This window comes from Cinclus cinclus, chromosome 20, assembly GCF_963662255.1.
Source record: "Cinclus cinclus chromosome 20, bCinCin1.1, whole genome shotgun sequence".
NCBI lineage: Eukaryota > Metazoa > Chordata > Aves > Passeriformes > Cinclidae > Cinclus > Cinclus cinclus.
Window position 1 is genome coordinate 3,140,201 of NC_085065.1, and position 266,289 is coordinate 3,406,489.

General features: G+C 45.6%; 9 protein-coding genes across 12 annotated transcripts; 4 read left to right on the forward strand and 5 right to left on the reverse strand.

Moving 5' to 3' along the window:
- Positions 1–8,441: 8,441 nt before the first annotated feature.
- LOC134052210 (myosin-13) lies at positions 8,442–38,916 on the forward strand. The gene is made up of 43 exons (XM_062506551.1): positions 8,442–8,645; positions 8,741–8,884; positions 8,976–9,132; positions 9,679–9,706; positions 9,797–9,908; positions 12,836–12,928; positions 13,025–13,088; positions 13,178–13,276; positions 13,373–13,476; positions 13,730–13,868; positions 14,396–14,514; positions 14,616–14,765; positions 14,844–15,014; positions 15,257–15,566; positions 15,986–15,988; positions 16,538–16,617; positions 17,168–17,255; positions 17,909–18,026; positions 18,208–18,331; positions 19,143–19,279; positions 20,606–20,861; positions 21,483–21,725; positions 22,368–22,544; positions 23,151–23,296; positions 23,383–23,473; positions 24,233–24,622; positions 24,713–24,839; positions 25,250–25,368; positions 25,938–26,134; positions 26,619–26,802; positions 27,655–27,820; positions 28,604–28,728; positions 30,633–30,941; positions 31,030–31,233; positions 31,341–31,466; positions 32,585–32,755; positions 33,881–33,985; positions 34,065–34,160; positions 34,576–34,710; positions 35,625–35,763; positions 36,795–36,943; positions 37,021–37,083; positions 38,584–38,916. The coding sequence occupies exons 1-43, from the start codon at positions 8,442–8,444 to the stop codon at positions 38,914–38,916; spliced, it is 6,495 nt and encodes a 2,164-aa protein (XP_062362535.1).
- A 6,821-nt stretch (positions 38,917–45,737) lies between these two features.
- Positions 45,738–120,912, forward strand: GAS7 (growth arrest specific 7). Of its 3 annotated transcripts, none has more exons than XM_062506299.1 (14): positions 45,738–45,920; positions 77,610–77,733; positions 90,594–90,665; positions 92,206–92,291; positions 95,637–95,690; positions 103,399–103,488; positions 106,064–106,179; positions 111,664–111,738; positions 114,316–114,394; positions 115,519–115,647; positions 117,394–117,517; positions 118,587–118,666; positions 119,947–120,045; positions 120,799–120,912. In XM_062506299.1, the coding sequence occupies exons 1-14, from the start codon at positions 45,738–45,740 to the stop codon at positions 120,910–120,912; spliced, it is 1,425 nt and encodes a 474-aa protein (XP_062362283.1). The 3 variants fall into 3 exon arrangements, with proteins under 3 accessions (XP_062362283.1, XP_062362284.1, XP_062362282.1); XM_062506300.1 differs by having other exon boundaries at positions 77,613–77,733; XM_062506298.1 differs by having other exon boundaries at positions 77,613–77,733; positions 90,594–90,645; positions 92,171–92,291.
- Positions 120,913–135,320: 14,408 nt separating this feature from the next.
- Positions 135,321–161,014, reverse strand: GLP2R (glucagon like peptide 2 receptor). Its single transcript, XM_062506552.1, has 14 exons — positions 160,990–161,014; positions 160,042–160,145; positions 153,977–154,070; positions 151,549–151,653; positions 149,792–149,913; positions 148,065–148,171; positions 147,319–147,475; positions 146,654–146,813; positions 144,666–144,726; positions 143,507–143,576; positions 142,973–143,061; positions 142,070–142,208; positions 137,787–137,828; positions 135,321–135,638 (listed from the first exon to the last, which is right to left on the reverse strand). Exons 1-14 carry the CDS (start codon positions 161,012–161,014, stop codon positions 135,321–135,323), a joined length of 1,593 nt encoding a protein of 530 aa, XP_062362536.1.
- Positions 161,015–162,592: 1,578 nt separating this feature from the next.
- On the forward strand, positions 162,593–171,850 carry LOC134052092 (germ cell-specific gene 1-like protein). The gene is made up of 5 exons (XM_062506319.1): positions 162,593–162,902; positions 164,515–164,562; positions 166,907–167,059; positions 169,112–169,223; positions 171,595–171,850. Exons 1-5 carry the CDS (start codon positions 162,593–162,595, stop codon positions 171,848–171,850), a joined length of 879 nt encoding a protein of 292 aa, XP_062362303.1.
- Positions 171,851–175,501: 3,651 nt separating this feature from the next.
- Positions 175,502–186,116, reverse strand: DHRS7C (dehydrogenase/reductase 7C). 2 transcript variants are annotated; one of them, XM_062506284.1, is made up of 6 exons: positions 185,963–186,116; positions 180,683–180,795; positions 178,708–178,918; positions 178,352–178,444; positions 176,458–176,613; positions 175,502–175,950 (listed from the first exon to the last, which is right to left on the reverse strand). In XM_062506284.1, the coding sequence occupies exons 1-6, from the start codon at positions 186,114–186,116 to the stop codon at positions 175,742–175,744; spliced, it is 936 nt and encodes a 311-aa protein (XP_062362268.1). In that variant the 3' UTR covers positions 175,502–175,741. The 2 variants fall into 2 exon arrangements, with proteins under 2 accessions (XP_062362268.1, XP_062362267.1); XM_062506283.1 differs by having other exon boundaries at positions 178,708–178,933.
- Positions 186,117–190,660: 4,544 nt separating this feature from the next.
- On the forward strand, positions 190,661–192,103 carry BLOC1S3 (biogenesis of lysosomal organelles complex 1 subunit 3). The gene is made up of 2 exons (XM_062506416.1): positions 190,661–190,680; positions 191,114–192,103. Exon 2 carries the CDS (start codon positions 191,117–191,119, stop codon positions 191,594–191,596), a length of 480 nt encoding a protein of 159 aa, XP_062362400.1. The 5' UTR covers positions 190,661–190,680; positions 191,114–191,116; the 3' UTR covers positions 191,597–192,103.
- Positions 192,104–192,402: 299 nt separating this feature from the next.
- CCDC61 (coiled-coil domain containing 61) lies at positions 192,403–194,910 on the reverse strand. Its single transcript, XM_062506192.1, has 13 exons — positions 194,640–194,910; positions 194,473–194,555; positions 194,220–194,377; positions 194,018–194,146; positions 193,848–193,923; positions 193,683–193,765; positions 193,492–193,604; positions 193,322–193,400; positions 193,148–193,212; positions 192,977–193,055; positions 192,843–192,906; positions 192,682–192,748; positions 192,403–192,593 (listed from the first exon to the last, which is right to left on the reverse strand). The coding sequence occupies exons 1-13, from the start codon at positions 194,785–194,787 to the stop codon at positions 192,496–192,498; spliced, it is 1,242 nt and encodes a 413-aa protein (XP_062362176.1). The 5' UTR covers positions 194,788–194,910; the 3' UTR covers positions 192,403–192,495.
- A 1,701-nt stretch (positions 194,911–196,611) lies between these two features.
- On the reverse strand, positions 196,612–199,911 carry LOC134052144 (ADP-ribosylhydrolase ARH1-like). Its single transcript, XM_062506417.1, has 7 exons — positions 199,901–199,911; positions 199,611–199,834; positions 198,796–198,894; positions 198,609–198,714; positions 197,737–197,816; positions 197,482–197,665; positions 196,612–196,984 (listed from the first exon to the last, which is right to left on the reverse strand). The coding sequence occupies exons 1-7, from the start codon at positions 199,909–199,911 to the stop codon at positions 196,612–196,614; spliced, it is 1,077 nt and encodes a 358-aa protein (XP_062362401.1).
- Positions 199,912–201,707: 1,796 nt separating this feature from the next.
- On the reverse strand, positions 201,708–230,174 carry LOC134052212 (ubiquitin carboxyl-terminal hydrolase 42-like). Its single transcript, XM_062506553.1, has 13 exons — positions 230,105–230,174; positions 206,803–207,003; positions 206,234–206,344; positions 206,050–206,152; positions 205,855–205,922; positions 205,623–205,693; positions 204,996–205,078; positions 204,646–204,757; positions 204,267–204,407; positions 203,950–204,050; positions 202,867–203,002; positions 202,723–202,779; positions 201,708–201,806 (listed from the first exon to the last, which is right to left on the reverse strand). The coding sequence occupies exons 1-13, from the start codon at positions 230,172–230,174 to the stop codon at positions 201,708–201,710; spliced, it is 1,353 nt and encodes a 450-aa protein (XP_062362537.1).
- Positions 230,175–266,289: the final 36,115 nt, after the last annotated feature.

Sequence of the window (266,289 nt, forward strand, 5' to 3'; positions counted from 1 at the left end):
GTACCATCTGGTTTTTCCACCTATCCACATATCTTTGGTTCTCCACTAGGTTTGTGGACTACTTTGGGCACTTCCCCTTGCAAATGCTGTTTTGCTTGATATGTTTATCACTGTTTCCTCAAATTCTAATCATTACTAGCTTCTACTTTTTTCCTAGTATTGGCACTAAGTCTACTGGGCCACCATTCCCTGAAACACTTTTGAAAAATTAGCATTTTACTAGACAACTTCCAGATCTCCAAAAGCAAGGCAGGTTTAGTAAGAGCTCACACACTACAGCCAATAGTCCAGATGTTACATCTCCATGCTTTTAGGGAAACCTTGAAAAGTACCCTCTGGTCTTGGCCACTTGTAACTGACTATTTGTGTTGTCCATTTGGCAACTTGCAGGATGTAGGATCTTCATCAATTAGCTGAAAAATTCTGGCATGGAATTCAAGCTACTTTTATCTCAACACGGTTTTTTTCTGCTGCTAGTAGATAAAATCCCAAATATGCAGTAGAATTTGTTCTTGTGTGAGGAGACAGTACAGATATGAGATCAGCTCTAAGTGGGAGCAAACAATATGTATTATTTCAATTGCTTCTGCCTCTACTTCTGTTTTTGCTACTAGATGGCTTGGATTTAAAAAAAAAAAAAAAAGGGTTTTGTTGGCTTTACAATGGCAAGGTACAAATAATAGCCTGGTGGTCATTAATTGTTTTCAGTTTGGTTGTCTCCAAAAAGGCATAAGGAAGAAGATCTGTCATCTAAGGTGAAATAGCCCCACAGTGCAATAAATAGCTCTTGTCAGTAACTTGCACAGAATATGGATTACTGCCAACTTTGCAACTGATCATGCCACTGGTTTATGCTGGGGGAAGAAAAAAAAAAGATAAATTTAGGATAGACATCCCCTTTTCCCTAAAACATACAGTATATATCATTGACTATTGTGCAGCATTCAGTAGTTAGCTGAAAGATATCTTCAGTGCCCATGTTCCAGTATTATAACAGAAGCTTTTCTAGGCTGCGGGTAAGTGACAGCTGTGGAAAAAAAAAAAAAGCTTGCAAGTATATTTTTAGAAAGGAATCCCTCAAAGATTGACATTAATTCTATTTGGCCTTGGTGCAGTGTCAAACTCATGTTCAGTGATGCAGAAATCAGCATGAAATACACTTTTGACAAATTTAGGCTATCTCTCTGTTCCTTTTACATAAACTGATCTTTGTACTTTCATTAGAAAAGAGCATCATTTAAAGACAGGCTTAAAAGATCAAAGTACATATTTTCAAACCTCGATGCATTTGTTTCTATTAAATGCAGGAACATTTGATGAGAACAAAAGTTTGTTTGAAGGTAAACATCTCTCTATGTATATGCAGTTTTTCTGGCAATACTGATCATTTGAGCCTAAAAGTCATCATGTCTAACCTGAGAAGAGTTGTGAAGGAATTCTTGCTCTTTGTCCCTGGAAAAGAAGACTGAATACCAAAAAGCTTCCAATAAAACGGACAGCACCAAATTAAACTGTGGGGTTAACACGGCAATAAATCTCAGTGACTCGTGTGACAGTTATGTACCTTAGGAATGGTGTCTCTTCTCCTCCTTTTCTCCAAAACCAGTCCCCTACAACTTTGCAAACACATAATTTAAATCACAGGGAACAGGCTTTATCCCATGAAGGAGCACTAATAATGCTTAACATAGAGCATCTTTGTGGTTTTCAAAGACCTGCATGAACTGTGAAGGATAAAATCCAAACTTACAGAATTGCTAATGCAGATTAATGATCTTAAAGACCGAACAACTTTGCATCAGATGCATTGGATGGTTCCTACATGGAGGCTAAATCCACAAAAAAATTACATTTTCAGAAGCTTTTTGGATTGATAGTGGACAAGAAGAAGATAGTTGCCCCTCTTCCCCTTTCAGTCTATCTGGTGTGCTGTAACAAGAGCAACACAGTAACCTGTCAAGATGCAGTGATAAAAGGTCTGAAAGGTGATGATATCAGGAAAAAATACATATGTGCCTGAAGGCCCAAGGAAAGGGGGTTGGGTGTGGAAGATGAGAATAGCTATACTAGTTTAGACCAAAATGTGCACAGTGTCAGATAGCTGCAGATACAGCAGCTTATCTGTCTGTGGTTTGGGTGCCTAGTATGGAAGCCTTGCTTCCCTGACCACTTGCACTGGGAAAATTATCTCTTCAAAAGCATCCACTGGAAAAGCTGCTGAGTAACTGTCATAGGACCAAAGCTATTCAGTGCCAGAACAGGTGTGGTGTGTATCCTGAGTTTTGCCTGAGGCACAGGATAGAGAAAACAAACATTTTGCCATCCACAAAGAGCAAAGAATTCATTAGACAACCAAATACACAAATCTGTCAGGTTGTGCTTGTCATGCTATCTAACCTTTCAGATCTTGAGACAGGCTGACATTTATGTATCATATACTTTGACAAAGCCAGAATTATGAGAACTCCTGAAGATATTTGTAATTGACTAACATAAGCAAATAGGAGAATTTATAGAATTCCAGGAATAAAAATTCACAAAAACCACGCAGATGAATCTGCTGGTGCAACACATGTTCAGAGACTGACACAGTAATTGTGTGGTCCTTTCCTCAACAGATAAATTGCTGTAAAAAACTCCATGCTTATGATTTTGATAAATTCAAGTCTATGTACAGATATAGATATGAACTATATATTATGAGCAACAAAACAATAATGAAGATAGACAGTAGACCAATCACATCAATATCTTATCTATATATGCATATCCACTACCTCTAAAACTTACCTGGTACCTACCTAATGTGCTTACCTGAACTGATTTAAAATGTGCTCTCCACAAATCTTGTTACATGATGTCTTCTGAATCTTTACATGCAACATGTTTGGCTAATTGTTTTTCCAACTTAAATAAACTTCACAGGTTCCATTTGTCTAACTAGAAGAGAAAATTTGTACTTGGCTACAAGAGAAGTCTTTATATTTTATTTGCCTAAAGGACACATTATTCCCCCATTATACAATGTGAAGTAAGGCAGATATTGAGACCCTTGAGATTTTTAGCTCCTCAGTGCCTTACTGGGATGCTCTCAAAAGATGCTCAAGGACATACCTACAGTCTTCCCCTGCTTTGAAGTTGCTCTTACAAGATAAGGGTGATTACTAATTGGGTGATTATCATGAGGGGACACTCTCCTTTAGGAGCAAGAACTTGGGAACCATCTTAAAAGACAACTCTATGCTCTAGAAATCAAAGAGAAGAAGCAGATACAGATCTGTCTTATCTAGATAATGTTCCTCCTCAGATTGCTCCTGAATTTGTCCATTGTTCCATAAGATCCTGTGCATGGAGGGTACCCCAAAGCACGACTTCCCACATCCTCTCAGTATCACCAGATTAGAGATTCTGCAGGACCTGAATGACTGTGACCCTGGGCCACAAGAGATGCTGAGAAATGCTGGAAAACCCTGCTTGTGCTCTGCAAACAAGTCACATAATCCCTCACAAAGACAATTTTCTGAACTGACAGATGTCAAAATGATTCTGAATATGTAAGGTCACCAGTGACTGGGTGTACCATTGTAAAGGATTAGTTCTTCACTGCAAACTGTTTTACTGTTTTGTACCCATGAGAAAATGCAAAATCACTTTAACTACAAAATAATTAGGTGAGTCAAATTAAAAAAAAAAGCATACAGTCTCCGACAAAGAGTAATCATGGTTCCAGTATAGTTATGCTTAAGCTAAAGATGCACTTAATTAAAATGCAAATATAAGTGCACATAACAAATAATGAGATACACAGTCTGTAATACAGGTGTGGGGGACCCAAATCGGGTCTTAAGACTGTTTAAATGTAAAAAGTGCCTGTAATTCTGCTGTTGCAACCAAATTTAAAAGCTAATTTCAATGTTTGATACACAGCAACTAGCAGAAGAAAATTACAATCATAATATTATCTCCACATCTGAGTGGTGTAATTGTCATTTCAGAGAACATCTGTGCTCACACTTCAGGTCACACTGAAACAGACGGTCAGTGACTCTGATTAAAAAAAAAAAGTAATAAAAGCATTGAAAAACAATATAGAAAGGACTTAAAAAACAAAAGAAAAGGATTAAATAGGATTCTTCACAACACTGCAGGAATCCATTTTCTATTGCAGAATCCAATATAGATGTCTTTGCTTCCCAGAGTAACTAAATCATGAGCGCCCTGAAGGTAATCCAAAACAAGCAGCCAAGGAAAACTGTGTAAATGCACCAAGGATGCTCCCCAGACAGAGCCAACGTGAAGCAATGACAACAATGCATCTGACAATCCATCTCTTCCCATAGAGGAAACTTCCACAAAAAGTTGGATAGATTTCATACTCTCTAAAGTTTAAATAATTTTCTGGTGAAAGTTTATTCTGCCTTAAATAAAGCAAAATGAGGTAATGATGACAAATCTACTTTGCCACCACATCTCCTGTACAAATTTTTCTTGTGGTAAGAGTATTTTCCAAAGATGTGAGAGATCCTCAATCTGTTACTTTTTACACTTCCAAATGCCTTCACCAAGCAGTGTGGCTGACCAGGCTTGGTTCACACCACCTCCTCCCTTACCATTTGTCAGGCAGGTTTGTGTCCTAGTATGTTCTCAATTATTCCCCCCTTTCTTACTGTCCCTTGCAATGTCAAAACCAGTCCTTAAACAGCTAATCTTAAAGGAGCAGACACTCTCTTTCCACTTTCCTTTACAGAGCAACTTACAGTCATTCTGATTTGACATCCAGCCTGCTCCATGACAGCCTCTGCAGGATGGTGGAGTGGCACAAAAGTCAGGCACCTTTCTGCAGGCTGAGACCTTGAGCATGCTTTGCAAACCCACAGGTCAGGAATGCAAATCTCTCTTGTGGTCCATTAGCTGGCAGTTGTCTCATTCTGTCCCAAGATTGAGGCTGGCTTCAGGCTTGCTAGCACCCCACACAATGGTATAAAAAGATTTGCTTCAACAAATCCTTCTTATCTAGCAGCATATGAAGGCAAACAGGGAGGATAAGAGGGCATCCATTAAGATTATATCCTTAAAGAAGTAATTGTGCAAAATGAGAAAAACCCCATCCTGTTGACTAAGGCAAACTCTTGCAGGGCAGAGCCAAGTGTTGCCTTACATGGCTTTATCAGAGCTGTCTTTGGGTTCCTCCATCCTCCATCCTGGCACAGATTGATGTGAAAAGGACAGGTCAGCGCAGCTGACTCCATACAACCTTAAACCAACCCTGTCTCTGTGTAATTAGCAGAGAGATCAGAGCTACAACACGTTTGCAACTAAAGAGTAAATTATTATTGACCAAAAATAGAGCTCTCGAGTGCTGTGTGGGCAGGAGGTAACATATAAAGAGCTGCAGCTGAAGGCAACTTTGTGATTTGTTACCTCAGCATCTCACGGTAAGTGCCATCCTCTTGCTTCATGCTCTGACCATGACATCCCCACAGCTCACCAAAAAGGTGGAATATGAAGGGGCATTTTCTTCTCATTCTCCACCTCTAACATTCCAGGTCATGCTTGACATGCAAAGTCAAGGTTATACCACCCAAACCACTCCAGTGTGGTGCACAAGCAGAAATAGGAGAGTCATAGCATGCCGGTCCTTGGAACAGCCTTCTACCAGCTTTGCTACCTCCAGGTCCTGTGAAAGGCACAGGAAGGCAGCACTAACTCTGAAGGCAGTTGAAATTATATAACTGGGGTTATATATGCAAAGCAGCTAATTTCTTTCCTGGACATTAGATTTGTTTCAAGCATGTCACAGTAATGTGGGAAGGAACACAAGACTCTTTGGACTTTTGCTCTAGGTCAGGAGTTTTTAGGCACTGTGTGCAGTTCAGCTATCTGGAGAGGCTACACAGGGTATAGGAATGTTTGATATGGCATATGTTTAGCACAATGGACTGGTTTTGATGTAACTCTCTCTGTCCTTTCTTTAACCATTCCACACAGGTTCTGAAAACAGATTTCCTCGTGGGCTCTCTGAAGGTAGGGGTTTAACAAATAACACATACCTTTGCTAATTGCTCCTGAGCAATAAGCAAAGCTCACTCAGACAGTGGAAAGGGCAGGTGCAAACGACAGTAGAACCAGGATCACTGGAAAGGATATATGGTATTTTAATCAACATGAGCAATAGTCACAGTTCTTGGCAGGAAAACCCCATGTATTGGGAAAGAAAAGTTACAGATGCTCTAATGTAGTCAAGAGGGCATGATAGACAGAGACAGTAATGGTTTTTTGAGGTGCAACCTTGAATTCTGGGATTTATAGATAATTAAAGTTCATGCCCTGCCATCTGCACAGCTGTTAGAAGCCTGAGGTTGTGTTCAGAGAGGAGGCTCAAAGTAATATTCAAGTGTTAGTTTCCTCTGGGGTAAAGTCTAGAAATTATTTACTGGCTTTGGTTTATTACACAGGCACTGAAACCCAAACAAAGTGCAGAATGATCTTTTCTCCTGCCAGATAGGCAGATCTGTTCATGTTCAAAGAGTAATCTTTACAGAGAGCTTGTGTGATCCACTCCCTTCCAGGTTTTCTGGGGAAGGTAAGTGACTTAGAGACTGGGAGTGTGCAGCAGAGCCCAAAAGGAACCTTCCACACATGTGCCTTCAATCCTAAAACCAAAAAGCACTCACTGAAATTGGAGCTGAAAGAGATGGAAGCACAGATTATTCTCTGAGAGGATGCCATCTTCTCTGCTCAGAAATGTGTAAAATCTCAATTTTACACTATTTCCTATCAAAGACTTTCAGTAGTTTACCAGACTGTGCCCCTTGAGGAACTTTGTGATGCGCCTTTTCTGATGGCATTTTCTGATATTCTGCTTCACTTTTTCACAGACACAGTGAAATACCTTTTCTCGTTCTTTCCTGTTGCTTCTCTTGAGGCCCTCAGACACAAGATCACATAGGCACAAACTCTGGGCTCTGAATATACAGAATATTTTCAACGTTAAACTAAAGGTTCTGGATTTTGTGCTTTTGAAATTCCTGGCTGTTTAAAGCACTTGTGTGAGGCAGTCCGTCCTTCAAAGTCCTGCAGGGGTACAGATCCCATAGCAGAGAGCTTTTGCTGAGACAGATCAGCACTTCTACAACAACATGTCCAGGAGTAGTATTACAAATGCCTTCTTACTCCTTTCATCATTTTCTTGCACATAAAACCATTCTGTTTTGGCTGTTTCAGTACTCTGATGCCTTGGATGCACACATCTTAGTTTTTCAGTTCTGTCCCTTTCTCCTCTTTACTCTTCAGTAATGACAGTGCATCCAGACAGCACATGAAGGAGCAGGAATTTAGATGTTTATTGATTTTTTTCTAACCTGTATATTAGCACGCCTGAGGAAGAACATTCTGTTTATGTTAGTTCCTGCCTACATTATTTCTCCTTGTGTTATTTCCAGATGCTCTTGAATTACCCATGACAGTTCTTTCAAACATAGCAAGCAATAACATTTATTTGTGATGAAGAATTTTTGCTAGGTATTTCAAAAAATGCAAAATAAAACTGAGCATAAATAAGTTTTCTGTGATTTTCTACTAGACAAATCCTTAACACTGTCTGGTACCTATGAATTGTCTTTTAATGATTCATAACTTTCATAATATTAGTTAACATATTATATAATATGTTCAAGTTATAATATGTTCAAGCTATAAGTGAGATTCTTTGAAATGTTGTATCACATCCTTATTTACCTAAATACTATGTTATTTAGCTAATACTGTGCACTTAATTATTATTCTCTGTAATACACAAAATATTCCTTAACTGGCCAATTTTACAACAAAACTGGAAAAGATGTTTTATATTTGGTTCACACAATGAACAGGTTTGGCTTTAGATAGGTGATGACTGACATTCACAATTTGCTCCAGTGTTTGGTATAGACAGAAACTAGTAGAACTTCCCCTGCTTGGTATTAAAACATCAAAACTAGACGGTGTTAAACACACCTCCACCTGGAAATCACTTGTGAGAGCCACTCTACATGACTCACAGAGCTTAATTTTGTCTAAATTTTTACATGTCCAAAGGCATAATCTCAGTGGCTTCATGTATGTGGCTTTGAGAAGGATGTGGCTGTGCAGCTCTGTGAATAGCAGGTGAAGATAGAGCAGGACCAGCTTTTGAAGACTTCTAGCTTGATATTCTCTCTGTCCTCACTTGGGCACATAGGCCTATTTAAGGGGGATGGCTTCAAAGACAATCTGTCGACAAAAGGAATTTTCTTTATTAGCACTTCTTCAGTAAATAATGAAAATTGAGGCAGAAGTTTAGTGCCTGATCAGTCCTCCTCTTCCTATTAGTCATTGAGCATGACCACTGTCTGGATAAATGAAAATAACAAATGCAAAGACTTTCTGCAACTTTCCTGCATTCCTCCAGAGCAACTGCAGACATGAGTTCTGATGCAGAGATGGCAATCTTTGGAGAAGCTGCTCCCTATTTGCGGAAGCCAGAGAAGGAGAGAATTGAAGCCCAGAATCGCCCATTTGATGCCAAGTCAGCCTGTTTTGTAGTAGATGACAAGCAAATGTATGTGAAAGGTACCATACAGAGCAAAGAAGGTGGCAAAGTCACCGTTAAAAAATATGATGACACAGTAAGTGATACCATTGTTACTCCAATGTGATCATCCAGTCCAGGCAGTTCCCTGTTTTAGATTTCTCTTGATCCCTTCTTTTTTTTTTCTGCTAGACTGTGACTGTAAAGGATGATGAAGTCTTTCCCATGAACCCTCCCAAATTTGACAAAATCGAGGACATGGCCATGATGACCCACCTCCACGAACCCGCTGTGCTGTACAACCTCAAAGAGCGTTACGCAGCCTGGATGATCTACGTAAGTGGCAGCAGCAGCTTCCTTTGGGCAGCCTCAGGAGCTGCTGGGCCAGGCTCAGGGGAAGCCAACGTGCTGTGTCCCTTCCTCACAGACCTACTCGGGTCTCTTCTGCGTCACTGTCAACCCCTACAAGTGGCTGCCGGTGTACAACCCCGAGGTGGTGACTGGCTACCGAGGCAAGAAGCGCCAGGAGGCCCCTCCACACATCTTCTCCATCTCTGACAACGCCTACCAGTTCATGCTGACTGGTGAGTTACCTGGCAAGAGTGGAAAACTCGGGTATTTTGTAGGGCTGGCTATTTGGTCAAGGAATTTTAGGTTCTACTCAGTGGTCCCAAAGTCCTACAGCACAACGCAAGGTCAGACTGTGAAAATCTTAATGGTTTCTGGGCTATCAGACAATAAAGGAAAAGGTGGCTGTATGTCTTTGTGCCTCCTCCCCTTGTAAGGAATTTAAAGAAATGGTAAAGGAGAAACATACAAAACAATCTGATTATAATTAAACAGTATTTAAGCCAAGGTCTATACAACAAAGAAAACAAATAGTAAGTGGGAAGCCTTGTAAAGATCACTGTTTGAAGTTAAATTTTAGGCTACTTCATCCTTGGCTGTATATAAAAAAAATGTCCTGATGCACGCTAATGTGTATTAATGCATCATTAATCTTACCTTGTAAGAAAGTGATATATACTAATATAATACAGTTTTTCCCCTTGAAGTCAGTTAGTTGTGTCTGAGGATCTGATGTTCTCCACATCTCATTTGAACAGCTCTTTCTGTGATTTTGTTTTCAGATCGTCACAACCAGTCAATCCTTATCACGTGAGTATGCTTTGGTATGAGTGACAAAACTGACAGAAAAGTGATGATGTTTCCTGTTTCCTGTAATAATTGATATTTTTGTCTCAACAGCGGAGAATCCGGTGCAGGGAAGACTGTGAACACAAAACGTGTCATCCAGTACTTTGCAACAATTGCAGTCACTGGTGAGAAGAAGAAAGATCCTCAGCCCGGCAAAATGCAGGTATGACATCAGCTCCCCCTTCTAGTATTTGCCCACGCTGTGCCTGCTGAGGAGAAAGTACCAATGTGTATTTTGGGGTTGCAGGACTATCTAAAGGCAGAAAGTGTTGTGCAGCTAAGAGTCAGGATGCACAATCCCAGCACACCTATGATCATTTACCCCTGATGCCCAGCCTCAAATCTGCTGAATTATTTCTTAAAAAACCATTTTGTCAGTGTAGGAAAGTCTCCACTTACATAGGGCAGTCTTTGTCAGGGAGGGGAAGATAATGTCAGACAGCAGCTTTCTCTGTACTGGCTGTCCATCTATGCACCTATTCATCACTGTCCTCTGAGATCCACAGCACATGGGTGGCTGCACAGCAGAAGAGAGCAGTCAGTTGCCACTGGCACATGGCATGTGTCACATGGCACATGGCTGTGCCATTCCTGGTCCTTGGATCTTTCCTGCTGACAGGGGAAGTGTGGGAACTCTGGACTCCAGAATGACTGTGCTGAAGTTAAGCATAATTTCAATTGCATCAGGCATATCTTCCACTGGCTGGTTTTTCTGTCGGGGTCAACAGAACAGGCCAGAGGGACAGCATGAGAAAAGGGATGGATTTGGGACAGCTGGAACCACTTGCCTGACAGTCAAAAAGTAGCCTCAGAAAGGATCCTTGAAGAAAAGAAAGTGCATGCCTCGATGTCCCTTTGCTGAGCAGCACAGCTGTTGCAATCTGAGCCCACTGGTACATTTGCAAGGCAAAGGCTTCATTCCTCAGCACAGAGCAAGCAACAAACACCCTTGTGGCACAAGTGTGTGCCACTGCAGCCTGTGAGATGCTCATCAAAGCGTGTGACATGTGTCAGCATGTTATTTGAGTACACAAGGGCATAGTGGAGCTTAAGGAGATTCCAAGGCTGAATATTCTTTCACTCAGAGGCAGGTGTCTGTGACTGACGGGTTGTTATGGCCAAGGCAAGTTCATCAAAGGCACTCTTTCCATCAGCACCACGTTAGAATCTCCTGGGCTCAGCTTTCATCAGCTGCTCACTATGCCAGGACTGAGCTCAGAAAAGCTTCAAGACAGCTGAGACATGCACAAACCATGTGTGATAGAAAGAAGATCACCTGGCTCTCAGACTGACAGTAATCTGTTCTGCCCTCTTCTGAGTATTCACAGAATACTCGATTTTTTTAGCATTCCAATCTCTGTGACAATAGCATGTTCTTTATACTAAAACATGTTCTTTACGTAAAACAGGTTATGGTTCTGTGTAGCCCAGCATTCAATGGCAGATATAAGCTGAAATCAGATGCCAGACAATGGTACAGGAATAAGGGAAGTATGTAACAGCATTTCCCCAAAATATGGTCTCAGCCTCCCGCTCTTTATCACCCAGGCTGTAGACAGGACTCCAGAATGAACTTGTGTAAAGAATTGCCATGTTCTTCGACACTGTTATCCATGTACAGTGCTCCTGTTTTAGTTCTCTGGTTACAGCTCTGCACTCAAAAGGGGCTTGGTGTTGGTGTAGTCAGCTGCACTGGCACACACATCCTCTCCTCTCCTCTCCTCTCCTCTCCTCTCCTCTCCTCTCCTCTCCTCTCCTCTCCTCTCCTCTCCTCTCCTCTCCTCTCCTCTCCTCTCCTCTCCTCTCCTCTCCTCTCCTCTCCTCTCCTCTCCTCTCCTCTCCTCTCCTCTCCTCTCCTCTCCTCTCCTCTCCTCTCCTCTCCTCTCCTCTCCTCTCCTCTCCTCTCCTCTCCTCTCCTCTCCTCTCCTCTCCTCTCCTCTCTTCGAAAGGCTGAAAGATACTGTGAGAGGGCATTATTCTAATGATTCAGGACATTTTACTTTTAAAAAATACATAGAACTTCCTATGCTACTGCACTGCTTTAATTTTAGAGGTCCAACTTCACGAACAAAAACTAATTTAAACCTGCTGTGCCATCTGCAGACAGTGCTGGGAACGGCAGAGCCTCTGCCCTGCAGCGTCTGCAAGGCTGCACTGAGCACTGCCTGCACAGAGATGCAGTAACCGAACAGTGCTGCTCACCTCTCATCTGATATAAACCAATTTATCTTTCTTTTTTTTTTTTTTGTGGTTTTCCATCTGCTTTTCAAATTATCCCTGGCAACACTTTCATGCCCTGATTATGTAGGATCAGTCATGACTTTGCTAGAGTCACACTAGTGACTGCTTCCTGCACTGTATTGCACTGAAAAGGAGAGAGATAATGTCACAGAAGCTCTTTTCCTTCCATATTTTTGCACTTACCAAGAGAGATGCAACACAGTATCAAAACTTTACATGTTGATCATTCTTTCTGCAGTAATGCAGCAGGGACAAACAAACAAACAAATAAACAAACTGAAGACTCTTTCTGTTCTGTGCTTATCTAAGTTTGGTACTTGAGTGCCAGACTTTGTCCGTGTCCCAGTCTCCAAAGCAAGTCAAGAGCTCTATTCCTGTATCCTGAAAGGTTGATGTGGTTTGAATGCAAATGCAAAATTTTACATTCTCCCTTGGTAGGTGTTTCCTACCAAAGTCTGTATTTGTCGTGGGCTTGAGCAACCAAAAAAATTTCCAGAATTCTCACATTTTCTTTAGCTGTCAAGACTTTTGTGAACAGGAATGCAGAAACACTTCTCAAACAGGTTTTAAATGCTCTGAACTCCATTGCCATGACTTTGTATGTGATATCCAACATGTAGCATCAGATACAAGAAGCCAGCAAAACACAGATGTATTTCTTTCAGCACTCTTCCCTTTGAAACCAATGGCAATATCCATGGGTGTTGGCTGATGAGTGACTAAGAACTTTGTTGATTTTTAGGTTTAAATCATGTGTGATATGTAAAAATTATCTATAATATTCCTTTTGCAGTATTTGTTATTTAGTAAGTAGTAAAGTGATAAAGAAGCATTTTCTTCTGTGACTAGGGTACTCTGGAGGATCAGATCATTCAGGCCAACCCACTGCTGGAGGCTTTTGGCAATGCTAAGACTGTGAGGAACGACAACTCCTCACGCTTTGTGAGTTAATTTCAAATTTGTTGGAGTGAAGATATTTAATGCAAGTTTCCTTAATTGATTTTCATGACCAACGGTTTGATCTGCACTGCTTGATAGGGAAAATTCATCCGGATTCACTTTGGACCAACTGGCAAGCTGGCCTCTGCAGATATTGAAACCTGTGAGTTGGAACAAGTCAGTGCAAGCAGAATTTATGTGTTTGCAACCTCAAATGCATCAGGAGACTAACAGCACCTCTCTTTTGGTTAGATCTTCTGGAGAAATCCAGAGTCACTTTTCAGCTGTCTAGTGAAAGGAGCTATCATATTTTTTACCAGATAATGTCCAACAAGAAGCCAGAGCTCATTGGTGAGTGCTAGCAGTGCTGGGCTTGGCTCAGTGAGTGCTTTCGCTTCCCACTGTGACCTGTCCCAGTGCCACTAAAGGTGATCCACATACCTGCAGATCTCCTCCTCATCTCCACCAACCCCTATGACTTCCTCTATGTGAGCCAAGGAGAAGTCACCGTTGCCAGCATTGATGACAGCGAGGAGCTGCTGGCGACAGATGTGAGTAGAGCATAGGAGAGCAGAGCAGAGCAGAGCAGAGCAGAGCAGAGCAGTGCAGCCCTGCAGCCAGTCCAGCTGCAGCCAGGGGAGCCTGCCCAGCCAGGCCCAGCCAGGCCCAGCTCTGGGCTCTGCTGCCCAGTCCCATGGCACCAGGACGGTGCTGGACACACTCATTGCAGGCAGGGACAGAAACCCCTCCTGCCCCTTGTGCTTCAGCCTTTGTGCTTTCCCATCTTGCCTGTTGTCTCTGCAGAATGCTGTGGACATCCTGGGCTTCAGCCCTGATGAGAAGGTGGGGATATACAAGCTGACCGGGGCTGTCATGCACTATGGGAACATGAAATTCAAGCAGAAGCAGCGGGAGGAGCAGGCAGAGCCTGATGGCACAGAAGGTAGGGCTGGTTGCAGAGTTTGCTTGTGAACTGCACCAGCAGAGAACTAGCAACCCCACCCCAGAGAGTGTCCAACACTTTGAAAATTATTTTCCTTTCCAGAAACTTATTTTTTAATATTGTTTCAACTTTCACAGATTCAGTGATTTAATTTAATCTATGATTAATCTATTCACTTTAATTTTAATAAATTTTATTCTATTTTATTTAATTTTTAAAATCTAATTTAATCTATGATTTAATCTATTTAATTTAATTTAATTTATGCTCTACAAGGGAACAGAAAGACACAAAACTTAAGCATTGCTGCAATGCTTGAGGCATGGACACAGGATTGTGTTGCAGCTGAGACACTGCCTTTGGAGCACGGGGAATATTCTCCATGAGACTGGAGAGGAGCTTCTCTAGATAATAGATGTGTTTGAGTTGGTTGTGCCAAAAGCAGGCTCTTTGTAACAGAAACATCCCAGAGGACCAGGACACTTTTCTTTGTCCCTGCTGAATGCATTTGCTGTTTCTGATCCTAGTGGCTGACAAGGCTGGCTACCTGATGGGTCTGAATTCTGCTGATTTGCTCAAGGCTTTATGCTACCCCAGGGTGAAAGTCGGGAATGAATATGTAACTAAAGGACAAAATGTCCAACAGGTACATAAACACCTCATGAGCTTTTCAATTTTTTCAGGGTTTTTTCAGCTTTAAAGCTAACTCAACATTTGTTGTTTCTGCCATGGCTGTGCTTCTTGCAGGTGTACAATTCAGTGGGAGCACTGGCTAAATCAGTCTATGAGAAGATGTTCCTGTGGATGGTTATTCGCATCAACCAACAGCTGGACACAAAGCAGCCCAGGCAGCACTTCATTGGTGTCCTGGACATTGCTGGCTTCGAGATCTTTGATGTGAGATACTGTAGGGATGCTTGCCCACTGAAGGCTGCTTGAAACTCACTGGCGTTTTCTTTTTTTTTGAATTTGTAGTTCAACAGCCTGGAGCAGCTGTGCATCAACTTCACCAATGAGAAACTGCAACAGTTCTTCAACCACCACATGTTCGTGCTGGAGCAGGAGGAGTACAAGAAGGAGGGGATTGAATGGGAGTTCATTGACTTTGGCATGGACCTGGCTGCCTGCATTGAGCTCATTGAGAAGGTATTTCTATAATCCACAATGTGAGGTATTTTCAGAAATGCATTAATGTTATATGTATTTCTAAATGCAGTTTGAAATGGTAAATATGATACTGCAGATACATCAGTTAATATTATTTTTACAATTTGCTGAGCAGAACAATTCCTGAGAGCAGTAATATTGTCCCACGCAGGAAGTTATTTAATCTCTGAGTCTTTGTGATTTTTCATCTTGTTGTCCTTCCTTCCTTGTGCTTCTCCCAGCCCATGGGCATCTTCTCCATCCTGGAAGAGGAGTGCATGTTCCCCAAGGCAACTGACACCTCTTTCAAGAACAAGCTCTATGACCAGCACCTGGGCAAGTGCAGCAGCTTCCAGAAGCCCAAGCCTGGCAAAGGCAAGGCTGAAGCCCACTTCTCCCTGGTGCACTACGCTGGCACAGTGGACTACAACATCTCTGGCTGGCTGGACAAAAACAAGGACCCTCTGAATGAAACTGTTGTGGGGCTGTATCAGAAATCATCCTTGAAGCTGCTGTCCTTCCTTTTCTCTAACTATGCTGGTGCAGAAGCAGGTAAGTGCTTTTTCAGTGATGGCCAATAAGGCAAAAATCGACTAAAGCCTCTTCTGCTTCTCCTCTCAGGGGTATTCTCAAGGCTACCAGCCCATAAGGTGACCTTGTTCGATTGTGCATCCAGCTATGCCAAAACAAAGACACTAACATGCATAACAGTTGGAAACATCCCATTTATGTGCTGCAGAGAAGTAAAGCACAGCAAGCCCAAACCCGAGTGACAGGAGGTGTTTCCTGACTGTATTGTGAAGCACCTGCAGCTTACTCAGCCAGTAGAGAGGGGCCAAAAAAATGTGCAAAATGCAAGCATTTTAGTCTTTATAGACACTTTTGTTTCTTGAGGGGATCTGGAAGAACTAAAAGGAGACAATGGAATGATTTCATATTCAGCTGAGTAGTCCTGGTGTTGTGTCAGAAAGAGAGTAAATTTATAAATCATCTGTAAGTCTCAATTTAATTGGCTTTATGGTATAGCAACTATGGAAAGACACTGAGCTGCTTGGACTTGTATTCCCAAGACTAAAATTTGCTTCCTGCCACAACAGAATAGAACTGTGTTCTTCACCTGGAATATTTGATTCGGAGCTTTCTCTATAGAAGACTTCCCTACACTGATAAATGGATGTCTGATGCTGAGTCACATTTTTGAGGTCTTTCACCTAATTAAAATGTTGGGTTTTTTTGTTTTTTTTTTTTTTTAATGGGGCTTTGTGTAATAGTGAAAGCAATATGTGACCAGTAGCAGAGAGTACACAGTTAGGAAACTTAGGTCACTGTTCCATACCAGCATCTGAGATCAAATATCCCACACACTGATCAACAACTACCTAGCAGCAGTCCACTAAAACTCTCGGGGGCAGTGTGTCAGTATTTAAAATGAAGTATTTTATTGATCCATGGCCAAAGGGAGATGAGGCCTACAAAATGTGCTGCATATTCTAACTGTTCACCTCCCATCTACTTCTTCCAAGGTGATAGTGCTGGTGGTGGTGGCAAGAAGGGTGCTAAGAAGAAGGGGGGCTCTTTCCAGACAGTGTCTGCTGTGTTCAGGGTACGTGGATTTTGTTTTACATCAGCCATGCTTCTACAAAATTATCTGAGGGCTGGAACACTTACCTATAAAAACAGCTGAGAGAGTTGGGGTTGCTCAGTCTGGGGAAGAGAAGATTTCAGGCACACTTATTTTGACCTTTCAAGATATAAAAGGGGGCTTATCAGAAGCACAGAAAAATAATTTTTACCAGGGCCTGTAGTGACAGGACAAAAGGCAATGATTTTAAACTGAGTAGATTTAAATCTACTCTGAAAAGAGTATATTTAAATTTGATATATGAAAAAAATTTTTCACTCTGAGGGTGGGGAAGCCCTGGCCAGGGTGCCCTGAGAGGCTGTGGTTGCCTTTTCCCTGGAAGTGTACATGGCCAGGTTGGACACTGGAGCAGCCTGGGACAGTGGAAGTGGCACAGGAATGCTGGGCTTGATCACCTTTGAAGGCCTCTTCCAAACCAAACCATTCTGTGATTCTATGACTCCCTGAATTTAAATAAGAATGCAAAAACTTTGTAGCTTGAAGCTGAAACCCTTGTTTTGTTCTATCACAGGAAAACCTGAACAAGTTGATGACTAACCTGAGAAGCACCCACCCTCACTTTGTGCGTTGCCTGATTCCCAACGAGACCAAGACACCTGGTATGTCCACCCTTATATTCTGAACACATGGGACTGGCAGGAATTGGCCTGTTAAGCTTGCACACCAACTTCCCAAATAGCTCCCTCTGCATGGGAAGTCCTTTTGGGGATTGGCCTGCAAGACAGTAACAAGGACAACACTTTTTGTGCTGTCTACTGGGACTGAAAAAATTTGAGCATTACATGGTCCACAACAGTTGCCCATCTTTGCTTAATGTGTGTACAGAGCTGAGGTTTAAAGGATGGTTAAAGAGATGGGTTTAATTACAGCTGATAAAATTGTCTGTTGTGGATAACAGCATTAGAAAATCCCTTGTCTGGATGGCACTGAATTACACTGTGCCACCTTTGCCAACATCCAGTGAGGAGGCTGATGCTGTTAAAGATTTTTCAGTTGATTTCCTAAAGCACCATCCTGCCATTTTTTGAGAAATATGGCCTGATGCCTTTTCACAAGCACTGCATTCTTAGTAAAACTCACTGGTGCAACTCTCCACAATTTACATGAATTGAAGGCATCTTCTGTCTGCACTTCCTGCATCTTTAATCAAGAGCTGCTTGAACTAAGAAAAAAAAATAAAATAAAAAGATAATTCTGAAATGCTAATACATTGGGATAAAAACAGAATTATGATGGATGTATTTTGTTTAAGGTGCAATGGACCATTACCTGGTGATGCATCAGCTGAGGTGCAATGGGGTTCTAGAAGGCATCCGAATTTGCAGAAAGGGGTTTCCAAGCAGAATCCTTTATGCAGATTTTAAGCAACGGTAGGTCCTCAGTTATTACTCACTGTCTGTTAGGAAATCAACCAGACAACACTGTATAGATTTCACATGGTATATTCTGCTGTTTTCTGACAGCTCGATGTTCCTATATTTCATGATATACGATGGATCCTATTTTCCTCACCCTCTTGGTAACCAATTCTTGCAACCTTTCTCACCACAGGTACAAGATCCTTAATGCCTCAGCCATTCCAGAAGGCCAGTTCATTGACAGCAAGAAGGCTTCAGAAAAGCTTCTTTCCTCCATTGATGTTGACCACAATCAATATAAATTTGGCCACACCAAGGTAAAGTCCTTGCGGAAGAGTAGGTGTAATTAAACAAAATATTTTGTTTGTTGAAAGTACTTCTTGCATACTAAATCAGCTTTCATAATGATTATAAATAGAGTACAGACAATTTCTGTGGCTCTTGTGTAAGGGGCAGCACTGCCAGCCCTGGGAACACCATACTACCTGAATGACCCAGCATAGCTGCAACTAGATTTTCTTCTGCTTCTTTCTCATGGCCAGTTGAACAGGTTTATATCAGTGCAGGTTGAACAGGCTCAGACAAGTTCAGATAGTCCTACTATTCAGGGGATTTAAGTGCACAAAGTCTGTCTTCCATATCCAAAGCAGTGTTAGGTGAGACACTGTTCTTTGGCCAGCACAACCCAGTCAGAGCTATCACTGGACACAAACCCATTGCCTGCATTACTGAACAGACACAGAATCACAGAATGGTTTGGGTTGGAAGGGACCTGAAAGATAATCTGGTTCCAAGCATGGGCAGGGACACCTCCCACTAGACCAGGTTGCTCCAAGCCCCATCCAACCTGGTCTTGGACACTTCCAGAGATGAGCTAAATTTTCCAGAAACTACATTGGAGCAGACATCAAATAACACTGCAATAATATAATTAGATCCTACACAGAGTGACTTGTCATGAATCACAGGAACATAGAGGATTTGAATACTGACAGAAAATTTCTCAAGCTCCTAAACATTTCCCCTCCAGGCATTTTTCTTAAACTACCTTGTACTACCCTGCATCAGCGGTCAATGGACATTTATCTGCCTAAGCCTCAAGCTCTTTGACCCTTTTTTATGTTCTAGGTGTTCTTCAAGGCAGGTCTCTTGGGACTCCTAGAAGAGATGAGAGATGAGAAGCTTGTGAGCCTCATCACTCATACACAAGCTATGTGCAGAGGGTACCTCATGAGAACTGAATTTAAAAAGATGAATGAAAGAAGGTAATGTAAGAAGATAGCAGCAATTGTACTGTGTCAGACAAAGGTCCATCAATGTAATATATTGTCTCAGGCAAAAAGCTGTCCTTGGGAAAGAACCCGACAGAGTTCAGGGGAACAGAGCAAGTACAATCAGCTTCCTCCTGACATCTCACAAATCCTGGCAGCAGCTGTTTAGCAATGGGACCATGCAGGTGGACCACGATACTTAGTATTTAAAGGAACTTTTCTCCAGGAATGCACTTACTATTTTCAGCCTTTAAAGAATTCTGTGGCAGAGACAGCCAACTGAACAAGGGCTAAGGTTTCTTTGTTTTCAACATGTCTGATCATTTAATTGGATCACATTGGTTTTGTAAGGAATGACGTATAATCACTCTCTGCTCTCCCTTTCTTTAATTTCCTTTCCTGGTTCCATCATCTAAGATGAACAATCCTAGCTTGTACAGAAAAGTACTCCATATTTTCAACTATTCCACACGTTCTTCAGATTTTCATTCATCCCCTTTGAGATGGAATGAGTCAGGCAAAATTTAGAGTTCAGGAGTGACGGCACTGGACAAGACAAGCAAACTTTCTTGAATATTGTTGACAAGTGAAAGTTTTAGGGGGAGCAAGGCTTGCATAAATATACAGGACACTCTGCCAAATAATTGCTTTCATTTATAATACTCAGCAGTGTATGTTTAGCTCAGGTGTTTCATGAGCCAGGCATGGTTTCAAATAATTCAACAACTCTCCTTGGATTTCTCTGAAAGGAATTGTCTAATCTCCCTTTGACCTATGGGCATTAAAAATATCCTTTTGCATTCAATTCCATAAAAACATTTCCTTATTTTGTTTTTTTTCAGTTTCTCTCTTAATAATTTCTAGTATGATATTTGCTATTTTAAGTGACCCAAAAAGCATCAAGCTGCTGTTTCTACAATTGACAGTAACATCCAGATTTAAAGTTTTAGCAGCAGTCCTTCAACGATATCAGTTTTCACTCTGATATTTACCTGAGCACTTGCATTTTCCTTGAGACTGAGAAAAGCCTCAGAGATTCCCAGTCAATATGCCAGAGAAGTCTATTTTGTAATATTTCTTCCTTGTATATTCAGACAACAGATATTACACAAGCTACTGAACCAGCCATTCTGCAGTAAGGGCCTTGAAATGACTCTTTAATAAAAGCAAGGGAGATAAGGGAAAAAAGTCTCATGCAAAAGTTCTTGGGGTAAATGCTGATGCTGTGTGGCAAATAACCAGAGCAGGTTTCCAGCTTGAGTCTCACCACCCACATGAAAACTGAAGTCTCACATGAAAACTGATTTCATGTGTTTTCAGAGAGTCTATTTATATCATCCAGTACAACATTCGTGCATTCATGAATGTCAAACATTGGCCATGGATGAAATTGTATTTCAAGATCAAGCCCTTGCTGAAGAGTGCAGAGTCTGAGAAGGAGATGGCCAACATGAAGGAAGAGTTTGAGAAAACCAAGGAGGAGCTTGCAAAGTCTGAGGCTAAGAGGAAGGAGCTGGAGGAGAAAATGGTGGCCCTGGTGCAGGAGAAAAATGACCTGCAGCTCCAGGTTCAGTCTGTGAGTAATCTCCATTTCCAGATTCACCCCACTTCCTCTCACTCTGCTTCTCCTCCTCTTTTCCATTGTCCTCTATAAACAGGCATGCAACAGGGACAAAGCCTCCACTGCTTTGTGTCTGGCTTTGTCCCTTATACCTAAGCAAGGTGCAAAGCATACCCCAAACAATAACACCCGTGAGAATACAGGAAGTTACAGAACTCTCACCAGTGGCAGAATCAGACATTTCACAGTGTATATAATGTTCTCCTCACAGTGGTGTCTGATTCTGGATGAAACATAGAATCATTTTCCACATGCTGTTTCCACATCTGCTGCCATTATAATATGGAGCCAGGGCAGGGGTGCTTTTCTGTCAGAGGCAGGACTGAATGTGTGGAAACTGCTTTTCTCTGGAATACTGCTGAACAGAGACTGAAATTGCACCTGTCAGGTTCTAAAAGGTATTAAAATATTACATGGCCAAGAACAGTCTGGTGCAAGTGGACTTGTCACTTGTTGCCATGTGCTTTCAGTTTATTTAAAAAAAAAAAACCCTGTATTGTTTCACTCACCCATGGTCTTAACTGTCTTTTGCCATTTTTATAATAAATATAATGCACCTTCAATGTGTTCTGATAGGAGAGTGAAAATCTAGCTGATGCTGAAGAGAGATGTGAAGGACTCATTAAAAGTAAAATCCAGCTAGAAGCTAAAATTAAAGAACTAAATGAAAGACTGGAGGATGAAGAGGAGACAAATGCTGAACTGACAGCAAAGAAGAGGAAACTTGAAGATGAGTGCTCAGAGCTGAAGAAAGATATTGATGACCTTGAAATGACTCTGGCCAAAGTGGAAAAGGAGAAGCATGCAACAGAGAATAAGGTGACAGAAGAATCAGGAAATTATTCTTCCCCAGACAGTGCTGCCATACAGCTTGTCAGTTTTGTGGAAAAATGTAGGCACTTTTAAGTTCTATTAATAGAAGTGAGATGTGTCCAATCCATATGAGAAAGGTATTTTCACTTAATCAATCAGTTGACAGATTTTTTTCTGTTAAAGTTCTTTGTCATGTTACCATGGTTTGTTTCACTTTTAGGGAAAACTTAACATATTTTTGGCTATGCTTAACACTTCCCTTTTTATGACTTGCTGAGGCATTACAGCTGTTTTCATAGCCAATAAAGACTTTCCTCAAGCAATAGAAACTCAGAGGGTTTTTGTAAATCCCAATGGGAAAAACTTTCAGAGGCAAGTGAAGACCTAGCATGTTTCACTACAAAATTTAGTAGGATAGGGGTGGTGATCAAAAACAACTAAAGCCAGAATTCTTAGCATTGCAGGACCAGGGAGAGGAGACTCTCAGCATGATACATGGTGCTGCCCCCATTGCAATAAATATAAACATTCTGCAGTTAGCATTTTGACTACATCCACAGAAGGTTTTGCAAGGATACAGTCACTGTGTTCTCAGTCTGCAATTTCTCAAGGCATCCCCTCATGGGATGGATGCTGGCTGTCTGACAGGTGAAGAACCTCACTGAAGAGATGGCAGCTCTGGATGAAAATATTTCTAAACTCACCAAGGAGAAAAAGGCCCTCCAGGAAGCCCACCAGCAGACACTGGATGACTTGCAAGTTGAGGAAGACAAAGTCAGCACCCTCACCAAAGCCAAAACCAAACTGGAGCAGCAAGTGGATGATGTAAGTAGAAGTTTTTGAGTTGTGTATGTATACACTCTGACAGGTTACAGTAGACTAGAAATCTGTAGTTCAGAGTACAAGCAACACCTAAAACAGGCAAGCCAGCTCTAATAATGTGAGCTAATAAACCTCTGCTAACTGACAGGAAATTGTGGAATCCAGCACATCTTTCATGTTCATTACAGGATATTTCAACACTGTAGACTTTTGTGATCTGATTTAACCCGTTAGCTGAGGCAGGAGACCTGTGACTGTTTGAAGGTTGCTGCAGAGTTATTTGTATGTGCATATACTCTAGGAAGTTATAAATACTGGGAATCTGTGTATATTTAGCAGTCTATATGTTAGGAACTGCAGCTACTGGAAAAATTAAATTTCTATTTTTTCTGAAACTGGTATTTCAACTGTGCACAGCCAAGCTGTGGACAGCTCAATGTCTGAAACTAAATCACCATGGCAGCTCTGGTCTCACAGTGAGAGTACAGCACACATGGAAATGTCCTGATTCTCTATTTACCAATTTGCAACTTAGTTAGACTTTTAAATCAAGAATAGATACTTTCAAAGTATAATTTATGTATTTCAAAATATTTTTATGTGTTTTAGCTTGAAGCATCTCTGGAACAAGAGAAAAAGCTGCGAATGGACCTTGAGAGAGCAAAGAGAAAACTGGAGGGTGATCTGAAAATGTCGCAGGATTCCATCATGGATTTGGAAAATGATAAGCAACAAATGGATGAAAGGCTAAAAAAGTATTACACTGATTTCTTATCCTTTGAATTATGAAATTAATGTTTTATCTTAACCATATTGAATTTTCCTTCTTGTTCTTTAACAGAAAGGATTTTGAAATTAGCCAGTTGCAAAGTAAAATTGAAGATGAGCAGGCTCAAAGTTCTCAGCTGCAAAAGAAAATTAAGGAGATTCAGGTAAAGTCTATGAGTTATTAATAATTTTTGTGGAAAGCACAAATTTCTTAGAATTAATTGGTATTTAATCTTAGACCATTCTACAAAAATATTTCCCCTCACATTAATGAAAGCAATAATATAGGACTCTGGGTGTTGTTCCCATCTCAGGGCACTTTTACAGAAACTCTGGCCTCTAATCTTACATGACTATGTAGGAAGTTTCTTATGTGAACATTGTGGCAGGCATTGAAAATGCCACAGATGTGCAGCCACTGAGAATCACTCTTCTAAGAAAACAATAGAATGTGACTTAATATGTCATGATCAGGACAAAGATCACCTTCTAAATGAAGAGCCAGGAAGACAGCTCTCTTCAGTGCTATTATCCCATGATTTTTCATCTCAAAGTTCCATCCATCCTGTTTGCTGAAGGAGAAAGGACACCGCTTTGTTCTGGCCTGACTTTTAGGAAATTTCTAAGAAACTCACATTCCTTTACATTTTCCAGTGAAACCCCCTCTGTTGCTTCAGGAAAGTGCAATTCTAAAGTCTTCAAAAAGTAATAAATCCATTCTGAGCTGTAACATAAAGTATTATATTTCCTATTCACTATTGTTCTAAAACTGAATATTACCTGTCCTAGGACACAATACAGTGAAATTTCTAGTGGTACTTCTTTTTTTTATGCTTGCATTAGTGGATGGGAATGTTTGCTCTTTATTCCTTAGTGGTAATTTTAAATCTGTCCATTCAAAAGTCCTCTTTTAACTCTCATAGGCTCGGATTGAGGAACTGGAGGAAGAAATCGAGGCTGAGCGTGCTATCCGTGCCAAGTCTGAAAAGCAGAGAATCGACCTGTCCAGGGAGCTGGAGGAGATCAGCGAGCGCCTGGAAGAAGCAGGAGGGGCCACAGCAGCTCAGGTGGAGATGAACAAGAAGCGTGAGGCAGAATTCCAGAAGATGCGCCGTGACCTGGAAGAGGCCACGCTGCAGCACGAGGCCACGGCTGCCGCCCTGCGCAAGAAGCACGCGGACAGCACAGCTGAGCTGGGGGAGCAGATCGACAACCTGCAACGTGTGAAGCAGAAGCTGGAGAAGGAGAAGAGTGAGCTGAAGATGGAGATTGATGACTTGGCCAGCAATATGGAGTCTGTCTCCAAAGCCAAGGTTGCTGCACAGGAAGAAGTATTTCTCATTGTTAGTGTTGTTGTTCTGAACAGCTTGATGAACTGAGGGAGGTTTTCTATCTCTTCACAGAGCAATCTGGAAAAAATGTGCCGAGCTCTTGAAGATCAGTTCAGTGAAGTCAGAGCCAAAGATGATGAACATGTGCGGCTAATTAATGATCTGAACACACAGAAGACACGCCTACAGACTGAGAATGGTACGTGCCTTGGTGAAATGTAATACTCCAGTGTCAATGTTAAATATGCTGCCTGAATGCCCACGTGTTTTGTAACATATCCATCACTTGGTGATCTGAAAAAAACTCAGAATCTAGAGTTTCTTCCTGATGGCAGTCATAGAAACCTACTCAAGGAAACACAAAACAAAACCAGAAGAAGTACTGTCAGTCAAAATGAAAATCTGAGCTTGTGGTCAGTTCATCTTCTTTTCTTCGAGGCCAACACAGCATTTCTCCTCAACAGCTTTTCTTCTTCCAATGGGAATACAATTACTACTCTCCCTGCAATTTACCACTTTATATCTTGTAATCACTTTCCACATGGCCAGCTGCTCTCATTAATTTATGTCTCATATGTCTGTCTAAAAAACACAACCTTTTCTCATTAGGTGAGCTTACTCGGCAACTGGAGGAGAAGGAGTCCTTGATTTCTCAGTTAACTCGAGGCAAACATACTTTCACTCAGCAGACTGAAGAGCTGAAGAGACAATTAGAGGAAGAAAATAAGGTGACTTGCTTTTATTTAGAACAGCAAATTTTAAAATAAATCAGTGCACTAAAAAAATAAATGAGATTTCTCCTCAGAGAAGAGACATCAGAATAGTGAAAATTCTGAATTTTGCCTTGGAATGCATGACAGAGAGGAGACATTAAAAAATAAATAAGCACAACAGTATAAGCCCTTCTCATCATGCATTCTGAAGATCAAAAACATGAGAGAAGTGAAGCTGCTCTGTGCCCATGGGCAAAGCAAACAGCAGCAGCCAAAAAAAGGAAATAGATCAGGAGTGCTTGCACCTTGTCTGTTGGTAGATTTATTTTGCCTCTGCGTGAAACACCTGGTGCAGATGTGTTTGAGAGGTGTTAACCCAGATGAGATGGGCAAGCACCTGACTCTGTTTAACAACATCTAGCCTGAAACACAGAATCCCTAATGTTATTCATTTTTCTCCTTCTGTTTCTCTAGCAACTGCAGCACATGGCCAGCGAGATAAGAATATTTTATCAGACTACAGGAAAAATATCCAGTCACAAATTATTCATGCTCTGACAACTTGTTTAATTTTAACTCCCAAGGCCAAGAATGCCCTGGCCCACGCCCTGCAGTCCGCTCGCCACGACTGTGACTTGCTCCGAGAACAATATGAGGAGGAGCAGGAGGCCAAGGGGGAGCTGCAGCGAGCCCTGTCCAAGGCCAACAGTGAAGTGGCCCAGTGGAGAACCAAATATGAGACGGACGCGATTCAGCGCACGGAGGAGCTCGAGGAGGCCAAGTACGTCGGGGACAGCTTGGAGCAAGTGGAAGGATGTTAGAGCATAATGAGGGAAGAAGTGAGAGAAACCAGAATATGTTTGCAGTGGTAATACACAGAGCAGTGTGCTTTTTAATGTATTAGAAGTGAAAAGGAGAGGGAGTAGGTATTTAAAGGAGAAGTAGGGAGGGAGGCTTAGGGGTGTCTACATAGAGGAGAATACCAGTGCATTAAGTTAATCACAGTAGTTGAAAGAACACATTCTTTACACTGTCAGTACTGAAAGCATGTTTTTGGTCCCTCTCCACATTGGTACAGCTCATCCTTGGGTGCATATTCTCTCAGTCTATGCACCACTTCAGAGTGCTGTGCCACCCAGGCTCCTGGCACCACAGCATTATATATTGATCTCTCTGCCCATCTTTCTCATTCCAAACTCCTTTCATGTCCATTTTCTGAGAAGGTCAGAACTCTCTTTCTCAGTGCTGAATGTCCCATCCTGCAGGAAGAAACTGGCACAACGCCTGCAGGAATCAGAGGAGCAGATTGAGGCTGTCAATGCAAAGTGTGCTTCACTGGAGAAGACAAAACAGAAGCTGCAGGGAGAAGTGGATGACCTCATGATTGATGTGGAGAGGTCCCATGCAGTCTGTGCAGCATTTGATAAAAAGCAGAGGAATTTTGACAAGGTTTGTTCAAAAGTCCTAAACACCATTAGATATTCGATAGGACAAGATAAATTCTGAAATTACTGAAGCTCTGCACTCACAGAAAGATAAACTACATTTTACCCAAAGCAAAGTCATGTAAGGACCCCACAGTGGGACATGTGGAAAAGATAAAGTCACTGTGTAAGTAGCCCCAGGTGACCACAGCAAATAATAAAGCAGCCTTCTGATAATTTTAGAGAGCATGAAGTCTTCACAAGGGAGACTGGTCAAACAGACTGAGTACTGGCATGCAAGCTAACAAGCCCTGGTGCTAGTCTGCCAGCCTAACCTTGGGGTTAGGGGGAGCCTCAGATTCATGTAAAGTTTCAACCTTCACTGCCCTTACTAACATTTAAAAGAATCTGCACTGTTGGACCAAGTGATGCTGCACAGCCCTGTGTGTTGGCCTACCCTCATGTGAGAGAAAAGAATGTGCTACAAAAGGATCTTACAGGTCTCTGGTATCAAACTGAGGAGAGAATTGGTACAGAATGACCTTTCTTGGTGGGTTTAGTCCAGGACCACTGGCTCCTGCAACACTATCAAGTCTCACACATCCTTGTTCAGAACAACTATGTTATGTTTGGGCTGGTGTCAAATCAAACTCCTTCCTGACAGCTTGGGGCACGCACTAGTGTTGGTTGAAAAGGCAGATTTTAGTAGATCCCACCAAAACAACCAGAGCACGCACCAGAGGGAGTTACTGTCACAGGCAGAGAACAGTGCAAAGCAAAAGACTGTTAAGATAGGCCAGGCCTCTGGGGTTCTTGTCACATAAAGGTGCAGAGATGGAGAGTTTCAAAATGGGTCATTCTCCTCCTGTCACTCCAGATCCTGGCTGAATGGAAGCAGAAGTACCAGGAGAGTCAGACTGAGCTGGAGGCTGCCCAGAAGGAGTCTCGCTCTCTCAGCACTGAGATCTTCAGGATGAAGAATGCCTATGAAGAAATGCTTGACCAGGCTGAGACTGTCAGACGGGAGAACAAGAACCTCCAGCGTAAGTTCATGTGTCTGTAAGTTCATGTGTAAGTTCATGTGTCAGTTCACCCTGAGCCCTCAGATGCTTCCACATTTATGGACTACCAGAGCTCTGCCTCCTCCCAGGGTTTTGTTCTTTATGATTTTCCCACAAAGGTGGTGACTTTCTTTCCTGTTCAGCTGATTATAAAGTCACCTGCAAGCACACACTTTAATCTCTACAGCATCCTGCTTCCTAGGATGTTCCCCCTTCTTCACATCATTGTAATCCTATGCATGGATAAGGACCAAGTTAACTGAATATACAGAAATTATGATGATACTCAGTTTTTTTCAGATTGTTTCAGTCACTGCCACTAGAAAAAATCTGGAGGGCTGTTGTCTGTCTCCTGGTTATTGGAGGATTGTGCAGCTGTGGCACAATGGATTGGCATTTAATAAACAAGCTAATTATAGAAAGGAAGTATAACTCAGATCCTTTATGTGAACTGAATGATCACTGGGGATTATCTAAGCTTAAAAAATGAATCAAACATGATTGTCTCTGGAGATGTAATTTCACTACCCAGAGGAAGCTGACATTATTTTCTGAGCTCACTCCAGTTGGTCCCTCTAGTTTTCAAGTTGCACACTGAAATGGGATGTGCAGGTTATCAGAAATAAAGATGGCACACAAGACAAGATGTATTATTTCTTCTCACTGTTACATCCCATTACACCAGAGTCTTTGTCACTCCCATTGCCAAGGATGCCACTGATCACACTGTCTGAGAGGAGCTGAGTATATGTTTTCTGGTTGCAGAGGAAATTTCCGATCTGACTGAACAGATTGCTGAGTCTGGAAAAGCAAATCATGGGCTGGAGAAAGCAAAGAAGCAAATTGAGCAAGAAAAGTGTGACCTACAAGCAGCATTAGAAGAAGCAGAGGCAAGTGTCCTCAATAAGAGGCTTGCTTTTAGAGAAATCAAGAATGGAGAAAATTTGGGTATATATTTTATATTCCTGCTTATCCTGAAACTGTTCAAAAAGTGAAGTAAGACAACACAGACAGACCAAAAAGCACAGGGACTGCTCCCCTGCCATACCAATGTGGCATTTCTTGCTGTGCTATCACGCTCAAAACCCCACAGTCCCAGTCTAAAATTGAGATAATTTTTCACCATCTGTTTGAATTTGCTCCCATGGAGGGCTGAAGAAAAGTCACTAACATTTCAAAACACTAACAACTCAAAACTCTAACTCATTTCAAAACATTTCAAAACTAACATTTCAAAACAGTTTTGTTTTCCAGTCAAATTAATCAAGGATGTTTCCAGGGCAGGTAAAATCCATACTTAAAAGTTTTCTCAGTGTCACCTCCTGCTCAAAGCAAGCTGAATGCTGAAGAGAATTGAGGCAATATTTCTTCAGTTCCACACTTTGAACGAACAGGAGTCAGTAACATGTTCAAAGAGGAGCCAGTTCACAGGACACAGGTTCTGATGAACATGAAGAGGTTTCTGGGATCTGCTGAATCTCAGACTACACTGGTACTGTCATGTACTGCTGGCACAGGCTGCATATTGGGTCTCACAATTCCATGATTTCTGTCTTCCTTACTCTCTTTGGCTACCCCTTTTCTGGGTTCTGCCTTCTGTTCTGTATCTTCCCTGACTGCCTCTTCAAAAAGATTTTATTACTTCTGTATAACCACATCTGATTCTCCATAAAATATCTTTGTGAGCACTTCATGAGCTGCCCATGATATACCTAGAGCATACCTCAAACACAGAGACACAGAATTAGCTTCTACAGGATCCCTAGAAGTCTTTAGTCAACTTCCTGGTCAAAGAAGAACCAGCTCTGAACTTACATTAGGTTGCTCAAAGCCTTGCCTAATTGTTTTTTATAATTTTCAAGGATGGAGATTTCAGAGTACTGCTAGACAAGCTTTTCCAGTGCAACATCATTGTCAGGGTAAAATATTTTTATCCCTATATGCAGTCAGGATTTCCCTTGTATTGACTTCTGACAGATCTTTTGTCTTTTTGTCCACCACCAAGAAGACCCTCACTGTATTTTCTCTTTAACTCCTCTTAGGTAGAAAAAGAAGTATAAAACTACTGGCACACCTCTAGATCTCATAAATGGGTGGGCAGTAGGAGCAAGAGTTATTGTGGTCATGTAACCCATCTACTCTAATTTATCTAAATGTTGCCAGTCTAATCCTGAATTGGTCACCATAGGCTCATTCTAGAATCCAAAAGGAGAATTGGGCATCTCTGGAAAATATGTTCTTAAAAGGGATGCCAGGGCTACATCAGCTGTTTTATTCTCTGCATGTGCTTATTTCTGTCCATTGGGTGTAAAGACCCAGCTTCAGACTTTTCACTGCTACTGCCACTGAAGATGGATGAGACCAGAGGGAATGAAGTGAGTACTAGAGGGAAAGGTGGTGTGAAAGGGCAACTTGCCCACCCAGACACTGGGGAGGGACAAAGCAGAAATCAGCATGGACATGCAAGAGAAGGCAAGCTGCTTCTGAGCAGGAGGCTTGGCTGTCCTATTTTATATTCCCATGTGATCTGTTGTCTCTCCAGCCTTCAGTGCCCAGACCTCGTGGTATCTGAGGCATTCATTTTCCTAAGAAATATTCCTAAATTACCATTTAATATCCAGCTGGGGTACAGTGAGTATGGAATAGCAGTCAGCTTTTTCAGTGCTTGGTCTTCTCTAAATGTCCACAGTAAGGTAAATACACCTACCTTTCCAGCTGCAGAAGGTCACATTTCTGAATGGGTGTTTCCCAGCAATGGACACTATAGAGACTAATTATATTTCAACCCTGACAGGGCTCTTTAGAGCACGAAGAGGGGAAAATCTTACGTGTTCAGCTGGAGCTGAACCAGGTGAAGTCAGATGTTGACAGAAGGACTGCAGAGAAAGATGAGGAAATTCAACAGCTGAAGAGGAATCACCAGAGGGTATTAGAGTCTATGCAAACCATGCTGGATGCTGAGGTCAGAAGCAGAAATGATGCTCTGAGGCTTAAAAAGAAGATGGAAGGAGACCTGAACGACATGGAAATACAGCTGAGCCATGCCAACTGCCAGGTAGCAGAGACACAGAAGCACCTTAAAGCTGTGCAAGGGCAGCTCAAGGTAGGGACCACAAGGCTACTGCCCCGTGGGTCTTTGCCATTCCCTCTGCTGGCTCCTGGGTCTCACAAAGGTGCTTTCACCTTTTAAGGATTCCCAGCTCCATTTAGATGATGCCTTGAGAGAGAACGATGACCTGAAAGAGCAGCTCGCAATAGTAGAGCGTAGGAACAGTCTGATGACAACAGAAATGGAGGAGATGAGAGCTGCCATGGAGCAGACCGAGCGAGCCCGCAGGGTTTCTGAGCAGGAGCTGACAGATGCCAGCGAGAGAGTGCAGCTGCTCCACTCACAGGTACTGGGCATCTCCTGGCACAGGAGATTACTGCAGGCGTGTGGGAGTGGTACAAATGGGGTGGCAGTGGCACAAACAGGGTAGGAATGACCTGTCTGCCCCAACAGAACACCAGCCTCCTCAACACCAAGAAGAGACTGGAAGTGGACATAACCCATTTACAGACTGAAGTTGAAGACAGCATTCAGGAAGCCAGAAATGCAGAGGAGAAAGCAAAGAAAGCAATCACAGATGTGAGTCCTCTTGCTCGCCTCCCTTCCATTTTGCACTACCACAGTCACTTTTACACTTCAGAAAGGCAGCAATCAGAAGTAGTTCTTCAGCAGAAAACATCTGTGATACGCATTCCCTCTCACATGGCCTCATGTAGCCATTGCCCTACTACTTGTCACAGAAGACCCCTTCAGAAAGGGTCCTCATGTCCTGCTAACTGTCTATATTGAAGAGGCATTCTCTCTCCTTTTCTCCATACATTCACTTTTGCTTCCAGAGTAAATATAATAGGCAGGGAGAACAGATGGTGGAAAAACTGTAATAGAAAAAGAGTAGTTGAAACAAAGGCCTGTCTGGACACAGCACAGAAAGGCAGAAGTTAAGACAAAAATCATACACAATTCTATTTAAATGTCTCATACACAATTCTATATAAATGCCAGACATGTATGAAAGAAAAAGAGAGAATATAAATGTTTCATTTAAATGAGGCTACAGGTTCCATATTATGAAAAGTAACAATACCTGGGACCATCTAGGATAGGCATAGGTAAATTAAACAGAAAATGGTGATTCTATTGCATCACATCCTGGCATACCAGTGTTTGGACCTGGCTGCCCACCAGGAGCAGTGCTGACCTCTCTGCTCTGCCACACTGGTGACAGCTATCTATCCCAGCTTCTAATAACCTCAGCAGACACAAGCTTTTCAGTGCAGTTTGAGGTACTCAGGGTCATCTCACTGGCAAGAACTGCTTAGAAGTTTGACTCATTGGCAGATTTCAGCACCAAGGAGCCAAGTACTCAAAGGAATGAGGAAGCCCAGAGATGCAGAGTACTAGCTGGTAATACTTCAAGATACTTCAGTTTTGACTGACTTAAAAATTGTAAATTTGGTACCAAGCAATTTGCATGCCATGATTATTTTTTTTCTTTATATCAAACCTGTCTGTTCTCTGTGGTGAAGCAGTTTTAGAACTTGGAGAAGGAGGGATCCTGTTTGTATGAGAGAGCCTTAGCACAGCCATGGGCACTGAGGATGTGCAGTCACTCACCAATGTGAAGCTGGGCATTACTCCCAGGCACCCAGAACTGCTGGGATGGGGATGTTTGTAACATAATTGTGCACCACAACCAGGCAGCCATGATGGCAGAAGAGCTGAAGAAGGAGCAGGACACCAGTGCCCACCTGGAGAGGATGAAGAAGAACCTGGAACAGACAGTGAAGGACCTGCAGCTTCGTCTGGATGAGGCTGAGCAGCTGGCACTGAAGGGAGGGAAGAAACAACTGCAGAAGCTGGAGGCCAGGGTATGGTGAACGCTTGGGTGGATTAAGGTGAAGTTTCTGGCTGGGGCCTTGGTTGCTGGAACCTCTTGGGAGGGTGAAAACATGGAGAGCCCCAGGTATTCCCAGCAGGTTGGATGAAAGCTGTGCTGAGTACCCAAACATTGCACTGTGGGTGATGAACTTGAGAGTGACCTCAAAAATAACTGAGTGGGTGAAATGGGGGCAGATGGAGACATCAGGAAGACATAGATGGTAATTTTGTCTGGGGAAAAATAATTTAAGTCATATTTACTTGGGGATGAAATTGGAACTGGTAATGGACAGACTTCAGAAGCTGTTGAATGTGTGATAGAAAGAAGCAAAAACCTAAAACAGAAAAAAAATTGGGCTTCATTAGGAAAGGCACTGAGAACAAGACAGAGTTGTGTGGTAACACATTCTTGCCACTACATGAAGTATACCATGTGCAGTTCTGGTACCTGCAGCTCAAGAAGGATCTGCAAGATAAAGCTTTATGAATATTGACAAACAAGACTAGGACTCTGCCATTTGGAGAGACCAGCCCATCTTCACCTTTAAAATAAATAAAAGGAAATACAGTACAGAGTGGGCACTGAAATTCAGAAACCTGCTACCATGGAAGGCTGTAGAGGCAGCTGGTTAAAGGTTCAAAAAGGGAGTAAAAATCAGCAGGTTTACAGAGGGGCACCTTACATATCTAATTCAATGCCTGTGGGAGCTGGACAAGTGGAAAGGGAATAGACAGCAGCCAGGTTTCCATGCTGTCCCTAAACAGTATTTGCTGCTGCCAGTCCCAAAGATAACAAATTAAAGATGGAAAATGAAACAGATTTTTCCCATTTACCTGGTGAACATTCACAGAACCTTCCCTGTTTCAATTTCCTCTTCTCTGACAGATTTAAGCCTAATTTAGACATGCTCTAGGTATGCACAACTAAATTCCTATTATAAACAACTATGGATTCACACACTATGTCATCACCAACATAATATGGTGAGCATATTTCAGCTAGTCTAGACCCAGCTGCAGGACACTGCCCTGCTCTGCCACTTTCTCTGCAGCCTTAGACCTGCAACAGGATCAGCAGCCATTCTTGCCATCTTTGCCATGATTCTGTGTTTCAGATTAACGAGTTAGAAAATGAGCTTCATTCTGAGCAGAAACGAGGAATAGAATCCCTGAAAGGAGCTCGCAAGTACGAACGGAGGCTGAAGGAGCTCACTTACCAGGTACTGCAAATCCTCTACTGTCCCACGCGGACCACCTCAGTTCATCTGCCAAGCCTGACTTAATTTTCACTTCCTACAGTCTGAAGAAGATAAGAAAAATATTCTTCGGCTCCAGGACTTGGTGGACAAGCTGCAGTTAAAAGTGAAAGCATACAAGAAACAGGCTGAGGAAGCTGTGAGTGGAGAGCTCTTTTCAGTGGGGCCTGGGTGGAGCTTTCTGAAGCTGGATCTCCCTGGGAGATCCAGGGATCTGGGCTCCCTGGATCATTAAAATAATTGAATGCTGAGCTTGACAGGGCAGCTAAGGCACCTTTGAATATTCTTTATTATGGCTCACAACAGAGCGGGAATAGCTGTAGTTATGCTGAAACTGGTGCACTTTTGGAGCACAAGCACCTGGAACTGAGTGGGGTAATTGCTCTTTCCCCCAAGTGGTCATGCTGTGGATGGTTCTAGATATAAACACACGGAGCACTGGCAGTGCAGGGCTGTACCTGTGAGGCCAGCACAGGTGATGTCACTGTGGCACAGCCACAGGTGTCAGCGGTGACAGGGCAATGTCATTTGTGCCAGTGCTGTCTGACTTTCAGGAAGAACAGGCAAACATCAATCTCTCGCGATGCCGCAAGGCCCAGCACGAGCTGGAAGAGGCCAAAGAACGAGCTGATATTGCTGAAGGGCAGGTTAACAAGCTGCGAGCCAAAAGCCGTGACATCGAAGGCCAGGTGAGTTGGAGGCTGCTCCAGAGGGACCATTCCTGTCCAGGTGGTGTCACAAAGGTCACTGCTCACACAGCCACAGCTGCATTCCTCCCACTCTTTCACTGGAAAGGCCAGGAATTGCCACTTACTCAAAACCAGTGCATTTTGCAGGTCCTTTTGGTTCCTCACAGCAGTCAGACCAAATACAATCAATCTAAGAGTCCAGGTCTTTCCGCACAATTGGGAGATAATACTTCTTCATTATAAAATGGCAGAACAATTGCAATAGCCACAGACCTGAAATAAGAGCACAAATAACTCAGTTGCTCCAATACCCTCTACATTATCTTCCTTTTTCTGTATTTAGAAATCAGAGAAATGAGGTTCCTGACCCGAGCTGCAGCAGGCTCCATCCTGATAAAGACTTCTGTGTATCCAGCAGATATCCATTACTTTCTCCAAGTAACCCGGTGTGCGTGTGTGTAGATGATATATTTAATTACCTTAAGGTGAAGCTGTGAGAAATTATATATATATAAATAAATAAACCTGGGTGATGCTTTAGTGACTATATAGTCTGTTGATTCTCTACAAAATTGACAAGTGCCTGTATGTGTCTGTGTGTCCGTGTCCCTCTGTCCGTGTGTCCGTAGCTGTCTATGTGTCCGTGTGTCCGTGTCCCTCTGTCCGTGTGTCCGTGGCTAGGTGTCTGTGTGTCCGTGTCCCTCTGTCCGTGTGTCCGTGTGTCCGTGGCTGTCTATGTGTCCGTGTGTCCGTGTCCCTCTGTCCGTGTGTCCGTGGCTAGGTGTCTGTGTGTCCGTGTCCCTCTGTCCGTGTGTCCGTGTATCCGTGGCTGTCTATGTGTCCGTGTGTCCGTGTCCCTCTGTCCGTGTATCCGTGGCTGTCTATGTGTCCGTGTGTCCGTGTCCCTCTGTCAGTGTGTCCGTGTATCCGTGGCTGTCTATGTGTCTGTGTGTCCGTGTCCCTCTGTCCGTGTGTCCGTACCCCCAGCGCTGCCAAGCGCAGCTGCTCCAGTGCGGCGCGAGGGGGCGCTGCGGCACCGCCGGCCCGCGGGAGGTGCGGAGTGCGGGGGGGTACAGAGGGTATAGTGGGTATAGGGGGGGTATAGGGGGTACAGGGGGCATAGGGGGGTATAGGGGGGTACAGGGGGTATAGGGGGTATAAGGGGGTACAGGGGGTGTAGGAGGTACAGGGGGTATAGGAGGTACGGGAGGTACGGGGGGTACAAAGAGGTACAGGGTGTGCAGAGTACAGGGAGTACATGGGGGTACAGGAGGGTACAGTGTGTGCAGGGATGCAGGATGTACAGGGTGTGCGGGGTGCAGGGGATCGGGGTGTGCCGACTGAGGGGTTCAGTGTGCAAGAGGTGCGGGGTGCAGGGGGATGAGAAGTGTGGTTTGTGCGGGTTGTGGGATGTGCGGGCTGTGGGATGTGTGGGATTTGCGGGCTGTGAGATGTGTGGGCTGTGGGATGTGTGGGCTGTGGGGCGTGCGGGATGTGGGATGTGTGGGATATGCGGGCTGTGAGATGTGCAGGCTGTGGGATGTGCGGGCTGTGGGGTGTGCGGGATGTGAGATGTGTGGGCTGTGGGATGTGCGGGATGTGGGATGTGTGGGCTGTGGGGTGTGTGTGCGGGGTGCCCCAGATACGCTGTTGCTGAGCTGCTCCTGGTCCCGGAGAGGACGCCGTGCTGGGAGCACACTGTCAGCTACAGAGGATCACTGCGGTGTCTCTGGAAATGCTCCTGCACTGGGACAGGTGATCCCACGCTGGATCCTCCCCGCTGTTGGCAGGTGTGCCAAGGCCAAGGCACAGTGCTGGCTCCTGGCCACGCTCGTGCTGGGCTGGGCTGCTGGGCTGGGCTCAGCCGGGCGGCCCAAGTGACAGCCAGTGGCTCTGGCTGCTCTCCTCACTCCCAGTTTTGTCTCTAGTGCCATCACCCCACATCTGCTGGTCACCTCAGCCAAGGCTCCTGCCTCCTCCCATGCACATCCAGCACTCTGTGTCCCTTCCTCCCATATCATCCCTTTCTCCTCTCCTGTGTATTCATCTGCTTAAATTGCTCCCATACGTTGTTTTCCATTTAGGTTTCTGTCATCTTCGTCTTGTGTTTCACACCCTGTCATCACAGCTGGCTGTTACCCATGCTCCTGACTGGCCATTGAACCTCCTGTTCACATCTGGGGTCCTTTGTGCCAGTGAAAGCTCCCTGGCATGTTGTTTGCTCGACGCCAGGGTTGGACAGTGCTCTGCCACCAAGCAATGGTCTGTCTGTCAAGCTGACAAAAATCATCTCGTTGTTTCATTCCCCAGCTCCATGGCTACCTGCCACCCCTGGCGGTGGCTGGCCTGTCCTCCAGCACTGCACCGTCTGCTGTCAGAGATGGATGTGGGCAGCCTGGTCACAAACACAGCAGTCTGTGACTGGAGCAGGTGCTGTGTCCAGCCCCCGAGGTGGCAGGTCCTGCCCACGCTCTCCCATGACACCACGCAGTTCTCACTGCACAGCTGTGCACCTTAGGGCTGCGTCTGCCCCAGCCAACAAACAGGGCTGTGATAAGCACAGCGCTAGCTGACAGATCAGTAGATTAGCAGGGTTTAGCCTTTTGTTAAACACAAACCTATTTGTACATAAAGCAAGAAAAAAACGGAAAGAATGAGAAACAGCTCTTGCATGGGAGTTTAGTTCTACAGGACTGTTCTTAGGGCTATTATTTGCTCTGTTATGATGATGGCTGAAATCATATTTATAAAGCTGAAAGAAAAGCCTTTGTCTGAAAAATGCTTTGCATTCCCAGAAGCTTCCTGATGTGCTTTGTAGTTGTCATAAGATCTACAGAGCCCGCTGAGGCCTTTGCTTGCCCCTCAAAAATGTGTGGAAAGCTGGAAGGAATTTGAGATAACTGCTAGGTTTATAAAATGAACTTCGTTTATTTCTTTATGAGCAAGTAATGTGCTATTTCTCATTTAGTCAAACCAGAAGTAACATGAAATATAAATATCTCCCCTACTAGGAAATAAAAAAAGGACAAGACTCTTTATTTTAGAATACTAACAAAGTAGCTGATTAAGAGAGATTGGAGCTGTGTCCTATCTCAGTGTATCCAAAGGATAACTCTTGCTAGTTTGCCTATCTGCAAAGCAGGATTTTTAATCAAAAGGATTAAAATGCTGATTTAAAACCACACCATGCACATGTGGAGCTCATCCCCTCTATGCATGGTGCCTGCTCCTCCTTTGAGGTCCTGGGGGAAGGGATAGAAGTGGGATTCATTCCAGTGGCCTACAAGATTCTCTTTCGAGCCTGTAGGAAGAGGGTAATTTGTGCTGAGAGTTAACAGCCCCTTTGCTTCAGTCTGTGATTGACATCAGAACTTTCTGCAGAAAACTCAGTTTTCTCAGGTTGAAATGCTGCTCCCATGTGCCACTGTTGATCTGTACTTGTATTAGCATCACACTCAGCACAAGAGGACTCAGAGTTTGACCCTTTTCAATCACATGATAAGTTTGGTCTAATTCACCTCATATATCTGATTTGTGAAAAATACAACCTCTGTATTTTTTCACCCTGGGATAAAACAAGCCCACATGTTAGGGCAGACTGGGGACTGACTGTACTGAGCAGCCCTGCAGTAAATACCTTGGGATTCTAGTGGAAAACAAGCTGGACCTGCGTCAGCAGTGCTCCCCTGCAGCAGCAACACCCACCAGTCATGGGATTGTGTTAGCCAGTGGTCAGCAAGTGCAGGGATGTGGTCATTCCCTTCTGCCTGGCTCTGGTGAGGCTGCATCTGCAATACTCTGTGCAGTTTTTAAACATACACCCCCCATTGTATGGGAGATGCTGACTGCTGAGAGGCTCCAATACATCCCCAGGATCAGCAGGAGCGTGTGCTGAGTGAGGACATGAGATGGGAATTAGGTGGGTTTGGCCTGCAGAAGGGAAGGCTGAGTGATCTCATTGTAGAGATGCTGCTGCAAGGGGGGGATAAGAATTCCAACACATCCAAGCATTTCGTGCAAGTGCACAGTGAAAGGGCAAGAGGCAATGGTCTCATGTTGCCAACCAGCAAAATCTTTCTCAACAAAGGGAGCATGGGAGTACTGAAGCCTTGGGACAGGCTGCCCAAGGAGGCTGTAGAATCTCCATCCTTGGGATTTCCAGGATACACGTGGCCAAGACCCTGGAGTGACTTTATCCAGCTTTGACATTAGCCCTGCTTGGAGTAGGAGATGGGATTTCAATGCACATTTTTCACTGACTCAGCTGAACTCACTAATCTAGCAGGAAGGAAGTTGCATTATGCAGTTTGAGGACTGATCAATTCACTGGAAAGGTTGAGAAACACAGACCATTTCAAAATACAAGAATAAAATTTCTGATTAAATTCTATTCCAATTGGGTTTATTATTTGTATTTTTGTATGTATAGTATTTTTACATATCTTGAATTTTCTTATTATTACTTTATGAGGATATGTCACTGTTTGTTTTAAACTTTCTTGATCATCTTAATCTTCATTCCTCACACAGTTTCATTTCTGGGTCACTGGAATGTAAGAACCCTGCAATCTTTTCCTTCTACAGTGCTGGACTAGGTGACACAAACCAGAACCTTCCCCACTAGTCAGAGAAGCTCATTTAATCTTCAGAAACTCTTCCTTCTGCATTCATGCTGGCTACTATCTGTCTGATAAACTCCTCTGGATATTTCCTTCCTTCCAGCTTTTCCCTGAGTACCCAAACCTTGCTAGACATTTGAAGTGAAGATTGGTGTGATTTTTTGATACCAATAGAGATCCCTGCCCCATATAGCCCTTACAGCATTCATGGAGTTTTGGGCAGCTCCAGGTTCAGGTGAATCTTGCAGGGGGTCAGGAATAGTGACCCTACTTTCTCCTGCTCACCCACTGCTGCTGGCAGAGTAAAGTAGCCTGGAAATATAAGAAAAGAGACTGGAGAGAATAATCTGCGGGGGCTCAGAAGAATATAGAAGATGGAAGAGTCACTAGCAAAATCCTCATTGGAAGTGAGGAAAAGTTGGAGTGAGGAAAAGTTGGTCAGTGAGCAGGGCTGTCACAGGCAAGCAGTGGATGTGTGATGCCCACTGACAGAGACAGTCTGCTGCCAACCTGCTGTTTGTAAATGTGTATCAGCAACAGCACATTTTAAAGATTAAAGCTGTCAAGGGAAAACGAATGCTGAGTTTTTCCAAGAATTTATGGGATTGGATCCTCATCTTCAATCCTCCTCAGGATGAACACAGCTCTTGCCTAATTCTTCGAGACTTTCCTGTATGAGTCATTGTTCATGGCAGAATAGCAGCTTTATACACAGATGGTTGTAGAACAGAGGCACTATTGAGAGGCAAACACTGAGGTATCTATGTCCTGCAGATACAGGCACACACACACACAGATCAACAGCTTCATCCACAGAAAGCAGTCAGTCCTGCTCAGTGTGTCACCAGAATCTCCACTCTTTCATGACACAAGAAATCCCTGATGGAATTCAAGTAATGAGCAATTCGTGCTGAAGAGGAAAGCTTAGCGTCAGGGAAATATCAATGTCCAAGCTAGCACACCCAGAGGGAGTTTGGCCAGAGGGCTGCCTAGCTGGATTGTTCTCCTTAGCTGGCCAGAAGCCTAGCTCTCCATGGGCTCAAAAGAGAAGATCAGACACTCTGGGATCCAGCAAGCTGCTGTAGATTATCTGGCAAGCCCAAACCATACCACTAACATTGATACTAAGCCACAGAGAAGGACATTTGAAGGGAAGTTTGAGTGCTTTCATCAGAGTCCTCTTGGGATGTTTTCTTTCAGTGTGTCTCCATGTAATCTTTGAGCAGTCCCTTAGGACCCTTAAAGTAGGTTTATGCCCACATCTCCATGTGCAGGTAAATTTCAGAGTAATGGTTTGGGTTTGGACTCCAGTGCAGCTCTTAGGGGATAAAAGCCATTGTGAGTTGATCTTACGATTGTGGGCCAGTACAGCCCTCAGATGAAACAGGCAAGGGACAGGTTCCAAAATACCATGCCTGCACTGGAAACCCTTGATACAGAATGTTATGTATGCCAAAAGCTTGCATGGGCTCAAAAAACCAAAAAAAAATAAAAAGCAACCAACCAACCCAAAAAAAAAACCAAACAAAAAAAACAAACAAAAAAACTAGCCTCAATAATGAAAATAAATGTGGAATGATGAGATACCATGGGGAAGACATGAGCTATCATTTGTTGGAAATGAAGAGGGTGTTTTCAGAAATGTCTCTCTCTACCTGTCCTCTTCCCTAAACTTCTGCTGTAAGATATTGCTGAAGACAAGATAATAAGCCAGACAGTCAGATCCACAGCTATTTTGTCTTATGTCATCTAACACTTAGAAGCTGAGATCCATGTAGTCACAGCTTAGTGTTATTAATACTGTAATTATATGATTTATAGACAATACCATTCTTCTTTCAATGACTTTTCCATTTAGCATGAAATAGTTAAACATTCAATAAACCCAAAAACATTAAACATTTAATCACCTAGTGTTCACAGAGCTGGAAGAAGAGAGGATAAAGCTACAACACTGTCTGCTTCAACAAATATAAATGCTTAGGAATCACTGAGGTGGTCTAAAATGGGACATATCCTCTCTTTGTGAGCATGCTGTTCACCATGAAGTGCCCATAATGTTTAGTTTGCAGCAAGACAGAGGGAAACCGATTGTAAATTCTGCAGCCATCTAACAGGAGCACACGGCTTCAACTGAGGCTTTTCAGGGCCCCAAGAAGTGAGAGGTGAACACTGAACTGCTGCAGAGAAGGCTTGGCACCACTCTTTCAAACAGGGGTTTGTGACAACTGGCTGCTGCTGACACCTCCCTCTGAGGCAAAGTGTCAGAGTTGTGAGTCACATTTCTAGGACCAATTACTGCCTGTCATGTAGCAGGGTGGGGCCTGCCCTGCCTCTCAGTAGGAAATACGATGACTGGAAATAGGCTGATGTTATCGGAACAGTTTGTTATTCTCAGCCTGCTTCCAAGAAAGGAAGTGAATGGAAGCAGTCATCTCTCCAGGTGAATTATCCTGGCAGAAAAATCCAGTTTATTCTCATTTGAATCACCCCAAGCTGTTTGTTCATATAATATCAGTGTCCATTTATAGACAGAGAATACGTTTGTTTATGTCTGACTCTAAAATAGTAGATACAGCTCTGGGCACTGCTAAGACAAGAATGACTAAACCTGCCCTGGAACATCACAAAGTTTTACTACAACCACAGTCAGGCAGGGCACTGCACATCTGACTTCGTTTTCAGGGTTGATCTTGTACAAGGGGAGCTCCAAGGTCAGCAGAACCACCTGAAAATCTTCTAAATGCAGAAATCAAAGGTAAAGCCAAGAGTTATTCTTTGGTGCTTTTTTGAAAATTCGTATTTGAATCAGATGAACATGACTCACAAATCCAATCCCTCCACTTGGAATGTCTGAAGTCCTGCATGCCTAAATTTCCAAGTGTGATGCTCAAGAATATCTGGTCTAGGAAATTCATTCTCTGAGTCGCTGACCCAAAAAGAGACTGTAGACCAGATAAAAGTTTTGTTCTGAGCTCCTGGATCTGTTTGGGTATTTTGGCTGTTTAAAGCACTGAGAATGGCCCCCTCCACCAAAAACTTCTAAGCATTTTAACAACTGAAAGTATCTTCTGTGTACACACTCAGAACATTTACTCTCCAAAAACTGAACTAATTTCTGCTAGTCACTTAGATATCAAAGGTCATTTAAAGATCCAGTGCTACATGTTGTTTTCTTTTCAGTCTCTTTCTTTCCTGGTTCCTGGCCTCAGGAGATGTGGTGGTGCTGTCTCTTGAAAACAGGTATGGCCAATCAATTATTCATGTGAATCTCCAATCCATCATGGTTATAAAGCCTTCCCACACACCTGTGCTAACCCATTCTGCTGGGAACTCTCCAGGATCTGCTCAGTGAAGACAGCTGGAGTCATTTAGATCTTTTTTATGGGCTAGACAGATTGTCAAATACTGCTTTGAACAAAAAAATTATTTACTAGGCTGCTCCTACAGCTGTCATATGTGAACCTTCTTCTGGTACTCCAAAGATATTCTCAGGTCCCTCTTCAGGAAATCTGCTCATCTGTATAGGACTTGTAGTGGTGGCATTTTATGAAATCATGGAATGAGCTCTCCCTCTGACTAGATGACCACAGTGGAGGCTTTTCTGCAGTGTCATATGAAGTTGGTTCTTTCTCATTCACAGACAGCATTTCTTGACATTAAGATTTGTTAAAAAGTTATTTGGCTAGGCCTTAGACCTTCACCCTAGGCTCTCTGGTGGCAGACAGGAAGGAAAAGGTCCTTTCAAGATCTCACACTAACATGGAATATGTGCATGTGATATTGATTTAGAATTGGTTTCTCATTGCTGAGTGGAATACCCTGTTAGAACAGATGGCAGAGCAAGCATGGCAGTTGTGATGGCTCAGGAAATAAATTCAGGCAGATCTTGCAGCCAGAGGGATAGTTTAGAACATTCAGTCAGACCTGCTGTACACTGCCCAGGGAACACCTGCATGCAGCTGAGATGTTTCAGTTGAGCTGGAACAGATGGTAGGAACAAAGGCTGAGACTGAATGCTGACCAGCTCATCCCAGTGCCTGATACCCCTGCAGTGGCAAATCAGCATGTTTCTGGGCTGGCTTCTGTGCCTCATCATAACTCTGGCTCTGATACGCTAGATAAAAAAGATACCTATGCTCAGAAATAATTTTCCTCGCATATCAAGCTTGTGACCCTATAACATCCTTCACAATACAGACATTACGTGATGCAGAAACAAGCACAGGTCCAAGAGCTGCTCTCTGTTCAGGAAGGAAAACTGTCCTGCAAGCTGAGGAGAAAGACTGGACACAGCTCAAGAGAACCTAAACCTGGTCATTATCTGCAAAATGAAATGAGGATTATTTATCGAACTGTTCAAGAGATATTTACCTCCAGTGATTAAAAGGCATCCTCTGACAGGAGCAGAGCCCTTCTGCTTACAGCCTGGACATTGTACGCAAGCTAAAGGCAAGTCATAGTAACAGGTTTATAAAGTAAATTAAAAAAAATAGGCAGGTTTTTACTTTTGGGCTTGCCTGCTAAAAAGCTGAAGTCTGCAATTGCTTCAGGGAGGAGATAACCTAGGATTGAAACCATGCTAGAGGCTTTCCCATCAAAAGAGTTAATGCAAAGAACAGGAGCCTGCAAAAATATCAGAAAGGGAGATAGTGATAAAAAACAAGTTGGAAGTTGAGGAAAAAATATCAGAGAATAAACTAAAGAAAATATTGAAGCATTCTGTCAACATCAAACATAAGAAAAGCAGTATTTAAACCAAAATTAGTTATTTTACCTGAACGTTCTAAACTATGTGGATCTGAGTTGCAACATAGCAAAGCTGGGTTTGTATACGCTGAAGAAAAATACAGGATTTCACTTTGATTTCAGTTCTTGCCATCTATAAATGACATTGTTAGAGAATACTGCCCATAGATGTACCTGGATGTGTGCCATGATATCAGGTCTGTGGGGTTTTGCCAAGCAAGGCACAGCTGCTGTGATAATACCACATAATGTATCATAGATCAGTAGTTATCAGCTTAAATACTTATCAAAAGGGGGTGATTTTAAGCAATTTATCACAACACACAGAATCAAAAATAGAACTGTGAAAAAAGGTTGAAAATTGTTGAAAGAATCCTAATAAAAACCCCGAAGAGCTCAGCTCCGATCCGTGCTGTCTAAATGAAGGACAGCTACAATGAAAGTCACCTTCTGAAAGGTCTAGGAAAAAGGCTACAAACAGGAGTGCCACACAGAATTGCACACATGTGCAATTCACACACGAGCTACACAGACACGCCCATGAAGCAAGGTGTGCACTCAGACAAGTGCTGCAGAGACACATGCACTTGAGGACGTGTCACACACACACTTCACACTGCTGGAATGTGCCACACCATGTCTGTCAGGCAAAATGGATCGACACCCTTGGTTGTGTCTAACAACGCACGCTCACAGCGAGTGCCCCAGACATCAGAGATGTCTCACACTCACGCAGACATGATTCTCTGCAAACACACCCAGTGTCTCAGACACAGAGGGTCATACATGCAGGGGTTAGAGGCGCGCGGTGCTGCACCTCACAGACACACAGGTGTTGCACACACGCACAGGTGACAGCGTGACTTAGAACAGTGCCTGTCACAGTGTCACACACGCTTCAGGCACACTCAGTGTCTCACCTGGCCCCTTTCACCGACACACACGGGTGTCCCGTTGTCACAAACACGGTGACTCTCGTAGACCCACACGTGGGCATCACTAACGCACCCACGGGGTGACACGGCGTCTGTCCCTCCACACAGACACGGACACACACGGAGGGATGTGGAGCACACAGTCCCTCGGATCAGTGTCTGTCACACACAGATACACTCACAGAGCGGTGTGGAGCACACAGCACACAGTCCCTCGGATCAGTGTCTGTCACACACAGATACACTCACAGAGCGGTGTGGAGCACACAGTCCCTCGGATCAGTGTCTGTCACACACAGATACACTCACAGAGCGGTGTGGAGCACACAGTCCCTCGGATCAGTGTCTGTCACACACAGCCACACGCGCGGTGTCCCCGCCTCGCCCCTCAGGCTCACTCTCACGCGGTCCCTCTCGCTGTCCCGCCGGCAGCAGCGCCGCCCGCCCCGCGCACCCTCACGGCCGCTCCTCCCGCCGCTTCCTCCCCCGCTCCCACTCTCCCCCTCCTCCCACCGCTCCTCCGCCCTCCCTCTCTCGCCCTCCTCCCCTCGTCCTGCCCGTCCCGCCTCTCCCGCCCCACCCCGAGCCGGCGGTGCCCGTGGGGCGCCCGGCGCCGGGGCTGCTCGGCTGCCGCTGCCCGCGCTGCCCGCCGGGCGGAGCGGGGCCCCCTCAGCCGAGCGGGGCGGGCGCGGAGCGGCGGCGGCTGCGGGCGCGTCCGGGAGGGATGTCGGGGACCCGCTGCCAGGCGCTGTACCCCTTCTCCGGGGAGCGGCATCGGCAGGGGCTGCGCTTCGCGGCGGGTGAGCTGATCACGGTGCTGCAGGTGCCAGACGGCGGCTGGTGGGAAGGGCAGAAGGAGGACGGGCTGCGCGGCTGGTTCCCGGCCAGCTACGTCCAGCTGCTGGAGGTAGGGCCGGGGCCGGGGCCGGGGCCGGGCGGGGGGCGGGAGGGGCCGGCCCGAGGATGTCCCGCAGCGGCACCGGCGGTCCCGGGGGGCACACGGGCCCACGGGCGTTCTGCTGTTGGACCCTTCGGCATCGCTGTGCCCCTGCCCCTGGCAGGTGCACCGGCACCCCGCGCTGAGGCTGCAGCGTGCTGTAAGAATCCGCTTGCCCGGCCTCGCTCCGGCAGCCAGAGCCTTTGGTGCTTGTGGCTGTAGCCATGGAGAGGCAGAGCTCAGGTGCGTGACGAGCTGCGGGCTGCTCCGGGCGCTGGGGTTTCCACAGGGGCTGAGCAGCAGCAGAAGTTAGTGTCTGCGGTGATGCAGCCCCTGTCAGTCGCTCACGAGGGTCAGATGCTGGGCAAGTTCTGCTCCCTCCTCCCCCCCTCACCCGCTCCCGCTCCTCATTTCCTTTCACTGAACATGTCGTGGCTTTATGTTGTGGAAGAGGTAATTCAGTATAGAATCATGGAATCACAGAATGGGTTGGGTTGGAAGGGACCTTAAAGATCATCCCATTACGCCCATTCTGCCATGAGCAATGACCACTTCCACTGGACCAGGTTGCTCCAAGTCCCCTCCAACCTGGCCTTGGACACTTCCAGGGTTGGAGAAGCCACAGGTTTTCTGGGCATTCTATGCCAGGGCCTCACCACCCTTGCAAAGGAGAACTTCTTCCTAATGTCTAATCTAAATTTGCCCTTCTTCATCTTGAAGCCATTCCCCCTTTGTTCCATGTCTCTGTCCAAAGTCTCTCCCCAGTATCTGTAGGTCCTGGAAGACTCTCTAAGTTCTCCCTGGAGCCTTCTCCTTCTCTGCAGCAGTACCCCAGCCAGCTGCAGACACCTTGTTGCCATACCTGTGGCATGGCTCAGCAGGGTTAAGGCTGGTTGTGCAGACCCAAAGACCATGGACATTCTGTCAGGATACTGAAAAGTTCTGTCAGCTTCAGTCATTTTCAGGGCCCTGACAGCTGGGATGACAGTTGGATTCCCACCTCAGGACTGCTTGTTGCTGAATGTGTTTATTGCTTTCTGTCCATGCAAACGAGACACAATGTGAGGGTAAAAGACATGTGCATGAAGAGTACCTTCACAGTCTCTGCATGTGAATTCTGAAACATCTCATGCACTAAAGCAAGAACTTGCCATGAGCCCATCAGTCCTCTCCTCTCTGGCCGTGCCCTATTGTCATTTGAAACTTACACCGAGGCTGTAGGCATGGCAGTGGTGTCCAGGAGCATCTCCCTGTGGTGACTGGGCTGAAGCCATTCGCAGCACATTTCTCTGGTCAGCCTCTGTTTGTCCTGCAGGTTCCCAAGGGGAATTGGCCAGCCTGCTTTGCTTATATACAAGGCAGGCAATGACTGTCTCAGGTTTTCCCTACACACCTTCCGGGGAATCCAGAGAGGCAGGAAGCAGAGTCCTGAGCAATACCTGCCCATCAGGGCATGTAGAGCAATGTTCTCTGAGCAAAAGATTCTGTGCAAAAGGACATTTAGCCCACAGGTTTGGCGCTGCCTTTTCATTTATATTGTCAAAATATCATTATCATGACAAAATAAATTTTAAAAAATCTATGATGTTTCCATTCACTTCCTGTTTCTTATTATTTTTTCCTGGAAAGACAGGAAAGTAGAACCAAGAGTTGCCTAGGCAGTGCTACAAGAGTGAGGCCATGGACTTTTCTGTGCAACTGATGCACTTGGGATTTCTTTTGTTAGTTTCTGAATGTGGGAGTCCTGTTTTGCTACCAGTCCAGTTTTGCTACCTCCAAGATAATTTATTGAGATGCGAGAATGTTTGTGGTTTCACAAATTGCTAAATGTTTACACATCTAGGAATTTAGGAATTGTTTGAGGAAAAATGTATCATGAGATGTGAAAGATTCTGCTCAGCAGAGGCACTGGGGAATTGGTTTGAAATAGCATAACTTTGCTTTCCTGTCAACTCCTGTCAAACTCTTGTTTCCCTGCTTAAGTCTGAGCAAGATCCACCGTACTCAGATCAGTGCCCACAGCCCCACAGATGTGCCTTTTTGACCCTTGGCTTGTGTACCACTGACAGCTTTGATGGAGGCCACTTGTCCACACAGCCTGGCCCCTTTTCTCTTGGGCAAACCTTCAGAAAGAAGGCAAGAAAAATGCCAAGGGCTGTGTATATTCACTCTGGCATGTTTTCCTTTTTTCCAGACCTGGTACCTAATAAGGACTATGAACTGGAGTTCAAAAATACATCAAATGAGAGCTAATTAACCGAATCCATGGGATCACAGGCACACCTCAGAATAGATGTGTGAGAAGGAAGCTCTGTGTGTTTCTGTCTCTCATGGCTCTGTTCAGGTAGCCTTACCCTTCTCTATAGGTAGTGTATCCCTCATGTGCAAGTAAGCAGCTTGCTCAGGGATCTGCTCTAACTGAAAGACCCCATAACAGAAATTTTCTCCTCTGTTCTCTGATCCAAATCCCTCCCCAGCCACATCAGAGCTGACATCAGGGAGGTGGTCACAGTGCATGTCCAGATGGGGTCATGGACATGAGTCTCCTTTGTGTACCAGCCAGCCCTTCCATGGGCTTTGGGTGGCCCTGGCCCTGCAGCTCTCAGTAAGGTTCAGTGCTCTATCCTCAGGTGAACTTGACCACACATTGGTCGTTTAAAGGGGAGGATGTTACTGTCTCCCTCTGCCCTGCCCTCGTTTCTCTATGCCCAGTTTACCCCAGCAACTCCTTGTGCTCTCTCTGGAGCCTGAAGGAGATTTGGCTGCATTTTCTGCCACAGCAGTGGCTGAATGTGCCTCATGGCATTGCCTGCCTGCGCAGCACACACCCTTTCTTCTCTCAGCAAGGTCCCTCTGTGGCTGGGAGCTACCAGAAGGAGGTGACCTTCTTCAGAAGCCTTTGTGACTTGAAGCCTGTACTGTGTTTAGACAGGAACGCTGCATTTTCTCTTTCACAAGTCTTCACATTTACCAACCCTGGGGTCTCCTCTGACAGCAGTGGTTCAAAAGGCTGTGCTGATTTTTGGTCCTGAGCTGGAAGAGGGAAGTGAGAAAGGTATGAAGAACAGCAGAGAGGGGAAGCTCTCCCACCCTTGAGCAGTGGTTGAGCAGCCAGTCTGTGGCGTGCTGGTTCCTGAGGGATGAAGGAGGAGGAGAAGTGACCCTTCCTGATGCTGTTGTTAACTTGGGAAGAACCTGCTGCACCAACAGCACATGAGTCTCCTCACAGGCAGCCAGGCTGTGGAGCTGCCAGCACGGGTCATCCAGAGGGTTCCAACTGGCTTCTCCAGGAGCTGAGGACAAGGCAGGCTCTCCTGCCTCCCGAGCCCTCACACTGTGTGGTAGTTCTTGTCTCTTGCAAAGAAAACCAGGTATGCATGAATGGCAGGTGACCAGAACAGGCTGTTGTGGCAAATCCAGAGTTGGGCAGCTCTGAGAAAATCGTAAAGGTGGCTTCCAGGAAACAAAGCCTGGTGCCCAGAGATGGGTGTTCCTAAGGGATTGTTGCCTTTGCTGCCTCCTGTGTTCTTTTGATAGCAAAAATGTGTTTTCAAATGTGTTTTCAATTCATTCATCACAGAAGATCAAGGAAAGGACAAAAAATGTGGTAAATGTAGGGCAAGAGAGATACAGAAGAGAGGTAAAGAGATAAAGACATTTAGCATCCTTTAGTTTACTGCTCCTGTGGGTGCTGCAAGCCTCTGGAGTGGAGGGTCAGAGGAAAACAGTGATGTCTGGAGGTTCCTGCTCAAGGCAGTGATGGAAGAAGGGAGAGCTGGAGAAAGACTGGAGGAACTCATGGTAGGGACAGGCAAGAAATGATATGTTTCTGTGAGCTGTGGAGAGGACGCTGCTGTCAGAGAGCGAAAGTGGTAGCATAAACCAAAAAACTTATCAAAAGCAGGGAGAAAGGGAGGGTATCGGCTTCATGGTGGGGTTCCAGATGGATTCCCTGAGGCTGGGCTGGTTGGGAGCAGTTGAGGAGGCTGCTGTGGTTTTAATCACAGAATCACTGGGTTGGAAAGGACCTTTGGAGATCAGCTAGTCTGACTTGCCTGGCTGTGTCTGTCGGGTTTTCAGTGTGTGCAAGGGTGGACACAACTGTTCTGGACAATGTATTTCAGTGTTTAACTACCCTCACAGTTTTTTGTTGTGTCCTTTAAAGGGATTTGTGTCCCTTTAAAGAGATTTTGTGTCTTTTAAATTGTGCCCATTGCAGCTCATCCTTTCGCTGGGTTTCACTGAGAACAGTCATGATGATTTTTTACTGTCCTCCCCATAGATTTTTATCCACATTGATAACTTCCCTTTCAAGCCTTCTTGTCTTGATGCTAAACAATCCCAGTTCTTTCAGCCTTTCTATGTATGACAGATGCTCCAGACCCTTAATCATCCTCATGGCCCATTGTTGGACACTCTCCAGTGTGTCCTTGTCTTCCTTATGTTGGAAAACCAAGTACAGTTTCTTACCTTGCTGTAGATAGTAGGTTAATGGAGAAATTGTCCCTGAGCAGTATTTCCTGAGCATGAGAATCCATGGACACCAGAGGAATCCTGAAGATTGCTGTCAGATTAATTTGGTTTTGCTTTGGCTGAGCTTGGTCTATGAGCAAGCAGCACCCTTCTGCAAGCTGAAGGGCTTGGGGAAGGAGGATGTTGTTGCTTGGTATCCATATCCTATTGAGTAGATTACCATCAGCTTCAACCCCCACCCTTCCTTTGGTGATTAATAGCTATGGCAGCTGTGAGACCTGAAAGTCAGGGATTTTCTGACCCTTTCCTCCCTCCTGTGTGCTTTGCTTTATGTTTTTGCCTGACTTTTGACCATTGAGCAGGGCTGTACAGGGCCCCTCGGTACCAGACTGTCACATCCCCAGGTTAAGCAATTGGCCTTCCCAGCCTGGAGCAAGAGAGAATCCGTGCAGATGCAGGTGAGGAGGTGGTGTACACAGAGCCAATGGATTGTGGTGTGTGATACACTGAGGGATTTCTCATCAGCTCCTGTTTCTTGTCCTGAGGCTGGCTGCCTCCTCACCTCAGCTACATCAAGGTGCTTGGGATGATGACATGTGTAGAAAGATCTGTATAGCTCCAGATGTAAGAGCAACCTGGCACAAGGCTCAGGTGCTCCAGTTTGTGACAACCTTTATGGTACAGGGCAGCATAGATGTTGAGAAAGTGGGGTAGTGTGTATTCCAGGAGGTGCTTTGCATGGGACCCTCTGGAGAAACCTCTGTTGCGTCTGCTTTTTCTAGACAAGTGATTTTTGGAGTGTTGGAGGGATGTATCATTCAGTCACACTTGCAAGTGGTTTCTTTGAAAACCTATTTTTGGACCTTGATTTTTGTATTTGTAGTTAGCTAGAAATCACTTATATAAGCTGCAGCAGCAGCAACATATGCAAATTTGCTGGAAATTGTCAGCACTTTTTATAGCTTCAGTCATCCCACAGATGTAAGTCTCTGTATGAAGCACAGTGTGTGCTTCCAGAATGGATGGAGGTGGCTCTGGAATCTGACTGAGCGGGCTGGACTGAGTAGGACTTTGAGCTGCCACTGATCTTATCTGCACTCTCCACAGCTTGATTTACCAGAACTGTGAGGCACTTAGGAAGGAAGGAATGGTGTGCTTCTTTCTGGTGCAGGCTTCACCTGCAGCTGTCAGACCGATGGTTCATTGCTTCCACTGCTGGCTAATACTCAGCAAGTAACTCACCTCGCTTAAAGCAGCCTGGGGCAGGTGGAGATGTGCAAACAGCTGAGCCTGGAGGTTGTTGCACGTCCAGCTGAAGGAGGCATGGCATGGCATGGCATGGCATGGCATGGCATGGCATGGCATGGCATGGCATGGCATGGCATGGCATGGCATGGCATGGCATGGCACGGCACACACTGCTTCCTTCATGGTGCCTGGGGAGTCATAGAGAAAAGGGGTGAAAGGAAAACACAGAAATTAAAATGCCTTTTATTTTGTAATAACAGAGAACGTGTAGAGGATTCTCTGCTGTCATGGGGGCTGTATGATGTATGTGATATATATTAAAAGGGAGGATGTGTTGGTACCTTTGCAACAGAGCTTATCCTGATGCACAAAGGAGAATAAAGTTGTGTGTGCACCTGGATGGCTGTGGGTACCTGAGCCCTGAGCTATTTGTTTATGGTGTCCTTATCTCCTGCATGCCACAGTGCTGCTTTGCTTTCTCAGAAGGTTCTTCTACATCTTTGGAGTTTGTTGCTTCACTCTTTCTCATTCCTCCACTTCCCCACTCAAAGATCAGCTTAACATAAAATTCCTGAAGAGCCACAAGAACTGAGGGGATGTGTGATGATCTCAGGCACTGATGTGACTGCTGCCACTGCTTTTTTCTAAGGATATTCTGTGGAGCAAGTAATGCTCCAGTCTGTAGTCTTGGGTGCTGGGGAAGGAATCTGGTCTTTAATCTGGCATGATAAGGTTGTGGGTGCTGAACCCAAAGAGAGGATGGCATCACTTCCAGGCTGGAACTAGTATTCCTGTCTCCTGCCCAGGGGTGCTTGTGATACCATCCTGAGTGTTCTGGCCATTCTGCTGCCCCTGGGAGGTGGTGCTGGGGCAGCAACCACAGCTGAAGTGGGGATGCCATTTCCCCTGGCGTAGAAGGTTGGTTTTTGATTGTCTTGGTCCCTTATGAAGGCAGAGGGAGAAATTTGCGTGGCTGTAGATGGAACCTGCTGTGGGTGTTGTCTCAGGGAAAACATGAAGTTTCTGAAGTTCAGTGCTCATGGGTGCTGAGGCTGGTCTGTTCTGCGTGATTCAACAGCAAACTGTTGTCCAAAGTAAAGTGTTCACGAGAAGAGTGACAATGAGAATCCTGTGGTATTGCATTGTGGTTTAGTTTTATGGATTTTTCTCTCTCTGACTTTCTGTAACTGTATTTTTAGGGTTGAAACTTGTGATCATCTGACCGCTGATATTTCTGGCAAATGTGAATGAAATCAAATACAAAAGGGTGAGGAAATAATGTTTTGCTGCCAGAAAATTGCTCTTTAATCAAGGTTCTGAGGGAATTTAAAGCCCCGGGAGAATGTGAAGGGGATGTGATGCTGCAGTTTACAATCCCTATTATCCATCTACCAAAAATTGTCTCTCACTGTTGAAATTACAGATAAAGTGCAAAAACTGAATAGTACCATAAATAGCCAAAATTTGTGAAGGGAAGGGTCTTAGAGATGATTGTGGCATTTTTTTTTTTTTGTGAGCTCTTCTGTCCCCTGCACAAGTTAGGGTGTTGTACAAGTTGGGCTCTTAGGTGCTGCTTCTGTAGCAGGTGAGAACAGTCACACTGTGTTGGCCTTACAAAAATTGCATAGGACAGAATTTTTAAAGGTGCTTTTCCTTTATCCTTAGCTAAAAGATGAAAAAGTGCCATGAAAGGCTTAAACTGCAGTATCTCTTGTGGCCTGTGGATTACAAAAAGAGTCTAAAAACAGTCTCCCTGAAGACATTTGCCTTCTAGTTAAATGAGTTGCTGTGCACCTGCAATTTAAGGGTGGATATAGAGCGACCATGAAAAATGTGGATCATTTAAAGACTCACTTGAAGATTGTTTAGTTCCCTAAAGAATTTCTGGCTCATTCTGTGCTCTGAATGAGGCACATGTCCTGTAGGAGAGTACAGGAATGATTTCTGCAGCAGTAAACATGGGCAGCTCAAATCTCACTTTCCAGCTTGGGTGCAAAATGTACCTTCAGTGCCTTGAGTGTTGTGCTGCAAACCCTGGTGCTGTGTAGCACACAGCACTTCATACTGAATGTAGTTTAAAAAAAAAAAACACAATAGGAATCATGAGAAGGTGCCAGATACTTATTTTCAAAAAACAAAACTTTACTTTGGTGTCCAAAATGGAAAATCTGGTTCTGTAATCAAGACCAGAAAATTCTGGGTGCTTCAATGGGATTTGTTTTTTTCTACTTATTTCACTTTTACTTATGGGATAATAAATGGCCACATAGAATTAACTGGTCATTTAACTAACCAGATTAAACGTGTGTTTTGCGCTCCATGATTCCTTATCTTCCATGGTTGCTTATGCCAATGAAGCACATTTTTCTCAGTAATGTGCTCCAGTGCTCATTATCAGAATCTGAAGTGTCTGAGTGTGTTCTCAGGACTTGCTTTTGTTATTTTGCTGACTGCTGACACCAAGTGCTATCCCAAAGATAGGACATTGTCTGTTTTGGAGAAGGCCCACAATAACAGCAGCAGGTAATATCTCTCTTTGAAAATATTTGGGTCTGTTGCAGTTGTTTTCATTGTGGCCATGTTACAGCTCAGGGCAGCAGGAGTTTCTCACTTTGCACGTGTCCATCCTGTTCACCCCACTGAGAGCAAAAGGAGCCAGCCACTACTAACTTGTGTCTTGCAGTGTTTGACATAAGACGCTGATATTTCTATCTCTGATTTCTCTTGATTTCCCAAGGAGCACTCATTCTGGGCAGCCTGCTCAGCATCCAGCACTTCTGGACTGTGCCTTGTTCCCTGTGCAAGGCAGGCTGGCTGAAGCCTCCCAAAAGCTGGGCCTGGGGTGCAGTGGCTGCTCCTTGTGCACTCATTTCCAGGAACCTGCACAGCTCTGCCTTTGCAGACAGGGACAGAGGACCTGGGGAAACCTGAAAGCACCATAAATGAACTGGTGGTCCCTCTGCTGTGCTTTGCACACTGTCACCAGTTAATGTCACTTTGAAGTGTCATTTGCCATATTTAATTACCTGTCACACTCCCTTTTATTGGTATGAGCCCTTGAATATGCAGAACGGTTTGAAACCAGGGCCAGTTTGCTCAGCCAATGTTTTCCAAGTTTGTGCTTCAGCTAGTGTTTGTCTTGAAAAATTTAAGTATGCTTTAGCGTATTTGGAATTTTTTTACGTCATGCTACTGTGTAAAGCATTAGTTGTTTGAGGAGCGGCTGTGCAGGGTTGATATGTGGCAGGGCTGTTGACAGGTTTGCCCTGTAACCTGTAGATCAGGTGAGCAGGCTGAGTCTCTGTAGCATGGGGTTAGGCATGGGAGAGCCCCTTACATACCTGCCATAGCTGCAGAAGTGCACTTGTGATTGAGAGGGAGAGCAGGCTGTACATTTTCCTGGGACACAGACTCCCTGCCAGCACCCTCCCTGCCATGGTGCCTTCTCTGTACCTGCTGTGGTGACTGCCCTGGGGAGCAATCCTTTTACAGTCATATGGAATAGCAGAGAAAGCTTTTTGCTTGTACTAGTAATCCAGTTTTCCGCATCACACTATCAAAATAGCTTTTGTACTAGCCTAGTACATCTGTGGTTTGCTTTTTTTGCAGGCACATTCCAGAAAGGGATGCCATGGGTTACTCAGGAGCTGCCACTCTGCATTTTGTAGAGTATATCTGGCAGCAGAACAGGCCAGCGTCTTTTAACATTCACTTTTGTCAGCATTTGTGAGCAGTCTGCTCAGTACTCAGTCATCAGCATGAAGCACTTTGGAGTTAATTTAGGCTGACTGACAGATGACTTTGGTCACTAATCTTTGAGCTCCTCAACAGGTGCAGATGCAAAGGTTGAAAATCTTTCTTTGACACTGTTTGAGACCTGTCTGGCACTTTTCCTACATTTGTGGTTGGTAAGAGTGGACTGTGCAGACTATTCTTGAGCCACAGATATTCCCACTGTGATGCTGGCAGCAAAAGCACCGTGGTCTTCCAGTGTTTGTTTGAGCACTGAGTTTGTTTACTGCACAGATCTCTCAGGGCTTTCCCAGCTCTGTGGCACTTGGAATGGCCTCTGCAGTCTCCAGGAACAAAATCTGTTCAGCTTTAACTCCTTTGCTGGCTATCACTTCATGCACCCATATCCATCACTTCTTTGCCTCTCTTTGCACTGTGGATAAACCCCTCAGTAACAGGTAATGGGAAGTAATAAGTCTTGGGAAGACCTGGGTTTTTGTATTGTGCAGTGGGTCAGACCAAGGTCCATAAGAAAGGTGTGTGATGTTCTACAGAGTGCTCCCATGAGATATTCCGTGATTTTCAGCAAAGAGGGGACACAGCAGATGTGAAAACTGCAGAGGATCTGCCCTGCCCAGCGTTGCCAAAGCAGGGGCAAGCTGCAAGGCTCTAGCCCATCATAGAGAGAGAAAACAAGAGCTCCTCTCAGCTGGAAATGAAATCTGGAATGATCAGGCTGTCCCATAAGTACTGTATTTTCCTCTTCGAAATGCCCTCTCACTCTCAGCAAGTCCAGCAGTGGGTAAAAGGGAGAAAAGTGTGAGACTGGGGAGGGATCAGAGGCACAAAATTAGAAGTCTCAAGCTGTTCATTTGATCTTCCCAAACTTGCCCCTATGTTTTACTTGGAATCACGATAAAAACTTCCTTGAAATCTGCTAGCTTGGGGTTAAATGTCATCGTTTACTGCACCTGCAGTGTCCTTCCTGGCAGTTCAGCACTGCTTGTGGCTCCTGTTCACGCCCTCACTGCTCTTCTGCCAGGGACAGGACAAGCAGCTGTAAGACTGCTTGAGAAAAATGCAGCACTGCAGTGGGAGCATGGAAGGGGTTAACATGAAGCAGCTCCCTGGGCTGCTAAAAGACCAGCTTTTGTGGAAGTCTGAGGGAAGGAACAAGGATCTTTGAGCTTGACGTTGTTTGGGACATGAAAAATACAACAGGATTTCACTTATTACCTCCATATGTAATACTTTGCATTATTCCTAGTGTGTGTTGTTTCCTGTGTTGTTGCCTGTTCTTTGAAGACTTATCAGAGCTCACGTAAACAATGTGTAACCTGAACATATTTACAACACATTTCTCACTTTCCTGAATTGTCTGAGGAGTGACTGGCATCATCACTCCTCAGACACAAAACCAAACCTTTGTGGCTGACCTTTGATTTGAGGCAGACTCTTCTTGCTTCTGCTCTTTGCCTTCTGGCTTATCTGTTTCTTATTTTGTATAGTAGTTGTTTCACTCCTTGTCTGCTTCTTTTCTCCTGGAAGTCTTCATAGAAAGGATTTTATGCTTTCACAAGCATACTTGTGATAGCTGGTCTAACAGCAGATACCAGCACTCCCAAGAGTACCACACACAGATGCTCGTGCCACCATGGCTGCATGACTATTGAGTTTATTCTGTTATTCTGCTTAGTTTTACTGTGGTCATCTATGAGCACTTTCAGAATGTTCTTTTAAATTGGCTGCCTGGATCTGGTTCGTCTTCCTGATCCTTTCTAATTCACTTATTTAGCCCTTTGTTCACGTTTCCAAAACGAAACCCTGAAGTTGCCATATGGTGAAATGTACTCCTTGAGTACTCCTCATTGAGCCATTGCCACAAAACCACAAAGCCAGACCTACAGTGACAGCTACTGCTGTACAGGAGCAGTTCCCATTGCTGCAGAAGTGAAATTTGGTTGTAGAAGAGGCAGAGCTTTTGGTAGTGGGGTAGATGGAATAATTGGTACAGAGGAGTTTGGAGGAGAAAAATGGAGATGAAGAGTGACAGAGTTTGCAAGGGGTGACAGAGAATGAAGAATTAACAGAGTTTGGATTTGATACAGATATGGCAAAGTGCCATGTAGAAATTGCACAGAAGAGGAATTGTATTTCCAAGGGTGAGCAAATGCTTAACTCAGAAAGGAACAGACAGAAACTGGTTTGATAGACGTAGTTTGTTTTGTAGTCCTGAAGAACTGTGTGCAGAATTCAGTTTAAAAATGCTGCTGAGGGCTGTGTGTGCAGCACACAGCTGAGCAGTTCCAGCCCTGCCCATGTAATGAGCTGCCTGAGCAGCAGATTAGCTTCTACTGTGCCAGCTGCTGTATAATAGGACCAATTCATTACCCAAGGCCAAGTAATCACTCTCAATAGCAAGATTTAGAAGAGAGCCTATGACTTGTCTTACTGTGCTGCAGACTGCTGATGATCACAGTGATAACTGAGACCAAATGAAGGCTGGGAATAACCTCAGTCTGTTATGGAATGAAGAGTAGAACTTCAGGTATTTCCAAAAAGAAATCATGTTTAAATCATCTTTACGAAAATAATTTTGCAATGAACGTGAGTCAGTGAACCCCTGTGCAGGATTCCTCTGAGCTGCATTGCCCCAAGGTTTGAGGACTCCCTCACTCCAGCTCCCTCCTCTGCACTTGACCAGCACCATTTAATAAGGCTGAAAATGAGTCTTCAGTGAGGGACAAAGCTTTCCCTCAGCGCTTGCCAGAAACATAATCACGGCCCAGAAACATAATTCATCTCTGGGATGGAACCGTGGCAAATTCTGCTGTGCAACTTGCTGGCAGTGCTGGGGAGGAGATTTTGCTGGTGCAAATCGCTGTTCCAAGCACGTTGTGATCGCTGTGGCCAGTGCTCTGTGCTGCCTGCTCGTGGAACAGGACATCTCCCAGCATGTCTCTGATACCCTCCTCGGGAGTCTTGTCAGTTTGGAGGTGGGACTCTGCTGGCCACATTGCAGCCCCACATTGAAGACAGGGAACCCATAGACTGAGACCACCAACTGCAAATAGCACATCCAAGGGGAAAGGAGCTGGGAACTGCTGAATGCTTCAACTCTGGCTGTACTTTTTATTGAGTTAGGTCAGAGAGCTTGATCACAGGGCTCCACCCAGCGATGCTCAGCAAGGTCTGAATCAGAATTCTAGAATCAGAAGTACATGAGCAGGAATGGCTGTAGTTAGTCCCTGTGTTAGCACTGGTTAGTGCTCTGTGTATGTGTCCCTGATGTATGCAGGGGTGTTAGAGCTGCAGGGCTGAACCCCCTCCTCCCTTCTGCTGCCTCCTGTAGCAGGAGCACTAATGCCCTGGCTGGGGTCAGAGCTGTGCCCTGGCAGCCTGTGAAGAGCCACTCAGAAGCTACAGCCTGTTTCCAGCCTGGAGTCAGGCCCTGGAATGAACAAATCCCAACATTCACTTCTGTGGCAGGGAATTTGCTTTTGCTTTCAGTGCTGGAGGATCCAATATTTGCCTGTGGTTAGGGGAAAGCGACCTTGAAAATCTTTTACTCCTCCTTTCCTATGGAAGGGAAGTGTTCTGGGGAGGTTGATGGGAGTTGCACAGGCCTTCCCGTCCCTGTGCTGGGCTGGGATGTTTGCTCCTCACCACCAAGAGAGAGCCTCGTACAGTCTTCTGCTCTTTTCTTAGCTCTGAGGAGTCACATTTCAACCACTGTGCACCTTCATCCTCTTGGGTACACCCACCTTTGGAAGAGTCAAAATCGATGTGAGCCATCAGTCCTCCACTTGAAAATAGCAATGATTGTGTCTACTGAGCTTTGCTCTGTGTGAGGGAGGTCTTGAGGCTGCTTCTTTCAACATCTCTGGGTGGCACCTGCTTGGGGTGCACACTTCTAACCCCCATAGAAATGCAGCATTAGCACCATCAGACAGCTGTCATGAGGGGTTCTGCCTGCCAGGGATGGCACCAGTCTGTTTTTAGGTCATGGTTTGTCATTGTCTCTCTGTTTGGGTGGCACACAGCTCAAAGGGCAGACACCCACCAGCTTCTTATGGTTTGAAACACAGTGCAGCTAAAATCCTTCAAAATCATTTTTCCTTGTTTTTACTAATTCTAATAAGTAAGGTTACAGCTTGGCTTTTGATAACCTGTACACCTAAGATGTCTCATTCTGTTCTGTGGAAAGCAACAATTGTCCCTCTTTATCACGTAATGTATAACTGCCTTAGTTGCCTTATCAGAATATTCCTAAGGAGTACAATTGAATTGCTGTTCATCACAATATAGGGCACAATTTTTTTCTGCTCTTGTAAGCTTTTTCTTTTATATATGATGTTGCCTTCCTTGATATCTTCCATGCTTTCTTCTCAAGCTGAGATATTTATTTATAACTGGATAAAATATATGCATTTTTAAATGTATGAAGTCTTCATTGTTGTTCATTTCCCCTCTCTCTGCTAGGCTGCAGCTCCAGCAGTAGTAAGGCAATATCTTCTGCTGAAGGAGTTAAATGTACCACCCCAGAAAAGAGCAGGCCAGATCTGAAAGCTATTCCTGTAACACTAATTTTGATCTCAGCTCTGTTTCCTGTCTAAAGACTTTTCTCTTTCAGTGGAAATCATGAAATGCTACATTTACTACTTTTGCTCAGAGCATGCTGAGAAAATATCTTTCAGCTCCAGAGGTTCCCTCTCTCAGGATCCCAGCCTGAGGAACAGCAACCACAAGTTACAGCATAGTTTCAGTTCTCTATATTGTTAAACCATATTATTCTGAAGAAAATAATACACTGAAGTGTGCTGCCATTGTGTAGCAGAATGTGATTAGTTAGGCACTAGATCCAATACATTTAAGCATGCAAGACAGCTACTAGAGTCAGGCCAAAACCAGGATAACATCTCAGATTTCCCTCAGATAAAACAGGTTTTAATTTTCTTCACAGGGTGAGATCCCGCAGCTGTGCAAAATTGACCAAAAAATTCCTTCTGCAATCCTACCAATTTTTCCCCCTTAATCCAGTCAATTACAGGAACTTGGAATGAACAGCACAGAGCTACTGCAGCAAGAGCAGCGCTGCACTGCTGACCCCTATGAAGTGCCACTGAGGGTGGGGAACTGCTCTGTGGGGGCTGCACAGGAGGGCAGTGCGTGTACAGATGCCACAGGCACAGCTATCCTGCAGATGCCAGGCTGTTGGGAAGCTCTGACTGTTCCCATTCAGCAGCAGGCACAGAAATATTTAGAGTTGTGTGAAGGATGTTTGGGCTGTGGCAGGTGAAGACATAGCAACGCTGGAGACCTGAGCTGCTCTGGGCTCCCCTTAAACCCTCTCGTGCCTCCTTAACCCCATCTGCACTCAGCAGCAGCCCCGTGAGCCCTCTGGAACCTCCCTCCATGCACTGGTCCAGCTCTCAGCACTGGTGTTTTCCTGGGGTAGCTTCTGTGTGCCGTGAGCTCCCGAGGCCACGGAGCACAAAAACCTGTTCAGACGCTGAGGGTGGGCAAAGGGGCCAGACCCTGCTGTCAGCCACCCGAGTGCCTGCCCTGTTCCCCTGTGGCTGCAGCAGCCTGGTCTCCAGGAATGCTGGATGTGTCCCCTGCTTCTCTTCATGGGGGCTGGAGCAGATTGAGCACACAGGTGGAAAGGTGTTACAGATGGCACCAGAGCCAGACCTCAGCCTGCTCACTGACACGTGGGTGCCTACTGAAACAGGTTATCTCCACCTCCTGGCAGAGGTGGATGGGTGCTGGTTTATGCCTGGCAAGAGCTGCCCAGAACTCACCAGTGAAAAACTGCTGGGATGGGGTGAGCGAGGGCTCCTCCTGACAGCCTCTGTGCCTGGTGGGGGCTGTGTGTGTTTGGTGTCCACTGTCTCATTTATAGTCTCCAGGAGAGGAGAATCCACCAACCTCCTCCAGGTGAGCAGCTCAAGGGCAGAAACTGATAGAGGTGGCTGCAGTTCCTTCACTGCATGGAGTCAAGCACTACATACTTCCTCAGGGAACTGCTGTGCTGTGACCATCGTGGTGCCCCAGGGGGCCATCAGAAATGCCAGCAGAGGGTGTTCAGGGGGATGGCAGTGTTCTTACAAGCTTCAGGGATTGTTTATGCTGTAGTGTTCCAGTGTGGACAGGTGAGAAGCCTTGGGGCAGGAACTTCTCAGTCCTGCAGACAGTGAAGAACAAGTTAATCCTTACTTCAAAAAGACAAACCATTCTGATTCCTTTACAGCCAACTGAGGAAGAGAAACTCCTGAGGTCAGACTCTCCCAGAGCTTTTTCAGATGTCCAGGCTGAAGGAGCTGGGTTGTCTTTTTCTCCCTGGTGATCAGAGAGCACTGAGCACCTGCTCAGCTAAGGTCTGCAGTCCTGACTGGAGGCAAGAGAATGGAGCAGCTCTGCCTGTGGATATGCTCAAACAGGCTGTATGGCAATTCCCACAAGGAACTGCACTGAGATGTAGGTTTTGTGTCTTGCCAAGCTGTTCTTCTCTTGCTAAGTCAGAGAGCAGGAGCCTGAGGGTGTTGTTATCAATCTGGAGTTTGAATTCAGCATCTGTTCTGCATCGTCCTGCCTCTTTCCTGGGCATGAGGCCAAGGTTTGGTGTCCAGGAGGTGGGACCTGCCTGCAAGTGCAGGGCTGTTCTCAGCCTCCCCATTCCCTCCTCCACAAACAAGGCTGCTGCAGCAGAGCAGGAAGGTGCAAATACGATTTTTACAGCCCAGAAAGCGGCTCTTGGATTTGAATTAAATTTTCCCAGAATTAATTTTTTTCCCCCACCTTGCATCTGTCTAAGCCCAGCACAAATGTTCAGGCAGCTGGGTGCAGCACCACAGGGCTCACAGAGGGGTTCCCCAGGACTTCACTGGAAGTCTCAGAAGGGAAGTAGCACAAACTGTGAGGTGCCTGAGCAGGACAAGCTCCTGACAGAAGGGAACCTGTAGGAACTTGGTGCTCTGGGTAATAGCAAAAGAGTGTTTCCATGACTCCTAGATTAGCTGTACCAAAAGTTGTGCTGCAATACTTGTTTTTTCCTCTCATCACAGGGTAGCAGCTTGTGATCTGGAAATTTATGGCCATTTATTTTTATGTTAAGTCTAGATTAAAAATGCAATTCTACCTTTTTCATGAAAGCATATGACTTAAAAATCCCACCTAAAGTAGTGGAATATAATCGGCAGACTCAACAGAACTCTCATGTTTTCCCCAGGTGCAATTTTATTTTTGGAGTCACAGGCTTCAAAATATCTCAGCTGCAAATACTACCATAATTCATATGCCAAAGCTTGCAGAGGTTCATGTGGAAAGGGTTTATAGGATAAGAATGATTTCTTTATGCCTCTTTGAGGTGATGATGTGCAGGTAGTGCAGGATGGCCAGACACACTTTCACTGTGATAGTATTATTAAAGGTTTTGTTGTGAGTGCCATCAGAAAGACTGTATCACCCCCACCCCAATTCTTAACTTTCAGTTCCAAGTGTAGATATTTCCTAAGGAGCATTTTCTCATTAGATTGTGAGATTATTTCTAATAGATTTTAATTTCTTTCTAATACACAATATCATACTTTAAACAATATTTCTATTTTTGTATCAAATGTGTCCATTCCAAGCCATCTCCCAGTGGAATGTCAGCATGGTGTAATCTTGGAAACAGCTGTTGAGGATACATAAGTGTACCTCATACTCCAGTCACAAGCTCACTCCTTTGCTTCAGAAAGGCTGAATAATACCTACATCATTTCTTATAAATAGTTATTTGGTGTTTTATTAAAGAGGTTCAGCCTTTACTGTGGCTTCAATGCCACCTTCATCCTGAACCTTCCCTTCTGCAAGTTAAAATCATTTTTCTCTCTCCTGTGAGGGATGAGCAAGTAAAGCACCCTTTTTCTTTCCAGCAGGTTGATGGCATATCCCAGACACTCCCCTTTCATTTATTATTCCTGCCCTGTATTAAACTACTTTTTCTTTTCCCATTCAGGTTATTTTTTTCCTAGATATCTGGTTTTTACTCTTTTGAATTAGATTTTTCATGGGTTCTCAGAGAAGATTAGCAAATGATCTGAGATTTATGAGACAGTTCTTCGAAAGTCTATCGATCTCAGGGTTCTCCAGCTTATTATTTCCCTATTGCAGGCTGAAATCTTTGTTGTTAATATTAACTGTGACAGCCACTTGATGATGGAGGACTTTATTAATAAATTACATTTTGTTGTAGATCCTGAACATTCATGGGTATCTCCCTTCTGCTAAGCTTCAACTGGTTGTTTTACTTTGTCTTCCTCTTAATATACATTTATGAAGTATTTCCTGTTACTTTTAATGCTTTTCTGCTGATTTTATCTACTTTTACACCTACACTTCTGTACTTGTCATAGGAATAACTGGCAGCTTTTTTTCAATTTAAAAGCAGTCGAAAAGGTTGACTCTGACATGCCTAGTACCAAGCACAAAGGCTTCCCAGTCCCAATGACTTCTGATGTTTCCATATTACAATTATTCAAATTCACTGATGCAGTAACAGGCAGTTAAAAATACTGAAATGGACATAGGAGGAAGACAGATATTTAAATGCCCAATTCCATAAACAAGATTAACTTGCTAGGTGTAGAGCAATCAAACCAATGTATTTTCTTTATCTGCTTTGAGAGTGTGGTTTGATGAATCGGGAGTATGCAGCAGGTCACAGCGTCTGGACCATGTTGGAAATGCATCCTCTTGGCAGGATAGTCCCAGGGATTGAGGTTCCAGGCTGTTTTGAAAAAGCCAGTTTATTCATCTTCTTTAAACCAGCAGTCGTGGGATAGGAGACTGACTGGGAAAAGAGAGGGGGTGGAGGTGACCCAGTCACATTCATTGTTTTCTTCTGAGGATACTCAGTTACTGCACAGGGCAAATTAAAATTCATCAGCGATTATTTCCAGGAATTTCCCCCCTGCTGGATTTTTTGGGGGGACAGTTTTCTCCTACCTGTACTTTTTCCAAGCTGAATATTGAATTGATATTTCCTGGGTGTTTCTGCCTGCTCCATGTTTTTCTGCACACGTCTGACCCATCTGCAGTGGGTCACCTCCCACCAGCAGGTCTTCTGTTCAGCTGCCACCCAGCACTTTCCTTGAGGTCTGCCTTTGCCATCCCTCGTCTGTGCAATCCTCCCCACCACTGACAGTGTGCTTCCTTAAATGTTATTCTTGCATTTGGTCCGGGACTGAATGAATTTCACTGCACAAATGCACTGGCCTGGATATTCTTCTCAGACAAAATGTTTGTATGGTGGAGTTTCATTAAAAAGAGCTAAACCAGGCAAATGAGATCTGAGCTCCCTCCCTTCAGCATGTAGAGGGCCAGGAGCAGCAGCTGTGAGGACAAGAAACAGTTTTTTTACCTCAGAGGTAGGCCACTAATTAGAAGGTAAATGTGAACAAACACTTTAATTTCGGCAGAGATAAGAGGCGTTCTCTTCACCAAGGACTGCCAGGTCTGCTGAAATAGCTGCTCACATTAGAGTCCTGGGAAGGCTGCATGTGGGAGAAACACACAGGTGTCCTCTGCTTATGTCCTCCTCCAAATCAGAAAATCCAGAAGGAGCAGAGCCACTGTGCAGGAATGCTGGAGAGGGGACAGCAGCTGCAGAGAGCTATTGGTGCTGATAGATGGATGAGAACCAGCTCTGTCCTTTCCAGGAGCATGGGGAAGAGGGAACCAGTTGGCTCCTGCAGAGCACTGGTGACCCTCTGCTGCTCTGGCCACCAAGGGCTTCTTCAGGATGCTCCATTACACACTGGCTGGCCTTGATCTCAGCCCAGCAAACAGCTCTGACGTGGCTGTCCAGACCTTGCTGTGGGAGAGGACTGAGGCAGCCAGGCAGAGACACACTTGTTCATGCCTGAGCAACCTCCAGAGTCGCTGACCCCGTGGAGAAGGAGGATTTTCCTGAGCGACATCTCAGGGTACAAAGGCAGCCCCACATCAGCATACTTTGAGAAGGGGCCCCTGGATAAATGCTGCAGATGCAATAATCTGTGTCAGTGGGGCTCTCCTGGCCTGCTGAGCCTGGCAGGAATCTGTCCCAGCTGCGAGGGGCACCAAGCATTCTGCACTGCCCCCAAGGTCCCTTGTCCTTCCTCTGCCACCCTGTCCTGCCAGCAGACATGGGAGCATGGCCCTGCTCTCAGACCACCAGTGGCTGCCTGTTTGTGTGCCTGGCTGCTTGTCTTTCTGTCTGTCTCTCTCTCTCTGTCTGCCTGGCCACAGCAGCAGGCAGGGTGAGTTACAGCTCCGTGTGGGCGTTCCTGCAGCCTCGTTCAGGCGTACCAAGAGGTCAGAATGGCCTTCCTCCTATGCCTTATTTTGTTGTTTGTTTGCTCATTTATGAAGATCTGTAGCAGCAGCAAAAATAAGAAAAACTAGAGGTGGTGTGTCTGTGTGAGTGCATTGTGCTGTGGGGTTACAGGCACAACAGCCACATTCCCCACGCCTGAGAGAGATTACAAGGGAGGGCGCAGGAATGTGCATCTGGCAGCACTTTGTATCTTGGCCATTTCACTGCTTTCTCTGCATCTGAGGTTCCCAAAGTTTTGGTCATGGAGGGCCATTTAATCCAGGGAACAGACTTCCTCTGCAGGGAAACTTCATTCAAGAAGAATTGAGGGTGTTTGTAAGTAAAGGTTGCAGTTTGAAAAAGTAGTAAGGTGCGTTATGTGAGGATCTGCCCAACCACAGCAACAGGAGGACGCAAATTTCATTGTAAAGTACAGGAAAGTGTTGCTATAATATGCCAAAAAGATTGCTTAAGGCCTGGGGCCAGAAACAGAATCTGAGCTAACTATTGCAATTTTGTTTTAATTTCATGGGTTTTGTGATAGTAATACTTACAATAAAATTATCAGAAATGCAAATCATTAAACATAAGGTTCTCAGGCACCTTGCCCAACATTCTTCCTAAAAGAGAGAAGATTAGTTAAAGTCTTTCTAGAAGGAGTTAAAGATAAATAAATTAATGCCCTAGCTCTGGAAGTGTCTAAGGCCAGGCTGGACAGGCCTTGAGCAATCTGGTCTGGTGGAAGGTATCCCTGCCCATGGCAGTGAGTTGGAATGGGATAAGCTTTAATGTCCTTTCCAATCCCAAGCATTCTCTGATGCTATGATAAATACAGGCAACTAACTGGGATTATTTTTTGGATGCTCTCAGAGTGTCCTTTTATTAACTTATCACGAGAAGGAGAATACACTAGCTCTGGAGATCTGATAAGATCTCCAAAAACTTATCTAGATGCTTTTACTTGCCTTTTTTAACTTTTAGATACGTTACTTGCTCCAAAGTGTTTCTGTAAATACACGTTTTTGGCAGATGACTGCAGCAAGGTTTGAGGTTGCTGTGCCTTAGCTCCGCTATGCATGCTTGTGTGTGCATGTGGGAGGGAGTCTCTGTATTTTAAGGGAGAATTCCTTCCTTTCTGAAAGGACACTAATTATTAGTTGTTATCAAGAGATTTTATTGTGTCTGGGAAACTGCAGAACCCAGCAGTAGAATGAGGCTTGTTAAAACCCTAGTGATGTATGAGATGTATGAGAAATGAAGCACATGAAGGCGTGCCCTGGCAGAGATGGGAGAGAGGATACTGGAACTGCATTGTTTGGAGTTGCCTCCAACTGCTGGAATTGCAGAGGATGCTGCAGGAAGATAGCAGCTCAGGTAGAGAGATTGCTGAGCCAGGCTGAGCTTCCTGCAGTGCACAGGCTGGAGGCCCCACATTAAAACATTTGGCATTATTCCCAGATGTTCCATTCCTCCAAACCCAGCTGCATTCACAGGCACAAGAATTCCAAAAGGCAGCCATGCTGCCCGGCTCTTTGTTTGCCCTCAAGCCTGCTGAGGGTGACTTTTCTACCCCCCTTTTTCATGCCACGGCCCAGGGAGAGGGATCAGACAGCAAATTTAAATATCTGGGAAGTTTCTTTTTTAAACTGCTTCCAGTCACCCTTTCAGGGCAGAGCACCTGGAGCAAGCAGTGTGCCCCCGACTCCCTGGCTGCCTCTTGGGCCTCTTACCACTGAGCTGGTGTGCCATGCTTCAGGGAGGGATTTGTCCCCACAGCAGGTCGTGTCAAACTGGAGACAAGCAGTAATGCTGCAGCTGGCTTGATCTGGACTTGTGACTCTCTGTGCTTCTGGGGGTGACTCTGACAGTACAAGGTCTGCTCAACAATGGCCCTGTTGTCCTCAGATGCCAGAACAACACAGCCCTTCAGAGTGCTTGGCCCTGGTGCTCTGCCTCGTACCAGATGCTGGTGTCACAGACGGAGTTGCACATCCCTCCTGATAAGGGTGAGGCATGGATAAAAACTTCCCTGCTCCAGGTTTCCCACAGCAGAGATTCAGGCATCCAATTTTGGGAAGAAAATACCTTAACAATTGAATGATACACTGCTAGAAACAGCCCTGGGGAGAGACCTTGAACAAAAGAATCCCTGAGCTTTTACAGCCTTACAGTCCACATACCCATTGCTGTGGTTATTTTGCTGTCTTGCTGTTCTCTGGCTCCTGCAGAGTCCTGGGGTGACTGAACACCCTCTGCTCAGCCCTGCAGGGCCCTGAGCCCTTGGTCACATGAAGGGTCAGTGTCCATTCCCAGCCACTTGCCAGGGGCTCTGACCATTCCCCCACTCCCCGCACAACCTGCAGGTCCCACCTCAGCTCCCCCTGGAGTACTGGGGGTTCCACAGCGAAGGCAGGAGGACTCCTGCCTGCTCCTGGGCTGCCCTGGCACAGGACACATCCAGCCCAGGGTTTTTAGAGGGCTGGCATTTGCCTCATCCCCAGTCTTTCACCTTCTTCTGCCCATTCCTACCGAGCCATGGTGTGATAGCTCCTGCTTGGGGAAGCCTTAGTATCCAGGAGTGCCAGCTCATGACAATCTGTGGCAGAACTCTGGGTCTCCATCCCCATTGAGGGGATGGGGCTGCGGCTCAAGTAGTTCATGTCCAAGTCTTTCACATTAGAGTGGGCTGAGTTTACACAGCAGCATGCACAGCTTTTGCATAGAAACATGAACTTGTGCTCATGGCAGCCCTGGATCTCTTGAGAAATCAGCTTTGTCCCAGCTGGCCACATCCTGTTATTTTGAGACATTGTGATAGGGAGACAGCATGGCTTCATTTTCTGATGACAGAAAAGTAGCAGAGCAGGGCACTCGGTGTGCTGGCTGTGTCCTGGCAGATGAAGCATGCCTAGACCTCCAGAGCTTATACCCACTCTGCTGGTTAGCAAAGGATGACCAAATGCTGACTCTTTGAACAGCAAGAAGCATTGGTGCTGAGAGGAAAACAGAGGAATGGGAGAGTGCTAATTTCTGTATTTCCTTTGGGGAAGAAGGAAAAAGACTACAGCTAATTCAGAAAAGCTCCTTGACTCCTACAGGGAAACTGGCTGCTGGGAGGGTTTGTTCCACATTTCAGGGAGGCAGTTTATCATAGATGTGCTTGGGAATGGGTAAAAGGTATCAGCCCAGTCCTTCCTGGCATTCTTTCACTGGACTTTTAACTTCTGGATGGTTCATATGCTGACTTCCCACAGGGGTGTTCAAAGCCATGTGTTGATGCCAAGATCTCCCCCTTTTCTCTTCAGCATCTGTTTCTTAGACAGGACAGACTGCAGTCATCAGTCAGGGCATGGACAAATGTCCTCACTAGCTGCCTATTTAAGTGGTTCCTTGAATCCTCTTACCCTTCACTGGTTTCATCCCTTTCCCCATCTTTGTTTCTTCCTCTAACCATCTACCCCAAATCATCCTTTGTCTTGTATAATACCTTTTTCCCTGCATCCCTCTATCAGTCTGGGGTCTGGAGAACCTTTCCTGTGACTCACTGTGAAGGTTTTCACCCCAGACCAAGGACCTGATGGCTTTCACCACAAGGGTGGCTGCAGAGTGCTGTTTGTGGGATTAGGTTATCTCAGCTCCTATTGTTGTCCCTCTGTGTTCTGCTGTGCTGTGTGTGGATTTGGGCCCTTCATAGAATCACAGATTCCCTAAGGATGGAAAAGCCCTCTGAGATCATCAAGTCCAGCCATTAACCCAGCGCTGCCAAGTCCAGCACTGAACTATGTCCCTAAACTCCACATCTGCACATTGTATGAGCACTCCCAGGGTCAGTGATTCTGACTTGCCTTGGCAACCTCTCTTAATGCCTGTCCACCCTTTTGGTGAAGAATTTTTTCCTAATATCACAGCAGTCTGTCTGCATGACTGCTCGTTGTCCTTCCAAGGCTGTGCTGTAGAGGCTGCATCCAGCAGTGTGAACTCCTTGTGGCTGCCTGATGTGACTAGCCGTAGGTTTTTTTCCTGTCCAGTGTCAGTCTGGCCATCACCTGTCCATGCATGGCTCAGCTGGGTGCAGGAGAGGGGCTGCTCAAAGGGAATTGGGCAGATTTGTCCATTAAGTGACTTGTCTGTTAGCATAGAAGGGAAAAACAACTGTGTTCTTTTCTGGGGGTGATTCCTGGGCCTTCCTGTGGGTGCATTATGGTCACTGTGTTATAGATGGGCTTTCTCAGAGTAGACCCTACTCCCATCTGGCTGCCCATGGTCCTTGGCATCTGGTGAGAGGGTGGTACTTAATTTCCCCCTTCTTGGTTGCTCTCTCATTGCCAGATCTCTGCACCCTTGTCATGAAGTGCTGAATGCTGTCACCCCCTGAGAGCACACAGAGAAAGGAGCACAAGAAAGGGAGCAGAGCTCAGGCAGAGCAAGAGGCGAGAAGGCTGACAGCTGGGCTGTCCTTTGCAGACTGCTCTCACCCTCCTGCTCACTTGCCACTCCCCAAATCCCTGCTGTCAAAGGCTTTTTATTGTCTTTTTGCTAACCACCCTCTTCAAATCAGGGCCCCACTCCCAATGATGTTTCTCCCCACTGAATCTCAGCCCTGCCATCTTTCTTATGCTTCCTACTTCTTACACCTGCCTAGCTTCCCTCCTCAGCCAAAACTCACCGATTGCTACTGCCAAGCACTCCTTGAGCTGTTGCTTTGCCAGGGAGTGAGCATCGTCTGTGGTAGGATCTGGACCAGACCTGGTGCCAGGAGTCCCACGTCACCCACCACAGGGGCCAGGCTCAGCTGCAGCTCTGTGCTGTGACTTCTCCCAGTCTGGCACATGGCTCTGTGCACCAGGCACATGTTGGGAAGGAAGGGAGAGGGCTGAGCTGCGCTGGAATTACTCAGATTTTTCACTTCTGGTTTGACAGCCCCTATTTTGAAGGGGTCACGATGGGATTCACAGGTCAGAGCATTTTTCTTCCCACACATTTTCGTCTCTCACACAGCACCGAGGCAGAAAACATCACCCCGTCTCCCTCCCTGGGTCATGTGTCCTTCAGAAACAGCTTGTTTTTCCCTCATTTATGGTACTGATGGAGAAAAATATACTAGTCCCAGAAGGCTTATTCTCTGCTAACACAGTGCTTTTCATGTACACTACATTAAAGCTAAGTCCTGGGCACATGCCTGTGCCACAGCCAGGGACCTGGGTGGGTGAGAAGGGAGGCTTTTGGCAGCTGTGGATCTGGCTGGAGACCAGGCAGAGCTGGGTGGGAAGCATTCACACTGTGTTCCAGAGCCAAATGAGACAGAGAGGAGTGCAGAGATAAGGGAGAGCTGGCCATCCATTCCTCCTGGTCACAGCCACCATCAGCTGCTGGGAAGGTGGCAGAGATGGCATCCAAGGTAAGAGCAGCTGCATGGAGATGCAGGAGTTATTTAGGAAGAAGGAGTGAAGCCGAGTGGCATGGCACAAAGGAAACTTATTAGCACAAGGAGATTTTTAAAACTGGGAAAAATGAGAGCTGCCCAGCTAAACTGAAATGTGGGTTATGTGCTGGGCATAGTTCAGCACACAGCTTCAACCTCAGCGCTCTGAGATGCTGTAACTCAGCACAGGAAGGGGACTGTCCTCTGTGGGGACGAGCGGTGGTGGCACAGGAGGCAGGAGCCAGTGCCCAGAGCAGAGGAGTGGCACAGCAGGGCTGCAGGGCAGTGGCACGGGCAGGGCCACCCAGGGAGGGTGACTTGTCCCCGGCAGAATGCGGCATCCTATTGAGCTCGAGGGAAGCTGTGCTGGTTGCTGTGACAACCAGGACAGATCATATGACCTGTTCTACTTTCTATATATAAATCAGTTTCACACAGTGTATGTGACTCCATGGAAACCAAATGTTGAGCAAGAAAGATTGCATAAAAATGAACAAAATACAGAATGACTCAAAGTACGAGGCAGAGAGAGGTAGAGGGCGGGCAGAGGGGTTTGTGGGTGCCTCAGGCCTTCTCCTGAGCCAGGTCACAGGCTGGTACAGGCATCAGCTGAAGCCAAACACAGACCTCACTTCTTTAACTGCACCATACAGCTCCTTCCTGTACCTAAAGGGGCTCCAGGACAGCTAGAGAGGGACTTTGGACAAGGGCCTGGAGTGACAGAGAGCAGGTTTTAGTAAACTTTTAGGAAGAAATTGTTCCCTGTGAGGGTGGGCAGGCCCTGGCACAGGGTGCCCAGAGCAGCTGTGGCTGCCCCTGGATCCCTGGCAGTGCCCAAGGCCAGGTTGGATACTGGGGCTTGCAGCAGACTGGAGCAGTGGAACGTGTCCCTGCCATGGCAGGGGGGTGGAATGAGATGATCTTTGAGGTCCTTTCCAGCCCAAACCATTTTATGGTTCTGTGGTTCTGCATTTTCTGCACCATACTCTAGGACTGACACACACCTTTTCCAAGCTCAGTGGTCACACAAACTGCAGTTAGACAGAAAGATAAGCTCAGTACTGTCAGTGCAGAACAAGCCATTCCCCACAGGACAGAGGCTATTCTGGGGCAGATTCATGCTGTGTCCTTGCATTGCTCCTTGCAGGGAGGTTCCCCTCCATAGTTTTCCCATCTTCCTGTCACCAGTGATCCTCCAGCACTGCAGGGCAGCTGCTTGTTTGGGCACTGTGGCCTTTCCTTGTGCTGCTGGGTCTGCAAGTGTGACTGCACAGGTGGGAGCAGCAGGTGAATGTGCTGATGCTGCCCTCCAGCCCTTTCCCACAGCCAGAGGCTCCTCTTCATTTGCTCCAATGCTGCATGCTATGCTGAATAGGATCAAAAATCACAGAAGAATTTAAACTGGAGGGGACTTTTGAAGGTCTCTGGTCCAACCCCTTGTTCTGAGTTAGATCAGGTTGCTCAAGGCCTTAATTTGTGGGTTTGGGATTGTTTTACTTTCCTTTCCCTGGGGTTGTGTGTTGGGAATTGCCCCTGGTCTGAGCTCTGCTGTGCAAGCCCATACATCTTCAGGGAGCTCAGGCTTGTTAACACACAGATGTTTCCTCCCCAGGATCCCTCTTTGAAGGAGAATGGGGATTTCCTGCAGTTTGAAAATGGGAAGTCATTTTCCTCTATTGAGCAAGGCAGAACTTGCCTCAGGGTCAAGTCATCATGGATTGAACTGATGTGTGTTCCTCCCGTTTGCCTCTCTTTGCTGCATAAAACCCTCTTTGGCTTTTTTTCCACCACTGGGAGGAAATCATGATGCCAAGGGCTCTTCCAAAGGAACAGAACGAGTTGGGCTGCTGCTAACTTGATCAAGAAGACCAAGAAAGAAAAGAAAAAGCAAACAGTCAGAAAATCAGAAGAGGTGGAGAGGGAGAGGCATTCACCACCTCCCTGCTGTCTGTGCTGCCCTGTTCTGAGCTGGCCCAGACAGACAGAAAGTGTTAGGGCTCCCACAGGCAGGGCCTAGCTGTTGCTCTTCTTCATGTGAGGCATACAGGATGTCTGACCCAGTTGTCTTTCTCTTCAGACACACTTCTAGACCATCAGTGCATAGCAGCACATGGATGAAATAGTATTTCCTTGTCAGGATTTTGGTGCTGTGGGGTGGCTCTCTGGCCCACACAGGTTGTTCTCTTCTTCACATCCCTGTCCCAGTGCCTTTGGATGCAAGGGAGGAAGCATAGAGAATGGTCAGCTTTGTGTGCTCTGACCTAAACAGCAAATCCCTCTGCCTCTTTTCAGTGCTGCTGTCCTGGATTAGAGGAGTTAACCCCACAGATCTGTTCTTATTCCACGTGCTTGCCTTTGCCATCTCTCTATCACATTGTTTGGTGCTGAAGAGCTCCAGTGCCTTTTCTGTATTTCCTGCTCATTTCTGTTTCCTCTGTGCTATGCATTTATCAGGAGAATTCCATCCATGTGTTTCTGCAGGCAGCAGACAAAAACCATCACTTGTCACGTGGAACAAGACGTGTTGGGTGGCTGGCTCTTGCATGTTCCCCTGCTACATGGAATTCTGATCCTAGGAAGTCTCGTGGGAGAGAAGTGCTTGTGCTGTTGGATTTTAAAGTTTTGTGAGACACTTGGATCCCTTTTTGAGGCATCTAATACAGATGGAGGAGGATTTCACTGGGGTCAGACGTTCACCGCTCACATTGTTCACGTTTCCTGTTTCCTCGACAAGTGTTGCAGCCATCCTTTCTGCATCCAGATTTGCCTATCCACCACCATGGTGACAGCAGCTGGTGACACTTCCAGCAGTGACAGTCAGGGGAGTGGCCTGAACATTTCTAAGCTCAAAGGCTCTATAGGAGTTGGAAGGTTTAGAAAGCAGAAGGGACTGCAAGCCCACCCAGCCTGAGCTGGGGCAGGGGTGTCAGGATCCTGGCTTTTTCTTTTTATTGGAATAGAGCAGAACTTCCAGACAGAGGCCATCAGTCTTGATGGAGGAACCACAAGAAGTGCACAGCTCCCTGGTAAGCCTTGATACTTATTGTTGGCAGATTCTTTTCAAGCTGAGCTTTTCTTCAACTTTCAGTCCCTGCCTGCTGCTCTCTCTTAGCTGGTTTGCAATGCTCTCTGCTGATAGGGAAACTCTTCTCTATGCAGATATCCTCTGTTGTGATTTACTGTTCTCAAAAATTATCCTGGCAATAATTCTCCTAAAATAGGAACAAGAAATCAAAGAAACAGTCCAGTCTTGCTGATCTGTCTAAGGAAGAGGTGCATCTACACATGGATACCTCTAAGCACTTTCTTTGTTGCATGTGGCTGGGAACAGGGGTGCCCTGGTTTGGGAGAGCTCTGAAGCCTGTCTGTGGGTGCTGTGCCAGATGTGGAGCTGTGCCAGATGTGGAGCTGGCCTCTTGGAACACTGTGTGCCAGTCACCTCTGCTCCCTGTCCAGTGTGACGACCCTGTCCTTGCTGTGTCCCAGCAGCAGGATTGCCTGTCATCACGTGCCACAGTAACCAAAGCTTCTCCCACATAGGTGTGCAAACATGGTCTTGGTTTAGCTGTGCTGGTGCAAGAAGAAAGGACTGCAGATGGCCTGGATGGGACAGAGTTGTGTCTGCCAAGGAAAACAGAGCAAGAAAATTTCTCCTTTCCCTCAGATCTCCTGTTTTGGAAGAAAAGGGATGAAGTGCTACCCACAATGGCCTCTCTGGCACTCTCATTTCTGAAAGGATGGCTAGCTGGGTGTGCCTAAACTATGGGGTACTTAATCTGCGGTGCATTATAATGCCCAGGCTCATGTGCATCTATCCCGGGTCTCATCATTCCACACTATCTATGCCAGAGCATCATGGGCTCCTATATGATGAGAATGGTACTTGTAGTGCTATGGCAAAGGGAAATGGCTTCAAACTGAGAGAGAGTAGGTTGAGATTAAGACATTAGAAAGAAAGTCTTTACTGTGGGAATGGCGAGACCCTGGTACAGGGTGCCCAGAAAAGCTGTGGCTGCCCCTGGATCCCTGGAAGTATCCCAGGCCAGGCTGGACAGGGCTTGGAGCTGCCAGGGATAGTGGAAGGTGTCCCTATCCATGGAGGGGGATGAATGAGTTGATCTTTAATGTCCCTTCCAACACAAATCAGTTGGTGATTCTGTGGTGAGTAAACCTGTATGAAGTCAAGTTTTGCGTCTTCTTCTTTTCCTCCCTATGCCATTTTCAGTTCCTCTTTCCCCCAAAGCTGCTGTAGGAGTTGTAGTCCAAGTGTTGTTGGGAGGGGATTGCACTGGGACCAGTTAGGGGCTCTAACACAGAAGTGGTCCCAGCATTCAGTGGTTCTCCCTCTGCAGTCTTCATGGGGGGATAAGTTCTGCCAATAGTGAGCTGAGTGGCATTCCTATCTAAAACAAAGGGAAGAGATCACACATACTCCATGCTGTCTTGGTTTCAGCTCAGATACAGTTAGTTTTCTTCCTAGTAGCTGGTACAGTGCTGAGTTTGGATTCAGTATGAGAATAATGTTGATAACACCATGATGTTTTAGTTGACGATCAGCAGTGCTCACTCTAAATGGAGGACTCATCAGTGTCCTGTGCTGTGCCAGCAAGGAGCTGCAGAAGGAGCCAGGAGGGAGCAAGGCCAGGACAGCTGACCCCCACTGTCCAAAAGGATATTCCACACCACAGAATGTCATGCCCGGTGTATAAACTGGGGAAGTTGGCTAGGAGAGGCTGAACGCTGCTCAGGGAAGGCTTGGGTATGGGTGTTCAATTGTACTGTGCATCACTTGTCTTTCTTGGGTTTTAATTCTCTCTCTTTTTGTTTCCTGCTGTTTATTTGTTAATTTCATCATTATCATTATTATTATCATCATTATCTTTTACTTTATTTCAGTGATTAAACTGTTCTTCTCTCATGAATTTTACTTTTTTCTCTGATTCTCCTCCCTGTCCCAGGAGTGGGAGGCAGGGAGTGGGTGGCTGTGGAGTTAAACCACAATACATGCACATAAAAGCAAACTGTTTCCCCATTGCTTACAAGAACTTCAGCATTTTGCAGTGCAGAGATTTCCTTTTGACTGTCATTGACAGAGACCGCTGTGCTCACAGCACTTCTTGATTGGCATAATCAGAAGCAAAGGTATAAATATTAGTAACCAAAAAACAGAATTAGCAACTGCAAAACATAATGCTTGCATGCTGTTTGAAGTGATGCACATTTTGGCAGAGACTACCGCTGAAACACTGAGTTAACTTTATATTGTTTCCATCCAACATTTGCTGGTATGTACTGTATACCATCCACATCTGTCTCTTGGTATAGTCTTTATTTAAGAATGCAGCCATGGCACTCACCTGTGAAGGACCTCTGCTTTTCCTGCAGTCCAGTAGAGACACAAAGCAACACTGAAAATGTGACTGAAAGGATGTTGGGGCCATTCAGAGCTTTCTTTAAGCATACTGGTAATGTCTGTCCTTGTAGGGCACTGGTGCTAACTGTGCAAAGTGGAAGAACACCATGGGACCCTAGAATGAGCTTAATGGTGACCTGCGTGGCACACGGAATCACTGTAGGATCATATTAAGAAGCAGGCGTAGTGGGAATGGAGGGAATTCAGTTCCAGAAGGGAAAGAAGGTGTTAGGTACAGAAATGGTGAGCATGCAACAAAAATGTGTGAAATCTGGATCTTCTGAAACAGAGCCCAGGGCTGGTTTACCCCAGATTCCTCTTTTTGAGGTTTTCATGCACAGCAGAGATAGTCTGGTGTATGTTTGTTATTTTCAAGGCCAGATATCCATGAAGGGAATATGAGGGAACGAGCCTGCTGCCATATTCTCCAAGAGCTGGTACACTCCCACACTGCACAGTTTACTTTTCTTCAGTGTGCTTTTGCAAACAATAACAGGGGACCATTAATTCCATGGTGGAGGAGGTGTCCCAGGATTTGTTTTCTGTGCTATCCAATGGAGCTTACTGGGAGAGAGTCTGGTTTTGTGGTTCAGGTGATGGTGCCTGTGTTAAATAAACAGTGACAGCACCTCCATGATCAGTGCTTTGACTCACTGGTATATCCATGGGAAGGTAAAGGAGGGCCAGATACCTGCCTCTCTTTCTCAGACACTTGATCATTTCATGCTTTGTGTTTTACTGCTCAACCAGAGTTATTTTCTTGGACAGCTACAGGTGCTCTTGGGACATTAAATACAGAGAGGTTCATATCTGTCCCAAATGGTGATTTCTTCAAGGCAATGTTGCTTCATGTTCTGAAGCTAGCACAGATGAAGGGAGAAATGGACTGAAATTCTTTGGGTATATTGGAATCTCTGGAATGCCAAACCAAATCATTTCTTTCCAGCTGTGTGTCTGGTTAAACTTTACATTACCTAGATATTGACTTAATAGGTTGTTTTGTTGGTTTTTTTTTTTTTCTTTTCTCAGCAGAAACCCCGAAAGGCAACTCCTCAGGCAGAAGAAGACACCTTGAATGGCCACCTTCCCCCTGGCTGGCAGAGCTACATGTCTCCCCAGGGTCGCAGGTACTACGTGAACACCTTCACAAATGGTAAGCAGGAGTGGCTTTCCAGTAAATGTTTCACCATACCAGCACAGATGTGTTTCAGGAAATGATCTTGCTAGTTGATTTTGATAACAAAAGTAGTTGCAGAGCTAAAGTAATTAATATGATCCTGACAGCATATGAAAGAAATATACAAGAAGATTATGATCCTCTGTCAGCTCAGTTCTGACCATCAGAAGACATCTGAAACATTGAGAAAAGAGAGAGAATGTAAAGTAGAAATTCCTCTGTCATAAATGCTTTAGAATCTGAAACACTGTTAAAGATACAATTTTTACCATATTCCCTATTTTCTTTACCTGGAGATATTTATGTCTATATACATGCATGTTAATATATACATGCATGTTAATATATACATGCATGTAAAGTAGTTTGATAGAACATCAGATTTCACTAAAGCACCACTGGGGAAAACAGAAACAGTGAACTGGTCAGACACAGATTGCCCATGGAGACAAAGAAAGAGAAACGCATGTAATAGGACAACACAGACAAAGCTTTCAGTCTGTATTTGTGTGTTCTAGTCACTGTCATGTTGAGAAGCAGATTTAACTCACAATCTTATCACCTGCTCAAGACTTGTCAAACTTGTACCACCTCTGGTTTACCTGAAACTCCGGGTCGACCTGCTCTTCTCACTATGAGCTCACACAGCATTGCAAAACAGGGTCCTGTGACCAGCAAATCCACATTTCTTTAGCAAAAAGAATGTCAGAGTGACATGAAGGAGAGGACAGGAGGAGCTAACCTTGTTCACAGGGAAGTTGCAGCCATCAGGAGTGACCTCTGGCATTCCTTTATCTCACTCACAAAGGAGAGCCATGGGCACCTCATGGTCATTTCAGTGGCTGATGTATTTTATTCCAGAATCTTTTGGCCCAGAACTTTGCCAAGTCATTATTTACTGGAGTTTGGTGCACTCACATCTTACAGGATCCAGTAGGTGCATTTCCATTTAACCCTGCCTCCATTTTCAAGCACAGTTTGCTCTGGCTGATGGGCAGCATCCCCTGCCCAGCTGGGGAGATCATCAGGAGTTAGGTGCCTCATCCCCACTGCAGTTCAGATGTGGGGGAGGAGGTGATTATACTTACCATCACTGTGGTGGACCCTTACTCACTGGGTTGAAGCCAGGTAAAACCAGTAAGAGGCAGAGCCTGTTTCTTTTGTGCTAAGAGCTCTTGTCAAAGGGACCCTGCCTCAGAAACTTGGGGGACTGGGACTAAATTTCTCCATAATGTCAGGCAGTTTTGTACTTCCCTCACAAAAGATACAATTAATATAATAAGGGCCAATTTCCATATCCTGCTTGGGAGCTCAGGCCAGAAATCAGAAGATTTCTGATTCCTCTAGGAAGGGAGGATAACTTTGGCACAGGCCGACCAGGGAGGTGGGGGAATCTCCGTCCTTGGAAAATCTCAGAAACTGGCTGGACAGAGCTGTGACTGATCTGTTGTTGGCAGTGGTCCTGCTCAGGGTAGTTGGTCTGAAGACTTCCAGAGGTCACTTCCAACCAGTCTTTCTCAGGAGAATGCCCAAACCATCTATGGTTATGTTCTCAACTATTAGTGTTGTGTGGTTCTCAGAATAACAGCATATAAGAGAGGGTAGAAGGGGGGTTTCTGTGTTCTGAGCCTTGCTTTAGGGATCACTTATTCAAGTTCTGTTTAAATGAGAATCTTTTCACCAGACTGATCCTAAGCCCAGTTGGCTTTGGAGTTAAGCTTGCTCTTTTTCCTATGCTGGACTCAGGAACCCGGCATTTCTGAGGCTCCCATTGTTCCATGAGGGCTGTAGCATTTTGTGGGACAACAGGAATCTCCTGCAGCATGTGCAGGGGCACTCTGACTGCTCTCCAGCTTAGTTGGTGCTCCTGGCAAGCTCAGCTTATCTAACCTGCTCAGTTAGAGCATGCTGCTGTAGCTGGATAGAGACTGTGGCTGGGTAATGCTTCTTGAGAGTGTTTTTGCTCTGGTTGGGCTATATTGCATGATCAGACTCAGATCTCAAATGCCTGTGCTTCCTCAAGGTGGATTATGTGCCACAAAAGTGTCACTTTTGGTGTCATCTAGGCTTCAGACAATGAGAAAGCAACCTCCAGGCCTTTTGGCTGGAGTGTGAGGTGAAGCCTTACCCAGTCCTGGCATGAGCAGCTGTCTGGACACTGTTTTGATTTAATCTGACTAATTAGCTTTGACCTCTGATCCCACAAAACCTGTAGTTCAGGACTGTCCGTACGCTCATGTTGGTCAAATTTCATGTTGCTGCACTTTTTTCCTTGACTGTGCTGCAGAGCTGGACCTGCTGAGCCATGCAGTCACCACGAGGTCACATTTGGCATGTGAGACTTGCTCCTAACAGTGGGACTGCACTTTGACACTTAGAATGTATTCTCTGGGTTTGAGCTATAGGGTAAGTCAAAGACAGTATGTTATAAGCCTTAAACCTGCAGTCTCCATCTTTCCTGTGGTAGAGCTACATTGGCATGTGTAATGTTTATTACCAGTCTCACACACTGGACAGCTCACTGCTGACTTGTCTGAACTGCTTACTTGTGCTGTCACTGCTGCAGCTGCTGCTGGGAGTACCAAGATAAACACTGGCAATATTTGTCATGAGGACATGGTGCTGGCACACATCTCTGTCACTTCATGGGCCTCTGTCCTTCTTGGCCTCTTTGGCACCATTGTTTCAGCAGCCAGATGTCCTCTCCATCAAGGTATAGATGTACTTCTAGGCTGCTCTCTGATTACCATTTACCAGGTGATGAAAGTACACTGAAGCATTTGAGAGAGGTGTCACTGTTTAATGCACACACAATGGAGCTCAGAGGTCAGTGGAAGACAGCTGGCTGACCTTCATTGGCCTTCACAGATCACTGCAGCCTTCAGTGAACTATGTAATTAAAGTTCTCCTAACCATCGTTACCCACCAACAGCAGTTGGTGCAAAACTCTGGTGTGTAATGTCACAGCCACTTCTCAGATCTCCCAGAGACCAGGAATCTATGGAGAGGGCTGGGAGGGAGGGGGAGAGAGAGGGAGGGGGAGAGAGAGGGAGGGAGGGAGGGAGGGAGGAAGGAAGGAAGGAAGCAAGCAAGCAAGCAAGCAAGCAAGCAAGCAAGCAAGCAAGCAAGCCCAAGGGGTCCTGTCCAGCTGCTTCCATCCAAGGGTGCTTCATCCATGGATGCAGCTGCTGAATCCCTGATAACAGCATCCTGCTGCAGGGCACCTCTGATCCCACTTTTCCAGAGTCCAAAGGGATAGTCTTGACCTGCCACTAAATGCAGTTAATTGCTGGAGTGCTCCACTGTGGCTTTTCCTTCTGGGCTGGTGTAAGGCAGCAAATTTAGCACTGCATTTTAGATTGAACAGTGCTCTCTGAGGTCTCTTGGAGCCTGGGGCACACAGATCCATGCTCCTTTCTTTTTGCACATGTCCCTGAGGCATTGCTATCATGCAGCCTCCCTTTAGTTGCCCCTTCCAGCACAGGTTTCTCACGCATGAGGTGGAAGAGAGCCACACAGCAGCATGGTGAGCATACTGTGGGAGCTCCAGGCACTGGGTTCACTGTCTGTTCATGTAAATGTTGTGTTTGGACATTCCCAGAGTGGCATGTCCTTCACTGCAGCACTCCACCTGCCCTGGGTGTCCACCAGTTGCCTTGGCAGTCAGTGGGAGACATATCCCAGGGCAGAGAGAGGGGATCCATCCAGCTCAGGGCTGTGGCTGAGCCCTGGGTCAGGTACAGAGCATCCTTCTGCCCCACTCTGGGACCCTGCTGGCACCCACTGCCTTTCTGAGGAGGAATGCTATCAAGAGCAGGCTTTCTTGGCAAGTCTGTGGCAGTTTTAGCACTTCCATCATTGAAAAGTTCTGCTGAGAGGAGGTATGGGCCTTCTCGTGGGGTGGGACTGTGGCTAAACATTTACCCAGTATCCAGGCAGGGTCTGTGGGTAGGGAACCTGTGTGAAAGAGGGCAGTTCATTGATGGGAAAACAGGTCTTAAAAGCAGAAAGACAGTTTGAAAGCTGACTAAAGGGAAAGCAAAGCAGGGACCATAGTTAAATTACAATAAGCTGCTGCAAAACTGTCTGCCAGCTCATCCTCAGAGCATGGTGATCAATGGTCCCTTGTCCAAGGGGACTTTGTACTGAAGGGAATCCTGCAGTGATCTGTCCAAGAATCCATTCTAGGCAGCATTTCCATTGATGAATGGCATGTTGACATTGAGAACACTTATTCAAACAATAACTTTTAACTGGAGCTGGGAGAGAACACAGTGTTCTCTCCTGCGCAGAACAGGCTCAGAATTCACAATCACCCTGGAATAGGAGGATGCTGTTCAGTAAAGATGCCTTTAAGATCAGAGATTTCAACAGAAATAATTAAGTGGCAAAGACAGGCAATGGAACAGTTTACAGACGAACACACTGGACTCTGGAGGATCTGAAGTTGAGTGAGAGCCAGCAGTGTTGTGCTAGTACAAACCAGCCAGCATTTTCCATTGTATAAATAGGAGTGTTGTCTGTGAGGCATGAGGTAAGCCTCCAACTTTACAAGGAAATTATAAAGCCTCAGCTGGAATATTTTATCTTGTTTGGACTCTACACTTCAGGAAGTATGTGAGTCAGTTGGATAAAGCCCAGAAGAGAGTAGCAAAAGTGATGGAAGATGTGGAAAACATAGCCTGTGGGTAAATGCTGAGAGCTTGTGGGTGTCTGCCCTTAGAAAGCAAAGATGTGGACAGGGTCATGAAAATAGACCTAAAGTGCATAAAATGCCATTAGAGAGAAGACTGTTAGCAATGCTTGTCATCACTACAAGATTTTAATTTCAATTTGAATTTAAATTTCAAATTTCATCACTCGAACACATTTCAGTTGCAGCCAGGACAACTAACCCTTCCAAGTTCTCTTGGAAATGAAGTGTGGGAGTACAGCCTGGGAGTCTGTATCACTGGAGCAGGTTATGCAAAACCATGAAAATTCACGTTGGCCTTCTCTGGGGTAGAGCAGGGACAGTATGACTTCCCGAAATCCCCCTCAAGCCTGTTTTTTTCAGTCTGTAAAGCCTAAACTACGTGAAAAATACTTGTCAATGTAGCAGCTGACAAACGCCTGGGACTGAATGGAAGTTGCTCTTTATTTGGTGTCTTCGTTTTTCCCCAGCTTTTACAATCATCATGTCTAACCAGGCTCTTGTCACTCATCTGCTGGTTTGCTTTTTCTGTTGTCTGAGTGAAACAATATTAATATGAGTTCAGAGGAACATTCCATTTGTGGTTTTCATTTGCAGCTGAGCTGAATCTTCCCGCTGTGTTTTGGGGCAGATCCTGCTCCTCCATGGACTGTCCTGCCCTTGAGCTCTGCAGGGAAAGGCAGGATCAGCCAGGAATGTCACCAGGCAGAACAGGGGGTGGGCTCCACAGCACAGGATCTGCTGGGCTGGGACCAAGGGGGGCACAGCCTTTGCAGAAGGTCAGCAAGCTGAAGCTGTACGTTGTTTGGTGTGGTGGAGCTCTGTGCTGCTCCCCAGATGAACTCTGTGTGTAGTTCTGTGCCCTCCTCCTAAAGACAAGAGGTGTTGGGTGACCTGCCTGTTCAACAGCTTGTCTTCCTGACCATGCCTGGTGGTGCATCTTCTCTGCCTCAGTGCAGAAACCTTTTTTTGGGTTAATTATTTTATTGCTCTTAGTGCTTGAACTATTCAGAAGTGGTAACACAAGTATCCAGACGCATTCCATGGGGAGGGAAAATGGGATATTAGGGGCAAGTAATACCTTGATTCTTCTGAACCTTCAAAATGCAGCAGATGCTTCCCTTCCTGTGAGGCATTACTGTTATTGTCACCATTGTTTCCAGTGGTTGATGTCCTTCCATACTGGGATTATCTGCCTTTGTTACACATCTTGACTCTGAGATGAGCTCACTTGGTCAGAGCAGGGTGCTAATAATGCCAGAGTTGTGGATTTGATCCTCATATGGGCACTTCACCTAAAAGTTTGACTCCATAATCCTTCTGTGTCCCTTCCAACTCAGACTATTTTGTGATCTCACCTGACTGTAACAGTATTTCCACTGTATGTTGTTGTGTGGTCTAATTTTCATTGTCTTTACAGGAAAAACCACAAGGAATTGGTTCTTAACTAGAAAGAAATAGAATCTGTGAGACAGTGTTCCTACGTGGAAGAAAAATGTTAGGAAAATCAGTAATGAAGGAATTTGGGTGACCCTGGAACAGATGTGCAGAGGTGATAAACAGCACATTCCTGTCTGTTTCTACTTGATATCTCACCAGATAGCTACTCCACCGTTATCATCCCTTTGAAGCAGGTTCAATTCTGAAACCATTGTAAGGGCCTCTGAGCTGTATACAGTCTGCACAGTGAAGCCCAAGACAATTTCAGTGTACCTAAGGTTTTCTGAGCATGGCCTTGGTACAAGAAAGTTGAATGTGCACCAGTGACATTACAGCTGAGTGCCTGGCACCTGCCTTGTGCAACATCTAGAGACATCTCTGCTTGCCATGCCAAAACACAGGAAAGAGTGCCCAGAATGCACAGCCACTACGTGGTTAACGAGTTACTCAGTGTCTGTAGGAGGGGTTTGCAATTGTGTGTGGGTGGTAGATTCAGCAGGAAAATATTTCATTATGCTGAAGAAATTCTCTGATGGGCTGCAGCTGCAATACCTCTTGCATTAGTCAAACAATAGCACTCCAGCTACCTTGCCCATCACATTAAAGATGACTTATGTACTTGTGACACCAGTGTTTGTGTGGCTTACTGCCACCTTGCTTTCACAGCTGAGCCCGACCTGACATGGTGTGTTCTTATTTCCAGCCTTTTCTTGTTTTTTATGTAAGGTCCTTCCCACTTACTAAACAGCATTTTATCTCCTGGAAAGCAGGACTTCTGCTTTCATGTTTTCTTGATCCTAATTAAGGTCCACATATTCTTATCATCACAAACATCATTAGTAAAATGCCACCTTGAACAGTAAGTTCTGGGGCAGTCCTGAGATGTGTGGCTGAAAGTGGTCGTTTCCTTGAAAGGTCTCTGAGTTGAGGGGTTTTATTCATGCCTCACAAGCTACTGTCAACTCCAATTTATGAACTGCAGCTCAGAAAGGATGTCCTCTATGGAGACACCAAAGAGATGTTAAGCTTTTTTATTACATGTTTTTCCTCATACAGTTAAAATGTTTCAGTGACAATTTCCCTCTGATACAGGATGCCCCTAGCAAAAGGGTGGTATAGCAACCTGCCTTGGTAAGTGGCTTAAAACCTAGAAAAACAAAGCATGTCTCAGAAAGTGCTGGAAATAGCATTATTATCGTTGCTAAGCCTGCAGTAAAGGGCTCACTTTTGTCACATTGTGTTTGCAAAAGGAGGGGCATAGATATCCCAGTAATCATTTTGAAAGATCAAGTGAGAGCTCTTGTCAGCAGCTTTTCCTGTGCTGTGGAGGTGCCAACAAGCACCTCTCCATTCAACACGTGGACAGAACAATTCAGGAACTCCTGGATGGTGCTTGTCTCCATGGTGTGTCTTTCAAGACTGAGGTCAAAAGCTGTTTAGCAGCCTCAGTCTCTCTTTTATTGAACTGCCTGGGGGATGGAAGTGGATTCCAGCTCTGATACCTCAATTCCTGCTGAACAAGTTCATGTGCTGCCCAGTACTCTGCTTTCAGCACTTGTGTGCTTGACTCTCAGGTTGGATGCAGGAGCAGAGGGATTTGCACTGGTCATTTCTTCCTGCTTTTTTTTTGTCTCTTTTTATTAGGTGTTAGGAGGGAGGTAAAGGCCACAGTCCTGGGAGGCCCATGGAGGAGTGTGAGGTCACTGTGTTGCAGTCCAGAGGCTCATGCATGGGCTGGTGGTTCAGGTGTTTTTAGCTGATACTGATACAGGTGACCCATGCAGGATTCAGTACTGCAGGGCTCAGTGGACCAAAATGTGGGAGCACAAAGACGAAGAAGCTGCTGTGTTGAATCAGGAGAGTCCACAGCCTTTGGTCTGCAGGAGGTCAGGGCTGGTGTGAGTCATTTCTGTGAACTGATGCAGAGGTGAGACCTCCTCATTCCAATGAAACACACTCGTGTGCTACATCCTCTGTGGAACAGAAAGGAAAATATTTTCATTGCACTCTCATTCACCCACTCCTTCTGTTTCAAAAGTTCTGAATGTTTCACACCAGTCTCAGGGCATTGTGAGTGATGTTCCCTCCTTGCATTCCCTCCTTGCAAACCCCCACACTCCCTTGGCCATTCCTTTGGGCTTTTTTCTACCACTCACAATATCAAGAAATAAAGTACTGTGAAAACTTTTCCAGTACATCAGAAACGGGGTGAGGATCTTAGCCAGGAAGGAGACGTGAGGTGCAACACCCCTGACAAGTTCTCAGCTCCTGTGTGGTGAGGTGAGGTTCAGAGTATGGTGGCTCCAGGCAGATGGGAGATCTGGGCTGGGAGTGCTTGCTGTTAAAACCTGTTTCCAAAGCAGGGCTGATTGCCCTCCCTCTGAATCACAGGGCCAGGCAATCTTTACCCTTTGGGGAGTCATGGACTGGCCACAAATCTTGCTGAGAGCCCCTGGAGGTGCAGTGGAGAAGCTCAGAAAGGTTACAAACTGCAAGGTGTTTCTTGCCTGCCATTGGCAAGAGTTGAGTGAATCCAAAAGGGAAGAGTTAAAATTTTATGGGGCTATTTGCTTGTTTTCAGGAGCAGTTTGGGAGAAGTTTTCAGGGTTTCTTCTTGTGGCATTGAGGGGGGGGATGTGTTCAGTTGCTGTTCTTCATCCCTGTCTATGCACCTTCATCCTAGGCCTGTGCAGCCTGCACAACTTCACGTTATTCAGGGCAGAAACCTGGTTTGGAGCTGCACAGCATCACAGATTTATTGCTGTTGAAGCCAAAATAAACTCAAAACCTATTTATAAAGATGTGAGTTAGCACCAGTAGCTGGGTGACAAAGGGCAGGTGCTACAGAATCTCAAAATTAGGAGAGGTTTCTGTGCAGTAAGCAGACCCAGAGGTTCACTGGCTTGATCTGCCCCATTCTTGTGGTTTAGGCAATGAAACTGTGAAGCATTTAGCTCCAAAAATAGAACTACGCATGACATCATGCTGAGGTGCTAAATCCATTCCTGAAAAAATATAAGCACATTTGTGAGGAATTGTGCTGGTACATAAAGCTCTGACATTTGGGTGATGATGTATGTTCAAACTGGCAAGCAGCTCCTCTGACCTTAGGGTGCTACTGAATTCATGGAAGAGGGACCAATAATTCATTCTTCAGCTGCCACGGTGTGATCACAAAAATTGTCTGCTTCAGGACATTCTCAGAAGCTGTTTCTTGACTAACACAACTAACCCAGAGTGTTGGTCTGTGACACGTCATGTCATTTCTCATTCTGCCAAACAGAAGTGAACTTGCTTCCCCCAAACACCACAGGTTTCCACTTTTCCTCTGGTAGGAAATGTTTTACCACTTCTGTGATAACCCTCACTGGTTCTGTTGGCCACTAGAGCTTGGATCTTGTAACTGTTTTTCCTTTTACTACGTCATTTCAGTTTTAACAAGTGGTTTTCTCCTGCCTCGCTGTTCACTAACAGAACCACAAATGGTTTGGATTGGAAGGGACCTTGTGCCAGCTCCCTGCAGGGGACACGTTCCTCCAGACCAGATGGCTCCTAGCCCTGGCCTGGGGTATCTCTCAAGGCTGCTGCTTTTTTTTCACAGTCCTCCTTCACAGTCAAGAATTGTCTGTAATTATCTGCTGGGTCATCTCTCTCAAAGAAACTGTTTATTCCTTCCCCACACTCCCTAAATGAGCTAATAAACATGTGGCTGATAAGGGAGGACAGAACTTGTTGGTATTGGTCTGCCAGTGCTAAATTACACCCAGAGTACAAGGCTTTAGCTTGACTGGAACATCCTCTGGGGAAAACTGTTGTGGGATATAAAATCTAAGCCAATATGGAATGTATTCCTAAAATCCATGATCACTGTTCTACCACAGGGTGACAAGTAGCCTTCTGATTTTCCAAGCACCAGGACTGAAGGCTCCATGTGGTACTCCCAGACAAGACTCTGCTTTGCCTGGATCAGACAGTGCATTATCTCTCAAAAAGCCTTCTCTGTGACTCTGTAAAAAAAAGTCATCCCCCCACTCACTTCTAATCCACTCTCACTTCTAATCATGACTAAGATGCAGAGAAATTTGTAATGTCAGTTTTACCTTGGTAAATGTAGTTGCTTCCAGTAGATGGCATTCCAGCAGTACAGTCCTGATCCAGATTAGTTCCTATCCCTACTTGATCTGCCAGAACAATCCCTGCACAGAAGTGGACATTTTTTTCCTCCTAATGCTCAAAATAAATTGAGTTGAAACACTCTTGTTCATTTCCTGCCCAATTAAAGACATTTTTTCTATTTAATTCATTTTATAGCATTGAGGGGTTTTTTTTTTATTTTTCAATGTACTTAACTCCAAAGTAATTTTATTTTGGAAAATGTGTCAAGACACTGAATGCTTTGTATTGGAGTCACAAATCTGCTAACCAATGGACACTGCTCTTTCATGTGTGAATTTTCTGCCCTCAAGTTATGTGTCTGGGTCCTCTGTGGCAGAGGGGAAGAATGAGGCACTGCAGAGCAGTTCCACAACAGCCAGCAGGCAAAGCAGAGACCAGTTACAATTAGCAGCTGGTAATTTTCACAGAACATTCTGAGTTGGAAGGGGCCCACAAGGCTCACTGAGTCCCAGTCTTGAATAAATGGCCCATACAGGGATCAAACCTACAACCTTCATTTATTAGCACCATGCTCTGGCTAACTGAGCTATGTCTCTTTAACCAATTAATTACATTTCATATATATATATTGGTAGGTTTTTAGGTACCTTCCTCTGCAGGGTCTCAGAAATGCTGGAGACAGATATGTTTGTGTGAAACCCCCAAGCCAAATGTGATGGTAACTTGTTTTACTGCTACCATCAAAGTCAGTGCTGGCAGAAAACCATTACTTTACTGACTGCACTGGGACTCAGCATCAGTGGGCATCACATTCCCTTCCCACAGATCTCAACTCACATTATTAATTAATCAACAATTTAAAATTTAAAAAAATCTACAAGACATGTGGGTGCTGTATTGTTTACCTTTGCCTTACAATAAATGTAAAATAGAATTTGTCTTTATTAACCATGCACTTCTGGATTGTAAGCCAAGACAAGCTGACTCATAAAAGACAACTCTTTGCATTTGATTTTGCTTCTGTTTAGTTAAGATACCTCTCAATGCTTCTTTATTGACCTAGTGTGAAGTTTATTTACTTACTACCCAGTTCAAAAAACAGGCTAAAATTTAAAGATTCCTCTGTGACTCAGCAAAGCTTGTAGTTATCAGATTTTGCACTTGTAAGGGAAGAAAAAGCTCAAAGTATTTTTCTTGTCAAGCAAAAATATGCTGTGGCTTGGGGAGGGGGTGAGAGGAGAAGGATGGGGAGGAGCAGGGCATGCATCTCAGGGACATTACAGGTATGGGGGGTGGGACCTGCTTCCATCTGGGATCTGTAATCCTGAGTTCTTTTCTGAAATAAGGAACCTAACACACCCTTGAGGACATCTCTGTGCATGTATATGCACATAGACATCTACATGCATATAGATACATACATGTACATACATGTGTGCATGCATCTGTATATAGAAATAGGCTTTTATGGTTCTTGAAGCATATTAACTTCCTGCTTGATGCCCATATGAGCAATGACCCAAGACAGGAGGCCTTATGTGCTCTGAGGGAGCTGCTCACTGCCAACCCTAAACTGTTAATCCTCAAGGGCTCTCCTCCATCACCACTTGACCACAGTCATCCAGAATACTGACACAGATATAGGATTTCAGGCTTTGGCAGAATTAGATGGTTGTTGATTGGGATTTTGAAAACAACAGTTTCAAATGAAGCAGCCAAAGTAGTCCTCAGACTTGATTACAGTGACTTATTTATTTTCTTATTTGATACCATCTGGCAATCAATGTTTAGTTGATTTGGAACTGACACATGCATTCAAAAGGAATGGTTTCTGGGGCTTTCTAGCTGGACTTCTGTGGAAGTTGCTGCTCTCACTCCACCGTCTTCTGTACACAGCATCTAAAAAGCTTTGCACTTAAATCTTCTGTCTTTAGCATGTGGTCAAAACCAGTTTTCTGTTTGCTGAGTAGAATGGTAAAACTGAGGGGAGAAAGCAGCAGCAGTCTTTGGAGTGTCACAATTGGTGTGGCAGACATTTGCATATTCCAGCTGCTAAGCACCTGAGTGGAAAACCAAAATTTTCCAGGGAAATAGTTTTCTGGGGGAAGAGGGTGCTACGACTTGTGTGTATGTGACTGACACCACATTTGTCACTCACAACTGCCTTTCATGGAGAGAGCAGGGACAGAGGCACTGTCCCCAGTGGCTGTCCCCAGGCTGAGGACCCAGCGGGCACGTGGCAATGCCCACGGTGTGCTGCAGGCAGTGCCCACGCTGGGCTGGGCTTCAATGCACCTAGAAAGGCAGGCAGTGCAGGCCAGGTGAGTGTTCCCAGGCAGTGATCTGGAAGAACCAGTGATGCAGCTTCCAGTCTGCTCTGTCTCCACCCATCCCAGCTGGCAGCTGGAGCAGGAAGAAATGAGGGGAGAGAGGAAGTGCAGGGAGGTGCAGGCATCTTCCTCACATGGGGAGAAGCTGCTTCAGAGGACAATGAGGGTCAGACCCGCTGGTTTATGTGTAATAGTCATAACTCTGGTATGTGTGCAAAAGCCTCCATCACCCTCATACTGGCGTTTCCCTTCAACAGAAACGACGTGGGAGCGGCCGAGCAGTGTGCCTGGCACTCCAAAGAGCCCTGTGTCACAGAAGAGTTCTGCAGGTATTGTTTGATGCTGTGCCTGACTGCTGCACTGGGTGAATCTGCTTCTCTGCCATTCAGCAAAGCAAAGGAAATTGCTGTGATATAGTGGGATAGAGACTTGATGTACATCCAGAATCATGGAATGGTTCAGGTTGGAGGGGACCTTAAATATAATCTCGTTCCACCTGCCTGCCATGGGCAGGAGCACCCTCTTTTATCCCAGGTTATGGAATATGCCCCAAGCCCCATCCAGCCTGGCCTCGGACACTCCTAGGGATCCAGGGGCAGCCACAGCTTCTCTGGGCACGTGCGCCAGTCACCTCTCTCACAGATTTTCTCTTAATCTCTGATCTCAGTTTACCCTCCCACAGCTTAAAGCCATTGCCCCTTGTCCTGTCACTCCAGACTGTTGCCTAATGTCCCTTTCTGTCTCTCCTGTATCCCTACTAGACACTGGAAGGGGCTCTAAGGTCTCCCCAGACCCTTCTCTTCTCCAGGCTACACAGTCATGAGAGTGTAGCAGAGCAAACACAGTGGGGCTCTCCCTACTGACACATCTCTGGACTTTTGTTTCCCTGCCAGTCCATCTTCTGTCTGGGTGTCTGAAGTGTCCACTCAAGAACTGGGGTTGCTCTTTCACAGAGGCAAAGAGGGGCCCAACAAGCACTTCCTCAGTTCTGCTTTCTGACAGGGCGGGGAAATTAAAGAGCTGCAGATGCACATGGGCTGGCCGATGCTCTTCCACACTGAGCATATGCACAGCAAAGAGTTTTAGCATGTGTTGGCTGCAGGGGTGAGCATATTTATCATCTCTGGCTTGGCTTGAGGTTGCAGGGAAGCAACTAACAGAGTCAGATGTATAACTGTAGTGAAAAGTTCTTGGGTACTGAAGAATGACAAAGCAAGGCAAAAATTAGAATAAAAAGTGATAAATGTAAAGGCAGTTGCTGCCAGCTGACTGTAAATAAAGCAGGTTAGAGGATGTTTTCCTTAGAAATGTTTGAACTGATGTCCCTCTTTATTGGCAGAACTGGGTGGGTAGTCTATGTGAAGATTGTGCATTTCATTGTGACCAAAGGATTTATAATGTAGTTTAGTATCTTGTTTTAACACTACTTTGAGCATTATTGAGCTCAGTATATTTTTTAAAAAGGCAATTTATAGTTCCACACAAAACCATAAACATCTTGCAAAGCTTGCCTTCTTGACATGAAAACTCAACTCCGTTGGACCAGTACTTTTAATGGATGCCAGGTACCCAGCCAGCCACTCTGTCACTCTCCTCCTCAGGTGAATGGGGGTGAAAACTACAACAAAAGGGTTGGGATAAGGGCAGGGAGAGATCACTCATTATGGTCATGGGCAAAACAGACTCCACTCAGGAAAAGGTTTAATCTATTACCCATCAGATCACAGTAAGGTAATGAGAAATACAACTAAGTCTCAAAAGACTGAGATCTATATCTGCATGTTCAGTTATGGGATTAGTTTTTAAATTTGTGCAGTTTTTCATTTGCTATCAGCAGCAAGCCTGCTAACTCTCCATCTGTTCTTACAGTGAATGGCTACTACATCTCTGGGTCCCCAGTGCACCAGCTCGACTCAGGTCATACGAGCCTCCGAAAAGCCAGTGGGGACCCCCAGGTAAGGTTTTGGGGAAAAAAGCCAAACAGCAGGATCCAAGAATAAATGGGTTTCTACTTAAGTAGTTTAGGAATTCACCCAGGGCATGAAGTTCAGAGGTCGTTCTCTTTTAGAAACTCTCAGATCAGACAGATTTGTTGCATGTAGCATAGTAAGTCTTTGTGTCCAGCTGGTAAAACAGTAAAAAATGACACGATCCTTTGGATTTTTTTTGTCCTATCACTCCTTACTGAAAAATCTACTAGGCCACTTCAGTCACTATTAACAACCCTATGAATTTTCCTGCCAGTCCACCCTGAACCCTAGGCCTGTGTCCAGCACAGTCCTCTCTTTACACTTGCACATCTGCCCATGTCTGTATCTCATTGTATTTTACTGCAGCCCCAGCTTTCCCTCCCAAAGACAGTATTCAGAAAGAATTCATCCAGAGCTTTTTTCTCAATGACTTCATCCCCTCCAGCCAGTCCTTTCACAGCCTCTCCTCAGTGCCTCACCCAGCACATCACCCTGAGTTAACCTACAGGATGCTGACCTGTGGACAATTGGCCTTCCCCTGCTCTTGTCCAAATTTCCAATAAATATCTCTGCACTTTTGCTTGCAACATGTCATATCCCTGGGAAAGTCTTCCCCACAGGTCTGCAGATGCAGCACAGGGCCCTCTTCCAGCTCCTCCCATGAAACCTTTGCTCCCTGCCAAAACATCACCATATGAACATGTGACTGCCACAGCTGGTGGATCACACTCCAGTTGCACTGTGCTTCCCCACCCTCTGGTTTCCCCCAGTGGTCCCAGACCCGAGTTTTCTGTTTCATTTCTGTATGAAAGTGGTGAATCCTTCTGCAGTGCTAAATGCCCCTGGGGAAATGTGTGTTTGATTGGTGTGCTGCTGCCATGTGAACCTGGCCTGTCTGGTGTTCTGGTATCTGTCTGACATTCTTTGTTTCTTGGTCTTTTGTGCTGTGGGACAACTGTCCCGCTTTGCCTTGACCCTCTTTCTCACATGCTGCCTCTTAAGTAATTCCCTTCAGCCTTTCACCTAGGTCAGTGTTCTGGTTTAGATTCATGGTATTTCTCATGATAGAGTCCAGCTCTTTTGATTCCCTGTTTCTTCCACATCAAACATCTTGTACTAACTCCCTGTGCTGCTGTTTCTCTGAGCAATTTGCCTGGGCTGGAGACAGTGAGCACCTAAACTAGGTCAAAAGCATTTTAGACTCTTACAGAGTGCATTACCAGACACCCCTGTCCACACATCTACTGTGACTCCCTCCAAGACCCCAGGAAAACTTGTAAGCTCTGATTTCCTTCAAAAAGTCCCTTGTTAATCTTTGTGCCAAAAAAAAATTAATTTCTCAAGGTATCTGACTCCCATGTTTTTGTAGTTGACTTGGGGCATAGTCAGATTAACTAACTTCTGCAGAACTTTCTTTGTAGCAACATTTGCCACCTTCTGTTTTTACAGTGCTGAGTCGTACTCAAATTCACAGGCATCTTTTTACTCAAATTCACTTCTGAGATACATGAGGAGTCATAGAGTCACAGAATGGTTTCAGCTGGAAGAGACTCTAAAGCCCATCCAGTGCCACCCCCTGCCATGGCAGGGACACCTTCCACTGTCCCAGGCTGCTCCCAGCCCCAGTGTCCAGCCTGGCCCTGGGCACTGCCAGGGATCCAGGGGCAGCCACAGCTGCTCTGGGCACCCTGTGCCAGAGCCTGCCCACCCTGCCAGGGAACAATTCCTTCCTACTATCCCATCTAACCCTGCCCTCTCTCAGTGGGAACCATTCCCCCTTTTTCTATCACTCTATCCCTTGTCCAAAATCTCTCTCCAGTTTTCTGTAGGTCAACTTGAGACACTGAGAGTTTCCCCGAAGGTCTTCCTGGAGCCTTCTCTCTACAGGCTGTCTCAGCCTCTCAGTGCTAAGCACTGCTTTGCTCAGCTGACTCAGCCATCAGCCTGTCAGAAATCCCTTTCATGACTTTGCTCATTCCCTTCATTGCCTCCATGATACTTTCTTTCCAATGCTCCTTTATTACAGGTTTTTCTAAATTGAACTCCTGGCTTCATCCCTGCTTTGAACCTGCTTTGAGTTAGTTCTGAATCTCTAACTGGCTGCTGGCGGCATTAATTCTCAGAACAGCTTGTGTCTTTGCCTGCTTGGGAAGCTGCTTTTCCTGGGAGCTGTGGCAGTTTTTGCAGAAGAGTCCTTCGTAAGGAAAGCATCTGGTCATAAACTCGTGGTTGCAAGAAGCTGTTCTGCATACCCTCAAAGTCTTTTTGGCCTGTCTCTCTCTCTCCTTGTGTGTCTTGGGCCATCCTAAGCTGCGCTGCTTTGACTGACTCCTTGTCTTTTCTTGGCATGGGCTGTGTCCCACTGTGGAGCAGCTCCTAGGCTTTGGCCAGGACGCTTTCTTAGTCCTGGGCAGCAGCCACCATGCAAACAAATGCTGGCAGGATCCCTCCAGCAAGCTCAGCCACATTTCTTGGAAACAGGTCAGGGGGTGGGGGGAAAAGCCACAACTGAGAACAACAGGGAGCTATGCTGTGCTGGGCTCAGGGCCAGACCTTATTTATGGCTTCCTAGAGAGCAGCTAAATACTGCCCGTTCAAGTTGTCACAACTGCCACCAAGGGGACAGCAGAACAGCCACGGAACTGCACCTGTGTGGTGCTAAGCACGATGCTGCTGCTGGGTGTCCCAGGACGAGCAGTGAGTGCCCGGGCAGTGAGATTTGGGGTGGGAGTCCCTGGCACAGCCCAGTGATGATGCCAGCAGCGATCCACGTGCTGCAGAGCTGTCACAGCATCTGAGCCGCACCACGACCCTGCGACAGAGACAGGCGCACTGCCTGCTTGGGGCGACTGTGGGACACATTTGTGTCCCTGTCCCCAGGGGGATATGATGCCACCATTCCACAGACAGGTAGGAACTGCCTGATGGCAAGACACTGCCACCATCGCTGCCCCCAGCAGCGGACTTCACCATCCTCGTGCCCGATCTCGTACCCTGCATATCAAAGTGCCACCCCATGGGACACCAAGACTCCTGTCCCCGGCCTCAGGGGGCGTGACGCCACCATCCCATGGCAGCACACTGTTCCCGGCCCCGCCACCGGGTGCCCCCGTCCCACGGCGCAGCGAGCCCCGGCCCCGCGCTCGGTGCGGCGGAGACGAGAGAGGCGGAGCAGCGAGCCGGGGCCTCCCGCAGCTCCCCCTCCCTCCATCCCTGCCTCCCGAGCCGATCCGAGCCGAGCCGTGCCATGGGACCCGCCTCTCCCCGCCCCGCGCAGCCATGCTGGGCTCCGAGAGCGGCCGCGATGATGCGCTCCGCTTCCCTCCGCAGAGCCCGGGCTCCCCGGCGGCACCGCGGCGGCAGAGCAAGGAGAGCAGCCTGACGGTGAGTGCGGGAAAACGGGGCTGGGAACCGCGGGGATCCATGCCGGGCACCGGGCAGTGGGGATGGGAACAGCGGGGATCCCGTGCCGGGCACCGGGCAGTGGGATGGGAACAGCGGGAATTCTGTGCCTGGCACCGGACAGTGGGATGGGAACCGGACAGTGGGATGGGAACAGCGGGGATCCCGTGCCGGGCACCGGGCAGTGGGGATGGGAACCGGGCAGTGGGATGGGAACCGCGGGGATCCGTGCTGGGCACCGGGCAGTGGGGATGGGAACCGGGCAGTGGGATGGGAACCGGACAGTGGGATGGGAACAGCGGGGGTCCCGTGCTGGGCAGCCCGTGCCCGTTTTGGGAGCATCCTGCCCGTTTTGCTGCTCAAACGCCGCTAAGCCCAGGGAGGGTTTGGGGTCTCTGCCCTGGCGCCGGAGTTCAGGCCCGGTTTTCCATGGAATAATGGTGGTCCCAGGATGAGCAGGAGTGAACGCAGTGCCTTAAGAGGTGCCTCGGGTTGTTAACCAGGTCCTGAAAAAACTTTCTCATCTGATCATCTCCCCTTCCACAACAGAGTCTGTACTGGGAGAAGTACTGAAGAGTTAGGGGAAGAGAGACACAGCAGGATCATTTTTATCCCAATCTGTATTTGAAGTGTCAAGAAGGTTTCTTGTGCCATAGTGTCCAAGTAAAGATTTCTGGTGGAAAGTATAGGCATAGGTTTTATATTTCAGTGTGAAGTTAATCTTACATTTACTTTTAGTCTTTACAGTTAAGAATAACTGATTTGGTGGGATTTAACTTTTTACAGGAACACGTAGTGACAGGACAAGGGACAGTAGTTTTAAATTAAAAGAAGGGAGGCTTAGAGTAGGAAGAAATTGTTCCTTGTTAGGGAGGTGAAGCCCTGGCACAGGGTGCCCAGAGAAACTGTGGCTGCCCCTGGATCCCTGGAAGTGTCCAAGGCCAGGCTGGACATTGGGGCTGGAGCAGCCTGGGATAGTGGAAGGTATCCCTGTCCATGGCAGGGAGGTGGAGTAAGATGGAATTTAATGTTCCTTCTAACCTAAGCCATTCTATGATTCTGTATTATGATTGGAAATGTTCTCAGTTGTATGTTGTATCTCAGTTTACAGACATTAATACCTTTTGCGTGCTTGACGACCTTATCTGGAACACAATTAGCACTTATGGGCTCTTCAGTGAAGGGCAGATGATTTAAAAACAGAAAGGAAATCAAAATAGATGAATGAAAGTGGCTAGTAATAGAAAGTTTAAGTGGAAATCAGAAGAAAGGAACAGATAAATTAATTTTCAGCAATAAAGAAGGGGCAATAACCATACTTGCAGCTGCAAATATTGGCAGCATGTCAAGTCCCTGAGAACAAAAGGAATAATTTAATATTAGACATTCTTAATGTTACTACAAGGAGGAGATTGTTGTCTGCATTGTCACGTGCAGCCTGCAGATTTATTCGTTAGTGGGCTGGGTTGCTGGTGACAGAGACCAGGGTGCAAAAGAAGCATATAGAGGTGTCTCTAACTGAGATGTGGGCCAGCCACTGCCATGCAGGTAGTGTTCTGGGGCAGGAGGGGCAAGTCTTCAACAGTTTTTGAAAAAAATCACTTCAGTCAGTGATTTTAGTTAATAAAATCGGTTGTTACAATGTTAGTACTGTTAATTGGTATATTGAGAGTGTGGTGTGCTTTGAAGCAAGTATAAATTTGTATGTTCAGCCATTTTTGCAGATGTCTAGCAGAATCAGCTGTTCCAGGGCTGCAGTGGCTGGGGCAGAAGACGAGTCCCAGCTCCTCAATGCAGCCCCTGCCTGCTCAGGTTGGGGGATTGAGGTAAATCATGGGATGAACATCATGTCCAGAGGGTCTAGATAAGGTCACACAGGGTGGGTTGCACTGGGCTGCATGAGTGCTTGTTTTTCTGCAGTCCCTGTTGCTTCCAGGGCTGAGGGCTCGGGCTGTTCTCTGAGGGTGGTTTTCCATGTTTGCTGGCCCATGTGCCATCAGGTAACATCTGCAAAGCAAGGAACAGCGTGTTGTGTCAGGGTCACTGAGTGTGCGCTTCTCCAGCAGAAGCCCAAAGCTTTCAAGTAGGATGAATCAGATAGACAAAAATAAGCTAATTTTAACAGCTGTTTGCTCCAAGCCATTGCCTCCATCAAGGCAGCATTGTGAAAAATAAATCTCATATGGAGTGTAAACTGTAAAACAGTGTAAGTGTTTTCACTGTCTCCTAGGAGGTTCTCTTAGCTCAGTGCCACTCAAGCTGATGTGGGGATGTTCTGGTTAGCAGAGCTTCAGGGCATGTCCTTAGCTTGCTGTCAGATGCTTTTCCTTGCTCTGTTGATGTGCTCAGGCAGAACCTCTTCTTGCACAGGGGAATTCTGTGATTTACTTTGAGGCTCTTGGTCTGGGAAGCCTCTCTTCAAACCAAAATCCTGTGGCATACAAGCTGCAGACATCAGGTGATGTCCAGCCAAGCTGTTGCGGTGTCATCGCCTTCAGCAGAGGAGTGGGAGCATCTTCCTCAGGATGCATCTGCCTCCTCTGCATCCAAGTGGCACTAAGCAGCACAGCTTCTGGAAACCCTGAAAGCAGGTGGAGCTGGAGTATTTCCCCTCTGTGTGCAACCAAAGAGAATAATCTGGTGTTTTCTCTTTGGTCAGTGAATGTTACCGACATGGTCTTCTATCTTCTTTGGAAGAGAAACTCCAGCTGGTATATCAGAGGCTGTTACGAAACTGCAGATGTGTGGTCTCTGCTGGTTTTACAATGAATTTCACGGTGCACTCACTGTTTTAAGGGTGGATGGTTTGCTGGCTGATTCCTGAAGTCTCTGGCCATGAGTTGTCTGTGGAAGCTGGAGATCATTTACAGTAGGTGAGGGAGAGGGGGGATATCACCTGAGGAACAGAGCTGTTATCTTGCTTGGAAGAGCAGGAAAGCAGCCTGATTATAAGGTATTTCTGAGTGTGGGTTTCTTTCTTAAAAATTCTCTAGGGCCTTATTAGGATAGTGCAGGACTTGGAAAACCCTGGTGTTTGGATTGCATGTGCTGGACGTGTCAATGGACACGTGCTGCAGATGAGAAGATGGGCAGCCTGAGCACAGGAACTTGGGATTTCCTGCTGCTGTGCTCTGTGTCTGACACCGTGTGACACACACAGAGTTGTGATGAGCACAGCATGAGGCTGCATGTTCAGCACAGTTCCCCCCTCTGTCCTGGGGCTCGCTGCAGGGTAGATGCTGTCAGAAAAGCCCTGGTTTGGCCTGAATAATCTCTGAACCTTTCTACAGATAGACCAAGTCAAAGAGGGCTCTTCCATGCTTTTAGTAGAGTATTCCCTTTGAAATAGGAAGGAATCAATGGATTTGTTAACAGTGAGGTCTTGGATTGTCTGCTCTTCCCTTCTTGGTACCATAGCTGCAGCATCACCCTCCCAGAGCTAAAACCCAGGGCAAACTCATGGTGTTGAAGCTACCCAGACATAGCCTAGGCATTGCTGGGTTTCCCTGTCTGGGGGCGTTCGGGGTGCCCAAGCTCTTCTGGGATCTTCTCCAGCCTTTGCATTTGGCTTTTTTACCCAGATAGTTCCATTTGCCATATGAACTCAGTGTTGGATGTTGTACTTTTTGGGTCTCAGCTGAAATTGTGAAGATGATACTGGAGTAAGGCAATCTGGCACATCTCTTCTGTGCTTAAGGTGCTGAGAATGTATAGAAATCAAAAAAATAATGTGCATTTTTAAGTTGAAGAGATAGGCAAAAATGTTGCCCTGCTTCAGTTGCATTAGCATGGCACACTAAGTTCATCTGCTTTCTGCTCATTTATTTACATTGTGTCTGATGTAATAAACATGTAGTTGATTATTTGAGCTGTGATCAAATTATTCTTGTTTTATGCATGTTGCTTGGCAATGTCTCATTGACTGGTGACTGGTGGCAGTGACTTCAAAGCCTGTAGACTGAAATCCAGGAGATTAATGTGCACGTCCAACCCAACAAAGTTTGTTGCTTCTGTGCAAATCCTGTGCATTCCCCTGGTTCTCTGGGTTTGTTCCTCTTCTGTCATCCTTTTGTGTCTCAGACATAATTAAGAGTCACCTACAACGTAAACAGCTCATTTTGCCATGACTGCCAACGTACTCATGGAAAATAGGAGCTGGAATATTCATCTGTTAAGAGTATAATTGCATTTGCTCACAATCAGTACAGAGGCAAAAGTATTTTAATCCATTGAGTTTGGTACACAGCTTGTCAAGAGAAATGCATCAATTGGTGCTGCTTCTCTGATACCTTCTCTGTGTGTCCTCCACCAAGCTTTGTTTGTCACCATGATTTTTTCCTCCTCTATCTCTGTACCTTGTGTCCTCTGTTTATTCAGTGCCTCTCAGACAGGTTTTCTGGTGCCACTCATGGCCAGTGGCAGCTGGAAAGACAAGCTGCTGTCCTCTGGCAGGTTTGCTCAGCTCTTCCTTGGGGTTTTGCCCTGCTGGTGTCTTGTTATTAATTTTACTTTGTTGCAAGCTGACAACAGCCATTAGTTTGACAAAGAGGCTGCATAAGGGCTTAATATCATGGTGAGGCTGATTATAACCTCAGCTGTCGCAGTGGAGCTTGTGGGAATGCAATGCAGGTCATCACACCTTGTTTTCTCTTCATGTTCTGTGATTCCATCATTATCTGAGAGACGTGTTTTAGTTTGTTTTGTTTCTTACTGGCAATTACAGCTGTAATAATCAGCTTCTGCAAGCTTTTATTAGGCTTTGCTGGCAAGTCAGCATTAAGATAGCCACACTGCCACAGGTTTGGATTTGGAGCTTGCATGGAGCCTAGGCAGCTCTCAGGGATGTGAGCAAAGTGTCCTCTCAAAGTTAGTGAGGGCAGTGGTCCTTTTCAATGGAAGGAGTGTGATTGTCCATGGGGCTGATGGAGCTGTTGAATGCTGTCAGACATGGGGACATCATCAGGAGATGTCCTTAGCATCACTCAGCTCATCAGTGGGACCAAGCTGGTGAAGCTTTTTTTTTTTTTTTTTTTTTTTCAGGACTCTTTGCTTTTAGAAGCAAGAAAAGGAGCATTTCAGAGGGAGGATTGGGAGGGGGGAATGCCACACCATCACACCACTGCTGCTCCGTGCCAACCTGGTGTTCCTCTCCTGCTGAGAAATCCTGAGAGGTTTTAGAAATACTAGGAAATACCAATCCAAGAGCTCTTGTTTAAGTATAAGAAGTCTTAATGAAAGGGGATAATGAAAGGAAAGAAAGATCACAGGGTTACCTATGTATTCATATGTAATTTTTAGTAATATTTCTAGAGTTTTGAAAATTTTCATGCCCCCTGGTGGGACTTAGTGTAAAAAGCTGTAAATTCTGTTAAGTTCTGTTTACCGTAATCTTTTTTTTTTTTTTTAATTTTTTTTTAGGATTGTAAAATCTTCTGCATTTTTTATTTTTTAATTCTGGCACCAGTTCCCTTTTAAAAGTGATACTAGACCCAAATGGCCTCATGGCTCTTTCCAGACAATTTAGCATCATTTCCAGACAATTCAGTCTTTGAAGAAGTGAAGAATATTTTGATGTATTCCTAAAACTTTAGAAACACGTGACTTAATCCTACTTTCATCACTTGCTGACATGCATACTCATTGTTCTACTTCCTGCTGCATTCCTGGAGTTCTGCCCACTGCAGTGGGACACTGTCACCAGTCCAGCCTTGGCATTTCCAGTGATTCTGTGGTTATTGCTTCAGGACATTGAGACTCACTGTCACATCTCTAAACAGCAGTTTCCAACTGACACAGATTTAGTTTTTGTGAAACAGGCACTGCCTTTAGCAGGGAATGGGAATTTCCCTTGCTGTTTCTCTTTGCAGATTTTTAAGCTGCAGGATACAACTCAGGTGCCCCTCACTGCAGGCCACCTCCCTGTCCTGGTGCACAGTGCCACAATGCAGTGATCCAACTCTGCATGTTCTGTGTTTCTATGATTCTGTGATGCCAAGACATCTGTTAAAGGCTGCAGAATACACTCAGGAGGTGCAGTTGGTTAGAGCATGACCATCCAGCTCTGAACTGAGCTGATTTGTGTAACTTCTGGTGCATGGCTCTTTGATCACACAAGGGAGCAGGGAAGGTGTTTGCAGTGCTGTCTTTGCTGGGGACCCTATGGCTAGTGGAGCCTGGCACTGGTTGGAGGTGCCAGCTCTGGTTGGAGGTTCTTGCTCTGCCTGGACGTTCTTGCTCTGGCTGCAGAGGCTGGGGTGCAGTGCCTGCCTCAGGTGCAGGGTCACCAGTGCATGGCCACTGCCTGCAGAGCCCAGATCTCTGACCTGAATTCAGTTTGGAGCCTGATGGGAGCTAGAAAGCAAGACTCATGGTTTAGGATCTAGCTGAGGTGACAGCCAAAGACACCACAGGTACAAGGTCCTCAGCCTACTTTGGGAAGGACTTGGTGAGCTCTGGGCAGTGATTTCTGTGGAGCAAGTTCTTGCACTGGTACAAGACAGCTGCTGAACCTCCAGCCTGGGCAGAGGCAGCAGAACCACTGTGGGTTAGTAGGAGCAGCCTTGTATCAGCTAAAGGTTTTGTCTGCTGTGCTCTGGCATGGTGGGTTTGTGCTGTGTCAGCACCCACATCTTTTCTGATCCTCTCTGCATAGCCCAAAAGCAGATTCACTGCCTGTAAGCCCTGCCTTTGGGCCTGCCCATGCAGCTGTGCTAACCCTACCCACAGATTTGTGTGTGGATTTCCTGTGAGCGTTAACTGATCCAGAACAAACCCCCATCCCATACACTTACATCTATGAATCTCTCATCTCCAATATCTCTTAATCCCTTGATTAATACTCAAGTGCTCTTAGTGTTCCCATGATCCTGAGAGGGATTGATTTTAAGGTACCTGCCCATCAGGGATTTGGGGTGAGCATTGCAAACTGGCAATGGACTCTGACTCTTGCTGGTGTTTCCTCTGAAAGGCTTGGCTGTGTCCAGGGTTGTTGTCCAGCATGTTCTACAGTAGCTGTGGTGCTCATTGCCTTCTCTGTGCTGTTAGCAGGCTGTTATGTTCCACTGGCGTAACTTAATGAGCGCTTGGACTTTTTTATGCTGTTGTGTAATGACCGTGTGATGAGTCCTGTCTGACAGATCACTGTGGTTTCTGCACACTGGAGGTTCACTGACTCCAGAGAGCCCCTGCTCCTTTTTACAGAGAACACCACTTCCATCTGGAAAGGTCTTAGAAATAGATTGAAAAATATAATTCCTTTTTTTGTCATCCTGTAGGAGGCTGGCATAGCCAAGGTGTTTTGCACCAATAGTGCCTGCAGTGCTCTCTGGTGCTCGCTGTGTTTCTGTGCAGAGGGTATGCTCAGGGTGTTTCACAACAAGTTTTTTACCGCAGTTTTTAGGGATCTGGGAGAGCTCCCTGCGTGGTGCTTTCCAAATCAGTAGGTTTTCCTCCTGTGAAATGGATAGTTTATTTCCCTCTGGGCTGACACTCCAGCTTGCAGAGAGTAGCATTCTGGGAATACTTAGCTGCTGTTTCCACGCAACAGCCAATTTTTCCTCACTGGCATGCATTCACTGCGGATTTTCTGATGGGAAGCACGTGGGTATAACTTTTTATTTACATATCTTTCATTAACAGCTAAATTTCATTCCTGTCTAACTCTGCTTTTTTTCCCCTTTTTTTTTAACAGATCAACTGTGTGACTTTCCCCCACCCTGACGTAATGCCAGAGCAGCAGTTGCTGAAACCTTCAGAGTGGAGCTACTGTGATTATTTCTGGGTAAGTAGGCAGCCAGCCACATGCCACATGCAGCTCCTGAGCTTCCAAGAAAGTGGAATAAACAGCTTGATTTGTGGTACAAGGCAGAGGAGAATTTGGACTGAGATACAATGTGTTTAGGGAGTACCACTGAGACTGGGGATGCCAGTGAAGATCTCCTGGAAACATCTGACCAGTCTGAGATGTTGCTGATCATCAGAGGAGTGTCCAGAAAGGCAAGGACAGTTCTCAGGAGATGGATTTGCTCAGGAAATAGGGAAGATGTAGGACAAGCCACGTACCTCAAAACAGCATAGGCAAAAGGGCAGTGCAGAAGGAAGGGGATGGAATCAGAGAATCCCAGACTGGTTTAGGTTGGAAGGGATCTTAAAGCCCACCCTGTCTCACCCCCTGCCATGGCAGGGACACCTTCCACTGTCCCAGGTTGCTCCAAGCCCCAGTGTCCAACCTGTCCTTGGACACTTCTAGGGATCCAGGGGTAGCCACAGCTGCTCTGGGCACCCTGTACCAGGGCCTGCCCACCCTGCCAGGGAACAATTCCTTCCCAATATCCCATCCATCCCTGCCCTCTGTCAGTGGGATGCCATTCCCTTGTCCTGTCCTTCCATCACTTGTCCCCAGTCCATTTCCAGCTCTCCTGGAGCCCCTTTAGGCCCTGGACAGGGCTCTGAGGTCTCTCCAGAGCCTTATCTTCTCCAGGCTGAACAGCCCCAGCTTTCTCAGCCTGTCTCCAGAGCAGATGTGTTCCAGCTTAGTGGCCTCCTCTGGACTCACTCCAGCAGATCCACAGGTCCATAGGATAGCAAGGTGACTGGCAGGGAATATGATTTCAGTGTTCCCAGAGCACAGGAGCCAGGGACACACAAGGAAATAGGTGGTGCCTCTTCTAAAACAAGCAGATAGTTAAAAACTCTTTTGTAAAATTGTACAGCTGCCTCCACAGGATGTTCCAGAGGTCAGACAATAAATGCATTCTTTGTAGGGTAAAGTTTATGAAGGACAGGCCCACTTGTAGCTTGAGTAGTTTTAATGCAGCCTGGAGCATCCAAAGTCTTCAGCGGCTGGTTCTGTGTGTGCCCCCTTGTGCTCAGGTCTGTTTTCAGGTTCCTGAATGACATTAAAGTGAGGCAGTAGTCCTTGGAGTGTGGAGCTGATAGAAAATGGTCTTCCAATGGAAAACTTTCTTTCCACTGGAAGATTTTTCTTGGGGGTGAGAGGAAAACCACAATGGAATCAACAAATACTACAAAGGGAATCAATAGTGAAGCTTTCAGGAATCTCATGTGTGTTTTCAGTTACTAGTTATTGAAGTGTTTCCCTTTTTTCAAAAGTGTCAGTGCAAGGGGCCCAGCATCATGTCCCCTTGTGCTTGCTCAGTGCTGATGGCAAAGCATTGCTAAAATACACTGACATATTTGAAAATGGTCGTGTTATCACAAAGTTTCTTCAGTATCTTCCAGTCTTCTGATCCCAGTGGGCCCTAAATCATTAATGGTGTACAGACTGATTTTTTTGCATGTGTCTTACAAAAGTTCCTGCCCTGTTTGGTCCTCCCCATTCAGGCTCAGCCAGTGTTTGGTTCCATGGGTTGGTCACATCTTGATTCCAGTGAAACTCTACCTAAAGCTCCTTACTTCTTGAAGAGTTTTATCCTCTCATAACTCTGCTAGCAGGAATTTCCTCTTTGGCCTGGTCATGGTCTGCCCACAGCTGGCTCTCCTTCCTCCATCATCTCCACTTCTCCCACTATCTCAGCCTGCTGGTGCCTTGTAGGGCTTCCTGCCAGTCTCCTGCTTTGATTAATCTGGCATTTTTCTCTGGCTACTTGTGCAGCACGCGGGGGATCAGAGCAAAATCTGCAGCACTGAGGGAAATGTTCTCTGAGAATTTGTTTGTTGGAAGAGGGTAAGAAATGAAACAGGGAAGCAGAGAGAAAAGAGGCAGTAGAGAGAAAACTATGTTGGGTGTTGGAGCAACACTAAAGCCAGCAGAGCAAGGGGCTGTATAAGAAGTAGACAATGAAGAATGGGGTGTGTGGTGGTGATCTGTGGGACAAGTTGCTGGTTTGCCTTGTTTTACAGCAAATCTGTGCAGATTGGCTCTGGTTTCCTTAGTACAAATCACAGTTGAACTTGGCAGCCTGGTAAAGGCCTTTTAGGGCTGCGTTCCCCCCCGGAAGGAGCAGCACTCTCCTCCCCTCTACCCCAGGAGAGTTCCCTTGTGCTGGCTCCAGGATTCCTGCTTTTGGCAGGCTGAGCCCTTGGGGCTGACACTTACCCAGCTGTGAAGGGTTGTGGGCAGAAATGACAGTAGGGCTGCTGCTTTGGCCCCCACATCATCCTTTGGTGGCTGAAGATAATTACATAGCTTAGCTTTTTAAATTTAAAAAAGGGGAGTAAGAGGAGCAGGAGGATGTTGGGCTGTTTCTTTGAGAGGGACTGAGGTGCTGTAGCCATCAGCTGCTCTCAGGGGAGGGTTCCTCAGGCACCACTGCTGGGCAGCTGCTGCTGGGAGCCATATCTCTGTGGGTTTGGACTCCAAAGCTTTTTGTTGAACTTCCTTTTATTTCTTTCAGGCAGATAAGAAGGACTCACAAGGGAACAATACAGTGTCGGGATTTGAAATTCTTCTTCAAAAGCAACTTAAAGGGAAACAAATGCAGAAAGAAATGGCAGAGTTTGTTCGAGAAAGGTAACTAGCACTTGGTTACACTTGGTTATCAAATTTAATATTTATTGCAATTGTTTTTTTCCCAATTTCGATACTCCTTTAATATCTTAAGGCTTAAACTGCATAAAAGGTATGCTACAAATTCTTAATGAACATTTAATATTTTTTTAATGTTCATCCATGCTTTCCAGGCTTCTTCAGCTCCTACTTGTCTGAGTTGGATTGCACAAAGGCTGTCTATTTAGAGGGAACCAAGAAGGTTTTAAGCTGCAGATTCAAGGAGAAAGCATAATCAGGAGGGAAGCAGAGTGGAGGTGATATTTAGAAGGGAAGGATTTTGTCTGAAAAGTACAGAAGCAATCTGTTCACATGGAGCATAGGCACGGTTTCCTAGAGGAGGACATAAAAAGACATCACTTTGGACTTTAGCTTGGTTACAGAACCACAGGATGGTTTAGGATGGCAGGGACATTAAAGATCATCTCATTCCAGCCCCTTGCCATCTGTGTGTCCAGGGACACCTCCCACTGTCCCAGGCTGCTCCAGCCCCAGTGTCCAACCTGGCCTTGGGCACTGCCAGGGATCCAGGGGCAGCCACAGCTGCTCTGGAAATTCCACCCTGTGCCAGGGCCTGCCCACCCTGCCAGGGAACAATTCCTTCCCAATATCCCATCCAGCCCTGCCCTGTGTCAGTCTGAAGCCATTCCCTGTGTCCTGTCCCTCCATACTTTGTTTCAAGTCCCTGTGCAGCTCTCCTGGAGCCCTTTTAGGCCCTGGGAACCTCGCAGGTTCCCCAGAACCTTCTCTTCTCAGGGTGCAGTTCAGTTGGGTAAAACATGCACATAGTTGCTTTATTTATAGTTTGTTTTGTTTCTTCCTCTCACTTTTTTTTTTTCATGCTAGGGACATGGCAGCAGTGGAAAAATGCAAATTGTCACAGGCAATGATGGTGATCAGATACAGGACCCAGCATTCACATGAGGTTTCTGTAGCCTTTGACATAAGACATTCCAAGAGACAATTACAGTGAGACCAGAGGTAGAAGAAAGGACCACCTGGCACATTAAAAATACAACTGAAAAATGGGCTTGCTAAGGGGAGAGGATGGGAAGGCAAGCAGAATTATGATAGCAAGGGAGAAGAGGGGGAAGCTGCTTCAAAGGAAGTAATATATAATGAAATTTGACAGAAATAAAAGCAGGATGCATTCAAGAGGAAGAGAAAGTTGGTGTGAAATTAGAGAGAGCAAGGAGAGCAGCTCTGACACTGTGGAGAGGCGTGTCTGTCCTCAGCAGAGGAAGAAGCAGGCATGCTGGAGAGGAAAGGAAAGACTCACTGTGTTCTAGAAACAAAAAATCATGGGAATTGAGTGTGAGGAGGTTCTGGATAGGAGTTACAGAAAGATTAATATATTTTTTCATTGTAACAAAGGATCAGGATTGTTCTGTGTGGAAAAGGAGGAGGATGGTGTTGAGCTGGAGGGATTATTCATGGAAACAGGGCTCGGGCCCTCAGAGGAATCTCTATGTTCCCACCTAAGAGGGCTGAAATATTGGTGACGTTTTCATGATGAACACCAGGTGCCTTGGGGAACATAAGACCACATTTAACTAGGAATTGTCATGTCTAGAAAAATTCTCTTTGTACAGTCAGCCTGCTGACTGAGGTGAGATTCAGGCAGCTATTAAAAAATATCCTTCAATAGGAAGCTGGTATAAAACATGATAACCAGATTTCTTCATCAAGTATCCAGCAAGAGAGAAGCTAACTGAAATTTAGTTTATCAAGTAGATGCCCTTACAGGAGCTTCTTGTATGTAACAATCTCAGACTGAACAATTACATGTACATTCAGTTCTTGTTGACAGAGGTAGGGTTATAAAAGTCAAACAGTCGCAGACTTTCACCTTCAGGAAGACAGACCTTAAGAAAGGGAGGAAAGTAATCAATAAATATACTGAACTAAAAAATCCAGGGTGTTGGTGTGAAAGAAGGTATTACTTTAAATTAGAAGTGAAAATAAGGTGCAGCATTCACATTCAGGGAAGGACTCCAAAACAGCCAAAAAAATCAGCAGACTGCCCTGAGAAGCACTAGGTATTAGAAGTAGTGTTTCCATTAGCAGAGGAACAGTGTCCTATTCAGTTTTTAATTAAGCAGTGCTATGTTTAGAAAATACAACTTAAATAGCAGATTATGTCACTTCTGCCTTGTTCAGCAGATCCATGTATGCACCTTTCACTGTTTGTCTGCCACAATTCATGGAAGACTTCTGCAGTCTCTGCACTACAGGAAAAGTAATCAGTAATTCTTTTGTCTGAAAATTTCATTGTTCCCTCCTAATTTGGAGGAAAAAGACTCACAGTCACAGTCTTTGCACTGTGGCAGTTGTGGAGCTGTCTGTCAGATATCCTCTACCACCTTTTCTCCCTGTTCCCCCTGTTGTCTTAATCTATTTAGTTTCTTCTTGCATGGCAGTCACATCAGATCATCTTTGCCTCTCTTTGCAGTTCTCTAGTTTTTTGTCATCCCACATAATATGTCATGACTGAAATTATTTGTGTGTGGGCACACAAAGTACTTAAAAAAAAAAAAGCAGGAAATAAACATCCAAAGATCAACTAGAACTAGTAAAGTCAGAACAGTATGGGTCAAAATGCACCTAAAATCTGTAAAGCTTCTGACTATATAGGGAGTGAAATCCTGAAAGTTTTCAAACAAATGAGTGGAAACAAGAACTCATAGCTTTTTTTTTTTTTTTTTTTTTGTTAGGACGGTGGCATTACTGCCAAATAGCCACATGGATGTCTGAAAATGGACTCAGGAGTTCTGGCATGTTTGTGTTTCACAGTCACCACGTCCAGAGTTTGCAGTGTGTTTATGTCAGGAAGGATCAAGAGGCAGATTTTTTCCTCTCTTTGAGGTTTATCTTGGTTTTTAGCCCCTTTTGTCTACAGATAGTGACAGGAAGCCAGGCTGGGGTAGAATAATTTATTTCTTATATTTGGGGTTCTTCACTTTTCACCTTTTTTTAAAAAATCTTTTATTGATGTTCCTCCTTGCCAGGCAGTCTGCCCTGTTACTAGTGCCATCCGTTTGCAGTATAAGTAACACTTCAAATCCCTGAAAAAATCTTGGAGCTTAGGCCAAAGCTGGAACCAGGGAGGAGCTCTTCCATCAAAGGCTGTGGCTTTGCTGGCCTGGTGCTGCATTTAGGACAGGCACTGGTGGCACCAGACACAGGCTGTGTTGTGTGTGCTTGTGTGATCATGAGAGTCACAGAATAGTTTGGATTGGTAAGGACCTTAAAGCTCATCCAGTTTCACCTTTCCCAGTGCCATGGGCAGGAGCATCTTCCACTGTCCCAGGCTGCTCTAAGCCCTGTCCAGCCTGGCCTTGGGCACTGCCAAGGATGGAGCAGCCACAGCTTCTCTGGGCACCCTGTGCCAGAGCCTGCCCACCCTTGTAGGCAAGAATTTCTTCCGAATATCTGATCAAAACCTACTCTCTTCCCTTCTGAAGACGAGGCTTGCTTCTGTCCTACTACATTCAATAATTCCCCAGCTTCAGCAGTAGCAGAGAAGAACCTGACAGGATTTTAAATTTGATATTTTCACAGCAAACCTTTTTGATGGAAGATGGTCAGCTATTCCTCTGTTCATGAGACAAAGGGCTGAGACACAGGTTCTGTGGGTGTCTGCATGGGCAGCTCAGAACAGTCAGCAGACTGTTGCACCTTTGAACATCCAGCATCCACAGAAAATCACTCAAAGGCGTCCTAAAGACAAAATTCAGCAGGAATTAAGTACATGATGAAGGCTATAGACTAGAACTTCGTCTGGGAACTGAGCCCAAAGCAGTGGGCCTTAGCTCTGGGGAGAGACATTTGCACCTTTACTGCTTTTGACCTGTTACCTCTTTGCAGTCCACAGAAATTGTCACTTGTGGGACAAGATTAGTCTCATCTGAAGTAGGTCTTTAAAGTACGTTAGGTGAAGCGTGCCTGGATAAAGCTCTTTTCACAGTGAGGTCATAACACAGTGGAGCCTTTGATGCCTGTGTTTGTTGGTCTTGTTAGAGCAGGCCTGGGGAGCTGGCTGGTTTTGTCCTTATGGGAGGGGGAAGAAGAGGACCCCCAGCTCCTGGGTAAGGTCTGCAGTTCTGTGTCACACCAAGCTGGGTATCACCTGGGGCCTCAGCCAGCTGCATCCCAATGAGTTGCTGGAAGGGACATCCCAATCAATGGCTCTGCTGTGGAGCTGTTGAGCTGTGGCACCCAGACCTCCTCCCTCCCTCCCCTGAACTGCTGGGAGCGTAACAACAGCGTAGCACTTCCCCTCCCACACCATCCAGCAGGATATTTTCAGCAGCCCAGAGCATGGGATCCCTCTCAGTTCTCTCAGAGGACCCCTTTTTGCTCAAATGTGCCCTGCAAAAGTGCACTTGCTCAGTTAACTCCTGCAAACGGGCGTGCCAGAAATACTTCACCTTCTGAGTCTTTCTGGATGGACACTTCAGAGCAGCTTTTGCCCCTGCTCCTGCACAGTTGGCACAGGATCAGTTTTTCTACATGGGGGCCACACAGCTCTCTCAGAAATGTTCTGTCGAGTGAGCGGGGTTGAAAACCAGTGAACAGACAGTTGTTTGCTGTGCCTGGGAGCGTGTGCACCTTGCACTTGTTTCACTGGCAGCAGAGCTCAGGAAAGATGGTTTCAGACACGATGCCCTTCACCTCTGCACCAGCAACTTCTCGTTCCTCCCTGCTGGGCAGTCAGCACGTACCCTTGTCCCCTCACTGCACAGCCGTACTCCTCGTCCTCCCTGCAGGCATTCCCACAGCAGTTGTGGGCCAGCACCTTTCCTCCTCTGCTCCCTTGCCACTGGCAAGCTCAGCTCCTGTTCCTGGTGCCTCTGAGTGAGTGAAGACAAGGACGGGACAATGAGGGGTGTGAATGAGAGGAAGGGCTTGCCCCGGCCACCTGCCTATGACAGAAGCTCCTGCCACATCTCTGCCATGCTCTGTCACCCATAACAGAGAGCAGGAAGCATTTGGTGTCCCTAAGAAAGGTGCACTTCAGTCCACCAGATCTCATTTGGATTTTTCCTGGGTTGCCACATTCCTTCATTTTTGCCTCAAGGATATGCAGCCTCACATTTCACAGCAGACTTTACCACGTGCTTCTGGTTTTGCAGACAGCCCGTGTTGCACAGCAGAAACACTCTGTCCTTGTTATTTGCTCTCCAGAACTGTAGCTTCTTCAGCTAATTTTGTCGCACATGCCGTCCTGCATATAGCCCTGCTCCTGCCTCTGCATTTTTAGCATATGGGGGGAGAAGACGGCTCATCAAACTGGTGCTGCCAAGCCCTGGAGACTGAAAGGAAAATTCCTGTGGCAAAATCTGTTAAAATGCAGAGAATTTTCTTCAAATTATGTGTGTGGGTTTCTGCCTTAAAGCTTACTTACTGCTGTCTTTTTATTTTCTCTCTGTGTGTATGTGAGTGTAGGATAAAGATTGAGGAGGAATATGCTAAGAACCTGTCCAAACTGTCTCAGAATTCCTTGGCTGCTCAGGAAGAAGGGTAAGTGTGTCTCTGTGACTTTCACAGAAGATGAATTTTAATATAAAAGGCATTTCTCCCACGCAGGTACATGTAATTTTCCTCAGCTCTCTCCTGTTGAGTAGAGGTTTATTTATTGCACCCTGGGCATGTTGGGGAAGATGGAATTGCTTCAGAGTTGTTGGTTTGGGGTTTCTTTTTAGATTGTTAATGAGAAGGTTTTTAGGAATATGTGCATAAAGTGTTGCCTTTCCAGTCAGGTTTACATGCTGTCCTTGTAGGCAGGACTAGTTCCTTCCAGGATTAGTATGTATGTGTACTAAACTACTCTGAAAATGAAATAATATATAGAATGAATATGTATATATATATACTATTGCGAATAGGTGTGTAAGGTCAGTGCTGATACAATCAGAGCAGCACACACAGGGAGGATAAAGAAGTCTTTTCTCATCAGGGTTCTGGACCTTCAAGAAGAGCAGCTGACTGCTTCTTATTTCCATCATTTTCACACTTGGGAAGTTATTAAGAAGACATTAGGCAGTGCAATTCAGACTGACTTGCAGTTCTTCTGTAATAATGCAAAGGCCCCACTCCTGAAGGATCAGAACTTGGTAGCTGTGTTTCACAAACCCTCTATGCTACTGAAAGTTGGAAATGACTGTCCTCACCACAGCTTTGACACAGTGTGTTTCTGCCAGCTCTGAAGCTGCATGAGGTGTTTTGCTCAAGTTTCCAGGAGGCAAGGACAGAAATTGCAAGAGGATAACTGGGGTGTTACTGCCCTGAACACCTACAGTGACAATGGTTTCTGTCCTTTCTCCTTAGGGGTGGATGCTCACCTGATCCTAGCGAAGAACCCCACTTTCTTCCACATCTTCCTTCCACTTTCTCCTACCCCCAGTGGGAGAAGGAGGGAATGATTGAAAAAATGAAGGGGAAAGAAACTAGGGCAGAGTAGGTGAAAAGAGAAGGAATGAGCACTCAAGCCTAAGAAATGTTGAAGTAGGGAACTGGAAAGGACATGGTGCAGAGTGCATGGAGCTGAAACCACTGTCCAGTGCTGCTCTTCCTGGATCAGGTAACAGGGTTAGTGTCAGTGAGAATTGGGCAGTGGGAGAGGACCTCAGGGAAGGAGAAATACTGGGTGCACTTCTGTAGGTGTATCTGAGTTGTTGAGCTGATGAACAACATATTTGACATCTCAAGTCCTTGCAGCAGCCTCAGAGGCTCAGATCATTAGTTTGAGATTGCAGAAGACAGGTGATTTTTCAGCCTATCAGGAACAGTCAAATCTCATTCTCCTTGAAAAGAGGATAGAGAAGAGATAGGAGGAGCCAAGAACTGTAGGTCACTCAGCTTTATTTAACCTTTACAAAGTGGTAGAATAAACCATCAAACTTTCACTTAGGGGAAAGCTAGGGGGATGAGTAATTGTTGTGTATGCATAGAGAACAATTCCAAGCCAACCTAAATTCCTTCAGTGATGGAGTAAGAGAGTAGGTCAAGCATCACAGCTCTTAATTTAGTATTGCTTTTTGTGATGGGAGATTCTCGTAGGCAGACAAGAGAAATGGTGGCCTAAATAAAGCCTAAAGTGGAAAAATCTAGGTAGGAAAAACCCACTGCTTGCAAAAACTAAATGCAGAAAGTAGCTGTGGAATGAGATCCCAAAAGGTTTGTCCTAAGTCAGGGGGTTTTAAAATGTTTTTGTAATGAACAACCTATGATAGAAGAAATGATGGATTTACTGTAATCAGAGATGTGACAGAGCTAGAAGGGTTGGTATGTGTAATTTGAAGGAAAGGTTGCAATTCAGAATTCCTGTGTTAAATTGGAGAAATTAACTGAAAAAAAAAAAAGATTCATTTTAATGAGGACAAAGCAGTGGATTTTATACTTTCACAGGATGTGAAAGATACAGTTACATAACAGTTTGTGGGAGAAGGATCTGGCTATAGTGAATCACAAGCTTATTCATCAACAACTTCATGCTGTTGTCTAAAAAGGCAATCATATTGAAATATGTAGAAGAAAGAGTGTCTGATACAAAATAATCTGTTACCAGTTTAGCCCCTGGAGTTACTGTACTGGGGACAGTGTAGTTTTGGTTATGATGCTTTCCAGGGAATCTAGGCTGTCTTAGAGGGTCTGGAGGAGTGTGCCTCTGCTGCCACTGTCTTGGAAATAATCCGAAAGAAAAAAAACAGTGGAGAAATATTCAAGTGCTGAAAAGCTTCTCCGAGACTTTTCACCTGAAGTGAAAATCTGATCTCTGAAGTAGGGTGTAAAGTAGAAGAGGCAGTGAAAAAACTGCATTAGTGGAAATGTTGTAATGGTAAGGATAAGACACTGAAGGATCTTGCTTATGGAGGCTCTGGCATTTCTTTAAGTGGAGATTGTCATGAACTGTGGTTTCAAACACCTGCTGCAAACAATGCCAACACAATTCTGCCTTGGTCACAAAGGCTGGTTGTTTTCTCAGATTTCTGTTACCCAGGTTTTGATGATCAAGATCTGGTATGAAATGTTGTGCCAGATTTGTCTGACAGATCCCAGGTGGGAAAGAGACTGATCATTATCCTTCACTTCCTTCAGCACACTGGGAGAAGCTTGGGCTCAGCTCAAGAAGAGTTTAGCTGATGAAGCAGAGGTTCATCTCAAATTTTCTTCTAAGGTAAATGGTTCTTTCTTTTCCCAAGATTTTTGCCCTGAATTGGTGACTCTCCCTTTAGTGCACGTTAGTGAGGGAAATCTACACATAAGTGTGGTACAAATTTCGAAGAATTAATAAATTGGTGAACAAACTTACTGAAATTTACTTTTCCTCTCAAAATACGTTTATTTAGTCTACTTGATGAGTAAATGAAAACACATCTAGGCTTAATTTTTCATAAAAAAGAAGTAAAATCGATTCTAGTTATTGTTCACCTGGGCTCTATGTCCCATCCAGTAAATTTAACTAGTGCTTGTACAATTTACTTCTGCAAAGGAAGGAATTAAAAGTAATGTTTGGCTTCTCAACAAGAATCTACTCTACCTGTCAGGAAGGAAGAGAACCAGAACTGGCTTTTTTTTTTTTTTTTGGTATCATTAACCTTTTTCAAAAGTGTGTTGGGAACATCATGTTATTTTTGGGTTTTATCTCAAGTGATGCCCAAGGAGATTTCTTTAACAAATTATGGTATTTATCTGGGTTTTTTCCACCACATGAGACATGCTCTTGAATCCTGTTACATTCTGTTAACCTCTGTGGGTGTTCAAGTTTAATACAGTGGCATATATCTCAGCACAACAGCCATGTTCTGGAGGAAAATTATAGCTCTGCACCATTTGTAAGCAATTCAGCAGAGGTTACTGAGGCAACCAGCTGCTGCCTTGGTAACCCACTGCTGTGCCTTAAACTTCGACATCAGGGCTGTAATTAGTGAAATACTTTTTGCTCCCCATTGTCCTCCTGTATTGTTTTCCAAAAAGAAGAAATGCACCTCGGAGTGATGTGTGTGTGTAGGCATGCCAGGGAAAGATGGGCTTTTCCATTATTTTACTTCACCTTAAACTCTGCACAGAAACTCCTGTAGCATCCTCTAAATCCTTCCCCCTGTTTGTGTGCAAAAAACATGTGGATGTGGCACTTTAGGTGCAGGGTTTAGTGGTGGACCTGGCAGCCCTGGGTTAATAATGGGACTTGATGATCTTGGAGGCTTTTTCCAGCTTAATGATTCTGTGCTTCTGTGAAGAGCCAGCAATTACTGCCTGGCTCCTCATGGCTGCCATTTCTTCATTTGTTTTCATTGCCAGCTCCAGAGCGAGGTAGAGAAACCCCTGCTGAACTTCAGAGAGAACTTCAAGAAGGACATGAAGAAGTGCGACCACCACATCGCGGATTTGCGGAAGCACCTGGCCAGCCGCTACACAGCCGTTGAAAAGGTGGGAGCAGGGAGCAAGCTGGAGGCTTCCTGACACTGCTGGTTTCAGCAGGACAGCACTGCCCCATGAACAGTTTCTGTTCTGTCACAAAGGACCACAGCTGTTCTGCTGAGGGCTTTCACTGTTAGCTGTGCTTTGCCCAGCCCCAGGCATAGTTTGGTGTTTAGCTCAGATCTGGGAAGTGGAGGGCAAACTTCTTACTGCTGAAGAGGCTTTTTGGTTCATTCTCCCCTTCCCAACTTGGGGCAATAAATTTCTAATACCTTTGATGCAAATACTTCTTATTCGTGTGCATCCGTTGTCCTTAAAATTGAGGACACCTTACCTTAGAATGGCAGCAGGGTCAGGACAAAGGCTCACCTGGCTCAGTGACAGCCGAGGAGGGCAGATGGGCCCTAGTCTGGTAAATCACAAACCCTTCATGAGAAACATCCTCACTGAAAAAATCCAAACAGCAGCAGCACCCAGTAATGAGCTGATGTAACAGGAACCAGGAGGTAGCTGTGGTTGTGGTGCAGGCAGTTAGACCCACAAAATACCATCTCCCAGCAGCAGCTGCCAGAAATGGGGATGCTTGTGCCTCAGCTGCCAAATTATATACTCGGGAGGTTTGCTTTTGGGTGTAAATTGGAAAGGAAAATACCATTCCCAGTCATCCCCCAAGCTGTTGATGCTTTCATTAAAGCTCAGCAGGAGTTCCCCAAGGGACAGAATTGTTGCAGGATACACAAGATCATTAGGCTGAGTGTGTGCAAGGAAGGCATTTTTCTGTAAAACACCAAGTTCTTCACACTCCTATCTGCAAAGCAACTTCTTAGCAATATTGCAGAGAGCGAATTAGGAGTAACCTTGGGAAGAAGGCATGAGGAAGAGGAGGAAGAGTCACAGGGAAGAGCTGTGACTGCAGTGCCTGTGGAGCACTCAGCCCCTCAGGAATTGCTCTCCTGCAGCTCCCTCTGGAGACCTGCAGGACCCTGCCAGGGCCTGGGAACTGCACATGGAAAAACTTCCAGGAATGCTTCAACAGACCTGAAACCTTTAGGCTGGTGTGCTAAGCTTGTGCTTAGCACCTTCAAGGTGCTAAGAAAATACAGCCTGCGTATAACAATTTTTATTTGTTAAGATACTTTACTAATTTACCTGTATAATATATATTTGTACTGGTAACTCGGGTTTTAACAGCTTGAAGAACTTTAAAGTAGTTCAAGTCATCAGTTGTACCAAACCTCAGTTCTTGATTTCAGCTGTTGGCATGAACCTGAATGAGTTTTTCTGAATTAAGTTCCTGTTGTTAGTTTGTGATAGGTGTATGTTGAGTCCAGAACATACTTAAAGACAAATTGTGTGAAATAATTGAAATTACTTCAACGATTCAGATCCTAAGAAAAGTGAATGGAAGAGGTGTCTTGGTAATAATGCTGTTTAAGACATTTGAAAGAGGCTCCAGCTCTCTTTTCTCCCAGAAGTAATGACAAAGCTATTAAGAAACGGGAGAGCCTGACGATGCCATTAATCCTTTGCCTCGCTAAGACTCTGTGAAGAATTCAGATGCATCTGTGATTTGTTAGTGGTGACTCCTCTGTGGTCATAGGAGGACACTTTTGTGAATCCCTGTTAGGACCCAGTTTCATGCAAAGTTGCTGACTCCTTGCTGAGAAACACTTGTGTGAAGGAGCCCTAGATGGCTGAAAGCAGCTGCCAGTTGTTCTCCTCTGTAACAGCCAACTCTTCTTTAATTACTCCAAGGCCCGGAAAGCCTTGACAGAGAGGCAGAAAGATCTGGAAATGAAAACACAGCAGCTAGAGGTGAAGCTCAGCAACAAGACAGAAGAGGAAATCAAGAAGGCCAGAAGGAAGTCCACCCAGGCAGGTGAGTACCTGTGCCCATCAACACATGGAGAGAGCACCATGGAATGCACCTACCCATCTGTCCACGTGGTGCTTGTTTTTTAATGTTGTAGCCACAAAGTCAAAATGAACCATGATACAAATCTGTGGAATAGTAAATCCTCAGAAGAAACAAGCCTAGCCTTTCCAACTCAGATGTCACAAATTATTGATAACTGAGAACAACAAAAGTAGGGCAAGTTATCTTTCTGTTTCATGAAAGTGTCCTTAGATTACTGAATGTTTGTGAAACTTCCAAAGTCAGAGTCAGAGAAGCTTAGCTGAGGGTGTTTCTTCCATAAATCATAGTTCCTTCCTTGGTTCTTCCCTAAATCACACTCACCCACAACTTTGTGGGTGCCTATTACACTTACTATTACTGTCTTTTTGCTTGAAAGTGATGTTTTTGGTTTCTTTTCCACTGCTACTCAGTGACGAAAATAATTTATCTTCTAGGAATACTGAGGATATAGTAGTGTGTGCTGTACTGTACTGAGGATACAGCCACTTGCTGTGACCTGTGCATATTTGCATGAGGCTGCAAATCAGCATCCCTTCATCCAACAGCTGGGGCCTGATGCCTCACTCTCCTTTGAGACAGAGACCCCTTAGATTGCAGTCTCACCTACAGAGTACTGCCCTGCAGTTCCATAACTCACCACTGTTGATTTCCCATTTTAATTACTTTATTTTTCAAATAGAATTTTCCCTCTATATCTTCTTTTAATTTTTTTTATCTGAAGTAACTTGCCTTTTTATATTTCTGGGCATTTTGAAAAATACTCTTAACGCTTATCTTTTTCTTTCAAAATGTTGTTTTTGGCCCCTGTTCATTCTCACCTCAATCACCTGCTTTTTTGCCATACATCAAGTGCATGCATTTAGTTGAAATGTTGGTCCATGTAACAAATACCTTGTAGCAGAACTGTGAGCTCCACCAGGGTTCATCTTCAAATTCATCTTCATGCTTGGGGTCTACAAAACCTAACCTGCACTTTCCTTCTAAGGCCTGGCTAAAAAAGAGTGATGTGTTGCTGTTTTGACTCTTCCAGGGGATGATCTGATGCGCTGTGTGGATCTGTACAATCAAGCCCAGTCCAAGTGGTTTGAGGAGATGGTGACCACCACTCTGGTATGTAACATCTACAACTGCTCTTGCAAAATTGTAACCATCTACAGTATTCATTCGTAGCTAGTTCAGTGAAAAGCAGTGGGGAAAATTAGGTGTTAAATGTCACATTGTGTTTCCCATTCTCAGTCCTAAGAAAAACTCATCATTTGGGGAAAGAAGAAATAATAGTTTCTTTGCACAAGTCATTAAAACAGTTCAGGCCTGCTTAGGGACCAGAACACTTGAATTTTTCTCAGGAAGGATGAAGTAATGAACAAGAAAAACACAGAAAAACACACAATACATCAACAAATCTGTTTATACATTAATGAGTTTTTCTATTCCACGATTTCACAGTTTTCTTTGAAGTCTCCCTAGAGTCATCTCTTCTGCAGACTTACCAGCCCAAGCTGTCTCAACCTGTCTTGCTACAAGCTGCCTTGGAGCATCCCTGTGGCCTCCTCTGGACTTAATTCAGAAGCTGCACATCCTTGTTGTGCTGCCAACCCCAGAGCTGGCTGCAGTGCTCCAGGTGGGATCTCACCAGAGCCTCCCCTAAGGCTTCTCCTCCAGACCCTTTGCTGTCTTTGTGGCCCTGCTTTGGACGCTCGTAACAATTTAATGTCTCTTTTCATATTGTGGTGCCCAAAACTGCACCAGTGCATCAGTGTATTCACTCCAGAAGGACTAAATGCAGATTTTGGGGTAAAATATCACAATCCAGAAGAAGAGGGCGGCAGAAAATACCAGCAGGAAAGATAGAAATGACCTGTCTTTCCAACTAAAGTGTTGCTGAGTTCTGCTTACTACCAGCTGAGCAAGGTGGAAGCTTGTCCTAGTTCATCATCTGGTGAACTGTGCTCTGGCAGGTATCTGGTTGGAATGGAGGGTGGTCTGAGCCATCCACCCCAATGTGTTTTCTGCTGCCCCAGGGAATCACTGTCATTTCTGTAGCTGGCAATAAAACACACAAAACTTCTTGCAGGAAACAGATTCCCTCTTGCTTGCAGTATCTCAGAAGGCAGTGGCTCCACTCTCTGCCTTGGTTGTCTCAGTTTTGGAACCTTTTGGACGAGTGTGACCTTCTTTTCTGTTGCTGGGCTCAGGCTGAGATGACTGCTGTTGCTTGCTGTTTCTTATTCTTTGCAGAGCAGAGGAATGTGCAGCCACAGAGTCCAGCTCCAAAGCATGACCCTGGAGCAGTATCGCACCTACTGGCAGCCTTTTGTGTGTCATCCTTTCTCTGGGCCTCCAAGCTTAGGTTCCAGTAAAAATATGGACTTGTTTTTCTTCATGTCCAGGAGCTTGAGAGACTAGAAGTTGAAAGAGTGGAGATGATTCGGCAGCATCTGTGCCAGTACACACAGCTGAGGCACGAGACAGACATGTTCAACCAAAGTGTAAGTGTGCTTTTTGTTTGGTCTCTGTGGTCTTCACTGCCCTCCAGCTGAGCACAGTGGTCCCTCCTGACCTGGTCAGAGTGGCTGTTGTCAAAGGGTGTGGGAGAAGTGTCTGCAGGCAGCTTGTTAGTCTGCAGCAGTGCTGTGGTGCCTCCCTGCAGTCCTGCTCCTCCAGGATGCTGATCACATTTCATACTTCTGCATCACAGCTCTGGATCACAGCTCTTTCCTGGGGGAGACACAACCAACTGAAGTACGTTTGGCCAGCATGAGCCATTATTAGCTCTCCCAGCATAATGCACTACTCCTTGAGGTCTTCTGTTTGTGCAGGGAAGATGCTGAATTGTTTCACTGTTGGAAAAGGGAGTGTGTGTATATATATATATATAGATATATTTCCCTTATTAGAAACTAGCCATTTATCAAATCCTAAAATATGGGGGATGCACGCTGACTCAGTACAGTTGTGTTTGGTGCAAGGTGCAGATTGCAGGACAGGAGTCAGAGGCTGCCTGGCTGCTGCCTGGCACAGGAAACCTGTCTCTGCTTCTTCATGTTAAGTCTCCCTCTTCTCTGCTCACCACGAGGCTGCACATTCAGACCTGTCTTGTCCATCCAGTCTCAAGTACGTGCAGCTCTCACTTGTCTGCAGATGCAGTGTAGGCATGCCCACAGCTGCTCTGCATGTCAGAGCAATGACTGTCTGCCTGAAGTGTGCCCTTGACATTTGGATTCTTTTTTTCTTCATTTCAGACAGTAGAACTTGTGGATCAGTTGCTTCGGAAAGTGGATCCTGCCAAAGACAGGGAACTGTGGGTAAAAGAACACAAAACTGGAGATATCCGACCTGTGGACATGGAAATATAGACTGATCTGTAGTTGGATGTGATGAGTCCACTGAATTAAGCAGGCTAATGTTTGTTTTTAAGGGTCAAAAGAGCATAGGGAAAAGTTTGTTTCACTACCAGACAGACACCTTGTGATTTATGCCTGTATGGGCTATCTCTGTTCCATTTAGTCATTACAATGGTCCTCGTTGTGCTAAGCCTTAAGCACCAGACATTCCAGGGTGAAAAAAACAGATGTGTGCTTCCCACCAGAGGTTCCCAGTTGCACGCAGCTTCCAGGAGAAATCTGCTTCCTGGCACAGAAAGTGCTCTGTTCTTCAGTGACTTTGTGCTCCACCCCTTCCTTGCATGACTATCTCTATAAGGTATGCTAGAGCAGCCACACAGAGAGCCTCTGGCCAGCAAGGAGATAACTGAATAGGAGGCAAGGAAGTCCTGATCATGAATCCCAGGTCTATCACTGACTGCTCTCATGGCCATAGGCAAGTCAATTAACTTTCTTGGCTCCCCCATTTATAAAATCTCTGTATCTTGCAGCAATGTTGTGTGAATACATTGCTTTCATGGAACACTTTCACCACAGCAGTGAAGTGATGGCCCTTCTCCCAAAATCTGTAGAGTAGATTCCTGTTCTTCCTGTTTTATACTCCCTCTCAGGGATACATAACCCCATTTTCATGATTTCTGTTGTCAGCCAGTCAGTAAGTTTGAAAGTGTTACCATCACAATTTTTTATCAGGAAAGACTTGGTTGTACTATACCTACCTCATTCACTGTCAGAGTGCCCTCAATGACAGAAGGAGGTCATATTCCAAGGAATAAATGAGATGTTCAAAATCTTTCCTGCTTATGCAAGGTGTTGTTCCACAGAATCTCCTTAAAGACAGTCCTCTAATAGTTTACTTGGGATTCAGGTTTAAATTTCCTTTGTTGGTTTCTTCAGGTGAATATCACAGGCTTTAGGTATTCTTAATTACCGGGTTTGTCCCGCTAAATTTTGGCTTTTATCTTTTTGGAGCCTGATTTTCAAAGGTGCCATGAATATGTGATGCTAGATTGCATTCAGTGTAGATGTAGGTGCCCAGCACTTCTTTGCCATCAGTCTTAACCTGAGGTTTTTTTCTGTTACCTTTACTGCAAATCACCAAAAATGCAACACTGCTCTTGGTAAATAGTGTTACGTAGTTTGGAGACTGATTCTGAAAAGGGATTTATTTTATTCTGTTATTTCTGATTCAGTATTCAGTGTTGCTCTTAATATATTTTTTCAGCATTTCATACAATGCAAAGATTCTTCAGATTCCTGCTTTAGATCCAGGAGAAATCCTGATTCTCACCACTGTGGCCTTTACTCAGTGTTTACTGTGGTCTTAGCTACCATATCCCAAACCATACTATTTCATTTGATGCACAGTTTTGCTCCATTTTAATCTCACTCTTACTGTGTTTCTCTCCCCAGCCCCAGAACTGCATCCTTTTGTTCTACTACTGTTCCAGATTTTTATTCACCATCCTCCAAATGCTGTGATTAGATCATTGGGAATCAGTATTCCTCTTTACAAATACAAACTGAGCCACAGGAAAGTCTTACCTGAAGCATGTTTATACCATTGCTGCAATGGTTATTTTTTTGGTTTATTACTTCAGACCAAATTCTCTTGCATTTTTTTTCAACCATCTCTTTTTACTAGTACAGGTTCATCCCTGTTCTTGCATATGCCTTCACAACCCGCTCCTCTGCTGCTTCTTTAATCTTTATAAGCCTTTAGCATCCTTTGCATGTTGGCAGTTGTAGTGTCATGACTGCTGCGTGCTCAGGATCACTGCTCCTGGTGTGACACTTCCCCTGCACACTTGGGAATTGGGACTACAGTTTTACTCTTGGTGTTGGAAGATCACACTGTGCTGTGAGCCTCACCTAAGCTCCTGCACAGACCATTGCAACACCAGTTGAAGTGTTTGGTTTGCCTGAGTGTCCTTGAGCTTAGTGAGAACCTCCCTGGAATCCTCTTTTCCTTCCCTTCTTCCCTCAGGCAGGGCAGTTGATGATCTCTCCTTTTCAGTCTTTCTACTGATTCACTCCCTGTCTAACTAATTTTTGGCCATATCAGTGTATCCTTCTCCTGACTCTTACCTTGCACTTCAGAGGACAGGCACTTCTTTATTTTTTAAGCCAAAAGTGCAGGTTGAACTTTGAAAACTTCAGTGGCCAAAATAATGTGAATACATGAAACATTCATTTCAGGTTGCCCCCTGTTCTAGGCTGACTTGTAAATTGAAATGAGCTATCTTGAAAATGCCTCAGCACATTCTTGCTTTTATTGCAAAACAAAGCTAGTTATGCACTTTATACAGTATTCTCCTTAATAAATACCTGAAATAATTTGTTAGCAATTACACTTTATTTTTCCTCTTGCTTTAAAGATGTTTGCTACTTTATATATTTTGGACTGGATATACTGTCCATTAGCACAGGTTTCTCTGGGGACTGTAATGTGTTTTAGTTCCTCTGCTAAGGTGTATTTATGCTGCTCTAAATTCTTAATTGGGTTTGTTTTGTTGCTGTTGTTTTTATTTGTTTGGGGCATTTGTTTGAGGTGTTTGGGGTTGTTTTTTTTTGTTGTTTGTTTTTTTTTGTGTTTTTTTTTTTTTTTTTTACTTTTGGTTTTATTTCCAGACAGTTTTTCTGCTTCTAGTTCTTGGTCCATTTGAAATGTTTCAGGGATGTGAGTTCAGTCCAGAACAGTAATTCTCTTGGAGGAGTCTGTATCTCTTTTTCACTTCAGTAATCAGAGGAGAGCATAGGTACCTGGCTGTTGATCTTTCCCAGCCCCAGAAGATTCTGGGTTCTGCTCCACGACAGGTGAGATGCTTTGTCCACAACACTTCCATCTGTATTCAGTGCAAGTTTTGCTGTAAACAGTTTTCAGCTCATTTCTTTCAGAAGATGTGATATTCCTTCTTGATATGACACAGCAGATCAGTGTTACCTGGCTCATTCCCTTCTCTGACAAGGATTTTGGATAGTGTGATGCCTTACAGGTCAGGGCATGCTGGAGTTCCTTTGCTTCTAACAGGCAGCATCCTCAGAGAGGGCAGTGGCACATTTAAAGGAGAATGTGGGCTCCTGCTCTCACAGGCAACTTTGGGAGTTTCAGCATTGTTCTGTTTGCCTTCCACTGAGTCTCAAAAATGCAGTGGTACCCTGTCTGTGTTCATGCTCATCCTAAAGAGCTGCTTCTCCAGAGCAAGATCTAACTTAGTGTTTTATTAAGATACTGGCATGTGTGGATGCTGAATGATGCTGCTGCAGTGGAACTGACTAATGAATACCAAGGTAACGTCTCTTACCTCCAGTGCTGAGCTTAGGCATCCCCTCATTTCATCTGGCAGCTCACATGCCTGGTGTGAGTTTTTGCTGGTTTAGTCACTGTGGGGATGAGATTGGCAGGGTTAACTCACATCTCTGTGTGCTCTGAGGTCACAAAGCAGGTCAGTTCTCAATTAACACTGTTTGCTTTCACTGGCAGAGGTAGAACTAGGGGGAAATTTCCTCTGGTCCTTAGCAGGTACCTCTGTTTGCCCAGATCTGTTAAGCCAACCAATGTTTTGGGAGTGCTGCCACACCCCTGAGCTCCCCGTTGGTCTGAGTGATGCTGTCACACACTGGTCCTGTGCTGGAGAGCTCTCTGGAAATCTCCATTTCAGGCAGAGCCTTTTGGCCCTTCTCTTAGCAAAAGGACTTCCTGATTTTCATGGCTTCAGACCTGCTGGGTGTCCTGACACCCAACAGAGCTGGTGAAGTGCTTGCCAGCTGTACCTTCAGCTGCCATACAGAATGAGAACTTTTTATTCATCATTCCAGACCTTCCTGCCTGTGTCTTCAAAGCTCAGTTGAAAATCTTTCTAAGGTGTTCTTTCAGCTTATTTCCTACCAGAACTCATTGTGGTCCATTCCTGTTGGAGTTTATGAGCTGAAAGCATTGAGTCCTTTACCACATGAGCCAAATGCACTCTTCTCCTATTTGCACCAAAATTCCTGTTTCTTTCTTGGAGCAATATCCCCAGAAGGCCTAATTCTCAGTTTGCCAACCTGCTCCAGATTCACTCATGTCTGTAAATCACACTTGTTCATCACTTTTATGGGTTGGACATCTTTTGAAAGACTTTGGTTGCTCCCCTATATATAGGGATGTTAGTTCATTATTGGACACTAGAATTGTAGAAGATAGCTTTAATTTTTATTTATTTTTTTTAATTTTAAAATACTGTAATAGCAGTGAATATCGTACAAAAATCCCTGTTACATTTCTAGACTCCCTTTCTCCCTGTGCAGCCTCTTCTGAGCTGCTGGAGGGCAGCTGTGCTCCCTGTATTGCACAGGTAAACACTGAAATCACACTTCCTTGAGTGCCTGGCAGGCAGCATGCAAACTTGTGAGCTGCTTCTTTTTCCCTTTATGCAGCTTTTTTTTTTTCTTTGCTTGGGCGAGATTTTTTTTTTTTCCCTAATTGGAATTTTCTGTGAGGCATTCACAGCAAACTTCCATATGCTTGTAGCATTTGTAGTTTCTAGGCTTCTTTACAACTTCCTAGAATTGTCCCGGTTTTTAGTGTCATTATTTAAATACTGGCTGCAGCTTAGGCTTGTTATATAGAAATGGGCCTTCTTCACCTCTTCTTTGGAAGTCCTCAGCATTGATTTCTTGGAATACACCAGGGAGCTAAGAGATAAGACTCTTTGAAAATCAGGCTAACAAACAGAAATGCACAAGCCTCTTTTTTCCCTATTTGTACTCAAGTACATGGATAAAAGTAAGTATTAAGAAATGAGAAATAATTAACATGCAGTTGCTCTCTGTGCAGCTCCCAGCTCCAGTAGTATTCTTGTGTGGGGCTGCAGTCAGAACTCACCTCTGGAGTATGGACCCATGGGTCACCTACTGATGCAGCTGTAAAAACTCAAATCCATAATTCAGAGACAAAGTGGCTCTGCCCATCCGTTTCTTCAGTCACACACAGGGAGAGAAAGGGCACTGCTTATCCAGGTGGGTCCTTCACTACCAAGCACCTTAAGAAATCTAGACAAGCACTTTGAAGGTCCCCCTGGAACGAGTAGATGTGGCTTCTTGATGTGATTATTTGGTGTTTCCCTCTGAACTGAAAACAGATTAACTGTTGCACAGTATCTCGTGTGCTCCTGTCTGCTAGTGCAGCCTGCTGTGTCTGTTCCCAGAGATGGCAGCAGACTCTGGTGGCCTGAGGGCAATCCTGGTCGCCCTGACATTCCTTTCATTTGGCAACTGCGTCTTCAAAAGGCCGTGTCAAAAAGGCAGTGTTCAAAATAATGAGCTTTTCAGTTCACAGACCTCTCTGGAAAGCCTGCGGGCTTTTTGCTACCCGGTGTGTGTTGGAATAGGAGAGTGGTGTGGCAGAGGTTGCTGAAGCATTGGCTCTGAGGAGTTGCTGCTGTGTGGATGTTCCTCCCATCCTCTCACAGGGGTGGGGGCAGCCCCCAGGTGTGCACCAGAGGAGCCTGCTGGTCACATCTATCGTAACCAGGTGGGCAAGAGTCACAGATAAATTCAGATTAAAGCAGACACATAGGGCAGGAAGATGCTTACCTCAGTGGCATCTCTCAGACCCTGATGGGCATTGAGTAATGGTGAGTAAGGGGCCCAGCATTCTCCCAGTCCTGCTCAGCACTTGTAAATCAATGCTGAAATGTGTCTGCTGCTTGCTGCAGAGCTGTCCAGCTCCCACCTGGCTGCTCCTGTGTTAGACCAGTAGGTGCCAGTGCTGCTCTGGGCACTGGGCAGCGGGGTCTGCCCATAGCCCAGGTCAGGTGTGCTGAGCCTGCTGTGCTTCAGGAGCCTGGAGCACACAGCCCTGCTCTGGCACAGTGGGAATGAAGTCTTTCCTGGCAGCAAATCCTTGTCTTTTCCTGAGAAGCATTGTTGTAAAATAACACCCATTGCTTTGTCTTAGAGTAGATTTTATTCATATGAGTGGTGCATCTTTCAACTCTTTATTTTTCCCTCCCTGTTGTTACTGTAGCCAGCCCTTCATCAGTGAAGTACAACACTTTCAGGACCTTTAATTTTGAAATTTCATAGAACATACCTGTTATTTCAATGTGCTGACCAAACTTCCTGCTTTTGGGTGTTTTCTGAGAGGTTTAAGAGCTTTTTTGAGAGGTTATTTTGGGTTTTATTTTGGATTTTTTAAATCAGGAAGTGTAATAACTTCTTTTTGTGAAAGCCACAGTTTCTTTTTTCTTCCTGGACATTTTTTCTGAAGGGACCAGCACATAGCACAATTCAACTTCAATTTCTAATCCCATGCATTCCTCAAGGCAGAAACCTTTTGTGCCTAATGATGCATCTGAGTCTAAGAACTGTATGTGGATAAAATCTTTCACAGACCAATAAAAGAAAAAAAGTCTTAGATAAACCACATAATAATCACAGAAAAAAACCCACAAAAACGTATAGATTTGAGACATTCAGATTTAATTCCCTCAACTTACATTAAGTTGAACTATTTCAGGTGTGTCGTAAAAGACAAACTCAGTGGATATTCAGAACAAAAGCTTTCCAGTTGCTGTATCCAGGTTCAATGAGTGGACAGGACTATAATTTTGAATATATGCAGTCTTTTAGGGCTACTGACTTAACAAGTAACTGAGTAATGGCTTGTATCACAACCCTATTAAAATTCTGCTAGTAGATCCCCTTGAAGTGCCTCTTTAAATAGTATCTGCAACAAGCATGGGAAAAATACACAGATTCACCCTACAAATTGCCAAATCTCAGGAGCAGCCTCTGTGCACCAATCTGTGCAGGATTCTCAGCCCTTTCCTTGCTCTGAACTGTGCACCCTTTTAGGACACCCACATCTCCAGAGGACCTGCCTCTGGCTCTGATAATTTGCTGTCCAGATCAGGCATCCTAAATTCTCAATGCTGAAAATGGAATAGGAAAAAATAGACTTAAAAGCAACTGCATTGCAGCTAAACTTTGGACCCATACTTGGTCTCAGTAGAATAAGCAGTGAATTCTGCATAAAGGTAGTATGCAGTGATAATTTTGCATTAAAAGAGTTGCTACGCTTTATTGTGCAAAACTAATAAATAATGATAGTAATAATAATAAAAGCCCACAACCTTTTTTTCACAGCAGTTGTGGAGAAGAAATGTTGTGGTCCTGGAACTCAAAGGCTGAATGTGATTTCAGGGATCTCACATCTGCTAACATAATAGTCAAAGTCATATTAATCCCAGAATCTGGGAGTTGTTGACCTGAAATCCTTTGTTCCTTTGGAGTTTTTGACGAAATGGCTGAGATTATCAGAGCAGCCTAAGGAATTTGGATGTCCATGCTCTTTTAGGTCAAAGACACTGTTTAGGGACAGCACCCTCAATCCATTATGAAACCAGCAGGTACTAGTGTTGGACAAAAATTCTTTCTTTTCCTTGGACAGTTTCCTTGTTTTCTGCAACACAAGAGAGTGTGAGAATTCCACTGGGCAGTTCTGCAGACACTGTAGCAGCAGGGATTCACAGACAGGCCAGATTTCCAGTCATACACTAAACCAGAGTTTTCTACCAAAATCAAGTTGCTTATTTGGTCCTTTTTGTGTAAGTTTTCCTAAATACTTCTAAATTTATAAGAAAGTTGTCTTTTGCCAGTACTAATGACTTGTTTTTAAAGATGCTTAACCAAAATTTTATAACTTCCTATAAATTTTGGCTGACTAGACCCTTTAAATAGTTTATTGATCATACAGCCTCTGTCTGGGTTACTAGTAAATCTTGGATCATTGTGGAAATTACAGGATGGCTTTTGTTCCCTGAGGATAGATGAAGGAGTCACCGAACTTAAGTTGAATGAAGAAAAGATTTAGGGGGCAGATCTTCAGCTCGGGAAAACTGGCAGGGTTCAGTGGAAGCTACTTGATGTCAGCTGTGGATCTTGTCCTTCAGTGTTGAAGGCATTTCCTATATGTAATTTTTCTGTCTTACTGTAAAACAATTTCATATGGTTAAACTGTATTTTCCTATATTGTTCTGCAAGTTTATATACACCGTAGTGCTCATCTCATCTCCTGTAAAATAAACTGTACAGAGACACAATGGAGCATGGAATTGTCTTTACCCAGTTGCTTTTTCTTCTCCCAGAGCCCCACACCTTGAAAGTGCAGTTTGATCCAAGACGTCCTGTGGGATCCCACATGCACATGGACTTTGTTGATATTAGCTTAATACAGCTTGAGTTTGCAGCCACATCCCTGGGCTGTAATCTTCTTGTGGTTACCCTTTTCAAATCTTCACATGATATTCAGACACATATGGTTCCTACAGTTTTTTGGGTTTTTTTTTTTTTCCGGAAATCAATTTAAGAAACACATGTGGTTAAGTGGTTCTTGAGCAAACAAGCAGCCTGAGAGCAGCTGCCATGGAGTGGATATTTTCATGTTTTAAGTGATCTGGAGCTCTTCCCCACCAGTCAGCCCTTGACTTTCAAGCTTCATGTGTAGCTTGAAGCTCAGTTGAAAACACTGCTATAAAACCTTGTTAATGAATTTTCTCCTTTCAGTATTTAAGTTAACATGCATGCTGACAGGTTTTCTGACCAAGTCAAAATCAGGCCTGCCAAAATCCTGCTTAACCCAACACCTGCCTGTGGAAGGGGGCTCAGAGCACCCAGGGTCACAGTTCTGCAGAACACAAGTCCCCTTCCAGCAGGGTGTTACTCTTGGAGGCAGCACATCCATACATCTCATAAACCTTTGTGGAGATTCTTTCTAAGAATTTTTCTGGTTTTGAACTTATGTAAGAATTGGTTTCTGTAACTCCTTGCACCCTGTGCTTGTGCATGGAGGTGGGAAGTGGTGGCAGATCTGTGCACAGTCTTGGAAAGGAGAAGACCCTGAAGGTTAAACATTGAAAAAGTTCCAGGTGGAAGCTCAGTTTTCACAGCAGTGTCTTTGCACCTTGTCCAAAGTTGCCTAAATCTGTTAAAAAAAATCTCAGAGCCCTTTTTCAGATTCTGATACATGGTGTAGAGCAGCTGGTGAATACCTTCCACATGCTGTGGCACACTGAGCTGCAACCTGACAGCAAAAAGCACTTCCTTGTGGAGGACTTTGATGTGACCTTGAAACCCAAGCTGGGGAGATACTGAACAAGCCATTTGCTGTGCTGGTGTAGTGCCAGTGCCCAGGAAAACATCCCAGTGAGAGGACCAGAGTAGACACTGGCAGTGGCAGGGTGGCAGCCTTGCAGCCTGCAGTACTTAGATGCAGAGGTCACAAGGTTTAACACCATTCTGCACAGGAATATCTGTGCTAGACATCTGCAGCCATAACAATTCAGCAATCAGCTTGGAATGCACAATGTAATTAAGCCTGTGACTTCTGAGGTCCCTCCAAGAGGAAAAGCTGGAGATAACTGCACCTACAATGTACCTTAGACACCTACAAATGTCTCAGCCTGAGCATAAAGCAGTGCTCCTGGACCCCTGGGCCAGCCCCAAGGCAGGTAAGTCCTCTTGGTGCTCTTGGGGGCCCTGACAATGATCTCTTGGAGCTGTCTTCATCTGTGTTGGCCCCTGGACACACTCTGCCTTGCAGGACTTAGGATGGACAGACAGACAGCCTGCAGAAGGTCACAGATGTTTATGGTGATTAGCAGTGTTCGTGGACGGATTCATGTAAGGCCATTGAAATAGCAGATATGGCTACTCTGTGAGTCAATTGAAAAAGTTAAACTTGCTATACAAGGTGGATGGGCTGAAAGTGTTTTTAAACCCTTTGAAGTCAATGTGAGCCGTGTTCTGCATGAGGCCCTCTGAAGTAAAGCTATGTGTAAAGTAAAAGTAAAGCTACGTGCAAAGTTAAAGAAGTTGGTTTAACTCGGATCTTTGTAATCTTTCCTGGTTTGCTGCACTACCACCATTTCTGTCATGTGAACACAATGGCAGTTTCTGAACTGATGGTTAGATGGCCCAGAGAACTCATTTGCACAGCTTACTTTGAACTAACCTCACACACAAGGGAAGTTTCAGCAGTCTATGCTGAAGTTACAATCCTCTAACTTGACTTGAGCCACAGAAACGCTCATGTCATATTTCTCCCTTGGAGAAGTTACTGTCTCAGTCGTTATACAAATGAAAAAAAATTACAAACATGCACTGGTGAAGTATTTATTGTAGGGACAAACAGTCCAACCTCAGTGGTCTGTGCTGCAGGCTGTTTGCACTGTTGTTTTCACAAGTCCCTGAAAGCAGAGGATGAAAACCTTCAGCTCAGATTTGATTCTGAGATTCTGACTTCCTGTTTTATCAAGTAGAAAACCAAACACTCAAGTCTCCCAGAGCCACAGCAGAAGTTGCAGTCTTTTTATTTACAGAGCTATGATTTTTTTATTTTTTTTCAGACTTAGCAAATGTTTTAAGACTCTCATCTGTCTCTGGTTCTTTGCTCAAAGAGACTGGGACTGTTTTTTTGTATCAGCTGCTTGGATGTTTTTAAACCGAGTTCTACAGTCAGCTCTGCTCTCAGGGGCTCTTCCCACTGCCCTTCCACTTTCTGCAAGTCTGTGTAAAAGGGAGGAAGACTGGATGGCACTGTGATGGGATGTGGGGTTAAGTCCAGACACCCTCCTAGCACTGCTCCCAGTTCTCAGGGACCTTTCATGTTGGCTCACATTGTCATACAATGCCTGCAGGTTGTGTGCAGCTGTGTGTAAGAGCACAGTTAACAGCCTGCTTGCTCTGGTGCTTACAGATACCACAGGCACGTGTGTGCTCAATGCCTTTTTGACCTCTGTTGCTGTGTGCTTTTCCTCTTTTACTGAAACAAATTCATTTCTTACCGTCCAAATCTGTGAAAAGTAAAACTCTGGATTAGACCAAAAGTCTAATATAGCCAATGTCCTGGCATGACAGTGACTATTAAACACCAGTTTCATAGGGAAGGGTGGAAGAAGAAGGCTTTGTCATGAATTACATGGAATACATCGTGATTCAACCCAAGATTACACTTCTATTCTCTGCTCAGGGACTTCTCCCCAGCAGTGTCAGTGTTGCAGTTAAACAGCACTTGACAGATTTTTTTGTCTCCCTACAGATGGACACTTTAGTCAGTGATTGATAATTGATCTTCTGTGATACCTTTCTCAAAGTCCAATAAATCCACCGCTTTCCTTCCTTGAAAGGCAAAGGAGAAAGGAAAAAGCTGAGGAATTCTTCCTAGTGCCTTTTTTGGTGGTTTTATTCCTTTCCTTAGTTCTTCTAGATGATGTTTTGCATCCTCCTTGCTAAGCCAACGTGATGCACAAGGAAACAGCCTTGAGCCTTCGAGGGCTGGGGATGTGGCAGCTGAACTTTAATTTCCTGGAGCTAATTGCAATGATGAAGCTCACAAGCAGCTGCTTCTCATTTGTAGCTGTGTGTGGCTCCAGGAATGACTGCAGAGAGAACTAAACATGAGATGACATTTAGCCCAGCAGAGAGTTTGTGAGATTTGAAATGGCAGGTGGAAAAAAAAATAGCTAAAAGTCCAGAAGGGTGGTTGCTATGGAAGCTGGGAAAGATGATGTCAGCAAAATAACATTATGAAGAATGTTACAGATCACAGAATTTTCCTTAATGGGAGCTCAGACTGGTGGAAAAAGGGAAGAAAACTCCAGTATCAAGTGAAAAGAAATGAGAGGAAAGACCAGTATTCTCGATTCCAAGGCATAACTGACAGAGCTTTCCAGAATGGAATGTTTATGCTTTACTGTTTGAGCCTTTGAGGCACAGACTATGGCATGTAGAAGAAATATATTTAACAAAGAATGTAAGTACACATGAATAATTGGCATACAGTTGACATCTCTGGCTGTAGGAGGAGCCACTGTGTCTGGAAGGTTGTGCTCTAGGTGTAATAAAATATAAAAGATTAATTGCCTGTCTCGCAACAGCTTACTGAGATGGACTAAACCTTATTTATACATATCAGATCAGTTATCACACTACATCTAATGGCAAAGCTCTTCTGAACCCCACAGGCTATTCTGGGCTTGGAATGCTTTTTTTTTTTTTTTTTGGTCATGCAGAAATGTCCTGTGGATTAATAGACCACCTTGTCTTACTGAATGGGTTGACTCAGCAGAGTCCAGACTCCCAGGACTGTGGGAAGCCTTTGTCTCCCACCAGGCTTTCTCATAAAGCAGTGGAAATCTGGGGAGTAAAGGTGAGAAACCAGCTGATAAAGAGAAAGGACCTGTTACCTCTTTATGCACGAGCATAAGCCCCTGGGGGAATGTTAGCCTTCCTGTTGCCTGATAATTAGTCTGTGTGCAAATTAGATACATAATTTACATAAAATACCACTTGTGAACAAGCACCAGTTCGGGTCAGGCTGTCTCCAGTCTTGTTTTGTCAGAACAAGATCCTATTTCTTGTCCTTCCCACTGCTTCTGTGTGTCCAGTCTGCACTTGTAGCATCCCTGGCTGCTGCAGGTGGCTTCATCAGCTCACCAGGCTTCAGTGTCCTCCAGGGGCTCCACGAAGGATGGAAAGAAAATCCCAGGAGGATTCCTGATCTTCAAGGAGTTCCCAGGAGGACAGTCAGCTGGTCCTGACTCTGACTAACATCTGAGACTTGTGAAGATTGCTGCTGTCTTCTAGAAGCATTTAGAAATTAGGAGCTTGTAATGATTCTGTAAAATAAATAATGCTGCATTCTTGCTGTTATCTACTTAGAAAAGCACTTTCTGAAGGAATCCATGTGATGGTTGTTTTTGTCTGGATCAGACCTCAGGCCAACACTGCCTGCTTATGTAACAAGAGTTGATTTTTATAAACTGAATGAGGCAAAAAACCCAAACACTTAATAGAGAGGAGAAAATGTAGCTAGAGGGACTGCTGTTCAAAACACAGAAAACTAGTTTCTTGACCATATGAAAATCTTTTAAATGCAATTAAAAAGTAAACTGTTTCAGTGAGACGCCATAAAATATTATAATTTCAATATTTTTAGCACCTAAGTAAAACACATTCTAAATCACTTCAGTCCCTTCAATGTCTTAAACAATAGCTCTAGAAGAAATCAGTCTGTTTTAAATTGAGGAAGACACAATGTGTGCATGTGTGGTGTCTGGTGTTTCCAGTGGCTGCTGAAGAAATCCATTGCAATAAAATGCTGTATGAGCAGAATTCACATTTTAGTAAAAAGCCTTTAAAAACTGAAGATATATTATTTTAAAATGGATCAAACATTTACAGTTTATTAATATATTACTGCAATATACAACTTTGTATTGATTAAATAGGTTAACACAGATAGAACTGTAAAAGAAATACTTTTTAAAAGTGCCAGAAATATGTTCTTGGACTACTGCTAGTCAATTCATTGATCTGTTCTTTGTAATAAGAGTATAAATGCCACAGGTTGCATGGCTAAACCTTTGTAGGCTGATAAATAATCATAAAAGCATTGGTAATTTATATAAGTTGGATCATAGAATATTAACAAACCTAATGGCATTTCATAGGTCTCTGGATGAGTTTGAGTGTGAGAAATGAAACTTCACCATGGCTCTTGTTAAATGGAGGAAGAAGGATTTCACAATACTCTCTTGGTGCTGTCACAATCCCATGTCTTTATTCATTTTGGGTCCCTTGGGAGGAAGGTGGAGGCAGCACTTACCACTGAGCTGTTTTTTCATTAAGGACACATGTAGGGCAAACCAGAAATCACAGTGACTCGTGAAAAAAATAACAAAAAACCCAAAAATTGTATCAGAGCATTTCATTTAGGCATATTCCATGAAAGTAGTTTGGGTTTTCATTTCATAATGACATTTCCAGCACTAAACTTTAAATGAAGATGCTTAAATAATGCAAGCAAAAGCTTGGTTCTTCCCAAGTTTGTTTTTTGAGTTTTATATACATATATATGTTTGGTCTGGTTTGTTCCAAAATCGGGGTGGTTTTCTTGAGATGGGGTATGATTTCAGTCTGTGAAGGAAGGAGTCTTCCACACACATCTCTCTATTAATGAACCACTCTTATGAAAGAGAAAAACTAAGAACTTCTCATGACATGACTCAAAGCCAGTCACATATGGATGAAGCTGACAAAACGTGTCTCCAGAGCCTACTTATTTCCAGAGTTCATCCTGCTTCCTTGTGCACATCACAAAAGCAAAAGATGTCAGCTCAAAGCAAAAATGCTCCATCCAGAAGAGCTCTTCTCCTCAGCCACACAGGTCAGCAACACCCAGATAAAGAATGTTTTTGTGAGTTGGAGAAAACTGGAACACCTGGGACATCAGCTGTTCGTCCTTGCACTGCCCATCCCAGAGCTCTGCACAGCCTGAAGTGAGAGCTCTTTCCCAACACTGGCTGGTGGCAGGTGCTGTCCCAGGGGACAGCTTCCTAAATTTCACTTTCCTCAAAGACTTCCTCGGTGGTCTCTCCGGTGGTGACCTCTCCCTCGCTGCTGTCGGACATGCTCATCTGGGGGACGCCTGGGCTGCCCTTTGTGCTCTTCCTCCCCAGCTCCTGCTGCAGCTGCACGTCCCAGGGCTTGCTCACCTCCAGGCAGAAGTGGTGCTTGCTGCTGAGGTGCTGTTTTTTCCTTTTCTGTGAACATTTCCTGATGTATTTTATGTTTTCCCCGAGAAAGCAGAGCTTGCAGCCAAAGGGATCTGCCAGAAGGAAACGGGACCATTGCTTCTGCAGCTCTGCTTTCACCTGAGGGGAGGAGAAAATGGTCATTGGTAATGGCATGAGACCACCCTGTAGGTCATTGCCACAAATCATGGTTGTAAAATGAGAGGAACTGCGAGGTACTGTGCTTCCTGCCCCTTTGGGGTTACCTTGCACCTGGGGCTTGTTAGGTAGGAACAGATTTGCTTGTTAAATCAATCTGAAGAGTCCAACCTCTTCACCCTGACTTGGGAAAGGTTTTCCTTGGCAAATCTGACATGTGTGAGAGCTCAGACTGTTCACAGTCTGCTGCAGTGAGGAGGAGAAGGAGGAAGAGGAAAGCCCAAGGGCTGTGGAAACAAGGACCACGCAGCTTTACCCAAGTGCTGTGCTGGTGTAGCTGTTTTGTTTTGTTCAGACATTTATCTGGCAGCCTGATGGAAATCCTCAGCACTGAGTGTCCCCTGCCTGTGCCCCGGGAGCCAGCACTGCAGAGGAGCTGGGGCTTCCCCCGGCTCCAACCAGCAGCACTTGGGTCTGAGAGTTCAGCTGGACCAGGTGCTAGAAAGCCAAAAGAGAACTCCTAACAGCTGATGAGAGCTGCTGGCAGTCCTGTGCCCTCTGCCAGTGTCAGCTCTCTTAATGCCTTAGGATTTTAGCTTTTACATTTTTCATGTGTTTGTAATCCTATAATTCTTTGGTGTATTACTCTAAACTCTATCTTACAGTGCTAGCTACTGTCTTCACATTTTGGTCACACAAAACAATTTCTCTCTATGCCTGAAACTCAAGGTCATCTGTGTGTCTCAGGCCCTGAGAGATGTAAGCAACAGTGAATTAGGGTGGGGGGGAAACCTGGAGTAAATTACTTCATTACCTGAAGCTGTAATTGGAGCATTGTAATTGGAGGATGTAAATGGACCAAACTTAAAATTGTCTGAAAAATCTCGTGACCATTGTCCATCTTGGGTGCAGCCTCTGGGAGGTTTTGACTGCTCAGGGTGTATTTGTTGAAGGCCTTTAATAAATCACCACTTTATTCTCTAATTCTGCCTAGCCCCTGTTCTAGGTGGGCACTCCAAGGCATCACTCTTTCTTACATAAGTAGTTCTGAAATTGCTGCATATTTCCTTGACAGATCTTAGAAACATCTGGCCTACCCTGTGTATAAACCCCATCTGTTTGTTTCACTGGTGTGTTTAGGGGAAGTGTCCAGATCCCTGTAGCTGTGTCTGTGTAGTGTGTCCCCTGCCACTTGTCTGTGCTGAGATTTTAGGGTCTGTTTATTCCAAGTAGTGGCAGTCTGCACCTGGGCCAAATGTAAGGGAGAACAGACAGAGAGATTCAACTTAAAATGAACTGAGATAGCATCATTTTCCAAGGTAGCAAGTCAGGCTGACAGGGCTGGGCTTGTTCAGCCTGGAGAAGAGAAGACACTGGGGAAATCTCATTGCCCCTTCCACTGTCTAAAGGGGACATATAAAAAAAAGCTGGAGAGACATTTTTGCAGGGGGGCATGGTTTTAAACTACAAGAAGACAGATTTAGATTAGATGTTAGGAGGATATTCTTCCCTGTGAGGGTGGGCAGGCCCTGGCACAGGGTGCCCAGAGCAGCTGTGGCTGCCCCTGGATCCCTGGAAGTGTCCCAGGTCAGGTTGGACACTGGGGCTGGAGCAGCCCTGGGACAGTGGAAGGTGTCCCTGCCATGGCAGGGGTGGGATGGGCTTTAAGGCCCCCTCCAACCAAACCCATTCTGTGATTTTATGAAATTATTTTTTCAACATGTTGCTGTCTAAGATAATGAAGATCTCCAAATGTGATCACTTCACATGGAGCGCAGGAGTAAACTCAAAGAGGGTTCAGCCTAACTGACCAAAAGTCTTGGGGTTTCAGCTGGTTAAAGGAGTGGGTTTCAGGTGGGTGACCATAAGCCTCTAATGGCATTTCAGGCACCCCAGGCTATCCATACCTCCACAGTGCTCACCACTCAGCCTTCAGTGGAAATATTTTGCATTTGAATCCAAACCTGCGGTAGTTCTTGCTGTTCTCTTCACTCAAAACAATTTTACCAGCTCAAAAGACTGCATACATGCTCTCAGTAAGCAGAGCTGGTCAGTATGTTCATCCTTCTTGGTGTCATTAATATACTTTATTAATGAACTAAAAATTTCTCTCACAGCGTTGTGTCTTACCTCTCCATTAGCAAAGCAGTAGAGAACTGCTACCAAAAAACCCTGTAAGAGAAAGGGAGTGAGAGGGAAAAGTCAGTGTGCAGGAAAAACCTGAAAGTATAATGTAAAGGTGACATTGGTGTTAAAACCATAAACAGTGCTCCTTAATGCTCAAAAAGGAAACTAGTTGCCTACATTTATTTATTAATGAAGAACCCAGTCACTTGTTTTTGTGCAGTTCCTTGGCAAGTGCAAGGCACATTTTGTGCAGATGCTGAAGAACAGATTAAAAGAAACAGTTTTATCTTCATTTTGCTACCACATAATGTTTTGGGGTTTATTCCAAACTATTGCTGTTATACTATGACTGCTGCTATTTCCAAACATGGTAAAATAAAATAAAAAAAACCACAGCTTGTTTTCCTCATATTATCTATACGCCTGTTCAAGTTTGTGAATGATTCTACTGAGATCTCATTTGGGTTCTTTTTACAAATTATTTATTAAGTGATTAGTGTTAGTTCAAAGTTCAGCTATATTGAGTGCTATGGCCATTTGGAATTGCTGTTTTTCCTTTGAAACTGATTTAGATAAACACCTTAAAAAATCCTACAGATACAACTTGTTTTAAACCAACCCCAAAATTATTATTTCTATTGGCCTCTCTCTGTCTGCATTTGATCTCAGGCTAAAGCAGCTTACAGGCTGCATCTCATCCCCACAGACATGCAGATATATTCCCACTGCTTCAGGAAATGCCCTTTTTTGGTGTGTCTAAAGGCATCTGTGACACAAGTTCTGATTAAGAGAATAAATACTCTGAGTCCCAAGGCAATATTTATATCACAGCTACAAAGGTGCAGTTCAGTTAACAGCATTCAATTGTTCCCACACTTATATTTTTCCAGAAATGTTTCTGCTTTGCTCAGATAAAAGTTAAACAAGAAATTCACACACACAGAAGCGTCAACATTTTTCATTTTACCGAGAATTAACTCTTAGAATCCTGAGCCTGCTGTTAATTTTCTAGCAGTCCTAATTTATTTAGAGTAATTAATTCCTCAAGCATATGTGCAGTTTATCTGCCACACCAGTGGAAACGGGGACAGGAGAAACAGCAAACCAGAATTGCTTTCTCCAAGGCCTTTTATTTCTATCATTTTTCATGCTTCACCTGGGTTATGGTAGAAATATTTAATTAGAGTTAATAATAGGTAATATTAAGCACAAATTGTAACATAATAATTACGTCACATAAATATATAGTCTCATCTAATATTTTTAATATTAAAATATATTATACTAAATACAAATTTACTCGCTTAAGAAGCAACTTTTTATGCAGAAGTTCTCCTGCTCCTGGAGGCAGTTCTCTTTTGTGGGGGGATAGAAAGTTCATGACTCTGCTGGGTGGTTTGGGTTTTTTTTTTTTTTGTTATGGGTGTGAACTCTAAATTTGGCTTCACAGGCACCACAAGCAGAAACAGGATTTTAACTGCAGTCCTGAGCCTGGTGGTAGGCAGTGTGGGAAAAGCAGAGACCAGATCAGGAGCTGCCTGTGTGACCTCCCTGGGCTGGCTTCAGTTTAAAAGACCTCTCTCACAGCTGCAGGATCAGAGCATGCAGTGACAAGCACTAAAATCACACTAGAAGGTGGAAGACTTCGCTGATTATTTATATTTGATGCTCACTTTATATCCTGGTTTCTTTAATGCTCACTCATTTTTCTTCCATTAAATTGGTTTTCACACCTAGAAGCTTTTCCAATGTGTTGTGACTTCTCAAACACACGTTTTAAGCATTATCTCAGTGTGAGTGAAAACAGAATCAGAAATTCAGAAGAAATGTTCATTAGCAGAAGCACCAATAGGAAAGGACAGATGCATACATAAGCCTCACAGTTGTCCTTCAGTTCTAATAACAACTTCAATGTGATAAATTATGCATCAAATAACTGATGAAACCAGTGGTTTTTCCTGAGGGTAACAATTTCCATGCACAAGGGAGCCAAGATGTTTAGATTCCTCCATTTCCTAAAGCAAAGCAGCATCATACCTACAACAGAACTCCTATTTAGAATTTCATTTTGTGCTCTTTGAAAATGTTTGAGTTAAACCTTCAGCTGAGATCCCAGGGATAATTGTTTTTCTTTAACGAAACAGTTTAACTGCCTTTTAAAACTACTGAGAAGATTTACAGACTAAACAAATGTAATTGGGTACAGTTTATGTGCTTTTTGGCTAATCCCTTCATAAATAATGCTGCAGCTAAAACAGAAAATGTGCAATAAACATTGGCTAAGATCTCTGGGTATTTTTTAATGGACTTTTGCTTCTAAAGCATGGCATGCTTCCAAGCACATGCATGTTGCTCTAAAAGGAATGAAGTTTGTGTTCTTTAGCAAGGATGAGTAAGCTGGTTTATATATCAGATTTCTTTCTACAAGCCAGTAAATAAAATCTTCACTTAAAATGATTCTGCACTTTTAAAATAACATCTAGGCACTGCAACCTCTCTAAGTAAGGATATGTCTAACCAAGAAACTTATAGTCCAACATTAAGGTCCCTTCCAACCCAAATAATTCTGTGATTTTGTGAACATCATGTCAGCAGGCTCCTTGGGGTTGTGGCTCTCCAGGAATTCTCTGCTGACACTCGGGACATTTTTCCCCCCGAGCTGTGGTGGAAATTTTTAAGTATATCCTCAATAACAGTGTCAAAGCACTGGTGCATATATGCAAAGGTTAAAAGCCAGGATCATCATAAATTGTGGGAAAAGTGCAGCAGTGCTCTTTGGCTTCATCCCTCAGGCTGCAGAAGAGGGCAGCAGTATCAGAGCAGTGAATTACAAAGGGGCAGCCACTTGGAGCCCGAGAGATTATTGGTTTTGCAAGCAAATGAAGATCTGGAAATTTCTGTCTCGGTGCCCCAGGAAGATCAAGGCAGGCAGAGGTGGCTAAAGGATAACTTTGCTGAGCAGGTGCATTAGTACTGCCTGAAATAATTGGTGACTTAGCAGGGTGCAGAACTCAAGTCAGAGGCAGACAGCAATGTTTTGTGCCATGTCCAGTTCTCTGGCTTGGCAAACTGGAGAGCAAATATTTACAGGGATGCACTGTTATCCTGTGCCATGAGTGGCCATCTGAGAACCAGCACTGAGCTCCAGCAGCAACTCACTCTGGCATCTGGTAAATACAGGTCAAAGCTTACAGTAAGAAAGGCCTTGTGAAACATAGTTCAGACCTTGCTGTTCTGCCTAAGCTAGCCTGATAAGTTCCCATGAGAACGGAATCTTGTAAGAATTATTTAGCACAACAATGTGTTCTTGTGAAAAGCCAGTTTGTACCTGTGAATAAGAGGATTCTACCTGTGAGAATCCTTGAAGAAAAAATACAAACATCTGTGTAAAGAGAGAACCTTAGAACACAGGCACACGAGCACCTTCTAAACAACGAACTGAGGGGCAAGAAAGTCACTAACCAATTAGAATTAAACACAATGGCTGAAAACTGTATAAAAAGGGCTGTAGCATTAAAGCAAAGTGTGAGCCTGGGCTCATTTCTGGCTGTACCACGAGGACCCAGCAGCTGTGTGTGCTCAGAGCTCGCTGTTTCACTGGACTGTGGCTCCTTTCCCCCCAGACTTGCAGCTGAGATCTGAGGGCAGAGTTGCCACAGCCACACTCCCTCCTCACCCCACGTTTTTTACTCACCCCAAACTGAGGCAGGGGGACTGAACATCTGTAAAACACTCCTGGCTGCACGGGTGAGAAACTTCTTTTCCACCTGCAGATGTTGATCCATTTTTCTGTTCCATCCACATGAGGGCTCTGATAAATTTTCTCCTAAAACTAATTCAAACTTGGTGCACATGCACAGCACTTTTGTGAGTGTACACCTAGCAGTGTCACTTTGCAGGTAAGGTGAACAAACATCCTTTAAGAAAATGGAGCCCAAACCTTGGATGAGGCAGACATTCTCATGGTTATGATTTTGGCTGGGGGTATTATAAATGGACCTCTTTAATCCTGTTTTCAGGGATCTGTGATAAATTGTTACCTATTTCTAGAGGTCACTTTTTTTATTTTTTTTTCCTCAAAATGTCAGACTCCTTTTTTGGTGTTTGGGACTATCATATTTGAGTATGCAGTTTGTGAGTGCTTTATCTTACTACTGCAACAGTGTATTTAGAGACATTGCAGGCTGGGATATAATATTAAATCAGAATTCACTGTAAGTGTGGCGAGCAGCAAATGCACATGGATCTATGAACCCTAAAAGCAGCACTTGCAAAACAGTACTTACATGAAATGAGCTCATTGTCAGCTGAATGAAAAGTCTTATATGTCTTGAAAGTCCTTCCACCTGTTCATCAGTGATGAAGGTAAATACAAATTCATGGATCCCCAACAATGGAATCAGCACAAGCGTAGATCTTGCCAATCTAAAAAAGAAAATATTTGATTATTGTATTTTGTAAACATCCTTGGTGCCAAAAAAACCTCAAAGAAATTATTCCAAAAAAACATGCCCTCGATATTTGGAATAGAGTAGCAGTTTTGTGATATTGAAATTAATGTATGCATAAATCTGTGGGTTTAGGTTACAAGGCATGTGTAACTGAAATGTTTTCCACAGCACATCCTGGCCAGAATAAAGTAATGCCTGATTCTCTATCAGGCTACAAACATAGGGCCAGAGGGTTTTTCTTTGTCTTCCCAAATTTTGGTGACAAAGGGAAAATTGTGTGAGGAGAGGAGAGGAGAGGAGAGGAGAGGAGAGGAGAGGAGAGGAGAGGAGAGGAGAGGAGAGGAGAGGAGAGGAGAGGAGAGGAGAGGAGAGGAGAGGAGAGGAGAGGAGAGGAGAGGAGAGGAGAGGAGAGGAGAGGAGAGGAGAGGAGAGGAGAGCAGGGATCTCACTGCACTGAACAGCCTTTGTGAAAATGCCCCCAAAACTCAGCACACAGGCGCTGACCTGCCTTTGCCTCTCAGAAGGAGAGGCTCTGTGGAGCCTGTTTTCCTATTCTGAGTATCTATTCAGAACACTCAGAATATTCAGAATGGCTATTCAGAACATATCTATTTCCCATATTCTGAATATCTATTACACCTGGTGGTGGTAGGTACATTTTTAGGGGAAGCTGACAAGTTTTTGATGTGACAAATTTTTTAAGAAGGGGCTAGGAATTCTGTGTCTTTTGTTACATACCTGTATTTGTAGTCATGAAAGCTCATTTGCTGAGCTTTTAGTTTGGAAATCAGCATTCTGAGAATTTTTAAGAAGATGACAAAGTTAACCTCGAAGGAAAATACAAATTATTTAATTCCAGCAAATGTTATGACACTAATCACTTAACTACCAAATAAATATATAATTGTTATCAAATACTTGCAAAAACTGCCACCACAGAACTGGAATGCAGCTGGGATGAGGTTGGAATACAAGCAGGTTATTGTCACATACTAAATATGCAAAGTTGAATACCTTAGCATTGCCTTATTCAGCCTGATACATAATTTGATACATGCTCTCCCAGTACAAAATTACATTTCAATTTTTTAACAGAGAACCCTGTTTCCTCATCTTTTGAACAAAACTTTATCCCTTCTGTCACTGTATGTCTCCCTTCATATTTCTGTGTCAGGAAACTGTATTTTATTTGTTCCAAAATTTTGAAGGACAAAATGGCACTAATCACAAAGACCAAGGAGGGAAAATAAATACATGTTATGTAATTCTTACTGCAATGGAAAACAACATTGGTCCTCGGATGATCCACCAGATCCCCATGTGTTCATTTGTTCCCCAGCACCTGGTGAATAATTTAAAGTACAATTATTTTCATAGGGAAAAAAAAATTAGAATGCTCATATAGCTTGTATATGTATTTCAAAAGGAACTTGGTGAAGTTCAACTTTTTCAGATGGCCCCCAAAAGAAATGGAATAAAACTAGGAGGAGTTTCACCAACACCTCTGAAGATCTTTACACATGAATGTTGATAAAGGTTTCCCTAGACCAAAAACTTCAGAACTATCTGGAAAATTCAGTCTTGGAATCCACAAAGCATGACACCAAACCCTCATAATGGAATTAATCCTACTTAAATTATCTGAAACTGGAGATGGGAAATGATTAAACAGGGAATTGTGACTCTGCTCCTTGATCTGCTAAAAAATATGCATACTGTTTCCTTGAAGGTGTCTCTTTTCTCCTGCTTTAGCCTTCTGATTTGTCCTGTTTCTTGCTAATTAGCCTGAGGTTCTGTAGGATCTTGGCTTGTCATTTACAATTTATATGACATCTGCCTCCTTAATTATGGTTTCGACGTTACTAATTATCCATGTTGGGTTTGCAAATAAAATTCTCTAGAAACCACAAAAAATAAGAGGAGAATAAAAGATTCCATACATAAACCATGAAGTTTATGTGATATCACCAACAGCATCACTGAAGACCAGAAACTCATGTTTGTCATGAGCCTCCATTAAAATTGACTTTTTTTTTCTGTAAAAAGTGGCAGTGAATAGGAGTTAAACTCATATTCATAAACTCATAAAGAGTCTCCAAGGAAAGCACTGGTCTCCTCTCCTTACTGACAGGATGCTCTCCATAGAGATGCTGGTGCACACAATTTGTTTCATGTAAATGGATGAACATTTCAGGAACAGTGAAAGTTCATTCTATTCCTCACTAAATGCATAAGTAAATCTGAGAATTCCTAGAAGTTTTGTAATGCAAAAGTACTAAAGGGAACCTTGAAAATGTAACAAGTATCAATAGGTGCTGTATAATCTGATAATTTGCTGGTCATTTCTTGTGTCAAGTACTGCCAAGGGCTTTCAGCCAAGCAAACAGAGTCAGGATTCCAAAGAACATTTTATTTAATAAAATTAACCTACCCAGTGTTCTCCAGTTTGGATCTGCTTATTCCCCAAGGGCCCACAAAGAGAATTGGAACAACTGAAAAAAAAGAAGAGTCTCTTCCAGACAAATCTGTAGAAGTGTGTGGTGCAAAGATTTGTGCTTTTCAGTTTTCTATTTATAACAGTACAACTATCAACTTCATCCTGGCTTTCCTCACTTGTAGTTCAAATACAAAATGACTTCTCGTGGTGTAGTTGAATTTTGCATTTTCAGACTGAAGAATACACATAAACACACTGCTGATCTGCTGAAATCTTCTGACTTTCTGACTCTGAGAATTCAAAGTAATTGGCACAGGAAGCCTCACAGACTACCTTAGGCACTGTTGAGCTTTAAAGGAGTTTTCAGTGAAGGTGTGGAATGCTGCCTGGTTAATTAAAACAGCTGACAAAGGATTGTTATCCTGAACCCCTTCAAGAGAATCCCAATCCCTTTATTGTTGCCCCCAACCCTTCCTGGAGATCATAAACTGCAGGCTGAAAAGAAACAAACCTTAAAGTAAAGGGTTACTGCTCTGTTCCAATGCACCATGAGAGTGAAAGCACGAGTCTCAAATCATCAGCTACAATAAGCAGTGTTCCACTGAATTCTCAGCCCCATAACACACAGGGGATTTTCTGGTGGATGTGGCAGAAATTGGAGCAGGTGTGGGACCCTGGGACCAGAGCAGGACTGTTCAGGATCCTGGGACACTGACTGGGGTCATGCACAGAGAAAGGCACAGAAACAAAATACTGTCCAAGAGAGCACATTTCTGAGTAGGTAAAAGGGGGAAAGAGATGGAAGGGGTCTCACTTGGGCAGGAGGTGTGTTGGTGCAAAAAGAGGGTCCGCAGGAACAATTGGGGCATGGAGCAGTTGGGAACAGAGCTGCAGACCCAGGGGGACAGGAGGTGGTGTCGTGAGGAAAGGTGACACCCGGGATGAGGAGGGGATGTCATCAAATGCAGCTCCTGGGCAGCAGCTGAGGAAATGTCACTGTGAGCCCTGGGTCAGCCCTGCTGCCTCAGCAGCACTGGAACTACAAATGTCTGTAAGACATGTCCCATCTTAGCAGGGATTGTAAGAAACATAAATAAAAAAATAAAGCTGATTTGTGGGGACAGCCTTTAGAAAACTAGTGAATGTGGTGCAACCAGTGGATGAGAACCAACAGGCAAATTAATATTATTATTATTATTTATTATTATTCAGGGAGGGAGCAAATTCCCTAACAGACTTGTCCATTGCAGCTTGAACAAGGAATGAAACTAGTGATTCCCCCTTCCAACAAGCTGGTGATCAAAGCAACAGAGGGATTTAGAGATGATGAAAGAATGAAACAACACTAAAAAAACCTTGGTGGTCTTGGTGCATCAGCAGCCTGTGTGCTCACAGAGCCAAGGACCCTTTAAAGAGGAAAGTGAGAGGGAACAGAGAAATCCAGGCATAGATGGTGAGAAGCACCCTCAGAATTAATTACCTTTAAATTGTCTTTATTTCATGGATACTGCCTGAAATGTGAGACCTGACTCATGCAGTGTTTTAGATTGTCTCCTAACTTAAAGCACACCTTAGAACTTTCAAGTGATCTGGGAAGGAGAGCATTTAAGTGAAAATTGCTAATGATTTGGCACTTTTGCTATAGGGGTGCTCTATTACAAAGGGAGAAAATGAAGTTGCTGGTAGTACCATAATATTCAGTGATGACAATATACAGCCCAAAGTAAGGAAATCTCTTCTTGTACTGCCCACCAGACATCTGTTTTCTTACTAAACTATTCCCTGATTTCCTGTATCTGCAGCTCAAGCTGAACTGCAGCCAACGTACCACTGCTGACATATCTCCATTTACAATTGCTGGCTTCAAAACTAACAAATAAAACAAAACTCAGATTTTTTTTTTTTTCCTTCTTTATAAAATATCCTCCACTGACTCAGCAAAGCACCACACAATCAGTGCTTGGACCCAGTTCTGGACTTACCCCATCCTATCACAATGTATGTCTGTAGCAGTCGTCTTTCAGAGAGCACCACAGTTATCAATAATGTATGCAGATAAATTCCTTCTACTAATAGCCAGAAGTAATTTGCCCCAACAAAGTAATGCATGAAAAACTGGGCAGTCCTGCAAATGATTACAATCTGTAGGAATGAGAGACCAGGAGTCATTGTAAATACAGATGTCATGATCTGCATGTGAGATTTTTTACTGATGAGCTGTTAAAATAATAGTCATCATTAACATCTTGCAGATAATTTTCCTTGTTGACATGGGCAAGCTCTATTCCTACAACAACATACAAGAATAATTTATACACAGTGATCATAAATGAGAAGTAAGTGCCAAATAAACACAGATTTCTTTCTGACGGATACAAGGTGTGAGTTGTTTTGCTTAAGTGGCTGTTTCTAAATATTACAATCAATTAATATGTTCTTTCTATTAATTTAAAATATATCTCTTATCTCTTAAAATAAATCAGGATTTCATCTTGATTACCCCAACTTTCATCAACAAAATTTCATCATCCAAAGCTCGATTTACAAACACCTCAGCACTTGATGCTGTAGAGCAAACTTCCAAAAATGTAACTGTTATAAATACCAGAACCACACATTTACTATTAGCTATGAACTAACACATTACCTCTGGACTGAGGTATAATATCCACCCAGTTTCATCATTTGGTCTTTTTGAGTAAATATTGTAGTATACAGAGTCTTTTATAAGAACTGCTGCAGCACGCAAGATAAAGGATGCAAATAAATTCATATGGATGTAGTTTCTTGTGCAGTGAAGTTTCCTGTGGAAGAAAAAAATAGTGTATGAATCCCCTGGAATATATCTGATTTGCAGAAACACAATTTTAAAAACCAACAACAACCCAGCAAAACAACTGTTGTATTCATATTGTTGCCATCAGTGGTTTCTGCTTAGAAATTGCATTTGTGTTGCTCCTTAGAAAAATATAAATTATTTACATGGAATCAACAGAATGGTTTGGGTTGGAAAGGATCTTAAGGCCCATCTCATGCTATTCTCCTGCCATGGGCAAGGACACCTTCCACTAGATCAGGTTGCTCCAAGGCCCACCCAACTTTGACTTAAAATCTTCCAGGAATGGGGCAGTTTCTCTGGATGACCTGTGCCAAGGCCTCAAAGTAAAGAATTTCTACCTAATATCTAATCTAAATCTACCTTCTTCAGTTTAAAACCATTCCCCTTTGTCCTATCATTCCATGCCCTTGTCCAAAGCTCATCCCCAGATTTTTCGTAGCCCCTTCAGGTACTGGAAGGCTGGAAGGTAACAAAATAATAACTTCAATTTCATAAAAAGAAGAATATACGTACAGGGCTCTGTATGTTTAAAATGCATGTAAATTTGTACTAACCTGAGTAAAGAAAGTATAAGCAGAGCTAATACCAGTGAGATGAGGGAAAAGTAATATCCTATAGTGTATAACAGCTGTAATGTGGTGAGTAGTTTATGTTCTTCTTCCTGGGAACAAAGAGGAAAAATATGTTATGTGGGCAGGGGGAGAGAGCAGAAACAGCTCAGAAACTTTGGGGATCACCTCCTTTGAGTTTCAAGGAGCCAGGACAGGATTCTGAACCCTGCTCTCTGCGCTGCTTCGAAATCAGTGTATGACAAAGACACTTGCACCCAGAGTTTCTTTTTAAATACAAAGGCACTTCCAGACTGTTCCCAGATTTCTCCTGCACAAACACCATTCCTAGTCCAAATGACAGCTGACCCTTGCCATGATTCCATGCACCAAGTGGATCCTGGTGGGTAACAGCTGCAGCATCAACTCCCTGAGCCTGCACACAAGTGTGTGTGGCCCTGAGACTCAGTTACTGACCAGCTGTGTCTGCACAATTTGGAGAGTCAGCTCTGCCTAGAGCTGCTGAAACACACTGGCTTCCGCCTTGAGTTCAAAGGAAAAAAGATAATTATTAAATTAGAGCTGTCTTCAATGTCTTTGAATGACAAATAAGACCTCAGAGGAGGAAGGGAACTACTCACACTCAGATTATCACAGAACATCCTGAGTTGAAAGGATCCACAAGGATTGTTCAAGTCCAGCTCCTGGCCCTGCACAAATTTCCCTTCAATTTGCCTAATTTAATGTTTCTTTTTCCTAAGTTTTTTTTCTATTTTAGCTGCTTATGTCTACCTCTCAACTATTCAAACTTCAAGCCAATTAAATAAAACAAACAGGTACAAGCCTACATTTAGTGTTGGTAGGAAAGCTGATTAAAACTTTCAGAGAAATTGGCTGCTGTCACACAAGATGAAATAACATGCCTTGCAGAAACAAATATGCTATCCAGAATGGTCAACAAACCTTGGAAAATACTCAGAACTTATGAATATTTATTACATTTGCATAAATAAACTGAATGTTTGGAAATTCATGTGCTTACTATATGAAGAGCTTAATAAAAACGTAGTAACATACAGAGATACTAAATTAATAATATTTCATAAGTAATCAGTAAAGTGGTGTTACTTGATAAAGTAAGAAACAGCACTGGGTCAGCATTAAAAAGTAAAAAAATAGTGGTAATAGTGCTTACCTAAGAGCCCTAATTCTGACATCTGCTAAGATGAACTCCATGGCAAAAGAAGTTTGGCTGACAAAGTCCAGCCCCTGGCCTGATGCAACATGAGAAATACAGGAAGGATGGCATTAGGTGAGGGAGAATCCTCCAGCCTCTGACCAGCTAACTTTCAAATAACCAATTAACAGCTCATCAAATGCTGAAAGGCTCAGAAGGGAAGTTGGCAGACTTTGACAGACTAATGTGATTTGGGGAGATGCTGGGATGCTCATTTGCTTGACAAGTTGCAGTGTTTTTTTTATTTTATTGGGAGAAAATCAGCACATGTGAGCACTGGTCTCTGAACAGAAAATAACTTGTGGCATCTAAAGCAGGAATCTCCTTCTTGAATATTTTCTCTTCTGCTTCTTATAAATATAATAACAGCTTTCCATTTGGTAATTTAAATGAAATCTGAAGATCCTTTGCAGGTATTAAATGGAAATGTTTTGTCAGTTGCTCAAGAAGGGATTAAAAGATTAAAGTTTTCAACTGTAATATAAAACATACTTACATTTTTTTGGAAATGATTTTTCTCAGAACATTCTGAACTATCCCGCCAAATGTCTGTGGAATTTTCCTTTGTTTGCCAAATCCCTTCATCCAGGCAGACTCTGTATACATGTCCTACACTTCCTGAAAGTAAACAGAGTTTTAGTTTGAAAGGTCAAAATAGAGGTTTCATTTTTCATACACATTTGAAAGATTTCTGCCTTACACCTCCACAATAGACTCTACACCACCCATTCTCAAAAAAAAAAATAAAACCCACTTTTTTTTTGTCTTTGACAATATATTCTTTTTATATTTACATACAACAAAGTAGGAATGTAATCCAGTAGAAATAAATTCCCAGAATGTACCTGGTTTTACAAGAAAACCCACACAGTATTTCCAAAAGAGAAGCCTGCATCTCACTTTATTCATTTTTCCTCATTAAACTCATGACTAGGTAATTCATTGGCCAGGATTTGGTTAGGGAATGATCTTCCTCTGTAACACCTGATGTTGCAGGCTGGTGTTTCATTTCTGGGACCCCTTCAGCAGGTGGGGTGAACTGATGAAGTTTTCTTGGTTTTCACTGCATTGTCCCAATTTATACTAATTAGGAATTTGCCCATAGCATCAGAGGAGTGGTGTGGGGACCCTGGTTGATGTTTGTTTGATACTGTCCTCAACAGCTGCCATCCATTTATTTCTGATCAGACTTGAGTTCTTTCAATCATTTTTGAGCTGAAAGAGTTTAAGGGTGGTAACAACAACCAGAATATCTTGTTTTGCTCAGCTCAGAGCTGAGGGAATTGCTTTGGGAGCACAGTTTGTTGTGATGGAGCAGAAACTCTGCATGAATGCCAGACACTGGAAAGAAACCTTAAACTATCCATGAAATGTAATCAGAAATCTCGCTTTTGTAGAAATTCAGACATTTAAAAAAGTCTCCATGCCATGGAGGAAAGATGCTTTTGTTTATTATGAAGAGCTGGTTTTGTTCCAAATGGTTGGCAGAAGAACTTTGGGATATTAGATAGAAACTTGGTGTCTTAATGCTTATTAGCATTAAAAAAAGATAAATTATATTAAATAACAAACCATGTGTGGCATGGGCTGGAGAAAACTGGGATAAGCAGCTGGTAGTAGTCTCCCCTAAATTAAAGGACTGGGGCAGAATTGGTCCCTACAAGTGGAATTAGAAAAGCAGCTTAGGAAGATGTTTAGCAGGATTCAGAAATGCTGCTCTGTGCTGTTAGCCGTGCCCTTTCATTCCTTCATGGGAATCTTCTTTGGTCCTCAACACTTTTTCTCCTGAAGGTGATTTTTCCCCCATTCCTGAAGCCTCCCTGCTGCATTCCCTGCAGGAAAAGGCTGCTTGCACGGCTGGCTTGTTCACCACACCACTGCAGCTGCTGGGAACACCCCTGAGTTTGGCTCTTCCAGTTTTCTGGAATTGTGTCTGGGGTCAGTGGGGACCGCAGAAGTTGAAGGTCAGAAGCTGAATCCTGAATCTATTCCTGTGGATAAAGCCCTGGCAGTTGGTTACATGACCCTGCAAATGTTCAGCAGACAGTACAGAGCTGTGACAAGCACAGATGGAGAAAAAGGAGAAACATCCAAAATGATTTTGTGCCCCAGTTCAGCAGTGGTAGAAAGAGGTGAGAATCTTTCTCCCCAGTCCACTTCACAGGAGCACTGGGGAAACAAGGACAAGCACCACCTGTGCTTTAGCTGAACTCCCGGCACAAACTCCAAAACAAGTTATCACTTTCACATTACCATTTTCCAGCCATGGCAAATATGAAGGACAAGGAACAGAGACATTTCCTGGGGGTGAGTAAGGCCAGCAAACAAACTGATCAAATGTCCCATTGCAATGAACTCCTGGGGAGAGAAGAAAATAAAAGTTTTACCAAAAGTTGTCCGGACAATGGACAGTTATGGAAACAATTTTGTACTGCTCCAGGTAACCTGCAAGCTACTCCAGAGTGACAAGATATTGTAGATAAAAGTTGTATATTCACTGTGCAATGCAGAAACAGGAGCTGCCCTTCTTCCCTGAGACCATGCATCACCTGAAGGCTTTGCACTCTCCACTATAAGTTTATTGCTTAAAATCCTAAGGAAATGGGGTCAGACCTCACCAGGGTCTGCAGATTCCTTTTGAGGGACAGCACAGGGACAGCTCTGGTCTCTGCTCTGTGCCAGTGACAGAACCCATGGGAGGGATGCAGCTGTGCCAGGGGAGGTTTGGGTTGGGTGTCAGGAAAGGTTCATCCCCAGAGGGTGCTGGGCACTGCCCAGGCTCCCAGGGAATGGCACAGCCCCGAGGCTGCCAGAGCTCCAGGAGAGCTTGGACACTGCTCCAGGGATGGACAGGGGGAGATTTTGGGGTGTCTGGGCAGGGCCAGGGGCTGCACTGGCTGATCCTGTGGGCCCTTCCAGCTCAGGGTGTTCTGTGATTTCATCACTGTGTGATCCTGAGGCCCCTGTGGTCCAAAGTAACAGCGAGATCCCAGGCATGTTATCCCTCCCTGGTTTGGTACATGCAGCAGACTGGGAAATGGAAGATATTCCACCTTTCCCACCTTTCCCTGTGACACCAGCTCTCACCTCTCAGTTCCCAACAGTGAGTCCCTTTAGTCTTTGGGTAATATCTCTTATTCCCAGAGATACTACCAGAGGTTATATCTCTAGTAATATCTCAGAGTAACTCAGTTTAAATCTTCACAGTTATCTCATCACTCAAAGGACATAAAGTTAACATAAAACATTTGATAATGCAGAATTGAAATGGTGCAGACAGGTGAGAGAAACATAAAATAAAATGCATTCATGTCTGCCCTAGTGTCTTGGTTAGTTTCTGTCTTTTTTTTTTTAACAACACCAAAGTTCTTCTCTCTTAACTTTAATGCTTTTGCTCATCCTAAACCAGAAGAAAATATCCCAAATCATTTTCCATAGTGATTAGCAATATTTTGAGAAACTTGTGTGGGAAGAAGAACAGAGGGAGCAAGAAAGACAGCTCTGTGCTATCTCACCAGCATATTTTTGGGGTTCTGCTGCTAAAATACAGAGCACAGGATGTGCATTCTTACATATTCTGCTATACCTTTGAGGCTAAGCATCTCTGTTATTATCTGTGTAGCTGTTAACATTTACAGCTGTATTTTTATTGTTCTTTTCCCCAATTTCTGTTTGTTCAAGCGTGGACTGGGGAGGCTGCCAGGAGAAAAATACATTTATTTTCCAGTTTCATGAAAGGTGAAATTCTGGGGCCCTGCAGTTTTCTTGATTACCCACTACAAACTACTGCCCTCTAATATCTTGCTGGGTCACCTGGCTTAGTTCTAATTGCCATCAAAGCCACCATTCTTTGCTTTCCTGACAAAACACAATCTTCTTTTGCATCATGCTAATGTTTTCTGTACACCAGGTGTTCACCACAGGTTATTCACTTGTAGCTGCCCTCTGCTGTTCCTTTCTGTCCTGTCAGCATTAGTTGTAAGCCATCCTGCAGGTACTGGCTGAGATGATGTATACTTTGCTTTCCCTGCTTTCCATAAAATCTTTTGTCCCCTCTGCAGTCCTCATCACTGTCTTCTTTCCTCCCTGACTGCAGTCACACAGTCACTTATGCAATCTTCTTTTCTCAGGTTTTCCCTTTCCTTATTTTGCACAAATGGCTCTGACTTCTGACCCCTCCCAGTTTGGAATCACCAACAAATTTGGTGAGGGTGCTTTCAATGCCTGCCTATAGCCAGTGAGTCCAAACCAGAGAGCACAGATTCCCTTTCCACCTTTCCTTGGCTATCTCTCTGCTGGCCACACCTTGGACATCTCCAGCTACTCAAACCAGACCCGTGCCATCCTTTCCTGAAGTCAGACTCCTAGCTGAGCTGAGTTTGTACATGTAGGAGTGAAATAATGATGGATTATGAAGTCCCCTTTTGGCAAACAGCAGAAGACTTTGAGTACCCAGTCAAAGGAGGGAGGCATGAATTCAGGAGGAGACACTGTAGGTGTGCTGCTCTTCATCTAAGCATCCAAAAAACAGAGACAGGAGAATAAACAAGGAACTTCAGGCTAATATTTGTGTCAGGTGAATAGTTCTACATTTAGAACTTAGGAACAGACATATAGCAAGACAGTATTTCCATATTTGTCAGTGTTACTAATTAAATTCCTTCATTGCTTATTTCCTTACCACTGTGTACAGATGATTCCTGCAGCATTTTCAAGCATTCCTGTTTATATTTGTTCCATCCAGTAGTGGTTTTTTCCAGAAGAGAACCTTTGGCCTGGGAGTGAAAATACAGTACACAAGAAAAATCAGTTAGAATCTTTTAGTCCTTAATAACAAGTTTCTTTCCATTATGAGAAATTCTGGTGAGAGGAGAGGAGAGGAGAGGAGAGGAGAGGAGAGGAGAGGAGAGGAGAGGAGAGGAGAGGAGAGGAGAGGAGAGGAGAGGAGAGGAGAGGAGAGGAGAGGAGAGGAGAGGAGAGGAGAGGAGAGGAGAGGAGAGGAGAGGAGAGGAGAGGAGAGGAGAGGAGAGGAGAGGAGAGGAGAGGAGAGGAGAGGAGAGGAGAGGAGGAATGGTAGGTTAAAAAAGGCCTAAAGGGCTTTTTGGTTTTAGAATCTTTTTAAATATAATCAAGCACTCCTGGTTGAGTAGTCCAGCAAAAAACAATTGAATAAAACAGTAATAAATAAGCAGTGCTATTTAGGGTTTATTTAGTCTATTTAGTGCTACTAACACCTTTCCTCTGTACTCCTGTCCAGCATTTCACACCCCACTTATTTTACCAGCAACTGCAACTGTGCCATGCACCTTTCCATTCCTCTTTCCCCCCCCACTTTTTTTTTTTTTTTAAGAAACACTTCTGTAAATTTTACTTGCCCATTCACACTGTGTTGCCCTTTTTGCCTCAATAGGGCACTTTTTTGCCTTCTTCTTGTGTCCATAGGTGGGAAGAGTCTTAACTCTCTAGATATCCCACATAATAAAATGACAGACACATCCTTGTCATACAACTCTCTGACTACAGAGGTCCTTAAGAGGGGCCTGGCTGATAATTGCTGTTTAGGAAAGCAATGGCTAAAAACCAGAAGAATTAAATGCAAAAACACTTGGTGATTTGGGTGAAGGAATGCCTTATTAGGAGCAAAGCAGTCCAGAAAGGATAATGGGAGATGCTGCTTACAGCTCAGTGTTAGCATGATGACTTGGTCATTATTTATCCATAGAATAGAACACCATCCTAGGCCCTCTCTGTGCAATAAAACCCCTGCTCTCCTGAAACCAGGGCTTTGAGAGGCCAGAGCAGCCAAAGATTACTGTTACTAGAAGTCATCAAAAATGAAAAATTCATTAATGGTTGAAAATGTGACTGATTCTTATTTTGGAGGGCAAACAAAATTGGAGTTTTCTAGACAATCTTTTTACTAAAAGATACCTTTCAGTTCTTCAGGAAAAGTCAATTTCTTTTTGTCTGGACTATACCCTTTCTTTGAAACTGCCTTTAACACACACATGGTGTCCTGATGCTGACTGAATATGGTGATGTGCCAAGGGCTGAGATACATAACCAGAACAATGTATGGCTAGGAACTTCACCTTTGTGCCTTTAAACCTATGGTTCATTTTTATTTTAATGAAGAAAATTATATTTATTTACTTTCAAAACAAGAACAGTGTTCTGATGAGCTAGCTCTTATGCAGGATCACTATTTCATGCATGTTTTTACTGTGTAAAATGTTGCCTGCTCAATACTCTGCTTTTAGTCTCTCAGCTAATTTGCAGACACCCCACTTTAAGCTTGAGGGAGAAGAAAGACTATAATCATTCCTCCGTGGATGGGCTTGCAAGATAAGGAGAGAATATTTACAGCAGCCATGAGAAAGGAATGCATGTTTCCAAAATAAAAAAGCATCTTGACATTTCCCTCGTGTGGGCCTCAAAACTCTGGGAGCCAGGGGAGATTGTTCAGACACCCGTGGGTCAGTGAACCTCACTTGGAGAGGCAGAGACTTGGAGATGACGCAGTTGTAGACAGGGCTGGAGGAAGAACACTCCAGCTTCTGATAAACAAATGAGTTAAACTGGTGCCTGGTGAGGCTACCTGGAACACAGGCTGGGCAGTGCCAAAGGAATAAAGCAGGGATTTATTCAAAGGATTCACCTTGGGCAGTGCAAGAGCCCGGCCGTGGCTCCAGCCAAGATGGACCCAAGATGGACCCAAGGTGGACCCAAGGTGGACCCAAGGTGGACTCCGAGTCACGAGTTCTCCCACTTGGATCAGTTCTGCTCCATTCCCATCTTGGGCTTCATTGTCCAAGCCCAGCTCCAGGTTCTGCAGTCCCATCCTCCCACATTGCTCTCCTCAAGTCGCTGCTGTTTGCACTTTTTGGGGCTGAAGCTGCAGAGCTGTCCTTGGCTGTGGGGCTGGAAAAGGATTGTTTTGTGTGCCTGAGCTGTGAGAACTTGGAACTCTTTATATGAAGCTCAGAGTTATACACTGATGCAGTACAGAGTCTGGAAATATGAAAGCTGACACTTAAGGCATCAGAACAGCCAAGGAAATGCAAAGGAAACTTTGCAATGGCGACCAGGCAGCTGCTTTGGTTCCATTCCTGGAGATGAGGTTGATACACAGTCATGGAGAAGTTCACTCAGCAAGGGGGAGGAGCTAAATGACAGTTCCACATCACTTCCTGATGGAATTATCCATCTCCTCAAATCTGCAGGCACAGTCACATAGCCAACACCTGGTCACTTGATGTGAATACATGTGACATAAATTTATATTCCATCATAAAACTTTTTGATAAAAAAAAAATCAAGTCTACACAGAATCAGAGCTTCAGTTGACATAAAAAAAGTTAACAGCTGACTTGAAAAATTAATTTTAAGTATAGTTAGAAGGACATATTTAAAAAAATTAAATTACTAATCAAAATGAAACATTTCACGGAGTAGCTGTGGCTGCCCCAAAGGTCCTTAATGGTTGATCTAAAGGAATAAGAAATCCCCTTTGGCTGATGTTTTCAAAGAAGTAATAAACAGATATTCAACAGGAAACCATGATGGCTTGAATGGCAGCAACTTGTGAATTGATCATCAGATACTTACAGAGGGACTACCAACCAACAAAAATAGGCTGAAAAAAAGCAATCTTGCTGTTTGTACATGACTATTCAGGGTACAGGAACCCCCACCCTGGGGAAAAGACATAATTATAGAGAAAGGTTGAAGAATGCTGGCAGTGCCTGGGAATGAGGAAAACCAGCTTTCATTCCCTTCTTGGAGAGAAAGGGTTTGGAGCAGGTGGCCCAGGGAGGTTTCAGTCTTTTCTGTGGTTGGGACATCCTGTTCAGGCTGTTCTGCATGAGCTGCATTTTTAGAGTGTTATTTACTGTCCTGTGAGAATCACGGAATGTCCCAGGTTGGAATGAGTACACAAGGATCACCCAGTGCAGCCCTGCACAGACACCCCAACAACTCCACCCTGTCCCTGGGAGCTTTGTCCAAACTCTCCTGGAGCTCTGGCAGCCTCAGGGCTGTGCCCATTCCCTGGGGAGCCTGGGCAGTGCTCAAACACCCTCTGGGTGACAAACCTTTCCTGATATCCAGCCCTGGCCCAGGTTCATGCCATTCCCCTCGGGACCGGGTCACAAGATTGAGGATTTTGCAGGATACCTCTTAGCTGCCACTGGAAGGCAAATCAGAGAGACTGGGAGCAAGGCACTAGGCTTTAGAGGGAAGGAGAAAGGAAGAGGTGAGACACCTTCATGTTCTGTGTCTAAGTGAAAAGGAGTCAACAGAAACCAGAGGCAGGCTTGTCTCTGTGTCCTGACATGTGGCTGCCCAGAGAGGGGCACAGGGTCTCTCAGGAACAGGGTGGTCTCCAGCTGGGGCAGTATGAGGAGCACAGAAATCACTGCTGGAGGCTTCTTCTGGTTTGTCACGTCGGAGAAAGCCAAGTCACAGAACAATAGAATGACACAATGGTTTGGGTTGGAAGGGACCTTAAAGACCGGAAAGATCTTGTTCCAACGCCCTGCCATGGCAGGGACACCTCCCACTGTCCCAGGCTGCTCCCAGCCCTGTCCAGGCTGGCCTTGGGCACTGCCAGGGATGGGGTGTGGTCCCTGTGGCTGTGCTCTGAGACCCAAAAATTCCTCTCTGCAGCTGGGACAGGCTGTGATTACAAATCCCAGGAAAGTTCCACCGTGATCTAAGTTTTGGGTTAGGTACAGTGCAAGTTCCATGGAGGAAACACAAACTTCCAGGGAAGTTTCCCATGATCTCAGCCAGTGCAAACACGCAGCTTCCGATGCGTCGTGTGCTGCAGCCGCTGCTTTTAAACAGGACTTCTGAACTTGGGAAAATTCAACTCCAGTGTCCAAGGCAGAAGCTCAGAAAGTCCGAAAAGATCTTTTTCACAACACTGGACATCATTTCAGGTTGTCTGAATTTTTTTTTTTTTTTGGTAAAAAAGGAGCTGGCTCAGCCCGTCAGCCTGGCCCTGCTTGCGCCAAAGTTCACCCCTGAGGAAATTTAATCAAAACTCCCTGGAAGTGTCTGGCCATTTATTGAGATTGCACCAAGAACACACCACGTTCAGAAATCTGTTGGATGCAGGAAAAAATGTTACCTGAAGCTTTCATTTAGGAAATTGATTGTATTTGGTTGCAGACCAGTTTAAATTTAAGTTTTTCATAACTGACCACAGTACAGTCAGAATTTCACCCTTTTAATTTTTATACTAAGCTAGCAGTGACATGAAATATTTCTGTTTATTCAGACTATGCTCTTATGGACAGAAAAAAGCCCCTTCAATTTAGGCATAAACTAAATATAAAAGCTGAAAAATATTTATTCATTCCTTCAGCCACGATCTGGGTTTAGTCTGATGGATATATTTCCTATCTATAGATATAGTTTTTGCTGGGAAATACAAATATAGTGATTTATGACTGTTATTCCTTGCAATGTTTCTTTCTTATGAAATAAAATATGAAGAAATACAGTCCTTATTCCTTTAAACAAGTTGCAAGAACCACTATGGGAAATTAATTCACTGTGATTAGTCTAGCAAAGTTTTGATCTCACAGAAGTATTTGGGAGATTTTCTGTTAGCATTGATGGAATTAATGCTTTGGCCGAGGTGTCTCACAAATCTGAGAGTTGCTTCAGTTCTATAAACAGAAGTTTTAAGCAGAGAAGCTCTAGATTTGAATGATACAAAAATATTAGGAATATTTTCTTAAAAAAAAAAGATTTGTCTCCTCATAATTTTTTCTTTATAAAAATGTTAGAAACACAGATATAGCTCTACATCACATACAGCTGCAAACCCACTTTGTTAGAAACCCAAGAAAATGGAGATTAAGTGGAAATACCTTTTTACTTTCAGTTTGTTGTCCTGATGCCCATACACTTCACAGATATATACCCTAAATTTATGTGTGAATTTTATTCATTTAAATGGAAATCTGCCAAATATCATTGTGTTAAAAAATATTCAAATCATGATTGATATTAATAAATAAATAAATAAGAATCAGTAAAAACCTATGTGAAAATTTCCTTTAAGTGTATTACACTGAGATATTTTCTCATTAAATACCCAAAGCCCTTCCAAATTGTAAGGTAAGTAAGAAGTAAGCATTTAGAATTTTGTAAAGATTTAGGGGAAAAAAATAAAAATAAAATGGTTTAGTGGATCTCTACAAGAAATAAAGGCAGAAATCTCACACAGATTTATTTGCTTTCTGTATGAAGGTGACGTGCAGAATGGCTTTACAGATTTCACTTATTGGAAATTCAATGCTCACAAGTCAGAGGCTAAAATGTGGTGCCAGAAACAAATCAAAGCTGGGCTTAGAACAGAGAAAAAAACACTAGAAAACAAATGTGATTCATGATAGTATTTTTATCTGGTAGGAAAACTGAAAAACAAATGTATTTCAATACTGATCAATACTGGTATGAAAAGTGATTGTGTAAATGGTTGTTAACATAATTTATTCTCTGTATGAATGAGAATTAATAGGATAAAATTGTAATAAATGACCTAGTCAGAGAGAGTTCTAATATAAAACTCTACAGCTTTGCAGTGTTGTTTCTCATGACGAATTAGTAATAAAAATAAATTGTTACGTTGGAAGGATTTCTGGTGCAAACATGCTGCTTGTGACAGTTAAAATGCTACGTGCTGGGAATTCTCTTTTGTACTGACCATTATTAATGATTGAATTAGCTTACCTGTTTCACAAGAAACAATATCATCAGAGAGCTGGCAGATGTTGGAGGTATCCTGGACCAGAGTCCCATGCTGGAATAGAGAGCAAAAAGTGTCACCATGCCCACTCAAATAAATTTGTTCCCAATATGTTGCTATTTCACACTATAGATCAACTATATTAAGAAAAAACTAAAAAAGAAAAAAAAAAGAAAAAAAAGAAGTAAAAATTTCTTCTTTTATGAATGCCACTGTTCCATGAATCTTCTTTCCAAATAAGTGAGGAAGTCTCCTGAAGTGTTTGGCCTTGCTAGACTCCAACTACGTTTTGGTTTTTCTGATTAGAGGAAGAGAGAGCTTAGTCTAAACTTCACAGCAACTCTGCTTACTGTAGCTTGTCCATTAGCCAATAAGAAGTCAGAAAACTATTAAAACATTAAAGGGCTGATCCTGTTCCTTGAAGCTCCACAGGAATTTTGCCAGTGATTTTTCCAGAATGCAATCCAGCTCCACAAAACCACACACACACACACACACACACACACACACACACACATATATATATATATATATATATATATTTTTGCACACCTCATGAAACCAATAGAGGACACCTTAGAACACAGAGAAGGAAGCAGACATCTCTGGCTGGCTGTCAGAAAGCAGCTCAGTAAAATTGGTTTTACACGTTTTTTATCACATTTTGTCAAATGTGCACAGCCAGTGCAGGATCAGGGAGAATTTAAGTGTGAAAAGCTACGTTTTACTACAATTCTTGTGATGCTCTGTGTCCTCTCCAAAACTTCAGCTGCCAGGTGGGTCGTGGCTTGGTGTTACTGCATATATTCAATTCACACAACTTTATTCCAGCAAAAATCACTGCTAGTAACACTTTGCTTGAAGGGAGGTCCAGCAAATCGATTTGCTCCTCCCTTCTTTTTTTCTTTTTCCACAGTTTAGACAGAACTAACCCATAAATATACTCGTGTAATCCATTTCTCCCATTAAACAGAGCATTCTTGCACGAAAAATTGATTTGGAAGTTGCCAGCATTGCTAGGGCATGAGCAAAAAACTGTCTCTGTGAAACATCTCAGACTGCAGTTGTCATCCAGAAGGTATCCGTGGTCTCACAGGCATCAAAATATATTTAATTACAGCCACATGCAGATTACTCACAGGATAGGAGCACAGGTAAGTGTTTAATCCACAGAAGGATTTCCCTCCCTTCCTCCCTCCCTGTCCTCTGCTCTCACACTTGCTCCCACCCCTGTTCCCACAAGTGCTACCCCCTTATAAAAACGCACCAAGATGAGACAAAGAAAACGAGACAAAGATGTAGAAAAGAATCACTCCTGGCTCTAGCTACATCTGGTTTTTGGGTTGTGAGATTTGCTCTGCCTTTGCAGACCAGACCTGCTCAGTCTTGCACTCTGCTGCTGGCCAGCTCTGCAAAAGCTGAACTTTTCACAACCACCTAAAGCAGGCATTTATTCTGTTATCCTTGAGTTCCACCCTGAGACCCATCTGCTTCTCCAGCTCTGGCATCTTTGGGTAGAGAGTTGTCTTGAAGATCCAAATAATTTTCATTAGAAGATACATATGTGACTTCAGTGTCTGTCCTGTGGAACCATTCTCCCCAGAGCACATTTTGACTTTACAGCTGTAAAATGAAGCAATGGATTACTAACACCCCAGCTCCTTTTGGTTCTTTTCATAACTTACTTGCATCACCAAACAGGCATTAAAAAACAATATATATATTTATAACATGTCAAGGCAGGAAATGTTTCCTAGGTGAAGGAAAAAGAAATCCTGTTTCACAGAGTGAGAAGATGCACATGTAAAATAAGGATAATTCAGCATTTTTTTTTTATATTTCACCTCACTTGGGCAAAACTTACGTTATGTGTTCATGGAGGCAGACTGGACAGCACCCAGGAAACCATCAAGAGCAAAGTCAAGTAATTTATCACTTTTATTTGTCAATGGTGGAACCCTGAACAGAGGCAGTCACCTTTTTAGTGCTGCATGCTGTGAAATGCTGTGCCTGACCAACCAGTTTTAGCTCCTTATGAGTTTTTTAATAGCGACACCTGTATCCAATTTAAACAGTGTCCAGTGTAACAGGAGCACTTGGAACTGTGAGATTTTGTATATTCCTAGCTAAGAGAAAGATTCCATCAGTCTGACCACACTTCTGATCAAGGTAAATAGGCACGTTTTGTTTGTATAAATGAAACTTTAGTGACTGCACACTGGGGTACTTCCAATGCTTCTGTGTTCTGTGTACGATTCATGGGGCAAACTATCATTTATTGTCACACTTCCTCATACTCCTTTCACAATACATTGCTGCCAAGCAACACTGTCCTTTCTTCTTAATCTCCCCTGCCACATGATTTCTGGTCATGCCCAGATCTCTGCTCTCTGTCTTAAACTCCTAAGCCTGCACAATTTTCTGAGAGGGATGGAGAATGGGATGGTGGATGCAGGCAGGTGTTTCATCAGGCAGAGAGATGCATGAATTTGCGAGAGGGAGTTTCTAGAATAATTGCAGGTGCAGCTCTGGAAGATGCCAGCCTCAATCCCAGAGGCAGACGGGAGGCACAGAGCCTCAGCAGCATTTTCTCTGAGTTTCCTCTCTTTAGTCTTCTCCATCACAGCATTCAGCAGCAGTTACTGGTGTGAAGGGACCAGGAAAGTTGCCAAACCTTTCTGTAAAGGAGACAGCAAAGGGGATCTCTGCATCCGCTTCAACAGCCCCGACGGCAACGGCAGCCAGGCTGTGCAGTACATCTGGGAGACAGGGGATGACAAGTTCGTGGAGAAAAAGTTCCATGCTGGGATCTGGTATTCCTGTGAAGAAATGATAAATGAGGATGGTGAGTAAAGCCATGGAAGTTTGCTTAATAAAGTAATCACAGTTCTTCCTACTTATTTGGTGTGCCCTTCCCCCCTGCTTCACTATTGCCTATGTATTTGATGGTGTTTGTATCCTTAAAAAGTTGCTTTTCTCTGGTAAAGGGGACCTTCGAGGGTAATGTACAGTCAATTCCTAGAAAATTCCTAATAAATTCTGCAAAGAGCATTAGCGTGACAGGTCAGGGTTTTGATTTAGCTGACAGGTTGTGGTACCAATGGAGATTATTTTTTTTTTAATTATACCCACCATAACTGCAAGTTAAATGACTTTAACAGGAAAGAGTTTCATTTTTCCAGTGTTTTTATCCCATTAGTGAAAAATGAACATACTTGTTTTAAATTATTCTTTCTGATCCCCTATGGCAATATAAAAACCATAAACTAATGTGTTTTTAATCATTTGCACTAATATATCTGTGGGATCTAAATTAGTTCCTGGGTTTCCTCTTGAGCACAAGTATTTTTTGTCTTACTGTGATCTCACCTTGCATAAATCAAAGCGAAGAGGATAATTTTCATCCTTCTAAAACATGACATGGAGACTTATTAGCCATAATTGGTGGCATTTAATTGGGTCTCACTCTGCGTATGTGAATATTGTTAGAGTGATATTAGAGTGCCATTACGGAAACTTTCCAGTTAATTTTGGATTTTTGTGTAAGGGAATTGCTGGCTCAAGAATTCAAGCATTTATTGTAAAACCAGATCAACATTAAGTTTCTCCCATTATTTCCCTGATCAGTTTACAAGCAACAGCTAGAACAGAACTTCAGAGAAATCAAAGCAGTTGTCACCTGTGCTATAAAATGCAAATATTTTTGCAGTCACCTGTCCTGAAGGTCCAGCTCTACTAGAAATTCTTGCAAGTTATGCGGTTTCAAGGGATAAGTGGCAAAGATCAGAGCAAACTGCGTGTCCAAAAGACATTTTATCCATGCTATGGGGACCGGGGTTGTGTAATTTGAGCATCTGCTATGGAAGCTCGTGTGTGGAAGCTCATGTTTTCCAACTTGGTGCAGTTAGGAGCTGGAAAAAAACACCCAGCATGTTCAGATCAGAGCAGAATTAATTCCAGGAGCTTTGTTCACAGCATCTGCGTGGGGGTCAGGAGGTCATATGGGTTTGAAAAATCAAAGCTTACAGGAAGAAATTGGAATGAAGCTTAGAGGGAATTTGTGTGAGCAGCAGCCTCGCTGCTGTAAGGAGAGCAGCTCTGCCCTAACAGGAGGATTGCATCCAGCCTGCCAGCTCTGCCAAGGAATTTTCCTCTCCTGGCTTTCACAGCTACCACCTCATGGAAATCAATTCACAGCCTTTCTCTAAGTCTTCCAGGCTCTGGTTCTACCTTGAAATAGTCTGTGAGGACTCTCTAGTCAAGCCCCGGGAGAAGGTCGATGTACCAGGCTCTCTGTGTGCATTAAAAACAGCTTCTCCTCATCAGCTCTTGATGATCATCAAACTTTCTGCTTCTATGGTAGACTTTGCATTTTCTTCTTCCTATTAATCTATTTCTTTAGATCATTACAGAATACTAAATAATCCTGATTTTGATTTGATTTATTTTTTTTTTAGGTGAGAGATGTAGAAGCTTTATCAGTCTGACTCCAGCTTCTGATCGAGGTAGATAATGCATATTTTTTGTCTGTAGTTAAAACTTTCCTGATCACACTTATCAATATAAGTATTCTGAATTTAATTAATTAATTAATTTCAAAAAATGCTTGCTTTAATCCCAAAGAGGTTTTTGGTCCTTTACTTAATTTTCAAACTTTAAAATAAATGTCATATGACTTACAATATCAGTCTATGTCTTTCTAAAGGCACACGTCTTGAATATGAATGGCTTTTGAAATTCAAATATGGATATTGGAAGTCAAACTGTGCATGTTTTTGCCCTTTCTCTCCCCATAGCTCCATATTTGCAGCCAGGAATTCTGTGGCAGTGTGTGAACATCCACCCAGGTTTGTGCACTGAGGGGATTGAGGGAGAGGTGCTGTGCACCAAACCAGCCTTGGTGGAATCTGAATCCCCTCCCTGTGCCCTACTCAGAGCTGTGAGGAGACATTTCCATTCTCTTCTTTCAAAGAAGGACTCATATTCTTATGAAACCTTCCTGCAGATTCCTGTGTGCTTTCCTCTTGCCTGATGAAAATATCAGCCCATCACTGATCTGATGGGACCAACCACTTCACAAGTGGCTCATCCAGAAAAAAACCCTAAACTCGTTCTTTCCAGCATACTGGGACTGGAGCATTTTCCTGGATATGGAAGGAGAAGGAGAAATGGAGGAGAAATTCTCAGTCTCTGAAGACCATTCTTCCTTCAGCCTGCTGCAGCTCGTCACAGTGCCTTAACAGCATAACAGAATTTTGTAGCATGAGAAAAAAAATGTAAATGGGATGTGGGTGCAGTCACACAGAAATGAGGGGTGTTTTCTGGGCCCTGCCTTGAGAGTTCCTCACAAGGAAAACTGCTGGTGGACCTAGGGCTGAAACCAGCTGTGAGCAGCACCAGCAAATGTCACAGGCACTGCCAGGCCAGGTGGAGACAGCCAAGGAGCATCTAGGTACCTACAAACCAGAAATCTCTCCCTGGGTGGTGAAATGCTGTGTGGAAATGGGCTCCTGCCCTGCACAGAACAGGTTTGTGTTCTGCACATGGTTGTGGCTGCTTTGTGATCCAAACTCTGGGTGCACCAGGCTCAGCCTTCCCGAATTTCTCACCCCTGGGTATCACACACAAGGGTGATCACTGTTGCTCAGTGCATTTCTCAGAATGGCTCACTGAGCAGAAATGTTAAAATGCAAACTCTCACAGCTGGAGCAGCCAGAACTGTTGGGCAATGCAACATCTGGAGTTCCTAATGAAAATCACAATTTTTTACCAAGAGAGATTTCCTGGAGAAACAAACCATGTCCAAGAACACCCACACAGAGCCTGGCCCAAGAATTTAATGTCTAAATGGCCCATGAATCTGAGAAGTCCCACAGACATTGTCAAAGCCAGCATTTGGGGTTACTCACCATTCACAGGTTATTCCTGCCCTAGGAGGTGTCTGCCAATCAAGGACACGTCTCAGCAGTGTTTCAATTTTTAAGTTATAATTGTTTGTGTATATCTTCACGCGAAATCACTGCTTGAATCTACAGCCAGGTGTCTCAGGACACATTTGTTTTTTAAAAAACTTGAGGAAGATCATTTGCCAGATCTTGCTACTGCAAATTTGGACACAAGAAGGCCTCCTGCTCCTGGCTGTGGGACATTAGCACGCTAAAGGTCAAACAGCAGGCTGAGAGACTTTAATGGGAGGATTAACTCCTTGCATAAGATGTAATTACCAGATCTCCAAAAAGAGAGGAATTAGCAGATAACTAGAGAAATGAATCTCAGTGAAACCTGGAGGCTGTCTGGGCTCATGGAGGTTTCTCTGTCCAAACAAATCAAGATCCTGTTGGGTTGCCACTTAAGCCTGTGGGGGAGATTTTATTGACTGAGCAGTCCCACAGGCAGTGCAGGTGCGTGCACAGCCCCGGGGCTGTCAGCGGGGTCTGCTGCTCCAGTGTGCTCCTCTCTGCACTCAGAACACCAACAGCTCTTCTTCTTGTATTCACTTTCATTCTTTTAATATTCGCTTTGGTTCTTTTCATAACAACTTTGGTTCTTTTGGTATTAACTTTGGTTCATGGTGATTTTAGGATAGCTACTGAGTGTAAAATCACACTGTCCCACCTTGCACTGTAAGCTTCTAAGTGTGTAGCAGGAACATGCAACTGCTTTTCCAATAATTATAATTTAGGGTGTCCATTGACACTGAAGTCTTCCATAGATGTTCTCATTATCACAGCATCCTCACAGCCTTTGTGCCTCTGTTTAACTTTGTATGAACGACACAAATGGAGAAGGAAATGGTGGAAATAATGAAATGATTGCTGATAATATCAGTGCTGTTGATTTGGTTTCCAGGGGTTTTGTGGCTGTCTATTGTAGCAGAGCTTCTCTATGTCGTTTTGCTCCTGACTGGGAACATTCTTATGTCAGTAGAAATGTGCTACTACAGCTCTGTCATTGATGGGCTGAAGATCAACGCCTTCTCTGCAGTGGTCACCGTGTTAGCAGGTACAGTAAGCATCTCCATTAATTACACCCAGAACAGTCTTCCAGCTGAAAATTAATAACAGTGTCCAAGCTTCAAAACTGTTACAATACCTACTGAGAGGCTAACAATACAAAGTGAAGCAACATTTTATGGAAAAATATTATTTTCAATTTAAAATTTCTTAATGTGGTCTATTTTGAATTTTGTATTTCTGGTTTTTTGCTATCTTTAACTTAGTTGTTTATATTTGATAATTTTTCATTTAGTTGTCAGGTTTGTAGCCAAAGTTTAAAAAGTAACATCCTCTTCTAAGTAACTCAATTTTTTATTTCCAACATGCTAAGTATAAAATTAGCGATAGGCAAACTCAAATAGCACTTTAAAGAGGGAGTAGAATGTACTTGGGTAATTGCTAACAGAGAATTGTCATTAAAAATGTCTTCCGTTTTCTGAACATTGTTTCATAATCCAGTGCCACTCAGTCTCAGGACTTTAGGCAGATTCACTTTGGAAGAACTTTCCCTAGTCCAGTCTGAGAAATCTGGTCTGAATTGTGTGTTTATTGTCTGCTGAGCAGGAGGTGGTTGGAGCAGACATTTCTGAAGGCACCTGAAAGATTCAATCTCTAGTATAGAATTCTTTCTGAGAAATGCTGCAGTATAGCAATTACAGTTAATTTCTTTATTAGAATTTCTTGTAGAGCACATGCCACTCTGCTTCACATGTTCAGAGTGATTTATGCTTGGTGACAGCATATCGTTTATGATATTTAATTGCAAGTCAGACAGCTGGCAGATGGCAAAAAAAATAAGGTTGCATTTCTCTGTCAAACTTTTTGGCTTTTATCCTGATCCTAATGATTTTGGATTTAATGTTCATGCATTTGTGCCTTTTCTTATCAATGAAAGATTTTTTTTTTGTTATACTTTTCCCTCTTAAACATTATCACATATTTAGTTCCTTCACCAATCTCTTTGTTAGGGTAAATAATTGAAGTTCATTGAACATCTGATCACGAAAATGGGGAAGAAGCAGATAATTCTTTTTTCTTTGCAGTTAACTTTTACACATGTGAAGATGGCTCTTTCAGCTCCCTGTAGTCCAGAGTGCAATCCCCAGCCTTTCCTGTGACTGGATTATCTCATTTCTTCTTAATGACTGCCCTGAAAGATGTACAAGCAGTTAAAAGTCTCTACTATCACCAGCTCCATTAATTGCTCAGAAAAGGCCCCATTTCTCCTGTATCAGACCAATCCTCATGATCCACTGCCATGTCTGTTTTCAAAGAAAGAGATGTGAGCTTTATTGAACTCCTTAGGCAGTTTTGCCAACTATTAGCAGCTTTCCCCTCTCCCAATAATCACAAATATTCATTTTTATTAATATTCTTTTTGGTTTGGGCCTGTACACTATTAAGCAGACCTAGACAGGAAGCAGCAAGTTTATCCTGGACATTCTGTTTACTTCCATGAGTAAAATTTCTTGAAATACTAAAAAAAGGGAAGAACATTTGTCCTAGCTGTTAAATTTATGTATGAATCATTTGTAGGTGCAAACCAAATCTAGTTGCCCTGATCTGTAATGAAGATGTGATTTCTTGTACAAGCATACTCCTGATTCTATCTGAGCAATGCAAATTAAATTATTCAATATCAGCCTCTTCCATAACCTAGATTTGCAGTACTTTCTAGTATTTGTGCACTTTTTCACCCACCCTCATAACTGATAAATCTGTCTTCATTTACAGCAGTGGGGGAGGGCATAAACCTGCATGGCTTTGGAAATCTTTCCACTCAGTGTTTCTGAAACTGTGGGAAATGTGTCCTGTGCAAACACTTTCCTGTAATAACTCAGGATTACTCTGCTAAGAAGTTTTCAGAGGAGGAGAACCAAGTGTACGAGTGGCAGATACACAACACATTGAAAACAGTTAAATGGTTATGTCCGATATTTTTGAGTGCTTTGTGGAATTCAGATAGTTCATAAAATATTCTTCAGGAGTTCAAGGAACAACTACAAAGAAGAATGTCCTCAATTTACATTTTCTAATGTTATAACATTGTATTTTTTAGGTCTTCTGGGCATGGTTGCTCACATGATGTACACAACTGTATTTCAAATGACTGTAAATCTTGGTCCTGAAGACTGGAGACCTCATACTTGGGATTATGGCTGGTCCTATGGGTACTAACTGGTTTATATTTGGTTCTTCCATTACATTTCGGTCACTTCACCCTATATTCAAGGAATTATACCTAATTTCTAAGCAATGCTTTTACCTTATTTCACTTCTGAGGATGCACTTCAGTAACCAGGTGTCATTCTTGTAAATCAGTTGTCTTAAGTTATTGCCCAGAATGTGGAAGTTTGCAAGGTTTGTACTTGTCATCCCTCAGACAGTACAGAGAGGTGTAGCTGCCTGGCATGAAGCAGAGGATCTTCTCCATACCCATCAATAATAGGTTTAGCATTCTCACCCCCCAGGACAATTGTCTTGCCTAAGTTGTTTAAAACTCTTCCAGCTTCAGTCATTTAGATTCACGTTTTCCTATCACATGTATGCTTCAGATTGCTGTATCTGGAACATTTCACAGAATCCCAGAATTAACCCAGCTGGAGACGACTTTTGAGATCATGGAATCCAGCCTGTGGCCCAACACCACCTTGTCAACTAAAGCATGGCCCCGAGTGCCACATCCAGGCTTTGTCAAACACCTCCAGGGATGGTGACTCCCCCAGCTCCCTGGGCAGCCCATTCCAGTGTTCCTTTCTGTGAACAATTTCTTCCTGATGTCCAAGCTGAACCCCCCCGGTTCAGCTCAAGGCTGTGTCCTCCTGTCCTGTCGCTGTTCCCTGGGAGCAGAGCCCGACCCCACCCTGGCTGCTCCCTCCTGTCAGGGAGTTGTGGAGTGATGAGGTCTGCCCTGAGCCTCCTCTTCTCCAGGATAAACATCCCCAGCTCCCTCAGCCTCTCCTCACAGGAATTGTGTTCCAGACCCCTCACCCCCTTCTCTGGGCACCCTGCAGCATCTCCACATCGCTCCTAAACCGAGGGGCCCAGAACAGGACACGGCACTCCAGGTGTGGCCTCACCAGCGCTGGGTACATAGAAGATGGTCCAAACTTTTGAAAATAGCTTTAGGTAGCATCCACATTATTTTGTACATATCTTAGAAGATCCAGTGAATTTATTCAGAAAGAGTAATCTAAAAATAAAGCAAGCCAGACACAGAGGGTCCTCACACCTTTCTCCCAGTGGTCTCCCTTGGTTTCTTTCCTTTATTTTTTTCCCCCTTTCATACAATGTTGTCTCTCTTCTGATATCCTACATCTGCACCTCCCTTCCTGCTGTACAAACCTTCATCTGCAGCCTCCCTTAGCTGCTCTCCCACCGATTGCACATGGAAACCTCTGATGGTAAGAGAGGAGGGGATGCTGATGCTGTTTGTCTTTTCCAAGAGTTCTTGTACAGCTCCCCATCTGAGACTTACTCAAGCATGTAGTTTGAACGATGTGAGGAGCAAAGACTGCTTAAGCTTCTTCCTTTCTTGCTTCTGGGAGCCTTTCACATCCACCATCCTCAAATTCTGTCCACACATCTGATTTCTGATTGCTCTAGAGATCAATCCTGCCCAAAACTACTGGGAGAGAGGAACAGGGAAAGGTGGGTGGTGGGGGGAAAGGATTTATTTAAAAATGTAAATGAGACTGTTGAATCACATCATCAAGAATGTGGTTACAAACAGCTCTGAGGGAAAGGTGAGATAAACAGGAATCTCTTAAACTGATTTCTCCACCAAGGCACATTTCATTCGATAATTGTAACCTTGCCATGTTTAGAAAGCTACTGATGAGCAAGTTCCTGCACTGTGACCTCCAATTCATGCTCATGTGGCCATATATTTATATGCTGCTTTTAGTTTCACACATTTTAAACAAACTGTACTTCAACATATTTTTTTTAGTTCTTTCTCCTTAGGGGTTTACTTTTAAAATTTCAGAGTTGATGTTCTTTTCTCTCTGTTTACTCCTGCCATGCATTTCAATGCTCTGAACCTGCTTTACCCAGCTATTTTTTATTATTCATATTATTATATTATTATATTATTATTATTACTTATCTATTACCTAGCTAATAGTGCCTTTTTTGTTCTTTTTAACACTTCTGGGTAAACTTTTCTCACTCTTCCCTGTGAGATTTATACTCTTAATAACTGCACCTTTTAACTTTTTATGCATTCCTCTTTTTTTTTTTTATAAAACCCCTTTCTGATATTAATCTGTAAGATTAATAGAGAAGTAAAGCTTGGCTAGAGCTTAAATAGAGAAACTGGAGGTATGTTAAATGTAGACATTACAGCAAATATGAAGAGGTCAACTCTACAAGTCAGGTCTGTAAATGGTCATTAACCAAGAGAATTCCTTCCTCAACAAGCCTGTTCACCTTTCCCTAATACACACATCACACATAAGCATGCTTTCAAAAGAAAAACTGAAGGAGTTGAATATGAATCGTGCTGCTAATTTCTGATAATTTTTGGTTTTTTGTTTTTAGCCTTGCATGGACTTCCTTTGCTTGCTGTATGGCTGCAGCTGTCACCACTATTAACAAATACACAAAAACTATCTTGGAATTCAAGCACAAAAGAAAAAAGCTGGAAAGGAGCTTTAGGATTCAATACAAGTTTCCTGACCCCACAGCTCCAGAGAAAGTTTGCAATGTGTATGTGAACTCTTTCCAAAACACCACAGATGACCCCACACACGCATTAAGAAGTCTGCGACACCTGGCCACTATTTCAGTCCTGTAAAGATGAACCAGATCTCAAAGCATTCTGTAAATTATAATACTAGATCCAAATGAAACAGTGTTAATGAATAAAATGTATCAATGTGTAGTATAATTTATTTTTCTTAATAAAGAAATGATATTTCCGTGTATGTTTCAGAGAAGTCTTGGTATTGGAAAAGTCGATTCAGGTGTCTCAGCTCAGGTATCAGTGACACAGCTTCCTCACAGTTCTAGTTTTTAAGCGGTGTCTAATGGTGATAGAGAGTATGTGAGTTTGTTAGAATTTTAGAGCATCACTCCACTCTGATTCTTTATTAAAAAGACTGTAAAAAATCCCATCCTGACACCATGAAAAGCAGGGCAGCAAATAAGGCATGTGATGTATGGCTTGAATAATTTTTTGTTATGAAATGTGCAACCTCTCCAAGAAAACCTGTGGACCTCACTTATGGTTCAAGAGTTTCACCATACACACGGTGGATTTGCTGTGAGAGGAAGGCTGACAGAGGGAACAGGCTTTCAGTGTAAACACTCACTTAAAATTAGAAGGCAAACTGGAATCTGGAAGATTCATGAGAAGGCAAACTGGAATCTGAAAAACACATGGTTGTGGGCAGCACACAACTCACCTGTGGAATTCTCCAGGAAGCATTCTGAAAACAGAGTTAGAAAGAATCAAAACTTGATTACACTTATACATGAAGAATCTATAAACACATTACAGATGGGGAGGTGGAAATTATTGCAATCATCACAGATCAGGAACGTGGAGCTTCCTCATGGAACTGAGCTGTGTGCCTGCTTTGTTGGAGCTTTTCTTCATTGTTGGGTGAATATCCTGTTCTTGAGCCTCTTGAGAAACACATTCATGAACTCTGGGTGGCAGAGGTCTTACACAGTCTGAGCAGCTCTGGGCTTTGGAAAAATCCCGATATATTTTGACTTAGGCAATATAAATATAGTTTGAGCTTGTTATGCCAGCAGGATCCTTAGCAGGTCAGGTAATGGCCAGTGATAAAGTGGAGCTGATAACAGAGAAGCATCATTAAGTCAGAAGAAAACCATTAGTGGTAAGAGAGGAGAGTTTTTGTGTATGTATCGAATATATTTAAGAAATGAGATTTCCTGACCTCGTTGGCAACAGGTGCTGCAATTGTAGAAAAACTATTTCCTAATATAAAATCAGAATGTCATGTGTTCCAGTTCATGCCCATTTCCCTTTTTTTCTTCTACTGTGCATATTTGAGAAGAATCTGGCTCCATTCTCCCTACACCATCCTACTAGGTGGCTGCAGACAGCAATAAGACTTCCTCTTTAATCTTTAGAAAAGTTTGTTTTAATCTTTTACAGTGCTCTGAAACTGCCACCTTCAGTTCAGCAGGAGAACAAAGCAGTTGCTAGAGAGTTTGGTGCCCACTCTCTTAGAAGCTGAAGTCTGGTCAATCCCTTGACCAAAACACAAGATCTTGGTTCCTTCCCCTTGTTTCACGCATTTCTTTGTGATGGATATGTTTCCAACACCTTCACTGACAGAGGAATTCTTCCTGATTCCATCTGACTTCCTGCTTTTTGTCAACCCTAACTCTTTTTCCAATGGATTTTTACCCATCTTATGTTGTTCCTGGGTGTCATGGAAGAATTTCCACCTCATCCAGGAACATACTTGGTTGATTCCTACAAGTCCTTTGAAAAATCCAATTTAAGCAAGCACTCATGATTTTTTTCTTAGCCTGGAGGCTACTAACACAGCCTGACAGTCTCTGCCACTGCTGTTTCCTCAGGATTGTTTCTTACACTGGTCTGCATGCATACAAAGTGCTGTAGGTGGGCAAGGGCTTCTAAAACAATTGTGCAGTAAGAATCCATCCAGATCCATTCTTAAATCTCAAACTGTTTGTTTTGCTCATGCTAGCCATTCAAGAAGCTGTATGTCTTCTGCTGGATAGCTGGTAAATAAATTCACCTGATGAAATGCAAGATTTCTTATCCCTGTTTGTAAGCCACAGTTTCATATTCTGGCCCTTATTTTAACTTTTGACACCCACTAAGTCCTAAGTCCTGGAACCACATTATTTGAAAGCAGAGGGAAAACACCAGCAGCATTTTTATTCTGATTCATTAGATCAAATCAATTTTGATGAATATGGCATTCCAGTAAATTTCAGACATCTGTGGCACAAATACACAGATCTACAGTAGTCCTGGTTACCACTGGAAGTTAATGAGAGAAACAGGCACCTCTGGGATGCAATTCCTGTTACCCTGAACTCATCTTGATATTGCTTTTTCTCATCAAAATATTTTTATGTACAACATATATCCACAGGTGAGACAGTGAAACAGAGATCAACAAATGAAATAGAAAACTTCAGATTAAATAATAGATTTCCCCAGAGGCAGAAAATATACTGCATCTGAAATACCAGTGGAGAAGCCTCATCTTCAAGATGAGAAAAAGCCACTGAATTAGAGAAAAGTGTGACCCATTTAAAGGTCATCTAATCCTTCTTTTCTTCTAGGCAGATAAATTAAAGCTACATTGCTTTTTTACAGATGTTTCATTAATCTCTTCTTTAAAGCTTCTGAAGACAGGCATTTGAAAATTTCTGTGGCAATTTATCCTTTGTGCTTAAGTATTCTTAGCAGAAAATGCTGTCCCTGTAAATCTCCTTGGCAGTAATTTTAGCACATTGTCCTACTCCAGCAGAAATGGAGAACAGTTCAGCCCTACCTTCTCTGCAGTACATTTTAGGAATTTGAAAATCATTAAGATACAACTTTCCTCTACTTTCTAGATAAAAATACATCTGTTTTTTATTTTTTTTTTTTTTACAGCATACAGGTATTATTTTACTTCTTTCACTGCCTTCTACCATGGCTCCTTGAACTGCTCACTGTTTTGAAGTGAAATTGTATGAAGAATTTCTGCTGATCTCTAGAACACGCAAATGGAGCAGAAGGATTATTCATTTTATCTTAAAATGTAATCCACTTGTTTTACAACAAAGAAGGACAATAATAGAAATCATAGAAATCACAGAATGGTTTGGGTTGGAAGGGACCTTAAAGAACATCTGTGTCATTCCAAACCCTGCCATGGGCAGGGACACCTTCCACCATCCCAGGGTGCTCCAAGCCCTGTCCAACCTGGTCTTGAACACTTCCAGGGATGGGGCAGCCAAAAACAATGTTGATTTATGTTTAGCTGGGATGTCTTGTGGTGCCTAATCCTTTTCTGATGAAATTATGCTTATTCTGCATCTTGCTCTTATGGAAATGTAGGGGACTTGGTTGTTGATGAGGTACAGAAAAAAAAAATATATAACTGAGATCACAGCAAATGCCCATTGGTTTGAAGGAGTAGAGTTCTGCTGAGGACCAAGAAAATTTTGAACAAATAACTGTTTGACTTCCCAGTTAAGGCATAGCCACCGACACTACAATAAAACCCCAGTGCTACAGCAGAAAACAGATGGGGCTCCAGCAGGTGCTGCAGGAACTGACCCCTTCATCCCAGTGGTGAGAACCTCCCTGAGTCAGGGTCCTTGAAGCCAGAGCAGCTCAATGAGAGATATAGCAAAAGGTTCATGTCCCTGCAAGATGGCATCCATTCCCTAGCCCTCAGAACTCCTTTCATGTGTGCTGATTCTACTGAAGAATGAGGTAAGTAAGTGAGCTGGTGCTGGAGGTTACATGAGCAATGGGACTTGCAGCAGCACGAGCACTTCGGTTCCAATGGAACGTTGTTATAATCCTTAAAACCAGAAGAGCAGAAGCTTTATAGATGAATGTGTGTGTCAATGATAGTGGCATTATTCTAACCATAGCAAGCAGCACAAGTCACTGACATTCAAAACAGAACTTTTTTTTTTTTTTCAGGTCAAAAGCAAGGAAAATAATTGAACAAAATCAATTTTCCTCTTCTGTCTTCAGCTTTTCCCTAATCCCTGAGGCAACAATGGCAAAAAACAGCTCGGGGAAGAACGTTCTAATGTAAACTGCTGCTCTGGGGATGGGATTGGCCATGAGCACCTCCTGCTTCTTCCTGCTCACTGTGGCAAGGACTTCCTCTGCCACCTCCACAGGGTGCACACCATAGGACACCTTCCTGAAAAAGACTGTAAATGAGAGAAGTGAGAGCTCCAGGCACACAGACAGGCAGGCAGATGCTCTGAGAAAATGGTGTTAAAAAGATACACTGCTAGTGAATCAGTCAAATCAGTTTAATTCCTATGCACTTTCAATCCATTCTCCTCAGCAGTATGTGGCCAAGATCTTTTTATACTGGGGTTAAATCCTTACAGGCCCTAAGAAAAGGAGCAACCTGAGTGCAGTGGAATTGTCCCTTTGGACCTTTTGAGCTCTCCTCCCCCTCCATTCCTGTTGCCCTGATATATTTATTTTCTCACATAACGTTGTCTCATTCCACATTCATTCTCTTTTCACCAGGCCAACATTACCTCTCCAATATCTCTTTTCTTTTGCTCCTCATGCCTGCTCATCCTTTCTGTCGTTGCCATTATTTATTTATTTATTTATTTATTTATTTATTTATTTATTTATTTTTACTGTGGAAAAGCCTCCCTCCTGTTTTATGTGCCCCATCTTCATCCACCCAAACTTACATTTCCAAATAGATGCCTCCCAGTTGCCTGGTGCTGGTTGACGATGGTATGAACAGATGAAGGTTGGATTCACAGTGCTGACAGAAATATCAAATTCTTCCATTTCAGCTCTAAGACAATCAAAAAAGCCTACAGCAGCATGCTTGGAAGCAGCATCTAAAAGTAAAAAGCACACATATGCATGTTTAGACATATAATTGCATGGAAGCAGGTATATAACAAAGCACCAATGTTTGGGAAAATAAGCAAGAAATGATTAATCAAAATGCAAAACAATTGTTTCACCCAGTGAAATTTTCATATGACCTATTTAAAACAAGCAATAGGAAATTATCTATACAGGACAGTTGTGCATGCAGTCTCTTGGACATGTCAAACAGCACGTGGCTGCATTTCCCAGTCAGAAATAGCACATCCTGGGTTAGGAAATAACAATTCTGTTATCTCTACAGTTCAAAAATGTCTTTGGTGGATGGAATTGTCCCTGAGATGAGTCCTCACACCTTCTGTTTCTGCAGTTTGTAACACAGCCATAAAATGCAGTGAAATACATGTCCATGCTGGAATGCAGTGCTCCCTGTGCTTTGTGAACTGATTAAGACTTTGCCCTGCAGCAGCAATCTGAGCTACTTTTAATGCTAAAGTGAATTTTAAAGTAACTGAATGTCAAGACTTTTTTATCTGCTTTTAGTCTTTTCATTGAGAACAGTATGAATAAAATGATAGTATGTGAAACCTGACCAGCAAACAGAACTGTGTGCTCAGTGCAACAGAGCTGCAAAGTGCTCAATGACCTTTATTTACTTGACTCAGTTTACAGTGCAAATCAACCTGTGCACATGTGGGCAGTGGCAGGGGGGCTCTGGGAATAGAGCATGCTTCTGCATGCATTCATTTTGATGTCCCTTCTTCTGGCAGCTTCATTTCATGCAAATAATTATTGGTAGGAGCATTGTAAAAACTCTCTCTGTTGGCTCTTCTGCCTCTTATGGTTTTACACACACACAATGTATCTTGACACGATTGTCTGTATCCTAGATGGGAAGTATTCCACGTGTCACATCAATGTGTTGTTTCCTTTTTGAGCCTTTTTTGTAGTTCTTAGATGTGGGCTTTGCATAGATTTATGCATAAATTTACAAAGACATAAAGACATGTTTTAATTTCTTTTTTCTGCTGCTTTCCTTACAGATTATGTCACTGTAGTTTGCTTTCATAGATCTGTAAGTCACAATTCTGAGGTCTCACAGACATTTTATTTCAGAGCCCATTGCTCACTCTGACTGTCAAGCTAAAAATGTTGGTTTACATCTGTCCCAAGTCTAAAATGTCTATTTACATCTCTCCTGTATTTTCTGTCCACTATTTTTGTATTTTATTAATGCAAAGACCTTCCATCATAATTCAGAATAGGCTTGATTCCTTAGGAGTTTTGGATGAAAGACTTCAAAATTTTTCTGGAAAGCCAAGCAGAAAGCAATTCCTACATGTCCTTTTAAACTCCCACACCTAAATACATTATTGCTTCACAAAGCAGTAGCTCTTATCTACTCATGTTTTATATTTACACTCTATTCTTCATGAAGGTTTCTATCAATATGCACAAGTGCAGATCAGATTTTAACTACACTATATGTATATATTTTCTTTTAATTTGCTGTAACTTTTTTTTTCATCCTATTCTCAAGTCCCCTAAGCAGCAGTTGCATTTTAAAGGTAGCATTTTAACTATTTCTAATTGAGTTACAAATTGAAAAAAAAAAAGAAATCAGCCAAATATTGTAGTAATACTGAATTTGGATGCAAATTAGCACTTTTAAGAACCTATGATGAGTGTCATGGACTCCTCACAACTTATGCATTACAATCTATGTTTTTGCAATGTATAACTTACAAGCTGCACGAAATGGAATTCCTATTTTCCCTTGGATGCTATTAATTAGAACAATTTGGCCAGTTCTTCTTGAGATCATGTTAGGAAGGATGGCTGCAAAAAGAGAAATACAAAAGCCACATAAGTAAAAGAGCTGAGTGTATTTAGTGAAAAGGAGTGACAGCTGAAGTGTAAACAGCACAAACTCAATGAAGGTTGTCTCAATATTGCAAGCAAAAGTACCACAAAATTCAACACGTGGAAATTGTCTTCTAGACTTCACCTGAATTCTACACGCAGAGTTGGCAGTATTACCCTGTTTAATTGTCAATGTGCTTTAAGTGATAACAGCAAAAAAAGAAAAAAAATTAAAATACCTTTGGTTAATGTTATAGGTCCAAAATAGTTGGCATCCATTATCTTTTTATCAAGTTCCAGTGAAATGCTCTGCACTGCTCCTTTCACCTTCATACTTGCATTGTTGATCAGCACATCCACACAGCCATAGCAGTTCAGGATTTCCTTAGCTACATCTCGAATGCAGCTTATGTCTGTGATATCCAGAAGTATCAGCTTTGGTGCATATGTCTGATGAACAAAAGACTCACTTCAATGGTGCTTGTTATATACAAACTGTATTTCTATTTCTTATTTCTATTTCTATTTCCTTGTCTTGTAAATGAATTTACCTTGATACGCAAAGTGTTTTTGTCATTCTCAAATAAGATTTTAAAATTAACTCACCCTAGAAAGAAGATAGTTCTCTCCAGGCTGAACACCAGCAATGAGAGCTGGGGTTGTTCAGCCTGGAGAAGGCTCTGGAAGACTTTAATGCTCCTTCCAGTGCCTAAAGGAGCTCCAGGAGAGCTGGAGAGGGACTTTGGACACAAACCTGGAGTGCCAGGACACAGGAAATGGCTTCCCACTGCTAGAGGGCAGGGATAGAGGGGATACCGGGGGAAATCCTTCCCTGTGAGGGTGGGCAGGCCCTGGCACAGGGTGCCCAGAGCAGCTGTGGCTGCCCCTGGATCCCTGGCAGTGCACAAGGCCAGGTTGGACATTGGGGCTGGAGCAGCCCTGGGACAGTGGAAGGTGTCCCTGCCATGGCAGGGGTGGAATGGGTGATGCTTAAGATCCTTCCAATCCAACCCATCCTGTGATTCTGTGCTACCATTCTGTGAGAAGGGGTATTCACAGACAATGAACTTCAGATGAAGCAGAACACCATGGGCAGGGTCAGCTGGACCAGCTCCTAGTGAGTTCTCTTGTAATCAATGGAGACAGAAAACAGATACAAGGGTGACTCCTACCAGTTCAAGTCAAGATCCTTCTGGGAAGAGCCCTTTGCTGACAAGAGACTGGGGTTTAGTGCTTTGATAGATGAGCTACATACACATGGGGACAGATGGAAGGTAAGAATGGTTTGTTTTGCTATAGGTTATACAAATCGAGTTTACATTTGCAATGCAAATACATTTGTAATACATTTACATTTTGTATGATTTCTAAAAGCAGGTTTTATCAGCTGTGGGACAGATGATTGAACTTGAAGCTTTTTCCCTTACTCAATTACTTAGACAACGTAACACAGAACCCTTAATCATACTTAATATTTTTTCCTAGTTGAATCTGTGCAGGCTAACATGAACACACTACTTTTGTGGTTATTTGTGCGGATGAATGAAGCCCACTGCAAAAAAAGAAAAAAAATAAAAATATTTGTAGATCTGATGAGAAATGGTTGCAAAATGTATGTGACGCCTTCAGGAACACCTGGAATGAGTCAACTGTATGTTGGTCACAGAAGGGAAGCTTTGCCATGAGCCTCAAGAAACTCCTGCCAAAAAGCTGGAGCAGGGACAGACCTGCAGGTCCACTGTCAGTGGCCATGAGGAAAAGACAGTGATTTTTTTACTCCAAATCCCTTCTACCTGGAACTTTTCTCCAAATAGTGGAGAAGCTCAAAATGAATTTGATCTTTACACCTATCTCCCACTCCTTGAGCACACTAATTATATGAAAAAATTTCTTGTCATTAAATGAGGGATTTGGATCCTTTTCATCCAAATTATCAGGCAAATTCCTCTGCTGAGGATTTCTAGCTGGCTTGTTCCGAACACAGGAATACTCAGATGCTTGACAGGATTAGCTCAAGAGAGCAGAATTTTGGCACCATGCTCTCAAGACCTTCAGAGGTGTTTGTTTCTGTCTCTCTGGACTGTGTTTGGTGTTATTACCTGGGTGACCAAAGCCACCACTGATAGCAAACCACATTACTTGTACATTGTTTTACTGGATCTAACATGACATTCTGTCCCTGAGCCAGGTTTATCCCAGGCTATGAATACCTACCATGCTGGGGTCTGTCACACTAATTAAGGCATCATACAAGGCTTCTAACTTTTCCCAGTTCCTGCCACACAACACAAGCCTTGCTCCTCCTGCATGAAACACACGAGAACATTCTAGGAGAGAAAGACATTTTTAAAAAATTACAATAGTGGCAAATTGATTTTGTTTATTTTGTTTGAAATGGGATGCTGGTTTTTTTTTCTAAGGGTGTTGAATCCATGCTTTAAAATGCAATAATTTTGAAATAATATGAGAAAAAAAGAAAGCATTGATTTGTGATAGTACATAGGTGAGAAATAAATGAAATTTAATGTAATGGAATAATGCATAGTTAATGATACAGCACAATGCCACTGTTTAGTAATGGGATTTAATAAAAAATGTAATTAAGAAAATAACTATGTCAGTTAATGGATGATGAAAACGAGTTAGAAAATGTTTTCTGTATATCCTTCCCAGACACACTTGCTGTAAATAAAACTACACATAAAAACACAGGCTGCATCTTTTGCAAGCCTTCAAGTCTGCTGCTCTATAAAGAAACCAGCCAACCCCAGCTGACAGTCACAGCAGCCAGCTCTATGTGCCACCTGCATGGAACTCTTGCCAACACAGAACTCATCCACAGCTTTGAAAAACACTAATACAGCTAAACTTACTTGAGCTGGCCCACTGGTGAAGCACCCATGAGAGAGTCCTTTCTCCAAAAGACCCTCCCCTCCAGATGTAATCCATCCCAAGACCTTTATCTCCTGAGCACTAAACCTTCCCAGTAAGAAGAGGCATCAGGACCAGCTTGTTCAGTTACATTCCCTGAAGCCTTCCTGAGAAAAACACCAAAAAGTTTCTGGAAATGCAGGGCTGGCACTGCATTTTCTTCATTCAGACATGTTCTAAGCTAGGGGTTTACCTCAATTTAAGACAGGTCTCAGAGAATTCTCCCTTTTTTACACAAGTGAACTATGATGGTACATTTCTGACAGTGGGGACTCAGATAACAACAGGAACTGGCAATCAGTGTTACCTCTCATCCCAGCTCAGCACTGGCTACCAGACTGAAACCAACTCATGAGTGCAGATCTTCATGGGGTATTCAAGCTGAATTCTGAAATACAAGGCTGGAGCACCTCGTCAGCTTGTGTCTGGTCTATTTTCATCTCTAGGTGGTGTTGGGGGAGAACATGTTCCTCACCATCCTGTCTGTTTGACCAGAGAAATGTATTTGAAAACATGAAGCATAGACACCCTATGGGCATCCTTGAGGAATTCACTGTTAGCAGCTGTAGGCTGTTCCACGCGCCTGTTCTAGCTCAGCTGAACTGAAACAGTGATGTTCAGTCCAGGAATCCATCAAGGCTGTCCTCCTAACCAGGAAAAGTTCACAACTGCCTGCCCTTTTTTTCTCAGAGTAGATAAATTCTTGCAGATAGGCCTGAGGATGCAACTGATGATGTGCCAAAGCCAGAGGTCTGCTCTGCGTGCAGCCAGAGAGTTAACTGGCAGTGGGTTTGTTTCGTGTGCTCGTATGATTGAAAATCAAGAGTTATTTTTTTCCTGAATGGGTGTTTCTTCAGAAAAGCTCTCAGCCTTGGAGCTCTCCTGACTGGTCCCTAATCAAATCTACATGACAGCCACATGCACAATCAGCATGGGAAGAAAAGGAACATGATCTTACAATGCCTTGCCAGCCTGTTTGGTTTGTCTTACTCCTGTGACCTTTGTTTTATGGGCAACAGAACAACCCTGGTGCTATGGCTTGCTGTCCTCCAAGAAACATTTCCTTCAGATTGCAATAGCCACAGGAAATCCAGTTATGCTAATCTAGCCATTTTTAGATTTCTTAAATGATCATGTTAGACTCTTAGTATCTGTATGGAAATATGTATGGATCGACCCTTGTAGTTTTTCAAACCTGTGCAGCTGGAAGCTTTTATTTAAGCAATCTTTTTCATTATTTATAACAGTAATTTTATGAACGCCTTCCATTTTCCCTTTTTTTCTCTTTTTCTAGCATAGAAGAGATTTTTAATTTAATGTCCAAAAGAGTATTTTCCAGAACAATTATAGCATTATTTTCCCTATAAACAACAGTTGAGGCAACCTTGTAGAAAAAAATGAGCAAAAGACTTCTATGTGAACAGCAATAAAGGTGAAAAAGGGAAACCAATGATGTTCTCCTCTAGAACTTCCCTGAACTTTTCTGAATTACAGCACTCAGAAGAAACAGGAACTAGGTTTCAATAACAGCTACAAACCATTGAAAACATCTTTAATCATCATAGATTTGTTTCTCTTTTTAAACTTTGATGAATGTTGCCTTTATTCCGGAAATTCTGGCATGTAGGAAAAGAATTTGGCTGTTTCCTTAGAGCCCACATCCACAGCAGCTGGCCACACAGCTGGTATTTTAAAGCTTTGAATGAATGGCCATCACATATGCCTGAATAGAAAGTTAATTCTGCATTATTTGGAATCATTCAAGCCTGCAAATAATATCCTGGTGTCAACCTATGGGATACAGGTCATAGGTATATTTAGGATAATAAAACTGGTTTGAGTTTACTCATTTTTTCATCTACATGAAAAGGAGTGTGGGGCCACCACATACACACACACAGTTGCCTTTCTACCCTCAAGAGACAGGTAGCAGCTAGCCACAGGGTAAAAAAAGAAGAAAAAAGAGGAAGAAATGTTAATATGGAAACTGATGTTAGGAAAATATTCCCCAAGGGTCATGTAGTCCTGGAGAAAGACAGCTGGAGAAATGCTCAGTAAATTTGCTTTCTTCTTAGAGGATTCCAAGATTTGGCTTGATGCTACAGCCAAACAAATTCAGCACTGGTGATATTTCTGCTCCAAGTGAGATTTTTTATCTGGAAACTCAGACATCATATAATTCTACAATACATCCAATTTCAGTGGAAGTACTCTTAAATAATGCCTCTCTAAAAAAAAAAGATTTTAAATATACCTGCCCTGGTTCTGACCAGAATAGGGTTAACCTTGGCAGCAGCCAGAAGGGGCAGTCAGGACCCTGGGGCTGTTCTATCCCACCTCAGCCAGGGGTCGAGGGGTCAGAGGGGGTCACAGATTCACAGAACATCCCAAGATGGAAGGGACCCACAAGGATCACCAAGTCCAGCTCCCAACCCTGCACAGCACCAATCCCAGGAGTCACACCCTGTGCCCAAGGGTGTCCAAATGTTTCCTGAGCTCTCACAGTGGCCATTCCATGGGGAGCCTGTTCAGTGCCCCACTATCCAGTGCCACCCCTGCCATGGCAGGGACACCTCCCACTGTCCCAGGCTGCTCCAGCCCCAATGTCCAACCTGGCCTTGGGCACTGCCAGGGATCCAGGGGCAGCCACAGCTGCTCTGGGCACCCTGTGCCAGGGCCTGCCCACCCTCACAGGGAACAATTCCTAATTCCCAATATCCCATCCAGCCCTGCCCTGTGTCAGTGGGAAGCCATTCCCTGTGTCCTGTCACACCAGGTTCCTGTCCAAAGTCCCTTTTTGGCTTCTTGCAGCCCCTTCAGGCACTGGAAGTGGCTCTAGGGTCTTGCCAGAGCCTTCCCTTCTCTGTGATGAACAACCCCACTCTGCCAGCCTGTCTGCATAGCAGAGCCCTCTGGTCACTTTTGTGACCTCCTCCCAACTAGAGATGCTAAGTGGCTGGCCACCCAGGCCTCCAGATGTTTAAAAAGATAAATCATTGCATACCCTTGATGCCTTCAGTTTTTAGCTTTTGTGTTTTTCATATCCTGTAGTGCATTAATGCATAACTCTGAATTCCATATGAAGTGTTAGTTACTGCCTTCACATTTTGGTCAGAAAAAACAATCCTTCTGAGCCTGAGATCCAAGGACACACCACAGCCTCAGGCCCCAAAAAGTATAAACAGAAGTGAATTAGGGGGGGAGCAAACTGGGGGAACATGACCTAATTACCCGAAGCTGTAATTGGAGGGATGTGGGAATTGCAAGCACAGAGAGCTCTCAGGGCCTTGTGCATGCAGGCTCAGAGATAGAGATGGATACAATGTTTGACCTAAGACCGTGGAGAAGGCTTGGAGAATTAGGACATTGAAAATGAAACAGACATAAAATAAGAATATAAATTTGTAGTTTAAGTAGAAATATGTTTTAAGCAAATACAGATTTGCATTATGCAAGCAAAGAAGTATGTTAAGTGAGTAAAATATCTTAAAGTTTAGCAATAGAACCTGTTATAAAGTTACTTAGAAGTTTAAGATGTATCAGTGTAGGTGTGTGTTCTATGATTGGCTAAAAATGACACATTGCAGGAAAGCCATTAAAAGCAAAGGAATTAATGATTGCTGTAAAAAGATGCTATCAAGTTTCGTAGAAGTATGGGACTGGGTAAAAAACTAACACAAGGAATTTCAGCTAAGAATTAGATGGCTTCTGATATTATGGCATTAAATGTAACATCCTAAGTTTCACCCTTCTATGAGACTGAGGCCATGAGGCAATAAACCATCTTTTAAAAAGTTTTTCGTATTTTTGATCTCTCAATAGAGAATTAACCCCTGACATGCAAACAGACCAAACGTAAAATTGTCTGAAAAACTCGTGACCATTGTCCATCTTTGGTGCAGCCTCTGGGAGGCTTTGACTGCCCAGGGTGTATCTACTGAAGGCCTTTAATAAATCCCCACTTTATTCTCTAACTCTGCCTAGCCCCTGTTCTAGGTGGGCACTCCAAGACACCCCCCCTTCCTTGTCCTCACACTGCACAGAGCCAGGGAGCCCAGCTGGAAGCACTGCAGGATGCCAAGGGAAGGGGAGTAATGAGAGTGGTAGAGGGACAAGAGATGCAAATAGGGACAGAGGGGCAAGCATTGCTGTTCACAAGAAGCAGGAACTGCTCAAGTGCCTAAGGGCTGAAAAGGAACATGTAAAGAGTAAGGTGACACCTGTTTGTGCAGCCACCCTGCACTGACAGCCTGTGTCATGAGATCTTACAGTAGCAACATGCTAAAAATAGCACTCAAGTGTTCTTACAAAACCTCTCGTTCTATTGAATTAAATAAATACAAAGCTCTGCAGCTCCTACTAGTTCACCAGTAGTTCCCACGCCTGAGGCTAAAAATACACACTTAAAAATCATAGTATTTGTTTATAAATATATTTATTAACTTCTGCTTCATTCAGCCAGTTATGAATACATCCAAGGCAATGTGTGCATATTTATCACCCAGAGAGTTGCTCTCTGGCTGCTTCTGTTCCCTGACAATGAGAAGAAATGAGACAACTCACCCTTGCCTAGTCCAGAGATGGCATCTGTGATCACCACCACCTTGTTCTGCACTGCTGACTTGGACAGCAGCCACCTGACTGACTGGTAAATATAAATAATTCCACTGATCCCTAAGAGAAGCAATGGTAGAGCAAGTACAGAAAAAATACCCATGGCTGTGGGAAACAAAAGACCACATGAGAGTACAGTAATCACACGACACATTCATTATTTTTCAATTATTCCTAGCTAAAAAACCCCAATGTTTTCTTATATAGAAAATCCAGTCACCAGCATGCAACCTGAAGTAGTAGGAAGGTTCTTTTCCAATCAATGGTGAAATATTGTTTTTAATATTATAAATAATATATATATATGTTATAAATATATAATATATAATATATAAAATTATATATATTATTATAATAATATAATATTGTTATTTAATATTATAAACAGGCTAATATTGTTTCTTTGTCTGTTTTCCTCATTTTTGTATGGTCTAGACAAATCTGGATTCCTTTTATGCAAAATTACTGTAAGACCATGATAAAATACACACACACACACACACACATATATATATATATATACAAGGATGTATATTCTATGATGCCTTGAGGTAAAACATAAATAAACATTGAACTTTTAATTACATTGCTGTTATTATAAAACACAGAAAAAGCTTTTATTCCAAATTGCAGACAAAACTCACAACAGAAGTCTTTTCCGTTCTAAAAGATAGAGAAGATACAATCACTTACCATGGCTATGAAGACTCCAGATCCAGACAGAGCATTCTATTGTATTTTTGTAAAACTTTGCATTACAGGTTTAATTAAGATCCTTTAGCACTTTCACAGAGCACTGATTTGTGGAGGCTGCTTGCCCTGAATGAGAGTGGCTATGTATGGCCTGGTGACAGAGGCACTGCCAGAGTAAATATAGCCTGCCCAGTGTGCTCTGCATGCCTGACCTATCCACCCCAACAGCCTGGGCAGTCACAGGAAAGCTCTTAGTGCAGTATCAATTCACCTGTACAAAGAATCACCTCTCCTCGTGCCTCGTGCTCCATTGCAGTTGTTCATGATGTCTCAGTTTCTTGTGATTTACCTTCAAGTGAATTAACACATCAAAACATTTGTGTAAATGTCATAATAGGTCTTCAAAACCAAGCATAAAGAAGTTGTTACTTGAAATAATGCCAGTTGAGCAATAGGAATGATGCATGGAATAATCTCAGCTCAGCAACAGGAATGCTGTATGAATGTGTCAGGGAAAGGTCTCTGAGCAGGCTGGCTGGGGAGGCAGTGCCTCACACAGAGCTGCTGCAGGAGCTCAATGCTGGACAACAGACCTCAGTGCTGGCCTCCCAGGGGCTGCAGGCTGCTTCCCACTCTTGGTATCTGCAAGACAGATCTGTCTCTTTGCAATTTTCAATTTGGAAATTTCAATCCTGGCAATTTCAGGACCATTCCAGTTTAAGACAGATAACCTGCATTTCACATTTTTACACCTACCTCTGTTTACCATTTCCTGTAGAGACATTATCTGTTCACGGAATCACAGAATCACAGAATGGTTTGGGTTGGAAAGAACCTTAAGATGCATCTTGTTGCACTCCTGTGCCATGGGCAGGGACACCTCCCACTTGACCAGGCTGGTCCAAGCCCCACCCAATCCCCACCCAGGTTCAAGGCTCCAAGCCTGGAACACTTGGAGGGATGGAGCAGCCACAACCTCTTTGGAACACCTGTGGCACAAACCTCTTAATTAAAGGATATGTTCCTAACATCTTATCTAAACCTATCCTCTCTTAGTTCAACACTGTACCTCTTTGTCCTGTCACTATGTACCCATGTAAAAACTTCTGCTCATTTTTTTTGTTTTATAACCCCTCTTCAAGTACTGGAAGTCCACAAGGAGGTCTCCCCAGAGCCTTCTCTTCTCTAGAACACCCCCAGCTGTCCCAGCCTGCCTCCAGCCCTCAGAACATCCCAGGTGAGGTCTCACAAAGGCAGAGAAGCTGTGATTGCTAACCTGACAACCACACTTACTGACTGACCTTGGGAGTTCTAGGAAGAAGAATGGTTTACCATAAATCATCCCCATTTTGCTTCTTAAATAATTACTGTCTTAAAACTGCAAGTACTGACAAGCAGATTCATAGTTCTGTTTGTACTGTGTAACTGGTCACCTAAACTCTAATTTTCATTTCCAGGGTGAGAATGCAATTCTACAAATGACAGAGCCATTGATGTTGGAGATTTCCAACAAAGAATAAGGACTTCATGGTTAGTTCTGCAGGTCCCAGGACAGTGGACACTCTGGATGAGTGAGAATGGTAAAAGATTATTTAGGTGAGTGTAGGAGGGGGTGTTCAGACATAGTTTGTAAACCTAACTTACTCCAGAAGCTACTGACTTCAAGAATCAAGATGTGTACTCTTGCCTCAGTTGAAGTTGCCTGCTAAAGAACCCATGGTTTAAGATTTCCAAACCACAGAATTCTACAATGTGTCAATGTGTGAAACACTGCATGCATTTCTAGCAAAAAAAAAACCCCATGAAAGACGGACAGGAATAAATACCTGGTTTTTCAATTCAAAATGGTCACAGTGTACATCAGTTTCTGCAAGCCAATGTAAAAACATTGAGCCATGCCAGGACACCTGCAGCAACAGAGAGGAAATCCAATTTTCCATCATTCCTAGAGCCCCAGCTATCTTCTCTTACTTCTAAAGCATTGGCTTTTAATAAACAAATGAGCAGTTTCCTATCAGCAGCTGAGCCAGTTTGTTCCTTTTATGGAACATGATGTGTTGTTTGTTTAATTCGTTCAGGGTTCTGGAAACATTTTTCCTGGAAAGTTAAAACATTAAAACAAAAAAAAAAAAAAAAAAAAAAAGGCACACACTAGAGATAGAGGACTTCTATGAGTTCCATGTGATTTGTTTCCAAATGAACCAGAATAAAGGTACAAAAAAAGTAAAAAATCAAGACCAGGAAAAAGTAATTAAAAAAAAAAGATTCCCCACAGTGTGTAAGACTGTAAAGATAAAATGCTATCATGTCCATTAATATAATGAAAAACTGTAAAGGAAAACTGCCAGAGTCATCTGGGAAAATATAAATATACAGTGACTGCATTAAGCAAAACACCCAAATCTTGTGAAGCACAGAAGTCCAGTGAAATACCTGATAAATGTATTATACACTGCCATCTTCAGAGCACTGTTGGGAACTCCAGAGGAACAAGGATATTTAAAAATTGTTCTAGAAGGCAGTTCCCATAAAAGTGGTAAATTATCTACAGACAAACTTGAACAGAAGTTTGAGCTGAGGTTTTCTCCCTCCCTCAGCTGGCTCTGAAAGTCTCTATAGCCTGAGCTCCAGGGACTGTCCCAGATGATGCCAGAGATGGACAGTGTGTGTCCAAATCTGAAACCTGATGGAGATCTAGGGCTTATGTCCTTGTAGTCCTCAGTCCAGGTGGCTGTTTGAGAGCATCAGCATGCACTTGCAAAAAAATCTACATTACACCCATTTCACATTGTTCAAAAGTGCTGTACATTCTCTGATGTTTTCTTTGTGGGGCACGGCTGTTAGGTGCTCAGGGTGCTGCGGGAGATGAGGCTGTTGTGGGATTTGGGGTGCCTGGGAGCCCAGGGCTGGGTCCCTGGTGCTAGGGAGGTCTAGGGCTGGGTGTCAGAGAAGTGCTCCTGGGTGCAGGTGCCACATGCAGCAGCAGCTGGGGGGATGAGGTCCTACACATCAACACCTGCCCGCAGCAGGCTGAGCTGATGCACAACCCCCAGAAGTGGCACATCACCAGTGCCATGCCCTTCCAGCACAGAAAGTCTCTCCAAGTGGGTCTGGTCCACAGCCATTCTTGGTCTGGATGTAGTGGCCCTCCTGGGTCTGGTTCTGGTCCTGGTCTTGCTCCCAGTCCCAGTCCTGGGTCTGGATGTGTTCACCATGTTGTTCCTGGTCCCCAACATGGTCCTGATTGTGGTGTCCCCCATGGTCCTTGTCCCAGTCTGTTGTTATCCTGTATCCCAGATGTTGTCCCAGTCCTAGTCCTGGTGCTGCACATGTTCACCACCATGGTCCTGGTCCTAGTCCTAAACATGGTTCTGGTCTGGACCCTAGTTCCAGGTCTACTTCTGATCCCTAGATCATATAACGAGCCTTATAGATATGACCGGCCCCTACACTTTCCCCCAAAACCCCAGATCCCCATAGATCTCTGCAGCCTCGGTGCCCTAGAGGCATCATGGCCCCTTCCCCAGCACCTGGGGGCTCCTAGGGGCCCTGCCCTAGCTCCCCGGTTTGGAGATGAGGATGCCACGTGGGACCATGCCAAAGGAGTTACAGCAGTCCAGGCAGGTGGCACTGGTCAGTCTTCCCTGTCACAGAAAGCCACCAGACCGGTCACACAGCGCGTGCCCTCAGTGAAGCCGCGCTGGCTGTCCCGTGCCATCCCATCCCTGCGCTCTCCTCAGACTACAAGGCCCTGCTGCCCTGCTGGATTCCTTACACCGGGGGCCTGAAGCGGCCTCTGACAGCTGTCAGCTCCGGTCGGCTCCTGCGTGTTTAAGGAGTTTCCCGGGCGATCTCACCCGCGAGTTCTTTAATCAGCCCGGCCGCAGCTCCCGCCCGCCATGCTGAGCGCCGGCACTTCCGGGTGCGGTCACGTGGGCAGCGCGTCATGTGACCTGCGGCGGTGCGGGGAGGAGGTGCGAGCGTCCCGTGGGATGGGGGGACCCGGGATGGGGGGACCCGGGGTCACCGCCGGGGCTGTGGGAGCCTCTGGGACCGGGGACCCGGGATGGGGGGACCCGGGGTCACCGCCGGGGCTGTGGGAGCCTCTGGGACCGGGGACCCGGGATGGGGGGACCCGGGGTCACAGCCGGGGCTGTGGGAGCCTCTGGGACCGGGAACCCGGGATGGGGGGACCCGGGGTCACAGCCGGGGCTGTGGGAGCCTCTGGGACCGGGAACCCGGGATGGGGGGACCCGGGATCGCTGCCGGGGCCGTGGGGCTGCGGGAGCCCCCGGGTTAGAGGGGTCTGAGCTCAGGGGGGATGGGGAAGGCATTCCGCAGGGATGAGCCCGGATCGCCCGCGCCCCTGGGTGCTGCTGTCCTGACGCACGCCGTGTGCCCCTCCAGGTCATGGCCGCCCCCCGCCCGCCCCGGGTGGTGCCGGGCGAAGCCTCCGAGAGCGACTCGGAGCCAGAACTGCTGGTGGAGACGGCAGGGGAGGCCCCCGGAGCCGGGCTGAAAGTGCCGGGCGAAGCCTCCGAGACCGAAGAGGAGGAGGAGGAGGAGGAGGAGCAGAGGCCGAAGACGCCGCCGGTGCCGGCGGAGGAGCCGGCTGCCGTTTGGGGGGGCGGCCCCTCGCTGCTGCAGCAGCGGCTGCGGGAGGGCACGGGGCGGCTGCGGGGGGCGGTGGGCAGCGCCCTGCGGCAGAGCTACGGCAGCGCCGCCCGGAGCCTGGGCGGGCTGGGGGGAGCCCTGGGCCGGGCGCAGGTGACCGCCGCCGCAGCCGCGCATTGCCTGCGCCTGGCCCGCCGCGATCTGCGCGCCGTGGCCGACACCATCGACATCGTCACAGGCTGTCACCTCCTGCCCGACATCCGAGGGCAGCTCTGACCGCCACCGCCATGTGGCACCGCGTTCGCCGTCCCCGCTGCGGCTGTCTCCAGCGGCGGCACCGACACCTGGCAGACATCTGCGGGCAGCTGCCAGCATCGCTGCTGTCCTCGGCATCGCCGGTACCGCATCTGCCTCGGCAAGGTGGGATCTGATCGCCGTCAGGATCATCATTGCAGCGTCCTGCCGAGGGTGGAGCTGCACTGGCACCGAGTCATGTTCGCAACACCCCACACTGACCCTGGACACTTCCTCACCAGGGTGGCATCATCACCAGTGGTGATGACCAGTGGTGGTCATCAAACCAAGTAACACCAAACAGTGGCTTTGGCACAGAGACTGCCAACCTGGTGCACCAGGACCTGCGTGCTCTGGTGCCTATCACTGCCAGGCCCCTAAGCCAGCTGCCAAGATCCCTGAACTGTCTGGTGCTGGTTTGTCACTATTGTCTCCAAATGCCACTGTTTTATGTGACATGGAACTGAATAAAGCTGGGGTGGTGCCAGAGCCATAGTGGGGATTTTGGCCAGCGCTATGACTACAGTAATGTGGCAAGAGGGGGGACAGGGCCACCCTAGGGTGCAGGGACAGAGAGTGACATTGGTGCTGGTGTCAGATTGCAGCGGCCTTTCAATTCACTGGTAGCCCAGGTGACAAGGTTGGTGGCCTAGGCTCTGTCTCACATGTCCTCAGGCACTGGTACTGTCACCCTCTTGTGAGGTCCCTGGTGCCCCCTGCCCAAACACTGTGTCCCTCCTGAGGGATACCACCCCCATACCCATCCCAAGAAGGACATGCTCTGGGGCCACACAAGTGTTTATTTGGGGGGGACGCTTGTACCACACCACCACTGTCACCCCCTGAGGACACAGGGAGAGGGTGTGTATCCCTGGAGGTGGTCACATGCGGGTGTTCAGGCTGTCCATGTACTCCTGCAGAGCCTGCAGCCGGGCATCAATCTCAGCCAGTTCAGCTGAGGACTCCTTGACGTGGTTCTCTGGGGAGGCCAGTGCATGAAAAAAGGGTTAACAAAGGCCTGTACTGGGGTATCCTTCGAATATCTGTGGACTCAGATGGGGCCTCACCTTTACCAGGACGTTTGCCACCAGTCCTGCACGCTGGCAGCTTATGGCTGGCAACTGGGCGAGACACCTGGAGGGGAGGGTTGGAGGTCACCAGTGACCTCCTGGTCACCCTGCTTTGGGATAAAGAGGGGTGGGGGAACCCCAAAGGGGCAGCCACTCACCATACAGGGGCCATTGCAGGACGAGATGCTCAGGGGTCTCCGCGTACGGGTCACTCTCCGGTCCCTGCCCAAGGCGGGGAGGTTAAAGGGTGCTGGAAGGGATGCCCAAGCATCCTGCCCAACCCCAGCATTACCTGCAGGGCATGGGCTCCAGTTGCTCACTGGCTTTGCTGCCAGAACTCCCTCCCAGGCGACAGCTCCGGGAGCTTTCAGCTGCAGGGAGAAATGGGGATGGGGGGAAGTTAAAGAAGGAGCCCTAATTTCAGTGGGTGCACCCCCCAGTGCTCCGCATGTTCCCCACTCACCCGATGAGCTGCGCCTGTGGCTCCTTGCCGGGCTGGTGCTGCCAGAAGCTACTCCACGCCGCTGGCTGCACCCAAGGGAGATAGTGGTGAGGGAGAACATAGGGCTGAAGGGGGGGAGGAAACCCTCCCAAGTACCAGGGAGGGATGGTGACAAGCTCAGTCACCACCACTTACTTTCTGAGCTCAGCTTCCTTCTGTCGGCACTGCCGGGCCCTGACAAAGGCAGTGGGGTCAAAGCGTGGTGGGCGGGAGCCTGGCAAGGGGAGGCAGAGGAAGGGGTCAGGGTGAGGGGGTGAGCTGTGTCCTGTCTCCACTCCTGGGTGGTGTTCCCAAGTGTCTCACACCTGCAGGTGATGGGGACTTTGGTGAGGGATGGCCGCGGCTGCTTCTGTGGCTCTCCAAGGATGCTGAGCGTCGCTCCTGGGGGCGCGGGGCCGGGCTGGCAGATTTCTGGCGGCTGCCAAGAGGACCAGTATCACCAGGGGGACACTCTGCACTCATGAGTGTCCTCCTGCAGGGTTCACCCCGGCCTCACCCCCTCTTGCAGGAGGCCAGTTCAGCTGTCAGGTTCTTCACCCGCAGCTGCAGCCTCTTCTCCGATGCCTTTGCCTGGGTCAGCTGCAAAGGGGGAGAAAAGGTTCACCTTGCATCTGGCAGCCCCTGTCCCTACCAAGAGCAGCTCCCATCCCTCCCAGCCCACCTCTGCGGCCATCTGCCGGTACTCGCGCTGGTGCCGGGCCTCTGCTGCCCGCTTCTCCTCCACTACCTGCCACAGCCTGGGGGGATGGCAGGGGGCGGTCTGGGGGTTCCATCCTCACCCTGTGAGACAGGAACCCCCAAACCCTTCTGGCTGTCACCAGCCCCACTCACGCGTCCCGCAAGTGCTGGGTCTCCTCCAGGCGCTGGGCCCGGAGCTGCGCCAGCTGCTCCTGCAGCTCCCGCACCAGGGCCACAAGGTCCGGCCGCCCCGCGTAGGGCAGTGGCAGTGGGTAATGGATCCTAGAGGAGAGCACGTGGAGGAGGTGAGGCTGGTGTCACTCCCCTGTGACCCCTGCCTGGTGTCCCCCGTCACCTATCGAACTCCACAGAGTAGACGAGGATGAGGTAGCGCTTGGTGTTGAGGGGGGAATGGGTGGAAGGGGGAGGCCGGGTGATTGCCCCCACTTTCCGGCTGTGCAGGGTCTCCAAGTCGGTGTAGGTGAGGAGCTCCAGGCTGACGGAGTCGCTACTCTGCAGCAAGTTTGAAAAGTAGGAGGGCTCGGTGGGACACGCTTCCCACCTCAGGTACCCCCAAAACGCCGTGTGGGCGAGCAGCACGGCCACACCTGTGTCAGTGCCGACTCCAGCATGCTGCAGAAAATGCCAAACTGCTTGAAATTCCCCGTTTTTCGGGTGAGGTCCTCGATGACTGCGAGCAGGGAGGGGTATTTCGGTCAGTGGCAGTCGTGGGAGATCCCCTGAGACCCCCCCCCAGCCTGCCTCCGGCACTCACAGGTGGCATCGAACTCGCCCCTCCACAGGTCGGCGGTGCCGTGAGCCTCCACCTCCACCCGCAACGTGCTGCAGGTCAGGGTCACCCGCACCGTGTGCGCCCCGGGCCGGAAGGCGCACTCGGCCTGCAGGTACCGCGGCTCCCCCATGGCGAGAGGCCGTCTGCGGGCAGAGGGCACCCTCGGCAGACAGGGGCACCCCAGCAGCACAGACGGCACCCTCGGGAAAGGGGACCCCAGCTAGAGGGTCGGGACAGGCGAGCTGGGGAGGATTCTGGGCTGCTGAGTGCAGAGCGGGAGCACAATTGACGGGATACGAAGGGGAGCCCACAACACCGCAAGGGGCGAGCGGAGAGGACCTTGCAGCTATTGGTGACTCGGGCCCTGCTGGGGGCGGGCGCTGTTTGAAGGGGTGGAGAGAATACAGAGGAACAAAGGGAAAGGCACAGGCTTGGGCCTGCTGCCTGGGGAGAAGCGGGAATCCCAGGGCTTCGGAGGCCTGTTGTGGGGACACGGAGGGAAGGGAACTGGGGGTGGCCCGGACCCGCGGTTATGCTCAGGTGACAGCTACCGGGAGCAGCCCTGCCGCATCGGGGGAGGCTCACCGCCCGCCGCGATCGTCCGCGCTGCAGCGGCGCGCCGCCCCGCCTCATTGGCTGGCCGCACCGCCCTCCGCTGCTCATTGGCTGCCGGCGCCGCCCGTCATCGCAACGCCGTTAGCCTGCCTGCGCTGCCCGCCAGCCTCCCGCTGCCATTGGTTGTCAGGCGCAGCTCGCCTCCGGCCTCCCACGGCGCCATTGGTTACTGCAACTGTCACTCACTTTTTGGGGCGGTGAAGTGGAGCCACACCTGCCTGTGGCAGGCCCCGCCCCTTCCCTTGTTCCGTCAGGGGAGGTGCCGGCCATTGATCATGGACTTGTCCTGCTCCTGTGGCGAATACGGAACGGGCCGGGCTGCTGGGCCTGGGGCAGATGGTCTGGGCTGGATATGGGGGAAGGACAGAACCGGAGGCAGTGGAGGAGGGCACTGAGAAGTTGCGGAGCAACCGAACCTCAAACCTGTTTTTGTTAACCAGTGAGAGACTGGAGGAGGTCTGGGGGATGCCCCTAGAGACCCCAGAACTCCACTAGAGGACCACAATGTTTAGGAGGATCCCCCCCATATTACAAAGTTTCCCCCTGAGATAGTTGGAGGGGGCAGCGCCAAGGCTCCAAATCTCTCCCAGAATGTTGAGGGAGGTTGCTTCCCACAAAATATGGGGGAGGAGAGCAAATCTAGCACTCCTCAGCACACCCCCAAACTGCCCCTGGGGCTTGCAGCAGCCCTTCTCAGGCACTGTGTGTCCATGGGTCTGTGTCTGCAGTGGGTGGCACTGATGGCATTCTGAGATCAAACTTGGGACCTTCAAAATGACACGGCCCTCTAAATAAGTTTTAGACTTCACAAACATAAACCTTGTGGTTTTGTAGCATGAACATGTCGGTTTGGACCTTAAATTGACTATTTGGTCTTCCAAACGCCCAGGCTTTGGTGATTCAGATGTGGTGCTGTTTTCCTTTTGAGGATTGCATTAGATAAATAAAGGGTTGCACTTGAGAAGCTTGGGACTGAATCTGAAGAGTAATGCTTTGGACCTTAAGCACAGGCAGAGGCAGGACGAGAAGTGCAGAGCACAAATTCAGACCCAGAGTGACTCGGGAGGAGATGTTTTTTACTGTGGGTGTGGCTGAGGTTCCTTGGGCAGTTCTGGGCTCTCTACCTGGGGAGGACTACGAGGCCAACTGGCCCCATCTGGTGTGGTCTCCCTGGGGCTTGCCTTGGACCCCAGCACTCCCTGAAGGGCCCAAGGGTCTCCTGGACTGGTTAGCTCCCGCGCCGCTCTGTGACCCCATGCAGGTCTCTGCTGTGCCCTGGCAACCCCCGGGAGCTTTCCGTGGAGAGGGACAGCAGGTGACAGCAGGGACAGAGGGGCACTCATCGTCCCCCCCAGGCTAGCGCGTGCAGCCGGTGGGCAGCGTCGCGCAGCCGCCCGCCGTGCTCGAGGCGGCAGTGCAGCCCCGGCGGGATGGACGCCAGCCCCTCCCGCAGGCCCCAGCAGCCAGCAGCGATGGTCCCCGTGGAATCGCTGTCCCCGCCGTGCAGCACTGCCCTGGCACACAGCTCTTCCCAGCTCCCACCAGCTGCCAGCAGGGCCTCCAAGGCCACCATGGGTGCGTCGTGACCACTACGCCCTGCCCACCCCTCCAATGCCCAGCCTAGGTACTCCGTGTCCCGCTCAGCTGGGGATGGGAGGGATGGCACCCGTGGTGGGCCACGGCCTTCCAGGAGCCCACGGGAGTCCAGGTACCTGCAGAGACATGGGGACGCTGAGGTCACTGGGAAATTGGTGTCTCTAGACAACGGGGTAACCAGTGACACGGGGGGGTCACTGGGCTGTGGCTCTCCAGCAGCCCCTGTGACCCCAGATACCTGTGGGGACACTGGGGACAATCAGGAAACCTGGGGGAGTATCATGGCACTGGGCACAGCGGGGACACCAGTAACACCAAGAAAACCCAGTGTCCCAGGAACCCTAGGGACACAGAGATCGCTGTCCCCGAGGACAGCACCTCTGGCAGGAGCACGGGAGATGCTGGGTGCAGCAGGGACAGGATGGGCACTGCCAGCCCTATGGACAGGTTTGGCATCAGGGTCAGCAGTGGCTCCAGTGACACCACTGTGATCCACTGCTGGGGCTGGCTGTCACCAGTAGCACTAATGGACCCTGAGCCCTTCTCAGTATCTTTCCCAACCCTCCCCTTGTGCTTCCAGTGTCCCCCCAGAACCCTCACAGTGCCCCCTCACCGGTGCCATGCCTCCCCAAAGAATGGCCAGGCAGCAGCATTGTCCTCCACGGCCACCCCGGTGCCCTCCACGTAGTCCCACGCCAGGGGCAGGACCCGCAGCAGCTCAGCCCCCCAGCGCTCTGGGGGTTCACCCCGAGCTCCCAGTGCCCCAAAGAGGGCCACTGCCAGTGCTCCAAGGTACCCTGTGGGGACAGGGGGTCAGGGGCATTCTGCCATCTCCTCCAGCCCTCCCCTGCCAGTCTGCCAGTCTCACCAGTGGGGTGGTGGTGGGTCATGCGCCCGCTCTCGATGCTCACCTGGATCAGGGTCGGCAGCTCCCAGGCATGTGGGTACCTGCAGTGGCATCAGACCAATCCCCCCCTCCTTGCTCCTGTATTTCCAGCCTCATCCCATTCCCATACCACCACCCTTGTCCCTGCTGGCCTTGGCCCTGCTGTGCCCATTCTCATAGCCCTGTCACTTCCACGTCCCACTCTCAGCTGCTCTGTGACCTGTGTCCCTCTTCCCTATTGCTGTCCCCATGTTCTCTGTCCCCAACCTCCCAGCTCCAGCATCACATGTCCCCAAGCCCTGGACCTTGTCCTCTTCAGCTTCACCAACCCCATGTCCCCACCCATTCCCCTCTCCTCTCCTCTCCTCTCCTCTCCTCTCCTCTCCTCTCCTCTCCTCTCCTCTCCTCTCCTCTCCTCTCCTCTCCTCTCCTCTCCTCTCCTCTCCTCTCCTCTCCTCTCCTCTCCTCTCCTCTCCTCTCCTCTCCTCTCCTCTCCTCTCCTCTCCTCTCCTCTCCTCTCCTCTCCTCTCCTCTCCTCTCCTCTCCTCTCCTTTCCTCTCCTCTCCTCCCTTCCCCTCCCCTCTCCTCCCTTCCCCTCCCCTCATCCTCATCCTCATCCTCTCCTCTGGCACCCCCATTTTCCCAGCTCAAACATCCTCATGTCCCCACTCCCCCACCCCCTTATCCCCATCCCATGTGCCCCCTGTCTATCCCCATATCCCTGTGTGGTGTCCCTGTCTTCCCCCATTCCCCCATTCCACCCGTTCTAACTCCCCCACATCCTAGTCCCCATCGCCCCAGCTCTGATACCTCCATCCTTGTCCCCACAAGTCCCCCGGTGTCCCCGTGCCCACCTGAGGCCGATGGCCAGGCTGCGCATGGCGGCCCCACAGCCGGTGCCACGGGGGTTGAAGGGGATGCGATAGCCCTCGGGCTGCCCTGGCCGCAGCTGTGAGGTGCCTGGGAGGACACGGGGCCGTGAGGCTCCCTGAGCCTCCCTGAGCCTCCCTGCTTCTCCCTGGATCCTTGGGCCCTGCTCACCTAGGATGCTGCTGGGTCCGGGCTTGCGTCCCTCCATGTCCCCCATGGCGGCCACGTAGCGGCGAGCCAGCTCCTGCAGGAGGGGCTCCCCCTCCAGGCCTGTGCAGGGGTGTGAAGACCCACCTAGGTTACCCAGACTGGCAGGGAGAGGCCCCATGCCCCCCCCAAAACTGAAAGGGGAGAAGAAGACCCCTATTGCATCACCCCCAAAAAGGTGGGGAAAGGCAACACTGCCCCACAGACCCCCCAAAACTGCAGGGGAGGCAGGACAAGTTTCGTGGAGAAATGGGGAATCCTCCTGAGTACTCCAAACTGAGTGAGAAAGGGGTACCCTGCCAGGTTCCCCAAGTGGGAGGGGGAAATGTCCTCGTCTCCAGCACCCAGTATGGGAGGAAAGGGCGGATAAATGAGAAACACACACACAGACACAGACAGACTCACAGTGCCCACACTGCCCCCACCCAGAGGAACCGAAGATACACATCTCTCCAGGCCTCCCTGGAAACCCCTAAAAGGTGGGGGGAAGTGGAATGAAGATGCCCCAGAGCCCCCCCTGCCCCAGACCTTCTCCCAGCAATCCTCCAGTTCGAGTCAGGGGTGTAATGGGAACCTCCCTGACATATCCCGGGGCTGTAAGGGAGCACCCAGCCGCACCCCCAGACACCACCCATGCAGCCCAAGGAACAGAGCAGGGACCCCCACACCCTCTTGGGGACATACCTAGGGGACATACCCCCCTCCATTGCCAGCCTGGGTACAGTGGGGACCCCAACCCAAGGCCCTTCTGTCAGCGGGGTGTCACGGAGTCCCCTCACCTGTGGCCAGCCCCTCGGCGGTGGCAAGGTGAAGGACAGTGTCATCGCTGACGGGCCACTCGGGGGGCTCCAGGCTGATGGCTGCCAGCCCTCCCAGCTGGGCCAGCTCGGTGTGGATCTGGGGGCCCGAGGTGCAGTATTCCCAGCGGCCTGCCCGGTACCCCAGCGCATCCCCCACCCCACTCAGCACCATGGCAGCCTCATAGGACTCCACTGAGGGCACCCTGCAGGAACACAGGGTTCAGGGGGTGCCAGCGGCAGGGGAGCCCAAGGGACCCTGGTGCACTCACGTCTCCTCCATGCTGGAGCAGCTGAGAATGCCTGTCAGGCTCGGGGCACGGGGCCAGTGCTGGCCAGGGGCCCTTAAGGGGATCAGAACACCCCGAGCATGTGGGATACAGGGCTGCTGCCCCCACAGTGGGGTGGAGAAAGCAGGGAGGGACTCCAGGGCATCCTGGGTGGGGAGTGGCAGAGGGAAACAGAGGCTCCAGGACATCTCTTTTTGGGGGCAAAGCTTTAAACTGGCAGCAAAGCATCCTTCCAGGGCAGGAAACCTAACTTCAGGGTTCAAACTCTCCGTTTTCAAAGCTCAATTCTTAGGGCCCCAAGCTGTTTTTTTAAGACCCAAATCTTCTTTTGGATGGTCCAAAACCCTCTTTTACCACTTAAAGTTTCCACTGGAGTGCCTGAAGCCCTCTAGTCAGCACCAAAGCTTCATTTCTTGGGGCCAGAGTGGTTCACCTACATTACAGGGTCCACAAGGTCATTTGTAGCATCTTGCCATTTTTTTTTTCATGCCTAAAGCCTCCATTTGGGGCCAAAACCTTATTTTTTTGGGCTCCAAACTTCTCTTATATTAGCTGTTGCTTTCTTTAGGGCATAGACTTTCATCTTTTGGGTCCAAATCCTCATTTATTGAACAGAAATCCAGCCTAATCTACATTGCAATGGTCCTAAACCTGATGTTTCCTTTGCAAGGTCTTAGTTCTGGCTTCTTAATCAGGTCCTTTTAGGCTACAAAGTCTCATTTTTAGTGTCCAAAGAATGTTTCAGCTCACAACTTCTCTTTTTGTGAGTTCCAAGCAGGGTTTTTCCACTCCAAAGCCTTCTTTTCAGGCAATTTGGCTCTTTTCCCAGTTAAAAAAAAAAAAACAAAACAAACAACAACAACAAAACAACCCAACCCTGTTTTTTCTTGCTTGGTAGCACTCTACAGAAATTAATGTGCCACCTCAGACAGGGTTTGGTTCTGAAGGCAAGTTTACTCTTTGAATCATAACCTCCATGCTGATGATCATAAAATAACAGAATTCTCAATAAATGGTGAAACCAGGAGGGGCACCAACAAACTTGCACACTGGGTTCTGGAGGGCAGACTTCAGCCTTTTCAAGAAGCTGATTTGGAAAGTTCATTGGGAAACAGCCCTTAAAAACAAAGGGGTCCAGGAAGGATGGATGCACTTCAAGAAAGTAATCTTGAAGGCACGGCAGCAGGCTGTCCCTGTGTGCTGAAAGACAAGCTGTTGGGGATGTCAGCTGGCCTGGATGAGCAGGGAGCTTCTGAAGGGACTTCTGTTCTTTGTGTCCAAGCCTCACTGTGGAAGAGTGACCAGCTAGCAGAGCTGTGCAAGTTTCTGCAGTGTCTCTCTGAGTGCTCCCTTACTAGAGGCAGCACTTGGAGGAGACTCAGGGCAGTCTGCTGGTGCTCTTAGTGCGAGCTGCTCCCTGCTAGGGATACTTTTGGTACTTCCTGAACTCCTTCCTTGCTGGCATTGCAGAAGTCAGATCATCTGCTCTTCCCTCATCCAGGTTGACAATCTGCCCTTGTCACTGCTGCAGTGGCACGAGTTCCTTGAGCCAAGCATGTCCTCTGCCAGCTTGCTGAGCGTTCTCTCTGCCCCAGAACCCACTTAAGAAAGACATTAAACAGGATCAGCCCCTGACCCCTGGGAGATGCTGTTTGTTCCTGGCCCTCCAGCCCTTTTCAGCCATTATTGGCACACCCAGCCCATGCCCCTTAGAGTGACTTGAACTCCATATTTAAAAGCAACAGATTGCTAGATGTGCACATGCAAGCACACAGCTTTCAAAATCCCATCACACAAACATCACACAGAGGGTATTTCCACCAGCTGCCTCAAAGCCTATGACGAAGGAAACACCCTGTAAATTACTCTTACAAGACCACGTCACAACCTATCAAACGGAGGCATGATGTTCACTGTAAATTGTCATCAGGCTCAACAAAGACATTGTATGATGTGTCAGGGAATTCTTTATGTTTTATTGTTTCCATAACTCTGGCAACCAGCCCAATATTTAGGCTCAAAAGCTGTTGGCCTACAAACCCTTAAATTCTACATTAGGCTTCACTAGTGGTGGCTAACAAGCCCTTAATTTTGTATAGTACACTTCAGTAATTTCTCAACTCTCACCATAAGCTCTTCAAAAGTGTTGGTTAACAAGCCACAACACAATTCCAGAGGCTCCCCACTCCTTCAACAAACTATATTGTGAAGCACAGGGTGGAATATCATAGCCATGCTTTGCTCAGACAAAGCAAGGTAGGAGAGAAATAAAGACAGTAAAGGGAGAGAGAAAACAAAGCTTATCATCAGTCCATAGATCCTATCTTGATTCTAGTGTGAATGGTCTGAAGCTGGGACTGCAAGACAAAAAATGCCAGAGAGAAAGAAAAAAAAAGAGCCGGGGGGGGGGGGGGAGGGGGGGGGGGGCAACTGGCTTCCTTTAATATTTAACTTGATGCCTACCTCTGACACAGACTAAATGTTTTGAGCTGTTTTCTTCATGCAGGCACAGCCAGCTCTTTTGGCCCTCTTCTGGGAAGTGAGCATGAGTGTCAAAGCAGAGCAGGACTTTGGCTCAGCACAGTGCTGCCCCACCTCTGCAGGGCTATCTCCTCCAATGAACTTTCCTATTGTAATAATCAGAATGTCTGAGACAAAACATACTTGGATCTTGTCCTCCACAGGCCAACAAAGGGTTTTAATTCTGGCTTTGGCTTTTCTGCTTGTTGATTCGAACAGGTGAGTTGTTGTTCATTTCAGATGCTGTGCTGCTGCATCATCCCGGCTGTGTTTGTCTGACATACGTCTCTGGAATGTTCAAACCTCCACACATACTGGTAAGAGTTCATGATCTTCACAACCTGGCCCCAGAGACCATAGTCCTGCCATGAGAATCTGCACAGCTCTCTCTGTACTGGCAAGGTTTGCATCCAAACAAGGCTTGGTACAGACACCTGCTGGCAGATCCTGTTGGAGTGCCCCAGAGCTGTGGCATTCCTGGGAGTGCAGTCGAGGCCTAAAGGACTGGTTCTCTTCCTCCTCCTTCCTGTTAAATTGCTGTTGTTGGTGCTGTTCATGATCCAGCTGAAGAGATAATTGCCCCACTGTGGGGATCTGCTCCGGGCCCTCTCCCTGGCATGGTTCCTCTGACTATGCACCACCTTAATCCTGCCAGGCAGAGCCTGTGGTACTGCAGAACCTGCCTGCTGGTGGCTGGCTCCTCCCTGACTGAGCATGGAATGGGCACATGGTGGTGCTGGTGAGGAAACTGTCATTTCTCTCATTTTCAAATCTGAGTGCCTGGAGGAAAAAAGAGTTATCTCTGCTTTAGGCCTTCCTTGTAGACTCCTCTGGGTTTCAGTTGCTATCTTGGAGCAACAGAGAAAAGGCTTCACCAAGACTTCACCAAGTTTAACTAGGGTCTTCCCATCAGGTCTGCCACTGTCAGAGTGAGTCCTCATCTTTTTACCCCCTATGTCCTCCACAGAATCCTAGAATTTGGATGAAGGAAATCTCATTCCAACCCCTGTGCCATGGGCAGGGACAGCTTCCACTAGCCCAGGTTGCTCCAAGCCCTGCCCAACTTGATCTTAGACACTTCCAGGGATCCATCAGCAGCCACAGCTGCTCTGTGCACCCTATGCCAGGGCCTCACCAGCCTCACAAGGAAGAATTTCTGTCTAATATCTAATCTAAATCTTCCCTCTTTCACTTTAAAATCATTTCCCCTTGCCCCATCACTACACTCCCTGACAAGGAGACTCTTCCCATCTTTCCTAGGGCCTCCCTTAAAGTCCTCTTCTCTACACGAGCCAGCTTCAGAGAGCAGACAAGGGGCAATTTCCACAGGGCAACACCCTAAAGCCCAGCAGGGAAAGAGGGGGACTGGAGTGAGGTAGTTCAGAAGTGACAGCATTGAAGGATGCAGGAAGGAATTGTCTCCTATAGCAGAAACACTCAGAAGGACAAGAAGACAAACAGCTAAGACAAGATAAGGAAGTGTTTTCTGAGCACATGTTCCTGGTTTTTACCTGGCATAAAACAGCAAGTAAGCTTGCTGCCCTAGAACTGTGTGGATGTCACAGTTCTCCACAGACTCATCGTCCATCTTGTACCACAGCCCATTGCTGGCCTGCAAAGAAAGGTGTTCAGTTCTGAGAGGAACTGCAGGGTTTCTCCACAACACCAAAGGCAGAAAACTGCCAAACCAGGAGTACACAAAAACAAATCCAATTGAGCCCTGAAGGAGACCTTCTCCCCCAAAACCTTGGCTGCCAGTAACACTGCTGGGAAGGTTTGTCTTTGCCAATACACATTTCTCCATGTCAGGAGCGAAGTTGCTCTTTACCTTTGTGTAGCACAAAAAGTGTCCTTCAAGACAGGTGTCCCCAGTGTGAACCACAATGGCATATAAGGAGAAGAGGACAGGTTCTCCAGATGTGTCAGACATGTATGGCCGAAGATCCAAGTGCTCAGGATACTCCACAAACTGCAGAGAGACCAAGAGGGCTCAGAAATGATCCTCAGCAACCACATTAAAAATAACCTTCAGCATGTAATGGTTTGGGTGGCTGGAAACTGTTCTCAGCCAAAGCAGCTCTGTCAGAGCAAAGTCCAGGCTCGTCTTTTCATGGGAATTCTCCTCTCCCCAGAAGGGAACACAAAAAAATCCCAACATGAGCATCTTGTGACAGAGCTTGGGGGTTGCACTTCACTTGCATACACACCTTGCTGATCTTTCTGCCAGTCCATTGGTCAGCCCTTTCCAGACACAGTGTGAGGACTCTGGGTGCATGATGGATTGTAACCTTCTTGGAGGAAGCAGCTTTCTTCTTACACCTTGAAACCAAGCACACAGCCAACTGCTGAAATGCACCTGATCTTCCCCAAGAAGGCCAGGTAACCTTTCCCCCGTCTCACATATCCTTATGCTATTTTAAGGTTATTCAGAGGCATATTGAAAAAGTTGTGTCTTGTTATTGTGCATTAAACCTCCTTGAGAAGATGACTTCTGTTCAGTGCCATGCAGCCCCTCACGCAGGATCTGGTGTTATTATGTCGTGTGGAATCATCTTACTTGCTACATCTGAAGCACTCTTTCTGATCCAGCTGCTTGGGTGTCACACAGTCCTCCAGAGCTGTGGTGAGAGATGAGGCTGCCTGGAGGAGTGAGAATGCAGCTGTAGGAAATGCTCTCACCCACACATTTCCCTGGAGCTGACAAGAAGACCCAGGCAGCTGATGCTGAGGAGACCCAGCATTACTCTGGAAGGAGGCAGAAGGAGGATGTGATGCTGAACATTTTCCTCATGTCCCAGAGGCTCCCAGAATCATCAAGAGCTCCCTCTGTGTTGCCACCACTCAGTTCAGCTACCAGTTGCATGAAGGGGGCATCAACAGTGAAAACTGATCATACCTATGAGCCTGGGAGCCAGATGGGTATTGAGGGAGGGCAAAGGAAGGAGTACGAGAGTATGCCAAGGGTACAAAGGGGATAATTATTGCTAGTCCAGCCCAAAGCCAGCACCATGGGAGACCAGTGCCATGGCCTCTGCAGGAGGACACTGAGGGCACTGTGCTTTCCCCTTCCCACTCACCACCAAGCTCCCTTGTGCTCGCAGTATAGGTTTTTAAAACAAGTGCTTTGGCTCTGGAAAGCTACAGGGGCCTTGGATGTCTTGAAGCTCAGTTGTAAACCTCTTACTCTGATATCCAAAGAGACATCCAGGAAGGACTTGTAGGAATCAACAATTGCCTGGCAGCTCAAGCACGTGACTGGAAGGAAAATCAAAATGCTGAGTGAAGTTAAGTGACTGTTAATTGCTAGTTTATGCTCGTGGGTTCTCCTGTGCCAGTCATCACAGGACGAGCTGCTTGTCACAGGCAGACAGAAGGGCACAGACAAGCCAAGTAAAGCAGTAGTTGTAGGAACTTACCTGTATATTTCTTGAAGCCCCCAAATATTTGATGGACAATGGTAGTTTGTTGTGAAGAGACATCCAAGCTGGAAATAAATAGCAAGGCAGAGAGTTACCTCTTCTGAGAGTTTAGCATTGAAGGGTCTGGATGTCAGTTTTCCTTGATGGGAGCACATCAAGGGAAGACTGAAACTTGCAATTTGCTGTGCTTACTCGCTGCTTCCACTCAGACAAGCTCTGTGCATGGCACTGAGAGTACAGCGTAAGAACTCGTAGGCGTTCTCCTGCCTGCCATATTCAAACTCTTCTCCTATGACTAAGAAAGAATTTAGTAGCTCCCCCCTAGAAGAAGGGAAGACAAAGAGGAAAATCTGTAGAAGCACCCGAAACAACTTACATTTGAGGTCCCTGAGGACAGCTCTGGGCAGGATGGCACTGGCTGAGGAGCACAGGACCTTCCTGACATGTGCTTCCATGGTGCACATCATGCAGAAGCCTTGCTGCTGACCTGAAGAGGGAAGGAGGAAGGGAACAAGGAAAGGAGGGACAGAAGCTTCTCAGGGCAACAAAACATGTCCATTTCTTCGGAAACCTAATGGAGATCTTCAAGTTCTGAGAACTGTCTCCTTTTCTTTACTCCCAAACTGCCAGTGTCCCAGTAAACCCAGGACACTTTAGTGCACATAAAACATATTTCAGAGGGAAGTTAAACTGGCAGAAGTGTTCTGTGCCACAAGCCAAGGGAGCTCAACTTGCAGGGATAGATACTTGGGGCTAGAAAGAGGTGTTCTGCTGAAGGTGAGTGCACCTCGATAGGACAGGCATCTTTTAGCTGATGCTCAAAGAACATAAGCTCCCGGGGCCGAGAAAGAAGGGCTGCTGTTCTCCTAAACCTGATTCCAGGTTCTTGGAATCCTTGGAATGTGCCCAAGAGAATTACAAGGAGATGTTCCTAGAGGTACTCACACGACTGGCTGTGCTCATAAGAGAGCAGGTAGTTGGCCAGAGGGGGTGTGTATGTCAGGCACTGCAGGATAACATTGATGTAGCAAGTATTGCCCAGGTTGAAGAGTCCTGCTCCAGGTCTCTGTCTTTGCTGCCAGTCCATGCAAATCTTCTCTGGGGGAGAGACAATCCTTTGTGGCAGAGCCATTCCCTCGGCAGTGTCTGCAGGGAAACGATGTTTGAAAAGAGATGTGACAATGCTGTTACTCAAAACCATATTCAGATGCTGGGTTTTCTACAGGAGTACCAAGGACAACAGCTCTAGTCACCAACTCAGAAACATCGGGGAAAGCCTAACACCCTGCTGACATCTACTGGCAGGGAAGCAGTTTTGGAAAGCTGTCTGCGCTCCTGTGTACTCTGCCAAAAGTCCAATAAATCCACTCTGATTTTTGGGCCTCAGGCCACCTTCCTTTCCTTCTAGAATCTTGTATTTCCAGGACTCACAGGAGCTGTTCCACCTTGCAGCCATCACTCCTCTCAGGAACAGAGGGGAAATCTTTGTATGGCAAAGCTCTAGAAAGATCTCCTCCAAAAAGATCAGGTCAGCACCAATCCCATCACTTGAAGCGAAAGGAAATAATTGTACCTCAACAAAATTATTTAGAAACCCCAAACATGACTTTTAAAGCACCTTCAGCTATCAAAAAAGTTTTGGTGATGCTTGTAGCTGTTGTCAGGAATGAAGAATGCTTGGAAAAAGGCAGGCCCACAATGGAAGGAGCCTAGATATCCTGAAGGCCAGCTCAGCCCAGCTAGCTTTCAGTGGCTCACTCCGCAGGATGCCAAGCATTTGGCAGGTGAGATCACAATTGCTGGACCAGTGCCATATCTCTACCCCTCTGTGACATGAGGCCCCATGGGGTCATGTCCCTTTGAGGCTACAGAACCCCTTGGCTGTCACAGCCTGGGCACCTCTCACAGCTGAAAGTCACTGGACCGGGTGCTGTGGCCAAAGGGCTGTTTGTCTGTCAGCAGAGCTCCTGCCTCTTCCAGGAGCTCCAGCAGCCAGAGGAGTCAAAGGCTGCTGAGGGCTGTAAATGGTCACAGTTTAGGCTGGCACACTTTGAGTGCTGGAGGATTCTGTTCTACTCTTCCCAGCTTCTTCCAGGCTTTTAAGGCCCTAAAGATCTTTTTTTTTTTTTTTTTTTTTTTTTTTTTTTAGGAGGAAAATAAAGGCTTCACAAGCCTTTGGTTGTGGCAGTGAAGCATCCTTTGAGGGCACAAAACCTAACTTCAAGGACCTCATTTTCATTTCCAAAGGCCCATTTTTAGTTCTCACATGCCCAGTTTGAAGACCCTTTTAGGGGGTCCAAAGCCCTCTTTTACAGCTCAAAGCTTCCACTAGAATGCCTAAAGCCCTCTAGTCAGCATCAAAGTGCTGTTCCTTGAGTCCAGAGAGGAACCAGTAGCTTCACCTCAAGTTTGTAAACAGGCTCTGTGAGAGTGAAAAGATTTCTTAGCACAAATTAATTCATATTGCCCTTTGGATGTGGTGCAAATAAGATTTTGTACTTAGAAAGTGAAGGTCAGTGAAAATGGTAAAAATGTTCAGTCCTGACACAGGTTGAGAGCAGGGATGTTTGCAGCTTGGCTCTGTGCTTGGGGTGGTTAGAGCTTCTCTGTTCCATCCCCATCCATGTGAGAGCTCTGTTGTGGATCCTGGCTCTTGGAGACTGGAAGAACGTGATCCTGCACAGGGATGGGAAGGAAGATGGAACGTCTCATTGTTTTTGCAGTTTATAGGCTGGGGAAAAAAAAAAAAAAAGTGAATTCTTCTAGAGCATTTCGGGTGGAATTAGCTGTTGATCGTTCTTAGTTTTGTAGTTGGACTCTGTGAGACTGAAAATGCATGAAGGTGCATAGAACTGGTGCCGGGACAGAGAAACTCTTGGCTTTTTCCTGGGCACTGTCAGCTCCCATCAGAACAACCACACGATAGCGCTGCCGACTCGCAAAAGAAGGGAACGCACCGAGCCCAGCTCGAAACCACCCCAAGCACAGAGCCAAGCTGGAAGCGTCCCTGCTCTCAAATAACCTGTGTCAGGACAGAAAGTTTCCTCTGACCTTCCCCTTTTAAGAACAAATTCTTATTTGCAACACACCCAAGGGGTGTGACACATTAATTCTTTTGCGCTGTGAAATCTTTTCATTCTGTCAGGGTTTGTCTACAAACTTGAAAACATCTGGCAAAAACAGCTCACAAAAGTTCCAGCTGAGAAAGATCTTGCTGCCTACAACTTCAACTGCACCCATCAGACTACCCCGGTGTCTTCACTTTCCTTCTCAGTACTGTGTCCAGTCATAATCCTTCAGTCTTACAGAGTCAGGATCCAAACAGAACAGCAGCAGGCACTGCTCCCACACTAAAGGTGCCAGGACTAAAAGCTCAGCAGCAGCCTGGAGTCTGCATTCCCACTGTAACAGTTCAACAGGTCTAGCTCAGAGAGCCACCTGCTAGGACAAGCAATTAAATTCACCAAGGACCACCCAAAGTGTGGAATCAAAATTGGTTTCTTTGCCAAAGAGAGGAGCTACAAGCCCATCTCAAAAGAAATGGGATTCCCTCCTCCAAAATAGAAAACATCTGAGGACTGATCCCATAAAAAGGTGCCAGAACACTGTTAGTGGGCATCACCTGCCCTGGTAGGCCAGGCAGGGACAGGAAGGGGTAGGCAAGGAAAGGCCAGGGAAGAAAGGGCCAGGCAAGGCAATGGGTACACAAGGCCATGCAAGGAAAGGGATGGGCAGTCAAGGCAAGGCAAGGACACAGAGGGGTCAGAAAAGCAAGGGAAGGCAAGGCAAAGAAGAGGAAGGCAAGGCATTGCAAGGCAAGGGAAGAAAGGAGCGGGCAGGTGAAGGCAGGGCTGTGTCTGGAAAGCAGCACAAAGGAAGGGGATGGGTAGGCAGGGGTGGCTGAGCAAGGCAAGGCAGTGAGAGTCAGGAGGAGCAGGAAAGGCAAGATGAGGGAGGAGGGAAGTAGGCAGGTAAAGGTGAGGGATGGGTATAAAAGGCAGTCCAAAGCCAGATGTGTAGGCCGGGCAGGACAAAGTAGGGGATGGAAAGGAATGACAAGGAAAAGCAATGGTAGGAATGGCAAGGCAAAGCAAGGCAATAGACTGACAGGCAAGAGAAAGCCCAGAGGTTTTAGGAAAAGCAGGGCAGAAGGAAGGTGAGCCCAGTGATGGGTCGGCAAGGGAAATCAATGGCAGGGTGGTAAAAGTAAGGCAAGGACAGGGAAGAAAAAGGTAGGAAACTCATGTCAGGTCACGGTCTCTGAAAAATAAAAATGAGATTTCTCTTCTACAAGAAAGAAGTCCTGTGACCCTAGTGTTCCAGGTGCAGATGAGAGGGTGCCCACAAGAGGACAAGGCCAGACAGACTCATCTGTCCTAGCAGCTTTCATCTGTGAGCAATCTTCACAGGCACTGAATTTTGGAGGTGGAATCCCCATTTCAGCCAAGTGCTCCTGGACAAGAATGGCAGTTCTTTGCCATAGGAGAGAAATCACATGGCCCTGGTGTTCCAGGTGTAGATGAGAGACATCTCAGGGGAGGTCAAGGCCAGCTAAACCCATCTGTCCTGGTTGATTTTGTCTGGGAGCAATCCTTGCAGGTATTGGATTTTGGAGGTGCAATAAAAATTTTGGCCGTGGGCTCCTGGATGAGAATGAATTTCTCTCCATAGGAAGGAAAGAACACAGCCCCAGGGTTTCATGTGCAGAGGAGAGGCAACCCATGGGAGGTTAGGGTTAGAGGGTTAGGGGGTTAGGGTTACATTTATGCAAGGATTAGGGTTATGGTTAGGGTTAAATGAGGGTTAGGATTAGGTTTACAGAAGGGTTAGGGTTTGGGATAGACTTGTGTTTCAGATTGTTTATGTAATGGTTTGGTTTAGGGTTGTTTAGGGATTATTTTTAGGGTTATATAAGGTTTGGTGTTATGATTAATGTTTTTTTTACATTCCAAATTAGGGTTAGGGTTTGTTTCAGGATTTGGGATTGGGTTATGTCTGGGTTTAGAGTTAGGCTTTTTGATGAATCAGTCAGGATAGGTTTAATTTTAGTTTTAGGTTTAGGGTGATTTTTGGGTTAAATTTGGGGTTCCTTTGGGGATTATAGAAGGTTTTGGTCTAGGATTAAATGAGATTTACCACTGTGGTTAGGTTTAGCATAAATTGAGGCTTAGACTTTGGGTTAGCATGAGTGTCATGATTATGGTTAAAGTTAGATTAATGTTTAGTGTTAGACCTGGTGTTAGGCTTAGGTTTATGCTCTCATTTCTGGAGCAAATGCCCGTGGCTGTCTCATGGCTGGAGCTGGGCGTGTGCTGGTGCCACACAGCAGCAGCTGCTCTGGGAACAGCTGGTGAGTGGGGTGTCAGCTGAAACCTGGGCAGGGGACAACCTTTGCACCTCCCACACAGCACCTCTCCAAGGCTTCCAACAGCCTCTTCACCTCGGGGGTAGCACTTGAGTCAGAGCTTCCAAATGTGGCTGAAAATCTGGGGTGAACGAGCACCCATGCTGACCAGGGCTTCTTCCTCATCGCAGGACTGATCTTCAGGCAGCCTCTGCAGCTCTTTTGGGTTTTCTCACATGGCTGAAAGCATTTTTGGATAACGTGGGGCTGGTACTGATGGATTTCAGCATCTCATCAGCAAGTGCTAAATGGCAGCAGAACATCCTGGGCCAGGCAGTGAGAAGGGCTCAGGCTGCAGCATGAAGAGCAGGCACTGTGCAGCCCCTTGCCTTCCCCTCAGCAAATATTTACGCTTTCAGCTTTCTCACTTAAAGGCCTAATTGGAGTCTAGGTGAGCTGGCACACTAGAAGGGAGCCTAATAGAGACATTGCAGTGCTATTAGCACAGATGGTTGTCATATGTATGCAAATGAGGAGCAAATTGAATTTGGTGTCCCCTCTCACCAGCTGTCCTATCCGCACTGGCTCCCGCAGCAGCAAGAGGCACTGCCACTGCTCTGCTAATCTGTCATCGCAGATTAATTACAACTAACACATTAATCTTCATTTGTTTCCCCATACAAAGGAAGTATCCTGTTCTTTCAAGTACACTCTGATGGGATGGGGTGCTCCAACCTGGGAAAAGAAAAAAGAAAGGGAAGGAGGGCCAGGCAGCTTCATTAGTGCCAGCCCCGGGGGCTGGGGCTGCCGGAGCCTTAGTGGGGCTTTGGTGCTCCTTCTGGCAAAGCAGACCCCACTGGGGGCACTGGGAGCCTCAGCCACCTGCCGGGAGCTCCTGGGACCTAGGCTTTGCTCCGTGAGCCTTCCTGGGACACGTTTCTCTGCTTGGCTTTGTCCTAAAGTGACAGTGTCACTCCTTTCCCAAGCTGGCAGCTTCCAAGGGGATGGTTGGTGTTAGCACAGACGTTTGCTGCTTCCCAGTAAAGTGGCTGTAATGGGAGTGCTGGGCCAAGGAGGCCCTTCAGGATGCTGCAACCCTTCAGGCAGTGGCACTTTTACTGCTGCCTTGGGTGGGAAGAGAGTGACTTGCTTCAGTCTCACCACTAATTTTGACATTTTGATGAAAAGCAAAATAATTCTTTCTGGGTTTTTGTTTTGTTTTGTTTTGTTTTTGTTGGGTTTTTTTTTTTTTCCAAGTGAAAATATTGCAGCTGAGACATTTTACAGGCTTCTGGAGTTAGCACCCACTATGTTTTTGGGTAGAAGTCTAGTCTCTAATGTTTTTTTTTTCCCCCTAGTTTTCTGCTATTTATTGGAGTAACCCATAGTTCTCCTCAGTTCTCCATTAGCTTGGTGTTTGGACTGCTGTCTGCTCCCTGTGTGGTCTCTGATGCTGTGATCTGGAGTGTCCTGATGGCAGATGTTAACGATGTGTATTTAATCAGTCTGTAGAAGCTCAAATGCCATGTATCGCGTGGGCTGGAGAGATGCTAGAGGAGCCAAGGTGAACAACTTCCAGCCAGCTTGAGACAGCAGGAGCTCTCTTACAGGCAGCAGGAACAGCCAAACCAGCACTTTCAGTCATCCTGGAGGTGTTTTCACATGTCCTTTGGATCCTAAAACCTGTTCCCCTTGCTGGGCTGCTCTACCCCACCACTGTCCAGGATTCCCCATTCCCTTTGAGTGCATCTGCCAACGACCCACACGGGGTGCATTACTGAAATGAAATGAAATGAAATGAAATGGAAGCCTTGTGGTGGCATCACCTCATTTCTTAACCTGGTCCTGCATTAGCAGAGACATGTGATTGTCACCCTGCCCCATCCCTGCATGTGCTCTGCTCTGGGAGCCACCCCAGAGTCCCCATTCCCTTCTTTCTGGGCCATGGAGCTGCTGCTCCCCAGGAAGGAGGACAGATTTGGCACTTTCCCACCTCACAGACACACTCGCTTTATTCTCTGTCTTCTGATGACATATTTGTGAAGTTTGGTAGAAGTGACACTAACACCAGGAGGATTCTGCTGCAGAGATTGCCTGTCAAGGTGTTAAACCCAACTGCAGAGCACTTCCCAGGCAAGGAAACCTGGAAAGGTGGAGTTGCATTTGTGGGAGTGGGTCAGGAGCTTGTGAGGGATAACCATGACTGAAGTGTGATCATTCCTAACCTGGCATAACCAACAACAGGGGTTCAAAGGCACAGCACAGTCACCCTTTCCACAGAAGCTTCAGAAGGAAGCAAACCCACTGCTGTGAGAAGGCTTCACCAGGACACAAACAGCTGCAGAATCTGGCAACAACATAAAACATTTTGTGGAAATGAATGGAACATGCACTTCTGTTTTTCTAAAATTTAATGTTTCATACCGTTCCAGTGATTCTTAAGTCATCGGAAATTGCATTTCCTACTGTTCTGATTGTCATGCCCTGCTCCCAGAGACCTGGAGCTGGCCTTAGGTGGCAGTGGAAGGGAGAAGAGGATGTGTGGGGTATTCTGCTGATAGCTAGGGAGAACAAACGCAGTCACTCTTTAATAACTCCTCACGGGAAAGTTGAAGAAAAATGTTGATTAACAAGAAAATGAAAATGTATTTGTTTGACCAAAGCACAGCCATGTCTCATGCCAGACTGGTTTTCTACCACGTGCTCCCTGGGATGAGCAGTGTCCTGTCCCAGTGCTGTGGTGACCTGAGGCCACGCTGGCCCTGTCCTGGCGGTGAGCTCCAGGAGCCCTGTGCCACACTGCTGGGCTGGCCAGAACAAAGGGCCCCAGGACAAGTCTGGCCATCGGTGGGGTTTGGGGACAGGGACATTTCCAGTCTTCTTATCAGGCAATGCAGATTAATGCATTTCTGAATGCTTCTAGAGCAGATGAAAGATGTGTTCAGTGTTGAACTGGGCAGGAATGCTGGATTTGGGGTTCATTTCTGATCAGGGTACAGAAGATATTTTTTTTAACCTTGTATGAAGTGCTTGTATCAACACCAGTATGAGCAGGGCTGTCCATTTCTGTCCCAGTCTCCTGCTGCAGGTGAGTGGTGCTGTGCTCAATGTGGGGTGTGTGCAGTGGGAATCAGACCCACCAAAATGTGAATGCCCACATCGTTTTGGGCTCAGCAAGAGTAGTCTCTGGGTGAGGTGGCCCTGCATGTATTGGAAAAAGATCAGGATAGGCACAGAGCATATTTTAGTGTCTTCAGAGGCACCCTGTGCACAGAGTTGCAGCAGTTTTTTGGAGCTGAAGTTTGTGGTGCTTTGCTATTAAATTTAACTGGCATTTGCATTTCTTTAGATGGGGTTTAACTCCACATTCCTACTGCTTTTCAGAGAAGCTGTCAAATTCTCGGAGTGATGGCTTCTGTTGTTGAAACCTGGGGTCAATGCAAAGACACCTGCAGAGCTGTGCTTCAGGACCTCTGCCACAAGTAGCCATGCCCTGTGTCTTTGATCAGGTTAGATCAGTGAGACAAGAACCCTCAGACCTGTCAGGCAGCTTTTAACTTCTGTTCCTGGCATGCCTGTCTGCCACCCCACAGCTCCAGTGCTACCTGTGCCCATGCTCAGACTGGTGATTCAGTTTCTTGCAGGTGACTGATAAAGGGATTATCCTCCTGCACCCACAGCAGGACAACTGCAACCACATCCTTAATGAAAGAAATGTTTGTCACTGGTTGGCGTGTTTGCTTCTGTCAGGTTGAGCTCTTTATCTGTGCAGAGTCCCCCAGCTGACAGTGTTGCTACCTTGTGTGGCTCCCATGCAAGCAGAAACCAAAGGGGAAGCAGAGATGCCCTTGAACAGCCAAAATGGATGTTTCCAGCAAATTCCTTGCACAACAAGTTGCACTTCAGGCTGATGTGACTGCTGCAAGTGGTCACATTTTCCTGCTCCATGAGAAGCGCTTCCCTCTGACACACAGGGTGTTTTCTGTGGTTACAGTGTGGAAACTCAGATACTCCTTCTGTCTAACAGGGTTTGAAGCTGTCTGAAGTTGGGAGTGTTTCTGTCAACTGCAGACTTCATACCCAGCCCTTAATTCATGCTGGGCTGGCAGGATGCTGGGGGGAGAGCCTGGCATGAGGGCAGGGTTTGGGGTGTCCCTGAAATTTGTGTACTTTGGCTGAAGCTTGCTTGTGGGCAGAAAGGCTTTTGTGGCGTGAAGCTTAAAAGGGTCTTTGAGTAGTTCTGCTCAATACTCTGTAAGGGTTATGTTAAAGTGTCCCTTTTTTGTCAAATATGTGTCTAGACAGCAAATTCGTAGTCGTGGCCGAAATGTTTCCCTCCTGGCCTCATAAAAACATACCATCACCTTTAAAACATCATGCTCCTGTAGAAAAATTTGCTGCTCTGGAGTTATAAGGAGCACTTGAGCATCCCTGCAAGTGGAAAAACAGAGGAAAAAATAGTGTCTGGTTTTCCAGGGAGGTTTTGGGCAGCACGTGGGGCATCTTCAGACTTACCAGAGGCACATTCTGGTTGTTCTTTACAATTGTTCATGTTTTATGTGAGTCTATTCCTCCCATTCCGAGGAGAGGGCAGGTACCCAAGTACTGTCCACCGATCCAGAGCTCCAGATAACCCAGATTTCTCCCCTTTACCCTTCTCCCTGCCTGCAGGGACCTCACCAGAGCAGGAAGAGCCAGTTCACCCTCATCACCTCCTCCTCTGGTTTGCATAGGCAAAGAAATGCAAAGCACATCCCAGGAAGGTGGTAGTGCCTTGGTGCCACCCTGGCACAGGCTTTCCAGGTGACAAGGTTCTTGCAGCATGGCCAGCTCCCTGCCTTTGCCCCGAGGGTCTGCGTGGCTTCGTTTGCATTCCAGCCTCCATCTGTGGTGCTTGGAATTTATTGGGATGCAAACACACGATGCAGGTTGCCATGACTGGTGCCCGAGCCCTGCTGCCTGGATAAACAAAACTCTTATTTTGGATCCAGCTCCACCTGTGCCCACTTTGTGCGTTGGTAAATGAATGGTGCGGGCAGGGGAGACAGCTGGAAATTCAAGGCTTTTCAGTGACCCCCAGCAGTGTCTGGATGCTGCCCAAATCTCTGCTAATTGGTCCCGGGAGATCCCCATTTGCTGCACCCTCATCGGTTTCCTGAGCCTGATGGGGGGGGGGGAAATCCCTGGATAGAGTGCATGGGGGTAGCACTTTGTATTCACATTCAAATATCACAAGTCTGGGTACCAGCAAGCACCTCCCGAACCTCCGGAGCACACCTGGGGCTGACACCTCCCAGTTTGCTCCAGCACGGACAAAAAGACGGGACGTAGCCCCAGGGCCAAATTTTGCCCGGTGTTTTCCAGGCAAAACTGGAAATGAGGAGCAGCTGGGAGGAATTGTAGCTGGCCCAGTGAGTTTTTCGTCACAGTTTTGACAGTGAGTAATAAAGAATTGCAGTTTGGAAGAGTGAGATTTGGGGTGTCCATGCTGTTCATGACAATGCTGCCAGCCCCAAGGTGGGTGAGATAGCCTGGAAGGTTTGCAGGGAGTGAAATCCATCACTCCTGAGCAACCTGACCCCATCCCTGATTTGCCACAGCTCTGCCAGCAGCTCTGAGACAGCAGGGAAAGTTTTTCCCCTGGATTTAGCTCGCACAGCGGTTTTGAGCTGATGAATGTTGATGTTGAAGGTTTCTCTTGCTCCTGTGAATGATTTGATTTGGGCTCCTGTGCCAGTGCCCTGACACCACCTCTCCTTCATCTGCCTGGTACCTCATGAGCTAATGGTTGACTTCTCCTATGGGCTTTGTGTCAGCAGGGTCCATCTCTGCCTTCTTTATTTATTTTCTACCAATTTGTTGCTTATCAAAAGTTCACCGGAAAAAGCAACTCCCCTTGTAGCAAATATTGGAGAGGAGGTCTGTGCAAACTGCTGAGTTTTTATTTCATGGGACCACCTTCTTCCAAAGATAATTAAGTTTATCTTAATTAGTTTCCTGCAAGAAAACTTAAATATATATATTTAAGGTTGTTGGTTGTTTTTGTTGGTGCTTTTTTTGTTTGTTTGCTTTGTTTTGTTTTGTTTTGTTGGTTTTGGGGTTTTTGTTTGTTTGTTTGTTTTGGGGGTTTGGCTCAGGAAAACATTTTGTTTGTCTCAGCATGCTGTATTTGATTCTTTCTGTTTCCTCATTTTTAATTATTAAACATGACTATCTTGTGAAACAGAGCTTGGTTTCCAAATGAGATGTCAGAAAGTTTTCTGTGAGAATACCAAGGAAAATGTGTTTTGGTATTTTCCATTTTGGCATGTTCAAGGGGAATATACCAATATTTCCATTTGGTGTGTCCCATTTTTCTTCCTGATTTTGTTGCCAAATAACCCAATTAATTTAATGTGAGTTTGCTATTAGTTTCAGTCAATTGTAATTCTATTTTTTTTTAAAGAAATGCTTTCCCTTGAAAACAGAGGAAGGGGGAGGAGATGATGCTTATGGCAGAGCAGGATTTTGAGTATTGCCTTCTGACAGCACAGAACGGTTTATGGAAGGTGGAAACTGGAGTTGTAAATATGAAAAAAAACTTTTCATCTCTAACCAGGCAACAGTTTCTCTCAGGCAAATCTCAGAGATCTTACCAAGACCCCAGGAAGCAACTGGAAGTGTTCCCATACCATAAATGCACTTGACATCTGCTGTTGAACAGTCTGTTGTGTGAAATGGAGCCAAATTCGATGAATTGTGGATCTGTTTTCTACTTGGTAAGGCTCTGTGTTCACTTGTTACATGCTTTCAGTTTTTTATACTTTTTTTTTTTTAATCTTTTCTCCAATTGGTGCTGCAGTGACTTTGTCTCCAAGGGAAGGTTCTGCTTCCTTACAGGCTGTGGTGGGGAGTTTTGGATGCTGCCAAACTTTGTGGTTTCTGCTGCCTCCCGGAATGACAAACGACTTCTCCAAAGCCTTGTGGCACCTCCTGTGCCCTGGATGGGAAGCTGGAATCCTTCCTTCTCCAGGCAGACATAAAAGGATGTCCCAGAACCTCCTCGCAGACTTTGAACTCGAGGTTTAATGGCCTTTCAAGTGTCTATTGTTTTCTGGTTTGTTCTCTTTGTGCTCAGCACCTGGCACGTAGAAAATGTGCTCTGAAGGACAAATAAATCATTCTGATCATCCCGATGGTCACAATAAATCACACAGGCCATGGGATTTGCTCCCAAAGACCCTGTGGGAGCTGGGTGTCAGGTTTTGTTTAGGTCAGACCCTCAGTTCAGATCCCCTGCAGGTTTTGGTGCTTTGCACCAAGGGCTGATCCCTCTTGTGTGGGTCAGAGTGGGATGGAGGCAGAAGCTCAGGGTGAGCCCATCAGCTCTGGCCTTGCTGCCCCAGCAGCTCCCAGCAGGTGTGGTGTGTGTGGTGGGGGGACATGATATGTGAAACCAGCCAGCTTGGGTTTTTCTACTTTTAATGAGTGCAGAAAGTAAATAAATGGACTAAAGCACAGAACAGGGTTGCCTATCCAAGAGACTGAGAACTGTGAACCAGAGGGGAAAAAACCTAAATTTAAAAACTCATACTATTTTTGGGAAACTGATATCACGAGATTTCCATTTGGCTCTTGTCTTTTGAGCCTGTTCTGCTTGAGATTTTTTTGTTCAACCTGACTAGAAGCCTATTATTTTCTTTAAATGAGAGATGATCCTGATACGTGGCTGAGGAAGCCTTTACAAAACAAACTTGCCAGCTTGCAGAAGAGAATTGCAACACTGGCAAAGAGCAGCTAAAGTTTAAAAATCTTCCTCATCTAATAGCCCCAAGCTGTTATTAAGAACCTGCAGGTAAGAGGGAAAGCCATCCACAGCTCTGCCCTCTAAAGTACCTCATGAGTAGGAGTGCTTTTGCCATTAAAAGTTTTCATTTCAGCATTTCCTTCTTTGTGCACAGAAGCCTCATTAAGCCGTGGTCAGCTGCCTGTCCTGTTGGACTTGTTTGCTACAGGCCTCTGCCTTGCTGGGACAATTTTGGGAAGCATTGGTTTACAGCATCAAGGTGTTTGCTCTGGGCAGGGTTTGATCTCCATGGAGGATGGATGTGAGAGAGGAGTGGCAGAGGAGTGACTTGTGGTGTGGCAGCAGAATCAGGTCTGGACAAAATGGGAACACTCGACTCCCCTGCTCCTGCTCCTAGGAGCATTTTCTTTTCATTGAGTGGGCCATTGTTTGCCGGGCGTAACCTCTTGCTTCCCTTTGTACGTGTGCTACCCCCTTTAATTAAGAGGCATGAAAATGGGATATTCCATCTTGCAGAGGGGCAGGAAGGGGTGCAGCTGAGGCTGCTCTCTCCCATGCAGCTCTGCACAGCTTGACACACTCAGCTGCATCATTCATGCTCACTCTGCAGCATCATATGGGGTGGGCAGCACTTGCACTGGCTTAAAACAGCCCAAGGATGGCCATTCTAGAATCATGGAGTGCTTTGGGTTGGAAAGGACCTCAAAGACCACCATGTTCCAGCCTCCTGCCAGGGGCAGGGACACCTTGCACTACACTGGGTCATTCAGGCAGGTTCCTCTGGGCTGCACGAGCTTGGATCGGGTCAAACCCTGGCTCTGGGATGCAGAATGACCCTTTGGCTGCCCTGTCTGGGCTGCAGACCCATGGAGAAAACCAGCACAGGGCTGAGCATCAGCTTGTGGCTGTGGGGCTGCAAGTGGGGACTTTCAGTAGCTGCCTGGCTGAGATGATTGGCAAAAAGATGATTTTGAGAAGCAAAAGCATGAGGCAATACAAGCTTTAATACCTTATTAAGGAGGGTGCTGCCCATCCTGTACTGAAATTGATGCCTAATGGTTTTTGATTTTTTTTTGTTTTATATATTCACTGTATTCTTTGAATATATATTTGGAGATCTGTCGCCTGTTACTGCATTTGTAGCTAGTTTTCCCAGTACTTTTCCCTGCCCTGATAGGCAGAAAAACAAAGCATATTCCAAAACCCTTATCCTATCTTGGTTCTCCCTGGAACCAAGGCCAAAAAACAGCTCCTTGAGACACATTTTCATCTACAAAGTACAGTCCCATCTGAGAGGGGAAGGATTTTGAAAGGGCTTGAACTGGGGGGGGGAGGGGGAGAGGGGAGGAAATTTCATCACCACTTGTGCTCCTAATTGGTGCTTTTTGTCAATTGTGCTAATTTACTAAACTTATAAAACTATATTTACCCCTGTAGGGGGGTGGGCTTTTGTGAACATTTTCTGTGTTTGCCCCTGGAGGCCTCCAATAAAGACCAGGCTTTATATTTCCTCCTATACTAACATTATCTCCAAAGTGTGCCTTGTTTCATTTTTAGGTTCATAGGGCATCAGGATGAACCCCTGAGCAATGCACCTGCATCAAGGGTGGTCAGAGGGATGTGGAACAACATGAAGCAAAGGGATTTGAGCCCTTCAGTCCCAGGGCATTAGCAGTGCTGTGCACTAAGGGGTTAAACTGCCCGTGTCCCCGAGTTTCTGCTCGCCCTGGCTTCTTGGAGGATTGATGTGTTTGGCACATGCACACCTCCCTGCAGATAGTGCACAAGCACAGTGAGCTGCTTTGTGTGCCTGGACGTGTGTGCCGTGCATTAAGGTCACCTCTGTGCTCAGGGTGAACATATGGTTTATGTATTTCAGAGAAGGCAACAGGAGATGGAGCCTTGATGTGTGCTGCACAGGGGTGAAACCATTTCAGAGCTCAGTGTCTGGGTTGTTGGTTCTTCAGACCCTGAAAGAAATGGGGAGATTCATGAAAGTGGGTATGATCATGTGTCATCTGTGTTGTTCACCTTCAGATGTTTTCTTCATGGCATGGTCAGAATCTGGCAGGGAAGGGGTCAAACCCTGCTGGGGGGTGTCCTTTGGGTCATGCTCCTGTTAAACCCTAAAAACTCAAACACCAGCACAGTGATGAATGCTGAGAGAGTGGCTTCCCACCCCTTCCTTCCCCTTCACAGGAGCTGAGGGACAGGAGTCCTGTAGGGACAGGCATGGGATGAGAACATAGCTGGGGTTTGGTTTTGGCTCAGTTCCTAGTGTTCTAAAGACCAAGTCCAGAAACTAAAGTTAAGATTCCTATTGTGATGGATAGACTTTATACCTGATTTTGATTTAACTTGAAACCAATTCTCAGGACAGGGGGTAATATGGACTTCATATAACATGCAGGATATTTTCACTGGTACTGATGGGTAAGACACCCAATTCACCTATTTGGGTCTTTGAAAATCACACTTAGGTATTTAAGAATACCCAGACCTGGAAAGCAGCTTTTTTGCTTCCTCTTGGCCCATTCCTCCTATATTTCAGAAACATGGAGGAGATGCAAGTGGAAAAGTCTGGCAGTCTACAGGAACAATATTTTTGCTGTCTTAGACTCTCTGAAGATTGCAGTAGATCTTCAAGGTAGTACCAGACATTGCTTTTGCCTTTCTGTTGTTCATTAGCTCTCTGATGGCTTTCAAAGGGAAGAAACACACTGAATATGGGCTGTACAAACACTCTTTTCCATCTGGAGAGAGGAAGTGATATTTTTAATGCCTGTGATTAGTCTGCAGTAATTTGTTTGTTCGCTTGAGAGCTTTTTCTTTCCCCTCCCCAAAATGAAAACCCAGAAAATCTTTGTTTTTGCTGCAGCCTGAAATGCAACCTTTCGTTTCCACGCCTTAGTAATTGAAGGTTTACGATATTGCTGCTACAGCCTTTTTCCCAACATTAAATCAGTAATTAATACTCTGTTGCTGGAATGTTGGTGGGAGGTTTGAGCTCTGGTCTGTAGGAGAGTTTCTGCATCAACATATGAGAGAGACCTTTTGGTCCTTCCTTCTGTGAAGTGTCTTGCATGGGCTATTTCAGAATCTACTCAGCTAGAAACTGAGCATAAGGCAGATTCTCCAGCCCAGTGGCCAGGGTGTGCTTTTGGGAACCAGAATCACTCAGTTCCAGCCCTTGATCCAATGAACCTGACATTGAAATGCTGACAATGGAAGCAGCTTTATTAATACTGCCAGCTCAAAGTGTTCTGAAATCATGTGTCAATCTTCTGAATGTTGAGATAGTGGAAAATACAGCTGAATCTTTGGCTAGTTTTATTTCCCTTTTGGTTTGTAGCTTTTGAGGGACAAGTTTTCAAGCTTAGGACCATGACCAGGGCTAGGAAAAACTCTGTGCATAAACCCTTCCCCTCCCTTCACAGTAACTCCTTTGGAGGGAGTTTTTCCTTCTTGTTTTATTTTATCAGCTCCTTTGTACTCCTCAGCAGAGGAAACAACCTTTTAGTGAAGGCACTTCAAACTCCAGGGCAAAAGAACCATCTCCTCCCCAAAATCCTTGCCTCCAAAGAGGATATTCATATCTGCCTTTTATACTGCTGCTGACTTCAACTCACCAGTTTTAAAAGGAATAACCTTGAGGTGTCTTTTAGCACTATTCCAGACTGAAATGATTGCTCATCTTTAGTTTGCAGCAGAGCCTGGCCAGATTTGCTCCCAGTGACCTCGTTTGAGCATCATTGTCAGGTTATTTTTCCTGCTTTCTCTCTGTATATCAATATTGAATCAACAACTTGGCATTAAACAAACAGGTCTCTGTTGATCTAGAATTTAAATTTCAGCCTTAACCCATTGCTTGGAAAGATTCAGTGATACTTCTCAATAAAAAGAAAAAAAATCTTCAGTGAAGATGATGAAAAGATTTTAGAGCCTGCAGGGTTACAGGAAAGCCCAAGGAGATGATTTGGAAAAAATGCCTCACTCCCCATTTCTGCCATTAATGTTAGAGATGTGGGATATCAGAGGCAGTTAAATGATTTTTAAATTTACAAACAAAAAAATCAGCCTTTCCAAAAGCAACAGGACATCTCCATTTATTTAGAAAGAATGTGTGAAATGCAAGGAGTGTTCCCTTTGCAACCTGTGGTTCCAAAATAGTGAGGTGAGCTGGGTTAGAAGAGTGAAGTGGTTAATAGTAATCTTGCTTTTAAATTCACCACATTTGGAGAAGTCCTTAAAGAACTCCTCCAGATGCCCTAGTGAGTGATTTCAAGTTATCTGCAGATCAAACATAACAAAACATAACCTGCTCTGACACGGGTCCCAAAAGGGACCGACATCATTTGTTCTTATTTTGAGTTACTTTGCATAATAGGGTCATGTTCCAGAAGTAAGACCATTCTAAGAGGCATGACTGCAATTTCAGAAAATAATTCCCTTTTCCTATTCTGAATATTTCAGTCTTTGCAGGCTCAAAAGACATGGAGAAAATGAAACAGTCTTTAAGCAGCAGCCACACGGTCACCTCTGCCTTCCTGCATCCCCAGCTGTAACCTTCACAATTTCAACTGTTATTCCTCACATGGATATTTTAAAGATTGGTCATGCCCATTAATACCTTTGTTCCAGCCCAAGTCTTGCTGAATGGTGTGATATGATACAAACCATGATTCATAAAAGTTTCTTGGAAGTGGCTCAAGAGAGATTTTGTGTTTTCAAACAGCTTTTTGAAATGTTAATGGCTGTTTAAGAGCAGCAGTGAGCAATTTCAGCTGGGGATGATTCAGTTGAGGAGGTTCTTGAAGCAAGTTTGTAGGAGTCAGAGAGACTCAGAGACAATAGGAAAACTGGTATTTTGCTTAAACAGTTCGGAGTGGGAATTGCAGCTTCTTTAGAAGGAAAAAAAATATTCCAGTACATTAGAAACCACTTCAAAAATCACGAGATTTTCTTGAGACCAGAAACTTTTAATGTGCTGTTACATAAGCAGAATTGGAGCAGTGGCTGGAGGTGCTCCAGCTTTATCCCTTTGGTAGTGGGAAGGATTCCATGGTGGTCGTGCTGCTTTCAGGAGTCCCATCATGGGCTCTGATAGAAAAGAGGGTTTGGATTTGTATTTTGTTACCCTACTTGATCCAGCTGCTTGTGCTGATCCTGGGTTGCAGTGGAGTGAGATTCCTGCACAGGCCCCAGCTGGAAAGGTGAATTCCTGCTGCTGGGGAGGACTTGGATTCTCACTCAAGACCTTGGGCAAGTCACTTCATCTGTGCAATGGGGATAATCATGTTTCTTGTCAAAGAATTGCAGTTAGGTCCACTAAAATGATAAAACTGAGTAGAGGAACCGATGAAACCAGACCTATGTAGAATAGTGACCTATATGGAATAATAAATCTCTAGGAATAATATTCCTGACCCTGGTTAGCTTTGTGTATCCTCACGTGTTTTGCCTTAACCAGCAACTTAACTCAAGCTAGCTCACAAAACCCATCTCCATGTCCCAATCCAGAGAAAGCATTCTGAGTGGGAAATCCAGATTCCTTAATTTCAGCCTGAAAAGGATTGTCTGATTCAGGAAAACCAACAGGAACTGGCTATACAGTTGTAAATTACTTTTAAAATGGTGATGTGGAATTTGCTTTCCCTTCTTCACCACCACTGAAGCAGAGATAGAAAGAAAAGTACATGAGGCATTTTCCTTGTGATAAAATGCAGCTTATTGAAGTTGGACTTGCAGCTTTAGTGCTGAGAACAAGCTGGCAATTGAGGAGACTCCTACAAGCCAGAGTGATGCCATCCTGATTTCTCCCCTTTTTTAAAAATATATTCTCTGTATTCTTCACACATATATTTGTAGCTTTGCAGTCTATTACTGTAACTCAGCTTCAGTGTTTTCCTAGGCAGAAAGACAAAACAAATTCCAGGACCCCTATCCTATCTTGGTTCTTCTTAGAAACCAAGGTTGAGACCAGCTCTTCGAGCCATGTTTTTTAAAAACAGAGCTTAGTCCTCATCTGAGGGGGAGGATTTAGAAGGTGCTAGAGATAGGGGGATTATTTCATCAGGCACACCTTTAACTGAGGGTTATTGTCAGATATGATAATTTCCAAAATCTCTAAAAATTGCATCCACATTATGCAGGGTGTGCATCTGCAGCTTTTCCCACCTGACAAACTGTGCACCTAAGGATCCTCATATAAATATTTTTAACATCCCAACTGTGCCTGGCTCATCATTCTAGGACCAGAGCAAAAGGCATCAAGATCAAGAGGGTTGTGTGGAGGAAGGACCTTTCTCCTGAAGGAACTGCCCAGCCCTGAGCATTCCCTGTGTGGAGGTTGCTCTGCTGTGGCTGTGCACCCCTGGCACACAGTTTATTGCTGATGGAAGAAGCTTTCCCAGAAGGAAATACTGCACCCATAACCTTGTGAGTGGCCAAAACCCAGCTGTAAAGTTTTCCAAGGCCACTGGTGCATAAATAACGCGTCGCAAAAGCTCCGTTTAAAGTCATGGATGTTCCTCAAGGCCAGAAAGCAAAGAGAGGCAAGGCTGGGGCGCAGTGTATTTCACAGAACTGGGAAGTCTGGGCTGTATTTACCCAGCTGGAAGCTGGCTTCACAGCTTTTTATGCCCAGGTTTTGCCTCAGGTGCATATTCTCCCATTAGGTTTAAGTGGCTGGAAAAGGCCAAATATGTCTGAAGTCACTTTTGGCTAATTAATATGGCAACAAGTGCTGATTAATTAGTTTGGGCCTGAAATTAGCTGAAATATTTTTTTTTTGCAATGGCCTAGGCCATAGATTTATGTGTGTTTCTTCTCCAAGACAAACAATACTCTGAAAATGCTGTTTTTGGGGTGCATTCACCCTGAAAATTACTGCCTGGATTTCTCAGAACTTCAACAGTAACTATTTTATTTCATTTAAATGCATGTTTTACTTTATTTTTTCCTGATGGAAAATCTTACCACACGCAGCATCCAGTGACAATCACATGCCTTATCAGGATCCTCTCTGCTTGCTATGTACCTCTATGTCGGAGCAAGTTGAAAACCTTTGGGACTGAAGTCCAGATTTTCAGATCAGCTGAACATCATAACATGCAAAAGGTGTTGAGGCCTCAATGAAAAATGTGGTGTCCTCTGATCACCACCATGCTTAACACCCAGACTTGCTGACTTTAACAGCTTGGTAAGTGAACTCCCTATGTGGGTGATGATTTACTACTGTGCTAATGTGGGCTGTGGTGTGTCTGGCTTGTGGATATCCACAAGTCCAGGACCTCAGAAATGATGGGGGCAATTCCCCTTGCTCCTACACAGAGAAACTCTGCTCTTTGCGATGGATATGTGGTAGGTGTGCATTGCAAACACGTTGTCAGACTAATAATTATGGAGTTGATGTGGACCTGGTTAGTGATGCTTAAGAAATATTGGAGTCTTCTTCACAGATTACCATAGCAGAAGGGCCCACCACTGTGTCTGGCTCGGGGATTCCCTGTGCAAGAGATTGAAATTGAGTTTGGCTTCCATTGTCCATCCAACTGCAACCACTTTGGAAATATAAACTTGTAAATGGCAGTGGCTGCCTGTGCCCCAGGGCTCAGCTCTGCTGCTGTTGCAGTGGGTTGAGAAGGAGAATTTCCTTTGCATGGGACTCTTTTAGCTTTCAGTCCAAATCAGGATGAAACCATGAGTGTTCACATTTCTTGTGTGCTGGAGGTTGTCACCGTGCATGATGAAGAAAATGTTTGTTATTAAAAGAAAAATCCATGAAACAGCTACAAATGGCTGCCAGTTCTCAAATGCAGAACTAACCCTGGAACAACAGCAGTACCCAGAGTGAAAGATCACTTGGGTGGGAACCCAGCAAACCACATCAAACCCAAGGTGCTTTAAATATTTAGGCATAAATGTCGTGTCAATTTGCCATTGCACAGGGAGTTCTTTATAGCTCTGCTCCATCCATCCATCCATCCATCCATCCATCCATCCATCCATCCATCCATCCATCCATCCCAAGTGACTCTCCCCATCTCTGGGGGAGTGATTATCAAATTTTAGCAGAGAGACACAATAATATTTCATCTGGAGCACATTTTTTAGCCCTAAAGCCTCTTTAGTTTCAAGTTTTTCTTCTCCTCCTCTTCCTTTCAGCTGGTAGGTCTAACTATTGCCCAGAGCCAGGAACCCTTAGAACCAGTCTGACAGGAGGCTTCTCTTCCTTGATAGGACTCTTCTCACATGAAAATTTGTGTGAATTTGCAGGGCCTTCATTAGATGAGTCCCATGATTAGGTGTGGAAAGGTGTGGATTGCAGAGGGTCTGTTTGTCCCAGAGGTGACAGAAGCCAGAGTCCCATTGCTGCCACACAGAAATGGTCCTACAGGAGATTATGCAGATGGAAAAGACTCTGTAACCCAAAGTCATTCAGGGTTTTTTTTTGTTTTGTTTTGGTTTGGTTTGGTTTTTTTTGTTTTTGTTTTTTTTTTTTTTTTTTTGCTAAAGACGAAGTCACTAATGTCGATGAACCCCTTCATTGCTTTTAAATTCATTTCTGGAAACTGCCTGCAAATCCCTGACCTTGTGTGGTCCCAGCAGAACCTTCACAGGGCAGCAGTTCCATGCCACGAGCCCATGTTTTCCACGTAGTTATAGCTGAGCACGTTATTGCCTTTACAGCCTGTTCCTGTCCTTTCTGCACCACTGTTCTGTGCTGCCTTGTGTCATACCCCAGAGGGAAGGAGGGACACAGATCTTCAGGCCATTGCCTGAAGTGTTTTCTTGGGAGCTAACACAGACCAGAGTCTTCTGCCTGGATTTCCATTGCTGTGTGATTGCTCCAATCTCCAGGTCATGCTTTATAATCCTGTTAACCCAGAGCTGCTTCATAACATCTTGTCCCACAAGTCTCTTTCCAACTCATGTTTTTGCAGCTTGTCATGTTTTTCTTTGCCACGTTCCCCTACAACACCTTTTCCCTTTTTGTGATTTCTGAGCTCTCTGAGCTGCTTTTACATGAAACCACAACCAAATCCTTCCTGAGGCTTCATCATCCATTCTTATGCTTCTGCTCTATTTCCTAGGAAGTTTGAGCTGGTTTTCTCACTAAGTATATTGTCCAAGTATTTAATAGCACCTACTTTTTCTCAGCTGCATACTTGAAGGAAACCCTTACATTTCAGTCTCCCACTTCACCGTCCTTTTGCATGCCAAGATAGTGTGAAAAAAAATGGTTGTATGAAATCAACTCTTTGTATTATTGGAACCAAACTGCCCTACCTAGCTTAGAAGAGGCTAATAGACTCAACTGGTCATTTATTTTCCTTCATTCAGTTGTGAAAAGTGTTGTCCAGAGAGCAATTGACTCCAAATGGTTTAGGTCTGGATGAAACTCTTTTTGAAAAGTGCTTATTTCTCTTCAGCTTCTGCTATTTCCAACCTGCTGGGACTTCAAAATTCAATGTAATGTTCAAACATTGACACCTCAATTTGATGTATTCCTGGACATAATGAGTTGCACTTTGAACACTGATGTTAATAGTGATAACATCTTGCTAACTCTTAATTAAGACTAGACAAGATAGCAACACTGCATTTAGGTTAATCACGGGCTGATCTGATCAGCTGATCATATAAATTTAGTCTGATCAGATCACAAGCTTTTGAGAGGGACTGGAAAGTTTGTATTATCTGGTAGGCATCTCTTCCTTGGTTATGCCATGCAAAATTCAGTGTCAAACCATCAGCATAATCTATCTTCATTTGGCATTTGCAGCTGGTCACGCAAACAGTTTTTAAACCCTTGCTGGCTCTTTAAACCCTGCTGCTCTTGATAGGCATTCTTCAGTGTAAAGTCCTTCAGTGGCCTCTGAGCTCCACACCTTGCCAGTAAGACGTAGCAGAAATAACAGATTGCTGCATGTTTTGTTTGGTTTGTGGTTAATACACAGTGGAATTGGGAAATTAAGGAGACCTATAAATAGCAGGTCTTATATATACACCTGAGCTCTTGAGCGCTGGACCACCAGCAAGGAAACCAGAGCTGGAGCTGAACACCTCCAGCCCCTGTGACTGTGAGCAGGGCAAAGCAGGCAGAGCTCCCTCCCTTCTCAGTGATGTGAAGAGAAGGAGCTGAGTGTGCCCTCCGTGGGCAGCAGGAGCTGGGTGTCAGGGTGCAGCTCTGGCAGCATCTCCAGCCACGAGGAGCTGGATGTGCACACATGGATGTGCAGAGGTTTAAAAGAGGCTCAGTGACAGCCCCTGTGTGTTGGTCCCACTGTGATGCTCTGGAGCAGTGCTGGGCTGCCCTCGCTTGCCACCTTGCTGGCAGACCCTGAGGGTGAAGCAGAAGTGACCCTGCTGTTGGGGTGGGCAGGGAGCTCTCCTGCACCAGCCCTTTCCCTCTGCTGCTCCAGACTGAGGGCAGGAACCAAGGGCTGTCTGAAATCAGCATTTCCTGTGTGGAAGGCAGAGGATGTTCATTCTGGTTTTGAACTGGAACAACAGGAGCTGTTGGGGTTGCTGATGTGAGCCTGCCTTTGCAGCCGCAGGGACCCAGCCTGGGCTCCAGGGGCTGTGGTCATTCCTCACCACACTGTAGCAGAGGGGAGAAGGGACGAGGAGCTTTGATGGAAGGCTGGCAGCTAGAGATTACTGTGTCAGATGGAAGGAGGAAGCTGATTTTGTAGGGAAGGATGAAAAGGTGTGAGGACACCAGCAGCTGGTCCTCAGAGCACTGGGACTCAGGCCATGTGGTTTGCTGTGGCTCCATGGAGATGCATGGACTCCAGAAGTCTTGCCAGGCCCATCACAGGTTTGCTCTGCTGGCCCCACCAGCCCAGGGTTTGCTTTCTTCTGCTCCCATCTGGAAAGGAAATCATGAAATGCAGTTTGGATGATGGTAGTCTGCAGAGAGGCAAGTGAGAGATCATCACAGCATCGTGTACAGAGGTTTTGGTTCATAAGGAGGTGCAGGCTCCAGGTGAAACTTTCCCTGGATCACCTCCTTCATGGCAGCTCCCTGCTAGGAGGGCTGAGCTTCTCTTTTCGTGTGTTCCTCTCCAACTCAGCCACCTGGTTTTGCAGAACTGGTGGGAGCTGCATACCTGTAGCAGCAATGGCCAGGATCTGGTCCAGTCTGGAGCAGATGATGGCCCAGAAGTGGGAAGGAGACATCCACACACACAGGAAAGCTCATGAGCTTCATCCTCTAAAGAATCCAGGACAAGGAGACGTGGAGGAAAGGTTTGTCAAGAAGAGCTCAGTGGTGGCTCTGGTAATTCTGTTTCAGTGGAGTGAGCACATCATATTGCATATTTACATGTTTAAATGAGTCACAAGCTCTATGCCTTCCCCACATGTAGATCCCATCAATAGCAGCTTTATGCAGGCAGGAACAGAACCTGGGGACTGGAGCACCAGCACAGTGTCAGGGGAAGTTAGTACAAATTGCTCCATCGGCTGGACATTAAAGCAAGGAGTGATATCACTCTTAAAATAAGAAACCTAATGCAATGTGCTTTAATAGCTGAATAATTGCTGTGAGCAAAGAAAGAGGCTTTTGTGAAGGAGGATCAGGGAGAGCCAGGAGTGAGTGCTCATGACATCACAGCAGTGCACAAGAGAAACTTTATTCTCACCGCTCCGCAAGAGCGGCTCCTCGAGCTGCCAGCCCCAGATAACTCAGTGGGAGACTTTAGAGAAGAGTTAATAAAATGATTGATTTACAGCTGGAAAAAATTAGAGCCTGAAAACTAGCATGCTGACATTGTTTGAAAGATGTGCTAGAAACCTCCCCCACTTTTTATTTGAGAAGAAGGTCATTTGCACCTAAATTTGGAGCTTGCAGCACTTGAACTGGTATTTTGGGGGACTCACTGTCAGTTACCTTTCATGGGAGACAGTTGTCAAACTATTATCAACCTAATTTAGCTATGCAAAAATAGATCTTAAAAGTCTGTACCTTCTTAGAGGAAGGAGTAGGTTTAAAATATTTTATTTTCATTTGCCAGCTGTGGATCAGACCCAAAACCTTTATGTGTTTCTTATTGCTGGGTTTGAGTGCAGTGTGTTTTCTTTACTTGTTAGGAAAAACTGTCAACTTTGTCTCAACTCTGTATATATTTTTATGGTGGTTTACAAGCACAAGGCAAACTAAAGGTCCTTTCACAATTTTTGGAGCTGGTCCACAGTATTTTTTTTAAGAATTTACTTTGTAAAAATACCTCTTAAGGTTGAAACACATGATTTACTGTTGATAGGAACAAAATCCCGGGGACACTGCATTGTGTCTTTGCAGAGAAAGAATCTTTTTTTTTTTTTAAATGAAATTTCTCAGCCACGATGGTAGAGGCAGCTCCAGGAGCTATTTGCACCCCAGTGGTCTGCAGCAAAAGGCAAAGGTATCCATAAAAAGTAGATATTGAGAGGCAGCACTTTTATGCTTTCAGTCTTCAAGCACTCATTTAAAAACAGATTTTTATTTTTGGTGTCAATATGTTTGATCCATCAGTTATACAGCTAACAAGGCACAAGCCTGGCTTTCAGAAATCCTTCATGGGCTTCTAAAGATGTAACAAAACTTGCTCCAGACTGGATTTGACTCAGACTAGACATGAAAAAAATACCTTCACAAATTCATGTGCAAGCTGAGGGTAATCGTGTAAGATGCAATGAACACAAATTAGGAGGACATGGTGTTTCTTGCAGATGAAGAGAAAAGAAAGGAAAATAAAGCCAAACATCAGCAATATTCACCTTGAGGCAACCACAAACACAGAGACAATATGTCCAAAGCTCTTCTCTGTTATTGAAGCCACTTAAGAAAGCGAGTGTCTGAAAAAGAGCAACACCATTGATGAACTTTAGTCTCTCTCAGGAAAAAATGTAGACTCTGTGTTGGCTTTTGCATGCCATAATTATCAATCTGTTTGTGTTTTTAGGGAAGAATAGAGAGGATCCAGGTAAACTACAGAGGGAGAGCAGCTGAAGAAGTTTAAAAATTTTCTGGTGTTTGAGTCTGGCTCTGAAGCCAGATGAGTTTTACCAAGGAATAATATCTTTATTTAAGAAATGTGGAGATTTTGTCTTCATCAGACAAAGTCATTGGTATGTCAACACTCTGTTATCACAACTTTTGGAGTCTTGTCAAGTAAATCTACTTAAGGAGTTGCTCTCTATGCTAAAAACCTCCTAAACAACTCAACAACTCTCCCATGCTAAAAATAGCCCTCAGTTTTACCTAAATGTATGCTGACGTGTCAAATTAATTTCATTTCCTCCTTGGGAATGAGAGCCAAGTGATGGCTTTTGAATAAGGATGCTTTTGACATTGTTTGGATTGATGCTCTCCTAACTTAGGGCAGTGCTGCCTGGAGGAAAACACCGAGTGAAAGATTTAATTTCAGTATACACTTGGTTGAAAACACCTCATGAGAACAAAAATGATCTTAACAAGCCATGTAGCTGATTAGGAACCCAGCAATGTAACATTCAGTGAGAACTGTAAAATGGGACGTTTTAGAAGAACACGAATGCACAAGTACCACATCAAAACTAATTGACTGCAAAATGGTCTGGCATAAAAATGGATCACAAGTTAAACATGGGCCAAAATCGCAATATAATGTAAATTCTCAGCCAAACCTCATCCAGGGATGTATGAAGAGAACTTCTTTGCTTCCTTAGTGTGTTTGAGGTCTGGTCTGAAACCCCACATCCCACTGTGAATCCAGTACAGCTGAGAGACATGAGATACAGGCTGAAGGTCAGCAGAGTGCTGTGAAGTGCAGGAGGGACCTGCAGAGAGCAGCTGAGCAAGGTCAAGGTGTTTGGTTGAGAGGAGAGGGGCAGGAGGTGACTCTGGGCCAGCAGAGAGATGCTGCGGGAGGTCAGTGACTGCCTGGTGCCTTCATGCTGCAGGAAGAAGGAGCCCTTAGCATTGCTGGGGTTCTGCAGCCTGGTGGAGGAGTTCAGTGGGTGAATCCCTTCCCTTTCTCTGGAAAACTCCTTGGAAAAGCTCATGAGGAAGTTGACCCCGGTGCCATTTCCCAGGTGGGCAGCAGGGAGGAGGTGTGGGGATGCTCCTGGCTCTGGCCCTGGCAGCAGCGAGGTCCCAACAAGCACTGGGAAGTGCCATCACTTAATGGTTTTGTGATTCTAGGATTCTTCACCTGGAGCATTTTCACGATAACAATTTCTTTTTAGTGCAAATGTTTGTATCTTTGTCATAATTTTGTTTCTTATTGAATGTCTTCTAACCACGATGGAAGTTTTTCTTTCCTTTTTTACTGTTGGCTTTTAGAGTTTCCCATTTCTGGGGAGGTGAGGTACAATGATTAGCAGAGCAGGCAGTCAGACAATCCTTTAAAATGCCAGACTGATCTTTTTTCTTTACATTAAACCCCAACTAAAACAGAAACCAGCAGCTGAGGGGTGGAAGCCACAGGAAGATTATTGTTAAGAAGAGAAGAACAGGAGGATAAAATGTGTAGCTTTTGAAAAGTCTTTTCTGTAATGACATAGTTCTCTCTGTCTGCAGATGACAGAATAAATTAAAGATATTTCTGCCAGTCTAAAGATACTGATTTAGGAAGCCAAGGTTGCCTAATGGACTGGAATATCATCTCCATGTTTTCAATTTCCTCCATTTTACCCAAATCATTCTCTTCAATAATTGAGGGATAATGAACCGAACAGTTTTCCCCTTTATAACCAACTCTCTCTGGATAAAGATTCAAAACAGTAATTAAAAATAAAAAGGAATCCTGTCTACAGAACATGTCTGCAGATAATGGGAGTATCCCTCACTTTCCCTCTCTGGGGTTTCCTGGCTGCCCTTCTATCAGCAGCCATTCCTCAGGATGCTCTTAGGGGCCATCCTCCTTCAGGATGATCCATCCAGACCCACAATCCTCACACAGATACAGCCTGCTGCCTAGAAAACAGGTTTGTGTCCATCCACACAGAGAACCTCCTTGATTAGGTAGAAAGAAAAATGGGCTAACCCTAATTATGGCACTTGTTAAATTTTTCTTGACCTCTCCTGACGCCTTCACCTCTCGGATCCACTTCCTTGCCCAGTCTGTGACAAGGATCAGGGAAGGGCAGGGCTGGCCTTAGCCAAGCAGTTGTGCAGAAAAGGGGATTTTCCACAAAACCCGCACTCCTTGCATTTTTCAAAATCTAGTGCGAAAGCAGAACGAACACTGACCAGTTCAGGCAGGAAAGCATTCCTGAATCTTGCAAGTCAAATGCAGCTGGATGGATTCACAGCACCTCGGTGGAGGCATTTCCCTGGAAGGCCACGGGTGTGACCTTCCCTCCCTGTCCCCAGGGATGTGCAGATGTCCCCAGCAGGGAGCTCTGTGCTTTCCCAGCGATTCCAGCCTTGTGCAAGCAGCAGCTCTCCTGGCCCATGACCAGCGCTCAGCTCTCTCCTACAAGGAGACAGAGCCCTTTCCAACATCTCAAAGACAAGGCTTGGGCATTCCCAGAACTGGGAATGTGGTTTGTGTCTCAAAAGTGTCAATCGAGACAGACCAATGTCTGATATTTTTAAGGGAGTAAAATTCCTTTTGTATATTTTCCTAAAATCCACCCAATGCACATTGCCTTCCCTCATCACAGTCTGCTGCCTCTGACCACCAGGGGCATAAATAAATTAGTTATGAGATTTTCCAAGCAGTAAACTTTCTTCTTTGAAAAAAAAAATGGAAAAAAGAAACAGCGGTATCTAAGAGCTTTCCATGCTGGAGTCTGGGAGCTTTTCAGAGCCATGAAGTATTTATTTTAGGTTGTTGTTTTTTTGTTTTGTTTTTTTTTTTTTCCCATTAGGTCCTAATTCTCAATATTTTATAAGAAGTTAAATTATCCAGGAGAACTGAGCTTTCATTTTGGGGAAAAATAAAAATCCCAAAAGGCATTTGCCTAATTAGAAAATGACCATCCAGCACAGAGTGCAAAGACCATTTTGGATGGAGAGAACTGAGCACAGAAGGAACCAAACAGACTTTAAAAAGTCAGAACTGTTTGTTTTTTTCCTTCAAAGAGGATCAGTTTTAAGAACTGAGCAGACTGCAGTTAATTTAAACTCCTTTATATTTCACCCCAAAAGCAAAGCAGTGCTTTTCATTCTTTCCTTTCAATACCACTTCCTTCTCTGAGCCCTGTTTGCTGGACCAAGCCCCTCTTGGCTCCCCACGTGCCTTCATCCCACCATGCTCCCTGCAGCATTTCTCTGCCCTGGGCGTGTTCAGCCCAGGGCAAACAAGAATTTGAGGGCCCAAATTTAGGCTGCAATCCCAGGACTATCTATTCCAACCTTGCAGCCCCGCAGTAGTATTTTTGTGTGATGTGGGAGCTCAGGAAGCTCTGTCGATGCCAGAGCACCAAGTTTCCTGGGGAGCTCCAGGTCTTGGCTCAGGCAGAAGGGAGGGGGAGAGGGGCTGAGAGGAAGGGGATGTGCTTTGAGTGAAGCCTCCCTAAAACAGGTGAAACACCAATTCTAGCTCTTCTCCCGTGACAAATCAGTTTGGCTGGAGCACACTGTGGTCTGCCTTGGCACAAATAAAGCTCCTGAGCAAACAGCAGAAATTTCTACCGCAGGAAGAGGGAAGGAGTGATGGCCCAGATGTGGGGTCCAGGGGACACCAGTGAGTGGGAGCAGATGGCCCTTGGGCACCCCTCTGAATAGTCCTTGGTGGGAACAGATTTCTATCAGGTCATTTACACTGAACATTAGCAGGGGAAACCCAACCTTGGCTTATTTCAGACCTTGTCTGAGCACAAAAATATTTCTCCCGTGACCCAGTTCTGTATCAGAACTATCAGAACTGGCCTCTCTGCTGCCATACCCAAGGCATCCCAGCGTCACGAGATGTCACAATTGTCCCACAAGAGCTTTGCAGAGGCTGAGAGATGCAGCCCAGGGAGCAGCACTCACATGCACAGGGGCTGATGAATGCTGTGACAGTGCAGCATGGGGGGGTTGGAATTTGCCATAATTTTTCTCATTAATTACATTCCAAGGTTATTAATTGTGAATCACTTGTCGACATTAAGCTGTTTCACTGTCCAAGAGGCGAGGCTGGGCTGGACACAAAGACCTGGAGGTTTGTGCTTCCCTCTGATGAACCAGCCACCTTCTTTCAACACTATGTCCATCCCACCCCTTCTTTGTCCCCCAAATCAGGAAAGAATTTGCATTATTCCTCTGAAAGCGTTAATTGAGAGGAGAACAAATGGAGTTCCAGGCAATTTGAAGAAGCCTCATTACTGACTGAGGGCTTATTTTGAATCAGTGTCCATCAAAACAACAATTGCACTGCCCTGGCCCAGCACCAAAACTGTACTGGGAGGGCTGGGACGGTGAGAGACGGGTTTTGTTCTCCAGGAGACAGTTGTGCACCTCTAATGATGACCATTGCAGCCAGCCCCTGGCTGATTGCTGCACAGTCCAGTGCATCCTTTCCAGGATTAAACCCTTATTATCCAGCAGCAGGATGAGGTCCGGGGCCCGGGACACGCCGGCCTCCACACCATGCCATGGCTCCCAGACAATGTCACACTTCTCTGCCTGGAGACCACCCGCAGCAGGAGGTGCCACTTGCAATTAGGATGGGTTTTTTTCTGCTTTGCCTGACTTTTTCCTAGCTGGAGGAGAGCTCCAGCCTGGGCCAGGGTGAGCTGTGAATGATTTGCAGAGAGCCCAAAGGGATGAAGTACCTTCTGCTTCTCTGCACAGGAAGGGGGCACAGGGAAAGCTGCACAAGTTTTCAACTGGGCTCTGCAACAGCTCCTGGAGCTTTTCTATTTTTCTCTTTCCCCTTGCTTCTCTCCTTTCCTTTTTCCCAAATTCCCATCTTCTGTCACTTTTCAGTTCATTGGATGGGATGACCTGCTCTACCCCCAGGCATGTCAGGTGTCTAAGAGAGGTACAAAAGTCAATGTGGAAACACAGGAGTCTAAGACAGGGTTAAGGCTGCTCCTGCTCCTCTCCGTTGCCCTTATGGACATCAACCCATCGACTCCCTTTCTCCACCTTTAGGTGCTGCATTATCCTGAGTTGGCTGGTAATTCTTGAATGGGTGAGAAGGATGTAAGGGGTGGAAAGAGAAGAGTTTTTTTCCAGCAGCATCCAAGGTTGCTCGGACCCAGAGATTTTGCTTTCAGCCCATCTGTGCTTTCTGGGTGAGCAGTGTAAGGGCTATAAACAGGATAAGGGTAAGCAGAATAAGCTGCCCACTGGGCCAGCAGACTTCTCTCCTGATGCTGGACAAGCTCTGTGGGATGATCACTGAGTTCAGACAGAATTAGGGACATCCTGTTAGGGGTAAGGGCGATCATTTTAGCAGCTTGCTTTGTGTTTGCTCGTTGTAACTGATGCTGAAATAGCAGTGTGACAGAAAAGGAGCTGGGCTGAGCCTGCTTTGGATGAAAGCTTGGGTAGCCTGAGCTGTACATATGCAGCTCATCACCATCACAGTCCTCCTACAAGTGCCCAGCTGATTCAAAGTGGTCCTCAAACAATCCAATAGTAACTGTTTTCTCTAAACATTTACAACCAACAAAATGTGCCTGTGTGCACTCAGCAGAGAGCCAAAGGGAAAAGCGGCAGCTGCTCCCCGCGTTCCTGCTGGAGCTTGTATATATTGCAGTGCTTTTTAAAGCATCTATTTACATTGTCAGTTTTGGATACCTCTTCACTTCCTGAGAAGGCTTGGCCAGCTCTAGTCCTGGTGCAAAGAGGGTGCATTGCCCTGACAGGAGCACAGCCACACTCCTCTCTGCCAGGCAGAGGGGTGAACTGGGGTTTTTTCCCTGACACACACATGGACCTCCTGCTTTGCTTGCGACACTGTCTTGATTTTTGCCTTTTCTTTTATATATTCTATGTATTCTTCACAGATGTATATGTAGCTTTGTAGTCTATTATTGTAACTCAGCTTCAATGTTTTCCTAGGCAGAAAGACAAAACACATTGCAAAACCCCTATCCTATCTTGGTTCTCCTTAGAAACCAAGGTCGAGACCAGCTCTTTGAGACATGTTTTTTATAAACAATGTTTAGTCCTCATCTGAGGGAGGAAGATTTAGAAGGTACTAGAACTGGGGGATGACTTCACCGAGTGTACTTCTAATTGGGGATTATTGTCAGATATGATAATTTCCAAAATCTATAAAAATTGCATACTCTTTATGCAGGGTGTGCATCTTTGGTGTTTTCCACCTGAAAAATTATGCATCTAAGGATCCTTATGTAAAGGTATCTTCATATCACCCTATTATATATCTTTTAATCACCTTGTGTCTGGCTCACAATTCTAGAACCAGCAAAAAAAAGCACCACTTGCCCTTTTGAAAAAAGGCACTTGGCAGCCTTGCTGAAGTGTCCAGGCTGTGGCCTGTGCTGGCCACTCATGGCACCACCTGAGGTCCCTGGGACCTCCCCACCTCTTGGCCCAGCAGGCAGGGATGCAGCTGAGGGAATGATGCACATCATGGAAGAGGGGCAGCTCAAGGCTGAGAGCCCTGGGGAGCCACCTTGGACATCCCAGTTTCACCTGCAAGCGTGGCAGCACTGCAGCTCCTCTGCTTCCAAACTGCAGCACAGCCACTCACAGGAAGCTCAGAGTCTTTTAGAACTGGATAAATTGTGTTGGCTTCAGCAATGAGCATCAGCCCATCAGGAAGGGATGCAGGAAACTGTCTGGCTTTCTGCTCAGCAGGAGCCATGGTTCTCACCAGCTCCTTCTGTAATGAAGTAATGAAGCTACCAAGAGCTGGGAGGAGAGAAAGTGCCATCCAGCCCATGCTGGGCTCTGGGAGCTGTATTTTTATCAGACAGCATGTGATAATTTCAGTCTTTCCCTCTTTAATGATGTCTTGGAGCAGCACAATTCCCATCTCATTCTCTACAGAAGAAGTCTTATTGCCCAGAGAAGCAATTCTGCCAAGAGAGCAGAAGGACAGGCAGTTGGGTGTGTGTCCTCCTAGGGTCATGCTCCCCTTGGGAAGACTGCACACCACCAGGATTAGTGTCCCTGCTCTTCCACGTGAGACATGGTCAGGAGAGGTGCCTGCAGCCTTCTCACTCCTCCTGGCACCAGGTGAGCCTCGCATTAAAGTTGCCCATGGGTGTTTTTGGTAGGAAAGCAGCATGGCAGTGTCCCATCTCTGGAAAAGTGCTGTTGGATGGGCCAGTCAGAGTTCTGCTGATCAAGGATCTCCCAGAGCATATCCTGAGGGCACAGCGCTTGCTGGAGCAGGACACAGTGCCAAGGGACAGACACACAGACAGATAGACAGCTGTCAGCTCTCAGGGAGTTTTGATGAGGAATTCTCCTGAGTTCTGACCCACAGTGCAGTGTCATGTCACGGACTAAATTCCTTCTGAAAAACAAACCTGAAACCCATGGGTGTGGGTTACAAGTAGGCATGAATGCTGTCTACAAGGTCAACACTTTGCTCATTACAAAATATAAAATATGTGATACTGCTGAGGCTGGCTTTGGAATCTCAGAGCTTTCTGATTTCTGCCAACAACATCTTGAAGCTGCAGATAATTGAGAAGGTCAGGGGAAGAAGAAAAGGGCACTCTGAGGTTACATCTGTTGCCTCCCCTTCTTTCCCTTCTCTTTCCCTGCCTTTGCATGGAGGGGATCCACAAAGCAAAAGATGTACATTTGTATTTGTTTCATTCCAGGTGTTTTTTTCTTTGGATGGAAAGATAAAAAAGCCTTTCAGTATAGCAAGACACAAGTGATCTTACATATTAAACAAAATACTGACTATTTAAGGCCAAAACCATCCAGGGGGATTTTTCAGAGCATTGCCCCAGGACCAGAAGGGAATTGGAATATCCTGCACAATGGGATAAAATATCCTATAGCTCCTTGTGCAGGGCATGTTGCCATAAACCCAGGTGTTCCCCTGGTACAACACAGGGACCTCCTTCTCTCCCCCAGGCTGCCTCCCATTCACTTTAATTATCTGGTGCACCACAGCAGGTATCCTGCACGGTTGGTCACCTTTAATGGCTGCTCAACAGGAGAGATTTAATTAAATTAGCAAGTTCAAAAACAAATGTGGAAATGAAGAGAAAATAGGCCTGGCATGTTAAACACAAAAAAAACTTCATCACCTAACAGTGACATTAACAAATGATGTTCACTGCTAATTTTCCAAATGACCAAGTCTGATACATGATGGAGATGCAGGGAATTCTGGTAATTCTCTTTTAATCATTTCCCTTTACATGATGGAAGACAGGACCCACTCACCAGTAACACCGTGCTGGGCCCAAGAGGAGAGGCAATTCTTTGTGGAAGACAAGTTCAGGTTTTGTCTTGGTGCAGCATCAATGTGAGCAGAGACCGAGACAGAGGGAGAGCAAAGTGCAGCAGTGTTTTAATCTGAGAGCAGATTTTGATTCCTGGGCTCAGGCTGATAGCTTGGCTTCCATGTGGCAGCACCTCCAGAGAGAACATAAAGACCTGAGTGGTGTAAAGCACTGCAATTTCATAGCAGTTAACAGCAAGAGACCATAAAAGCTACGCTGCTTTTTGCTTTAGCCTCCCCTTGAAGATCCGTTTTCTCGTGCTTACGGGAATCTCTGATGAATTCCTAAAAGCCGTGGGTTTGTTTGTGTTTCTGTGCCGCTCATTCCTGTTTGCTCCTCCCCTGTTAACTGCCACCATCTGCTTTCACCTCTGTGAGTTGTGCTGCTCATCCCGTCTTGGACACTGCTTTCAGTCCCAGATTTCATAAATGAACCTCACAAAAAACCGGCAGTGGGAACTGACACCGACTGCAACGTCTCACTCCATCAGTGTTTGACGTGGAGGAGCTTTGCCCTCCTGCAGCAGCTTTCTTTTCCCCTTGCTCACCTTTCAGAGCAGCCGTCCCTTTGTGGTTTTCCCTCTGCACAGTGTTTGTGGCTGGTTCTGAGGCCGTGGAGGTGTTTGCTGCTGTAGGCAGACGTGCTCTGGGGAGCACACCTGGGTGCTTGTGTGGGACATGACAGGACACGCTGTGCCACGGCCTGAGCACAGAGCGGCTGCTGGGTTTGCCTGGATTTGGGTCGTTATTGCTGCGGGGGTGGACGACACCTGCCCAGAACGACACAGGGACCAAATGGAGGGAGATGGCTCTGCCTGTGCTGGGCTCCTCATTCTGCATCACAGCACTGGCCTCTGCTCAGGCAGAGAGGACTTTTAGGCACTGAGATGATTGTAAGTGTACATTGCCTTGCCTGTCTCGTCCTCCTAAGTCCCACACCTCTAAAAAAGGCAACCTCAGCTCCAAAGAGTTTGCAGTAATACCCAGCAGTGCCTTCCCACAGTGGTTACAGGCAATTAACCCTGCAGCAGGTAGTTCATTAGTGCATGGAGCATCCCAGGCCAGTGACAGCAAGGGCAGGCACAGCTGTGATGTGCTTGGGGTGGCTTTGTCCTCTGGTTTCCATGTGGTGTCTGTCACGGAATCATAGAACATCTGGGTTTGGATAGGACCTTTAAAGGCCATGAGTAAGGACACCTTCCACTAGACCAGCTTGCTCAGAGCCCCATTCAGCCTGGCACTGAAAGTTTCTAGCAGTGGGACATCCTGTGCCTTATTTCTTGCTGGAAATTAAAGCACTTTTCTGTCATCACCTGGTTGTGCCTCAGGCAATACCCACAGAGTGAGTGGCACAGCCCCAGCTGTGGGGAGGTCAGGCTGGTTGCACCCTTTATTGTGATGTTCAGCCCCTTCTTTGCAGATGTGTAGGGTCTGTCTGGACTTCCCCAACATGCAGGAGGGATCTCCTGTCCTTACAGTGTCAGAGTGTTGTACCTTGGCAATCTCAGGGGAGCAGGAGTGGGACAGTTACTGTGGAGAGTTAACTTTTCTTAAATTCCTGAAGACAGACAAATGTATTTCAAGTACTTTGTTTCAGCTAAGCAAAGAGGAGAAAGCAGCAGCAAGGTGTTGATTGAAATCCGTGGTGGTTTCTGTGCTGTCCTACACAATATGTCCAGCTGATACAGGAAAATGTAATTGCAAAAACCTTCCAGCCCTTGGAAGCCAAGGGCTTGGCAGTGGATTTCTCTAAAGCCCAGGTGCACATAGATTTTGGGAGAGGGTGAAGAGTGCCAAGGACACTCTTGCTGCTGCAGTGACCACTGGGCAGCTGGAAGGTTGTTAACACAAAATATGAGACATGGCAGTGTCCCAGCACAGAATAACCCCAAAGGACTTCCTTTGGTGTGTGATAAAAACCACTTTGTGCTCTTCAGCCAGCCTGGTTGATGGGCTCATTCCATGTGGTCCATGCAGTTATCTCTGTTCTACATCAGGGAAACTGAGGCAGCACCATGGCTGCACAAGCTGCTCCACTGAGCTTGGAGTACCTGCAGGTAACAACCCCCAGTTCATTTAAAATTAAAAGAACACAGCCAAATCCTCTGGCTTTTTAAAGGAGAGGCCTCTGTTTTCTGCCCAGGGCTGACAGGAGGCAGGGACATGGGCACTTTGTACTCTTTGTCAGGACTCAGGGGCATCCCAGGCAAACTCAGAAGTCCCAAAGGTCCATTCCCAAATGGTCATGGTGACCAGCATGGTCTCCATGCTCCTGTGGAGAAGATGATGAGTTCTTGGCTACCCTGGGTATGCCAGGAGGATGCTGTGGTGACCCCTTGTGAACACTGAACTAGAGCAAGCAGGAGGGAGTGCCTTCCCCCTCCAGCTGCCATTAGTGCTGTCCTCAGCTCCAGGAGGGTCTGTGCCATCAAGGTACTTAATTTATGATATTAATTTATGAAAAAACCCATCTCAGGCCTGTAACAGGGCCCCAGTGCTGCTCACAGCTGGGGCAGCTGCTGCTCAAAACGTCAATTTGATTTAGTTTAGGTTTCAAAGGCAACATATAAACATTCCCAGTGAAGACACTTCTTCCGAGGGGCTCAGCCAAGTGGGGTTTCCTTCTTGGTGTTTATGGGAAAGCATTTTGTTTAGAGAGAAAAGCAAATAAGCAAATCCCCACATTCCTCTCTGGCACATCTCAGCCAGCTCACCAGTCTCTGGGATGGAGTATAGCACAAACTCCAGGGAAAATTGCATTATTATTTGCATTATTAAGTCCCTTATTAACCCCCTGCCTGTGTGTCTGTGGGGCAGAGGCACCACAGCCTGGTTTTGGTGCTGGAAGATGGTGGGAAACACCACTGGTGATTCAGCCTGCAAACCAAGGGTTACCCTGAGATCCATTACAGCACAAAATGCCTCTTTTAAGGACTCTTCTTGCCTGTGACTCAAACCCACAGCCTGCCTCCAGCCCAGGAAGGTTAGAAAAGCTGGTATTGCTTGCATTATGTCCTCAAGAACTACAGAATAAGAAAGAGTTTCCAATTCTGCCCTTCAGGGCAGGTTGAAAATTCACCTCTACACGAACGCCAGAAAAAAAGCTTTACACCCATGTTGTACCACTCAAAATAGGCTTTAAATGAGAATTAATTGGTATCTATACCTCTGAGCAGGGTGAATTTCCCCTGGGCCTGAATATGTTCTGCCTAAGCCTTTTGTGAAGTTATTATTTCTTTCATTAAAGAAGTAGAAGAAGGGATGAAAATCTCCACTGAGAACAGCTGGCTAATTTTTGCTCTTTATTTATAACAACTCAGGTCGACATCTGATTTCTGGCAAGCAAAGCCCCAACATCTGCAGGAGGAGAGGCCTCTGGCCCCCATAAGTTGCTGGAATTTTCCAGCTAATGGGAGATATTCCCCCAGTTAATGACAGAGTCGGTTGAGTAGGGATGGGGTGACCAGGTTTATAGATGCATAGCTGGGTATCACAGGGCAAGTGATTGAGGGAAAACCCAACCTCATGCAGAGGAGGACTCCACAGTCATGCTCCAAGGAGCCAGGTTTTGTTTCTGGGTCTGCTTTAAGGAACAGAAACCTGCTAACCTCACGTCTGCCTTGTCCAGTTTGCTCCCTGATGTGTGGGACCAGTATAAGGAAAGGATCAGATGTCACTCCCACATCCCACTGACCTACAAAGATCTACCCTCAGTCCAGAAACACTGATGCCATGGTCTTCCCAGCAGCAAATTCCCCTGAGCTTTGTGCAGCAGGTCAGTAAAGCTGTTTATGGCCACACCTGGGGAAGACAAGGTCCAGTGCTGAGAAATGGCTTCTGCAGCTCATCCATTGCCTTCTTAAGGGCTGGTCCTTCACCTCCCTACCTTTAGGATTTGACTCCAAATGCTTCCAAAAGTCATTTTATAGACGATCAGTTTCATCAGCATGACGTGAGACAGTTGGGATGCACCCAGGAAACCTGCAGAGCATTGAGTGCATTTCCACTGATATTCACAGGACTGGCACTGGGGGTGAAGGTGAGGCACAAAAGCACCGGGACTGACCTCACCTTCAATTGTGATCAAGGTGAAACCCCCAGACAGAGGTGTGGGAAGGCCTGAAATTAGTTACAATTAGTCTGAGAGACGCACTGGAGCAGTGATCTGGCCTCTAAGCCACTGAGCCTCTGGCTCTCACTTCTAAACCCCCAAAACCCTCTCCACCCTCAAAGTTCAACCCACCCCAAAACAAAGGGAGCTGGTTCCTGACTGAGAATATGCTGGGCATCCACAGGAAGGAGGCATTGCAGGGGTTAAGGCCCTTGGCAGCATTTCAGTGGTACGATGCAATAAAATATTTTATAGCATTTTTACAATATTGTGCAATGGGATTTCAAAACCTCAAAAGCAAACACTGCGTTAAAGTACGACGCAGCTGAGCAGAGCAAGCCCAGCAGGTGAGGGTTTATCTCTTTCCCCTCCTCTCTCCACCCCTGCTGCAGGCAGCAGCACTCGCTCCCCATGCCATGGCCAGCCCAGCCTCCCTGGTGCTTCCCAGCACATCTGTGCTGGGTTTGTGTGCGTGCCACATACTTCCACGGTGAGCACATCGTGCGTGTTGCTACAAACAGCCCCAGTAAACACCCGGGCCAAGGGTGCCTAAATATTACAGCATATTAAACACCCTTCATCCCCATCCACGACCTTGGAACTGGTGTGAAAATAGCATCTCCTCTTGGGATGGGATTCTGTTGTTGCCTGTGTCCATCAGGTTGTCTCTGAGTCTGTGTGAGCACCCTGGGGAAGAGCATTTTCCCCAGACACAGGACAGGGGGGTGGCTCAGGACCAGAGGGTTGTTCTGATGATCTTCTGTCACTGCTCCAGAAATTATGTTCCCCTTTGCATGTTCTGGAGAAGTAGAAAATTTGACTGCAATTCCAAGGTAAATTTGAGCAGGACTGTTTCTGATTCTCAGGGATCAGAGAATACTCCTTACAACATGAAGGATCTTTAATCCCCAAAGCTGGGTGGTAGAAGAGGCCTCTTTTCCTCCCCTAAGATCTTCCTTCCCCATTTCAACCCTTCTGGTAACAACATGGGGCAGGAATGTACTTTTATAGCCGAGGCAGCAAGGAGGTTCTTCTGTAATCGCTTTATTCCAGGAACTGGCACTCTAAGAAAAATCCCAAACATCACAAAGCTTGGCATAAAATTGTGCAGATTGGCAACACTACATTCAGAGTGAGACAAGCTAAGAAAAGCCTAATCCAATCTTATGCCTTAAAGTAACAGCATGGTGGCAACAGATTGCATGGGGTGCTGGGAGAGAAAGGCTTGTCCCAGCATGGGATGTGTCGAGGCTCTCAGCAGAGCAGGGAGAGATCCACAGAGGAAGCCCCAGTGTTTGAACTTCTGCAGGCAGAGACATCTCCTGCCATGGCTGATTTGTCTGATCACAGAGCAAATCCCTCACTCTGATCCCACTGATGGCTCTAAATTGCTTTAACCATTGTGAAATGAGCCACACAATACATTTCCAATGTAAGCAATTTTCTTTTTCCTCCTTAACAGCTCTTTGGCCTGACTTCAGCAGGAGGTTCAGCTCCCCTGGAAGGTGCTGCTGGGGAACTGGTGTGTGTGAAGACTCACCTGAACTGCTTGTACTCTTTTGTTTCCTTCTCTGGATTACTACAATGCCTTTGATTACTTAGCTCCAGCTGTACCCAGAGGTTCCTTGCTGTGGATGCTGCACACACTCTCATGAAGGCAGCTTTGTTTGGAAGGGTGTAATTTCAGCCTCCTTAGGCAAGAGGCAAAAGCATGACCTGAACAGGGTCAGATGCCACACTGGGGCTGGACACCTCCTCTGAAGGCATCTGGCTCTTCCCAAAACAGGGTCCCCCTTGGCTGCCTGATAGAAAATGCTGGGAGTTTCCACCCCTCCCATAAATCCTGGTTGTTCCAGCTCCTCCTTCTCTGCAGCATCACTTCTCCATGCCAAAGCAACTCCATGGATAGAAGCAACAGGAAGAGTTGTATCTTTAATTGTATGAAAACACCAGCACATTTGCTACTCTGGGAGTTTTCCTCACCCTCTCCAGTTTTCAGGATCCCTGTGCCCTTAGACTTCACATTTTTTACATTACTTTTAGAATGGGTCAAACCTAGTAAAAATTTCCACACCAAAACTTTAAGCAAAATTAAAATGACAACATTTGTCAGCAAAAATGACATTTTTGCTGCTAGGAAAGATATTTGAAAGCCCAAAATTTCTGCACAGTGTGAATTTTCCAGTCAAATGGTTCCCAATTCAAACTTTTCATGGAATGTAAAAAAAAAATAAAAAAAAAAATCCTAGGCATGCCTAGCTATCTTTCCCTTAAAATTCTGAATTTCTCTGTTTTTCAAGCCAAACTTGTGGTAAGTGTCTCTGATTGGAAAATCCTGGAGGAACACTGCTGGAAAATACCATCCTCCCTGGTAGAGGAGCTTCCCAAAGTGACACCTCAGGCTGTGACTCCTCACAAGCCAAAGAACATTTCCCTGGGGAGTTGCTGTTGGTCTGATGTTGGAACCTGGACACTATCCTGCTCACACACATAAATCTTGGATACCTGTGGGTGTCACGGGTGACCTGGGGGCTAAAGTCCAACCTTAGCACGATCTGCCTCTCGCTCTGGGATTTCCCATGGAGTATTTTGGTGAAACTACCAGAGCTCCAGAGGGCTCTGGAATCCTGGAGAACTTTGATGGAAAGCAGGAGCCCTGCAAAGTGTCAGGCTGAGGCTCAGCTGCACCAGGGGCGATGCTGGCTGGTGACAGAAGGTGACCAATGTCCTCACCATTACCTTCTTGAGCTTCTTCTTGCCTGTTTGCAAAGCCCTGTCACGAGCCTCAACCCTTTAAATAAAAAAGGAAACAAGAAAAATCCTTCACTTGGAGGGAAGAGAAAGTTTTCGCAAGTGACAGGAAGGTAGGAGGGGAAGTTTTGTCTCCTTTGAAGCAGCTGTGACTCCACCACTGGGCACGTCAACACTCAACATGAGGGATCACAACTGATGCCCCTTGCAGCTCATGTAGTCCCAATGAGAGTGCAAAAATCTTCCCTTTTGCCTGTGGATTTATCCAAATTCCCCCCTAGCATCTCACAGAGTGTCCAGCATCACCTTCCACTGGTTTTCCTTAAAACATGAGGCTTTTGATGCCCAGCTTGGGCTCCCAAAGCACCTGCAACTCACTGTGAACACTTCTTCCTTAAAGGATGCTTGCAAAGCATCTGCTGGTGGCAGCAGCTTTCCTGGGAGAGCTGGGACTGTGCCTGGACACCCCTCTGGGCATCCTGGCTTCCAGGCCAGCTGCTATCAATGGCATCAGAACTTGGATTACATCGATCCGTGTGCCATTGCCCAACTGAAACCTTGCTCCCTGAGGGAGGCTCAGCTTAATTGACTGTGGTTGTTAATATTGTATTATTGGCAGCCAGATGGTCCAGAGACAGGCAGCTTTCATACATTTTACTGATATCCTTCAGTGGAAAATGATTTCCACTTATCTTTCATCCTCACTTGCTTCAGCTGGAACAAAGTGTTAACAGCAGCACCCTCTACCACAAGCAAAGTCACCACGGGGAAGTGCCTGGCTGGCAAACAGATGTGGAGAGGTGTCTGTGCTGACTTCAATTAAAACAGCTTCATGGAATGGCTGGGACAGTAGGAAGAGGTGATGGGTCCTTCCTGCCAAGCCTGGAAAACACCTGGAGTGGTGCTGCTCAAAAGGCTTTAGTCCTTGTTCCTTTTGTTTCTCTGTTCCTGACTTTTGGAATGACACTCAAAGCTTGCAGTGGTGGGTGCTCAAAACACAAAGCCCCCAGAAGCATCACCAAAAACTTCCCAGATGAAGCCTCCAAACACAGAGAGATGGGATCTGCACAAGTTTCTGACCCATCAAAGTCTAAATCTCATGGGAAGTTTAGGTTAGACACCAGGAAAAAGTTCTTCATAGAAAGATCAGTTGGGACTGGAATCATCTGCCCAGGAAGGGGAAGGAGTCATCACCCCTGGACATATTTTAGAAAAGCCTTGGTGTGGCACTCAGGGCCATGGTTTAGTTGACAAGGTGGTGTTAGGTCACAGTTTGGACTTGATGAATCTCGAAGGTCTTCTCCAGCCTGGTTCATTGTGTGATTCTGTGATAGTGCTGGGTAGAAAAGTGAAAGGTCCTTCAGGGAGGTTTTTAACCAAGAGGTTTTCTGGCTCCCAGAGGAGATTCAGTCCTAGGAACAGCCAGATGGGTACCTCTCCATAGGTCATTTGACTTGATCCTAGTTCTGCCACCATCCATTACCTCCTGCCCCTGAGATGCAAACGATAGTTGACATAAATAGTAAAAAGATCCTGGGCTTTATATTGCCAGAGGAAATTGCCATGGATGGTTCTGTGTGCCCTGGGTGTGCAGGGCTGCCCTCATTGAAGGTCTCCAGAGCTGTTCTCAGTCCTGGCTGTGACACCAACTCACCTGGTGGCCTGTGGCATGTCCCAGCTCCACCTCTACCTCAGCCACCTCCATCGTGCTGGGAACCTTCAGGAAAACCTCTCCCCAAGGTGTGGTGGTGACAGGACTAACTGCTGACAAGCCAACACCTCCCTCAGAGCCCCACCAGCACATCACCTCTGTCATTAATTCCCCTCCTAATGAGTATTGCTGCTGGCAGCTCCAGCATGACCTCAGAGCAGGTTTGAGGGTGGGCTGGAGGCTCGAGGGGTTTGGATGGGGTGTCAGGAGAAAGTGCTGGTGGTACCAAGAACTCTGGGGAATGAGCTGCACTCAGAACCATGATATTACATAAATGTAATGACTCTGCTATTCCTGTGCCAATTGCAGCTTCAGCCCAGCCTCTGTTTTCTCCTCGCAGTGGGAAGGTGTAATTTGGGAGATTTGTTTGGTTTTTACCCATCCATGTGTCCAGCCATCCTCCCTGCTGGGCAGCACTTTAGTTCTGTGAGCTCTTGGAGCACTCATCCTGTCCCTCCAGCCTCCCCTTATGCCCTAAATTTCAGCTTTCATATTTTCCAGACTCTGCACTGCACTGGTGTGGGACTCTGAACTTCACACCAAGTGTTCCAAGTTCTCCTCACAGCTCAGGCACACAAAACAATCCTTTTCCAGCCCCACAAACAAGGACAGCGCTGCAGCTTCAGCCTCAAAAATGCACAAAAACAGCAGCGACTTGAGGAGAGCAATGTGGGAGGATGGGACTGCAGAACCTGGAGCTGGGCTTGGACAATGAAGCCCAAGATGGGAATGGAGCAGAACTGATCCAAGTGGGAGAACTCGTGACTCGGAGTCCACCTTGGGTCCATCTTGGGTCCATCTTGGGTCCATCTTGGGTCCATCTTGGCTGGAGCCACGGCCGGGCTCTTGCACTGCCCAAGGTGAATCCTTTGAATAAATCCCTGCTTTATTCCTTTGGCACTGCCCAGCCTCTGTTCCAGGGAGCCTCTCCAGGCATCACCCCACTGCCCTCCTTCCCTCCCTAAAACACAGATGAGGGTTGGGACAGGACCATGGGGGACCCTGCCAGCTCAGCCCTGCCCAAACTGGGGAGCTGCCACACATCTCCTGGTGGACAGGACACCAGCACCTGGGGGGAAGCCTTTGAACAGACATCAGGTCTCTAACATCACCAGATTATTCAGATTGTACTCGGCATTGCTGGGGTTTGTGGTACCCTGGGGAAATTTCGGGAATCACTTTTCCCCAAGGGAAACAGGTATTACTAAAATATCTACCCTGTCTCAGGCACAGATTTAGCAAATGAGCAAATTGCAAATTGCTCAGTGCAGGCAGTAGAGGAAGGCCAGGACAATGAATGCCTATTTAGGGACCTCAGTTAAGTGCTTAAAACAAGGTGAGCTGAATCCTCTCTGAGTGCTAGTTCTCAGACCACCATCATGACATTCTTGGGACATTGGATGATTCAAGGCTGTGGAGGCTTTGACTCTGTGACCAGTATGGTGATTTGGTTGAGCTCGGTAGAGGGATCCCATTTTCCCCTCACCCTCTTTGCTCAGCCTCTGCTGTTCCAGACCCAGCAATGGGTCCAGTTCCTACAGTCACAAGGTCCAACCACCCCCTGCCCTTTCCCAGGCCACCACACATGGGAGCATGGGGCATATATTTGTGTCAGCAGCATAGCTCTCCCCTGGCACAAGAGCTTTAGTGCTTGGCCATAATATGTCACTGTTTTGCCTAAGCCTCAAGTAGCTCATCCTTCCAATATTTGCCTCTTGGGTAAAGTTTCCCCTCCTCCTGGGACCATCTGATGAGGACAGCTAATACAAAGCAAGTTTCTGTGAAGGAAAACAGCCCCAGGTTCAGGTGAAACTTTAATAAGCTCAGTGTTGCCTTCTTAGCCTCAGACACCTCATCCTGAGTGATGCTTCTCCTGTGTCTGACCAACCCAGGGCCATGCTGCCAGGCAGCAGCTGGGACCTGCTCGAGGATGGAGCCCTGGTTTATTTTATTTTCCTGCTGACCCACCAGTGATGACCACACTGCCACAGACAGCATGTGCTCCCCAGGTCAGCCACTCACCAGGAACATCACCAGCAAAATAGCAAACAGATGTCATCCAAGATCATTCATAAATATTTTATAGCAGCCTGTGAGCCCTTTGGTGAAAGACAGAGACCTCAGCCCTGCTCCAAGCTAATTACTGAATGCCGACAAATGCTTCTAATTGGGTTGGTGGCAGTGACAATGTTATTGACAGCAACAGAGAGAACAGCCTGCTGGTGTTTATTTGCTTTGCTGTGGATACCCATGGTAATAAAATGTAAATTGAGGGTGATGCATAAGCCTTGGTGGAGAGCTTCTGTTCTGTCTTATTGAATTAACACAGAAACCTAAGGAAAGAGGGAGAGGTGAGGGGATGCAGGGAAGCTGCTGGGAGGATGCTGCTCCAAGGCATAGGCATTCAGTGTTTTCAGCCAGCTGAACCTGAGCAGGCACCACGGAGTGAGGAAAGGAATATTTTCCAGGAATCTAACCCATTTGCTGTCAGATTGAACATCCTGGAACCGCCATGCTGCATGTGGATGCTGCAAACAGGGCGTTTTCCAAAAAGGATTCTGCTGCGATCAGAGCAAAAATCCCATTTTTTCAACTTTTTCCCAGTGACAGAGATGTCAGCAAATAGGAGATATGAAATGAAAGGGTGCAGGATTCTGTTCCTGGGCTGCCATGTATTTGCCACACACCACTCGTTTCTCAGAGGCTGCAGCGCTGTCCCCATGTCACCAGGGATGATGTGACACTTGATTTGTTGCTGTTTCCAGAGCATTTTGAGGTCTTTGTTTGAAAGGAGCTTTTATTAAACTTCCTGCGTGCTAAGAACTGCCTAGAACTAATAAACAGGGTTTAAGGAAAGTAATTTGGGGACATGACAGCAGCTTGGTTCTGTGTGTAACCGTGCGTGTGCGTGTGTACAAGTGGCTGTAGCTCACGAATTCTCTTGAGAACCCCTCCTTTTGGAAGCAAAAGACTCCCATATGAACATAAGTCTTGAAGTGGCAATATTTCATATGCAAGTATTAATCCCCTCTTCAAGCAGCCCGTTTATTAAAGCCCAGCAAGTTTCATTTTTGAAGCTGGTTTCTCAAGATGTCATTATCCTCCTGCTGCAGCAGATTAGCGGATTGCTGGGAGGATGCAATTTGAGCTCAATTAATTCTGCTCCAAGTCCCAATTCAGTGTTGCTAAATAGCTCTCAAACCCTCTCATCAGGCTCTCCAGCACTCCACTGCCTCAGGAATGCTGCCTTGGGACTGGGTTTCTACCCACCCAGGCACTGGTCCTGTTTGCACCCTCCCTCTTTGCATCACTCCCTCTTTTCTAGAGGACTTCTGTAGGATTTTTTGCTTAGTTATTCAACCTTGTGTCCTGGGAGCAAACACTGAACTGGTCTTGCAAAATACCAACCTTAACATGCAGTTTTTCTTCTTTTTTTCTTTTTTCTTTTTCCTGTATCACTTCCCTTAAGTCAGTTAAACTGTTGGCACAGTCATTTCCATGTCTGCTTAGGTACTGCCATGAGAGGGAACGGCAGAGCTAAGCAGATAAACTATAAAGCAGTGAAATAGAAGTAGTCACTTCACAAGCAGGGTTTGGTTTGTTGTTTTTTATTCCTTGGGTAACACTTTACTTGACTGGCATAAGTGGGATTAAACCAGAGTTTGACTTAACCTGCCATGCCCAGAACCTGCAAATCCCCCCTTGTGTGGTTGGGTTTGTGTGAGGAGAAACTGGGGTCCTGGCACATGTGAAGTGAGGAGTGTGGAAATCACAGCTCATTCTTCCAGGCAGGAATTGTCATTTCTTTCTATGTCTTTGCAAAGCCTATAAAACTGGACCCAGAGCCAAGACTACACAAACCATTATTAATCTTGACCTAATTTACAAACAGGTATCAAGTCCATTTCCTTTGCTCCTGTCCTTCCTTGCTCTCCCTCTTGTGCTCACAAATACATACTGCACACCTTCTGTCCTGCTTCCAGCCAGCATCTCTTACAATGAGCCCACCTTATTTATTTGTTTCATATGAATTCAGACCTCACCAGGATATTCAGCAGCCTCCCAGTCTGACTTATCTATTTTCACTGGATGCTCAAGAGAGGAGAGTTTGGGTACCAGAAGGCCATTTAAAGCATCTCCATCAGCAGGGATGTGGAGAAGGTGACCCTGGTAGCTGCTCCCTCTTTGAACAGGGAGGATTTCTGAAGGGCAGGCCCTCTGAAGGGAAAGGGCAGGTGGGGGAATGGAGCTGTTTTCAGACATGCAGTGCACAGGGCATTTCCAGCAGGTGTGCAGAGAGAGCTAAGGACCCATGGCAGCTGCAGACTCATCACCCTCAGCCTCCTCTCTCCAAATGCCCCAGCTGCATTGTGACAAATCCAGAGCGGTAAAACAGGCAGTGGCTGCATGGAGAAGCAGGGGCTGCCTCATTGCTGGAAGTGTCCAAGGCCAGGTTGGACCTGGAGCATGTCCCTGCCCATGGCAGGGGGTGGCACTGGATGATCTTTAAAAGTTCTCTTTCAACTCAAACTATTCTGTGATTGTGTAAACTCTGAGTTGTCAGGTGGGACCACAGAGCCCAAACAACAAAAATACTTGCCCTGAGCTCAGAGGCACCAGGTGAAATGCCTGTGTTGCTCTCTTCTTCCTTGCAGGCTTCTGGATGTCTCAGGACTTTGTTTCTCTGCTACCACATACCTGCCTATGTCCTGTGGCCTCACAAAATCCTGTGGCAGGGACAAAGATGCAGATGCTGACACTTCCATGCCCTGAGCTTGATGCTGTCATTGAGAACTGTGCCCACAAACCTTTGGAGCTGGTAATGTTTTGCACATGAGCCAAGGACTGTTATTAACAAGATTAGATATCAAAATTTTTCACACAGAGGGTGGAAAAATCCTGTTTCAGGCACTGGAACAGGCTCCCCAGGGCAGTAGTCACAACACCATGCCTGACAGAGTTCAGAAGCATTTGGACAACAATCTCAGGCACATGGTGTGCCCTTCATAGGGCCAGGAGTTGAGTTTGATGGTTTCTTCCAACTTAGCATTTTCTGTGATTCTGTGATTCTGTGATTCTGTGATTCTGTGATTCTGTGACTGTGATTCTGTGACTGCTCAAAGCACTGGCATTACAGACGAGCCTTTCTGAACATGTCTCACCAGCAAAAGGCAGAAAATGCAGCTCCATGAGAAAGTCAGCTTCACAGGCATCCCCCCGACACATTCCAGACCTTTAGCCCATCAGACAGCAGCCTGAAAAAATACTTGGTCCCTAAAGGTCAGCGTGTGTCACAGCAGTGGCCCAGCTGGGGAGTGAAGGGCACAGCTGAGGGATGTGGCATTGGCCACAGGTGCCACAAACCAGCAGTCTCCCAAAACACCTCTGCTGCCTCAGTGTCCTCTGTGTTCAGTCCCTTTGTGCTTGAGCTGGGACAGAAAGCCTTGTCCTTGTCCCTGCTGCACACCCACCCAGCCTGTGGAGCAGAGTGCAGGAGTGCTGATGGCAGTGGCACCTTGATCCCTGCGAGGTGTGGGGTGACCTTGGCAGAGATGCCACTGCTTCGTGGTGGGTGTCTGGTGCCACAGACCTGCTGTCCTCAGCCTGAAGGGTGGACCACAGCCAAGCACTGTCTGCGCTCGATGAGCCCTGGCTGTGACAAGGAGATGACCTTCACCCTCACTTGCACAGCCAGTAGCACATGCTCTCTTCTGGAATTTTCTCATTCCCTGCATCAAGCCTTGTGTTTGAACACACACGTGGATTGCTTGGCTTTCCCAGTGCTGTCCTTCAGACACGGGGTGTTGAATTATGGAGGTGCTCACAGGGATGTGCTCTCACTCCCCAGGGACTTGCTCTGACCCTCTTGTTGCACTGTGCCCTATGGAGGTGATATCCAAGCAGGAAATCTGCACCACCCATGTCCTGCAGCACATCCCTGGTGGGTCTGTGCAGCCTCTGCAGTGCTGGGTTGGGCAGCTCTGCCTGCTGGCAGGAAAGCTGAGCCTGTGCTCCATCTCCTCTGCCCAGCCACAGCTCTGCTGGTGGAGACACTTCAGGGATGCTGAGGGCATCCATCTGTGCTGCCAGCCCCCCTGAACTGGCAGGGACTGGGGCTGGCTGTGTTCTGTTCATTGCCTTGCCCCAGGGCATCACCCAGGGCTGCTGGGGTTTGGCTGCAGGTGAGGACAGAGCTGGGGGAGCAGCACGGGGCCAATCCTCCAGCTGCTGTTTGTTCTATCCCTGATGTGCACAGAGGATAAACAAGGCTGAGTTTGAGGCTGGGCACAAAGTGGGTTCAGCCAGGCCACCCTGGTGGGGTGAATTACCACACAATTTGTGGCACACGGTATCTCATGGGGCTTTGCTGCCCCTCAAAGGCAGCTGCAGCCCAGCCCAGCCCAGCCCCTGTCTAAGGCTCTGATCTGCCCTCTCTGCTTTGCAAGGTGCTTTCCATGGCTGGGGTGGTTTGTAGCTATCGACTGAAGGGACTGGATCAATACACAATCTGTCTCGCCTTTGTGCCTGGGAATCCTTCAAAAAACAGTAAATGCTTGGACAGGCCCAAAGGAGGATGTTGCAGCTGGGGTTCATGACCCTGGCAGATGCCTGCTCCTGCGAGGCCACCCTGCCTTTCCCAAATAACCCCACGGGGTGATTCCCAGCCCATGGGGAGGATTGAAGGACACAGGCAGGGCTCGGATGCCAGCACAGGGATATCAGTTTACCATCCTGAGGCAACGCAGCCCCGTGCACAGAGCCAGCAGCTACCACCTGGAATAATCTTCATTTTTGCAGTGGGATCCCAATCTTAGGCCTTTCAGATGCACCCTGGAGACATGAAAGAACCAAAACATCCAATGTCCTCCATGCCAGGGCTGTGCAGAACTGCTTGGAGCTCAGAACCACAGCCTCTAATCCAAGAGGTTCTGTGGTCCATGATGCTTTTAAAACATTTCTTTACATGTTCATTTTCCTAGGAGAGCCCTGTGGCTTGGAAAGTTCATAAGAGCATCCACTAAACAGGGAGATGAATGGCACAGATGGGCTTCAATGGGTTTCATTGCTGCAGCTTCCTGCTGGAATTTCCAAGGCATTTTGGTCAGCTTATGTGGACATCTTACATCTTTTAGCCATTCCTGTGTCAGTCAACCTGCAGCTCATAATGCCCAGCCTGGGAAGAAAGAGAAGAAGCAACTTCCAAAAATTGCAGCTCTGAGTCCCACTGCCAGCCTCAGGGCAAGGGCTGGAGCTGAAGAGACTCAGAGAAAGGGCAGGGTGTGGGATACAGGGCTAGATACAGTGGGGAGGAAGATGCTTTTGGCAAGGAGGAAAAGAGCAGAATAATGAAAATTTTTCTGTGGTTATTTGTTTGTTTTTTTATTTGTTTGTTTGTTTTTTCAAATAGGAATTGTCTGTGAAACATGGGCATATCCCTCAAGGATCTTTGCCAGTGGAGTCAATATCACTGGAGATACTCTATCATTAAAATGACCATTTACTGATCTACTAAACAAAACACATCCTTGCCTCAAGCCTGGGCTAGTGGTCCAACCTTTATTCATGATGCTGATGCTGGAAAAGCAGAACACCACCAAACCCCTTCAATGGGAGGTTCCAAAGGGTTTATTCAAGAGTGAGGATTAGCTGCCTGACACTATCCAGAAAGAAGAATTACCTGACATATCTCTAGAGTGATTGGAACCCCAAAAGAAGGTGATTTCCTAATGCTGTTGGTCTGTCTGTTTTGTGCAGAGCTCAGACATCTGGTAGAAGCATGAGGGGCCAGTGGTGGCCAGCTCTGTCCCCACTGCTGGCCAGTGAGCTGTGCTCAGTGAAACACTGACCATGATTCTCATGCAAATGGCCAGCCTGCAAGAACAGATGTGAAACGTTTGTTTCTGTTCTTGCTGGCTTGTAAAGAAATAATGCAACTGGAATGGGGTTAAAAAGGGGGCCGAGCAGGGTGTGGGGGAGAAAGTTTATAACAATGGCTCTCCCTTGGTGGCCCAAAGTGGTGGAGTTTATGTCAGGCTGTGCCAAATTCCTATCTCTAAGTGAATTGGACCAGCCCAGTCAGGCTTTGAGGTAGGGGCAATACACAAATATTATAAATATAGGGAAGTGTAGAAGCTGTGTCATGTCCAGTGTGGAGCCATCAATCATCCCCTTCCCGTCCTCAGTTTATAAATTGGTTTTTGATGGTACTGAGGCAGTTTACGCCAGCTGTGTGGACGGGCTGGAAAAGCTGACTGCATGCTCCAAGTATGTCATGTCTGCTCCTGGGGAGCAGCAATGATGAGGTGCCCTGGCAGGTTTTGTTGATATTAGCAGTCAGAAAGAAGTAGAATCCATTGAAGCAAAGAGACAGGTAACTGGAAAGCACAGCTGACCTGGTGGCACAGGTGCCCATCACCTCCCTCTCCCCTGCACGGCTCGGTGCAGGGGATGGGGAAACCAGGCTGGTAGGAGACAAACCCCAGGGACACAGTGTGTGATGATGCTCCATCTTCTCTGAGACATTCCTCACCATGGCTCCGGAGCTGTAGTCTCTGGATGCCCGCTCAGATACAGGTGTGTTTTAAATGAGTGTGAGGCCCTTTTTCTGGGAACATCCATGCAGAGAAACCCTTCAAGAAGCAGAGCCCTCAGTGAGAACATGCCTGACCTGCAGATGCTCAGAGCTCACACAGTGCTACCATGTGGGTGTCCCCCACAGCAAAACACACACCCACACCTCTGCCTGTGCTCCTGAGTGCAGTGGAACACAAATATTTACGCAGAGAAAGGAGCATCTCTTGGCAGCACACACACAGGATCCTGAGCTCCACTTTTCCCTTCTGTATCTATGTGGATACCTCTGAGCTGGGACACAAGCTCAGACAGTGAAAGGGAACCTCAAAGCTGAGGTTTTCCCACCCTCAGTAGTGCCTGAGCCCTCCCACCATAACTCTACAGGTGCCTCTGGCAGCTCACAAGGGAGACAGGAGGGCTCCTGGGGAAATGTGGAGGCTGGAGAGGAAATAGAGAGAGTGGGAAGGGGAAGCCTGATGATTGGGGGTGGGCAAAGAGGGCCTGAATTACTAATTACTGCCCGGCAGATGCCAAGGTCCTGAACCACAGAATCACAGAATCACAGAATGAACTAGGTTGGAACAGATCTTTGAGATAATCAGGTCCAACCTATGACCTAACACCTCCTCATCACCTAAACCATGGCCCTGAATGCCACATCCAGGCTTTTTTTAACACATCCAGGGACAGAGACTCCAGCACCTCCATGGGCAGATGATTCCAGTGCCCAGTGACTCTTTCAGTGAAGACTATTTTTTCCAACAGCTAACCTAGACTTCCCCTGGCACAGCCCGTGTCCTCTGGATAGCAGGTTTGAACAGACCTGTCCTCCTCTGAGCCCTCGTCCCTGGTGAAGTGACCACATCTCCCTGGTGCCTCCAGCTAAGGCAGGCTGGGAGGACCTGTGCAACCTCCCCTGCTTCCCTTAGCCAAAGCTGAGAGGCAGCTGTGCTCAGAGGTGTCTGTCTGTGTTCCTTGCAGCACTAAAGATGATGTTTGCAAACAGCCGAGCTGAGGGCTGCGTGTGCGGCTCGGTAATTACACACCCGGCGCCGTGATGAACATGCAAATTAGCCCAAAATTAACGCCGGGATGATGTGTTCCCAAACGCTCAGCCCTGGGACTGCCTCCAGCACATGGGACACGCTGGAATTGGCTCTCAGGACCCGAGCTGCACCTTGCTCTGGCTGCATCCAGACCCATCCTAGTGCACACAGGTTGGTGTGCAGGGAATCCCTGGCAGAGGGATGAGGACACAGTGCCAGACACACAACAGGGCAGTTCTCCCCTCCCTGGGCTTTTTTAGGCGTGTTTATGGCCCTTGCTGCTCAGCCACCCTCAGCCCCAGCGAGCTCTCCCGGCGTGTCCTCACCCTCTGCTGGAGCCCGGCCATGTCAGGGCTGTGCTTTGAGCACTGGTTGATCCATAGGAGCAGGGCTGGCTCAGGGTGGGCTGCTAAGAGCACAGTGTTCAGCCCAAACCCTCAGGGTGATGCAAGAAGGCCAAATTTCCCATACAAGGCAGGAATGTGCATCTCTTGTTCCCCCTTCCAGCGAGAACTAAGGCTGTGTTGCTGCTTTGCTTCCTTTTAAAGTGCTCTCTTGAGCCCAGCAAAGCCCGAGAGCAGAGCTGTCACCAGCTCAGGAGGGATGGAGCAGGGGGAGCAGCAGTGCTCCAAAGAGGGGGCACCCAGGGATTTGCCAGCTCTGCTGCTGCTGGGCATGGCTGCCCCTCTCCCTGTGCTTACACCATCAGGGCTGGGTGTTTCTGGGGTGTTGCAAAAACCCCAGGAGCACTGTGGGGCTCTGGGCTCAGGTCCTGTTGCTGGGCCAGTGGTTTCCAGCTGTGGTTTCACTTCCTGAGGAGAGTGGGGTGTTCCAAAGGTATTGCATGAAAAGAGCAAGGCATGAGTGCCTCCACATTCAACCTCCACATGTACCGTTGTTGTACAAAGGGCAAATTATCCCTATAACCTGCTGTGAAGGTTTTACACCTCATCGGTGAGTCTCTGGCTACCTTTTCCAGCTTTTTGGAAGATTGATTCAGCCCTCAGTGCTCTCCAAGCCTTGCCTGATACCCAGTTAAGTTCATTAAAAGACTGCCCTTAACTTCAGAGCTGCTTGCTTGAGCCTTCACAGAGAGATAAAAGCATTTTATGGAGGAACAAAGTGAAGCTGGAAGTGAGCAAGTCTCACCCCCATGTAGGGCACACCTTTTCCCCAGTCCAGTTGTTGGGGTCATTTTTTTCCAGCTGGAATGTGCATCCTGGACTGGGGAAACCTTAGCAAGTATATATCTTCATCAAAGCCAACCCTACTCCACAAAACACACCACTTTCCCCAAAAGCACATTTTTTAACAGAACCAAAACATTTTATCAACATTTAGTAGCCAGCCTTCCCTGTGGGTTTAATGAAGAACCATAAATGCAGATTTAGGGTTTAATTTTCCCTGTATTGTTTTCATTGCCTGACTCGGCTCTTTTTTTTTTTCTTTTTTTCCTTTTTTTTTTAATGGAGAATAATATTAAAAAGCACAAAAGGCCTGGAAGGTATTTATTGTTGTTCCAACCCATAGCCACTCACAACTGTATCAAACCCAGCACAAGGCAGCACGCAGCGCACAAATAAAACGAGACACAAACAAAGGTAATAAAAGAGACAAGTATCTGTTTCAAAAGCTCTGGAAGAGCAGCAGGAGTGTAACTACTTCATGTTCCAGATAATATAGCTGTCTGGAGTCATCCTCAGGAAGCTATACCAGGGAGCAGTTTATAGGTTCCCCTTGGAGAGCTCTTGTAAATATTTGCCTGCAGTGGCTGAGGGCTGTTGGGAACGTCCCAGGCTGCCAGTCCCACAACAAAGCCACTGCCTGGGCTGTCCAGAGAGCTCCCCCAGCAGCCTGCAGGCATGGATGTGCAGACAGGGCACCGCAGGCCATCTCAGGGTGCGCTGGTTTATTCCAGCAGCGGGTTTTCCACGGATGAGAGCTGCTGATGCATAGGCACTGCAGTGTAACAGGTTGTTTCAGAGGCTCCCCTGCGTGTGGCTTTGTGCTCAGCACGGTGTCCCCATCCCTGCTGCTTGTCCTGGCTCTCCAGCTGGCAATCCATTGTTTCCCACAGCCCGGGAGGAGTGGATGTCATTCCAGCCAACACAGGATGACACGATGCCTTTTCCTTTGGTACAAACCAAGAGGAGAGCTGGGCTCAGCACCCAGATCCCACAGCGTAGCTCCTTGACCTCTCAGTGTAGCTCTCAGCCCCCAGTGCAGCACGCAGACCCCTCAGTGCATCACCCAGCTCCCATTCCCAGTAGCTCCAGACCTCCCCGTGCAGTTGCTCTCCAGGCTCCCAGCCCTTTGAAGCCAAGCAACTCCCACCAGTGCCCCATGGAACCAGCCTGCCTGGGGGAAAGGAGCTCTTTGCCTACTCCTGGGGTGTACAGGGGCACATTCATGGTGCAGAAAGCCTCCCTTATGTGCCAGGATGGGGGCTTGTTTGCCTGGGGGATATGTTGAGCCCTGTGTGTTTCAGCTGGGCCGAGGCATCTCCCAGACGTGGTGCCAGTCCCCCGAGGGCACTGGCTGCACTAAGTGCCACTGGCTGAGGCCCATGGGCTGCTCTTCCTCTGGCCCTGCCTCTGGCTGGGCACCAGTGCAGGGCTGGCTGCCCTGGCAAGGTCCCTGCTCACCTGGTGGGCTGCAGGAGGAGCTGGGCTGAGCAGGCACCGCCTGAGTATCGCAGCCAAGTGCCAAGGCTGCCCTGCCTGGCTCTGCCACGTGCCAGCCTGTCCCACCATCACAGCAGCCTGAAGCAGTGATGGGAGCTGTGGCTTCAGCCAAGAAGGTAGAAGCAGGATCCTGCTGGCCCCAGGGCTCCCACTCCAGCCTTTGGGGAACACTGCAGCAGCTGCTGGCACGACAGGCTGAGCCATCCACGAGCTGACAGCAGGCTCTGCCCTCCTGCCCTCCCCCTGAGCAGGATGGCCACCTTGGGAAGGGCAGGTGCAGAGGTCAGGACCCCATTCACAGCAGCCAGGCACCATGGCTGGCAGCATGGAGCTCCTGTCATGGCTCTGACTCCAGTTCAGTCTCCTCCTCTTTCTGGTTCTTATTAATTCATGCTCCTGATCTGAGGCCTCCCAGATGTCCTCATGTCTTGTGCCAGCTCTCTAATCAAGTTGGCCCAATCCCAGCTGGGCAGGAGGTATCAGAAACAAGGTGCATTCACTCAGTGCCATGGCCAGGCATCAGGTACAGAGATCTGTGGCCTCCAGCCCCAGCCAAAGCAGGACTCAGATTTCACCACTTTTCTGCTCACAGGTCTTCTTGCTTTTGGGCACAGGCATTGCAAATTATACAACAGACCAAGCCATTTTGTCAGGTTAAGAGTGTAGAATGAAAATAGTCTCTCAAAACTTCTCTTTTTTTTTTCCTTTTTTCCTGGTCTACATGGTATTTCCAGTGAATACTTTTGTCCTTCCAAAAGAAAAAAAAATTAAAAACCAAAGCAAAATCCCATCCCTACATTTTTAGTGTCTCTGGCTCAATATTTCAAGATACCTTTTCAAGAACAAAACTGCCAGGTCTGGAGTTGATGATCAGGTCTCCAGCACCTCTCCATCACCTGTCCTGTCTGCTTGGACTCTGTTGATGCTCCATGGGGATGCAGCTCCTGTTCCCAGTGCCCTCGTGGTTCTGCTGCTGCCCCGAACACCATCAGCATGTGCTGTGCCTAAGGAGGCTCTGCTGGCCCCCAGATAGAAAGACCATTATTCCTTTTTTAAATAATTTGACATCATTTGACTATGCCAGGCTCTGGGCATCCACACATACTCTGCCCCGAAAATCTCAGTGGATTTGGAAGCTCCCTTGGGAGCCAGCGAGCGCTGGGACAAGGGCAGAAGCCACGGTGCTCCTGCCACCACTGCCAGCCCAGGGCTGGGGACATCCCAGGGCACAGCAGCAGCTCCTCCCTGGCCTCTCAGCCTGCCCCAGGGCACTTCTCTTCAGCCTGCCCCAGCACACCTCAATGGCTCTGAGAACAATGCCTGTTCCTACATTCTAAAGGCAAAAAGTCCTTGAACTTTCTGTCTGATTTCAAGGGGGGAAAAGCCCAGGAGATTATTGAGATCAATAGAGGATTTGGGTAGAACAGGAGCTGTCATTGCCTCCTCCCTCTCCCCTGGCTCTCAGATCCTTGGCCACTGCTGGCCTGTCCCCATTAGCCATTGTTCCTATTCATTTTAGATGAAGGGGCTTTTGTTGCAGGAGCCTATGTGGGGTCACATCACCCCTTGGTTATCAATCTGTTTCACTCTGCTCTGTCCCATACTCCATCTCCCCAGTACAATGGGATGTTTTCTTCAGCAGCAGCTTCCTGACAGGCAGGGGTTCCCTTTCCCTTCAGACCTTATAATCACTTGTTAAGTTGTGCTAGCCTCGGGCTCCCGGTCCCTTTTCCACCATACTCCCAGTTTAACCCCTGATCCCATCTGTGCTACGGGTCACTGGGAAAGGGGGGAAAATACAGCCACAAATACAGCCATAAATACAGCCATCGCAGAGGGGCCAGCACAAAGCACCCGGGGTGAAGCCTTCCTCTTTCCCAGCTGTAGAAAGCACCTGGAAATATCAGCTGGTGGAAGCAAAGCCTTCAGCTCTGGCTTGCCAAGGGGGCAGCAGATTTTGGTTGCTCAGTTTAAGTCCCTGCAGGCTCCCATGCCAAAGGTCTCTCCTGGTAAGCAGGTCTGTTTCTTCAGTGCCCCCATGAGGGACATCCCAAACCAGCCCATTTGGAGTAGGAAACTTTGCTGCTGCTGCTGAAAGCAGGATTTTGGCCCCAGCCATGCCAGGAGAGGATCCCCACTCACCTTCAATAGGAGCACCCAAAATGACTGGAGCAGTGGAGCGTTCCTGGGGGGAGGCGGAAGTGCAGCGAGCAATAGAATTTTAAATAGATAAAAGGAAAAAGGAATGGAGCAGAGGAAGGAGCAAGTGCAAACAGGACCACAGGGGAGCCTGCCAGCACCATCCCAGGGCTGAGCCCACGGCAGCAGCAGGATTGGTGCCAGGGAACTGTGAGTCACAGTCATGGTGCACAGCCCTGGGAATGACCAGAGACCCCTGCACCCTGCCAGCACACTGGGGACAGGGACAGGGACAGGGGACAGGGAAAAGGGACAGGGACAGGGAAAGGGACAGGGACAGGGAAAAGGGACAGGGACAGGGGACAGGGAAAAGGGACAGGGACAGGGACAGGGACAGGGGACAGGGAAAAGGGACAGGGACAGGGACAGAGGACAGGGGACAGGAGACAGGGGATAGAGACAGGGACAGGGAAAGGGACAGGGACAGGGAAAGGGACAGGGAAAAGGGACAGGGAAAGGGACAGGGACAGAGGACAGGGACAGGGACAGGGACAGGGACAGGGACAGAGGACAGGGGACAGGAGACAGGGGATAGAGACAGGGACAGGGAAAGGGAAAGGGACAGGGAAAAGGGACAGGGAAAAGGGACAGGGACAGGGGACAGGGAAAAGGGACAGGGACAGGGACAGGGAAAGGGACAGGGAAAAGGGACAGGGAAAGGGACAGGGACAGAGGACAGGGACAGGGACAGGGACAGGGACAGGGACAGGGACAGAGGACAGGGGACAGGGGACAGGGGATAGAGACAGGGACAGGGACAGGGAAAGGGAAAGGGACAGGGAAAAGGGACAGGGAAAGGGACAGGGACAGAGGACAGGGACAGGGAAAGGGACAGGGGACGGGGACAGGGACAGGGAAAGGGACAGGGACAGGGACAGGGACAGGGACAGGGACAGGGACAGTGACCTGTGCCCATGGGCCCAGCACGGTGTGCAGAGCTGCCCTGGGCACCCAGGGATCCAAGCACCCCTGCTGCTGCCAGGCTTCAGGAGATCCATGCCGAGTCTGTGATGGGCGTAATGAATGGCTCTGAGACGGGCAAACAGAAATTTAAGGGGAAAAGAAAGAGGCTGCACTGAAAATGTTAAGTCAGTTGTGCAAGAGACTGAGTAAAATGGAAAGCAACTTTTGCTCCAAGCTCTAAGTCATTAAAAACCCCCTAAGTTATCCCTGAGAAGGGTTATTTTTGCAGCAGGGCTTAAATAGATAAGACGAGTAAGTTCTCAGCACTTGATGTCATGATGTCAACCACATAATTTTTCTGGCTTTATAGTGCAGCGTTCATCAAATGGTCTCTGCAGCAAGAAAAACTCATCCAAAAATAGGGTCCAAACCAGTCTGCTGCTAATAAAGAATCTCAGATTTGCAGCTGTACTAACAGAGTCCACAGCAATACGGGTGAAACTATTTCCCTGTATTGCCCTTTCTAAAGCATTAAGACACCTTCCTTCTCGGAGAGCTGTTCCTGGCTCCAGAATTACTGGTGCCTTCAGCCCCAGGAGGCAGAAACCATGAGTCAGGGTCTGTAAAAATATCACAACTTTGCCTTAAATATCGTAGGGCTCTTTTAAATATGGATATATTTAGCTTATTGCTTTCTAGACACTGAAACTTTTTATACAGGCTCTGGTCATATTTTCTCTAGTTAGCTAGTGACTCTTTAAAGGAAAGCTGAGATTCACACAAATACGTCCAGGAAAAATGTTGCAAATATAAGTCTTGCAGTACAATCCCAGCAGATACAGAAAAGAGCAGACACAGAAAGAGCTCTAGGCTCTTTCACATCGATATCACTTCTCTTTTCTGTTTTTCTCCATTTGAAACGATCATTTTTTTCAACCAGAAAGTGTAGCATTGCTCTAAGTGTCTAGGAAAAAAAACTATCATAATGAGAACAATAAGAAGTCAAACCACTTTTGCCCTTCTGCAGGGCCCAGTCCAAAGCCCATTGATGTCAGCAAAGTCTTTTCATTTACTTCAATGAGCTGGATCAGAGCACAGATTTATAAAGGCATTTATGTTCCTAATGATGTAAGTAGTTGCCCAGAGGTGTTGGTGGCCTAACCTGCTTATAGCATTTTGTAAATCTACTTATATATTGCAGCATTGAAATACCTGAAACACTACTGTATCCTGAAGTCACCAAATACACTAAGATCTAGTAGAGCAATTCATTGCAAATAGCATTTGTTATTAATTTTGGTCTGTTTACTATTTGGAAACACATTTTTATTAGCCAGCCAGCTCTGCAGATGGCTGATTGTAATTCAATGCAATTTTTCTCCCTTCTTTTCATTACATAATTTGTGGATACACCAGCTTTATTTCCAACTAGTCGAAGTTGAAATCCTCAGTTAGGTCCACACCAAACAGAAGAAAAAATAAAAAAAAAACTAAGTCAAGTGTTTCATGTGCAAGTTTGTTTGAAAATTCTACAATCTATGACAAACATTTCAAATTAAGAGGGCATTCCCACAGGCAATGAAAAAAAACGAAGCCCTTACAATCAGGCAGCCGAGCCATGAAGCTGAGAGCTATTTCCACATTTTATGTACTCTCAAAGGAGAAGAGCAAATTCCAAGAGCAATATCGTGCTGTGTTTGTAGATATTTCTTACCAACCGTGGGCCAGGTTCTGCAGGCAGCATAGGGGCAGCTTGTGCAAGTTGGAGGGGAAAAGTCTGATTTTGGCTGTTTCTGTGCTCTGTTCAGCTCGGTGGAAGTGTTGGTTGTGATACCGTGAGTGTGCTTTACATCCCTGCCAGCGGCTTCGCTGAGCTTAAGGGGGACTGTTCTACCGTGCAAAGGTATTTGTGTCTGTCAGGGTGGATTACTGGGCACATCAGGAATCCGTGCTCGGCTCCGGAGGGATGCGGG

What these genes read in the sequence shown, in the direction of transcription:
- LOC134052210 (XM_062506551.1), top strand. Translation starts at nt 8,442, where the DNA reads ATGAGTTCTGATGCAGAGATGGCAATCTTTGGAGAAGCTGCTCCCTAT. An exon ending in CAAGAAGCCAGAGCTCATTG is followed by an intron (nt 13,277 to 13,372) that starts GTGAGTGCTAGC and finishes ACATACCTGCAG; the next exon opens with ATCTCCTCCTCATCTCCACC. An exon ending in CAAAGAAAGCAATCACAGAT is followed by an intron (nt 31,467 to 32,584) that starts GTGAGTCCTCTT and finishes CACCACAACCAG; the next exon opens with GCAGCCATGATGGCAGAAGA.
- GAS7 (XM_062506298.1), top strand. Translation starts at nt 45,738, where the DNA reads ATGTCGGGGACCCGCTGCCAGGCGCTGTACCCCTTCTCCGGGGAGCGG. An exon ending in GCTACGTCCAGCTGCTGGAG is followed by an intron (nt 45,921 to 77,612) that starts GTAGGGCCGGGG and finishes TTTTCTCAGCAG; the next exon opens with AAACCCCGAAAGGCAACTCC. An exon ending in CGTGAACACCTTCACAAATG is followed by an intron (nt 77,734 to 90,593) that starts GTAAGCAGGAGT and finishes TCCCTTCAACAG; the next exon opens with AAACGACGTGGGAGCGGCCG.
- GLP2R (XM_062506552.1), bottom strand. Translation starts at nt 161,014, where the DNA reads ATGGATTACACGAGTATATTTATGG. An exon ending in TGACAATGAGCTCATTTCAT is followed by an intron (nt 137,829 to 142,069) that starts GTAAGTACTGTT and finishes TTTCTCTTACAG; the next exon opens with GGTTTTTTGGTAGCAGTTCT. An exon ending in ACTGCTTTGCTAATGGAGAG is followed by an intron (nt 135,639 to 137,786) that starts GTAAGACACAAC and finishes TCCTCCCCTCAG; the next exon opens with GTGAAAGCAGAGCTGCAGAA.
- LOC134052092 (XM_062506319.1), top strand. Translation starts at nt 162,593, where the DNA reads ATGCCAGCCTCAATCCCAGAGGCAGACGGGAGGCACAGAGCCTCAGCA. An exon ending in AGAAATGATAAATGAGGATG is followed by an intron (nt 162,903 to 164,514) that starts GTGAGTAAAGCC and finishes TTTTTTTTTTAG; the next exon opens with GTGAGAGATGTAGAAGCTTT. An exon ending in AGTGGTCACCGTGTTAGCAG is followed by an intron (nt 167,060 to 169,111) that starts GTACAGTAAGCA and finishes TGTATTTTTTAG; the next exon opens with GTCTTCTGGGCATGGTTGCT.
- DHRS7C (XM_062506283.1), bottom strand. Translation starts at nt 186,116, where the DNA reads ATGGGTATTTTTTCTGTACTTGCTCTACCATTGCTTCTCTTAGGGATC. An exon ending in ACCTATAACATTAACCAAAG is followed by an intron (nt 178,445 to 178,707) that starts GTATTTTAATTT and finishes CTCTTTTTGCAG; the next exon opens with CCATCCTTCCTAACATGATC. An exon ending in GGAGGCATCTATTTGGAAAT is followed by an intron (nt 175,951 to 176,457) that starts GTAAGTTTGGGT and finishes TCTCATTTACAG; the next exon opens with TCTTTTTCAGGAAGGTGTCC.
- BLOC1S3 (XM_062506416.1), top strand. Translation starts at nt 191,117, where the DNA reads ATGGCCGCCCCCCGCCCGCCCCGGGTGGTGCCGGGCGAAGCCTCCGAG.
- CCDC61 (XM_062506192.1), bottom strand. Translation starts at nt 194,787, where the DNA reads ATGGGGGAGCCGCGGTACCTGCAGGCCGAGTGCGCCTTCCGGCCCGGG. An exon ending in CCACAGGCGCAGCTCATCGG is followed by an intron (nt 193,056 to 193,147) that starts GTGAGTGGGGAA and finishes TTCTCCCTGCAG; the next exon opens with CTGAAAGCTCCCGGAGCTGT. An exon ending in CTGGAGCCCATGCCCTGCAG is followed by an intron (nt 192,907 to 192,976) that starts GTAATGCTGGGG and finishes CGCCTTGGGCAG; the next exon opens with GGACCGGAGAGTGACCCGTA.
- LOC134052144 (XM_062506417.1), bottom strand. An exon ending in CGGACCCAGCAGCATCCTAG is followed by an intron (nt 198,715 to 198,795) that starts GTGAGCAGGGCC and finishes GTGTCCTCCCAG; the next exon opens with GCACCTCACAGCTGCGGCCA. An exon ending in TTTGGGGAGGCATGGCACCG is followed by an intron (nt 196,985 to 197,481) that starts GTGAGGGGGCAC and finishes ATGTCTCTGCAG; the next exon opens with GTACCTGGACTCCCGTGGGC.
- LOC134052212 (XM_062506553.1), bottom strand. Translation starts at nt 230,174, where the DNA reads ATGTCTCCTTCCCACTTCTGGGCCATCATCTGCTCCAGACTGGACCAG. An exon ending in GAGTGCTTCAGATGTAGCAA is followed by an intron (nt 204,758 to 204,995) that starts GTAAGATGATTC and finishes CTTGGTTTCAAG; the next exon opens with GTGTAAGAAGAAAGCTGCTT. An exon ending in TACTTGCTGTTTTATGCCAG is followed by an intron (nt 203,003 to 203,949) that starts GTAAAAACCAGG and finishes TTATCTCTTCAG; the next exon opens with CTGGATCATGAACAGCACCA.